Source organism: Bubalus kerabau, chromosome 10 (genome assembly GCF_029407905.1).
Source record: "Bubalus kerabau isolate K-KA32 ecotype Philippines breed swamp buffalo chromosome 10, PCC_UOA_SB_1v2, whole genome shotgun sequence".
In the NCBI taxonomy this organism is placed as follows: domain Eukaryota; kingdom Metazoa; phylum Chordata; class Mammalia; order Artiodactyla; family Bovidae; genus Bubalus; species Bubalus kerabau.
Genome location: NC_073633.1, coordinates 21,792,529 through 22,036,777, shown reverse-complemented (window position 1 = coordinate 22,036,777; position 244,249 = coordinate 21,792,529). Strand labels below are relative to the sequence as shown.

The 244,249-nt window shown below is 41.8% G+C and overlaps 2 protein-coding genes, 1 long non-coding RNA gene and 1 pseudogene across 4 annotated transcripts; 3 read left to right on the top strand and 1 right to left on the bottom strand.

Moving 5' to 3' along the window:
* Nucleotides 1-15,989: 15,989 nt before the first annotated feature.
* Nucleotides 15,990-40,208, top strand: LARP6 (La ribonucleoprotein 6, translational regulator). The gene is made up of 3 exons (XM_055536859.1): nt 15,990-16,474; nt 31,392-31,602; nt 36,862-40,208. The coding sequence occupies exons 1-3, from the start codon at nt 16,275-16,277 to the stop codon at nt 37,927-37,929; spliced, it is 1,479 nt and encodes a 492-aa protein (XP_055392834.1). The 5' UTR covers nt 15,990-16,274; the 3' UTR covers nt 37,930-40,208.
* UACA (uveal autoantigen with coiled-coil domains and ankyrin repeats) lies at nt 37,440-185,373 on the top strand. 2 transcript variants are annotated; one of them, XM_055536856.1, is made up of 20 exons: nt 37,440-37,444; nt 99,982-100,102; nt 145,592-145,725; nt 150,062-150,150; nt 151,785-151,849; nt 152,659-152,716; nt 158,524-158,594; nt 158,697-158,803; nt 160,342-160,523; nt 161,748-161,785; nt 164,606-164,674; nt 166,527-166,634; nt 167,158-167,190; nt 167,703-167,801; nt 171,758-171,788; nt 172,665-172,717; nt 174,687-177,422; nt 179,015-179,167; nt 181,596-181,661; nt 184,124-185,373. In XM_055536856.1, the coding sequence occupies exons 2-20, from the start codon at nt 100,016-100,018 to the stop codon at nt 184,193-184,195; spliced, it is 4,251 nt and encodes a 1,416-aa protein (XP_055392831.1). In that variant the 5' UTR covers nt 37,440-37,444; nt 99,982-100,015; the 3' UTR covers nt 184,196-185,373. The 2 variants fall into 2 exon arrangements, with proteins under 2 accessions (XP_055392831.1, XP_055392833.1); XM_055536858.1 differs by lacking the exons at nt 37,440-37,444; nt 99,982-100,102 and adding an exon at nt 143,014-143,419.
* On the top strand, nt 118,564-122,062 carry LOC129620986 (uncharacterized). The gene is made up of 3 exons (XR_008698976.1): nt 118,564-121,209; nt 121,594-121,734; nt 121,862-122,062. It is a non-coding gene; the product is annotated as an uncharacterized LOC129620986 (long non-coding RNA).
* On the bottom strand, nt 135,827-136,306 carry LOC129620709 (ubiquitin-conjugating enzyme E2 N-like; annotated as a pseudogene).
* Nucleotides 185,374-244,249: the final 58,876 nt, after the last annotated feature.

Sequence of the window (244,249 nt, the reverse complement as noted above, 5' to 3'; positions counted from 1 at the left end):
TGTATATGATGTTTAATTTCAATGAGGGAATAGCTGAGTACAATAGGTATTGGTTCAACTGCAAACTTAGACTTAGGTTACCTCTGCTTGGCAATCCATTGTTAAGGGCTGTTTCTCTCTCAGGCCTTGGAAACTCTTCAGAAATAAGATCCCTTTTCACTCTAGGCATAGATCCACTCCATGGTTTCAGATCAAAATTACTCTCCTCGTGGTCATGACATCTGTCTTAGATTCTAATTATGGAACTGCCCTGGTCTAGATTTCCTCTTTTATTAAAGTGACAATAATTTTCTCCTTTTTGACAATGTTTTCATCCTTTTAGACTACACACACTTTTGGAAACTCTAAATTGTATCACAACTTGATCCCCAACATCTTCCCAGGCTTCTACGCCACTATTCTGGATCCCTAAACCAGACCACTCAGGAAGTTCCTTCTAAGTATTCATCCTCCGGGTTAACCTTGTAGCACTATATGAATGTTTTTTCACTGATTCAACAAACTGAGGATAAAATCAATCATGACAGAAGCAGGCCTTCCTTTAAAGACCTTACAGCATATCTAAAAACTCTTTAAACCAATTCCAATCATGTTTTAGTTCGAATTTGATTCCCAGTGGGGAAGAGGATAAAATGATGACCTTGATAAGATAAGATAAGATAGGATAGGATAAGAGTTACCTAATAGGCTTATTCAGAATAGTTCTGTCCTGAACTGTTTCACTCTTTGGAGTTGATGCAACTTCACGTGAATCTGACGTGTCACCAAAAAGTGGTAACCAACTATATGGCATTCACTCATTTCTAAAAATGAAAAACCACAGTGGAGTTAGCATGACAGTACAGCAGGAATTTTATGACAAAGTGTGGGATGCTCTGCAACAATCCCAATTCAATTTGCTGATGAATCACCCCTCCAATTTTCAAGTCTATAAATCAATGGGGAAAAGCACGCCCTGCATCTTTGATTCAGCATCAGTCTTTGCTGTTGGAATCCTCAGGGTTGCTGGGGGAAATGACAGCGCTTTGCTCTGCATACAAGAAGAATTTTGCCTGGACATATTCCAAACTTAATAAACTGTCCCCTGGATTTTGAACCAAACTAAAAGAAACCAAGACAATCTCTCAGTTTCTGAAGCTCAGCTTGTCAAAAATAGGAAGGTTTGGGGCTGAGTTTCCTCAACTAGGAAACATTTCAGTAAATAATTTTTTTCTACCTGCAGCTCAGTGTTTTAATTTTAATAATATTTTCCTATTATTAAAGGGACAAAGTATTGAGTGTAGGAGATTAAGAATAAACGAATAGGCAAGAATAAACAAAAGTCACCTGTTAATTTAAGACCCTGTCTAAGCATGGGTGGGGAAAGTTTATAAACATTAAACTGTAACACTTTTGTCTCTGTGACATTTCCATCTTCCCAACCCAGGGAAAATCCCCTGGAGGAGGGCATGGAAACCCACTCCAGTATTCTTGTCTGGAAAATCCCATTGACAGAAGAGCCTGGCAGGCTACAGTCCATGGGGTCGCGAAGAGTCAGACTGGACTGAGTGACTGAACACACACACACGCACTAATTAGCTCCAGTCAAAAAAAAAGGCAGGTTGTTGGAAATGTATCAGGGACAAAAGTGTTACTGTTAAATGTCTACGACCTTTCCCCACCCATGCTTTTTAAAGAGGATTTGTGTGTGTGTGTGTGCATGTGCTGCTTAGCTACTGAACTTGTAGATGATAGTAACCATTAGAGCTACAGATCAGCGGCCTCTAATAACACACAACCCGAGGGGGTCACCAGTCCTAAGTCTGCATATATATCCCACAGCTTCCTAACCACAGTTTCTGGATTTGGTAGTCCAGTTTTGTGTTGAAGCCTCTGATAGGTTCACCCTGGGTCAATCACTTTTCAGGTCCAATCACCTATCACTGGGAGGGTGGGGCCACTTGCTATACATATGGCAGCCTAAAATTCCCTTTCTGTATTTGGAAGGATGGGGCGATGGGTAGGACGTGTTGTTTTAGAAGATCAAGTAGGGAGGAAATGATTAATATCTATTGTGCAAATGTACTGCAATCCAGAATTCATGACTATTAACATTTCAGTGCATTTTTTTACTTGATATGCAATTTACAGCAGTATATATGAATTTTGTGTTTGATGTATTATATATGTAGCTCTTTGCCTTGAGCTTTCATTTAATAGTATATCACAAGCCTTTCCTCTCATCATTAAAAAAATTTCCTTTGATAGTGGCATAATACTCCATTGTATGGATATTACTGGAATTTATGAAGTATGGGGTATTTGTGTGATTTTCAAGTCCCTCAGATCAAATCAGATCAGTCGCCCAGTCGTGTCCGACTCTTTGCGACCCCATGAATCGCAGCACGCCAGGCCTCCCTGTCCATCACCAACTCCCGGAGTTCACTCAGACTCACGTCCATCGAGTCAGTGATGCCATCCAGCCATCTCATCCTCTGTCGTCCCCTTCTCCTCCTGTCCCCAATCCCTCCCAGCATCAGAGTCTTTTCCAATGAGTCAACTCTTCGAATGAGGTGGCCAAAGTACTGGAGTTTCAGCTTTAGCATCATTGCTTCCAAAGAAATCCCAGGGCTGATCTCCTTCAGAATGGACTGATTGGATCTCCTTGCAGTCCAAGGGACTCTCAAGAGTCTTCTCCAACACCACAGTGCAAAAGCATCAATTCTTCGGCGCTCAGTCTTCTTCACAGTCCAACTCTCACATCCATACATGACCACAGGAAAAACCATAGCCTTGACTAGACGAACCTTTGTTAGCAAAGTAATGTCCCTACCACTTTATATAGACTGCAGCAAACATTCCTATACCTTAGTCTTTGCATACATTTCTGATGAGTTCCTTAGAGATAGCTAGAAGTGGGGTTACTAGTTCAATACCTGTAAATATTTATTTACTGCCAATTAGTTTTTTAGAAAGTCTGTACCAAAGGCCCTCTCATCATCAATGACTAAGTGTCATCATCTCATTTTGTCAGCAATTCTTACCCATTTATAAAAACAAAACAGAGCATGAAACTGGGCATTGCCAGTGTGTACAATTTTTACCAATCTTTGTATTGCATTTAATTCCTCACTCAGGCTGACCAAGGTTTAAAACTAAGATTCTTAAAATATGGTCCCCAGACCAGTAGCCTCAGTCTCACCTGGAAACTGATTAGAAATGCAAATTCTTTGAGATGCTGAATCAGAAACTCCCAGGAGATGGGAGCCAACCTGAGTTTTAACAGGTCTTCCAGGTGACTCTCGGAGAAGGCAATGGCACCCCACTCCAGTACTGTTGCCTGGAAAATCCCATGGATGGAGGAGCCTGGTGGGCTGCAGTCCATGGGGTCGCTAAGAGTCAGACACGACTGAGCGACTTCACTTTCACTTTTCACTTTTATGCATTGGAGAAGGAAATGGCAACCCACTCCAGTGTTCTTGCCTGGAGAATTCCAGGGGTGGCGGAGCCTGGTGGGTTGCCATCTATGGGGTCGCACAGAGTCAGACACGACTGAAGCGACTTAGCAGTAGCAGCAGCAGCCAGGTGACTCTGATGCCCACTCAAATTTGAGAACCACCATTTGAAAGCGCTGAAGTGTCCTTTCTAAGCTCTCTTGAGTGTTTTCCCTTTTGAGTGTCCAAATATCCATTTTCTGGAGGAGAAGGGGACGACGGAGGATGAGATGACTTCACCAACTCAATGGATATGAGTTTAAGCAAGGTCTGGGAGATGGTGAAGGATGGGGAAGCCTGATGTGCTGCAGTCCATGGGGTTGCAAAGAGTTGGACACGACTGAGCAACTGAACAATAACAACATTTATTTACAAGGGCCAATGTGACATAGCATGAAGGCAGGGCTTTATTTTAGAGGGCCCGGGCTGTTAAGTCCTGGATGACTCCCTACTGGGTTTGCATCCAAACACGTGTAATAGACTTATTATACTGTTATAGCTTACATTTCAAGGTGAACATTTTTTCTATATCATTTAGCCCAAATGTGACACTGGAGGGAAGTTTTAAGCTAAGTTACCCCAGATGTTTCATGGTTACGCAAGAGTGCAAAACAAAACATGTTTTCCCCACTGAATGAAAACACAATATAAGTTTTCTTTAGCAGCTGTGGCTGGAGATTGCAAAATGGAATAATCTGGCCACCCTCCAGGCTATTTGCACCCCTCCCCCTCCCTCAAGGGCAAAGGACAATCTCACCAAAGAGAAGAGAAAACAGTGCTCTGAGTTCACAGCTAATATTGAGAAACGGCGCTGCTGGAGCATCTGGAACATATCAGAATAGAGGTGACAGAGAGGAGGAATACAGAGCACCTCGCCCTACGACCTCTGGATCAGATAGTCCATTCAGAATGACTCTGAGCACCATGACCCCAGTATTCATCTCAAAGCAATGCATGCCAGAATTTCAGGCAGTGTGCTGAGTGCAGAAGAGAAAATTGGGGAGATAAAGTCTTTCCAGTGTCCTTCGAATAGCATGGCAGCCATGATAATCCTCTTCACCCAGATTTAATAATTTCCCCATTTCTAAGGCTGTTTAGACCTTAGTGCCATTGCATCTCCAAAAGAAAGCAGGGTAGTATAATGGGAAAAGTGTAGATTTGAAGTCAGATAGCATAACTCTTCATGTCTGTCGCATCCCAGCCATATGACCTTTAGAAAAAGCCACTTTTCTAAACCTCAGTTTCCCTGAAAAAGGCTTCATTGGAATTTCTACAAGGATTCAGTAAGGTCGTTTGCACAGCACAGTATTTGCTCTTAAGTGGTCATTCCCTTTATCTCCTTTACTGTACTTTGGTGTCTTAGTACTTCTGTCCCCCACTTTAGTGTGACGGACACGTGAAAAGTACTCTGCTGATGCTTAAAGAACCAGTCTCGTCATGCATTTCAAAATTCCTTCACAGTTAGGAAGTTCTTTTCCAAATACTCTTGTCTATCAGTCTTTAACTGATACTTCATAGGGCCCCTCACACCTCTTTTTCTGGTGAGCATCTAAACTAAGGATTCCTGCCACTAATTCATCCCTTTATGACTTCACCTGGGTCCCACCCGGATGTTCCTCTGGAAAGGGAGAAAGGAGTGAGAGAGCATGCATTGAGATGTGGTATCTCCCATTTGGACTTGCCGGTCCAGGGCGCTGTGCCTTCAAGATTCTATTTCACATCAGCCTCCAGCTGACCCAGTGCTACTTCAAGTCTGTCACCAAATCTTCAACCCAGATTTTCCCAAAGGCCAGACATGACTTTGAGACCATCTGAAGCTCAAACCAGGTCCAGAATTATACCACCTTTCAACTGCCCTCCTAACCCTATCCCCTCCTTCTTGGTCTATCAGAGACCAATCATTTAATGGCCCTGAGGGGTTCAACTCTGGAGAAAGGGACAAGGACTGAGTGGAACTATTTTAATTTCTACTTGATTTAGTTTAATTTTCTTGCAGTGTTACTGATCTCCTTAGGACCCTCGTACATGGACCAGTGCTGCTTAGCATTGGGTAAAGTGTCTCCAGATTCCCTAATACCCCCTACTTTTATCTGTACCCTCATTGCATGAAGCCTCTGAGGTCTTAGAGGGTAAGATCTGCATCTGATGTTGAAGATTATTTAAACGTCCAGAATCTTACCTGGAAGGCTAGGATGATTGCATGGGATGCTTGTCTGGATCTCCGTGCAGGCAACATAATCTACCAACCAGGGCTGCAGTTTTAAATACTGGTTAAAATTGTCTATGCTGGGCATTCAGAAAATATATGCTGAATTCTGCTTTCTATATTTAATTGTGAAGTATTGACATCATTAACTTATTCCTTCATTCAACAAATAGTTAATAAAACTTGCTATTTACCTGAACTATGGGAATACAGTGAGGTTAGAGTAGTGAGAAAGACTTGCCTGTCCCTGCCTTCATGGAGTTTACTGTCCATTGAAAAATCAGACATGAAGCAGAGTCAAAAACATGATGAGTTTTGCAAAAGCATAAGCATAGGATGCTTATCAAACCATTTATCAATCAAGTGTGGCTGAATAATATTGGATTATTGTTTTTTAAGGGTAGCCTCTTTCTAATTTTTATTTTATTTTATTTGGCTGTGCCACATAGCATGTGGGATCTTCGTTTCCCCAGGGATCGAAACTACCCCCTGCATTAGAAGCACAGTCTTAAATCTTAACCACTGAACCACCAGGGAAGTTCCTGGATTATTATTATTTTTAGGGATTTATCTGAACCTTATAACCGTTAAAGTAAATATCCAAGTCTGTGCCTCCTTGCCTCTAGGGTGATCAGCTCATCCTGGTTTGCCCAAAATGTTCTTGATTTGGGCAGAAAAGTTCTGTGGTCAGAGAAAACCCTCAGTCCTGAGCAAACCATGACAGTTGGCTGCACTTGTCTTAGGGAAACTTTGGAGCAGAGTTCTTTGACTTTGGTTTACAAAAACCTTAGTCTTTCAGGTTAACTGGCGTAAAACCTTCAAAAAAGTCAATTTCAAAAAGCAATATCAGCCACAATATAAAAAGGCAGAGAAAGTTTGCTAGATTAAAACTATATTCTAGAACAGTATAAGGTTAAGAATGAGTGACTCAGACTCTGGTTTTTGTTTTTAAGCATAAAAATTATTGGAATGATACATTTGGGAATAATTTGAATACAAAGTAGATATTAGATGATTTTGTGGAAATATTGATAATTTTGTTGGGTGTGATGGAGCTGTTGTGGTTGGGAAGACAAATGACTTTATTTTTAGAAAACATAGTCTGGAGTACTTAGACTTCAGGAAGTAATGACAGCAAAATATCAACAATCTTTTAATTCAGTAGAGTTTATAAGGATGATCACTTTTTCTTATTCTTTCAACCTTCCTGTATCTATGAGAATAATAAAAAGTATTGGGAAAGAAGTTAGCAACCATTGAGCTGAATATGATTTGAGATGAGAGTAACTTCTCTGGGAACTAGAAAATGATTCCTCTAGCAGGAAAGCAAGAGGAGAAAGGAAGAAAATGGGTGTGTGTCAGGGGTGTTGATTCTAGGCTCACCAAATCATGGCAAACCCAGCAAAGATCCCCACGCTCCAGTTTGGGCCTTGCAGCAGCAAACTTGGCATTGAGGCAGCCAAGAGAGCTTCTGACTGAGGATGATCTTGGTAGATCGATTCCTGGGGAAACAGACAACTGGCGACCAGATGACTGTGTGGAATTTTGATCCAAATCCAAGTTACGAGAAAAGCGCAAACTAAAACAGATTCAATTTCCAGCAATCCAAAGAGCTACACTTTTTCCACATCTGAGTTTATGTTGTCGTTCAGTCTCTAAGTCATGTCCGATTCTTTGTGACCCCACGGACTGCAGCACACCAGGCTTCCCGGTCCTTCGCTGTCTCCTGGAGTTTACTCGAATTCATGTCCATTGAGTTGGTGATGCCATTCAACCATCTCATCCTCTGTGGCCCCCTTTCCCTTCTGACTTCTATCTTCTATCAGGGTCTTTTCCAACAAGTCAACTCTTCGCATCAGGTAGCCAAAGTATTGGAGCTTCAGCTTTAGCATCAGCCCTTCCAATGAATATTCATGGTTGATTTCCTTTAGGAATGACTCATTTGATCTCTTGCTATCCCAAGGGACTCTCAAGAGTCTTATCCAGCATTACAATTTGAAAGCATCAGTTTTCTGGCTCTCAGCCTTCTTTATGGTCCAACTCTTGCATCTGTACGGGACTACTGGAAAAACCCTAGCTTTGGCTATAGAGACCTTTGTTGGAAAAGTGATGTCTCTCTTTTTAATACACTGTCTAGGTTTGTCATAGCTTTTCTTCCAAGGAGCAAGCATCTTTTTTTTTTTTTTTTTTTTTTTTCCTTCTGAGTTTATGGACTGCATTTAATGTCCTAGACCCTGAGCTGGTGACTCTGGAAAGGTCCATCTGAGTGAGTGACATTTTGGCTGACAGATTAGTAGGAACTGGCCTATAGTGGGAGATGAGGGGTGCCAAATTAGCATTTCAAGCACCTGAAGCTCAAGAGAGTGTTGGTGGCTTAAGGTAAACTGAGAGAAGCTCCACGTGGTTGGAGCAGAGACCTAGGGCCAGGGTGACAGGAGATAAGGGTGGGAAGGCGGGCAGGGGCCAGGATGTGCTAGAGCTTTCAGCCTCAGGGATCCCGGAGTCCTTGGTCTGGGCTACAAATGAGAAGTCACTCTGGGCATTAAGTTCCTTCTGCAAAAGGGGTGACAACGAAGGAAAGCCCCATCTTCTGTATCTGTTACCCATGATTTTGGGGCTCCTTCCACACGCCCCTTCTCACTTACTAATGCCATTAATATGGATCCTCATTCCTGCCCCACCCCAAACACGGCCCAAGCATCACTGGGAATTCCCTGGGTGGGGGTGGGTCTCACATGTGTCCACAGGTGAGTCTACTTAGTCATCACCTGGTGGTTGTAGGTCCTCCTTCCTCTGCTGCCCAGTGTTTCTCGGCTACACAGTGCCCCCTCCCCTGGGCACAGCTGTGTCCACCAGGCACCACAGGCTCCGTCCTGCAGCTGAGGAGGGGCACAGGAGGTGCCAAAGCTGTGAAATGTTCTGGCAAGTGGCAAAGAATGCCTCCCCCTTTATGTGTATGTCAACCAGTGGGGTTCCACAGTCGTTTTCCTTCTGCCCAAATAGTTTATATTGGTTATAAGAAAACAGCTCTCCCCATTTTAGTACACGGGCCCCCCAGTTTTCCATGGAACTTGAATATATAACCACAGAGCATCAACAGGGTTTTGGTAGCAGGGCTTTGGCCCATAAGCAAACACACGTCAGACACTGAGTGGTCTGCAAATCACTCTTCCTTTCAGACAGTGGAACCTTTGTTAGTGGGACAGGCTGGTGGTGCCTGGCTCCTATGTCCCTGGGATGACTATTCTCCTGGGAGGAGCTTCCTCTTGTAGAGATTTCTGAATCTGCTGGCTGGTTCTCTGAATGTGCCAGATCCATATGAGCCCCAGAAGAACCCACACTTTTGTCTGTGTCTCCCACTAGATCAGGATGCTTGAAAGGAGACAGGATCTTACTTGCTCTTGTATCCTTGAAAGGTGGCACAGACCTGGCATGTAGAAGGTACTCAATTTATTTTTATTGAAAGACCATCCCATACACTTACCTGTGGTCACCAACTTCAGCTTGATAGAATCCACTCAGGATGTTGTTTAAAAAACAGATTTCTCAGCCCTGTTCAAACATCTGATTCATTAGATCTGGGATAAAGGTCCAGGAACTTGTGTTTTAGTAAAATTGCAGGTAATTCCAATACAGATGGTTCTTGAATCTCCCTTTGCCTCAACCTCAGGCAGGCCTAAAATATAGACACTATTAGCCCTTTAGCTTCTTTGTGAGTATTAAAAATAGGCCCCTTTTCCCCTTCTAGTGGCATCAAGTCCAAGGCCAGGGCAACAGCTTGGGGAGCAGAGTTTAAGCTGTAGTTTCAGTCCCTTCCTACCCTTTACCAAGCATCCTTGTACTGTGTACAACCTACACAACTGTCCGCAGCAACGTGGTCAGAAGTCTGCTTCTGATAAGAGATGGTAATTCACCTTTGAGTCATCTAGTTTCTCAGTTAACTCTATGAAACTGCTGGGATTGAAATGGGCTCTTGACTCACACCTGGAAATCAGGTGAGCCAGTAGCCAGTCTCCAGATCTTTTGAGAGGCCTGGGAAGGAACATGAACTTGAATCTGACACAGACGTTCTTATCCTTTGCCACACATTAGAATCACATTGACAGTTCCAGGGGTTTTGATGCCTGAATCTTACCCCCAGATTGAGGGAGGTACAACTTGGGCATCAGACTTTTGAAGTGCTCCCTAGGTGATACTAATGTACAAGAATCTCAGACCCACTAGGGTTCCCACCCCAATCAGGGTGAAGCTTTCACTGCTGTGCATCTTCCTAGGAACTGGAGGATTGGGGATGCACTCATCTTTCTGATCAGAGAACGCAACTGACTCTTTTGCTCTGAGTGATCCAGCTTTGTTCTAGTTCTTCAAACTTTCCCTAATTGATATCTCTGCTTGTGCTTTTTGCACTTCTGCCAATCACCTTTACCCCTGACATTTCTGAATACTCTCCTAGAACTATCCCTCTTCTCACTTCCCTCCCATCCCAAACAAAATCCATCTATTTTTAATGTGTCATACTCCCCAGCAGTTTGATAGACTAGTCTTCTACAAGGCATAATGGCAGGCAAAGTTGAAACACTATCTCTCTGAAGTTGTGCCAAAACAATTTGATAATATGCCACAAAGAAATTCATGTTAAAATAGCAAGGTGTTACTTTGAAATAGTGGGACGCAGGCTTGGGGTGTTGCTCTTTTGGGGAGAGGGAACCTCAAACTTAAGGGAGTAGGAGACAGTATCTGAGAGCTTTGGAAGCCCCCACTGTTTTTGCCATGTGCAAAAATGACTGGACTTCCACTAGTGATGCTGGTGATGCTATTGCAAAGGGATTGTGCGTGCTAAGTCGCCTTAGTCATGTCCGACTCTTTGTGACCCTATGAACTGTAGCCCGCCTGGCTCCTCTGTCCATGGGATTCTCCAGACAAGAATTCTGGAGTGGGTTGCCATGCCCTCCTCCAGGGGATCTTCCCGACCCAGGGATGGACCCCGTGTCTCTTATGTCTCTTGCACTGGCAGGCAGGTTCTTTACCACTAGGGCCACCTGGGAAACAAAGGAATTAGGAGAAGGAATAAATAATTCAAGTGCCCCAATATAATATGAGTTCCCAGAAAGAGACGATATTCTATCCTTTTTTGAATTCTGCTTCATTCTTACCACATAATCTGTATACTTTTGTCATGCAACAAACATCACTGAATGGTCAAATTTTTAAAATTAAAACTTAACATCAATTTATTGAATGGCTGCTATATCCTGAATTCTAAGCTAGTTGCACCCATAGATTATTTCATTCAATCTCAGTAAATCCTCAGGTATTGGTTAGGATACAGACGAAGCTGCTTTAACAAAGATATCTCAAAATACAGGGTTAAGCAAGGTGTGAGTTTCCTTTCCTTCTCAAACGATGGTCCAGATAAATGATTCACTAAATCAGTCCAGGGTTTGTCTCTGCCATCTTTAATATGTGGCTTCCATCCTTGAAGCCAAGGTGGTTGCTCCAGTCAATGCACACAGAAAAAAGTCCAGGGAAGCACATCTACATTTCTAGAAGGCACAACCCAGAAAGCATTTTACTCCCATCTCATCGACCAGAATTTAGTCACATGATTAGGACAATACACAAAGCATTCTGGGAAATATAATTTCTAGTTAGGTGGCTATTGGGTATTTATATTATTTAATAAAAGAAGTATATTGATGGAAAAGGCTCTTAAAACACCTCATATCTGCGGATGAATGTCTTATTACTGAAGCCAGAAATGAACTATAAAAATACCCTGATTTCCTGCCCAGAGAGGTTCTGTTTTGTCAGTATGTTCAAAATCAAGCTGGCTCTAAAAGGCTACCTCAATTTATAAAGATTTTTGCATTTAGACAAAAAAATACCAATTTCTTGATTTACAATGGAGGAAGATATATATGCAGTAACTGAAACGTTTGTATTCCCCACACAGGCTAAGACTTTCCTTGAATGAAAGTACTTAGAAGGCCATATCACAGTGTATACCAGCATACACTGAGCACCTCATCTGGGCCAAGTGCTGTGCTAGGCATTTTCCACAAACACCCTGATTTAATCTGTATCTCTCACTTGATGAGGTAAGGATCATTCAGACCATTTTACAGGTGTGAAAACAGCAGCAGGAGCTTTATGTAGCTAAGATGTGGCAAGGCTGGTGTCCGACTCCAGGTCTATTTGATAACAGAGCAAGTACTTTTTCCACTACACTCTGCTGCTTTTCTAGTAAGTGTCAAGACATCCCTGGTGATATTTTTATAGGCTGTGCCTCTTTGTTCAGGTTTCTGCTACAACATTTATTGCAGTGGACACATTCTTGTTATTGAAGGCTCTCTTTTCCAGGCTTCCTCCATCTTCTGGTATTCATGGATCATGTCTTAGTCACTTTACAAAATTGAGGCCAGCACAGGGCCTGGTATTTGTTACATGCTTAAACAAATGATTGAATAAGTAAATAAAATGCCTCCTGCACCTACAGTTATTGGAAGGGTCTTTCAGAGTTAAGTTTTTGCTTTAATTTAACCTCAGGCCATCCCTATGCCTTCTCAGTGTTTTTCCTTCTGTTTTATCCTCAGAAACTATGGAAAAAAGCTATGTCCCAATTTGAGTTTACTATAAAAATGAGCTCTCAAGATTCCAGGAGAAGGGAATGGTGCCAACTGTGAGCTGAGGTCATGATTTTGTTGAAGGAGACTTTGCTAATCATCTCAATACTGATGCAAACTGCCAGCAATGATGCTAAACACAGGCCTGGGTGGAACTGGCCTCACTCCCTGGCCACAGCCTTGTGAAAGAAGAAGCTGGAAACCAGAAGGGGCCCTTTAAAAGGCATGGTTCCTTCATCAGTGACACAAGATGATGAGGTGTGTGGGTAGGATTAATCAAATCAAACATGAAGTTGCCTTAAAAATTTCATGCAAGTTTTTCATTTGATTCTCTCAGTAGGAGCCTGGCAGAAAGGTTTGTACTCTTGCTGTACCCAGTGCAGAACAGGAAGAACTCAGGGCTGGATGGTGTCTTACATCCTTTCTAAATCCAAAATTCCTTTACGCAGAGTCAGAAATAAAAAATACCAGAATCGGCATAGGTAGACAATTTGGATCTAAGGGCTTCCCTGGTGGCTCAGACGGTAAAGAATCATCTGCCTACAATGCAGGAGACCCAGGTTTGGTCCCTGGGTAGGGAAGATCCCCTGGAGAAGGGAATGACTACCCACTTCAGTATTCTTGCTTAGAGGATTCCATGAACAGAGACTAAGCTTAGTCAGTCATCAGACATGACTGACTAATACACACACACTCAAGGGCATGTAAATTCAATTTATTTTTTCAAAACTCCAACCAAATAAAACACTTCTGAGGATCAAATATACTTACCAGCTGCCAGTTTTCAAATTATAGGGGACTAGGAATTGGCATTTTCAAAACAGTCCCCAGGGGACTCTTATGATCAGGCAATTGGAAACCCTGATATAAGGTATGCATAAATTCTACATAAATTAAAACAATGGAGCCATTATCATGGGTAAGGACAATAATCCCTGAAGTCTTTGTCACACAGAACAGTTCAAATGAGAAGATGCATATTGTTTTGTGAATTTAGGAACTAAATTTATCAGATCAGGATGTGTGGAGCGGCTTACAAATCTCTCTCTTGCTCTTCACTGCAGTTGTGTACCAGGTGTGCAGAGGTCCTATAACCACTGTAGACCTGGAGGGAGGCACAGCTGAGGTGGAAAAAGATCCCCTTAACTTTTTGCCTCTTCCAGTAGCTCAGACTGCAGGCTGTGAGCTATTCTGGAGCAGAACACCAAGGGTCTCCCTCTTCTTTCACTTACTCATTCTAGGACCTCTTTTTTCAAAAGAGAGATCTGAAAGGATACATGCACCCCAAGTATCACTGCAGCACTATTTACAGCAGCCAAGACCTGGAAGCAACCTACATGTCCATCAACAGAGGACTGGACAAAGAACATGTGGTATACTCTGTCCATGGGATTCCCCAGGCAAGAATACTGGAATGGGTTGCTATTTCCTTTTCCAGGGGATCTTCTGGACCAGGGATTGAACCTGGGTCTCCAGCATTGGCAGGCAGATTCTTTATCACTCAGCCACCAGGGAAGCCTCACAAAGGAATTAAAAGAACATTAAAAAGTCATTAAAAAGAACAAAATAAAGTCATTTGCAGCAACATGGATGGACCTAGACATTGTCAGCAAGGAGATCAAACCAGTCAATCCTCAGAAATCAACCCTGAATACTCATTGGAAGGACTGATGATGTTGAAGCTGAAGCTCCAAGCATTTTGGCCATCTGATGTGAACAGTCGACTCATTGGAAAATTCTCTGATGCTGGGAAAGATCAAGGGCAGGAGAAGAGGGCATCAGAGGAAAGGATGGCTGGATGGCATCACAGATGGAATGGACTTGAACTTGGGCAAACTTCGGGAGATGGTGAGGGACAAGGAGGCCTGGTGCGCTGCAGTCTATGGGGTCACAAAGAGTCGGACACAACTGGGCAACTGAACAACAGCAGACATTGTCATACTGAGTGAAATAAGTCAGAGAGAGAAGGAGAAATATCATATGATGCCCCTTATATGTGGTATCTACAAAGAAATGATACGAATGAATTTACCTCCAAAATAGAAACAGATTCTCAGAGAATGAATTTATGGTTGCCTGTACACACTGCTATATTTAAAATGGATGACCAACAAGGACCTACCCACTGTATAGCACAGGGAACTCTCCTCAATATTATGTGGCAGCCTGGATGGGAGGAGAGTTTGCGGGAGAATGGATACATGTATATGTATGGCTGAATCCCTTTGCTGTTCACCTGAAACTCTCACAACATTGTTAATCGGCTATACCCCAATACAGAATAAAAAGTTAAAAAAAAAATTTAAAAGAGAGATCTGAAAAAGAAAGGGATGCAGATTCCAGTCAGATCTTGAGCGGCTGTTCTATTGCACCCCTGGGTCTCTCCTGAAAGTGAAAGTTGCAAAGTCTCTCTTTGCAACCTCATGGACTATACAGTCCACAGAATTCTCCAGGCCAGAATACTGGCCTGGGTAGCCTGAAGTGGGTAACGTTTCCCTTCTCCAGGGGACCTTCCCAAGCCAGGGATCAAAGCCAGGTCTTCCGCATTTCTGGCAGATTCTTTACCAGCTGAGCCACAGGGAAGCCCCAGGTCTCTCCAGGCCGAGCTCAGATACCAAGAGCCTCCTGTGTGGTGTTCTTTTTCAAGGATGCTGCTTTCCAAGACCCCATTTCTTGAGTCAAAAGGTATTCTTCTGAAGCCCTACAGTGGCAAATTAACACAACAGATTATGCGTAAGTCATTCAATCAAGAGCTTTGTGAAAGCAGATTGAGGTTTTATGCATAGCTATGGCCCCGTCCCGGGAGAAGGCAATGGCACCCCACTCCAGTACTGTTGCCTGGAAAATCCCATGGATGGAGGAGCCTGGTAGGCTGCAGCCCATGGGGTCGCTAAGAGTCAGACACGACTGAGCGACTTCACTTTCACTTTCCACTTTCATGCATTGGAGAAGGAAATGGCAACCCACTCCAGTGCTCTTGCCTGGAGAATCCCAGGGACGGGGGAGCCTGGTGGGTTGCCGTCTATGCGGTCGCACAGAGTCGGACACGACTGAAGTGACTTAGCAGCAGCAGCAGCATGGCCCCGTCCCTAGATTTCTGGGTCACAATTGAAGGATTGAGATAAAATTCAATATAAGCTAAAGGTGGAAAAGTGGCAGGGTTTCGACCATACTGGCATTTCAATAGCTTCATTTATTCATTCAACAAATATTTGGATGCTTACTAGCTATGTGCAGGGCATATTCTAAGAGGCATATATAGGGCAGTGGATTTCAAACTTTAGTGAATTTCAACGTCATTTGGAGGGCTTGATAAAACACAAAATTCTGAATCATACTGATAGCTTCCTAATCAGGTAAAGCTCAAGCTGTTAGTCTGGGGACCACACTCTGGGCACCACTGCACCGGAGCACCGCCAGAGCCAAGTCCCTGACTTCACAGGACGCACAGTGTAGGGTGGTTATGCCAAAGAGACCTAAGGTGGAGACTTCAGTCTTCTGTGCGAGGCAGACGGGGAGACGCGCAGGAAGCACAGAAGCCCCTTAAGCTCCTCTCTGTGCCTGCCACCCTCAGATTCATCCACAAACTGTGAAGTCAGATGTGCCGCGCCCCTCCCCTCCTCCGGGCAGCCTGGAAAGGAGCGGGCGGGAGGAGGGAGCCCCGGCACGTCCTCGCGGGCTTGGGCCGCGCAAGCCGCGGGCGCGCACTGTGTGGATCGGGGGTCGGGGGATCGGTCCCGGACAGCCCCCTGCGGGAGGACAGCAGAGAGTGCCTTCCCCCTGCGCGGCCCCGCCTACGCGGGCGCACCGGGTGGCGGCTGCGGCGCGGGGCGGGGCGCCGCGACCCCCGTCCTTCCCGGGGCCGAGCGCTTGCGCCGCCCCCGCCCCTCGTCGCATTAGCCGCCGCCCGGCTGGCTCTGCCTCGCGGCGCTGGGATCCGGCCGCGCCGCAGTCCCGGCCGGCCCGCGAGCCATGGCCCAGCCCGGCGAGGAGACTCTGACAGGGCCCGAGACCGCGGTGCAAATCCGCGTCGCCATCCAGGAGGCCGAGGACGTGGAGGAGCCGGAGGACGAGGAGGAGGGGGCGGAGGCGCGGGGCGCCGGGGACCCGGCTCGGTACCTCAGTCCGGGCTGGGGCAGCGCCAGCGAGGAGGAGCCGAGCCGCGGGCACAGGTAGGCGCGGCCCGGGCCGGGGTGGTAGCCGCCGACCCCGAGTTCTGGTCGAACCCGAGTTGGGGGGCCACAACTCCGCGGGCACGGCGGGTCGTCGGCCCCGCCGCCCGGGCGCTGCCCGGGGCCGTCCCGCGGAGTCGGAAGCGGCTCTGGGCGGTAGTCGGTGCCCGGGTCCGCAGTCCGGGAATCCTACCAAGACTCCCGGGGCTGGCGACGGGGATCTGAGGGGCCTGGACGTGGGCATACTCTGGGACCCGGGGTAAGTCCTTCCTGGGCCAGCCTCGCCATCTTCTCTCCGGAGGAGACTCTGCTTGCCTGCTGAATTCAACCAAAGACCCTCCAAAAAAGCCTAACCCAGCCCAGCCTTCACTTCCGGAGCCGCCCTGCCTCCCCAGGAGAGTGGTCCCACCTAGCCTTCACTGGCACCATTGCCCTGTGTGCTTCTCGGTCCGAATGGGGCTGGGAGTGGGGGGCGGGCCAGGCAGAGTTGACACTTGCTGCTGGGAGATCCGAGGACAGTTGATTTCATGATGTAGAGAGCTCACGTGCCCCGATTTGGGATCAGTTCAGGGCATGCTGCTTCATCCTGCCCTGCTGGGGGATTCCCGTTTTCATTCACCTTCTTCAGATTTCTGAGCTTGCATCATCATCTTGCTGCCTTGGCGTGGGGTTCCTGGGTAATGGGTGGTCAGTCTAGCGCAAGAAACCACCTGTCTAACCTCACCTCTGGGCCCTCATCTCTATTATCAGCCAGAGACCTTAGTTTTGCGTCCACTAACACCCAGGCCTTTCAGGACTGTGGTTTTTCTAACTGCTGTTGACAGGAGATGCGGTATGGATCATCCATAGAAATGAGGGTAGGGCAGTGCTACAACTTGTAAATTCTGGGAAATTCCACGAGGCACTTCTTAAGAGCCCTCTTTCTTCAGGGACTCAGTGCACACACTTTGAGCTGTCAGAGCTCTGCAGCATTATTCCCTGGCAGGCTCATTTTTACTTCATTGGGAGAATACTCAAGGGTTTGAGGATACAGGGCCCAGAACTATTCCCTTTCACAACCTGATGTTTTCCTAGTGGAAGAGATCTGGGTTTAAGGACCCAGAGTATTCTAGGAGGAAAGTCCAGCCCAGCAGTTTAGTGCAGGAAAGCTGGGCCACAGCAGATGACACAAGAGATTAGTACGTAATATCAGTACTTTACTGTAAGGTCTGATTTAATCATTCACTCAGCTCTGTGCTTTTTTTTTTTTTTTCCTATTTTTTGATTGCAGCATGAGAGAGCATAGTTCCCTGAGCTGGGGTTGAACCTGGGCCCCCTGCAGTGAAAGTGCAGAGTCCTAACCACTGGACCACCACGGACGTCCCCATGCTGAGTATTGAGAGTATAAAAATAATGAGTCACTGACATCTCACAGTCTTAAAAAGGCAGCTACCTAGTCAAAATAATTTCAGAGTTTGTGTCAAATAGCCCAGAGTGACTTATTCTGCTGCCTTTATTTGCCTATGACTGTGGCAAAGAGCTGTTACATATCCTGGGGACTACACGTTGAGACTGTACCATTAGCGGGGATCAAAGCCCTCCTTATTTCCCTAGGGAGCCCTAGGAGAACATGGGCCCTTCTTTCAGGGGGCAGGGGCTTCTTATCCTCACCCCTAACGCTTTCCCTCCAGAGCCATCCTCTCTCCCAGCTCCAGGGCTGGAGTGTTGTGGAGTATTCAGCCTGAACCCTCCTGCTGCCCGCTGGCATAGAGTTGACCCCAGATAATCCCTAGGGCTCTTCAGGGTGGTGTAGCTGACAGAGCCCAGCCGGCAAACACCCAGAGCACAAGGAGAGTGCAGCCAAGAATAGGAACCACACTGTCCCCTGTTTGGGCCAGCCTGGCACAGCAGCCGCCACCACCCTTTATGAATACTTCTGGACTCCCAGAGCCTGCAGGAGAAAGCCCAGGTTCCTAAACCCGCTCCTTGAGGTGGGCATCCACCCACATCATCCCTCAACCCATTGCTTCCTTCCCTGCCTGTTTTAACAATTCCTGCTCCCCAGTGCTGAGCCCCTCCAGAGCCCTGAACACGGGGTGCTGTTCTGTGTCCATCTGTCTTTGCACTCCCACCTCTGATCCCTCTGATTAATTTCTAGTCACCTTAAAACTTTGCATCATCCCCACCATCCTCAGTCCCTACCCCAAAGCCGAGTTTTGTGTTCTCTTCTTTGTGTTGTTTAGTACTCTGTACACACCACGGTGCTAATTTTGTCTCCCTCGTAAGAAAATGAGCTCCATGAATTCAGGAACCACCTTGACCTTGTTATCACTGTATCCTTAGCTCCCCCAGCACAGCACCTGGCACCTCGTGGGTGCTCGATAAATATCTGTTGGATGAATGAGTGTCTCTCTCATCACAGTCACTCCAGGAAGTTGAAATAGTTGTGTGTTTCTCCTCTTCTAGACAGTGAGGTCTTTGAAGGTAGCAACTTTGTCTTAATCCTTTTCATGTCCCCAGTACCTAGCCCAGTACCTGACTTATCCCTGGGGAACAGGGGAAAAATGGAATTAAGGAAAAATCTTTATAACCTCCAAATGTTCACTAGTCTTACCCCTCAGCTTGCTTACTAAAAAAGTGTCTTTTCTCTTATTCTCACTTTTTTAACATAAAAAAATCAGACATAAATGTGAAAGAGAAATAATGTGAGCATTTGTATATCTACCATCTAAATTAAACAGTTGTTAGTATTTTGCCATATTTGTTTGATGGGTATATAATGTGTGTGATTTTTCCCTAAACTATTTGGAAGTATGTGTACACAAGATTTATCCCCTAAGTACTTCATTTTGTAGCTTTTAATAATGACATTTTCCTATAAAATCATGATACTGCTATTGCAACTAAGAAAATTAACCATTTTTGTTGTTATTCAGTCCCTCAGTCATGTCTGACTCTTTGAGACCCCATGGACTGCAGCATACCAGGCTTCCCTGTCCTTCCTGTCCTTCACTATTTCCCGGTGCTTGCTCAAGCTCGTGTCCATTGAGTCGGTGATGCCATCCAACCATCTCATCCTCCGTCGCCCCCTTCTCCTCCTGCCCTTAATCTTTCCCAGCACCAGGATCTTTTCCTTTGAGTTGGCTCTTTGCATCAGGTGGCCAAAGTATTGGAGCTTCAGCTTCATAACTACCTAATATAATCCCTAAAATAATCTGATAGCCAAGTTCCATATTCATGTTTTCCCTAATTGTCCCCCATTACATTTTACAGCTGCTCTTTTCCTCTTCAAACCAGAACACAAGCCAGATCAAAACAGCCGCCTATTATCTCTCTTTAGAATCTTTCAATCTAGAGCATCCCCACTTTTTAAAATGGTTTCCTAGTTTAGAAATAAGAGCCCAGATGTCTTGATGACTGTTTCACTCTTTGAACTGGTCTGGTTATGTTCTCATCCTCTAGCTTAACTTGCTCCTTTGTACCATGCGTTTCCCATGAGCTCAAGTTAGCGCTAAAGGATTGATTAGATTCAGTTAAACATTTTGGCAAGAACAGTTTGTGGGCATTGCCATGAACTTGTCCTATGACCACAGGCAGCATCCAGCATTTGTGATGCTAAACGACTTCTTGATTAAGGTGATCCCTCCATTGTGATTAACAACATCGGGCTTCTTGTGGATTTTCTTTGACTTTTCACCTAATGCTGTTAGCATCCACGGATGATCGATGCTTACTTACTTGAGTCAGTTCATTGGAAATTACACATTGATGATTTTCTCATTTTATTATTCTTGGTACATTTATTACCTGACATTCTTATGTAAAATAAAGCTCTCCCTGATCATCTGGGATTGAACAAGTGTTCCTTTTAAAGAGGCAAGCAGATGGGGAGGTGGGAGGGAGGTTCAAGAGGGAGGGGACATATACTTATGGCTGATTCGTTTTGTTGTATGGCAGAAACCAGCACAACATTTTAAAGCAATTATCCTACAATTAAAAAACAAACAAAAAAAAGAGGCAAGCAGAAACGAGCACTTCCTTTCCTTTTCCCCTCAGTTTATTTTTCCCCCTCATTTATTTTATTTAAAGTTTATTTAAGTTTATTTTTATTTTCTTTCAGTTTCATTGAGATATAATCGACTACAGCATTGTATAAGGTGTACAAAATAATGGTTTGACTTGCTTACATGGTGAAATGATTACCACAGTAAGTTTAGTGACTATCCATCATCTCATATAGATACAAAATTAAAGAAATAGAAAATAATTTTTTCCTTGTGATGAGAACTCTTAGGCTTTACTTTCTGAACATGTTTCATATGTAACCTACAGCAGTGTTAATTATATTTATCATGTTGTGCATTAGATCTCTCGTACTTATTTATCTTATAACTGGAAGTTTGTTATCTTTGACCACCTTCATCCAATTCCCCCTTCTCTCACCCGTCCTCTGCCCCTGGTAACCACAAGTCTAATTTCTTTTTCTGACTTTGTTAGCTTGTTTGTGAAGTATAATTAACCTCCAACACTATGTTATTTCCTCTTACACAGTGATTGTAGTGATTCAATGCTTCTGAACATTTCAGAATGATCACCACTTAAGTCTAGTTACCATCTCTCACCAAACAAAGATATTACATAATTATTAACTGTATTCCCCATGCAGGACATCTCATACCCGTGACTCATTGATTTTGCAGCTGAAAGTTTGCACCTCTTCATCTCCCTCACCCGTTTCTCTCCTTCTCTGCCCCCTCCCCTGCAACCATCAGTTTGTTCCCTGAATCTGTTCTGTTCTGTTCTGTCCACTTGTTTTTTAGCTTCTGCATATAAGTGAAATCGTACAGCGTGTGTCATTCTGGGTCTGACTTATTTCATTTAGCATAATACCCTCTAGTTCCATTCATGTTGCAAACGAGGAGATTTTATTCTTTTTTTTTTTTAATGATTGAAATTCGTGTGTGTGTGTATGTATTCCTCATCTTCTTTATCTGTTCATCTGTTCATGGATACTTAGGTTGCTTCCATATCTTGGCTATTTTAAATTATGCTGTAGTGAACATAGGGGTGGATATATCTTTTATAATTAATATTTTCATTTTCTTCAAATAAATAGGAGTAGAATTCCTAGATCATATGGTAGTTCTATTTGTATTTTTTGAGGACTCTCCATCTTGTTTTCCATAGTGGCTGCACCAACTTACATTCCCATCAGCAGTGCACGAGGGTTCCTTTTTCTGCATATCCTTGCCAACACTTGTTATTTGTTGTCTTTTTGATAATAGCCATTATGACAGCTGTTAGGTAATATCTCATTGTGGTTTTGATTTGTATGTCTCTGTAGTGATGCTGAGCATTTTTTAATGTGCCTGTTGGCCATCTCTGTGTCTTCTTTGCTTTCTGATACTAGATAGTCTAGGCTTAATTTATACTTTTGTCATGATATGTATCCATTTCCACAGGAATCCCTGTTTTTTCAAATACTAGGTGGGAGGTATTTAGAACCCAAGGCCTGGAATTAAAAGTGCTAATCTCTACTGGGGCATCATTGCTTTCAAGTCCTTTCAATAGAGCTAGGAAATATATTTTTAACAAATAAGATTATATTGATAATTCCAATTCAGATTTAACATTTCAGGGTTTTTGCTTTATTTAGTTTTTTTAATACTGAAAATCTGATTCTTGATAACATTACATTTACTTATTTGCATTGTCTTACAGTATGTAAACATGATTTAAAATATAATACTAAATATCAGTATGAATAATAAAACCACTGAGCATACCTGCCCTTCATTTAACAAACAAAAACATCTAGGTTTCTTTCTGTCTGTGATGTTTCAGGGCCATTGCACAAGGCTGTCTTTTCCCTTGTTCTGGGTGATGCTAATAGAAGCATGTATTAATGCCAATCGTGGGCCAGGGTTGTAACTATGTACCTTGTATACATTATCTCTGCTCCGCACCACAAACCATTATTTAGATGTGGAGAGACATTCACTTGCTATACTTTTCCTAGGCCCTAGGAAATATGGCAGAACACCATAGCAGAAGACAGGATTGCAGAAGACAGGATTACAGAGGAAGGAAGGTCCTAATCTCTGTAATACATATGTAGGAACCCATGGACCAGCCGTACATAGCATGGAGCCCTTCCATCTCCAGGGGATCTTCCCAACCCAAGGATCAAACCTTGGTCTCCCACATTGCAGGCAGATTCTTTACCATCTGAGCCCCCAGGCTTGTTCCTCCAAATAATTTACAAATGTAATAAATACTTCACCACTGGTCTGTGCAGCCCAGTCATCTATTTAAAATGTATCCTTTATTTCTATGCTTTGTTTCCATTTCTAGCAGGTTTACAGTCATGATATAATAACTCATCACCACTCCCAGTTTATAATGTTTTATTTAAAGCAAAACAATAACATAAGCATAAAACTTTTTCACAGTGAAACCCACTAATGACATATTCACTAGAAACCATACTTTATCTCTAAAGGAATCCTGATAAGTGATTTGCCCATACAAAAACAATTCCTCTTACCTTGGTGATGCTTTTTAAATTTCTGCTATGTGCAAGACTCTGGGTAGAATGAGAAAAATCAATATGAATCCTACCATCCCAGAACTTAGAACTCAGGACACTAATATACGCACACAAGCAGCTCCAGTACAAGTAAACACAGGTACTTGGAGAAGTTGAAATCGTTTGCTTCCTGGGAGAGTTGCATTTGAGATGGATCTTGATGTGTGGCTAGGATTCAGACCTGGGAGAGAGGGGTATTCACGGAGATGAGAGCTGCTTGCACAAAGGCATAGAGTCCAGAAACCTTGTGCTATTTACAGGGAACTATAAGTCTTTTATTTGCTTCAAAGGATCTACATGAAAGTAGACAGAAGTAAATTTGGAAGCTGCCTATAGCCAGACTCTAAGTGCATCTGAATAAAGAGCGAAGGATTTGTGCTTTTATTTAATAAGAAATAGAAAAATTATTAGTATTAATGCTGCTGCTGCATCGCTTCAGTCGTATCCAACTCTGTGCGACCCCATAGACAGCAGCCAACCAGGCTTCCCGTCCCTGGGATTCTCCAGGCAAGAGCACTGGAGTGGGTTGCCATTTCCTTCTCCAATGCATGAAGCTGAAAAGTGAAAGTGAAGTCACTCAGTCGTGTCCAACTTAGCCACCCCATGGACTGCAGCCCACCAGGCTCCTCTGTCCATGGGATTTTCCAGGCAAGAGTACTGGAGTGGGGTGCCATTGCCTTCTCTGTATAATAAAACACAAAATAGAAGAGACTGTAGCCCAAAATACAACAGGAGATGGTGGGAGCCTAGAAAGTCTGTTGTAGGGAAGTATGCAGAGGATGCAACAGTGAAAAGGGATGCTGATATCTGAGAGGTAATTGAAATTCTTCCTTTAGAACGGTTGCCCAGTCTCTCTGCTTGTCAGTGAAAGATAGCAAGCAGCATGCCCTTTACTTCCCAGAGAAAAAGAAACCGGATAATTTTCTAAAGGAATTGAATGAACTGCATGGTGATCTAGGGCTGCTTAGATAGAGCTGGCACCTGTTTTAAGGCTCCTACTTAATGATTCCCTTCCTGCTCACTCTGAAGCAAAGTCTGCCATTTGGCATGCCCCACCCACATATGTAGAGCCACCTAAGGAAGAAAAGGAATAGGAGTATACAGCGAGAGGAGCCTGCACACCTTAGACCATCATTCTTCAAAATGAATAGCTATGGAACCATAGTTCCATACTCCTTATATATGGACTTCTTTCCAAGGTGTACAGTATGGAAAGGGAGAAAAAGGAGTCATTTTACAGTGGGGTCACCTGACAAATACTTACGTCAACCAGGTGATTAGGGTCAGCATCCGCAGTAATCAGTCATGTTGATAGTATGTACCATTTGATGTGATGAGAATGGAAATTTACATCTGTGGCCCTCTTCCCAAAAATTCATGTCCCCGGTCTAAGCATGAGAAAAATATCAGACAAATCTGAATTGAGGGACATTCTACAATATACCTGACCAGTACTCCTCAACACTGTCAAGGACATCAAAAGCAAGGAAAGTCTGAGAGAGTGTCATAGCCAAGAGAAAAGAGTCACAGTGATTAAATGCAGCATGGGATGAAAGCTTGAAATAGAAAAAGGATATCAGGTGAAAACTAAGGAAATGTGAATAAAGTATGGACTTTAATAATAATGTATCAATACTAGTTCATTAACGGTACCATACTAATGCAAGATAATAATAGAATTCTGGTGTTGGATATGTGGGAATTCTGTGCTATTTTCACAAGTTTTCTAAATTGTAGTCTAAAACTATTCTAAAACTTTTTAGCAGAAAAAGATGACTTGTTCACCTGTCATGTGAAGGAAATCAGTGACATGAAAATTAAATGGGAAAACTGACCCTAGAGGATATAGAGGCAACACGTTGAAACAAAGGAGACTGTTAAAGATTACATATACTCCAGTTAGTGCCCTGGGAGAATTTAAGATATTGTATCCATGAAACAGCAACAGGACCGTGTGTAAAATAGTGAATGGGAAACCGCTGTATAGCACAGGCAGCTCAGCTCGGTGCTCTGAGATGACCTGCAAGGGTGAGCTGGGGAGAGGATGGGAGGGAAACCCCAGAGGGAGGGGATGTGTGTTTACATATGGCTGATTCACCTTGTTGTACAGCAGAAACCAGCACAACATTGTAAAGCAATTATACTCCAATTTAAAAAAGAGAAATAAAATAAGACATACATGTAAAAACAGGATGCTCTTAAAAAGGAACATCCTGAAGAAATAAAAAAATTTTTTAAAGACTAAATAATTACTGAAATTTTAAAATTTACTGGAAAAGGTTAGAAAATAATGTCAAGGAAATCTCTTAGCATGTCTTGGATTTACATTCAAAGACAAAATATGAGTGAAAATAATAGATGTGGAGGATCAACCCAAGTAGTCAGCCAACTAACAGTACTTTAAGAAAAGAAGTATAATCTTAGCAAATGCCTTCTCCCTGTGGTGACCAGTGTTTATGTAGTCGTAATATTAATAATAACCTACAACTGATTGACTTTTAAGTGTTTACTAACTATAGACAATGAAACAGTAGTTCTGGAAGAGACAATAAATATTAAGAACCATGATGCTAGGAAATAAAGGCACATCTGATAAAATTTGGGAGGTTGGAAATGTAAGAAGAGATGAAGGAAAACGAGAGATGATAATATGCACATTGTATGTTATGAGGAACTGAGAAATATTTTTTAATGTTGGTGGAATAAGAAACAGAATTTTAAATATATTATTTAAAAACACAGGGAAGGCTAATAGAAAAAAACAAAAATAGCATAAAATTTAACAGTTGGAAGAGGAGGCTTTGACCCCCCGAAATCCTTATTTTGTATAATAGGACATGAACAGAGAACTTTGGAAATTGCCGAGTGGTATGTAGAGCTGTGAACTTGAGTTCAGTTCAGTTCAGTCGCTCAGTCGTGTCCGACTCTTTGCAACCCCATGAATCACAGCACACCAGGCCTCCTTGTCCATCACCAACTCCCGGAGTTCACTCAGACTCACATCCATCGAGTCAGTGATGCCATCCAGCCATCTCATCCTCTGTCGTCCCCTTCTCCTCCTGCCCCCAATCCCTCCCAGCATCAGAGTCTTTTCCAATGAGTCAACTCTTCGCATCAGGTGGCCAAAGTACTGGAGTTTCAGCTTTAGCATCATTCTTTCCAAAGAAATCCCAGGGCTGATCTCCTTCAGAATGGACTGGTTGGATCTCCTTGCAGTCCAAGGAACTCTCAAGAGTCTTCTCCAACACCACAGTTCAAAAGCATCAATTCTTCGGCGCTCAGCCTTCTTCACAGTCCAACTCTCACATCCATACATGACCACAGGAAAAACCATAGCCTTGACTAGACAGACCTTTGTTGGCAAAGTAATGTCTCTGCTTTTGAATATGCTATCTAGGTTGGTCATAACTTTCCTTCCAAGGAGTAAGCATCTTTTAATTTCATGGCTACAGTCACCATCTGCAGTGATTTTGGAGCCCAGAAATATAAAGTCTAGAGAACTATAAGGAGCTCCCATAGAAATGAAATGGATGAACACAGGCTACATCTAGGAAGGGGTAGAGTGGGAGATTGTTGCTCTCTCTCCAGGTTCTCTACTATTTTAATTTTTTCTATATATATGTATTACTTTTAAGAATTATTTTTTTATAAGCTATTAATAGGGTCCAAGGGAAAAGTAATGAGAACAGTTGGAATGAAAAAGAGAGAACAGATGGGAGACACTGCAGAATAAAATCAACACTTGATAATGACTTAATTTGGGGGCAAAAGAGGAGGCTGAAAAATGCATTTTAGGTTTTGAGTCTAAGCACAGGGAAGAGAGTATAGGGAAAGTGGTGGGACAATTTGGGAGGAAAGATACGTGGCTATTACAGGATCGTTGCACAGTGATTAAAAAGTTGCCAATGTTTGTATATAAAGACTATAAACTTCTTAAATGTTTGTGAAGGATACATGGTCTTTTGTGTTCAAAGTCTGTCACAAGAACTAGGAAATAGTGCAGCAGGCTCCCATGTTTAAACTAGGCCTTCCTGCTCTTCCATGATTCCCCTTGGGAGATGCACAGTTGCTCCTGACAGCACCCATGCAGAGGGAGGGGTCCTCTGAGTACAAGCAGCTCACCTCTGCACTCATACAGGGATTTTTTTTATCACCTCCCAGTACTGCCCACCTGCTCTGGAATTTCTGGTTACTTGCTCACCAGGTGCAAATAACCTAGGAGTCACCTCTCAACACATTATGGATTATCTACTGAGAGACTGTGTGAAAATAAGATGAGCTGCCCATGTAGAATGTCTCCTGGTGAGCAGACCTAGGCTCAGTCCTACCCGAGGCTGAGTTCTGCAGAAGGTGACAGTTTGATTCTGGGTATACTGATATTGGGAGAAGGCAGTGGCACCCCACTCCAGTACTCTTGCCTGGAAAATCCCATGGACCGGAGGAGCCTGGTAGGCTGAAGTCCATGGAGTCGCTAAGAGTCGGACAGGATTGAGCGACTTCACTTTCACTTTTCACCTTCATGCATTGGAGAAGGAAATGGCAACCCACTCCAGTGTTCTTGCCTGGAGAATCCCAGGGACAGGGGAGCCTGGTGGGCTGCCGTCTATGGGGTCGCACAGAGTTGGATACGACTGAAGCGACTTAGCAGCAGCAGCAGCAGCATATTGATATTGAAGCAATATCAGCCTATCCACGTGGAAACATCCGGCCGGCAGTTGGGAATTGAGGAGTGGACTTGAGTGAGAGCAGGATGGAGGGGTGAGAGGAGAGGCGGACTTGAATCAGATGAACCAACCAGCAGCTGAAGTGTGGAGATCACCAGGGGATAAAGAACCAAGGAAAGATTCTTGGGGAATACCTGCATTTAGAAATGAGAGGAGAAAGATAAACCTGAAAGGACAGTCAAATGGAGAGAAAAACTAGAAAAGAACAACTCATATAAGCCCAGAGGGAGACTGTCAAGAAGAAGGTGACCAAATGTGTCCCATCCTATAGCTAGGGGCAGGAGACTAAGGCAGAGAAAAGGCACCCAGGTAGGGCAAATGAATTTTTTGGTGTACGTCCAAACATGCAGATAAGCTTGAGGAAGCCCTGGGCAATCTAACTGGATGAATTTTATTTTCTCAATCAAGTTGGAGGTAGAATCATCTACAGAGAATAAAGTCTTCCCATGGGAACAGTGAACTTGGGAAGAATGGGAAGATCTAACATAGGCACTGAAGAAATGCAGAAGGTGCATCATCTTCCTTCCGTTATGTTTTGTTTGCTGTGTTTTATTTGATTAGTGATAGCATCAACTGCTGTGGTTTGGGAGTAGGACTTCTTGGTCTGTGGGTCCTTTTGATGGTCTGGTCACCTCTGATATTAGCCATTTGTCATGACTTTGGTCATTTTGCTCATACCCCTGAGTCCACCCAAAACTCTTTGCTGGTCATTATCGCACACATCAGCACATTCCCTGCTACTTATTTCACTCTTGTCAGCTGGGCCTAGAATTGCCTATGCATTTGTAGTTATTCTACCTGGTATATTCAACCTATTTAATTTAACTATTGACTAGGGCATAAACTTTCTCTAAAATGAAAATTTATCTTTCCATCTTGCATTACCTTTTTCATTTCATTGTCCCACTGATACTTTTCCTGTGGCATGTTTTGAAGACCTCTTTTCTCAGTGTAGTTTACTATCCTAGTATTTGGCTGTAAGTAGGAGAAAACCCAACTAACAAGTGAATTAAACAGAATTTTATCTTTCTCTTATAATAATAGTTCTGCAAGTAGTTAGTTGTATCAGTTGGTTCAGTAACTTAGTAATGTCAGAAAACCAATAATGAAAATAAACCAGACCAAGCTGATTCTCTTAGCCTTTTCCTCATGGTAGTAAAATTGCTGCTATTGCTCCAACCATTACATCCACACTCAAAACAGATAAAAGGTGAAGGAACAAGGCCAAGAGATGTTCACTGGTATGTTATTGGCCATAATGTGACAAATGACTGCCATGTGTAAGAGAGATGGGAAAGTGAGCATTTAGTTTTTATAGCCTCCATAGTAAAGGAGGGTAAGTGAGAAAGAGTTTGCTGTTAAACGTCAGGTGAGTCAGACTAGTGTCTGCCACAGGTGCCCTTTAGGACTTCTGAAATATCCAGCTTATCTGTTTAAGTTGCGCTTGACCTGTTGTCTCTAATGGGCTGCCTTAATGTATGCTCCTAGTTTATCATCACATTTTTAAAAAGCCTTTCTAAAAAACATACTCTTAAAGTTAGTCTCTCTGTTTTTTTTTCTTTACAAATGTACACATTTGTCTTGTGACATCAGTAAGGTATTTTAAAAAACCACTTCCAAACTGTCTACAGGCAAATAAATAAAACACTTCATTTTTAAAATCAACCAATGTCTGTATTTTATGCTAAATATAATTTCTGATTTTGAAAAATTAAGATAGATTTATTTAGTTTTTTCCTCTCCTGCCAGAATATTTGATTTTGGTTCTCATTTTGACTCTTACACAGTTGCTTTTTTTTTTTTTTTTAAGGTTGTGAGCCAGTGAAAATTTTACTAAAGTTGAAGGACTTATGTGTATGGGTCTTTTTTGACTATCAACTGCCACATTCATAGATTCTTTTACTTTAGGAGCCCCATTTTTAATTGGTTCATTGTTTCTATGAACTCTCTAAGCCCTTTTGGAGAAGGAAATGGCAACCCACTCCAGTATTCTTGCCTGGAAATCCCATGGACAGAGGAACCTTGCAGGCTACAGTCCACGGGGTCACAAAGAGTCAGACACGACTGAGCGACTGAGCATGCATGCACCCACCAAGCCCTTTGGGGAGCCTGGCAAGTTCTCCCAACACACTGGAAGTGCCTGGAGTGCTTTAGAAAGACTAGGATCATTTAGGGGATTAGGTATGTGCCTCCATCCCAAGAGATGCTCTCTCTGCTCAGAACATGTTGACAGAAGTCCTGAGTCTGATGGTTAATGTTACTAGACATCAAGCTGCCAAAAAGGAGAGCAGTTCTTTTTCTTTTCTCTGGAAGTAATTTTAACCAATCCTTTGTACTGAATTATAAATACAGTGTTTATATAATACATAATTTGGTAATTAAATATACAAAAGAGAACTCACTTTTGATAATTTCTAATAATGATGTCAACTATGATGAGGATAACCAGAAATTCCTTAAAATATTACTAAGATTTTGTAGTCTCTTCATGAAATATTGGCCTTCTTAAAAAAGCTTTGCCCCAGTACTTCTTTGCCTAGTCCTCCTGTCCTAATATTCTGGGAGAGAGGAAGAGGAAGTGTGTCCAGGTGGAGCTGCTGGGGAAAGGGATTCATTTAGAGGGGCCCCAGTGAATGAGATTGTTTCTAGACTCCATGCAGTGTCCCAACATAATATGGAAGGTATCATCTGAGCTGACTTTGGAGACAGAAAATTTGAGTTTTAATCCTTTATCTGGCACTTACGAATGAATAAATGAATGTATCACTTACTGAGCTGTCAGGGTATTCATAGATATTTCCACAAATTAATTAATATTCATACAGCCCTATTAAGAAAGTGATAACCGTGAATCCTGATTTACAGCTAATAAGTACTGAGGTGTGGCAGTGGAGTCTTGCCTAAGTTGACTCAGCTAATAAATGTTGGTGTCAGGATTCAAACTCAGGCAGCCTAACTCTAGAACCCCAGGGCTCTTAGTCACTCTGCTAAACAGTCTTGTAGAAATAGGGATTTGTGGGGTGGAGTGGGGAGGGAAGAATAAACAGGGTGTATGAAAAGCATGTGGTCAACGGCAGAGCAACATAACTGTTAATAGACGGTTAAACAAAAACTTGATTTCTTAGCTAGTTAGGGGCAAACTATCCCCTTGTGGCCATGTGATTCTCACCTCTGAGTAGTTCAGTTCAGATATGAGCCATTACAGTTTCCTGCAGCTGCTCTAACAAAGAGCCACAAACTGCGTGGCTTAGAACAGCAGAAGTGTATTGCTTCAGAGTTCTGGAGGCTGGCAGTCCAAGATCAAGATGTCAGCAGGGGCTCGCTACCTCTTGAGGTGCTGGGAAGGGTCTGTGCAGGCCTGTCCCCTAACTTCTGGTGGTTTGCTGGCAATCTTAAGACACTCCTCGACTTCTGCCACACCTCCCCGACCTCTGCCTTCATTCATCCTCACACGGTACTCTCCCTACTCTGAGTGGAACAGGGCCCACCCCCAACTCTAGTATGATCTCATCCTTTCATTACACTTGCAAGACGTTTTTCCCAAATATCATCACACTCTGACACATATGAAACTTGGGGAGATTAGAGTTCAACCCCTAACACTTCATGTCCCCTCTGGTCTCAGTGGCGCCACGACAAGTGGGGGCGAGAATGAGCGTGATGACCTGGAGCAGGAGTGGCAGCCGCCAGACGAGGAGTTAATCAAGAAGCTGGTGGACCAGATCGAATTCTACTTTTCTGATGAAAACCTGGAGAAAGACGCCTTCCTGCTCAAGCACGTGAGGAGGAACAAGCTGGGATATGTGAGTGTCAAGCTACTCACCTCCTTCAAAAAGGTGAGGCTTCATTCTCAGAAGCTGCTCTGAGGATTTCAGGGGTGCTGTGGGTTGTGGTTCTAAATATTTTTTACCCCCTCGAAACCTGATAACTAACAACTTTTTATTTCCTCTGAGCCCTGAAAAAGAGGGAAAAAATGATCAAAAGAAGGGATTTAGGATCATTATTAAGAATGTCCTCCCAGAAACTACCCTGGTGGTCCAGTGGTTAAGAATCTGCCTTCCATTACAGGGGACACAGATTCAATTCCTGGTTGGGGAACTCAGATCCCACATGCCCCTGGGCAACTGAGCCTGTGCTCTGCAACTAAGATCCTACACAACCAAATAAATAAATGAAAAGAATGCCCTCCTACACTATTGAAAGGGTCCTGGGTATTGAGATAAATCTCAGCTGGTAGTAGTTATGACATGACATTCCTTGTTCTTAGCAAAGTTCAAGGACTCTTGCTGGGCAAGTGGGTGGCCGGGAGGATGCTTTGCCAGGACAGGGGGGCTCAGAGGCCTAGAGAGACACCTACCAGGCCTTGTCATTGTTCAGTCGCTAAGTTTGTCTGACTCTTTGCAACCCTGTGGACTGCAGCATGCCAGGCTTCCCTGTCCTTCACTGTTTCCTGGAGGTTGCACAAGTTCGTATCCATTGAGTCGGTGATGCTATCTAACCATCTCATCCTCTGCCTCCCCCTTCTCCTTTTGCCTTCAGTCTTTCCCAGCATCAGGGTCTTTTCCAATGACTTGCCTCTTCATATCAGGTGGCCAAAGTATTGGAGCTTCAGCTACCAGGCCTAGAAATATATGAAATCTAAGCTTTTCATTTGTGAAATTGAGTAAATAAGAGGTTCAGGTTCAGGAAGGCCCATCTCAGTCTGGGAGATGGGCCTTCTCCAAGACTCCAGCCACCTTTGCTGTGTAATGCCAACATCCTCATCTATTTCTCTGCTGTATAGATCCAGCAACTGGGTTGTACCTTTCCTACTTGTTGATGAGGTGACAGGCCAGTTGGAGTAAGAACTCGGTGTCTCCCTTGGGGGAAGTGTATTTACTAGAATGGAAAAGCCCATGTGGCCTGTTGCATAACGGGATGTGTAACGAGTGGGTCCCAGCCTATGCTGCTGGTGTACTTGGTTAGAGAGCCCTGGAGGGGGCTTTCCTCCCAGAGTTCTTCTCTGCCTTGCCTGTTAGAATTCTCTGCCCTCTTCTCTTGATCTCCTTCCTTTATTCATTCACCAAACATATTTATTCTATATGCTGAGTGCTGTGTTAGTCAAAGGATATACAGAATGAATATGGCATTCTCCATGCCCTGGCAAAGTCCAATCAGAGAGAGACCAGTGAAGGATCACAATATGACCGTCAATAGATCACATCAAGAGATCGCCATCGATGTAATCGCAATAGACCGTCAACCTGCAACAGAAAAGAACAAAGTACTGTTTGGAGCTAATTGATCAGAACAGCTAACCCTGCGTGGAAGATTGAGAAGCCTTCCCAGAATTGGTGACATTGAAATAGGATCTTGGAGGATGAGTAGGAGTTTTCAAGGTAGAGGAGAAGGGAAGGGGCATTTCAGGCTATGAAGGACAGCCCACTCTGCCTCCTCACAGTACTTCTGCCACCAGATGTGAAGGAGGTTTCCCCACACCAAGCAATTCTGCGACACCAGCTGGATCTCCTGTGGTCTGACTCAGTTCTGGCACCATCTACCTGGAGATGGCATCAGGTCCCACAGGTTAAGGATTCTGCACCCCTCTTCAGGTGCCAATCACAAGTAGCACATCCCCAGAATCCACAACTTCTGTCCAACCCGGCTACAAATCAGAGGTTCTGATGACCCTTTGGCTTTGATTATTTGCTACAACAGCGCACAGAACTTAGGAAAAAGCTTAATTACATTTACCAGTTTATTAAAGAATAAGGTGAAGGATACAGGTGAACCTCCAGATGCAGAGACACATAGGGCAGGGTCTGGGAGGGTCCTGAGTGTAGGAGCTTCTGTCCCCATGGAATTGGGCTGTGACACCCTCCTGGCAGGTTGGATGTGTTCACCAGTCTAGAATCTCTCCAAACCCTGCGCGTTTGGACTTTTTATTGGGCCTTCATCAAGTCGTCACGATCAGTTATAACTGCAGTTCCTGCCCCTCTCCCCTCTCTGGAGAATGGCAGGCTGGGCTGAAAGCTCCAAGCTTCAAATCATGACTGGTCTTTCTGGTGACCAGGCCCGCCCCATCCAAGAGCCCACCCAGAGTCACCTTATTAGAAAAGAAGATGCTCCTGTGCTCCTGTGGTTGTTTAGTCACTGAGTCACTTCCGCCCCTTTGGGGACCCAATGGACTGTAGCCAGGCTCCTCTGTCCATGGGATTTCCCAGGCAAGAACACTGGAGTGGGTTGCTATTTCCTTCTCCAGGGGATCTACCTGACCCAGGGATCGAACCCAAGTCTCCTGCATTGCATGTGGATTCTTTACCACTGCATCCTCTGGGAAGCTTCTTCTTGTGCTCTTATCACTCAGAAAGTTACAAAGGTCTTAGGAACTCTGTACTAGTACCAGGGATGAAGACCAAATAAATATATTACTTAGTGTAAATCACAGTATCACACATGCCCAGAGAACAGTGAGCAAGCCCTCACATGGAAGGTGTTTGTGGGGGACCCCAGTGGAATCATCCTGTACCTTCCTTTTTTCCCTCCACAGGGACTGTTAAAGCGAGCCTAATTTTGTTTCATGCTTCCCACCTAGCTCAGTCGGTAAAGAATCTGTCTGCAATGCAGAAGACCTGTGTTCAATTCCTGGTTTGGGTAGATCCCCTGGAGAAGGACGTGGCTACCCACTCCAGTATTCTTGCCAGGAGAATCCCAAAGACAGAGGACCCTGGCAGGCTACATTCCATGGGGTCGCAAGAGTCGGACACAACTTAGCGACGCACTTGACTTGTATTTTGTTTCACTTTTAAGCTGCCACTTAACTGGATCTGTTTAGGAGAGTTCTCCTCTGTTGAAAACTGGCTGCAGAATAGACACAGACTCTCCAACAGCTCCAAAATAATAGCAAAGACCTTTTTCATTCTAAAAGATTTCCTGCTAATCATAAGAGGAAGCATATATGATAAAGGTAGGGACTTCCCACAGAGAAGGCAATGGCACCCCACTCCAATATTCTTGGCTGGAAAATCCCATGGACAGAGGAGTCTGGTGGGCTGCAGTCCATGGGGTCACTAAGGGTCGGACACGACTGAGCGACTTCACTTTCACTTTTCACTTTCATGCACTGGAGAAGGAAATGGCAACCCACTCCAGTGTTCTTGCCTGGAGAATCCCAGGGACGGGGGAGCCTGGTGGGCTGCCGTCTATGGGGTCACACAGAGTCAGACACGACTGAAGTGACTTAGCAGGAGCAGCAGCAGGGGCTTCCCAAGTGGCACTAGTGGTAAAGAACCCACCTGCCAATGCAGGAGACGTAAGAAATGCAGATTCGATCCCTGGGTTGGAAAGATTCCCTGGAGGAGGGCATGGCAACCCACTCCAGTATTCTTGTCTGGAGAATTGCATGGACTGAGGAGCCTGGTAGGCTATGGTCCATAGGGTCGCAAAGAGTCAGACATGACTGAAGCAACTTAACATGCACAGCATTACAAAGGTAACTAACAGGGCAATCACAGAGTTTCACAAAGTCTTACCAAGCTCTAGTAATTGTACAAAGGTGGCAGCTGCCTGGTTCCTCTTCCCAGATTATACCTGGACACTCCTTCTCCAGGCTCACAGACCCAGGCTTGGGATGCTCAGTCCTAACTGAGGTTTTCTAGTGGCCCTGACTCCTGGCTTTGAGCAGCAGGTGCTGGGTCCTGCTTCTCTCTGGATTGGGCATGGTCTTCCAGGAGCTTCTCCAGCCCTCTAAAGCCAGGTTGCCCTGGCCTCCCCCAACACTCCTTGTCTTCACCTCTCTCCTGAGTTCTCCCTCCCTGACCAGCAACAGACAAGGCTCCCCTATGTTTCACCCCACAGAGCCACTGTGTGGGTGTCCCATGACCCAGAACTGTCCCTTGGTCATTTTCTTCATGTTTTCTGGGTCCCTCATTGACTCTGTCCACCTGAAGTCCAACCCTTTGCCTAGATCTGCTTCTCTCTGCCCTTGGCTCGCACTACCGTGATCAGCCCTGAGTCTGTTTGTAGGTGACACGTGATTCCCGAACCCCAAGCCTCAGTCTGGGCCGTTTCACCCAGAGGCCACAGGACAGTGGACAGTGCCCTCTCCACAGGGGCTTGGCAGTACCAGTTCCCACACCTGCCCTGTTTGGGAGCCCTCCCTTCTTCGTTCCGGGAAGTTTCTGTTTGAGTCAGGGTGCCTCTGCCCACTGTCTGCACTGGCTCAGGTTACCCACCCCACCCACCTCTGCTGGTTCTTTGGGATGACTCATTCTCCATGGCATTCCCTTTCCCGGAAGTGGGCCTCTCGAAAATTACTGTTTTACAGTATAAATATAGCTTCCCTGGGCTGTAGCATTGATACACACAATTTCCACTAAAAGAAGAGGAGTGAGGGACTGTTTCATCACTCTCCTTGACACCCAAGTAGGATTTAATTCCTAGTCAAAACAGCCCACATCATTTTCAGGAGATATTGAAAGATCTTTTGGCACCTTCTGTGTATTAAGTGCAGAAATATCACTTTAGAGAAGGATTCGAATGTTAAAATCTCCAGATCCTGTCAAAATGGTAGCATGTAATATTTGAAATATGGATACCACATAATATTTATTGAATATTCTGTGAGCTGGACACTGCCCTAAGTTTTATATAAATGTGTATCTGGGTGTAGATATGTATATATTTCTCTATTCATTTAATTCTTATGACAGTTCTCTGAGGTAGGCAATATTAATATCTCCATTTTACAAATGAGAAAGTTGGGGTACTGAGAGACTGAATTAGTCTTCAGGTCTTACTGCCAGCCAGAGGTGGACCTTGGAATTTTGTATCCAATAGACTTGTTTTGGATTTAACCTCTCCACCTGCACAGAATAGAATATTTCCATCACCTCAGAAAGATCTGTTGGGCATCATTGCTCTAAACCATCCCACCTTGTTCATAATTGTAGAGAGTGTGTTTGTTCACTCACTAGGTTTTTGAGTGCCTGCACACACCAGGTATGATTCCAGATCCTGGTGTTACCGGGGTAGGGAAAGGAGGGAGGGCGATTATAGAGGGCGCCAGGAGGACAAGGACAATAGGTACCATTTCCGATTTGCTCTGTGTTCTTCAGGTGAAACACCTTACCCGGGACTGGAGAACCACAGCTCATGCCTTAAAGTACTCAGTGACCCTGGAATTGAACGAGGACCACCGGAAGGTGAGGAGGACCACCCCTGTCCCACTCTTCCCCAACGAGAACCTCCCCAGCAAGATGCTCCTGGTCTATGACCTCTACCTGTCCCCCAAGCTGTGGGCCCTGGCCACCCCCCAGAAGAATGGAAGGGTTCAGGAGAAGGTGATGGAACACCTGCTCAAGCTCTTCGGGACCTTCGGAGTCATCTCGTCAGTGCGAATGCTCAAACCCGGGCGAGAGCTGCCCCCTGATATCCGCAGGATCAGCAACCGGTATAGCCAAGTGGGGACCCAAGAGTGTGCCATTGTGGAGTTTGAGGAGGTGGAAGCAGCCATCAAAGCCCACGAGTTCATGATCACAGAGTCTCAGGGCAGGGAAAGCATGAAAGCTATCCTGATTGGCATGAAGCCACCCAAAAAGAAACCATCCAAAGAGAAGAATCAGGACGAAGAACCCACCTCGAGCATCCACCTGAACAAGTCCCTCAACAGGAGAGTCGAGGAGCTGCAGTACATGGGGGACGAGTCTTCCGCCAACAGCTCCTCCGACCCTGAGAGTAACCCAACATCCCCTATGGCTGGCCGGCGACATGCCGTTGCCAACAAGCTCAGCCCTTCCAGCCACCAGAATCTCTTTCTGAGCCCCAATGCCTCCCCGTGCTCCAGTCCTTGGAGCAGCCCCTTGGCTCAGCGCAAAGGGGTCTCCAGAAAATCCCCACTGGCCGAAGAAGGGAGGCCGAACACAAGCGCTAGTCCTGAGATCGTCCGCAAGTGCGCGGACTACTCCTCGGACAGCAGCGTCACTCCCTCTGGCAGCCCCTGGGTTCGCAGGCGCCGTCAAGCTGAGATGGGGCCACAGGAGAAGAGCCCTCGAGCGAGTCCCCTGCTCTCTCGGAAGATGCAGACTGCAGATGGGCTACCTGTGGGGGTATTGAGGTTGCCCAGAGGCCCTGACAACACCAGAGGGTTCCATGGTGGACACGAGAGGAGCAGGGCCTGTGTATAAATACCTTGTAATTTTAATACCAGCTCCACTGAACATCGCCTTTGTTTTCAAGGTTCTGACAAATACCTGGCATGACATTGAAAGAAATTAATGTCCCCTTGGAAAGATTTTGTATACCTGTAGACCTCTTAATTTATATATTTGTAATATATATGAATTGCCTGGTATGCTCTGGTTTTAAGACCATCTTCTAGTTCAGAACACCCATTCCTCCCAGCATGACCATTATTTTGATAATACCCAACTTGTGTGAATGGCTCTGCAGGGCTCTGGGACAGAGGCTGCCCAGAGAGGGCCTGGCAGTGGGTCTCTTCTTCGGGGCAGGATACTTCTCTCCAGTGACTGAGCTGTCCTCAGTTGGCCATGCAAGGGCTTCCTGAATGCCCAAAGGAGTTCTGTTGTACAACAGCAATGAATTAAGCCAGTAGCATGGTGTTTTATATGATCAAATGTATGTTTCCTGTCAAGTGAATAAATAATAAAACACCTAACGGGGAGTGCTGGCTCTGAACCCATAGACTGTGCCTGATGTGCATCTGACAAGGTGTGGGTGGTGTCATGAGGCTCCAAGGAGCTTAACAGAGACACATTTCCTGAGTGTGCCCCAGGGCTGTCCTTGGGGCTCCTGGCAGCCTGAGAGGTCAGCAGAGTTTTTGCAGATGTTGTTCAGTCTCTGTTGTGCCTGACTCTTTGTCACCTTATGGACTGCAGCACCCTATCCCAAGCTTCCCTATCCTTCACCATCTCCCGGAGCTTGGTCAAACTCATGTCCTTTGAGTCAATGATGCCATCCAACCGTCTCATCCTCTGTCACCCCCTTCTCCTCCTGTCCTCAATCTTTCCCAGCATCAGGGTCTTTTCCAATGAGTCAGCTCTTTGCATCAGGTGGCCAAAGTATTGGAGCTATCAGTCCTTCCAATGACTATTCAGGGTAGACCACCACAATCTCTCATCACAATGAATTGTACCCAACAAAGGCAGCTTAGTATAGGCCAAATTCTCTAGATGTGCTGCCCAGACCTGCAGCATTGACGTCATCTGGGAACTTGTTAAGAATGCAAATTCTCAGGCTCCACCTCAGGCTGACTGAATCAAAAACTCTGGGAGAAGCAACTATACACCAATAAAAAGAACTTTTTAAGATGGTGCACACTTTCAGCTGTAAGATACATAAGTCCTGGGGATGCAGTGTCCAGTCTGGTAACTGTAGTTAGGAATACCCTGTTGTATATTTGAAAGTTGTTAAGACTGTAGTAGTAGGATCAGAGCCATATTTCCTTCTTAGGAATAAAACCCATTTTTAATTTCAGAAGTGAAAGAAAAAAACCCCATGAAATCCCTGGAAGAAGGGCTTGTAATCTGAATTTTAGCAAGCCCTCCAGGTGACTCTAATCCACACTAGAATTTTAAGAGCGACTGGCATAAGACAGTGGTTGTGGGACTTGAGGTCAGACAGTCTGACTCCCATATTCCCAGCTAACTAGTTCTGTGACGTTAAGAGACTTACTTGCCCCTCCTCAGCTCATAATATCCCTATGAAGTGCTTTGCTTTGATGTCAGTGTCTTGGGATGGTGGTCCTCCATCAATGTTAGCTCGTTTTCAGTGGAAGCCGCCACAGTGTAGCAGAAAGAATGTTGTGCTAGATTCCAGTGTTGGCTAATCCACTTGCTATCGGGGGTATTTTAGGCAAGTCATCCTTAATGAAATTTGTCAACAACTATTGAACAGCGATTGGATGCCAGGGACTATGCCAGGAGCTTTCCATGCTTTCTCTCATGTAACCCTCCCAACCACCACACAAGAAAGATTCACATGTTATGTCTATTTCCTACTGGAAGAAACAAGCTCTGTGTGGGTAACTAACTTGTCCAAGGTTTAAGGACTAGATGATTGGCGGAGCTGGCTTGAAGCTAGCAGTCTGGCTGTGGAGCCCACACTCTTCACTACCAGATGGGACTCAGCATGTGGGACCTCACCATCCACATCCTAAAAAGAAGCAACCACAAAGGGAGCTAACATGTATTCAGCACCTCCTATGGGCTAGGCAGGCTTCCCAGATGGCACAGTCGTAAAAGAATCTGCCTGCCAATGAAGGAGACGCAAAAGACACAGGTTCAGTCCCTGGGTCGCAAACAGCAACCCACTCTAGTAGTCTTGCCTGGATAATGTCATGGGTAGAGAAGCCTGGTGGGCTACAGACCATGGGGTTGCAAAGAGTCAGACACGACTGAAGTGACTGAGCACAGCACAGCATGTGCTGGGCGTTCAGCTAGACACATCCTTTCATTTATCCTCTGTGTCTCCATGAAGAGTTATTATACAGTTTTACTCATGAAGCTGCTATGGCAGGATAATACCTCAGGCCACTGTGAAAATGGAGAAAGTGTATTCTTAATTACATAGCTTGATACAAATTAGCAGGTGATTGTTATCTGGCTAGTAAGATGATGTGTCCCTAAATTTCCAGAAGAATTCCTATTAACTGGTAAATGCCTCCAGGAAGTACTCAGGTTTGCTCTTTGCACCACTACAAGTGAGGTGGCCCAAGACTCATATCTGGAGCTCAGGCCCCCAGGCCTTCTGGACAGTGCCGCACCAGGTCCTGCCCTGGGCTTCCCTCTCTTACCTTCAGTCCCACTCACCGTCTCCCTGGCCTTTCCCATCACCCTCTGACAATGGGACGCCCGAACTTCACCAACTATCTCTGGCCTGGCTACATTCCCGGTGTCCCACTCCTTTATGCCCTGGCCACAGCTGCAGCTCTTGTTTTAAGATTTGCTCCTGTGATCATTAAGGTAGCTACACTCTCACCTTTTTATGTGAATGCAGATGAGCTTGGCCTTCCTTCTGTGGCGCTGCCCTGTGTGGCCTTATGAAAGAACTCTGGACTGGACTTCAGCTGATTTGGATTCTAGTCATGGCTTTTCCAGTCAGTAACTGTTTGACCTTGAGCAAGTCAGTTCTCTTTTTTTAAGTCATGGATTCCCCTTCTAACTTGTAGATAATGAGACGATACTCCTTAAAAAAGGCCATAAGGCCATGTATGTGAAAGTTTCTTATGAATTGAAAAGTACTTTATAGATGTTAGTCATTTCCCTGCTCTCTGATCATCTCCAAAGACGGAATCCTCCTCCTGTGCTCTGGTGCTTGCTTAATTCAAGTCTCACACAGGAGTCACCTAAAGAGCTTTTCAAAACTGCCTGTGCCCACCCTGACATAGGCTGATTTAACTGGATCTGGGGTGCAGCCTGGGCATCAGTGGTTTTTAAATCTCCCTGGGTGATTCTGATGAGTGGGCAGGGTTGAGAAGCACTGCTTCGTTGGAACAAGGAGAGGACTTGGGATAATTGACAGTCTCAGAGACACCGATCCTTCCCCCTTATTCAGGTTGGGGTGTGGTCTCCTTTATAGACCTCTCTGCAGCCCAGAGACCCTGAGCATCTTGATGATGAACCTGACCTTCCTAAATTTCTGGCCAAACCTTCAGCTGGGGCATGGGCTTCCTGTTTGTGAGCATAGCAGGACTTTCTGGAATAGTTTGACCAGGGAAGTCAGCCAACAGCATTTTTACAGATGTTTCATATTTTTAATGAAAACCAGCTCCCTCTCCAAATTGGGACCTGAAGCCTGCTGTACATCAGCACTTGAGATGCCGGCTTGTTGCTGAGTTGCTCATTTGTGTCAGACTCTTTGCGACCCCATGGACAGTCGCACGCCAGGCTCCTCTGTCCATGGGATTTCCCAGGCAAGAATACTGGAGTGGGTTTCCATGCCCTCCTCCATGGGATCTTTCCAGATCAGGGATTGCATCTGCATTGGCAGGCAGATTCTTTACCACTCAGCCACCAGGGAAGCCCGAGGTGCTGGCAGAACATCCAGATTCCTCACAAGTCCAAAACATCACCTTGTCTGCCCTCCTCCCACCCCCACCGACCCACACACTGACACCCACTGCTCCTGACTTCCTATCTCAGCCAGTGACGTCACTGTCATCCTCGTCCCCTGGACTGGAGAAGAGACTGTGCGATGTGATAAGTGGAGGTTCAGGACTTTGACAACCTGAGTTCAGATCCTAGTCACTTTGACAAGTGACTTAGCCTCTATGTGCCTCAGTTTCCTGTCCCAGGAAAAGTGGATGATAATTCCCACCTCCAATTTGTCATAATTAAATGAGTCAATTCCCATAAAATGCAAACTATCTTGCACATGTGAAAGTAACTCAATCGTGTCCGACTCTTTGCCAGCCCATGGACTAGCCCACCAGGCTCCTCTGTCCGTGGAATTCTCCAGGCCAAAATACTGGAGTAGGTAGCTGTTCCCTTCTCCAGGGACTCTTCCCAACCCAGAGATTGAACCCAGGTCTCCCGCACTGCAGGTGAATTCTTTACTGTCTGAGCCACCAGGGAAGCCCATAGTGAATGGGCACATAGTAAATGCTCCAAGAATGTGAGGTCATCATGTTTATACCTTCTTCATTTTTCCCCCATATTCAATCAACAACTCAGAACTGTTAGTTCCATCCTTGAAATGTTCCTTACATGTTCTTTCCCTTCCCATGTGCTTATTTACATCCACATACCCTCCTCCCTGTCTTCAGTCACCATTTTTAATCTATCCCCCATCGTGCCACCAAAGCCATCTTACTAAAGGAGAGTTCTGTTTGCATAATTTCCCTACCTAAAAAATTGCTGGCTGCCCCTTTCCTGAACGTAGAATAAGTGCCGAACTGCCTCAAAGTCCTGCCATGCTTTTCATCTTGGAGGGAAGTCTGATCGTTAGCTTGGTTGATCCACAGCCTGTTGGACTGTAGGGTGACCTGAGCTGCTGGCCAGCTTCACATCCAGAAACATGTCCATGCCTCTGTCTTGTTTACTATTGCATCACCCCAGGGTGTGGTGGGTTGAAAAGGCTCTGTTTGGTTTTTGCCATGCGGGACTGAACCACGTGAGAAAGTACTTTTTGAAGATACATTGGTCACTGATTGTTTTTAAATCCTCTCCCTAAAATGTGAACTAGTTTTTTCCAGTAGTTTTCAGCTACATATTCTGCTTATGAGTTGTAAACATGCTGGAAAAGCTATTAATACGTAGCAACTGATGGCAAAGCTGTAAGAAGGAAGGGGCTTCCCTGGTGGCCCAGATGGTAAAGAATCTGCCTGCTATGTGGGAGACCTGGGTTCGATGCCTGGGTTGGGAAGATCCCCTGGAGAAGGGAATGGCAACTCACTCCAACATTCTTGCCTAGAGAATCCCATGGACAGAGGAGCCTGGTGGGCTACAGTTCATGGAGTCGCAAAGAGTCGGACACGACTGAGCAACTACCACTTTCACTTTCTAAAAAGGAAAGGATTGAAACAGCAGGGAATGTTGACTTCTTGTTTCCAATACTGATTGATACCATCGAGTGCTCCTTCTTTTAGCAGAGAGGAAATCCTGCAGGTGACAGCCTGAGAACTTCCTCCCTGTGAGAACTTCCTCCTTCCTTCCTTCCTCAGGTTGAGAATCATGCTGATGGACAGTCTTTTAAATGCTGCAATGGAGTGTGGGCTATGCCAGCCACTCATTGCTCTGGGAGCTGGAATAAATGGGGTTGTGGGGGACGATTCAGAAGAGTGTATGCAGCCCCCAGATGAACTAGGCTACTTTCACTTGGACGAATTTCTTTTTGATCAACTATCTGCATAACAGCCCTGTTATGGCATCAGCTACAGGATGAGCATAAGCAAGCCTGTCGTGGTGTACAGGCTTGTACACAAACTGTAACTGTACACAAACATAAGTTAAATTCGACACACATTCCCCACGATGCGTAAAAGTAGTAGTGAGCTGAAGTGCTTTGGATGAAATATGAATCCTAAGTGAACCTTGCCCTTTTCTGTAACTGGAATGTGCGGTAGGTTCAGACCTGCCTTCTCACTATTGTAGTTACAGTTAATCCACCTTCAAAGATGACTTTGGGAAGGGCAATTTGTTGTAGCTGTTCACGGAGAGGTAGCCCAGAGGCAAATTCTTCTCATTCCTGTACTTTCTTAGTGCCCTCTAGTGTCCAAATTGGGACATAGCCCTGTCTAAGGGGAACATAACCTGGCACCTGCAGAGTCCGAGTCCAGCACGTACTCTCATGGTTGAGAAACAAATGAAAGTCTTGCCATCTGTCAAATTATGAGGCCTGTCTCATATCTCTAAATTTCAGTTTCCTCATCTGTAAAATGAGAATGATAATACTACAACATCACTGTTCTTGTAAGGATTAAAGGGGATACTGTAATACATGGAAATTTCTCTCTATGAATAAATAGCTCATCAGGACTTCCCTGGTGGTCCAGTGGTTAAGAATAAGCATTCCAATGCAGGGGACATGAGTTCAATCCCGGTCAGGGAACTAAAATCCCACATGCTGCCGGCAAGAGCCCCCAAGCCACAACTACTGAGCCTGTGTACCCTAGAGTCTGTGCTCTGCCAGCAACTAGAGAAAAGCCAGACACCAAAATGACCAAGCACAGCCAAAAAAAAAAAAAAAAAAAACCAGTTCCCCAAAGTACATCATAATTATAACTCTTGGCCATAAACTCATCCTAATAAGAGTGGGAAAGACTTATTTATAGCACTAATCACTTTGCATTATAGCAATTGTTTTGTACCATTTCTTTGCTGGATTATGAACCACAAGGTAAGAATCAATATCTCAAAACATCTTATAGAATCTAGTCCATGGCTGGAGCTCAGGAAATTGTTGTTGAATGGATCCTGAATAAAAACTTATTTTCTCCAGTCTTAAAATTATTGTGCACTATAATATAAATTCAGTGTTTCCAAACATCCAAGCAGGGCATATAGATTCTAAGGGCTCTACATTACTGCACCATTTGACAACTTCACCTTGTCCTGAAATACTCTGACCCTGGACTTCACCTTGGAGTATCCAATCAAAGGTATGGAAAATCAACTTTTGCATGATTAAGTTTGGAATGGGGACTCTTGAGCTCTGAATCACTGAGGAATCTGAAAATGAGCATGAGTCCCTAGGATGGATGCAGGGGAACTTGGCGATGCAATAGAGACTTTTGGAAGTCAGGACCAAAAGACCACCCAAGCTGCCTCTCTCGATAAAAAGAGGGTGATGGTCCTAACCTGAAGCACCTGGCGCGCACATGAACGGTCAACCCCAGTTAACAAGCGCCCAGATGAATTCCATTATACACATATCTTTATGTCTGTAAATGTCATCTTGAGTGGCCATGGGGCAGACTTCAGAGAGAACAAATAGTAACTGTTAGGAACATGAATATTTTCTTTATCCAAAAGTGATTCTTCTAATATCACAAGTCCAGAAACCCAAAACCCAGAAGAGGAAATGAATGACACAAATAGATTAGTTTTAAGCACAATAAATACGCAGAAATGTCCACTGTGTTTTCAGTTTTAACGACCTAAATTTGGAAGAGACACGTGCTTATTCTGAGTTGCACAGCCCCTTCTCAAGATGGGGAAGCTGAATTTGGCATTGAGAACTGATTAGATGCTGTTAATTGCAGATTTATAGAGCACACCATCTGTTCTTTGTGTATAGCCTTGAAACAACGTAAGGAAGATAGAACCTATAAAACCTAAACATCTTTGAAATCAACAACCTCACAGGGGAACTTAACAGTAGGTCAAATGAAAGTACTGGGCTTTGGTGCCTTTTACATATTGGCAGATAACCAAATCTGAGGGCCATGAAATGACCGTGAAGAGCTCCTGGAGGGCACGTAGTCCCTACATCATCACAATCCTTGCTGTCCATCCGAGGAGAAAAGAGCTGGGGCGTGTGTGTGAAGGGCTGGGATCACTTTGAGACAAAGAGTGAGGCCATCCTGAGATCTTATTCTTTAAATGAAGTGTTAGTTGCTCGGTTGTGTCGAACTCTTTGTGACCCCATGGAGCCCGCCAGTTTCCTCTGTCCATGGAATTTTCCAGGCAAGAGCACTGAAGTGGGTTACCATTCCCTTCTCCAGGGAATCTTCCTGACCCAGGGACTGAACCTAGGTCTCCTCATTGCAGGCAAATTCTTTACTGTCTGAGCCACCGGGAAAGCCATTCTTTAAATAGTGTCAAAAATAAAATACCTACCAACTACAACACATCACCTGTTAAGATGTGTAAGATGCTGATAAAGTTCATTGTTTTAAACTGTTTTAGGTGCTGGGAATAAAGAAGTGAATATGGCTCAGGTACATTCTGTGTGTGTGGTGCTTGTAATTCGTCTGGGAGGAGGCAGACAATACACCAATAAATGAGATAATTTCAGATAATAGTTTTAAAAATATAACAATGTAATGGAGTAGAAAATGACAGTAGGTGAGGGTGAAAGGCCGTATATTATATTTATTTTTATAATGAAAATATTTCAAGAAATACAAAAGTAGAGTACAATGAATACTAGTACATTCCCCAGATTTAACGATGATCAGTTTTCCCCACATTTATTTCATTTGGCCATATTCCGATTTTCTTTCATTTTTCCCTTCCTTTTTTCTTCTTTTTTTCTGAAATATTTAAAAATAAATTCCAGATTTCATTCACGTCACCCCTACATTCTTCAGTATGCATCGGTAATAATTAAGGGCTAGGTAAGGTTTTTTTTTTAACTTTTGTTGAAATAAGTTTGTAATTCATAAAAATTGTATAAATTATAAACACATGAGAGTACAATATAACCTGACATTTTAATATTAATAATAGTTATAGAAATTATATATACTGTTATAAAGTTATAAATTATTACATAATTAACATTATACAACAACATTAAAAATTAAATTATGTAATAGCTATAATCTAGTCACCCAAACTTAGTGACTATTTGAATTTAGGTGCTTTTTTTATTTTTTATTTATTTATTTTTTTAGATTAAATTTTATTTCTTTTTATTTATTTTTTTTAAATTTTATTTTATTTTTAAATTTTACATAATTGTATTAGTTTTGCCAAATATCAAAATGAATCCACCACAGGTATACATGTGTTCTAGGTGCTTTTTTTAAAAAATGGAGATGTGAGTTTTCTTATTTCTCTATTAAACAGCTTATTTATTTTTGTATTTTTTATTTTTTTGGCCTCGCCACGCAGCATTCAGGATCTTAATTCCCAGACCAAGGATCTAAGCTGTGCCCCCAGCAGTGGAAGCGCAGAGTCAACCACTGGACCACCAGGGAAGTCCCTAGATGCTTTTTCTTCCATCTTTTAAAAAATATTTTTATTACAATATAACATACTGTTGAAAAGTACACTTTATCATAAGGTTGCAGTTGGCTGAAGAGTCCTTAAGTGGACACATCTGTGTAACTACTCCTCTGGCACTTCAGGGCTCTTCTTTTGCAATTTATTTATTAAAGAAATATCTCATTGTTTTATAGTTTCCCACATACCAGACCTATTCAATCTTTCTTCTATTTCTATCTGTTCTCTAAGATGGTCATTAGATCCAGACTCTAGACCAGGGTCAAATCAGCAATGGTGCTGAGCCGTAATGGAGCCTGGGGCAAAGGAGAAATCAGTGATTCTGATTCTGTCTTTATTTAAACTATTTTGTTCCTAATTGTTTTTAAACAATTTCTATTTTTAAAAACCTGCATTAAAATGTTGTTTATCTTGATCACTGACTTTTTTGGCATCCCCTAGTATCCGCTCTGGCTAAAGGCTTGGTTGGTCTCAGGCTCAATTTTTTGTCAAAAATACCTCATAGCTGACTGTGCATCATGTTAAAACTGACTTGCTTGCTGTCTGGCTGTCTCTGTCTTTGTTATGTTAAAAATGATCAGTGGAGCATAATAACTCTAACCACAACTGTTCCGTAGTGCACCGGAAATCCTGGCAAGTAATAGACAACCTATAAAAGTCATTGGGATGGAAAGGTAGAAATAAGACTGTTCCAGATCACAGATGACATTATTGTTTATGTAGAAAATCCCAAGGAATCTATAAAAAACACTTCTAGAACTAAGTGTATTTAGCAAGATCAAGGTCAACACACAAAATCAACCATTTTTCTATACCAACAAATGAACAATTGGAAACTGAAATTCAAAGCATTCAAAAGGTTTTCAAAATTTTAAGAACATTAACACCTATAATCGCATCCAAAAGAATATGATATACTCAGCTATACCTCTAACAAAACATGTGCAGGGTCTATTTGGTAAAAACCACAAAACACTGATGAAAGAAATCAAAGAAAACCTTAATAAATGGGAAGACATATTCTGTTCATGTATTAGAAGGTTTGTTATAGCTAATATGTCACACTCAACCATGGATCCATAAATTTAAGATGACCTTAAACAAATCCCAGTATGATTATTTACAGATATAGACAAGCTGTTTATAAAATTTATATGTGAATGTAGAAGCACTAGAATACCCAAAACAAAGTTGAAAAAGAAGTTGAGACTCATACTACCTGATTTTAATATATATTATATATAAATATAATATATATGTTTATATATAATTTAATATATATTCAGTTCAGTTCAGTTCAGTTCAGTTGCTCAGTCGTGTCCGACTCTTTGTGACCCCATGAATCGCAGCACGCCAGGCCTCCCTGTCCATCACCAACTCCCAGAGACTCATGTCCATCGAGTCAGTGATGCCATCCAGCCATCTCATCCTCTGTCATCCCCTTCTCTTCCTGCCCCCAATCCCTCCCAGCATCAGAGTCTTTTCCAATGAGTCAACTCTTCCCATGAGGTGGCCAAAGTACTGGAGTTTCAGCTTTAGCATCATTCCTTCCAAAGAAATATCAGGGCTGGTCTCCTTAAGAATGGACTAGTTGGATCTCCTTGCAATCCGAGGGACTCTCAAGAGTCTTCTCCAACACCACAGTTTAAAAGCATCAATGCTTCGGCGCTCAGCTTTCTTCACAGTCCAACTCTCACATCCATACATGACCACAGGAAAAACCATAGCCTTGACTAGATGAACCTTTGTTGACAAAGTAATGTCTCTGCTTTTGAATATGCTATCTAGGTTGGTCATAACTTTCCTTCCAAGGAGTAAGTGTCTTTTAATTTCATGGCTGCAGTCACCATCTGCAGTGATTTGGAGCCCAGAAAAATAAAGTCTGACACTGTTTCCACTGTTTCCCCATCTATTTCCCATGAAGTGATGGGACCGGATGCCATGATCTTCATTTTCTCAATGTTGAGTTTTAAGCCAACTTTTTCACTCTCCTCTTTCACCTTCATCAAGAGGCTTTTGAGTTCCTCTTCACTTTCTGCCATAAGGGTGGGGTCATCTGCATATCTGAGTTTATTGATATTTCTCCCGGCAATCTTGATTCCAGCTTGTGCTTCTTCCAGCCCAGCATTTCTCATGATGTACTCTGCATATAAGTTAAATAAGCAGGGTGACAATATACAGCCTTGACATACTCCTTTTCCTATTTGAAACCAGTCTGTTGTTCCATGTCCAGTTCTAACTGTTGCTTCCTGACCTGCATACAAATTTCTCAAGAGGCAGATCAGGTGGTCTGGTATTCCCATCTCTTGAAGAATTTTCCACAGTTTATTGTGATCCACACAGTCAAAGGCTTTGGCATAGTCAATAAAGCAGAAATAGATGTTTTTCTGGAACTCTCTTGCTTTTTCGACGATCCAGTGGATGTTGACAATTTGGTCTCTGGTTCCTCTGCCTTTTCTAAAACCAGCTTGAACATCTGGAAGTATTGCTGAAGCCTGGCTTGGAGAATTTTGAGCATAACTTTACTAGCGTGTGAGATGAGTGCAATTGTGAGGTAGTTTGAGCATTCTTTGGCATTGCTTTTCTTTGGGATTGGAATGAAAACTGACCTTTTCCAGTCTTGTGGCCACTGATGAGTTTTCAAATTTGCTAGCATATTGAGTGCAGCACTTTCACAGCATCGTCTTTCAGGATTTGAAAGAGCTCAACTGGAATTCCATCACCTCCACTAGCTTTGTTCGTAGTGATGCTTTCTAAGGCCCACTTGACTTCACATTCCAGGATCTCTGGCTCTAGGTCAGTGATCACACCATCGTGATTATCTGGGTCGTGAAGATCTTTTTTGTACAGTTATTCTGTGTATTCTTGCCATCTCTTCTTAATATCTTCTGCTTCTGTTAGGTCCATACCATTTTTGTCCTTTATCAAGCCCATCTTTGCATGAAATGTTCCCTTGGTATCTCTAATTTTCTTGAAGAGATCTCTAGTCTTTCCCATTCTGTTGTTTTCCTCTGTTTCTTTGCACTGATCGCTGAGGAAGGCTTTTTATAATATATATTATATATATAATTTAATCACTGCAGATGGTGATTGCAGCCATGAAATTAAAAGATGCTTACTCCTTGGAAGGAAAGTTATGACCAACCTAGACAGCATATTAAAAAGCAGAGACATTACTTTGCCAACCAAGGTCCATCTAGTCAAGGCTATGATTTTTCCAGTGGTCATGTATGGATGTGAAAGTTGGACTGTGAAGAAAGCTGAGTGCCGAAGAATTGATGCTCTTGAACTGTGGTGTTGGAAAAGACTCTTGAGAGTTCCTTGGACTGCAAGGAGATCCAACCGGTCCATTCTAAAGGAGATCAGTCCTGGGTATTCATTGGAAGGACTGATGCTGAGGCTGAAACTCCAATACTTTGGCCACATCATGCGAAGAGTTGACTCATTGGAAAAGACTCTGATACTGGAAGGGATTGGGGGCAGGAGGAGAAGGGGACGACAGAGGATGAGATGGCTGGATAGCATCACCAACTTGATGGACATGAGTTTGAGTGAACTCCGGGAGTTGGTGATGGACAGGGAGGCCTGGTGGCAAAGAGTCGGACACAACTGAGCGACTAAACTGAACTGAATATATTATATAATATATATATTTAATTAATATATATATAATAAAACTACAGTGATTAAAATACCTTGGTATTGACTAAAAGTGAAACAGAATAGAGACTTCAAAAATAGATTCATAAAATATGGTCAATTTTAAATAGTTTTATTGAGGTACAATTGACATAACAAATTGCACATACTTAAAGTGTCCAATTTGATAAATCTGACATACATATACATCTGTAACACCATCACATCTATCAGGATAATGAACATATCTCTTATCTCCAAAGGTTGCCTTACGTCTTCTCCTCTCCACCTCCCCATCTTATCTCCTGGCAATCACCAATATGCTTTCTGTCATTTACATTTGCTTACAGTTCTCAAAATTTTATATCAATGGAATCATACAGAATGTACTTTTTTGTCTTGCTTCTTGAATGTGATATAATCACTTTGAGAATCATCCATGTTGTAGCATCTATCAATAGTTCATTCTTTTTATTGCTATGCAGTATCCCATTGTAACCATGCTTATCCATTCTCTTGTTGATGGGCATTCAGGGTTTACCTAGTCTCCTTGTTAGGGATAAAGATGCTAAGAATATCCTGTATGAGTGTTTGTATGGAAATATGCTTTTATTTCTCTTGAGTAAATATCTTGGAGTATAATGGCTGGATTATATGGGAGCTGTGTGTTTAACTTTCAAAGAAACTAACAAACTGTTTTCCTAAGTTGTTATACCATTTTACATTTCTACCAGCAGAGTTCCAGCTCTGTGACACTCTTGGTAGCCTAAAAAGTGCATGGTGATTATTTGTTGTGGTTTTAATCTGAATGTTCCTAACATGGAAATTGAATGTCTTTTCACATGCTTATTTACCATCGGTATATCTTCTTTTGTGAAGTGTCTGTTCACAGTTTGAAAGCAATTCAATAGATGTCTATCAACAGATAGTGCTAGAACAACTGGATATTCATATGTAAATTTGAGCCTCAACTATTCCTCAAATTATATACAAATATTACTGAAAATGCGTCATAAATATAAACGTAAAATTTTTAAAGTTATGAAACTCTTAGATTCAAAATATATGAGAAAATATTTGGATTCTTGGATCACAAAAGATCCTTTAAATAATTGAGTTTATTGAATTAAAGGGGCTTCCCCGGTGGCTCAGACAGTAAAAAAATCTGCCTGAAATATGGGAGACCCAGGTTCAGTCCCTGGGTCAGGAAGATCCCCTGGAGAAGGAAATGGCAACCCACTCCAGTATTCTTGCTTGGAAAATCCCATGGACAGAGGAGCCTGGAGGGCTACAGTCTATGGGGTCACAAAGAGTCGGACATGACTGAGCGACTAACACCGTCACTTTTCATTGAATTAAAAACTTTTGCTCTACAAAAGACACTGTGCAGGGAATGAAAAGATAAGCCACAGACTGGCATCCAGAGTGTATAAAGAACTCTCAAAACTCAACAGTAAGTAAATCAACAACCCAATTTTTTAAACAGACCAAAGAATTGAACATGTACTTCACCAAAGAAGATATACAGATGGCAAGTAAATACACGAACAGATATCCACATCAGTCGTCATCACAAAAATGTAGATTAAAAATCACAGTGATGTTCCATTACGTACCTATCAGAACAACTAATATAAAAATTCTGATAATACAAAATGTCCACAAGGATATGGAGCAAGTGGAACTCTCATACACGGCTGGTGAGAATGCAATATGATACAGGGCAGGCCTCTAGATAATAGTGTGGTATTTTCTTATAAAGATAAAAATATACTTAAAAACATATATTTTACCTTTTGACTGAGCTATCTCCTCTGTAGGTATTCATCTATTACAGAGAAGTGAAAACTTACATCCACACAAAAACCTGTGTATTAATTTTTAACAGCAGCCTTATTCATAATTTTCCCAAACTGGAAGTGACTCAAATATTCTCCTATGAGTAAATGGATTGGAAAAAAAAATGGTGATCTGTCCACAAATAGAAATATATTTGTGGATATATAGAAATATATATAGAATATAGAAATATATCCACTACTCAGCAAAAAAAAAAAAAAGGAATGGGCTGTTGCTACCACACAACAACTTGCATTACTCTCAAAGGCATTATTCTAGGTGAAAGAAATCAGCCTCAAAAGATAATATACTGTATGACACCCTTCATATCACAGTCTGGAAAAGGCAAAACCTTAAGAACAGATGAATGGTTGCCATGGGGAGGGGCCAGAAACTGACTGTACGAGGGCAGCACGAGGGGATTCTTTAGGGGTGTACGTGTTGTTTCGTATCCTGTTTATGGCAGTGATTACAAAAATCTATGCATGTATAAAACCTCATAGGACTGAACAACAACAAAAATGGAGTTTACTGTATGTAAATTTTTAAAAAAGTAATGAAAATGGTTGATGAGTGGTTTCAAGAGTATATGCCACCTAATCCATCCTTAGCTGGCTAGCTGTGCTATGCTCAGTCATGTCCAGCTCCTTGTGATCCTATGGACTGTAGCTCTCCAGACTCCTCTGTCCGTGGAATTCTCCAGGCAAGAATACTAGAGTGGGTTGCCATTTCCTTCTCCTGGGGGATCTTCCCCACCCAGGGATGAACCTACATCTCCTGCAATGGCAGACAGATTCTTTACCACCTGGGAAGCCCATCCTCATCAGTCCCCCAGACCTGAAGCGCTTGGTACCAAGGCCAGTGTGGCTGGAGCTAGGGGATGGGAGGAGATACAGTGAATTCAGACAGAAGGGCAGGGCGAGCCCATGTAGAGCCATAGAAAGAGTTGGAAAGGAATCTGTTCGTGCCGCTATGTGGAAAATGAATCTGTAACAGTGAATTATGGGAAAAGGGATTTTTCATTACAAAAAAAGATTGATTAAAAAGAAATGTTGTCATAGCTTGAGAAGAGAGGTCCAAATAATTGGAATATTGAACTGGGACTGAGGACTGGGAGGGACAAAAAACAGTCTGCATTTAAAATGTGGTTTTGTCTTGCGGTTAGAGAGCATTTCCATGTCTAGCTAACTCTGAGGATGAAGGGTCAGGGCTCCTCTCGATGTGTTTTCTTGGCTTTCTGTCTCAGAATAAACAAACGTGGTGTCTCCAAGCTTTCTTGAGGGTCCCAGGTACAGAGTGATCTAACCCAGACCACAGAAGCCTTACAGCCAGTTTACAATGTGGGTCCTGTTGCTATAAACACACCACTCAGGAGGCCCGGGCAAGTTTGAACACCTACTGGAACTTGTTTCTATGTCATCCTGACTCCCCCTGGATAAAGGAGGCTCAACCGTGGAGCACAGAGCATCACAGGAAGGGCCTGCACCTCTGACCTCAGAAAGCACTGGAAAATGAGACTATTGGAAGGCCCATGAGTCACCACTTTAGTGTCTTCTCATTTAATGCAGAAAAGAGATGATGCTTAAGCACCAATAGAAGTGTCTATTTGCTGGACCCTGTGGCTGGTAGCAAAAATGCCAACTCCAATACCAACAAAATGGCTATACAGATATTAATCCTGTGAGAGAGAGACAGAGAGAGACGGGGAGAGAGAGAGGAGAGAGAGAGAGGTTTAAGCCTGCACATCACGAATTCCTTCCTTTTTGTCTCCCCCATGTAGACAATTCCCATTCAAAGGGGGCATTTCATTTAGTTCCCGAGTTGTTTCTGTACCTCTTTCCTGCTTTGTTTCTCCTCTTCAAAGCCCTGGTCACCTTGGTCATGAGCGAATGTCTCCTCTTGGAATCACTTAGCGTGAGGACTGCAGCCAAGCTCTGTGGCTCAATTTCAAGTTCCCTTTTAAATGGAACCATTGGACACACTTTGCCCATGAGATCCTGGTCACTGAGTTTACTGAAAACAAAGTGGAGTCTCTGACTCAGGGATTTAATTCTCTGCCTACACAAACATTGGTAATCACTCTGCTTAAAACAAAACAAGGCAAAAATAGACTTTAAAAACTGAAAATAAAAATTTCCTTTAATTAGCACCAGAAAACCCAGAGCAGGAGTCTTGGTTGGTGAGTTCCCCAGAACATCTAACGCATTGCCTTTCAATGTGTTCATCAGAGTCAATTTTAAAGTGGAAACAGGACCAAGATACACCTAAGAAAATAGCGAACAAAATAAGACTTGGGGACTTACCTGATGGTCCAATGGCTAAGCCTCTGGGCTCCCAATGCAGGGGTCCCCCCAGGACTGGATTCCTTAGTCAGGGAACTAGATCCGGAATGCAGCAATTAAAAAAATCCTGCATGCCTCAAAGAAAATCAAAGACCCCACACGCCACCACCAAGACCTGGCACAACAGAATAAATGAATTAATCAAAAGCAAAACAAAAAATACAAGACCTGATCTGGATGTCAGGAGAGGTGGGCTCTAGACACAGATCTCAGATGTCAGTGACCCTTGCCCCCAGGTTTCTCAGTTTCCTCTAATGGAAAATTAAGAACTAGGACTTGATCTATATCTCCAAAAATTCCTATACCGGCTTGGTGGTGGTTTAGTCACTCAGTTGTGTCCAACTCTTGCAATCCCCATGGACTGTAGCCTGCCAGGCTCCTTTGTCCATGGGATTCTCCAGGCAAGAATACTGGAGTGGGTAGCTATGTCCTTCTCCAGCAGATCTTCCCAACCCAGAAATTGAACCCAGGTCTGTGGCTCAGATCATGAACTCCTTATTGCCAAATTCAGACTTAAATTGAAGAAAGTAGGGAAAACCACTAGACCATTCAGGTGTGACCTAAATCAAATCCCTTATGATTATACAGTGGAAGTGAGAAATAGATTTAAGGGACTAGATCATCTGCCTGAAGAACTATGGACGGAGGTTCGTGACATTGTACAGGTGACAGGGATCAAGGCCATCCCCATGGAAAAGAAATGCAAGAAAGTAAAATGGCTGTCTGGGGAGGCCTTACAAATAGCTGTGAAAAGAAGAGAAGTGAAAAGCAAAGGAGAAAAGGAAAGATATAAGCATCTGAATGCAGACTTCCAAAGAATAGCAAGAAGAGATAAGAAAGCCTTCTTCAGCGATCAATACAAAGAAATAGAGGAAAACAACAGAATGGGAAAGACCAGAGATCTCTTCAAGAAAATTAGAGATACCAAGGGAACATTTCATGCAAAGATGGGCTCAATAAAGGACAGAAATGGTATGGACCTAACAGAAGCAGAAGATATTAAGAAGAGATGGCAAGAATACACAGAATAACTGTACAAAAAAGATCTTCATGACCCAGATAATCACGATGGTGTGATCACTGACCTAGAGCCAGACATCCTGGAATGTGAAGTCAAGTGGGCCTTAGAAAGCATCACTACGAACAAAGCTAGTGGAGGTGATGGAATTCCAGTTGAGCTCTTTCAAATCCTGAAAGACGATGCTGTGAAAGTGCTGCACTCAATATGCTAGCAAATTTGGAACACTCATCAGTGGCCACAGGACTGGAAAAGGTCAGTTTTCATTCCAATCCCAAAGAAAGGCAATGCCAAAGAATGCTCAAACTACCGCACCATTGCACTCATCTCACATGCTAGTAAAGTGATGCTCAAAATTCTCCAAGCCAGGTTTCAGCAATATGTGAACCATGAACTTCCTTACATTCAAGCTGGTTTTAGAAAAGGCAGAGGAACCAGAGATCAAATTGCCAACATCTGCTGGATCATGGAAAAAGCAAGAGAGTTCCAGAAAAACATCTATGTCTGCTTTATTGACTATGCCAAAGCCTTTGACTGTGTGGATCACAATAAACTGTGGAAAATTCTTCAAGAGATGGGAATACCAGACCACCTGATCTGCCTCTTGAGAAATTTGTATGCAGGTCAGGAAGCAACAGTTAGAACTGGACATGGAACAACAGACTGGTTTCAAATAGGAAAAGGAGTATGTCAAGGCTGTATATTGTCACCCTGCTTATTTAACTTATATGCAGAGTACATCATGAGAAACACTGGGCTGGAAGAAGCACAAGCTGGAATCAAGATTGCCGGGAGAAATATCAATAACCTCAGATATGCAGATGACCCCACCCTTATGGCAGAAAGTGAAGAGGACCTAAAAAGCCTCCTGATGAAAGTGAAAGTGGAGAGTGAAAAAGTTGGCTTAAAGCTCAACATTGAGAAAATGAAGATCATGGCATCCGGTCCCATCACTTCATGGGAAATAGATGGGGAAACAGTGGAAACAGTGTCAGACTTTATTTTTTTGGGCTCCAAAATCACTGCAGATGGTGACTGCAGCCATGAAATTAAAAGATGCTTACTCCTTGGAAGGAAAGTTATGACCAACCTAGATAGCATATTCAAAAGCAGAGACATTACTTTGTCAACAAAGGTTCGTCTAGTCAAGGCTATGGTTTCTCCTGTGGTCATGTATGGATGTGAGAGTTGGACTGTGAAGAAGGCTGAACGCCGAAGAATTGATGCTTTTGAACTGTGGTGTTGGAGAAGACTCTTGAGGGTCCCTTGGACTGCAAGGAGATCCAACCAGTCCATTCTCAAGGAGATCAGCCCTGGGATTTCTTTGGAAGGAATGATGCTAAAGCTGAAACTCCAGTACTTTGGCCACCTCATGCGAAGAGCTGACTCACTGGAAAAGACTCTGATGCTGGGAGGGATTGGGGGCAGGAGGAGAAGGGGAAGACAGAGGATGAGATGGCTGGATGGTATCACTGACTCTATGGACGTGAGTCTGAGTGAACTCTGGGAGTTGGTGATGGACAGGGAGGCCTGGCGTGCTGTGATTCATGGGGTCGCAAAGAGTCGGACACGACTGAGTGACTGAACTGAACTGAACTTCTGTATTACAAGCAGATTCTTTACCGACCGAGATATGAAGGAAGCCCCATACCTGCTTAGACGCTCAAGTGTTTATTTTGGTCTTAAATTGTTGACTTTCTACTCACCGTATATATCCTTGTGTCTATGGGAAGTCTCTTCCTGAATGTCCTGCTGTTAAACCAAAACAATCAAGTTAAAAATCACACCTCTGGATCAGCCCTCTCAGTCAACCATGCTTCTCTCCTCCTTTTATCTCAGTGATGAAGGAATTTATGGTACAACCGAAATGATAGCCCTCCTTCCCTTCTTAAGTGTTCCCTTCCTCCCTCTATATTTGGGAGAAGTAAGGGTTGTTTCCCTTGTCCCATGTCTGAGTTTCCCTGCCCTCTGTCCCTCTGAGTCTGGCTGTCTTCCTGGCTCTGGGTTCTGTGTGGGTCACGACTCAGGTCAGCAATCACCCCCAACATCCTGTTGCTTACTGAATAATGGTCTACCTACAGGGAAAGGCATAGAAATGTGTCTCTTCTCTCTCCACAACATTATCACACAATCACAAATAAATAAATGTTTCAGAATTCCCTGTTGGCTCAGATGGTAAAGAATCTGCCTGCAATGCATCAGACCTAGATTAGATCCCTGGGTTGGGAAGATCCTCTGGAGAAGGGAATGGTAACCCACTCCAGTATTCTTGTCTGAGAAATCCCATGGACAGAGAAGCCTGGAGGCTACAGTCCATGGGGTCACAGAGTTGGACACGATTGAGTGACTAACACTTTCACACTTACAGGCTTTACTAAAGGTTGCAAGAATTAAAGTTACAACAAATTAGACAGAATTTTAAGCAGCCATTAATACCATTTTTCCTGGAAAAACATCCAAGAAATTAAATGTTTCATAGGAGGAAATTCTTTTGGTGGGGGCTCTCCAGAACCTGATTTTGCTCCTTTGATCTTAGATCTGCCTTCATTTTGGAGAGGCAGTTTCCTCTTCAAAACATCTCGGCTCTGGGGTGTGCATCCCTTCCCATGTTTAAGAAATACCACCTCCCACCTATAGGCACTGGTCTGACACAGGGATCTCCACCCACCCCCATGCAACTCCCCAGGAGTTCATTAAGCCAAGGCTTAGTTATTCCATCCAGAATGGCCCAGCCAAGTCATACAGGATGCATTTGGACCCTCCAAGTCCTTCAGAGCCAGATAAGCTGTGGGGGATGTGGGGACACCATGAGTGAGTGAGTGAAAGTCGCTCAGTTGTGTCTGACTCTTTGCGACCCCATGGACTATAGAGTCCATGGAATTCTCCAGGCCAAAATACTGGAGTGGGTAGCCCTTTCCTTCTCCAGGGGATCTTCCCAACCCAGGAATCGAACCCAGGTCTCCCACATTTCTGGCAGATTCTTTACCAGCTGAGCCACAAGGGAAGCCCAGTTCCTAGGATAGCATAGAGTACCTATAGACCCTTAAGGAGAAAAGAAACACTTTCCCCCTAACTTCCTGTACTTTGTAAGGCTGCCCCCTTGAAATTTCACTTAGCATTCTTTTGGTGACCGGAATATACTTCCATGCTTAACACTTTCTCCACCCTTTCTTCTTTCCAATTGCACTCCCTTAGTCTGGCTAAGAATAAGAAAAGGGGCCGACTGGTCATATACTTTTTATTAGTAGCTTGTGGGGCTTCTCAAAGACCACCCCCTCTGGAGACCTGGAACATATTCCTTGCAATGTGAGAGATGGATGAAATTCTTAGCTGATGGGCCCATGCTGCTCTCAATTCCTGTATGAAAGGGGGTAGTGAGGAAAGCATGTGTATGTAAGGGAGTAATTCTCCCAGTTATAATAGCAATAAAAAGGGTGATGTCTGACCTGTGCTCACCAATTTTTATAGCATCTTTCAATCCTGACTGCACATTAGAATCACCTGGAGAGCTTTAAAAATACCAAGGCCTCACCCTTGAACTATTAAATCAGAATCTCTGGGAGTGAGATCTGGGCATTGCTGTTTTTAAAAGCCTGTAGGTGATTCTGCTGGGCAGCAGGGCTGAGAATCACGGATGTGTGGGGGGTGGGAAATGATCACAGCTGGAAAAGGTCACATTTGTTGCACCTGGAATGAATTCTGCAGCCCCAGGCAGTCTAGTTCTATCAGGCTCCTTTCAGCTTCCAAGAGTCTCAGTGAGATTTCAAATACAGTGAAGAGGGAGGTTATTGGATTCCTATGATGCAGCTCTTATGGAGGGTCTGGAATGACTGCTATCATCCGTCCCAGTGAAAGTTTCCCACCGCATAAGCAGACTCTTATTTTTAATATAAGGAAATGGCTGCAGTTACTATACAGCGCCTGATAGAGAGTGGACTCTCAACAGATACAGTACTTGTTAAAATAATGAATTATTTCAGCAGAGCATTAATGGGCCATTTCCCTCTTCTACCATGAGATGGCGACCTTACAAAAGATCAGTGTAGAACAGTGTTTCAACTCCGCCAAAACAGAAAAAGGGATGAACAGCAGAACCTGAAGATAAAAAAACAGCATATTTTGGATGTATGGGTGTATGGTGGGGAGGGGAGCCATGGCTTTTGTTTTCAGCTCTTTATCCTTTTTATTTATCATTTTTGGCTGCATTGGGTCTTTGTTGCTCTGCGCAGGCTATCTCGAATTGTAGAGAGCAGACTTTTTACTGCGGTGGCTTCTCTTGTTGTGGAGTGCAGGCTCTAGGGCTCAGTAGTTGTGGCTCAAGGGCTCAGTTGCCTTGGTTGCCTCGCGGCATGTGGGATCTTAGTTCTTGGATCAGGGATCGAACCCAGTGTCCCCTGCATTAAAAGGCAGATGCTTAAACACTGGACCACCAGGGAAGTCCCTATTTATCCCTTCAAATAAGTGGATCAACAAAATTCAAAGTGGTTTAAAAAAAAAAAAGTGAGAATGCAGTGAATTCACATGGCTCATCTCTCTCCTAGGAGGCTAAGCTCCTTGGTTGACATCTGTGAGCTCATGGCATTTCCAGAAGGTAGGCCAGGGCCAAGCACTAAGCTACTTTACATGTAAGGACAATAAGTGGCCCCAGTTTGGTTGCTCTGCCAATAATCCTCTGCCAGAAAACATGTTTTCAAGTTACCCTGGTCTCTAGCTCTCTTCACCACCTGGGGAATTTTGGGAAACAGCTAATCTGTGGAAACAAAGATACAGTCAGTTATGTAAAAGAATCTGCCTGCCAGTGCAGGAGAAATACAAGATATGGATTCAGTCCCTGGATAGGGAAGATCCCCTGGAGGAGGAAACAGCAACCCACTCCAGTATTCTTGCCTGGAGAATCCCATGGACAGAGGGGCCTGGAGGGCTATAGTCCATGGGGTTACAGAGTCAGACACGACTGAGTAACTAAGTACATACATCAGTTAATAAAACCTCTGGGCAAGCCCCTTTAATGAAGTTGGCCTTGGCATTGGGGAAGCTTGGTAGGATTTCTTGTCCACATGTTGGTGCTTGGAGAGGCAGGGGAGTGACATCTCATGAGCAGTGTTTGATTGATAGGCTGAGATCTACATCTTAGTGTCTAAAGAGTGTGAGTACTCCAGGCGATGGGCGGTTCCACCCTGCCTCGGCTGCATGCTGCTTCTGGAACACTGGGCCCCAGGAGATCCATCATGGCCAGAGGGACAGGACTGCCTCCCTTGCCATCTGCTCCTGCAGCACCCAAGCTGACCAGGGAGCCAGTCACTTGACCCTGGAGGGGAGAGGAGGCAGAGATGGCACGTGGGGATGGCCTACTGGTGACTAAAATCTTTCTACTGCTGGATGCTCTGGAGAGGAAATCATAAACGCAGTCTTCAGTGCATCTGAGCCCTCCTTCGCTATGTCTCTAGGAAGTATCCTGCCCCTTCTCCAGGTTGACTGTTCTAGATCCTCACCACTACGCTTGCATTCCGTCCTGACTCCCCTTGTCAGCAGATGGCTTTGCTGCCCAGTTCCCAGAGAAAGCTGAGACTGTGCACCACGAAATCCCTCAACTTCCAGCTTCCCTCCTACAAAGGTATTTATGTCTGCGCCCCCCACACCCTTCCAGTGACGTCAGAGAGCAGAGGTGTCTCACTTTATGGAGACCAGATTCTCTCTGCCTATGTCCTGGCTTCCAGAGCCTTCAGCTCCTCCCAGGCTTCCTCTGGGGCTTCGCTCTACCAGCTTTCATCTCTCTCTGCTTTTCTGGCTCTTTCCACGTGCAAACTACCCCATCTTAAAAAAAAAATGAAACAGGGACTTCCCTGGTGGTCCACTGGTAAAGAATTCACTGCAGGGGACAGGGGTTCAATCTCTGTGGGGAACTAGGATCCCACATGCTTCAGAGCAGTTAAGCACACACAACACAAATACTGAGCTTTCGCCCTCCAGAGTCCAAAGCACAACTAGAGAGCCTGAGCGCTATAGCTCCTGAAGCTGCATGCTGCAACTAGGTAGCCTGTGGGCCACATGGAAAGATCCCAAATGACGCAACTAAGACCTGACACGCCCAGATGAATAAATAAAATGAAACAAAACAAAATAAAACCTACTGTAGCCCTTTCTCAAGCCTGTCTCAGGTCCCTCACTCCTAAGCACTCAGCTTCAGATGGGGGACAGGTGTAGAGACACAGGGGGTGAGGGAGGGGGAGAAGCCCCTTCCCCTTCTTCTCCCCACCCTATCAGTGGTCTGTTACCACTCAGCGGTGGAGCAGAGAAAGGAGACGCAGGGCCCCAGCAGCAGCGCTGCTGAGCAAATGTGACAGTGACCTTGAGGTTGAGCTGTTGACGTCCGAGCTGGCATCGGAGGCTTCTGTGGGCAGTGAAAGCCTCTGTCCTAGGTTACCCCTGGCCTCGCCTCCTGCCAAATCTCGCCTTCAGTCTCCAAGACCAAGGCCCAAGTGGACACGAGCCAGGCAAGAAGCCTGTTCTTTCTGAGATCAAATAGAGGCAGGAGCACTCAGGGTGAGGGATGGGTAGGTGTGCTCCGGGCCGAGGCCAGAGTGGGTAACCAACGAGCAGGTGCTGCCTGGAGATGAAATGAATTGCGAGAGGGGGCTTGGAGTAATGTTCAAGTCGCTCTCCATGTTCAAAGAGCAGAGAATCCTCATGCTCAGAATCTTGCCCAGGAAGTCTTCAGGCTGGCCTTGGCGTCACAGTCATGCCCCTGCCTCGGGCTGAGTGTGTCCCCCTCTGAGATGCTGTTGCTGGGTACTGACTCGAAGGCCTCCTGGGTGCCTGCTCTTCAATTGCCCTAATCATTGTAACAAAAACAGCATTGTCTGAGCTCATTCTATGTGTCCAGCAATATGCTAAATATTCTGCATACCTCATCTCAGTGCATGTAATCATCCCCAACACTATGAAGTAAGTTTTATGATCTCCAGCTCATAAAAGAGGAAGTTGAGATATAAAGATGTCAAGTCACCACCCAAGTTTATGTGTGAGACTAATGAGCAATGGAGCCAGAATTTGAGCCCCACTCTGTTTGACTCTGGGCTTCCCTGGTAGCTCAGCTGGTAAAGAATCCGCCTGCAATGCAGGAGACCTTGGTTCAATTCCTGGGTTGGGAAGATCCCCTGGAGAAGGGATAGACTACCCACTCCAGTATTCTTGGACTTCCCTAGTGGCTCAGATGGTAAAGAATCTGCCTGAAGTTCGGGAGACCTGGGTTCGATCCCTGGGTTGGGAAGATCTCCTGGCATGGCAACCCACTCCAGCATTCATGCCTGGAGAACCCCCATGGACAGAGGAGCCTGGAGGGCTACAGTCCAGGGCATCGCAAAGAGTCGGACACAACTGAGCGACTGAGTGCAGCACAGCTGTTTGGCTCCATGCCCTTCTGATTCTATAGCCCAAACGGCTATAACAAAGATGAGTTTGTTTCAACACACGCAGGCGCAGAAGTCATATACTAACAGCAAGATGGCAGTACCAGCTGTTACCGGGAGCTCTCACCTAAGCTCATTTTTCCAATTGAAAACAAGAGGCAAACTGATATGCCAAAGCTTTATGGGGAGTGAGTTAATCCCAGGCCAGAGACTGAGGGAACTAGGACTGGGCAGACAAAGAGCAAAGCACATGCAAAGTGGTCCATTACTGAACGGACCGCGGAGCCACGAGAAACTGAACGGACGGCTCAGCCGTGCTGAATGTTTCTGGAAGACCATGTGAAGTCACTGTACCCAGGAATAGTCTGCTCGGGAGAAGACTTAGGAATCTCTGTTGCTTCCTCCCTGTCTTAGGTCTCTTGTTGGTCAAAATTCAGCCTGTGGGGCATTAACTCTGTTGTACTTATGGGTCGCAAAGAGTCAGACGTGACTGAGCAACTGAACTGAACTTATGGGTTGTATAGCTAGGCCCCCTGGGCAGCTTTGAGGCCAGATTCAGTGAGTCCAGGTCTGGATGGACATGTGTCCAGGGGCTGTTTCAGTTCCTCCAATCATGGGGGACATAATAAAGGTCATGCCCAAACCCGAAAATGACCCGAGGATGGCTGAGGCAGTCTGTTGTGTTAGGAGGTAAGGGACAGTCACAGCACAGCTTCTCCAATGAGCAGGGCCAGGAAAAGAGCTTGGTGGGAGGCCTGTGGGCTGGAGCAAATTTACTTTCCATTCCCTTTAAGTCTACATCCAATTTCCTCGGCATGCATCCAGGACTTTGCATGGGGTGGCCCTAGCCTATTGTTTCAAGATAGTCCACTGCACCTCCATTCACACCCCAGGCAGGGCCACCATCAGCCCATGAAGCACCTACATATGAATAAGAAAAAGGCACCTCTCTAAGTGGTCACAGCCCTGTGGCTCTGGCTCTGGCTGGCAGAATGGTGTTTGGGTGTAAATTAGAAAAATAAAACACCCTTCCTGGTCACAGCTCACGCCAGAGTGTACAGCTGGATTTTCAAGTGTGCTCTGGCCACCGGGCACAGAGGCTTGGCCAACCACACTAAATCCTGGATGAGGAAACAGGCCTACAAAGGTAGATGCCCTTGCCCAGAGTCACAGAGACCTGCCAGACACAGGGCTCAGCTTCTGACCTGAATTCAGCCGCTGCCTCCTACTTCACCCAAGGCTCAGCTGGGCAGCTTGGAGTGACCCCTCCTCCAGCCCACACAGAAATAATTTATGAAATTTCCCAGGTGTGTCTGGCATTGACCCCATGTTCTGGCTTGCTCGAGTGCCCACAGCTGTGAGAAAGGGTTGTACCCCCGCTTTCTCCCAGCCACCACCCCGTGACCTCCAGAGAATCAGCCCCTGGGGGCTGTGCCAACGACATCATGGGGAACTGCTGCCCACTGGCTTCCTGTTTTTATATTCTTTCTCCTCTGCTTGTTTTTTCTGCTTTGTTGTTCTTTGATCATTTTTGGTTCTCCTCCCCCCAGCCATTCTGCAGAAACTAAACTTGATTTTTTGTGATTATTTAAAATCCGTGTTTAGACAAAGAGACCTCATACTTCTCTTCTGTCCATTTGGGGAATTGGAGTTGAGGGTAATTGCCCCCCACCCCACCCCACCCCTTTTTCTCTCTCCTCACTCCCCATGGTTTATCTCCCAAATGACGTTCTTCAGGTTCCACAGCCCATGAGAAGCAAACTCAGAAGCTGTGTCTGCAAGGACCATGTGACTTCAGGATTCTGCTTCTACTAGAGATCTCCCTTCAATTGGATGCTGTACTAGATGGAAGGGAAGAGATCTGCCAGCTTCCCCACTGTCATATCCTCAGCTCCAGGAAACTGCAGACAGAGCCCCTACAGAAAAAACCACACGCTTCTCCAGTTCTTCCAAGATCAAGGGCAAATTCCGTAGCACGCATCAAAGAGCCTCCAAAGGGGGGGTGGCCCAGGGTCGCTTTCCACCCTAGTCCACTGTTACTGCATCTGCTTCTCCCTCCTTCCACCCTCTTTTCTCTGTTCCAGCCACGCTAATCTCCTTACCTTTCCTGGAAACACTTGCCTCCCTACTTTCACACTTGCTGTTCCTCTGCCTGGAATTCTCTTCCCTTTCTTCCTTGGGAATTCTTATTTACCCTTCAAAGCCTAACTAAAACGTCACCTTCTCAAGGATGACTTAACCGTGTCCTCCAAGCTGAATTTGTTACCCCTTCTTCTGTGTTCCTTTGGCTCCTTTTTCCTAAGAGGAAATATAAATGTATTATAAAAGTAAATATAGGGAAGCCCAGTGGTTAAGAATCTGCCTTGCAATGCATAGGTTTGCTCCCTGGTGAGGGAACTTAGATGCCACATACCTTGGGGCAACTAAAGGCCTGCCCACTCTGGAGCCCACATGCCACAACGAAGACCCAGCACAGCCAAAAAGAAAAAAAAACAGGAGTAAATATAAATGTTTATAACCTCATTCATCACTTCCCTCGTGGCTCAGATGGTAAAGAATCTGCCTGCAATGCAGAAGACCCAGGTTCAACCCCTGGAACAGGAAGATCCCTTGGAGAAGGGAATGGAAGCCCACTCCAGCATTCTTACCTGGGAAATCCCATGGACAGAGGAACCTGATGGACTCCAGTCCATGGGGTCGCATAGAGCTGGACAGGACTGAGCGACAAAAACACACAATTCAACCTCATTTATGTGCTGTCTTTGGTGGTATTTGAGTCTCTTGAGCATTGCCTTTTTTGTTATTGTATAATAGTTTCCTCCTCTCCTTTATTGAATTAGTCCTGTGTGTTTATATTTATTTGCTTGTAAATCTCTGAGACAAATGTTTCTCTTTATTCTGTGTATGCCTAGGAATGTGCGTGTGTGTGGTATGTATGAAAGTTTTACTGATTACAGTGTTGAAATACGATTTATGCCACAAAGGTCTGTGGGGCAATCCCTCATGGGAAGGCGTGAACTGAAAAGGTTGGTCACTCCCAGCGTTGGTCTCAGAGGAGATTATGGTTCATTTAACAGGAGGCCAGAACCTGGGGCAGGTGGGAAAGGAAATGCTTGTGTCTTTAGGGCAGTGCTTATCAAAATATAGCTTGTGATCCAACCATATCAGAATCACCTGGGGATGGAGGTCGGGAGGTGGGACTTGTTAAAAATTCAGACTCCAGGGCTCAAATTCAAGTCTTTTGAATCCAGTTCTCTGGGGGTAGTTCCCAGGAATCTGCATTTTAATAAACTGCTGGGAGGTTTTTCTGCACCAGCCTTTGAGAACCACTGATCCAGGTGTTTTGGGAGCTGGAGTGCATGCCACTGAAACCTGTGCTTGTCAAGGTCACTCGTTGTCACACCTTCTGAATGTTCAGTCTACTAGCTGCTTCCAGGCCTCATTCTCCGGCTCTTGGTGGCTTGGGACTCAGAGGAGCATGGCCTCTTTTTTGAATCTCCTCACTCCCTCATGCTCTGTGAAGCCCTCTGTTCCCGGTTCATATCCTGACTCTTGACTCATTCTTTTCCATAGTCCCCACCTGTCTCCTCTTCCTCCAAATGCTTCCTCACTCCTGGGGCCTCTCTCAGGTTTTGACCTCAGGCCTGTCCTTGACATTGAACACCACACCGTGGCTTCCTCCGATGTCTATGGACACTGACGGTGGCTAAGTTTATGTTTCCAGCACAGATGCCCTCCCCAGATTCTGTCCTATACACACACCTCCCTATGGGGGGGGTCCACTGAAATGGTCCAGGCCTCCCACGTTGCACATTTCCAAAACCTTTCTGTGCATCTTCCTCTTATATTTCTTCTCTCTGTGGACCCTGAGCTGGACATCTAAGGGTCATTCCACCTCTGAGTGTCACCTTGGACAAGTGACCTATCTTTCTGTGCCTCCACCTCCTCATCTGAAATATGGGCATCATGATAGTTCCTGTCTTGATGGATTGTGAGGATTAATTGAGTTTGTGCCTATTAAGGGCTCAGGATAGTAGTGGGCATGGTGCACGTGCTCAATAAACACCAGCTATTAATAATAATGAGTCAACTCTTCGCGTAAGGTGGCCAAAGTATTGGAGTTTCAGCTTTAGCGTCAGTCTTTCCAAAGAACACCCAGGACTGATCTCCTTTAGAATGGACTGACTGGATCTCCTTGCAGTTCAAGGGACTCTCAAGAGTCCTCTCCAACACCGCAGTTCAAAAGCATCAATTCTTCAGCACTCAGGTTTTTTCACAGTCCAACTCTCACATCCATACTTGACCACTGGAAAAACCATAGCCTTGACTAGGCTTTGGTTTGTTTGTTTCTAGGGATCTCATGAAAACAAGAGGTCCTATTTTATTGTGATTTTCATTACTTTATTGTTAACAGAATCAATCACCTCTTTGCCCTTTTTGATTATTTATGCTTCTTCTGTGAATTACTTCTTATTATTGGGTTCTTTGTCTTTTTCTTACTGCTATTTAGGAGCTTTTTGTGTGTCCAGGGCATCATTGGAAAAGACTCTGATGCTGGGAGGGATGGGGCGCAGGAGGAGAAGGGGACGACAGAGGATGAGATGGCTGGATGGCATCACTGACTCGATGGACGTGAGTCTGAGTGAACTCCGGGAGTTGGTGATGGACAGGGAGGCCTGGTGTGCTGCAGTTCATGGGGTCGCAAAGAGTCGGACACGACTGAGCGACTGAACTGAACTGAACTGATTGATAATAATGGTGATGACACGAACACTACATAGTAGTTAACAAACATTTTTATTGTTCTGGTCTCCTCCTCCTTCCCCTCACTCCCACCCACTAGACAGTCACCTTTCAGTTTCCCTCTCTAACACGCCCTTTCTCTGACGTCTGCCCCAGCTTCCCAGTCACTTCTGCTCAGTCTCGGTCAGAGTACCCTCATGTCTTTCCTGGACTTGTCTAAGACTGATCTCACTCCTAAATTCTTGTCTCCTTTCCCACCTTTGTGACCCCCTGAAGGGCTCATGCTTCATTTCTATTTGGGTCTCCTAGCACCTGAGTGTATTTTAAGTATTTACAGGATAAATAGGTGAAATAGTGGATGAATGGATGGGTGGATGGACAAAATCAATGCATCACGTAGAAATCTTTGAAGGGGGTAAGATGCCTTATAAATCAAGGTGGCAATGATATTTAGAAACTTGAGAAAACAAACTCTAAATAAGGTTGAATTCCCAGGGTTTCCCTGGTGGTCCAGTGGTTAAGAATCCACCTGCCATTGCAGGGGACAGGGGTTTAATACTTGGTCAGGGAAGATCCCCATGCCCCAAGGCAACTAAGTCCGTGGGCCACAAGTACTGGGGCCTGCACACCTGGAGCCCTTGCTCCACAACAAAAGAAGCCCATGCACCGCAAAGAAGAGTAGCCCCCGCTGCCTGCAGCTAGAGAAAGCCCAGGCACAGCAACGAAGACCCAGCACAGCCAAAAAGAACGAAGTAAGTAAGTGTTTGTTTTTTTTTTTAAAGTTGAATTCCCATAAGGTGCTTCTGAGTAAAACAGTAGCAAGAGCTCCACCAGTCTGGGGAAGCATGTCTCCCAGAAGGAATGGGATCTGCAGAAATGTTGGAAGAGGAATCCCTGTCTACAAGCTGTCAGCGTGCCTCCTGTTATTCTCAAGGGAGACGGGCACCGGACCGGAGAGTCTGCGGTTTTCCCACTGCCGGGGAGAGGGCACTGTTGTCAGACAGAAGCATTTCATCCGCCTTTTCTGACTCATGTGAAATAGTCGCTCTGAGCCTTCCCACTTACTTTCCTCTCATTCCACCCTCTTCATGGGACTGAGTCTTTGTGATGACCGATTTAGTCTCGGGAGCAGATAAGATTCATTATACCCTCAGAGAGTCCTCACGTTTTATTTCGCTGTCAGTATCTCACAAATGTGGTTCTTGTTGGTTTCCTCCCAAGAGACCAAGCAGCTCCAGATGCACTACCAACACGCAACTTGTGGACCTGTGAAGCTGGTGAAGAGATCTGTGGCTCTAGGAAAGTCACTTGGGACTGCTCCAGGCCAACCTGGGTTGCCACCTAGAGTCCCAAATCGTGGGTTTCCTTAGTCACAGAATTGTGTTCCCTGGTGATGTCAGCAGTCCCCAACCTTTTTGGCACCAGGGACACGTTTAATGGAAGACAATTTTCCACGGATGGGGGGTGGAGGTGGACGGATGGTTTCAGGATGATTCAAGAGCATTACTTTTATTGTGTGCTTTATTTCTAATCTAATGCCACCACTAATCTGACAGGAGGTACCAGTCTGTGGCCCGGAGGCTGGCCCTGAATAATGTCTGGTTGAGTTCACTCAAGTTCTGCCTTCACCATCACTGTTCCCAGGAAATGTTACCGAATTCATTGGAAAATCCCCTTTCCAATTGACCCATTTAACATTTAACTTTGATGATTCTGCTTTCCTTACTCACTGACTACTGACTGATAATATGGAACAAGGATGGCACATCTAAGGCAGACGTATTGCCTCTATGCCCACCCATGTTCTTTGTACACATTGCTAGAATCTTGGCTTTCTTTTCCACCAAGTTGTCCTCAAATTCTTCTCAACACAGCCTCCAGAAAGACACTACCAATCAATAAAATTGATAGATGGGATGTAACTTGTTTATCATTACTGATCTAAGTTTTATATATATATTTACAAAGAAGTAGTATCTCAATTATCTCTTATTGTGTAACATGCCAACCCCAAAATCAGTGGCTTAAAACTACAATTACATTTTCTTTTGATTCTGTGGGTCAGTCAGCAACTTGAACTCGGCTCAGCAGGACAAGTCTTCTTCCGACTTTGTCTGACTGCAGCCATCTGGTGGCTTGGTAGGGACAGGAGGTTCTAAAACAGCCTCACTCACATGAACGGTGGTTGGAGCTGGCTGTTGACTGTGCGTCTCTAGCAGCCTGGCTCAGGCTTCTTCATGTGGTGTGCATGTTCTGATGTGTTTTTCAAGCCCATGTTGTATCATGTTTGCTAAGGTCCCATCGGTGCCAAAGCAAATTATGTGGCCAAGCCCAGAGTCAATGTAGAAGACATACAAGGACATGGACTCGGAGAGGCATGATTCATTGTGGATCATTTCTGTAACCATACACCCCAGATTGGTTGGTACTTCATTGATCAGGAACTTACTGATTGGCAGATACTATGCTTGGCACAGAGTATAAAATGACAAAGAAATTTGGAAGAACTTTAAAGACTGGAAAGGCTCTGACTAGGTGCAAAGAGGGAAGAATTCAAACTGGTGTTTTTTAAAATATTTATTTATTTGGCTGCTTTGGATCTTACTTGCAGCACTTCATTGCATCATGTGGGATCTTTCTTGCTTTGCACAGTCTTAGTTGCTCTGTGGCATGTGGGATCTTAGTTCCCTGGCCAGGGATCGAACCTGAGTCCTCTGCATTGCAAGGCAGACTCTTAGCCACTGGACCACCAAGGAAGTCCCCAAACTGCTATTTGAATCATGATGGATGCATTTGCCTCTGCGCCCGCATGTGTGTACATATTAGAAGGAAGAAGAGTGTTGAATCATTCAGAAATTTTTTTCTATTCTCCATTTCATGTGATCTATGCAGCCTTGGTTCAATGAGTAACACTATTGTTGTCCATTGTGATCTGTCCTCTAAAGCTTTTCTTCAGACTCTAAAACGTTCAAAACAATCACAGAAGTGTGGTCTTCATGATTACAAAGAGCTACTTCAGGCTCTTTTTTCCCCCCTAGAAACCTGGCCAAGTCCTAGGCTGAGGCCCAGGCTTGCTAACTCTGATCTCTCCTCCCTCCCCACATTCCTGCCACCCACAGCTGCTCCAGTGCAGAGTGAAAGTTCAGAGGCCAAATACTTACTGTCCAAATAGCTCTCCAGCGGTGACGGCAAAGAGACAACTCCACTTAGGAAAACAAACAATCGCCCCTTCCACTTACATAGCTCTTGAGCCTGCTTTCCAATGCATATTCACATCCTTCCTCTCATTAGATCATCCCCAAAACCCTTTGAGGTGGGCAGGGCAGATAACAGACGGGGAAACTGAGGACCAGAGAGGGGAAGTGACTTTCTCAGTGAATGACAAGGCTGAAAGTAGAGCTCCAGCTTTCCCATTCTAAATCTTGGCATGTCCAATATGTTACACAGCCATGAACTGAGCTGCATCCTCCTCCCAGGTCTAGGAACCCTGCTTTGAAATCCTGCTGGGGTTTTCTACTCCATACCTCAATAGTTCTACTGAAACGGAGCAGGGTCCTATGGTCCTTGTTCCCCACCCATGTCCTCTGCCTGCCTTTTGTCTGTGGGCAACTTTGGTCAAAGAACAAGTTTAATCAGAGCAGTGAGAAATGTGGAAACAAGGGAAAACAATCAAAGGAGACTAGATAATAAAAAGGTAATCATTTAGCATAGTCAAGAACCTTTAGTTCTTTCTCAAGGGCTATAGACAATATTCTGAGCCATATCCTGTGAGCTGTCTTATACTACAACACCCAGGTGGCGAAGTTAACTACATGATGACCAGACTGTACCCAGGACATGAGGTGCCACAATTCTGAGAACTGGCCTCAAAGAACAAACGGACCCTAGAATGAACAAAAGACCCTGAAACTGAAAATTAACTACCTAAAACAATTAAGATGACTCTGGTCAGACCACCGATGACCAATCTGAAGATGACTGTCAGAGCTGATTGTGCTATTTCTCCATGTAGCCCCTTCCTTCTGTCTATAAAAACTCTTGCCCCACTGGTTTCCCACTGGTTTCTTGGGGGCCATCAGCCTTTGGACAGACATCTGCCCTCCCCACCCCACCCTCCCAGTTGCTGGCATCTGAAATAAAGCAAACTTTCCTTTCCACCAACCTAGCCTGTTTATTGACTTTTGAGTGGCAACCAGTTGGACCCTACACACTCTTTCAGTAACACTACTAATAGCCATTTATTAAAAAAAAAAAAGTATTTATTAATTTAATTTTATTTTCAGCTGTGCTGGGTCTTCATTGCAGCTCAAGCTTTTCTGCAGTTGCAGCAAGCAGAAGCTGCTGTTTATTTGCGGTGTGTGGCCTTCTCATCACGGTGGCTTCTCTTGTGGAGCACGGGCTCTAGGGCGGGGGCTTCAGTAGTTCTGCCAGGTGGGTTCAGTAGTTGAAGCTCCCATGCTCTAGAGCACAGGCTCAACAGTCGTGGCGCACAGGCTTAGTTGCTTCACTGCAGGTGGAATCTTCCCAGATCAGGGGTCAAACCCACAGTTCCTACATCGGCAGGTGGATTCTTCACCATTGAGCCACGAGGGAAGCCCTAATAGCCATTTAAAAGTTGCTTTACTTTCATTTCCATGGAAAGATTGAAGGGAAGTATCAAACATTTCCCTGTGCACCAGTTTCTAAATCTTTTGTCATCAGAAGATAGAGGATTCTCTTTCAAGTTCCAATTTCCGAGCCATAAATGATCCAGGCAGCATCTTCCTGGTGGAAAAATAGGGGCCTGGAGCCAATGGTTCTGTGATTACCCACCGAGCCTCCTCAAAACAAAATGTGATACAGAAGAAAATTTTAAATTAACATCAAGAGAAGGCTTGGAGAGGATAAGTCACATCCAAGAGTAAAAAGCAAGTTGACGAAGTCCTTGCCTCCGTGCTGCTAGAAGGCTTTGGTGCTGTGCAGGTCTGCTCTTTAGCACCAGTCAGCTCCTTCTCCCTAAACTCATTTTTCTTGAGAGAACTGGTTTTCTGTATCACCATCCTAGAGCACGGGAACCCTTTGGAAAGCTGGAACTGGAACACATATACTGATTCTCATACAGAAGGTCAGGGAGGGAGAGAGATCGTGGTACTGCTGCTTCCCACATTCCTTCTTTGGGGCAGACATGGCAATCTCTATGGTTGAGAATGGGAGCGGCGTAGCATCCTTCTCGGTATAACCCTTGATTAGGCTGCCATGCTGAATGAAATCCCTCTGTTAATTCCCTAGTCCCTTGTGACCCAAAGGCCTTGCAGAAAGGAAGAAGTGGGAAAGTATTCAGGTACATGTGAGGTGGACACTCCTCTCTCCTAAAGCCTCCCGTGTGCTAGGTTTTAAATTCAGGGGGCGTAATCAGTTAGAAAGCAGAGCTTGTGGCTATAGAGGAGGTGACTGCAGGATTTTGACACTCAACATCAGAACATCAAAGTTTGCCTTGCAGTCTCGCCATGCCGTTAGTGTAGGATCGATACTCACCTGTAAGATTCAGAAAACACAAAAGGTTGTGAGTAGTCACAAAAGGAATGTTCTAAACCATGTTACTAAATAAACTTATCACATGAGGGAGGAAAACAGCGGAGCAGCTAAGGGAGAAAAGGATAGCAGAGCTCATCTGGTCTGGTGCCCCTGGTTAACTGATGAAGGAACAGGACCAGAGTAGGAAAGCAACTTCTTCAAAGCCACACAGCACATTGACAGAACTGGAACCCTGTCTCCTCACTCCTAGCGTAACACTCTGTGGATTCACTGCATACCCTCTCCTTTCTTCTATACCCCTCACCTTTTGTTGTTTTGTTAATAAGTCACGTCTGACTCTTTTGTGACCCTGCAGACTACAGCCTGCCAGGCTCCTCTGTCCGTGGGATTTCCTAGGCAAGAAAACTGGACTGGGTTGCCATTTCCTTCTCCAGGGGATCTTCCCATCCCAGGGGTCGAACCTGCATCTCCTGCTTGACAGGTCGATTCTTTACCACTGAGTCACCTGGGAAGCCCTCCCCACACCAGTATTCCTTTATAAACCTGTTGCTGGCACCAGCACCCATTCCCTATCCAGCCACCTCCCTCCTTGGTGGGGAAGATTATTAAAGAGTCAGCTCAATTTAAATTGTACTAGGGAAACTTCCCTGGTGGACCAGTGGTTAAGAGTCCACCTGCCAATGCAGGGAACATGGGTTCTACCCCTGGTTTGGAAGATCCCACATACTGAGGAGCATCTAAGCCCATGAGCTGCAACTACAGAGCCCACACGTGTGCCCCAGTGACTGAAGCCTGTGCGCCCTAGAGCTGGTGCTTTGCAGCAGGAGAAGCCGCCACAATGAGAAGCCTGGGCATCGCCACTAGAGTAGCTCGGGCTCGCTACAACGAGAGAAAACCTGAGTGCCTAGGAAGTTGGGGTGGGGGATGGTGAGTGGGAAGAATCTCACCCTGTTGTTGTTCAGTCACTCAGGCATGTCTGACTCTTTGCAACCCCATGGACTGCAGCACGCCAGGCTTCCCTGTCCATCACCAACTCCCAGAGCTTACACAAACTCATGTCCATTGAGTCGGTGATGCCATCCAATCGTCTCATCCTCTGCAGTCCCCTTCGCCTCATGCCTTCAGTCTTTCTCAGCATCAGGGTTTTTTCCAATGAGTCAGCTCTTCGCATCAGATGGCCAGAGTATTGGAGCTTCAGCTTCAGCGTCAGTCCTTCCAATGAATATTCAAGGTTGATTTTCTTCAGGCTTGACTGGTTTGATCTCCTTGCCGTCCTGCTTTCTAACAAATCTGACAATTTGTGTTTCTGTTCTGAGCCATCTCAGGGCAGAGGTGTAAAGTGAGAAGTAACCGAGTAGCCCGAGCGTACCCAGGACCTGGGGCTCTAGAAGGTGAGTAACTCCCGTAGATGATGCTTTTACAAGAAGCTGTAGTGCAGTCGTGTCCCCCGTGTGCACAGCTGGCCCCCTTCCTCTGACACTAACAGTCGGAGGAATCTGGTGCGTCCCTTCCTCATCTCACACAGCACAGACGGCGCTCTACCTGAAGCCAGCAGGTCTGGGCTCTGGCCTGGGCGGTCTGTTCTGCCACTGCCCCCCACTTTTATTCCTTTTGTAGCACTTTTGGCCAATCTCTGGGTTTCATTTTCCCAACATATGGAGATCAAAAAGCTGCAAGCAATTTGACTTCTGGGAATGCATTCCAAAAACGCATTAAGCATTTATGCAAATATTTAGCTGCATGAATGTTCATTACAACACTCTTATGAATAGAGAAAAAGTTGGAATAATGTAAGCATTTAGCAATGAGGAACTGGCTAAATAAACTGAATAATTCAGGTAGTAGGAATGTATGCAGGCATTAAAATGATGTTGAGAAATATATCTATAGCCTCATAAAATGTTAGGTAAGGGGCAGGAAAAAAATCACAAAAACAGTATAAACAGGATGAACCCGTTTTTGCTTGAAAAAAGTACATTTGGGGTGTGTGTGTGTATATAATTATATTATACATAATATATAGTACATTATGTATTTTATATAGTACAATATATTCCTTATATATAATAACATGTATACATATATATGGAGAAGGTGATGGCACCCCACTCCAGTACTCTTGCCTGGAAAATCCCATGGACGGGGGAGCCTGGTAGGCTGCAGTCCATGGGGTCGCTAAGAGTCGGATACGACTGAGCAACTTCACTTTGACTTTTCACTTTCATGCATTGGAGAAGGAAATGGCAACCCACTCCAGTGTTCTTGCCTGGAGAATCCCAGGGACAGGGGAGCCTGGTGGGCTGCCGTCTATGGGGTCGCACAGAGTCGGACACGACTGAAGTGACTTAGCAGCATACATATATACATATATATATATACATATATATATATTTACTGAGGAGGGTATTCTAATTATCTAACATGGTGTTAATAGTGTAAAATGTTATACCAATTATAAAACAAATTAATATCATTATTTATATAGGGGGATATTTTAGCTATCTAACATGGTGTTACTACATGGTAATTGCTTAAAACAGGTGAGATTATAGATATTTTTTTCACTTGTCTGTATGTTCTCACTTATCTCTAATGAGCAGTGGTGCTGTTTAAAAAGAAAACAACAGGACGTCCCTGGTTGCTAAGGTAAGAATTCACCTTCCAAGGCAGGAGACTTGGGTTGTATTCCTGGTCAGTCAACTAAGATGCTATTCATACATGCTGTGGAGCAACTAAACCCTCTCCAGACAACTGCTGGGCCACAACCAGAGAAGAGCACAAGCCGGTATGAAGACGCAGCGCAGCCAACAAATAAAAGCCTTAAAAAAGGAAAAAGCCAATAAAAGAAATTTTATTTTGACAGAAAGGATCGCTTGACTATGACTGCTGAAGTTCAGTCATGCCCAAGAATTCTGGAAGGAAGGCCCAATGCCGATAGAACAGTGGTGGGATGGCGAGAAGGAAGGATGCCTCGCCCTGGGCTGAGGGCTGGGGAGCCTCCATCACCTTGACTTTGGCCTGTACTCTCCCACGTGGATATCCTCCCCACCTAGCTCACGCACCATCCTGGGGTTACTCATCCCTGGCTTTCTGCTTATTTTGCTTCACTCCTCAGACTTCATCTAAAAGGAATTTCTGTTTAACCACAGAGCCCACATGAAGAATTCTACTAAAATTCCATTTTAACTAAATTCCAGCAGACAGATGACTAAGCTGCAGTGGACTCAGATAAAGTGATGCTGCAGCTGTTGCTCACGGTCCTGATCAGCAGATGGGCACACTCCATTTCATACACACACCCTCGCCCCTACATCCACAGCCCAGGCATCGGTTGACAACATGTGCCCTTGGTTCTTGAATTCCCAGCACGGACCGGTCGCCGGGGCTGGATCCTGATGCGCCCCTGTCTCTACTCCAGCGGTTGAAGGGAAGCCCCTGTTGCACCAGGGGCACTTGTGGCCTTGGATCCAGAGTGACTTTGCAAGCTGTGGATGCACTGTTCATCTCACAGGGAACCCTGCCATTTTCCCTGCATTTGGCTCACCCGAATGCTGATTTTCCTTTCTGTTTATTTTTCCCCTCAGGCCCACCCAAGGAAGCTCTTCCATACCTCTCAGTGTGCTTCAAGAAATGTGCGTGGGCTTCAGCATTTACTTGGCTGGTTCTTTGGGAAGGCCTTGATGTGCTGTTATTTTTCCTTTAATGTTAAAGTCCCCTGGGGTCCCCTCGACTCTTGTGGGCTGGTTACACTTGGCTCAAGACTGGACCCCACTGTGTGTGTGACCAGAAGCAGTGTAGCAGGGTAGGGCTGGTGGGAAATGGGGGTGGGGGACTTTTCCACATCTTTAAAGATAATATAATAACATCATGCTTAAGATGAGAATGGAAATATGTTCAGTTCAGTTCAGTCGCTCAGTATGTAAGAGAAAGCAAGATTGTGAGACAGATGGGGAAAAGCTACCCGACCCACCAGTGGTGGGGGGCTCTGCAGCCCCAACTCTGCCAGCTTAGGTCTTGACCTCCCCTCTGCCTGTGACAACAAAGCTCTCCTTGGGGTTTCTTAAGAGTCCTGGGGCTTATTTCCCAAGATTCCTCTGCTCCCTGCATCTGCAGTCTTTCTTTCTTTTCATTTTTGTTTTCAATTTATTTTTAATTGGAGAATGATTGCTTTATAATGTGTTCATTTCTACCATACAGCAATGTGAATCAGCTATAAGTAAACATATGCCCCCACATTCTTATGCCTCCCTCCCACCTCCACCCCATCCTAACCCTCTAGGTCATCACAGAGCACCAAGCTGAGCTCCCTGTGTTGTAGAGCAGTGTCCCACTAGCTATCTGTTTTACACATGGGGCTGCCGTCTATGGGGTCACACAGAGTCAGACACGACTGAAGTGACTTAGCAGCAGCAGCAGTGTGTGTGTGTATATATATATATATATATATATATACACACACACACACACACACTCTCAATGCTACTCTCTCAGTTTGTCCCACCCTCTCCTTCCCCCACTGTGCCCACAAGTCCATTCTCTATGTCTGCAGTCCTTCTTGCAGTGTGTCTCTGTTTAGCCCCATGACAACAACAGAGGCTCACCTCAGCCCTCCAGTGGTTTCCCAACAGCATCTCTGCACCATCTCCATCTCCCATGCCTGGCCTCCTGGACAGGTGCTCCAGCCTCTCTTCCTGATCCAGCGCACTCTCTTGCTGACACTTAGGGTCTCCACTCCTTGCCCCTGCGTCCCTTCACTCTATCCCTGGCACTTTCTCCCTTTCTCAGCATCAGACTTACCCCTTTTCTGCCGTGAGGCACCAGGTCCTCTTCCTTTAGTTCTCATTTAACTGTGAATCATTTGTCAGGCAAATCGCTTTTCTGCCAGTGTCTGTTCAAAGGTGAAGATTGGCCTCACTCTTCCCATCCTCCTCCCCCACCCCTCCCAATTTGAGGTTTCCAGGGACTACTTGGTACCAACTTCTGCTTTTTTTTTTAAGCTTATTATTATTTTTCTTCTAAGGAGCAAGTGTCTGGAAGAAAAGTTATGACCAACCTAGACAGCATATTAAAAAGCAGAGACATTACTTTGCTAACAAAGGTCCGTCTAGTCAAAGCTATAGTTTTTCCAGTAGTCATATATGGATGTGAGAGTTGGACTATAAAGAGAGCTGAGCACCAAAGAATTGATGCTTTTGAACTGTGGTGTTGGAGAAGACTCTTGAGAGTCCCTTGGACTGCAAGGAGATCCAACCAGTCCATCCTAAAGGAAATCAGTCCTGAATAGTCATTGGAAGGACTGATGCTAAAAGCTGAAGCTCCAATACTTTGGCCATCTGACTTGAAGAACTGACTCATTGGAAAAGACGCTGATGCTGGGAAAGATTGAAGGTAGGAGGAGAAGGGGACGGACATTAGAGGATGAGATGGTTGGACGGCATCACCATCTCAATGGACATGAGTTTCAGCAAGCTCTGAAAGTTGGTTATGGATGGGGAAGCCTGGTGTGCTGCAGTCCATGAGGTCGCAAAGAGTTGGACATGACTGAGTGACTTAACTGAACTGATTATTATTTTAAAATGAACACTATTTTATTTATTTATTTGGCTGTGTCAAGCCTTAGTTGTAGCGTGAGGGATCTTTTGTTGCAGGGCACAGGCTTCTCTCTAGTTGCATTTCTTGGGCTCTAAAGTGAGTGGGCTTAGATGCCCTGTGGCTTGTGGGGTCTTAGCTCCCTGACCAGGGATCAAACCCATGTCCCCTGCATTGGGAGATGTATTCTTAATCATCGAAGGAAGTCCCCAGGCTTCTGCTTTATACCTAGGACTTTGAATCATAACTAGTTTTCTCTCCTTGGACTGAACAATGAGCTTGGTAAAGACAAGGACTGGGTCTTTCATCTATGCTTCCAGCTCTGCTTATGACCTATGTCTTTAACACGCTTTTGAGCAGGTATTGAGTGAAGTTGCGCTGGTGACACTGGAGATAAGACTGAATAATGCTCACTTGTAGGCTAGGTTGTCCATTTTGTGCCCGCCCACCAAGAGGAAATCCAGAAAAGTGCCTTCATGGATGGAAGAGAACTGGTCTGCAGTAAGTGGTGTATGGGTATGGTAAGGAAGGGAGCACCATCCCATATGCCTCTTCTCAAAGGGGAGAGGTTCCCATAGCCTTCCCCAAGGGCCTGTTGGGTGAGACTACCCTACCTTACCCTTGTCATTCATTCAACACCATTTATCAAGCATCAACTACTTCCCTAGTGGCTCAGATGGTAAAGAATCTGCCTGCAATGCAGAAGACCTGGGTTTGATCCCTAGGTTGGGAAGATCCCCTGGAGAAGGGAATGGCTACCCACTCCAGTATTCTTGCCTGAAGAATTCCACAGACAGAGGAGCCTGGTGGGCTGTAGTCCATGGGGTCACAAAGAGTTAGATACAATTAAGCGACTAACACTTTAACTACCTGCCAGGTCCTATCTCAAGGTTAAATGGGGAAACTGAGGCACCAATCAAGCCGCTTGTCTGAGGGCTCCCAGCTAGGCAATGGAAGAGCTGGAGGACAAGCGTGACTCCCATTGCAGAGCCCCTGTGTTTCGCCTCAGTGCCAGCCAGATGTTTGAGATGAAGAGCAGAAGCCTTGAGTGTTTCCTGGGTTTTGTTCAGCCTGGAATCTGCTGGGAATCTGACCTCCCTGCAGCTGGAGTCTGCCAGTCTTTGGAGCAGCAGAGGGAAGGGACAATCTCTAGTGGAGTCACCTGTCCAGCTGGCAACTGGCCTCAGCTGACTCTTGCTGGTGGTGTTTGGGCTGGGCATTTGTGGGGATCAGTGAGTCCACCTCCAGTTCTCAGGATAAACAAGCTGCACTGGTTGGCCAAGATGTTTGCAAGCGCCGTTTCCATTCAACAGCACAATCCAGATTTAGGTTTCTGAGACCTGCTAAGCAGCCACCCCCTTGGATCTTTATCCTTCCTCCTATGTCCTTCCTGCCACCTGTAGTCTAAATTTAGAGACAAGCACAGTAGAGCACCTTCCGGCCTGGGTTGCTCTGGCAGGCCCCTGAGCTGCTGATGAGCTGTACTGCACCATCTCTCAGCACCGACGGGGTGGGGAGTATGTGGGAGACTCCTGATAATCATCCCGAGAGGGTCTCCTGAGCTAAAGGCTTTCTTGCATTATTTTCCTTTGATTATACAAATGATATATAGCTTGGAAAATGCAGAAAAATATAAAGGAAAAAAATAACAATTGCATTCCCTTTGTTAGGAGGTTTCGTTGTTAATATTTTGTCCAGGTTTGCTTCTTTATATTTAAATCATATTTTTATTTTGATAATAATAAAACTTATTGATAGAAAAAGATGATTATGAGCAAGGAAGAATCCTAGCCTCCAGAAATACCACTGCTAATATTTTGACATATTAGGTTGGCAAAAAAGTTCATTTTGGTTTATGTAAAATGGTACAAAACAACCAGAATGAACATTTTGGTCAACCCGATAATTTTTTAAGGTATTTTAAATATTTTCTTTTTTTGGCTTACAGAGTTAAAATCATACCATACAATCAATTTTGTCTCCTACCCTCTCCACTTATCACTTTGCAAAATAAGCAGTCTCCAAGTTTTTATTTCAAACTCTTTAAAATCATTTGTCAACACAGTATTTCATTGCTTCAATAAACTATGATTTCCTTAACCATCTTGACTTCCTTCCATCTCCCTCTTTTGAGGTTGTTTCTGATATTTTGCAACTATAAATTATACAACTTGATGATGAACATCTTTATGCCTGAATGTTTAATGATGTTTAGAATTACATCCTTAAGATTGGTATCTTAGGATTATAAGATAAAAGGCTATGAATATTCTTAAACATTGTGAGCCTTCCTGCCAAAAAGCTTTCCAAAAGACCTGGGTCATCTTTCGTGACCTCCCAGGAGTGCAGTCAGCATTTTGATGTGCGTGAAACCAAGTTCAAAGAAAGAGAAAAAGAAATTAAATTCTTTGGCAAATAGTAACCTAAAGGAAAAAGTCAGAAAGGGAGAAAGTGAAGCATTATCTTTGCAGTGTGTTAATTGTTCAGTCATGTCCAATTCTTTGCAACCCTTTGGACTGTAGCTCTCCAGGCTTTTCTGTCCATGGAATTCTCCAGGCAACAATCCCGGAGAAGAAGATCCAGGGGGTCTTCCTGACCCAAGGATCAAACCTGGGTCTCCTGCATCTGCAGGCAGATTCTTTACCATCTGAGCCACCAGGAAAGCCCACAGAGAGAACAATTTTCACACAAAAAAAGTCATAGGAATGAGACTCTTGGGACTTTTTCCAGATCCGTTTGGAAAGTCATCTGCTATTCCTCCCCTCACTGTTATGGATAACGCCCTTGTCCACGTCTCTTAGGACAGAGGCACAGCAGTCAGCTCCCCTGTGGACAGACAGCTCTTCCTACCACAGTCACCTTCCAAAAGGCAGAAACTTGCCAAAAGAAAGAGATCTGAAAACATTCTTTGGTCCAATCCTTCATTTTGTCAGATCAAAGTCTAGACAAATGATGTGATTTGCCCAAGAAGTGACTCACAGCTAGTTTGTTGGAAAATGTTGGACTAGTACCCATATTTCCATCCACAGTTGATGATAAATAAAAGTCATTGTGTAACAGTTCAGCACAATATTTGTATATGTGATTCCTTGTATACATTTCCTTCATGAAGTTTTGAGGATGTATGTAGTTGTCTACAGTTCTTAGAAGGTGCACTTAAAAAAATCTGAAAAAAGTTAAATTTTAAAGCCTCCTGACTGATTGGCATACATTACTAAGGTGAATGATTTCTTATGTCTTTGCAACTTGTCTGGATGCTCTTTAAGTTACCCTGAGGTCTACATCCACCCATGCTCCAATCCACGTGTGTGCTTCCTGCTCTTGAAGTATCACGACCTGTCAGGGAGGGAGTTGCAGCATGCAGGTATGGGCGCTTCTTGTGGCCTTTCTCCTTTCATATGCATTGTTGTTGTTTAGTCAGAAGTCATGTCTGACTCTTTTGTGACCCTGTGGACTATAGCTGGCCAGGTTCCTCTGTCCATGGGACCTCTTAGGCAAGAACCCTGGGATGGGTTCCAATTTCCTTCTCCAGGGGATCTTCCCCACCCAGGAATCAAACTAGTATCTCCTGAATTGGCAGGCAGATTCTTTATCACTGAGCCACCACGAAAGTCCTTCATATACACCAGGACTCCTGAAGTGGGCTGAACCTCAGATATGCTCTTGCTGTTAAAAACTTAATCATTATTCAAAGATAAATTCAAATCCTACCTCTTTCAGGTAGGAAAAAAAAAAAAATCCTTTGACCCACCTAGGCTAACATGTTCACTTTCTTTTCTAAACTTGGTCTGTCTATACCAGTGGTTTGAACAATCCTATTTGGGTATGATCATCTCTCTTTTTTAACTTCAAAAAATCTTTGCATAACCTACATCACAATAATTGTTCTTTTAGTACCTATTATAAAAATTCATGATGACCAAAGGATAGCATGGCAAATAGCTATGTATTTCGCCAATCATAATATGTATTTGAAAAGTAAATATATGCACTTTTTGAGATGTGTCTAAGTCATCTTATAGATATGTGGATTTCTGAGGCTTCATTCAACCCATAAATTACAGAGATTTGAGGTGCTAAGTTTGCGAATCACTGGTCTATGGATTTATTTGCAATGAATCACAGGTCAAGGGTACTGCTTGCGTTGTCACACAGCTTTCAGGTTGGACTGTATCCGTCATTTAGACTGAATCCTCCCTGAGGACAAGAACTTCCTCTAACATGCCTTTGTACATCCACCATGCTAAATGGACCAATTAATCAAGGATCTTTAATTGGGCACTAACTATATCCAGGACACTGAACTTGATCCTGTGGGAGATACAAAGTGTAAGATCCAGTTCCTACCTGTGAGGTCTCACAGTTAGTAGAGACAGGACATATGTCTCTATAGATGGCTTAATGAATGAAGGCTCTGAGAGAAAGGCTTGAGATATAAAGTAACAATTGGATTGCTAAACTCCACAGGCCTATAGGACGAATTATGAAATGAGTTGAACAGACACTAAAAGGTAAGAGCACAGAAAAGAAGGAAAGTGTGCCAGTGAGCAGGAAGGCTTTGTAGAGGAGAGCTCTGAGTATTAATCTTCAAGTAATCAGGACTTGGCTGCTTCCCTCAGGCCTGGAAGGTGCTCAGAGAATAATTTAATGAATGTGCACAAAAAGCATTTTGGGTCATTTATACCTCTATAGATACAAGTGAAGTCCTTGTTCTAAGATGATGCTGTGAAAGTGCTGCACTCAATATGCCAGCAAATCTGGAAAACTCAGCAGTGGCCACAGGACTGGAAAAGGTCAGTTTTCATTCCAATCCCAAAGAAAGGCAATGGCAAAGAATGCTCAAACTACCACACCATTGCACTCATCTCACATGCTAGTAAAGTAATGCTCAAAATTCTCCAAGCCAGGTTTCAGCAATATGTGAACCATGAACTTCCTTACATTCAAGCTGGTTTTAGAAAAGGCAGAGGAACCAGAGATCAAATTGCCAACATCCACTGGATCATGGAAAAAGCAAGAGAGTTCCAGAAGAACATCTATTTCTGCTTTATTGACTATGCCAAAGCCTTTGACTGTGTGGATCACAATAAACTGTGGAAAATTCTTCAAGAGATGGGAATACCAGACCACCTGACCTGCCTCTTGAGAACTCTGTATGCAGGTCAGGAAGCAACAGTTAGAACTGGACATGGAACAACAGACTGGTTCCAAATAGGAAAAGGAGTACGTCAAGGCTGTATATTGTCACCCTGCTTATTTAACTTCTATGCAGAGTACATCATGAGAAACGCTGGACTGGAAGAAACACAAGCTGGAATCAAGATTGCCGGGAGAAATATCAGTAACCTCAGATATGCAGATGACACCACCCTTATGGCAGAAGGTGAAGAGGAACTCAAAAGCCTCTTGATGAAAGTGAAAGTGGAGAGTGAAAAAGTTGGCTTAAAGCTCAACATTGAGAAAACGAAGATCATGGCATCTGGTCCCATCAGTTCATGGGAAATAGATGGGGAAACAGTGGAAACAGTGTCAGACTTTATTTTTTGGGGCTCCAAAATCAAAGCAGATGGTGACTGCAGCCATGAAATTAAAAGACACTTACTCCTTGGAAGGAAAGTTATGACCAACCTAGACAGCATATTCAAAAGCAGAGATATTACTTTGCCAATAAAGGTTCATCTAGTCAAGACTATGGTTTTTCCTGTGGTCATGTATGGATGTGAGAGTTGGACTGTGAAGAAGGCTGAGTGCCAAAGAATTGATGCTTTTGAACTGTGGTGTTGGAGAAGACTCTTGAGAGTCCCTTGGTCTGCAAGGAGATCCAACCAGTCCGTTCTGAAGGAGATTAGAATTTCCTTTCTGGAATTTCTTTGGAAGGAATGATGCTGAAGCTGAAACTCCAGTACTTTGGCCACCTCATGTGAAGAGTTGACTCATTGGAAAAGACTCTGATGCTGGGAGGGATTGGGGGCAGGAGGAGAAGGGGACGACAGAGGATGAGATGGCTGGATGGCATCACTGACTTGATGGACATGAGTCTGAGTGAACTCCGGGAGTTGGTGATGGACAGGGAGGCCTGGCATGCTGCGATTCATGGGGTCACAAAGAGTCGGACACGACTGAGTGACTGAACTAAACTGAATGGTGCAGTGACTCATCCAGGATCATACAACCAGTTAGTAACACAGTCGGGACTTGACACCTGGGAGCTGGACTTCAAGGTTATTGTACTTTCTACTCTATCCTGTTACGCGTAGAATTCGCTCCCTTTTATCGAACTTTCCAGAACAATGTGTATAAGTTTCCCTGAGGCTAACCATTCACACCTCCTCCTTTTTCTAATCTCAGTGCTAGACATGCGTTTTTTCTCTTGCTATCTGAACATGCCCCAATTATAAATTAGAAGCAAATTCTGGGCCTTGGCCAACGCTTCAAAGGGACTGTGTATTGGCACCCACTATGCCAAAGCCATCTTGTAAAAGACAAACTATTAATTACAAAATCCAAACCATTGCTTTGTGGATTGTGGGGATCTCATGAGCATGGTGGGAGATGGGGGTGTTTCTGGAGGGGCCCTCTCCACTGCCATTAGGTTTCACCCACAACAGAGATGGTTGCCTCCTTTAGGATATCACAAACCAATTAGTTTGGGACCCTTCCAAGGAAGCTGTCACCATCTGCTGAATATTCAGGCAGCTTGGGTGATCTGAAAAGACAGTGGGTGGTCACTGGGATACACAGACAGGACTTACGGCCAAGGATGCTCCAGGCTCAGGGAACTGGAAGACAAATACCCTTAAGAAATTACCTTCAATCCTCTGGGCATCTGTGGCCTGAAGTCAAGCCGTTGGTTTAGCTTGTTCCATTGTGAAGTATCTAGCAAATTCTTGGCTTCTCCTAACTGTACACTTCTCTTATTTCAGTGATAACTTTCTTTATTACTATCAAAGACTCCTGGGCTTCATACTTTCTCTTTCCTGATCTACCCCAACGAAGCCTTATTCTCAGAGCCTGAATCCATGAATCCACTCACAAAATGTATCAACTTCGCTGGCTTAGTACAGTGAAGTCACTACTTAAAGACCCCTGGGAGATGTGACTTCCTCTGATTGTACTGCCCACTGTGACTTGCGCAAGGCATTTACTTTTCTGGTCCCTCTGCTCTGATCTCCTTACATATAAAGTGAGGGAGTTATATAAAATGATTCTTTTTCATTCTATCTTTGTCATTCAAGGTAGGAGACAGAAACCACACGGTACTAGGAACAGGGAAGGTTTCATATAAGGATTTATTGGCTAATAACAAGGAACTAGCAACTCAGGGGTAAAGTAAACTTCTAAGAATACTGGAACCACAGACAGAAGGAAGAGCTTAGGGCCTGCCCCAGGGGCTGAGGCAGAGTACCCAAGGAAGGAACACATTTGGAGAATACCCACTTCCAAGGCTGAAATAAAGACCTTTAGCTGTATCCTGACCAATGGCACAGAGATTCACTGGGGTATTACAGAATGGGGCTGACAGGTGAGGGGTACTGGAAAAACTCATCGAGGAGCTTCCTGTCTCACGGAGAAGTCAGCTTGGGTGCTGGTGGAATTCCACAGATGTGCCTGTGGGGCGCTCCTGATACTCACCTGAGGTGAGCATGCCCCCAGCTCCTTGTCTCCACAAGAAAGTCGCAGGAGTAAGTAGAAAAGAAAACACACCCGGGAATTCCCTGGTGGTCCAGTGGTTAGGACTCCGAGCTTTCCACTGCAGGGAGCTCAAGTTTGATCCCAGGTTGGGGAACAAAGATCTCAAGTAGGATCAAAAAAGAAAATTTAAAAAAAGGAAAGAAATCACCCTAGAACCAGGAAAAGAAGTCCCTTTCCCCTACTTTCCCGCAGTATCTCTCCAGAACACTCTGCGGTCAAAGCTTCCATCATGCTGTCAGATAAAGAGGCATGTTTTAGAGGGTCCAGTTTGCTGGGTAATGAAGGGTGAATTTGGAGATGAGAAGCAATAAGTCAATAACTGACATATCATCAGTATATAATGTGTGACTCTTTGATTTGTTCAGTTTTTACATTAAAATGTAAGAGAAAAAGCGAATCAGCTGTATTGTACCTAGCCTAGACATGATCTCAGCTTATTTTTCTATGCCTTCCTCAATAGTTAACGAATTGTTTCAGACTGAAACTACCTCCGAGTGAGATGACCTTTGACCTTAACACTCTAAACATGCCACAATCATGTAAGATCTAGAATAAATTTATATATGATTCCAATGCCAAGGACAGAGGTGGATCTGTGAGCTTCCAGGAGAATGACTAGAAGCTATCAAGGCCTTCCATATCCTTCCTGGTGACAGCAAATAACTCAGAGTTATTTGATTAAGAGTGAAGTTCATCTCAGACCAGATATTATCAAGAACCAGGTGAACAACAGAAACTGTGATAAAAGTTCATAGGAAGGAAAAAGATCCAAAGACTGAAATGGTCAAGCAAAGGTTTGTGATGGCAGCTGGATTTGAGAAGAATGTTGAACCGTGGACAGAAGTTGCACACAAAGTGCAAAGGAAATAGTCCAAGATGTGGCTACAGGTGAGAAACAGACTAACGGTCCCCTGACCCCGAATTGGCTAGCGTCAGCTTTGAACTGAGCCGGTCCATTGGCAATGGATGTGTCATGCATGTAGGACAGATAGCAGAGACACCAGCATGCAGGACCTCCAAGAGTCACTGAATCTCCTGTGGCCTCTTTGAGGAAACATCATTACACGGACTTCCTCCATCATGTAGATACACCTGTGGTTCTCATATCAATGGTTGAGCATTTGCTAGAATAGATTTACTGTTCTAATAACTTCTCTGCACATTGTTTAACTGAAATACCAAGAAGTAAAGCAAACAGATATCCCAAATAATTGTGATCAACTGCAAATTCAGTCTTGCCGTGTCAGGCCATGTTGGGTGCTTAGGTTTCTCTGTTCTCTCAGGACTGAAGATAGGGTGTGGCTCAGAAGTGTTCTGAGTGTTTGACAAGCTGTGCTCTGTGAGAATGACAGTAGAAAAGTAGCTGTTGACTTCTGTCTGTATCACTTGCACTTAGTATTTACTGGCATTTGGCCTCTCGACCCTAAAGTTTGCTGGCCCGCATTTCAGAATCCATTCTCTAAAGCCTACCATTCCTTAGGCTCCGTCCTATGGTTTACTCTACATACCTCCTGGGCCTTCTTATCTATTCCTGTCGCTCAGATTATCATTTATATTTGCTGACAACACCTGAGATTTTTATCTTTAGTTCCAGACTGGAATAGCCTCCGTGCTGCTAGATAAGGATGCATTATAGGCAACTCTAGCTCAGCACCAGAGAAAAGCCTTGAGCCCTTACAATATCCTACTGGGAACTACATGATGTAACTTTTTACTCCACCTTACTTCTCTCAGTTCATATCCATCTCTTGCCCTTTTTCATGTTGTTCCAGTCACATGGGCACGTTTCACTTTCTGTTCTTTGTCCTTCAGGAACAATGATTAATCTCAAGGAGTCTGAAGAGTGCTTGGCACTTAAAAAGTACTTAGCAAGTACTGAATGGATGAATGAGTGAATCCATTTTCTCAATCACAAACTCTCATATTGCTTAATTTTTCCTGTTTTTAATGATGCTCTTTGCTATTTCAATTGTTTTTTGAAATGTTTATGTAGAATCTCAATTTTAGACAGCATTGGCTAGATTTTTGCTTAAAGTGGACAAGAGAATGCAGGGCTCCTACAATACCAGGAACAGTCTTTTTCAACCCTACACTCTAAGTCCTGCTTGTTCTGACATGAATCAGGAATGAAAGCTGGAAGACATAGTTTTGGAATTTCACATACCAATCACCAATCACCTGCGACTTTATAAATGCACCACTTTGGTGAGTATTCATAATCTTAAACCTGAGACAAGATGGTCAATGAATCCTTTGTTTAAGGTGACATTAACCTAAATCTTTGTGTGTGAGTTGTTTTCAGACAGAAAACTCAGTCGCTTACATTATCCAATGTCAACACCAACTTCTCAGCACTTATTTGAGGAAGCTGTAGGCCTCAAATTATACAGATATATTAAAACACAGAAAGTGACCACTCTGACTCTCTATATGTGATTATACCTTATTCATTTCATTATTTCAATATTTTGGGAAAAAAGACAGAAGATCTGAACAAAATGCAAACACTGGAACAAGATAATCTCTTACACCTATTCCTAATCCTAGTATCAAAAGTACATTAGAATCAGTGCTCTTATAGTGAGAGATTTCCTTTTATTTTATTCATTTAGTCCATAGAAAGGGTGCTATAATCTCAGAACAACTGAACTTTTGAGATCTCAAAGTCATCCTTGCTAAACATACCCAAGGAAGCATGAGGTCTGATGGTCCCAGAAGGTCTCTTACTAACTTTTTCCAATGGTGTGCTATAAGAGCTGATTCTTAAATTTTAAGGAATTTTTACAAGCTGAACTCCATGCTGACTTGAACTCCAAAGTGGGATTATTTACACTATGGGACTGAGCAATTACTGCAAACCCATTAACCCCACAAGAAAATTAAAAAAGCCAACTGGTAAACATTTTACCAATTCTGTACCACCAGCTGAATCACTTCTACAAAGTCACTTGACAGACTTTGTAGAATCAACTGGGGTTTCTAAATTCCCATTTATCCATGTTGGACTTTCTGAAGGATTTTAACTTTCTATAGCGAATTGTATACCTTTATAGGTATAGGTCTTTTATTTCAGTTTTGGCTTTATAGTCCCCCCCGCCCCCCACTGTGGGCAAATTATTAACAAGCATGAATACCTTATTTACTAATAGATTTGGTTTTGCATTCATTTACACAACATCTTTTCTAATTATATGGCATGATTAATAATGGTTGATTCTCTGTCTCTCTCATCTCATGGACAACTTCACCGTCTCTCATGTTGATACAATTTAGCCTTTGTAAGCTTCATATGCATTACTTATAAAACTGAGATAATAATAGTATGTGCTGCTCATTTAGTTGTTGGGAGTATTAAAAGAAACAACACAGGTAAGGAACTTAGCACTGTGCTTGGTACATGGTGGTACCTCAATACATTTGACTCATGTAGTAAGCCACTCGGACTTCCCTGATGACTTAGCAGGTAAAGAATCTGCCTGCAGTGCAGGAGACACAGGAGATGCAGGTTAGATCCCTGAGTCAGGAAGATCCCCTGGAGAAGGAAATGGCAACCACTCCAGTATTCTTGCCTGAAAAATCCCATGGAGAGAAGAGCCTGGTGGGCTATGGTCCAATGGGTTGCAAAGCGTCGGACCGACTGAGCAACTAAACACGAGCACAGTAATAGTAGTACTTAATAGTAGCACTTTGTGCGGTGGGGTACATACACACAAAAAGATGAGATGTGGTCCTTTGGTGGCTCAGTATTTTAACCAATCCCTGCTTTACAGCCTGGGAACCCAAATTAACCAATATGTGCTGCTTGGTGCTTTACATATTGGGGGACCGTGTCTGAGTGGGTCCCTTTACTAGTAGAAATTTATCAGTTGAATAGTTATTTCATGCTCCCAGAATAACATTGAGGATCTCAGGTCAGGCAGAGAAAACTGGTATTTTGGAGTTGTAAGACTGAAAGATATTGGCTCTTTCACGCCTTCTCATTTCTCCTCAAACTTCCAAAAACCCCATTTTCTCACTGCTCATCTTCCCTTTAACTGATGATCATGATTCATAAGAAAATAGATGTAACCCACTTGAGACCTTCTATTTTTCTTTCCTCTAAATATACCAACCTCTATGTACCTGTGCCTGTATTTTTTTTTTTTTTTTGCCTTCCTTCCCGTTAATACAGATGATGAGTTCAGGCTTCTGTCTGAGGAATCAGACCCCCTTTTCACCTTCTCAAGGACGTAATCCCTATGAACAGCTCCCTTCTCTGTTTCATGAGTCCTTACCCCTCTCCTGGATCATTCTCCTCCCAGCTTACAGAAAAGCTTCAGTAGCAATAGCTCCCACATTAAAAAGACTTCTACTGACCTCTTGTTGCCCTCTAGCTATTATCCCCATTTCTCTGCTCCCTTTTACACTATGTTGGTCATGATTTCCACCCCATTACTTTCCATTCTGTCTTGAACCTATTTTAGCCATATCTGATGGAAATTGTTTTGTCAAGGCTATTCGTACTGTACTTGATGCCAAGTCCAATGGTCTCTCATCTGTCTTCATGCTTCTCCATCTTTCAGCACTGTTTGGCAGAGCTGACCTGTGGAAATCCATCGTCTCTTGGCTGCTGCATCACCACTCTCTGGGGTTCTGCCTGCTCTCTAGCCATTATTTCTCAGTCTCCTCCTCCTCACCCTCTCCTCTCTTGTTTTCTAAGTGCAGCAGTATCCATGTTCTTGGCCTTTGGCCCTCTTCTTCCATAATAGAGCTCATGTGGTCCCATGGCCTTACATTTCATTTATTAGCTTTTAGTTTCCAAATCTGTGTCTCCAGCCCCATCTCTCCAATGAGTTTCACTCTGGCTGTTTAGATTGTCTAGTTAAATACTGCTGTTAAGATTGTCTAGTTAAAGTTCTTTTGGGGTTTTTCCATAACATAGTTCATGGTTTTTCTATAACATCTTATGGGAAAACTCCAAACAAACTTTTTGGCCAAACCAATTTGCCCAGTGGGAAGTTCAAACAACATGACCAAAAAATAACACTCAAATAACATTCAAAGTTTCCCTTTGAAACAGAACTCCTGTAGTCATTCCCACCCAGTAAATGGCACCACCATCCACCTAGTCGCTTAATGTCTCCTTTCTGTATCCAGTCTACTAGCAAGTTAGTTCTAACTCTAGACTGTGTTCCAATCCTGTTCATATCCTCCTGCTTTCCTTCTTGGTCATTTATGATCAGTTCTTTCCCCATAAATAGAAAGATATTTTTAGTACATAAAAAAGATCCCATCAACTCTTGCTTAATTAGCTTCCTGTTATAAAACAATCCAAAACCTTACATTGGCCCACGAGGCCTTACTTGTGTTGGCTTCAGCCTGCATCTCCACACTCATCTTGCTCATATTCTTTCCCCATTATGTGCCAGTCATGCTGGCCTCAGTGTGTTCCTTCAGCACACTAACCTGGACCTCTGCCTTTGCATTTGCTGTTCCCTCTGCCTCCACAGTTACACTTTTTTTTTTAGTTTAGATCTTTTGATGTGGACCATTTTAAAAGCCTTTATTGAATTTGTTACAACATTCTGTTTTATGGTTTTTTGTTTTTTTTTTTTCCACAAGGCATGTGGGATATTTGCTCCCCAACCAGGGGTGGAACCCACAGCCCCTGCATTGAAAGTCGAAGTCTTAACTACTAGGCTGCCAGGGAAGTCCTGTCCATATCTATACTTGGCAGGCTCCTTTAAGCCTGCTTGAGGACGCTTAATTTGATCTCATCCAAACTTGAAGTCAAATTCACTTTTCCAAGAGACCTTCTTGAGTACCCAATCTGCAGTAACCCCCTCCTCCCTCATTCTCTAGCACATGACTCTTCCTATTTTCCTCGTGTACCACTATCTGAATTTATCTTGGTCACTTATTTGTGTTTACATTTTCTCCTCCCTACAACCACTCTTGCGAGAATTAAGCTCCATGAGAGCAAGTCCCTTGTCCACCTCGTTCCCTTTCGTTTCCTCAGCACTGTCTCACATGTCATCTGTGACTGACTAACACTTGCTGAGTGAATGAGTGAACATCCTGGATGCTTAACAAAGGTATTTCTAAATACTGCAAGGGTAAACACAAGTGAGGAGATTGTCCACCACGCCGCTCACTGTTCTGTATGTGACGCCACACCCATATGAGAAATATATTCTAGAATGCAGCGTCTGGGAAACTTGACTTCTGTGAAGAACCTGTTGTGCCTCTTTCTTTCCTTATATTAAAGCTGTCACTGATTGTTTCCATTTTTGTTTTGCCCTAGCTGTGGACCCAGAACAGTGGGACTTCCCTAGTGGTCCAGTGGCTAGCTAAGACTCCATGCTCCCAGTGCAAGGGGCCTGGGTTTGATCCCTGGTCAGGGAAGTAGAGCCCACATATCACAATTAAGAGTTTGCATGCAATGACTAAAGATCCTTATGCCGCAGTGAAGACCCAGTACAGTCAAATAAATTAAGAATAATAATAATAATAATTAAAAAAAAAACAGGCCAGCAATAATAATTGTTTTAACAGTCCCTTCCTCTGGTTTATTTCCTACTTTTCTTAAGGAAAATATGGTAGTGAGATTTGTTGAAAAAGTGAGTGTTAGCCTTTCAGTCACGTCTGACTGTTTGTGACCCCATGGACTGTAGTCAGCCAACAGCCTCTGTCCACGGAATTCTTCAGGCAAGAATACTGGAGTGGATAACCATTCCCTTCTCCAGGGGATCTTCCTGACCCAGGAATGGAACCTGGGTCTCTTGCATTGTTGGCAGATTCTTTACCGTTTGAACCATCAGGGAAGGCTTTTATATCACCTTAGTTTTTTTTTTTTTTTTTTTGCTAGCCCAAATTATTTCTCTCAGATAGTGCTCAGGACATTACCTTAGTTTCTTTTTGGAGAGAAGTGTGATTTAAATGACAGCTTTGAAAGTGTGGACATCTAGTGTTTACTTGGAGCAATGAGATATTGGATGGGAGCTTTCTGGCCAGAAGGGCTCATGTGAACTTTGTTGTTGTTAGGGGTTTGCTGTGATTCATATTTGGGGATTCCCCAAGGTCACTTTAATTAGGATTTACTCGGCTAATCAGAGCCCAACCCTTCAGGCATTAGGGTAGTCAGGCTTATTTGTATTTGTTGACTTGATGAATGTCACTTCAGAGTTATGAGTCGAAAAGCTTGAGAGTTTATTATTCTCTTCATGTCTCAGGAGTGGAAGAAAGATGCCTTTTAGTTTAGCCTTAAAAGGCTATGCCTTGACCTTAAGGTAATTTATGAACTACACCCTCCTAAGATTCAAAGGAATAGTTCTTAATTGTTATTTAGGTCTAGGGATGGTCTTGAAGTTTATGGAACATAATATGTAATGCTTCTCCTTAGTATTACAAAATTAAAATGTAACTCTTTGAAGTCCAGAGTGTGTTGATATTTTAATTGATTAGTTATTTTATGTATTTTGCTTGTAGCAACAGCATTCATAAAACAGCAATTGTGAAAGTAAAGGATAAATTGATCCATTGTTATTGAATATCTTGATGCTTATGATAAATTGATATCACTGATGTAAAGAATATATACGTGGTTAATTCACGAGGGCATCAGGGTGGACAAATCTCTTTGAATAGTTAAAGAATGCTTTTAAAACTGCCCTTATTGCTTTTGTGCAGGGTGGAATAATGCCACTGTACACAAGAACTGTATCTTAATTTAAAATTTTCTCTCAAATAAGCATTGTAATTAAGCATTACTTAGAAATTTGATACACAATTAAATTTTAATTTTTGATAGTAATTTAAACATTGATGCAAGTAGTTTTGTAAAAAGGGTACAGACAAAAATTTTTTGCAAGCTTTTCTCATACAGGAAGCAAAAGTCTGAGTCATTTGGTAACCAAATCCAAACACACATAATACATAAATCCTGTATGATACTGTGCAAGTAACTGATTTTGAAGATTAACCTTTTGAAATACAAATTTACCCACACTAATATGGTTCAGTTTTTTATACGAAAATTAGGACTTACATCAAGATTTGTTAATTTGTGAAGCTATTTTATGAAGAATTCCATTTTCAGTTTGCTGACTTTCTGAATAAAGTCACTATTACTTGCCTCAAAAAAAAAAATGGGTCCTAAATAATGCTTAAAAATAATAATATAATATAATCTTGTATAATATGAAATATAATGATATAGTATCTAATATACATAATAGGCTGTGTTTACATATAACTTTTTTAGAACATCTATTTATCCAGCATTTTGCTGTGACCTTTCTTTCAGCATAACCTAAACCACTATAGTTTTAATTCAAATGACTGTAAGACCATTGTTAAATATGTATCATAAAGCCTGGGACCTTTACCAAGCATATTTGAACGTGAGATTCACCTTGCCTTATTGTCTGGGATGTTCTTTCATTAGCTTAAGTAGCGAAGATTGGCATGGAACAACTTATGGTATACAAGTAACATAATTTACTAGTAATTATTCAATCAAAAATATCATTTAAACTCTACAGAGATATTCTTTATTTACCATATTTTCAATTTAAAAGCAAGAAACCTTTCTATTCCTCTTCGACAGTGCTGAAGTCTTGAGAGTTTTTTGGCTTATTGTGAATATCCTGGTGTGGTGGCCAAGATAAGAAAAATCCAGGGTCTGGAATCCAGGAAAGTTTATCATGGAAGTCGGATGATTACTGGTTCCTGAACCAAATGCCTTGCATTTATCTGGGTTCCAGGTTGAGTAGCCTGTTTTAAAAAAGGCAATCCAGACCTTCTACCACTCACACTGAGGGCCATCAGTCTCACAGAGAGAGGCCAGTGGTATTTCTGGAGCTTTGTGTAATCAAGACTCGATAATAAAGGCTACTTTTCACCAAAGGAGATGGGTTGGATTTTCTGACTTTAACCCTGACTGAGTTCAGAGAAAAAGTTATGGCTGTTTTTAGGTGTAAGCTCAGTTATGGCAGGGAAGTCTGGTTTTGTTCCTGACTACGCCTCTCCCTGCTCTTTCGCTCCCTCCTTCAGTATTGAAGCTCATGACACATTTGATGTGTCATACATGAATGACAGTCTGTAAATGCCAAGGAGGACAGGGAGATGGAAAGCAGTCCTCTTCAGGAGATAATTGGTAGGCTCAAGCTTGCTAGAGCAGAACGCAAAACAGCCCTCAGCAGGAGATTAAAGCGTCTCTGAAGAGGGGAGCAGCTACCGCCTCTCCCTACTTTTCTTCTTCCCACTCTAGTTTTCCAGGATGGAGTCATTGGAGAGCTTACTAGAAATGCAGATGGGTTTAAAATTAGTGCCAAAGATGACCTATTTATTTTTTTTTAAAGCTGTCTTATGCAATGTGTTTTATAGTCGTGACTGTGGCAAGAGAAGAGGGTGTGAGAACTGCCTCAGGTCTCTCATTCCTGGGGCTGCCCTGTAAGTTGTGGGTGGAGATGCCTTTCCTCATGACCCTGTGGCCACACGTGGGTCTGCCACTAATCTGCTTTGGTATCTGAGCTGGGAGAGAATGACTGATGTCCTGGGATTCTCCACGGAATTACTGACTGACTTTGTTGGCAGGGTTCCCTGGGGTTACCAGGGAAGACAGGAAGTTCTGAAAATGATGAGGGAAGTTGTTGGGCATAAAATTCATAAAATTCGTGATTAAAAGTAGATCATTTTAACTGTAAATTTTTGATTCTCTGTGCTTAATTTGTCTTTGTCATCATGTTGCCATTATCATCACATGGTTATCAACGAGCATCTCCCAACGGAACTCTCTTATCTGCTCTGGCTGGTCCCCAGGGAATCCTTTGGCTTCTTGGTGTTCCTTCTCAGTACACTCACTGAATCTTCTCCCAACCTTGGCTATTCTCCCTACATGCAAACTTATTTCCTGATCTTTCCTTCCCTAAATACCACCCACATCTGCACTCTACCATAGTTTAGTAAGTAGTTGCTTTCCAGTTGAGCTATGTATGTTAGCTTTGTCCCGCAGACTAGAATACAAGTTCCTTGACTGCAGGAGCCAAAGAATAGAGGTGGTAAGGAGACTCACTTTCCCCCTTCTGTATTACTTGAGATGTCTTTATATTATGAATGTATAACCTATTAAAATAATTTTAAACGCATTTCCCTTCCAGATCTCACATATTATAAGAAGCAAAACAACAACAAAAAAAGCACATAGATTCAGCATGGTACCAAATAAATTCCATCTAGATTTGATAAGTGTCTTTTGCTCCGAAGGGGAGATAAAAAATAAATAATAGTGATAATGGTTAAAAAAAAAACAAAAAAAACCTGTCTGGCTGAATACTAATAAAAGTGCCTTTACTTCATGTGGGGAGCTTCCAGATCAATACAAAAAAGATGTACTGCACATTCAAACCAGTGCTATTTACTTAGCAGCTCTCGAATGGGAATTCGCAGACAACAGCTATCAAGTTTCTAGCCTGGAAAAATCCACAAAGGCCATTGAACACAGACACCATGGGGACATCATGCAGACAGTTTATAAAAATAACTTGCCCACGCATTTTTGGAAACTGATGTAAGCTGTACTTGTGGCTCTGTCTGTTCCTTTGCTTTATCCAGTAACAACGGAAAAGAGACCAGTTACTAGGACTCCGAGAACTTGGATGCTCAAGAGACACCCAGCATTCACCACAGGGCAAGTACCAATCCTGTGTTACATGAATACACACAACAAACTGTAATGCAGTCTAGTAACAAAAAAAAAAAATGCATCAATCTATTCAGAAATATTTATCAAGCACCTGACACATGCTGAGCACTCTGCTGCTGCTGCTGCTAAGTCGCTTCAGTCGTATCCGACTCTGTGCAACCCCATAGACGGAAGCCCACCAGGCTCCCCCGTCCCTGGGATTCTCCAGCTGAGCACTCTAGGGAATTCAAACATGTATCAGTTACTCCCTGGGTTTAAAGAGTTTGAAGTCTAGTAGTGAAATAATGCTTGCTCAGAACATATGTGTTAGCATCATCTGAGTAGTTCAATTTAATCATTCTGAAGATGGAGAAATCACTTTCAGTTGAGTGATCAGAAAATGCTCTATTAGAGGGGAGGACACTTGAAATGGATGTATGAGTTTAAAAAGCTTTTTAAATTCAAGTATATATAAAAGTGCACTATCATAAAGACTACAAGCTAACTGATTCTATACAAACGGAACATATTAGTTATGTAATCCACACACTAGTTATATAACCAGATAGACTAGTATAATACTCCAGAAGTTCCCATTGTGCTCTCTTCTGATCATTCTTGGCGGGGGGCAGTACAATTTTGTTAGATGAATGTAGACAGAAATTACTGGAGGAAGGATTAGCATGCATAAAGATGTGAAAATTAAAAGGCAAGATCCATGTTTGAGGAATGGGCTGAAGAGTTTGCTTGGAGTGTCAGCTGGAGAACAGGATTGGGTACATATTATACGGCCTTAAATGCCAAGTAAAAGAGTTAAATTTTATTAGCCCGGAAGCTGTTTGAATGAAGAAGGACTATTTTGTAAAATTTTTTGATGATTGGTAGTTCAGAGGTCAGCAACCTCTGTTGGAAAGCTTCTATAACATCCAGGTGTGAGATAATTTTGGATCTGCAGTGGCAGATGAGGAGAGTAACTAGCCATCCACAGACACTATAAAGAGCCAACAAAATTGAATGACTGTAGATCTTAAGGAAGGAGGTGGAAGAAAACTTACTTCCATAGAACTAATCAAGAGAAAATTTAATAACTTTCTCTTAAAGTAAAGAAGTTAACTGGTACTTAGTGTTTTGTTAAGGGTAAACACAGGGGTGTTGTCTCTCTAAAACAGTTCTGAAAACCTTCTTACACTATTTGAATAAAATCTTTAGTTATTCTAAGGAAACTCCAAAGAAGCAACTGACCTTTCAGACAAAAAGAGTCCTTTGTTAGTGGGAAATGTGGACTGTTTATCTTTTCAAATGGGTGAATGCTAGAATAAATATTTTCCTGGGAAAAACTGACTCCCAGGAAGACTTCTGCAGATGTCACTATAACAGCAAATTATTGGGTGTTGCTCACTTGCCTGTTTATCCATCCAGATTTCTGGACAGGATGAATTAATTTCATTGTATACTTTCACCTGTAATGTGTTTCTACAGGAAACACCATCATTTTTTTTTTTTGGAAAAAAGACCATTTTTTTTCTTTGACAGCTTTTTATGTATCACTTTGGCCATGTGGGTCATTTTTGATTAAAGCTCTCCCCCTCCAACTTTCAACTCTTACCCTCCAAAGCAGTAGATTCTGGACTCAACAAATAATAATTATTGAGCACATGACATGTGCTTTGATTTTCTATAACGTTTTCAGTCTGTTCCTAATCCTTCTGTACAACCTTATTACCTTATTCTTCAAAGTCTGTTTTTTCTTTTTCTTTTTTTCCAGGAGTTTTGGATAAGAGTAGTTGTTTCCAGATACTGGGATCTGTCTAGCGAAACATCAACCGATGTAAGGGAAGTTGTTCTTGGAAGCCGGTGAATGTGCAGGTGACCAAGAGTCTTTTCTGGGATCAGACGGAAGAAAGAGAAATTTACTTGGGAAAGAGCACGTGGGTGGGAAGAGGAGGGGAGTCCGGGTAGATGAGAGCTGGTGTTGGATAGACTCCATGCTCTCTCTAGATCTGACGCTCCATCATCCAGGTAGTCGGGGCGCCCACGGCCTGGAGCGTCTAGAGTCGCTCCACATCGCTGGCTGCTCACCTCCTCCGCTTCCCCAGCTGAAATTCCAAACTTTTTCCTGCGGGGAGAGGAAGGGTGTTATTAAGTTTGAAAGGGAAGTCCCTCCCCCTTCCCGGATTCCTATTGGTCAGAGCCAGCCCCATCCCCACCAGGATCGTGGGCGGATTGGCTGTGGGAGGGGAGTCCCGCCGCAGGCCCGGAGCCGACGGCCGCCCGGCGGCCCCCAGGTGGCAGGTGGGGCCGGGACCGCCCTCGCCGCCGCCGCCGCCTCCGTGCGTTTCCAGCCGGCGGACTTTAAGGTTCGCGCGCAGGTCGGGGGCGCCGCGCTCGGCGAGAGTGGGACTGCCAGGTCTTGGCCATGAAGAGCCTCAAGTCCCGCCTGAGGAGGCAGGACGCGCCCGGCCCCGCGCCGTCCGGCGCCGCCGCCGCCGCCGGCGTCAGCGCGGTGAGTTCCTTGGCCAGTGCGCGCCCAGAGCGCCCGGCGCTGCCCTCCGGCGAACCGCAGAGCGGGTCTCTGCTCGGCTTTCCCTCCCAGTGTCCCGCTGGGTCGGCCCCGGCGACTCCTCCTCCCTCCTCAGACCAAGGCTCCGCGTTGGCCCGGAGACCCCGGGGACCCTCCCCTCCGCTGCCTCCGGGGCTCTCCGGGCCCCTTTCCCCACCCCTCACCCTTGGGTCTCCCAGCTCCTGGCCTTTAGTATCGAATCGTTCCCTCTTCTTCAAGTCGGTGTTTCGGGGTTGTCCACCACCTCGGCCCTTCTCCGGTGACCCCAGTCCCTGCCCTCTCCCCGGCTGACCCCCGCACCCCACTCGCGCTCAGCTCCGTCCCGGCTCTGCTGGGCACAGCGGGCGCTCCTCAGCCCTCGGGCCTGCGGGTCCGGCGGGGGCTTGGCGCCCCACAGTCCAGGTGGGCAGGGCAGTGGACCCGGCGTCGCCCCGTCCAGACTCCGGACCTTTCGTGGGTGAGCGCTGCTGGGCTGGGTGGACGCCGTGTGCTGGCCGCTGTCGCTGGGTCACTGGGACTCAGAATCAAACACGCAGAAGCTTGATTTCTGAGTGATGCAGATGCATCTGGCGTAGTTGTAAAGACAAAGCCCCAAATGGGTGGTGATCCTGAAAGTGGTGGTGAAGTTGGGAAATTGTCTTCTAAGTCTCACCTGTGGGACAGACAGACCCCGGCAGACCTGCATTCGGCGCTGATCCGCAGCCCGGCCTCTGCACGCTAAGTTCTCAGGGCCTCTCTTCAGTTGGCAGGAGAACAGAAATGTTGAGAAACAGCCTGACTGCAGATGTTGGGATTTAGATAATTTGGCAAGTAGAAGAATGGCTATATCTTCCACATTATATGTTATTGGAATAAACGTTATTTAAAAAGTCTTGAGAGTCAGAAACGTTTACGAGATGTAATGCTCAAACTGCCTGGTTGTCCATGTGGAGTCATTAAAACAGATTTTAATAATTTAACATAGGTTTTACCAAATGATTAAATGCATTTTTTGAGACTACTCATTAATCTGCTTTGGCTTTTGAGTGAATTCAGAATTATGCCCTTCTCTCCACTTAACTACTTCTAGGATGATTTTACTTGGGCTTAAAGGAAATTGTGGTGAAACTTGGCTCTTTACTTCCCAATTGAAAAAAAAAAAAAGAGGGGATAGTTTCAGATAGCATGATATTTGATGATTTGATATTGGTTAATATGGCGTGAAGTCGTTTAAGTAGCCCATAGAAGGGACGATTACTTTAAGATTTTTTAAAAGAAAATAATTGACAGACTAGTGATTTAGTGATATCAGATCACTGTACACAGCTGAGTTGAAGATTCAGTTTCTTTGTAGTGCAGGTTGTTTTCAGCTTTAACAGTATACTTTTCTAGCATTATTCACAATGTTTACCCCATTTGGTTTGCACTAAGTTTGTACACCTTAATTTTAGCCTGTTTTCTCTTCTAGAGATGCAGAGTATTTAGTTGTTATTGATATTACCAGCATGCCAGTTTGCAGAAAATGCATCTTTCTGAGTGTAAATCTTTAGCACTTGTTACACTGGGCATTGTTATTTTTTAAAAAATAACGTCATAAAAAATGAAGAGAAATACATGGTATAAAAAAATGGAACCTACCTGCTTAGAAAAAGTGAACATCTCTTAGTCTTAGCTAAATTTTCAAATATGTTTTGTAAAATATTTAAATGAAAATATGTAAGTGTGATGAGTAATAAAACCAAACTAAACATCGATAGAGTTTAATAAAGGAGCAGGGGAAATAGATTCTTTCTGCTTTTCAGTGCATAAACGATAAACCCTAATGTTCTATTTGGTCACATGTGTATGTATTGTTATGATTGAGCATTTTAAAAAAATCTTTTTGCTTCCAAAGTTATTTAAAATTTATTAGTTTTTGAATAGATAATGTAGCACATGGCTTAATATTTAAAAGGAACAAAATTATTTACAGCAGAAAGCCCTTCTCCCACCTGTGTACTTCAGTTATTCTGCTTGCCCCCACCATTCCTCAGAGGCCATTGGTGTTATCAATTGCTTGTATATCCCACCAGAGAGAGTTTAGCATATACAAGCGAATATTAATATAAGTATTCACCCTTTATGTAAATGGCAATACACTGTACTTGCTGTTCCATATTTTTTTTTCCATATATTTTTTTTAAACTGTAGAATCTAGGCCCATTTAGAGCATCCCCATTCAAATCTTTGCTATAATGTACATCATGCTATGATGAGTAAGCCTGTGTATATGCAAGCATGTGTGTGTATACTTGCGGGATCAGTTCCTGAAAGTGTAATTGCTAGATTAAAGGACATGTGCATGTATGCTTTTAAAGAATGTTGGTAAATTTCCTCTGTGCATCATGTACCCAGTGTATAACAAAGTATCATTTCCCATGCTTTTATTTAAAGTTTGTTCAAATTGTTAAGTTTTGTCAGCCTGATAAGTAAATATGGTATCTCAGGATAGTTTGAATTTGCATTTCTTTTACTGTGGGTGAAGTTGAGCATCTTTTCATGTTTTTAAGAGCCCCTTCCATGTTCTTTTCTGTGAAGAGTTTACTCTTTCCATTTTTCTATTGGGTTGTCAATTTCTTTCATTTGTATGTACTTTATATCAGGGAAATTAGCCTTTTCAATATGAATTTTTTTTCTTAATTGGTTTTTTGTCTAATGAGTTTGTTTATGGTGGCTTTTGCTATGCAGGGTGTGGCTTATTTTTATACAGTTGAATTTATCAACCTTTTATTTTGTGACTTTTTCTATCTTGGCCTTTCCACTCTGCAATATTAAACAAAAATAAAGAAAAATCTCCCTGGTTTCATCTAGTCTTTGTTTCATTTTTAAAAATATTTAACTCTTTAATCCATATAGAATTTTTTCTGGTGTAAGATAAGAGGTATACATCTTGTTTTCTTCTTCTCTTCCATTTCTCCCTTGTGGCTACCTAATTGAATCTTAAAGCATTCATTTAATCATTATGGAGATGATCACAATTTGTACAATTTTAAAGATTTAAAAAGTGTATTTCATAAATAGTTTTTGTCATGCATTTATAGTATTTAAGGTATTTATCTGGAGACACATTAGAAATGAACTATGTAAATATTTTATGATATTATAGTATGAAAAATACAGCATATTAACGTAACATGCTAAATTATAATTATATGCTATATAAGGAATTTAAAATATTCTGAGTAGTACCGTGGTTATAAATATGTCAGTGAGTTTAGAGTTCACGAAAAGAGGGTGTGTTTATACACATAAATAAATACAGTTCACAATTTTAAATTGTGCATAGAATACATGTAAGTGTCATTTACTAGCTAAATCTAGAGATAACTGCATCTTTTAATCATAAGACAATTTTTGTTGTCAGATTTATTTTTAATTACTAAATTGGAGTTTCAGATTTCTGAAAGGGATAATTAAATAACTATAAATGCTACTTCAGATCTAGTCAATTATATGTACAGTCAATTATGTGTACAATTATATGTACAATGAGAAGAGGCTTGTTCCATTTTTACCTAGTTCAGATTAGGAAATTTGAGTTGTAATTAAAAGGACTGCTGCAAACCCGTATTGCAAGCACACATTTTGGAAGGAGGTTCCGCTTTAAATTGTACCTATACTACTAATCTCCGACCTGGGAAGTTCTGCAGTGACAATTTTCGCTGGCATTTCTTTAGGCTGCTCTTAAAATGGGGCAATCAATTTTATAAATCAGTAACCAAATATGTTCTAAAGCATCTCATTAATGTCTCAGTACCCTGAAAAAAATTTTGGTATTTCTAAAAGAATTTGGAGTTATAAATATAGCAACTGAAAAATCTTCAAAAACCTTCTTTTGGTTCCCACCAAGAGCAGAAGTTTGAGATGTTTTGAAAAGCATAAAGGATTAAGTATTACTTTGTTTTAGTTGTAATTTTGAGAATGAGGCATTTGTGTTTTCCACTCGGTGATATGGGTGTGTTTGAAAGGATGTTATTGTTATTTTTGTATTGATGATTTTGTGGTAATAAGAAAATTGAGATTACAAATTGTTGTTTTTAAACTCATGATACTTAATTGAGCAGTGTTTACTCATTTTCATTAAAGATGCCAACCTTTAGTCAAAATGTTTACCTTAGTTAAAACTTGATTCAGATAGTTTCCCAGGATTATTCCTGTGTTGTATTTCTTCGGTTTCTTGCAGGAAGAATTTCTTGCAGGAAGATCGCGGTAAAGAAGCCCTCTTTTTATACTTTTGGATTTCAACCCAGCAGCAGTTTTGCTCAGCATCGTGCTGACTTTAATTGCTGAACTTTATTATAATACCAAAGCAGGAGGGTTGAATTGCTTTGGTATGTCTTTTAGTATATAATGAGTCCAAGAACTTAAATAATGAGTACTTAAGCATTTTAATTACTTCTTTTAATAACAGTGGAGTAATGCTTGTGCATTTATTTATTCCACATCATACAGATTTTTCAAATTTTAATTCATTAGTTTAGTACTCAGGCAACCATTTTATTACATTTGTGGCACATTTATGCGCGCATAAGCTAGGCTCAAGAGACTGAATTAATAATTAGATCCTCTTTGAAGATATGGATAATTCCAAACTGGGAGCAGAAAATGTGCAAGATGACCATGGCATCCTTCATCACACTAGAAGGCAAAGAAGTCATCAAAGATCAGGACTAAAATAAAGAGAAAGAATGAAACTTATGCTTTTTCTCAGGGTAACTAAAGGTATTTTACCCCAGCTAATAGATGAAGATGGGATGATTAGAATTATATCATAGTTTTTTAGCTCCTCGTGAATCAATGGCTATAGAGTGTCGACAGGCATTTATGAGTGGCTACTAATGCCTCAGAAAGGCAGCTGGACGTAGTTTATCTCCTGATGGAAATGTTCATCGCTACTAATTGTCTTGCCCAAAATGCCGAACCTGAGTATGATAGGTCTCTAGACCTTAACCACCAGTTTACAGAAAATACAGAGGACAGAGAAACATGGGGGTGCAATGAGCAAAATTCTAATCGTGGAAAACTCTAGAGTAAGTGACCTAGTTTCTTAAAAATATATATATTCTAAGAAGAAGAAAAAAAATGGGGGAGAAATCTATATATTAATAGATTTAGGAGACATATTAACTAACTACAGTGGTAGACCTCATTTGACCCTGATTAAATAACTGTAAAAATAAAAGTTTATAAGACAATGGAAGAAATGTAAGCACCATCTGAATTTGTGTTGATAGTATAGAATTATTATTCTAAAAGAGTTAAGTGTGACCGTGCTAGTAACACAGTTACATTTATGAAGAGGTCTGTCTTTCAGAGAAACATTTGGGAGTATACTGTTGACAGATGAAATGATATGGAGTGTGGAATTTGCTTCAGAATAATCTGTGGGTGGGTGGGAGAAGTAAGTGGGGGATATAGTTGAAATATGACTGGTTGTGAGTTAATAATTATTGTAACCGGTTGGATAATGATACTGTTGTATTTACTTTTGTGATACTGTTTTGTATATGTTTTAAAACTTCTGTAATAAGAAAGACAAAATCATAATTTTCATGAAGTTTCAGAGAGCCAGACATAAAATAATACTCTAGTATGCTAAGAGCCGTAATATAGGTGTGTATACATTGCTGTGAGAGCACAGATGTATAGGGTGGGGTCAGGGGTAAAGGTAGAAAGGTGAAGCTTGAACATGGGTCAGAGTTCGAAGGGCATTGAGGGCAAAAGAGAAGTGAGCACAGTGTTTTGGAGTTGTGAAATTATATAGCCAATTGTGGGCGTATTAGGTTTGAAAACAAAATTTGGTGTTCGTGTAAAGGATGGTGCAGATGAGTTACTGAGAAGGATTTCAGTACAAGTCAGGAGTTAGAGGGTGACAGCTTGCGAGGAGAGTGAAAGGAAGATTTTTCTGTCTTTCTATTTTTTTTTTTTTACCTTGAATTAAAACTTCGAATTTCTTGACAAGTTTTAACCATTGTTTAGAGGGATCTCTGACTAGAGTCAGTTTAAGTTTCATCTTCAGAAATTATCCTGTTAATAACAAGTTCATGTTCCCTCTCATCCCCTCTCCTCTAGAATTAGCTAACAACCAGCAAAATTTTGTTCTCCTCAGCCCTGTTTCACTTATGGTTGTATCCTTGCTGAAGAAATCTAGATCCCAGAATATTAGATTTAAACATAACTCATGTAGTCTCTGTGTCAGTATCATATGGAAACCTTAGTGTCCTGTTACAGATCATGCAAACATTTGTCTGTCCTCACATAAGGCATCTAACAAACTGGTGAAAATTTCCACCTGTGTGAGCTATCTGTGTGAGACAAATCAAATTGATTTCTGTAATGAATTTGCCTAAAAATAGATGTTTGAAATGTACTTCCTGAAATTATAAGCAGAATGATAGGCTAATATATGCATTTTGTCTCTTCTTAAGTCATACAACATTTAAAAGCTTTACATAGTTTTTATGTAGTTGGAAAAAGTAATAGGTCTTTAAGGTTTAAAAATATAACACAAAAACACAAGGGTAAACTCACTTGTTTGTAGTTAGAAAAACAGTTTTGTCTGTTGGGCTTTTTTCTGTTCTCAGGAATCCTGATGATTGTTGGTGTGGACTAACGTATTTCCACAGAGTGCAGTCCCTAAAATGAAGTGTAGAACACGAGCCAGCGCAGTTGCGTGACTGAGGCTCTGACCGGGGCTGGGATTTGATGAGCTGTTTATGTAATGGAATCCGACTGGCAGTGCCCTTGAGAGAGAGTAGATATTGGACTGAACCAGGGAGGATAAATGGCTGTTGATTTTAAAAATCTTTTTTTCCCCATAAAAGTCACACATGCTCATTTTAGAAAACAAAATATAATTGAAGATAAAGAACAAAATAAGTCAATTGTAGTCCTGTTCATCAGATTTTAAACCACAGGTAACGCTATTTATTGAAAGATTCCATAGTACCTCTTTGTTATTCACTTAGCATTTAGTGATCTTAATGCCACAGTAATGGTAGGTGTATGTTTTTGAATAATACTTGATTCTAAGACATTTTGTACTTAAAACTACAAATAATTTGAAATGATTTGAGCAGATTCAAATGTCCCATTAGGAGAACTCAGTAAATGCTAGTGAATTTTCTTAAAAATAAATGACATACAAGAAGTCCAAGTGCCGGTAGCCAATATTTATTGAACGTGGATGTCCATGCATCATTTTAAGTGCTTTACATGGACTCACATACTCCTCACATTAATCCTAACAAGTGAGGACTGCTGCCATCGTTTTATAGATGGACGTTAAATAATTTACTTGCCCAGGTGCTATGGCTAAAAGTGGAGAGCCGGGTGGTCTGACTCTGGAACCATGTTTTTAACCATCGTGAACTGATATAATTTCAAACTGAAAGCTATGACATTTGTGTCTTACGCCAAAAACCTAAAATATTGGGAGGCAGGGTATTTGGGCAGAAGGAAGACCTTTTATGGGAAGTCTCAAAACCATTTTGTGTTCTATCCAGCAGTTGCATTCCCATACCCTTCCAATAATCATACTATGATTTAAAACATGTTTATTTATCAGCCAAAATATTATTGTTTTAATCTGTGTCTTTATTTTCCAGGGAGTGTGACAATATTCTTGTGATTATTGGCTCTTGCACTTTCATGTTATTTGACCATTTCTTTCTGTTGATGCCTTGTTCATATTGATCTTTGAGAGCTGTATATCTCTATTTTTGCCATTTTATGGCCCATCATAGCTTTGAGAGTAGTGTATCTTTGACTATAGTTGCGTTTCTGTCCTCTCCCCTTTATATTTCAAACAGTTTTTGCTTTATGTACTTAATTTTGTTTTAATTGATATTTTAAGGTTCCTGTCTACTTTATATTCATTGTAAAGTCTAACTAGTTATTATAAAAATCTTGAATTTGTCCCATTATAATTTTGTCTTGAATTGTTGATATTAATACTGTCATATTGTATCCTCTTTGCCTTTTGCTGTTGTGTATATGTGTATGTTCACCCAATAGATTATCCCATCGTCCTTGGCTTTAGCATTAGTTGGAGGATGTATGGGTGAAGTAAGTCCTGAGTATCCAATAGAACTAAAAATTGTTTTCTTCCTGTCTGGAAAGGGGTGTCTGTGCGTGTGTGTGTGTGTGTGTGTGTGTGCACGTGCGTGCATGCTTGTGTACATGTGTGTCTAAAAGGGTATATGCTTTTTGGGGTAGGGGAAGATATGTTTTTAATATTGACCTTATTGATATGTTGTCAAGGTCAACACTACTTCTGTAGTAAAGTTTTTCCTTTGGATGCACAAACATATTTTAAAAAGTCTCATTGACTTCTGGTTAATTTTTTTCTTACCAGATTCTGGTATTATTAAAGAGCGGAAGGGAGGAAGGACATAAAACAATCATGCTTTCTAAACTAAAAAAAAGTGTGTGTAAATTTTCTTCTAGCTTGTTCTGGTTATTCTATAGTTTTCTCATCCACATGATACTTAGCCTGGTGGAGGTTGGGGTATCATGAAAATACCCCAGCCTCTCTAGTGCGGGAGTCTTGTGGCTGTGGTTCTAGTGAGACTGATGCACTCTGATCTTTTCTGCTGTGTGCGTGAGAAATAGCTCACAAACACTTGCTGATTGACACATGAGAAGTTTTTTTTTTTTAAATGGGAGATTTTTTTATGATTCACCTCTATTTTTTTGACTGTTGGATTCTTTTAAAAAATTAACATTTTGTATTTTAAAAACACTTTATAAAATATAAACAGCATTCATGGCAATGGCTAAGTAGATAAATGTGGAATGTGGAGTGTTTTCTCAGCCTCAGAAAAGGCACACTGTGGGCCAGACTGTGCATAGCTTTTGAAACTGCCTGGAGCAGTGTGAAGGGGCAGGTGGTGTGCCAGTGTCGTAGGGTCAGGCTCTGCAGTCTGGTAGACTTGAACTTGGATCTTGCTGCTCCCAATAATCAGCTTTATGACCCTGGGCAAGTTACTTCAATATATTTTGTTTCCTTATTTGGAAAGTGGGGTTAATAATTGCAGTTAACTCAATAAATGGGGTTCTTTTCATTACTCTCTGAAAAATCTCACCTGAGCTCATTCCATTTTTGTCCTTTATAACCAGATAAATAGCCGTCTTCCTGATCTTTTTCTTTCCAATTAATACATGCTTTTGTAGGCTTTTTATAGAACCTAGATCTTCAAAAGATTGTTTGCCCCTAGCCTTTTGCCCCCAGGGAGATAAGTGGTATCTCTATTTTTTATTTATTAAAAATTAATTCTTGAGGGCCTAGGCTAAGCACAGGGAGATGAGACGATGAGGAAGATAAAGAGGCTCAAAATTCTGTGCGGGAACTCTATAAACGGATAATACAAAGTAGTAAGTGCTGTGGTAGAGGAGTTTACAAGGTGCTGAACCAGTCTGGGGCTGAGGAGTCGGTGAAGGTTTTCTGTGTTTTTTGTAGGCTGGGCTGCTGCTGCTTTTTTTAAAATTAAGATGAGAGTCACATAACAGAAGTCATTTTAAAGTGAACAATTCCGTGGCATATAATATAGTAACAGTATTGTGTTAGTACCATCTCTGGTTCCCAAACTTTTTCATCACTCCAGAAGAAAACCCTGTACCCATTAAGCAGCTGCTTTCCAGCTCTTCTCCCCTACCCCTTGGCAGCCCCAACCACCAGTCTGCAGGATAAGCCTCTTCATCTAAAGCTAAAAGAAGTGGGTAGGAGTGATCCAGGAAAGGAAGACATTCCTTTCAGAGGGAACGGCAAGAGCAGAGGCATGAAGGGAAGAAATGTTGGAGTTGGGGGAAGGGGCAGTTGGATTGTCAGCTCAGCTTTTTGCCACCAAAATAATCAGCAAGGGATTGAAGGGGAGCTAGTCAGGAAGGGAGGTTGGGGCAAAATCTTGGAATGGCTTAAAATAGGCCACGTTGTTAGTGTTGGACTTTGTCCTGTGTATGCAGAAGTGGCGAATCATATGATCACAGGTGTTTTATTAGATGGATTACTGTGTAGCTGTGTTCAGGATGGATTTGAAGGGGTCTGTCTTAGAGGTGGGCAGATTGTTTATGAGTCTGCTACCATAGGATAGGCAAGGATTAGTGAGGGCCTGAATCATAACAGTGCTGGAAGGGACGGAGAAGAGAGAGTACGTTAGAGAAATATGGGTTGTCTGAGACCAGAGAAGCTGTGACTTGCCAGTCATACAGTTAACTTGCCCTGAGCAAGTCCCACTAAGCCCCCTGCCCCTGATGATGCAGTGTGGGGAAGGTACAGTCCCAGACTGGAGGTAGTAACTCTCAAGGTGGGAGTGGAGAGGTGGCTGGAGAGAATGCCATCTCCATCTTCCTGTATCCTAACATCTTAGCCTTGTTTTAAAGTACACTGATTCATAGTTTGGATGATTAGTTCAAAGTTCTGATGATATTGTTTGACAAATACTTTTGAAAGATTAACATGCTATGTTAGTAAAACATTATAAGCACATTATAAGCATTATAAGCACACATTGTTTATAATAATCATTATAAGCAATTTGTATAATTCTTATAAGCATTATAAGAACCCTCAATTTAGAGTGTTCTGCTAGCTGTGGAAGACATTACTCTTGTATTTGATAGAGTTGAAGCTATAGTTGGTATTTTTTTTTTGGCCTCACTGCATGGCATTATAGTTAGTATTTTATATTTACCACTGTATGAGCTTATCATTCCATGATATCATTCATATCTATCAGTGTACTCTTCCCTCCGGTTAATACAGATAGGCAGAATCTGGCTTATTTTGCTGGGAACAAATCTTTGGAATTCTGTTGAGGAACATACTATATCTACTTGTATTGATATATCTGCCATTGTATAAATTATAATTACTTTGAGACTGAAAATTTCAGTTCCGCTCATATTTGTCAGACTTTCTTTCTTGGGCTTAAAACTTCTGTTGTTGGCCCTCATTTTCTTCTCTCACTCTCAGGAACTGCTCTCCAGTCCCTTGCAGATTGCCCCACCGTGGACCCCACTGTCAGTCTATCAGTAGCCTATTGGTAATGGTTAGCCCATTAGTAGCTGAGATTTAGAAAGACTTGTCTTCTCTGTCCAGAGGAGTGAAGTTCCTGAGGGCTAACAAACATATTTATTGTCTATTACGTTATGCTTTCATTCAACACATATTTATTTAGTACTTTCTTTGTGCCAGATTTGGTTTGGTTTGGTTCGATTCCTTCCTTCTCCCTTCCTCTTTGCTTTTCCTCCCCTTTGCTTTCTTTTTGGCTAGATTTCTGTGGTGGGCATGACTGTCTCATACCAAAGTCAGTTGGCTGAATCCCTCTGAGATGCCCTGCTGCCCTGATCCCTGGGTTGTATCTTTAGTCGTAGTTTTCCTTAATGAACCTTGGGTGGAATAGCCTAAGAGCCAGGTTTTCATTTGGCCCATTTACTCCTCTGCTCTTTAGAGCAAGAATCAGACTGGAGTTTTGTACTACAGAAGCTGTCACTGGTGTTAGGGTTCTTCACGTCTGGTTTACCCAGTCATTATGATTTGGCACTAACCTTTATTCCTATAGCCATGCTTTGCCTTTTGGTGTAGAAGATTGGCTCCAAAAGGTGATGATTTTGCAAAAACATGTCTTACATGTCTTTTTTTTTTTTTTTTAACTAGGGGAAAGTTCAGTTCCCTTTTTAATGTAACTAATTTTTAAATTCATATAATTTGATTTTCTTAATGAGTTTTAAAATAGCCCTTCACTTTATCTCTGTAATTTGTTTAAATATTAGATTTTTAAAAAGTATTAGAAAGGACCTTAAAGTTTGACTGTTATCCACAGTTAGAATACATTTTCTATTGTGACAGAGAGGTAGTGGGCAGAATTCTAAAAATGGCTTTCCCTAATTTCCCACCTTAATCCCCAGGACTTTGAATTTGATGAGATATTATGCCCATGGTTATGTTCTGTTACATGGCAAATGAGATTTTGCAGATGTAATTTAAGGTTACTAACAACTGGACTTTGAGTTAGACAATAGGGAGTTTAACCAGGTGGACCTATTCTAATCACATGAGAATTAGAAAACAGATTTTTCTCTGGCTCACAGCAGAATTGGAAAGCAGAGAGATCTGAAGGACAGGAAGGACTTGGTATGTTGTTGCTGACTTGAGGATGGATGGGGCAATGTGTCAATGAATGCAAGAGGCCTTGAAGAGCTGAGAGAGAGGCTCTGTGCTGACAGCCACCAAGGAAACAGAGTCCTTGACCTACAGCTTCAGGGAACGGAATTCTACCAATAACCTGAATGAACCTGGAAGTGAATTCTTCCCAGACGAGAACCCAGCCTGGCTGGCATCTTGATTTTGGCCTTGAGAGACCCTAAGTAAAAAACCCAGTCAACCCCACTGGACTTGACCTGTGATCTCATAAATAAGTTTCGTTTTTAAGCCTCTAAGTTTGTAGTAATTTTTTTACACAGCAGTAGAACAATGTAAGACTTTTGCCATAGTCTTATTTTGCTATATAAATAAATTCTATGGAAGAAATGGAAATATTATAAGTGAAAAAAATCAGAATAAAAAATATAGGTACAACTTGATAATAGTCATATAAAAATTCACATGGGAAAAGACCAGCAGGGGAATACACAAAGAGGATTATCATTATGGATTATGAAATTTTTATGTTTCACTTCTTTGTTATGATTTTAATTTTTATAATTATAGATTTATATTAATATAATTTAATACACTTATTTATGAAAACTAACAGCTTAATTTTATTTGGAGATTTACTACTGGGAACATGTAAGTCCATAGGCCTCAAAGACTCTTGCTGGCAAGTGTTACCTGTAAAAAGCTTCTGAGTGGTTTCCCTTGCCTTAATTATTGAATGTATATAATTAAGATAATTGGTAGAAAGAACCCATTGGCAATAAGCTAAAACCCCTATATTCCTTAGCATTCACCCCATCACTGATTTGCTGAGGAAGTACCCTTTGCTGTCCTGTGTTGTTGAGGGAAACTCATAGGCCTGCACAGTTTTGGAAAAGAGATTCTGTGTAGGGGTCATGAGGTGGCCGTTGAAAAGGTGGATTTAAATTGCTTATGTGTGGCCTTCAAAATAAAGATGTGAAAGGACTTGTACCAAACATTACTGGTCTCCAAGGCACTTAAAGTGATCTAGCCTTAATAACTGGCTTTATTGCAGGGGGTTGGGCAAGTTAAGCTTTGTTATCAGAACTCTTTCTCTGCACAGTTGAGGAAATGGAACAGCAGTTTTCCTAATTGCTTAGATCTAATAGCATTCCTGCTGTTGAACTGTTTTGATAGCGTGGGAAAGGGTGAGTCACAAAAGAGGAAGGAACTATACTTAGGACCCTTGACAAACACTTCTGGGCGTGGTGGTGTGTTTGGGTCTACTCCTGAGACAAAAAAGTGTCTCGTTTTATGTAATGAGACTATCATGTAGGGTTTTTGTTGTCAGTGATTCTAACTTATAAATTTCCTTTGTCTGCTCCTCAGTAGCATTGAAGACCATAAGCAGGAAAAGAATAGTATTGCATCATGAAGATGAACTCCTACCCTATAGTTATTTTTGGATTGAAACTGATTTATTAAAACTAATTTTGCTAACCACAAGGTATACTATTGCTTTTCAGTGTTTCTAGTTGGTAACACTGATTCAGTTAAATAGTGATAATTGGGAAAAGATGTTGAAAATGATAACATTTCCATTGAAAGTGTGAATACACATGCTTAAAAATTATAAACCACTTATAAACGCAAGGGCAACTTTATAAAGGACAATCTTGGAGTTCCTGAAATGCCCCCTTTTTTCCCCAACCTTCAAAATTTCAAAATTTAGGTGTTCCGGTTGTATCCATGTGGGTGACTCTTTCTGCTGGATTCCCCAGTTCCTTGTTTGGTACCATCAGACTGACAGTCTAGGCAGGCCCTGTGGTTCTTTGAGGGCTCTCAGAGATAAGGAGAAAGGTGTAAGTGCCAAGGCTCAGGACAGGACAGAACTTGGAGATGCGGAAATCAGGGTGCTGTTTCCTGCTATTAAGTGCAATCCCTGCTGAACCGGAGGTAAGAGTAAAACAGCAGTTGCTTTCCTCATATTTTAGCTTATTACCTGGCCATTAGGATGAGCCCTTCCTTAAATTTGGTGTCCTTAGCACTTTACTCCCCTTACCCTGGTCCCAGCCCTGCTCATTGGTGCATCACTGGGTTAGCACGTTAGCCCATTTTCTTTTCTCTGAAGGAGAAATCATTAGATTTTTGCCCAGAGAATCCAAAAGGAGGGTCTTTAAGTTGGTTCTTGTATATATGACTTCACTTGGCCAATGCTATCACAAATGTGTATATGAATATAAGTTAGAGGATATTTAGTTTATGCATTTGAAGTAGTTTGGCTTGTATGTAGCATTTCCAGAACATAAATATTGTGAGAACAGTTGAGATCAATAAATATTTCATGACTGTGACTGCAGGTCTTCCAGTATGCCCAGGAATGTTGCGATTTGTTATTTTCTTCCTTCTTTTATTGAGACTTTGTACTCCTGTAATTTATGACAGGGGTTTTCGTGGTGTGTTTCATGTTTGTAATTGCTGTTAGAGTGAGGGGTGGGAATGGGATGTATATTGCCATTGCCTTGAAATGGGGAGAGAGAGGATTGGACATGAACTGTAGTTTTGAGACAGAATTTTACCTTTGGGGATTGGGAGAGAAATATCACCATTTCTTGGTATTTATTTGTTGTAAAATATAAATAATAAACCAATCTGGGATTTATTTATGCACCATACTAAATCCTAGTGAAAGTGAAGTGGCTCAGTCGTGTCCGACTCTTTGTGAACCCCATGGACCGTAGCCTACCAGGATCCTCCGTCCATGGGATTTTCCAGGCACGAGTACTGCAGTGGGTTGCCAAATCCTAGAGGTAGTACTATTAGTTTAGTTGAACTTCTGATAATTAACTTCTTTCATATTGATTGCTGAAATATGGTTGTGTTTTTGGTTAAATTAGCAGTAATCTTAAGTATTATCAGTGAAATTTTGAATTTTTAATATGTAACTGTTAAGAATTTGGTATACATTTTATATATCTGTAAATAAAGTTTACCTTTTAGACTCATTTGAATGGCCTTTTAAAGTAAAATTAGGTTATATTGGCGGGAATAAGACCAAGTTGTCCATACTTTATTTCATTCCTTTTTAGCAGTGGTTCGCAGCTATGAGTGGTTTCTGTTCCCTGGGAGATATTTGGCAATATGTAGAGACACTTTTCGGAGAAGGCAATGGCACCCCACTCCAGTACTCTTGCCTGGAAAATCCCATGGATGGAGGAGCCTGGTGGGCTGCAGTCCATGGGGTCGCTAAGAGTTGGGCACAACTGAGCGACTTCACCTTGACTTTTCACTTTCATGCATTGGAGAAGGAAATGGCGACCCACTCCAGTATTCTTGCCTGGAGAATCCCAGGGACAGAGGAGTCTAGTGGGCTGCTGTTTATGGGGTCGCCCAGAGTCAGACACGACTGAAGTGACTTAGCAGCAGAGACACTTTTGGTTACTACAACGTGGGAGTGTACCACTGGTGTGTAGTGGGTAGATGCCAGGGAGCCATGCTGCTAAGCATCCTAGAGTGCATAGGACACACCCTTCACAACAGATACTTACTTGGCGCAAAGTTTCAGTAGTGCCAAGGTTGAGAAAGCATGCTTTATAGGATTTATAGCAACACATAGTTTATATCATCCTTTGTATATTTTATTCTCCTCACCCCCACATCTTAGATGAACCAGCGTGCTCTTGTCAGGCGTGATGTGTGGTAGACTGATTACAAAATGGTTCCATTCTCTACCCTTCCCCGTATCCATAGTCTTTGCAATGTGACTTTGCCTATTTCCCTGCTTCTTGAATATAGGTTGTACAAGCGCCTTGCTTTGCACAATGTTGTGCCTAGGTCTCAAAAGGCCTTTCATGCTTCTGTTTTCTCTTGTGATCAAGCCCACACTTGCCTGGCTAGACTGCAGGTTATTAGTTGCTCCTATTGTCCCAGGAGGCATCTCAGCAATCACCAGACATGGGAAAGAGGCCATCCCAGTCCAGCCAGCCGGGCTATTTGACGGTAGACACATGCATTGCTGAGATTACCCAGCCTCACCAGCACAACAGAACTGCCCCGCTGACATGTAGACTCATGAGCAATAATATTAATTCATGGTAGCTATTTTAAGTCTCTGTGTCTGGTTTTGTAGCAGTGGAAAACTGATAAATTATCATAGTAAGCTTTTTGAAGGGAATGAATGTATCTGCTTTTTCTTCTAATTATTAATAATTCTAGGCAGATGTCTTGTTAAAAAGCCTTGAGATGCAATTATATTTTGTTTTCTTTGTAATTTAAAAACAGGGAGACCATTAACATTGAAGTGAGGTGAGCAAAGGGGAGAAAGTGAAAGGAAATTTTGTCAGTGATCTCTTGCAGGTACAGATCATGGGTAAGGATTTTGGATTGTATTTGGATCCCAATCTAAAAAGTCCAGTAGGCCAATTCTTCTGTTTGTTTGTTTGCTTTTTACAAAACATCCCACAGTTTGACTTGTCTTGATTGTTTCCTAATATCACTTTCAGGTTAAATATTTGAGAATACTAACTACTGCCTCCAGTAGTAGCAAAGGAGTGATATGATCTGACTTCGATTTTAAAAAATATTCTGACTACTGTGTAGAGTGTAAACTGTAGCTTACAAGTAGTCAAGGGGCACAGATAGAGTGGGGAGGCCAATTCATAGATTATCGTAATAGTCCACAGTGATGCATAAACTAAAAAAAACACAAAACTCCCAAGCAAAACCATAACGTGTGCGTGTGCTCAGTGGCTCAGTTGGTTCCGACTGTTGGTGACCCCATGGCCTGGAGCCCATCAGGCTCTTCTGTCTGTGGGATTTTCCAGGCAAGAATATTGGAGTCGGTTGCCATTTCCTCCGCCACAGGATCTTGCTGACCCAGGAATTGAACTTGCATCTCTTGTGTCTCTTGCATTGGCAGGTGGATTCTTTACCACTGTGCCAGTTCTTCTTATTGCCATTAATTAATATAAATCAATTTTATTGTAGGCTATTTAAAACGTTTTCTGTATTTTCCATATACTCTCATTTGAGAAAGAATGAAATGTTTAAAACTTGGCCTTTTAAAATAATAAACTCATGGGTTTATTTAAAAGCTCATCTTTCCTCCAAACGTTAAAGAGAAAGGTGGGAATGGAATAACAAACTATAAAATGTGTGAGGCTGTGTTATATCTATATTCTTGGAAAAGTCTAAGCAAATTTTTTATTGTAAGAGTGAACCTCTGAGTTTGGCTTGGTTTGTATTTAAGTACTATGACTGAACTTGTTCTTTTTAAAAGAAATTCTTTCATTTTTAAGGAAAAGGCTGTGATTGAAGTACAAAAGATATTCTTAAAAAGAATTGAACCATCTCGTATTTAACAAAATAATTATATTGTATAAATACATATAAGTAAGTAGATTTAGCAAGTGTTTTTGAATATAGGAAAAAAATACTGTGCAAGTTTAAAACTGAATAAAACTTATTAGGAAGAATGTAATAAAGTTTAAGATTTTTACCTCAAGAGAATACAGGTTTTTTTAATCTTTAATGTGTATATTTTATATAAGACTTTGGATGAAATAGCTTGCTCTTCTTGATTTGTTCACAGTATGAAAGTGGTCCCGAAAAAGGGTCCTGCTACACTCCAAAGGGATAGACAGTCTTCTCAGACAGTCTCGCACTCTGAGCCCTGATAGCTGCCTATTCAGATTTGTTTCCCAGCTTTGAACGGTAATGATTTTAAAGCACCGCCACTGTGCTAGATCTTAGATCTCCTCCTCATTAAACATCCTTGAAATTCAGAAAAATATGGTGATGAATATGAGCCACCCTTATACCTCTCACAATGCCTGAAAGGATCACTAGGCAACATGTGAGAACCAGTGACCTGAAACTCTTACTGCTCACAGTGCCTAGCCCTGCTGTTAGCAAAGTCATGAGCTCTGTCACTGTCAACCGAGAGGTTATAAACGTAAACATTTATTAACTCCAACTGGAATAATCACTGCAATAGAAGTAACTACAATCCTTTGTTAAGATGAGAATAAAGATACTGAACTTTAAGCTCCATAATTTCCTAAGTACAGAGTATTATTTGAAATCTGTTGAGTATGCCACTATTTTATTAAAATCAATACAAAATATCCCAATTCCAATTGTATAGTGAAATACAGTTGTTAGAATAGTTTGCTATAATTTCATTATAAAATAATACTTAAATCATACTAATTTGAAAACTACTTATGCTAAATTCAAATTATTCTTCATATGCAGTTACATGACTGATGTAAAATATGTGAAAAATTCAAAATTGCTAGTAAGAGTTATTAAATATTTCCAAAACATGAAGACTATAATTAAACTAATTAACCAATTTAGAAATCTGCCAGGGCTTCCGTGGTGGCTCAGACGGTAAAGAATCTGCCTGCAGTGCAGGAGACCTGAATTCGATCCCTGCGTGGGGAAGATCTCTTGGAGGAGGGAATGGCTGCTCACCCCAGTGTTCTTGCCTAGAGAACCCCATGGACAGAGGACGCTGACAGGCTACAGTCCAGGCATCGCAAAGAGTCGGACGTGACTGACACTTTCACTTTCAGTGAACGTCCAAACCCCAAACAAGGCACGTTTCCCGTAAAGGTACCTTCCAGTACAGTATTAGTGTTATAATCCCTAACATTAAACTCTAAAATCAATTCAGAGTACTCAACAAAAATAGCAATGGAAGCATTTGTTATTCATTCCTTTTTAAAAACTTTGTTTTCTCTGATTATAGAAAATTGTAATCCTTAGAGATTAACATTTAGATTGTGAAACTATCATATTTACATATATGCGACATGTCAAGATATCCAAGATATATTTATTCTGTGAAAAAAGCAAGTTGGAGGATAGCCTATTAGTATAATCCTAGTTTGGTTAGTTGGAGAAGGAAATGGCAACCCACTCCAGTGTTCTTGCTTGGAGAATCCCATGGACGGAGAAGCCTGGTAGGCTGCAGTCCATGGGGTCACACAGTCGGACACGACTGAAGCGACTTGTCAGCAGTTTGGTTAGTAGAGAATTTTTTTTTTAATTGGAAAAATATATACTAAATTCTTCATTAAACTCTTAAAAGTAGTTTCCTATATTTAAGGAGTACAGGAATATAGGGTTCTCAAAGATACTCCTGCACCACACTTTAAGAGGTGGGTTAGATTTGGTATCATTCTGTGTGTTGAATAAACTCACCTACCAGGTTATTTTGATGCTGATGGCTTACCTGCTACATAGAGCTCAGCTTGCAGGGCTGAACTGCTCTATGGAGTGAGTATCTTAGATGGTAGAGGACAAAGGAAAGAAAACAGCCAGCAAAGGGACCCTATTTTCAAAGAGAGACTCCTCTTCTTGATTCACTTCAGGACTTCTTTGAAAAATTTTTCTGAAATTAAAAAGATTTGAAAACCACCATCTGAGATTGCTGTCCACATCAAGTAGAAGTTCTAGAACAGTTTGAGGGTATTTAGTAATTAAAACTTAAATGTTTCTACCTTACATATATTTGGAGTTTTTAGTTTTTGAGAACATTTTCTGTTATTTTCATTTTAATCAATTTAATCTGAGCAGGATGGGAAATTGTGTTAGGAAAGAAGATATTTCTACCATGATGAAATATTTCACATAATTTATAAATAGATTGCCAATATAAATTAATGTGCTCTGTGGACAGTAAAGTTCAGAAAAAATATCTATTTAAAATGCAACCAATCAGTTTTATAGTACTTCATATTATTTATATGTGATGCAGTATCAGATAATTTCAAAGTAATCTGTTTTGATTATGTGCATTTTCTAATCATTGTATAATCATTGTTTATGTAGTAAAAGGAGAACTACGGATATTGTGCTTTGTTAAATAATATTTTTACCATTTTTAGAAGCATAAATACTAACTTTCCTTGTGCAGGTTATTCCTCTCCACCTGCACATGTCAGGGAGGGTGAGGGAGGCCTTCCCTTTTGTGGTCCTTTCTCTATACTGTCCTGTTGTTCTTCAGTCACTAAGTCGTGTCTGGCTGTTGCTACCCCACGGACTGTAGCTTGTCAGGCTGCTCTGTCCATGGGATTTCCCAGGCAAGAATACTGGAGTGGGTTGCTATTTCCTTCTCCAGGGGGATCTTCCCGACCCAGGGATTGAACTTCTGTCTCCTGCGTCAGCAGGTGGATTCTTCACCACTGAGCCACCAGGAAGGTTGTAATGTTGGCTCTTTCTAAAAACCATGTGTGTGTATTCAACGCATAATCTAAAAAAAGTACAATTCAGTCCGTAAGCAAAAGCTGCTTATTTTCCTAACCTTCTTATACCTAAACACACAGCCTTCTGCTTAAAATGAAGGAAATTTGGAGTTTAAGGTGGAAGCAAAGAAAGCATGTCCATGGCTGACAGAGTGGAAGACATGCATGGACTAGAATTGAACAATGTACGTGGCAGAGCTTTGGTAGGCAGCTCCACTCAGACCTCTTCTTGAGTTTCCTGGAGCAGAATTGATGCCGGGGTCACCCTAGCTCCAGGCTTGTAGAGCTGAGCTCAGCTGTCGTTTTCTGTGAGATTTCTCTTCCAGCTCTTTGTTTATATAGCTTTATGATAAATCCAGTTTTTCTTAAGGCAACTGAATGGGTGTTTTTTCTTGCAAGTAAAGAAGCTTGAATAAAACAATATTCATTGTAGAAAATACAGAAAATATAAAGAATTCAGGTCTTCTCTAATCCCACATTCCATAGCTGTTAACTGTTTTATTTCCTTTCATTATTTTTCTGAATGTTTATTCCTTAAAATTGTGATCTTACAACCTAGATTAATGTTTGCATGCCTTTTCAGTGTACTGAGCTCTATGATCTTATTTCTACTTGAGATGAAAATTAAAGCCAAGTGAAACGAGAATTGGAGAGACTAGTAGGTATGTACTTTTAAAACCTGAATTTTGGAGAGCTTTAGTTTTATTTTTAAAAGAGCAGCAAAGAGGATGCTTCTAAGCTAGTGAGAAAATCAGTGCTGTTTTCAGTTTTTACAGATTTCCTCAGTGTTGCTCATACATGTCTTGTAAAAGGTTGAATTTCAAGTTTTGTTAAGGGAGACCCAGTTTCCTCTTGTCAGGGGAAGCCTTTTTGTCACCTTGATAAATTCACATTAGGCTTGTTTGAGCAGAAGCTCAATCTTGATTGGATTCGAAGATGCTGAGTTACGCTGAAAGTTCACTGAAGTATTAAATGTCATCTTATGTATTATAAGAAGGAAGCAGCTGACTGGTGGGCTGGATACTTCATCCAGTCTTTCCCTGTAGGGAAGCAAGTTGGTCAGACGCTTTCTTGGTGAAGGCAGCATCAGAAGAGTGGGAATGAGTCATACCATTCCAATGTTTGAAGCCACCATTGTGTTTTGATGACTTGGTGTCCCGTCATCTTCCTTGGATTGTTCCTGCAAGGTCAGTACCTGAATTTCTGAAAACTTTCCCTCTTAATGCACTTCTCCTTTTGTTCCAGTTTGTTCACAGTGACTTTAGTTGTGCCTCTCACTCTTGATTCCTATTTTTCGGTTAAATGACAACATAGGAAAGGCATGGTTGAGCCTGATCACGGCCCGTCTACCTCTGTGGAGACTGTGGTGCATTAAGAGATCTATCACCAGAGATCCTCCTCAAGGCTGAAAGTCCATCAAGAAAGTTGAAGGATTTCCTTTTCAAACATGGAGGAGGGAGATTTACCAGAATTTGTTGGCTATCTCCCTCCTGTCGCAACCATCAGCAGCAAATGTTCCCTGTAACAATTAAAATTAAATGTTTTTCTCACATTTTGGACTACTGCTTTATTCTCAGGGAGGTTTGTGGACATCTTTGGTCTAAAGGAAAGAGGGCCAAGATTGACTTATCTATATTTGCCATGGGAGTGGCCACATATAATGCTAATTATTTACCATTCCTGAACTGGATGATCCCCCAACAGCTTGATTCTATTTTATATATATGAGCTTATTTTAAAATTTGATTTTCCCTAACATAACAAGGAAATAGTTTTTAATTTTCTATATGTCATAATGCAGCTTTGGAGTCATAAAAGTGAAAAGTGAAAGTGAAAGTTGCTCTGTCGTGTCCGACTCTTTGCTCTCCATGGACTATACAGTCCATGGAATTCTCCAGGCCAGAATACTGGAGTGGGTAGCTATTCCCTTCTCCAGGGGATCTTCCCAACCCAGGGATCAAACCACTAGGGAAGCCTATTTTGGAGTCATAGGATCTGCTAAAATCATCAATAAAGAGAAAAATCTATCCAACACATCTGTCAAATGAGTTTATCAGATATTCTGTCAAATAAGATTTGAGTCTAGGAGGTGTGTTGCAAACGTTGCTTTGTTTGGTTGGGGCTTTCCTTGTTGAGGAAAAGCCTTTTGGGGCAAAACTTAGATACTTGGGAACGTTTACTATATAAGGAAGGAGTTAAATCTATGGAAAGGTCACACTCTTTAAGGTAATTGGAGGTAGGTGTTGGTTTAAAATAGTGCAATATACATACTCAGAGAAGGCAATGGCACCCCACTCCAGTACTCTTGCCTGGAAAACCCCATGGACGGGGGAGCCTGGTAGGCTGCCGTCCATGGGGTCGCTAAGAGTCAAGACACGACTGAGTGACTTCACTTTCACTTTTCACTTTCATGCATTGGAGAAGGAAATGGCAACCCACTCCAGTGTTCTTGCCTGGAGAACCCCAGGGACGGGGGAGCCTGGTGGGCTTCCGTCTATGGGGTCGCACAGAGTCGGACACGACTGAAGTGACTTAGCAGCAGCAGCAGCAGCAATATACATATTTCTGGAAGAAACCATGAAGCACAGCTTTTAGCTGGTTATTGCTAGCTCAACTAATTTGCCAAGCACAAATTCCCTTGAAAAGTAAAACTCCAATACAGTGTAAAACACTCAATTTTAGACAGATTTTCAATTGAATATTTGTTACAAAAGCAAGCCACAGACATTAATTAAAAAATTAAATCATAAGTATTAAAGGATTATCATATATTTAGGTTTCTGTGTTCTTAAAAATTCTTCGCTTTGAAGTGTACACCTTAGTTAAAGATATTTCTGTGTATTATTGTCTAACTTCATGAACAGGCTTTATGAGCAGCCTGCCTGAGAAGTTATACAAAGGAAAATATCTGTAATGTTGTTTTACGTTTATATGGCCACCTTTCTGTGTGAAGTAGTCAGGCTGAGAAAGAATTCTTTGATTTCAGTATTTGTTAATTAAGTTTATTCAGTCACTCAACAGATACTTAAGTGCCTACTCTATGCAGCCAAGTGGCGAGGTTATGAGGGTACAGAATACTACTCCCTGATCTTGAGGAACTTGTAGACAGACAAGGGCGGGTCAGGAGGCAGTATTACAGGGCTAACACATTTAAATATACAGTTACAGCTCTGTGTGGTAATACGTAATAGGGATAATACATAATAGGGAAGGTCTGACTTGGTCTGGGAAGGCAGAGCAAGTGTGTCTGCAAAAGCTGAACTGAGATCTAAAAAAATGAGTTATTGTTAAGCAGCATCGAGGAAGGAAATGCTGTAATTAGGTACTCTGTGAAGGAACCTGGTACTTTTGAAGAACTTCACTATGAAAAGAGATTGGAGGACTGAAGGGAGAGTATCCAAGTTCAAGATTACACTCCAGAGGTTAGAAGGGGCCAGACCATGAAGAATCTTAGCGGTCATTTTAAGGAATTGGATCTTGAGGGCAGTGGGAAGTAGCGGAGAGTAAGTACAGTACGTTTACATTTTATAAGTTAATCTATTTGAATTTGATAACTGTATAGTATTAATGGTTCTTTAGAGGGTATGTTGTCTAATCCCGACTTAACCCCTTGGTGGTGGTGATGGTAATAGCAGTAATACTTAACTGCCATGTATCTTGCGTTTAGTCTATTGATTCTAATTTTTATAACTAATTGGGTGGTTATAAATGCTAAATGATATTAGCTTCATTTTACAGATGAGGATACTGAAACTCTGAAGGGATAAATAATTTGACCAAGGTCATTAGCAAATAAGTTATCAAGCTGGGAACTTGCTGGGAACTCAGTCCAGGATTTTCTGATGCTAAATCCCTGTTGGCTAATAGGAGCACACTCAGTAATAGGCCATTGTACTCTTTCTGGCCAAATTATACATTCAAACAAGTTGTCAAAGATGTTTTTAATAATGATAAATGAGTGCTTCTCTGAGACTGAGTTTTTAAACAAAATGAATAATAATAAAAAGCTTCTCTTAGTGTCCAGCAGAGGGAGCCAGAAAGACTGATATTTGAATACCGTGGAGTTCTCCAAGTTAGGAATATTCATTTACAAGCAATTCTGTTGAACTCATATTAAAAATAACCATGTAAATGAAATATGTGTATTTTGATTTAAAAGTAAATGTTTATGTATTGAAAATGAGGAAGGATGTGTAACACAATGTAAAGTTGTTATTATCTCTTTAATTGTGGTTTTGCTAGGTTATCTTTTCTGCTTTTCTTGAATTTATATCAGTCTTGTATAATTTGTCTACCCTTTTCTTGAATTTATATTAGTCTTGTATAACTTGTGTGTTATATGATAAAAATATGTGTCATTTTTTGTTTATATGGGTGAGATAAGAGCTATTAAATGGTTCATAAAGTGTTTTAAATGCTCTTCTAATCTAAAATGCATCGCCAGTCATTTTCTTGCATTATTGATTTGCATGGGAAATCTTTTTCATATTAACTAGGTAAATTTAGGCCATTACTTAACCTGAATCTTCAAAATTTTGAGTTACTATAATCTACATTTAAGAAAATATATTCAGTAGAAATAAAAGATGTATTATTTTAGATTCTTGGTTGTCATATAGGGACATCTTAGAGTATAAAAGAAAAAATTCATTCTGAATAATATGTTTAATATGATTTGGATTTAGAACTGAGCTCATGGCATCACCTTTCTCTTGCATCCATTTTGTAGAAATGTAAAAAGTTTAAAACCAAGATAACTCTTCTATGGACTGATGACTAGATAATCTTTGCCCTTTTTTTGATAGATTGGTATACAAAAACATTGAAATTTAGAATTAGAGAGTCTTGAATTTGAATTTTTACTCTGTCATTTGGTAGCTGTTTTACGTTGGCAAGTTACTGAACGTCTCTAATTTTCTTTCTCTTTCCATGGAAAATGAAGATGGTAAATAAAAGTCTTTTTGCTCAAGTTGAGGATTATGTGAAGGGAATGTGAAGTGCTTATTATTAATAATAAATGTTAACTTATCAGGTTTGCAACTTTAATTTTATTTTTGCTGCAACCTCACTTCCAACAACTGAACTGAATTGATTTATCCTTTATGGACTCTATATTTACTCATAGCCCCAGCTGCTAGAGAAATACAGATCTTTCACTAACTGTGCTAGCCTATAATCATAGGTATCCTGCCCTGTATTCAGCTACTAAAGTAATAGCTTCGCATCACAGAATCCCTCCACCTTTTTTTTTTTAACCTTTTGCTTCATTTGATTTCTGTGTTAATCAACTTGGCTATAGAAATAGATAACTCCCAGATTTTGGTGGCTTATAATCAAATTATCTTACACAAAGACTTTGGGCTGCCTGTGCAGAGTGGCCCTGTTCCACGTGTTTTCAGTCTAAGACCCAGACTGAAGGAGCAGCCTCTGTCTGGACTTGCAATTTGCATGGTATTGAGAGCTCAGAGGGCTGACTGAAACTTGTGATAGCCCTTAAAACTTCGGTTCAGGTGTGGAGTGCCTCATGACTGCCAAAACATCACGTGATTAGGTTCAAAGTCAGTGAGGCACAGGGACAAATATTGTTCCCACTGGAGGGTATAGGCAAGTTATGAATTAATGGGCAGGGATATAGAGCCTCTTCCAAGGATGGGTATGCTAAAGAGTGAACAGTAATGTAATCTGCCACAATCTCGCCTCTTGATTACAAATATTAACTTTCTTCCTTTCTGCGTACTAGATTTATTTATCCTTTCCTCAAGAAAAATAGCTCATGAATTTCTTCCAATCATATTAAAGTCTTGAAGCACATTAAAATTTCTGCATCATTTCTGTATGTAGATTTTCTTGATCCAGAGACAAGTCATCTTCCACCCTCTGTCTCCCCAGTGTACAATGATGGAGCAGGGATAGGCTATCAACAGTAAACCCATTTGTTAAGGAAGGGGAAGAATGGAGGCACAGAGCAATCACTGTACTGTGCTTAGTTGCTCAGTCGTGTCTAACTCTTTGCAACTCCATGGACTGCAACCTGCCAGGCTCCTCTGTCCATGGGGATTCTCCAGACAAGAATACTGGAGTGGATTGCCATGCCCTCCTCCAGGGAATTTTCCCAATCCAGGAATCAAACCCATGTCTCCTGCATTTCAGGCAGATTCTTTACTGTCTGAGCCACCAGGGAAGCCCAAGAATACTGGAGTGGGTAGCCTATGCCTTCTCCAAGGGATCTTCCCAACCCAGGAATCAAACCGGGGTTTCCTGCATTACAGGCAAATTCTTTACCAACTGAGCTACCAGGAAGCCATAGCAACACATTCTTACAATTGCAAGGGTACAGCAATCACTGGATCCTAGCAATTGTAAGAATGTGTGTGTGTGTGTGTGTGTGTGTGTGTGTGTGTGTGCGCGCGCGCCACGCATGCTGAGTAGCTCAGTCACGTCTGACTCTTTGAGACCTCATGGACTATAGCCCACCGGGCTCCTCTGCCCATGGGATTTCCCAGAAAGAATACTGGAGTGGGTTGCCATTTCCTTCTCTAGAGGATCTTCCTGACCCAGGGATTGAACCCACATCTCTTGTGTCTCCTGCATTGGCAGGTGGATTCTTTACCCCTGTACCACCTGGGAAGCCCCAATTATAAGAATCTTCTTGGGTAAATATAGTGAGGCCTCCTTTTCTTCACACTAGGGGATGCTCCCTGGTTGTGCTCCTGTGTGAGGCTCCCTAGTTCATCATTTTCAGTGGCCATTGGCTGTGCCGTCTGTGAAGTGTTTCCTTTAATATACTCATCCATATTGGAACAGAGTATTGGAGGGTATACCCTTCTCAGCTGGGGAATGAGTAAATGTTGAGCAGCTTTCCTGGCCTGCTTCTCACCTGTAGAAATTTGGGGACCCATGATGATCTAGAAGAGTAATAGACTGTTAACTCAGGATAGGGATTGTTTTGGAAGTTGTCTTTTGTCTTTTTATCTATTTGATTTCAGTCAGATCCACGTGCTATGAACTAATCCTCAATTCCTTGAGAAATGCATTTTTCTCTAGACATCAGTACAATTATCTTGAGCTTATCAGGCTTCTGTGGCACCACATCCTTAGTCTCTTCCTGTGGGGAGTTACCCTCCAAGCCATTTTGTTCCACTGAAAGAGTTTACTGGGTGAAAGGAAAACATTTGTTTCCTTTACTCACAACTCACTGAATAGTTTTGTATTCCCAAGTATGTGTGGGTTTTTCCCACACCAAGCAGTTCTCTCTGGATACCAGCTGGGTGTCCTATAATATAACTCAGTGTTGGCACTACCCAGAACTAGCTCAGACCTCACAGTTTCAGGGATCAGTCATGTAACTTTAGATGCTCCTCTCCCACTTGGTGGCTCTGGTTAGTTCATGGGGTCGCAGAAGAGTCAGACACAACTTAGCAACTAAACAACAACAACATTAATAATGACCTTAAATTTTAAAAAAGATACTCTGATTTTTGTATGTTATCCAAAACTATGTAAGAAAGTTGTGGTAGACAGTATTATTATTTCAGATTATCCAATCCCCTGCTTCCTTGAAGATGATCATATATGTGTGTGTGTGTGTGTGTGTGTGTATAATATATATCCCCACGTGTACGACTTTTGCATATCTCACAAAGACTAGACCTCCCACGGTTATTGATTTGGGGACTGCTCATGTCATATGCTTTGGCCAAATTTGGGCCAGCCATCTTGTTTCAATACTTTATCAAGAGAATGCTCTTCCTATAAGGGTTGTTCTTTCAGCCTTGGTTTTGGAGGGGCATCTCAGGCTATTTCTACAGAGCTGACCCACAGTCTACAACATAATGTTAATAGGACATACAAGTTTGTTATTTTGAGAAACCACTGAAATTCAGAGGTAATTATTACAACAAAATGAACACTGCAGGAACTGGAACCAGAAGTAGGGTGCTACCTTCAATACCAGTACCACCAAAAATAATAAAAATATGTGATGTAGGCATGGAGGCTGGGGGGGGGGGGTGGCGACAGCAAGGAAACTGTAAGGGCAAACCACATAATGTAGTGGTAAACAAAAAGGTTAGGTGTAGAATGTTAGACAACTTGGTGAAAAGACTGGAGTTGTGATTGGCATCTAAAGTGGGAGTATGTAAAAGTAAAGTGTTAGTTGCTCAGTAATGTTCAACTCGTTGCGACCCATGGGCTGTAGCCAGCCAGGCTCCTCTGTCCAGAGGATTCTCCAGGCAAGAATACTGGAGTGGGTAGCTGTTCCCTTCTCCTGGGGATCTTCTCGACCCAGGGATCAAATCCGGGTCTCCTGCATTACAGGTGGATTCTTTACCACTGAGCCACCAGGCAAACCCCATTATTGTATCAGGTAGGGTTCTCCAGAGAAATAGAATAGAAGATACCTATATATCTCTATCTCAAAGATATCTGTATCTAAGAGAGAGATACTTATTTACTTTAAGGAATTAGCCTACATGAATATGGGATTGAAAAATCTGATGTAAGGCAGGCCAGTAGGCTGGGAACTCAGGCAGGACTTCTGTGTTACAGCCGTGAGGCAGGATTGCTTATTCTCTGGAAATTTTCAGATTTTGCTCTTTAGGTTTTCAAGTGATTGGATGAGGCCCTACCCCACATTATCAAGGGTTATCTCCTTTACCTCCTTTACCTGATTTCAGATGTTAATTACATCTACAAAATACCTTCATAGCAACATCTAGACTCATGTGCTGTTTTGAAGAGAGTGGAATATGAATACAGAAAGTACATTCTAATAGATCTCATGATAAGGCAGCAAACAAATTAGTTTGATCACAACTAATAAACTAGATGTATTTTGGCTGAAGATGTTTGAGCATCTAAAACAGAGGTTGGCAACTGTGGCCCACTGCTTATTTTTTTATAAATAAAGTTTTATTGTAACACAGCAGTGCTTATTTTTTGTATATTGTCTGTGGCTGTTTTCATTCTACAGTGACAGTTGAACAGTTACAAGAGAAACTGCATGGCTTGCAAACCCTGAAGTACTTACCATCTAGCCCTTTATAGAAAGTGCTTGCCAGTGCTTAAAGAGTACATAGAAATGCTGCTTGTGGTTCTTCTCTGTTATGGTTCATTCCTAGTTCAATATTTCCATTCAAGTATGAATGTATACTTATTAAACGTTACAGCAGCAATGTTTTGTTGTTGAAAGCCACAGATTTTACTAGTTTCATAAAATTTAATAATTTCTTAACTTTTCTTTGCATAGACATTCAAATTTTCTCTTAGATCACTTGCTGAATTCCGTTTTTATGGATAAAATATATATGAATGCTGTTAGTTTTTAAATGAACACTTGTGTATCTTTGGGAATGAAGAGAAAGTACTTTTTGTACAAAATTTGGTCAGCTTCATATTATTACAGTTGCAGAATTCATTGTTTGTCTCTATTTTCCTTCTTTTAAGATGGTAAAAAGGTATATTTCTATGCCCAGCTCATCCCCCTTTTTTTAGATAATGGATTAAAAAAAAAGTAAGCTATTTTTTAATTTGCTCCTTTATCTGTAAAATGGAATCAGACTACAAGATGCATTTGTTTGCCAGCCAAATAATAAATTGCAGCTTTAGTAGGTAGAGAGAGTCTAGGTCCTGGATTCAGACAGCCCTTGGTTTAAATGTAGTGGTTTGAAACAACAGCTATTTTACTTGCTGCTGACTCCATAGGTCAGCAGTTTGGGCTGGGTTCTGCTGCTTGGTTGTTCCACTGGTCTTGTCTGGGATTACTCATGTGGCTGCCAAGTCATCTGGTAGTGCCTGTAAGGCTGGGTGGTCTGAGTTGGCCACGCTAATGTGTCTGGCAGTTTTTGCTAGATTGCATGACTGGGTGGTTGGGCTCTTCCTCTCGTAAGATCTCTCATGCTCTAGGAGGCTAGCTTGCTTACACTGTGTCAGCAGCAGCCCCAGAGGGGAAGCTGCAAGGTCTCTTGAGACTTAGATTCCAAGTTCTACAAGATCAGTTCAACTTGTCAAGTCCAGCCCAGATTTAAGGGATGAGAAAATAAATGCCATCTTTTGATGAGAATCATGGCAAAGTCATATTGCAAAGGAGGGGTTTACAGGAGAGGAGGGAATTAATAGTAGCTGCCCAATCTAACACCATCAGTTGCTTAGTTCCTTTATGCCCCGTTTGGAAAGTAGAAATAACAATGTGACTTAGAGAGTTTTTCTTATAGTGTAACAATTACGTCTATAAAGCGAAGTATTTCTTAAAGAATTTTGAAATTGAATCTTTATTTTAAATGCTGTGTTTTATTATTGTATGCTTAAATATCATCAGAGTAGTCATTCTTCCTCATTATTAATTTTGTCATGTATTTTTAATGAAGAGAAACATATTAAGACTCATTGGGAACAAATCCTGTGTAAAATAACTGTGCAGGAAGAGTTAGGTGTATGTGTAGAACTATTATCTTTTTCATAATTAAAAAGAAAAGCAGTTAACTTCTGATGTATTTGTAAAAACATGTATTTTGTTATGACCCTCTGTCTACATATCTTTGTATTTCCAACTTTCAATTTTAAAAATACTGGCTAGTAGGGTAAGATTTATTATCAGTTTAATTCTCGAAGGGTCTTTTTAGTTCTAGCAAACATATTTTTATTTAGCTGTTTCTCTGCAAAGCCAAGAATAAATAGAAAACCAAAGAAACAAAAATATCTCTTATTTTTCACTGTAGTCAAATACCATCAGAGGCGCTTTTATAAGTGTATCTGTTTTGCTTTTTACTTTGTCAAGAATAAACATAGAATGTTTCCTAAATCTGTCCTGTTTTCAGACATTAGCAGAAATGTTTGTTAAAACTTACCAGAAGTATTACTGTGTTCTTTGGTGTGTGTAAGGTGGGGTAGGAGGCATAATAGACCCTTCTTGGTTTTTACCTTTATACTGAATAAAATTCACTCATGACACTTAGATGTTAGAACTAATTTGAATACATTTTTCTCTAAAATTTTCTCGGGAGAAATTTTTCTCCCAAATAACCAATTGCTTAGCATTTTAAAGGGGATCTTAAATAAGATCTTTTATATCCAGCCTAAGAGCTCTATTCTTGTATGATACACATTTATAATTTGTTGTGTTCAAGATCCATGTATATATTTACTTTAGAATTTGATGCTTCTTCTGTTACCAGAAGAATGTTAAAATAAAACAGGAAGGGTGAAATACGTAATATTATGAAAAAAATGATACATATTAAAATTGGAGAGGCAATTTCCTATCTATTTTAAACAACCTGTTTTGGGCCCCTAGACAGCTCTAATAAAGGAGCAAATACCTGCAATAGTTCGTGGTAGACAGTCTGGTATTTATACGACAGACTAGAATAGAATCAAACAGAGTGGTCAGAAAATCTTATCAAGGCAGTGCTGAGTCTTTTAGACTGTAGTTTGTTTAAAGTTATTTTATTTATTTATTTATTTTTAAAATTTTATAGCATCTTCAGTATTTAAGATGTTAGATTTGTTATTTAAGTAATAATAATAATTGTTTTTTCTTGACATTTTTATGTAGAGAAATTCAGTAAAGCAGGATTTAGCCTGTTAATGTCTTGGTCAGAAAAATGGTTGACAGGATAAATTTTCCCCTTCCTCTAATTGTTCCAGTGAGTCCTGACTAAATAGTGCTTTCAGATGACATAGTGGAAGACTTGAGTAGATAAGATGGGGCCTAATTAAATAAGGAAAAGGAAAAATCAGAAAGGGAAGAGAGCCTGGCATCTAGGAGAAAGATACTGGATGCACAGCTTTTGTTTTCCTGTTTTATTTTAACATTCTTTTTTTTTTTTTCTTTTTCTGTTATGTAAGATCTAACTTGCTGTTATATAAGAAAGAAGAGTAAATAACCTTTGGACTAAATGGAATGGGGGAAATATTTCTAACTATCATCAATCCAGTGAACTGTAGAACAGTTCTTAATTGTGCAGCCTAATCTTCAAGGAATGTTTATGCTTCATGAGCTTTGCTTTCTGCTGTTTGCTCCATTTTCAGTTGGGGCTTGTCTTGGGTTTAGTAATGAGAATGGTGATAATTGTAGTGTACTGTGGAAGCCTTAAACTCATTGAGTTATGTACTTTAAATATGTACTGCTTTTTACATGTCAATTATACTTTAATAAAGTGGTTTAAAAAAGAGAGATTTTGGCTGTCTTATTCACTTCTATATCTCTGGTGCCATGCCTGACATATATTAGGCGCTTCATTGAAGTTTGTGTATGGAAATATGGAAGTTTTTATTTTTTTGATGTAAAGGACATCTAAGTTTCTGAGGCTTAAATTTTTAAAAGATACTTGCTTTTTACATCAAAGATTTATTTTCAGATGATTTGAGAAGTTGAAATTTCTTAATTAGTAGAAACCAGTGGACGGGTCTAACAAAAGAATTCTCTGATCATTCTGCAGCTAACTGCAATTGCCTTAGACAGAATCCCATAATCTCCCAGTGACTCAGTTTCTGCATATATAATATGAGAATCAGTTAGCATTTCAATATGAGGAGGCTGAAGGAGGTAGTGGGGATAACACTATTCAGGGATTTGTAGACATGAGCATAGCCTGGTGTGCTACAGTCCATGAGGTTGCAAAGAGTCGGACATGACTAAGCAACTGAACAACAACAGGACATGAAGGAATTTGTTTTTCTCCTCCAAGAATAGGAAACTACTGAAAGATTTTCAGTGAGGTGGCAGAGGGCGTTTGAAAGGGAGTGGTGGTGGTGTGATTTGGTTTGCATTCTGAAAATCCCTTTGGCTACAGTGTGGAGAATACAAGGGAAGGGGCTGGAATGAATCTGGACAGATTGTTTAGGAAATTAATGCAGTAATCCTGGTGAAGGATGGTGTTGACTTGAAGTAGGGTGATGTTGATAGACATGGAGCTGAGCAGTTGGATTTGAATAATGGGGAGGTACTCATCTCACACGCTAGTAAAGTAATGCTCAAAATTCTCCAAGCCAGGCTTCAGCAATACGTGAACTGTGAACTTCCTGATGTTCAAGCTGGTTTTAGAAAAGGCAGAGGAACCAGAGATCAAATTGCCAACATCCCCTGGATCATCAAAAAAGCAAGAGAGTTCCAGAAAAACATCTATTTCTGCTTTATTGACTATGCCAAAGCCTTTGACTGTGTGGATCACAATAAACTGTGGAAAATTCTTCAAGAGATGGGAATACCAGACCACCTGATCTGCCTCTTGAGAAACTTATATGCAGGTCAGGAAGCAACAGTTAGAACTGGACATGGAACAACAGACTAGTTCCAAATAGGAAAAGGAGTACGTCAAGGCTGTATATTGTCACCCTGCTTATTTAACTTATATGCAGAGTACATCATAAGAAACGCTGGACTGGAAGAAACACAAGCTGGAATCAAGATTGCCGGGAGAAATATCAATAACCTCAGATATGCAGATGACACCACCCTTATGGCAGAAAGTGAAGAGGAACTAAAAAGCCACTTGATGAAAGTGAAAGAGGAGAGTGAAAAAGTTGGCTTAAGGCTCAACATTCAGAAAACAAAGATCATGGCATCTGGTCCCATCACTTCATGGGAAATAGATGGAAAACAGTGGAAACAGTGTCAGACTTTATTTTTTGGGGCTCCAAAATCACTGCAGATGGTGACTGCAGCCATGAAATTAAAAGACGCTTACTCCTTGGAAGGAAAGTTATGACCAACCTAGATAGCATATTGAAAATCAGAGACATTACTTTGCCAACAAAGGTCCGTCTAGTCAAAGCTATGGTTTTTCCCGTGGTCATGTATGGATGTGAGAGTTGGACTGTGAAGAAAGCTGAGCGCCGAAGAATTGGTGGTTTTGAACTGTGGTGTTGGAGAAGACTCTTGAGAGTCCCTTGGACTGCAAGGAGATCCAACCAGTCGATCCTAAAGGAGATCAGTCCTGGGATTTCTTTGGAAGGAATGATGTTAAAGCTGAAACTCCAGTACTTTGGCCACCTGATGCGAAGAGTTGACTCACTGGAAAAGACTCTGATGCTGGGAGGGACTGGGGGCAGGAGGAGAAGGGGACGACAGAGGATGAGATGACTGGATGGCATCACTGACTCAATGGACGTGAGTTTGAGTGAATTCCGGGAGTTGGTGATGGACAGGGAGGCCTGGCGTGCTGCAATCCATGGGGTCGCAAAGAGTTGGACACGACTGAGTGACTGAACTGAACTGAAAGTCTCTGAGATTTGGTGCCAGGGGATCAAGGAGGGTCTGGTGTCAAGACTCATCTCTATATTTCTGTCTTGTACAACTAGATGGATGATAGTATCATTTACTGTGTTAATGAAAGTTGGAGTAAGATCAAGTTTCAGGAGGAAGAACATGTTTATAGTTTGAAACATGGAGGTACTTTTAAGACACTGAAGAGAGATTGTCAAGAAGATATTTTAATATGTGGGCCTGAAGCTTAGAGAAGCCTGGGTTGCAGATGTGTATATGGCAGTCGTATGTGAACAGGTTTTTTAATTACAATAAGATGAAGTGCTTTGTCTACAAGTTGTGTTTAGTTTCCTAATTTGTGGTGTTATTTCAAACCTGGTGATTTTTCTACTCATCTTTTTTTTTTTTTTAATTTTAATTTTTTTAGAATAACAGAAAATATTTTACTAAAACATAAGATTTACCAAAGTTTCCAGACAAGCCACACAAAATGATCACAAGGTTTTTCTTGAAGGGAGAATTCTACCCTTGACAGGAGGGTCACAGTGTTACTAATAAGGGCTGTGATATTTGTTTAATGTTTCCATTTTGGTTCAAACGATAGAGCTTGTCCATCTAGTGTCTAAATAAAGTTAGACTTGGCTGGAGAGCATATTCTAAAAAACTGGCTAGCTGTTTTTACCCAGTGCAGTTAGATCACCATAAGACGGGGGAAAGGAACTCATTAAATAAACTAAAACTACCTTCTCCCCCACCAAAAAAAAGTATAACACCCGCACCCCTGCTGCTAACCCTGACCACCACCTTTATTCACAGTGCTTTCTATTTAAACCGTGATAGGGGAAATGAGTAAAAGCAGAGAGGGGTCACTGCTTTTGAATGTTTCGCAACATCCAGATAATACTTGTAGCCTCTACTCAGGCTTTACAACAGTGAATCAGGGCAAGACATAGACTTGCTAATGTGTATTTAATCACCAAAGGACTGAAGCTGTCTAGGCTTTTATTCTGTAATGTTTTTAAGACTGTGTCCATTAAATGCAAACAAAAAAGGAAGAAGTCTTGGCAGAACAGAAATCATGCAGACTTGATGATCGGATCAATGTAAATATTATTCATGGCATATAGCCTAGTCCATGCTCTAGCTGTTTCTATGGCTTGGGCTTCGTTGGCCTTCCACTGCTCTTATACTGTTTGCTAATGGATTATCTGGTTTGGAAGCACTTAACAAAGCCAGGATCCATGGCAGAACTGTTCATATCTGCAGTGCTGGGGGCCACCTATTCAAAATATCTAAACATATTCTTCCCAGCTTGTCTACATTAGGATGATAAATTTTGGTTATAAAATGTACTTTAGGGGCTGTCATTGGGTACTCTTTTGGAAGGAATAGTTGAAGCTTAAAAGTCCCTCCCTCCAAGGGGGAATCCTGTGGGCCAGCAGCGACCACATGAAAATAACAGGCATTGCTTTTCTCTGGTTCTGCTTTATGCCAGGAACTGGTTCTGCCAGCAGATGCTGGGTTTCCTTAATAATCTTGTGGGGCAGCCCGGCCATCTTGTTAGATCCTGAGTTCGGCCTCTGATCTTGTCTCCCTACTCATCTTTTAGTAGGTAGTTTACTAAACTATCTACTTTTTTTTCTACAATTTTTTTTTTCTTCTGATTTTCTCTCTTTGGAACTATTTCTATACCTTCCATGTAATTAATGTAGTATTACAGCAGGGAGAATCCCATAGACAGAGGAACCTGGCAGGCAACAGTCCATGGGGTCATAAAGAGTCAGACACAACTGAGCATCTGAGCATAGAACATAGATGGCAGTGATTATGATTATTTGCATGTTTACATATGTATTTGTGAGAGCAATTGAAGAAAATAACTGGGTTTTATTCCTGTGAATTGCCTGAGGCCAGGTCTCATGTATGTTTTGTTTCCTATTTTATATCCTGCACCTGACTTGTGACATAACACATACCAAATGATAATATGTATTTAAATCCTGAGTCGAGTATTTAAATATATCCCTTTACACATAATGCTTGGTAAATTTTTACTGAACAAAATAAATTATCCCATCTTCTGACAGTTATTCAGTATTTTAGAAACGAAAGACAAAACTCCTTTGCTGCTTCTCCTTATCTGTGTTAGCGGTTTTTGACTTGGAGTTCTTGGATTGCCTATCTGTAGAGAGATCAGTGATCCTCCAAAAATAAATGTAAATTATTTTGATTATGTGCTTATATATATGTTTAAAAAGAGTGTCCATTCCTTTCATCTCATTCTTGAAGGGGTCTGCGACACTAAAATGATGAACAACTGTGAATTAGCTTTTGTTTAGCATGTCTTTTTCTTGGTTTTAAGCAGTTTTCTATGAAAGTTTTGTGGTAATCTGTGAAAGTTTTCTGTATGTTTCTCTTTTGGATAATGCATCTAAAATGGCCTTTAGGCTAAAACTGGTCTTTAAATAATATTACCTGTGACCTATTGAGTCTACCCCTTAAATATATAAATACTTTATATGAATTTGCATACATTTTAAAGTCTACTTGCTTATTTGCTTCTATAAAGTTCTTCTCAAGAGACCTTCTTTCCTAAATATTGAATAAATGAAGCAACTGTTGGACTCATTTATGTTTAAAAATCTTGACTAGACATTTTAACAGGGAAGAAATTAGAGGTTAGTATACAAAATTTTTAGTAATTTTTTTTCTGTGTGGTGGAATTTCTATTTCTATATGTAAAGTTAAATGTATTACAAATTTTCTACATTAGATATGTATTATGTAAACATTTTTAAAATTTCTTTTAATTTCTGAAAAGTTATGAATTTGCAGTTGATGCTAGTATGAGGAAATCACTGTTGAAACTTTTAAGTGATTTTCTTTATGGTGATTTAGTGTTTAAAGGTATCATCTATTTAGGTCTACCTAGAATCTTTGTGTTAGAATGTTTTATTTATTCTCTAGAAACAACTGTATTTTGATTTTTACCATAGATGTGTTGGCTTGGTACATTCTGAGTTTAATGAATAGCTTCTTTTCAAACAGTACAGTACTGAAGTACAGAAACATATTTATTATAATATGTGGTAAATACTTAATGCTTTAAAAAAAAAAAACTGCTTCTTTTCAGTATCCTTTCATTCAGTAGCACAGGACTCAATCTTGTAAGTATATGGCTGTGAATGAAAATGGCTTCATTTTAATCCAGAGAGGACTGAGTGGAAAGGATATACTGTGTTTCCTGCCAAATTAATGAATCAGTGAAGGGCCTTGGTGAGAGGCATGTTAAAAAATTTATACATCAACCAAATTTATTGGACCAAGTGTCAAAAGTGCATGAAACAGAAGTTGAGAGAATAGTGTAGCCTAGTGAACCCCTGATGAACCTGTAACTCAGCTTTAACAATTATTGACCTATGGTCAATCTCATTTCATCTCTATCTTCACCCTCTTAATTTTGTTTTTAAAAGCTTATTAATTAATGTAAATCATGCTAATGATATTGTGAGACTGCATTCCTTTTGTTTTATTTTGAATTGTGGTAAAAAGCACAGACAGTTTACCATCTTAACCATTTTTTAGTGAACATTTCAGTAGTGTTAAGTATATTCACACTGTTGTGCAAATTATCATCAGAAAATTTTCATCTTATAAATCTAAAATACATCCATTAAATAACAACTCCCCATTACCCTCTTTCCCCAGATCCATTCTATGTTTTGTTTCTCTGAATTTGACCACTTTGGATACCTCATAAGTGGAATCATAGAGTATTTGTCTTTGGAGGGCTGAAGTTTATTTCATTTAGCATAATGTCAAGATTCATCTGTGGTGTAACATGTGAAGAATTTCCTTCCTTTTTATGCCTGACTCCTATTCCATTGCATGTATATACCACACTTTGTTTATCAGTTCATCCATCAATGGACATTTGCGTTGCTTCCCCCTCTTGGCTGCTGTGAATAATGCTGCAGTGAACATGGGCGTGCAGATACCTCTTTGAGACTCTTCTTTCAATCCATTCAGATATATACCCAGAAAAAGGATTAGTGGATTGTGTCGTAGTTCTATTTTTAATTTTTTGAGGAATCTTCATCTCCTTTTCTGTAGTGGTTACACTGTGTTCATTCCCACCAACTGTGGGAAGGGTTCAAATTTCTCCACCATCTATGGGAAGGGTTCAGATTTCTCCACATCCTTAGCAGAACTTAGCATTTTCTAATTTTTTGATAGTAGCCATTCCAATGGGCGTGAAGTGATATCTTATTATGATTTGATTTGTATTTCTAATTTAAGGATGTTTAACATCTTTTTATATGCTTATTGGTCATTCATATATCATCTTTGGAGAAAGGTCTAATTTAAGTCCTTTGCCCATTTTTAATTGGGTTATTTGTTTCTTTATAATTGAGTGACAGTTCTTTATATAGTCTCCTTATGAACTGTTTATCAGATACATGATTTGGAAATACTTTCTCATTCTTTGTCTTTCGTGTGGGAGTTTTAAGTTGGATCTAGTTCCAGTTTTGCTTTCGTTGCCTGTGCTTTTGTTGTCATATATAAGAAATTACTCTTAAATCCAAAGTCATAAAGCTTTTCCCTGTATTTTCTTTTAGTTTTATGTTTGAATGTTAAATTTAGGTCTTTAAATTTAGTCTTTAATCATTTTGAATTAAGTTTTCTATATGGTGCAAGGTAAGGGTCCATCTTCATTCTTTTGCACGTGGATATCCAGTTTTCTCAACAGAAATTGTTGAAGAGACTGTCTTTTCACCATCAACTGGTCTTACACCCTTGTTGAAGATCATTTGACCTTATATATTAGGGTTTATTTCTGGTCCTTTATTCTACTTCATAGATCTGTGCTGTGTGTGTTCTTAGTCGCTCAATTGTGTCCGACTCTTAGCGACCCCATGGGCTGTAGCCCACCAGGCTCCTCTGTTCATGGGGATCTGCAGGCAAGAATACTGGAGTGGGTTGCCATGTCCTCCTCCAGGGGATCTTCCCAACCCAGGGATCAAACCCAGGTCTCCCGCATTGCAGGCGGATTCTTTACTGTCTGAGCCACCAGGGAAGCCCAATGAGCTATGTATCTGTTCTCATGGCAGTACCATACTGTTTTGATTACAGTAACCTTGTAACATGCTTTGAAATCAGAACATGTGAGACCTCAGACTTTTTCTTTTTCAAGATTATTTGGCTATTTTGGTTCCCTTGAAAATCAATATGAATTTTAAGATAAATTTTTCTATTTCTGAAAAAAAAATGCCTTTGGAATTGATAGAGATTATATTGAATCTGTGAATTGCTTTGAGTAGTATTGACATTAATGATAGTAAATCTTCCAGTCTAACATGAACGGTCTTTCCGTTTATTTGTTATCTTCTCTAATTTCTTTCAGCAATGTTTTATAGTTTTCGGTATACAAGTCTTTCACTTTATTGGTTAAGTTTAGTCCTGATTATTGCATTATTTTTGATGTTATTTAAGTGGAATTGTTTTCTTAGTTTCATTTCTGGATTACTCCTTGTTAGTGTATATAGAAGCATAATTGTTGGGTGTTGCTTTTGTATCCTGTAATTGTGCTGAATTCATTGATTAGGTCTAAATTTTTTATTGTGGAATTTTTAGGATTTTCTGCATATAACATCAAGTTCCCAGGTGGCTCAATGATAAAGAATCTGCCTGCCAATACAGGAGACCTGGGTTCAATCCTTGGTCAGGAAGATCCCCTGGAGAAGGAAATGGCAACCCACTCCAGTATTCATTCCTGGGAAATCCCATGGACAGAGGAGCCTGGCGGGCTACAGTCCATGGGGTTGCAAAAGAGTCGGATATAACTTAACAACTGAACAACAAAGAGCAACATATACCATCATGTCATCTGCAAACAGAATAATTTTACTTCTCCCTTTGCAATTTGAATGCCTTTTATTTCCTTTTTTTGTCTAATTGTTCTGGGTAGAACTTCTAATACTTTGTTGAATAAAAATAGTGAGAGTGAGCATCCTTATTTTGTTCCTGATCATAGAGGAAGTGTTTCACCATTGGATATGATGATACCTATGTGCTTTTCACATATAACTATTATTATGTTGAGGTAATTTCCTTCTTTTTTTATGATTTAGTTATCTTTGGCTTTGCTGGGTCTTCATTGCTGTATGGGCTTTTCTCTGGTTGCGGTGCAAGGGCTTCTCATCGCCATGGCTTCTCTTGTGAGCACGGGCATGCAGGATTCAGTAGTTGTGGCTCCTGGGCTCTAGAGTGTGAGCTCAATAGTTGTGGCGTATAGGCTTAGTTGCTCCATGGCCATGTGGGATTTTCCCAGACCAGGGATTGAACCCATGTCTCCTGCATTGGTGTATGTGGTGTCATGGTGTATAATCCTTTCCATGTGCTGTTGAATTCAGTCTGTCCCCCTGATTATTTTGATTATTTTTGAAGTAAATACCAGAAATAGGAAGTAGGCTAATAAATGGGTAAACATATGATATGCTGGCAGATACTGATAAGTATTATGAAGATGGATGAACCAGGGCCGAAAGATAAAGAGCGGCAAGGGTAGCATGGGGCTAGTGCTTTAGATACAGTATTTGAGAAGTTCTCTGAGGAAGTGATATTTAAGAACTAGAATGAAGGTAAGGGAAGAACCTTATTGGCACAGGGGACAGCAGAGGTGGGAATTTGTCTTGAGCTCTTGGGAAATAGCTGAGAAGGAGAGAGAGAGAGTAGGAAAAGGAGATTGAGAAACAGAGGAGGTTCAGGATATCCACAGTATAGGAGGGTCCATCATCCTGTCTCCTGAGCCTTAGTTATTACATAAGACAGCTCCGTATATAGCTGTTATTACTCCTTGCAGATTTCCCCCTTTCTTTTTATTTGCTTTGCCTTTGCTGTCCTATTTCTAGAAAGAATGTGCTTGCTTTGTTAACCAAAGGACGGGGCCTGAGTTCTATCCCACCCAGATTTCCTCTGAAGAAGGGTGAAATGGAGTGGGCAGAGTCTCTGGGTCCAGCCAAGAATCCATTGTGATGTCTAATGTGATTTGGGGGGAAAAAAAAGTTGTTTCAAAAATAATGCATGATGGCATATGATCTTATATATCTCAGAATATGTGCCTAATATTTCACATGGTAGAAAATGGCTTTCTTGATGATATCTGTAACAGAGTTTAGCTGGCGGCATGCTCTGCAGTGTAGCCCTTGCCTCCTTCCTGTACACAGTTGTATTGGGCGGTTTTTCATTCCCATGGAATGGTTTTCCCAAATCTGACTTTTTGGAGGAAGTGTAAATTACTCTTGTGCTAATGCGGGAACTAGAACAGAAACGTTCCCTGGAGCTTGTGGAAATTCGTCACCGTCCTTGATAACGTAAGGGGTGTTGTAGTACAAGCAGGTAAAACATCAGGAGGAGGACGTGGAGAGCTTGTTTACTTTGTCCCCAAGTGTTTTATTTACAGTCTAGCTCAGTGGTTAATATGCATTTGCTTCCTTTAATATTTAATCATCTTATTTGTTTTTTAAAATCCCTGAATCCAGATAATTTGATTTTCCACTGATAAAATATTTACTTGCTACATCAGGCAGGGTGCTAAACTTGGAAATTAAGAGCAGTGAGTTAAATTTAAAATTTGTTGAAAAGTATTCATCATAATGCAGACTATTTAATGTCTTGGCAGTGCCTCGCTGTTCTCATTTAACATGTTAGGAGACAGACTGGCAGCAGTTGTAAGCTGAAACCTGGTTGCATGCAGAATGAGACTGAGGGGGTACAAGGAAAATGGAGAAAAATCTGAAAATGTTTCTTTGTGTGTGTGTTTCCTTAAAGTGTGATTGTATTTGCCAAAAATAGAATTTTATATTCTGTTTATCAAGGTTATTATAACTTCTGTTTAGACAATCCTAAGACTGAAACGGGTTTGAAATGTTTTTTGTGGGAATAACCAAATTTGTCTGTTAACAATATTGTTGTAATGTCACGCAAGTTGCTTTGATATAAAAAGCATGTTTTACAATGTGTTTGAGTCATTTTTCCCTCGCAGACCTTAGGTTTATTACTCAGAGGAGAAGCATGCATTTACAGTATATTCTTAGCTGCTCTTCTCCATCCATCACTCAGCTGTCAAGGCCTATGGAATCTAAAATAGATCCTGACCAATGGGAGACAGTCCCCACGCTGTTTACGGATGATTCGATGTGGACAGCTTTATTGTGCACAGACGCCGGTCTGTGCCGCAGTGTTGAGGCGGCAGGATGTAGAGTGCTGTTCGAGCTTTCCAGTGGAGTCCCCGAAAAGGGAAGGCAGAGAAAGACAGCTTCTAAAGAATAACAAATAGGAGGAGTTACAGTACCTGACTTGGGGCTGCTCTTAATCAAGTGCTGCCGCTGCAAGAAGATAATTTTCAAGCGTTATGAAGGCGGAGAAGGATTCCGAAGACGAAGAAAATATCCTTAGAGATCCAAGCTAAGTGTAGCGCAGCATGAAGGTTGCGGAACAGGAAGAGTTCTAAGAAGAAGGACTGAGTCACTAGTTAGGAGTTTCTCTGAGGGCTGGCTTTGTCAGCCACAGTGATTTGTAACTTAATGCAAACTAATTTGCTGTTAGCAACAAGAAACTAAATCCTGTCTATGATGAGCTGTTGGTTTTCTTGTGCTCCTAAGAACAGAGTAGGTATCCCTATAGTCAGTGAAACAAGAGAGTCTTGGCCAGGCTTTCTGAACTGTATTCTTTTAAAATGTACTACTTTTTTAAAAATTTGGTTTCTTTGTCTTATTCTGTTCTCTGTGGTTTATTTGATTAGCAGACTGGGGCTAGTGATCGAAAACAAAAGTGCTTGTTTCTTTTTCTGGATTTAAAAAGCTCATAATAGAATTTTAGTAATTGAGCAGTATTTCTGTTAACTGACAGTGGACCAAAGTGCTTGGTAGAGAAGAACTGAAAAATCACAGGATTAATACCAGACTTTAATCTCATTTAGTTATCTTTCAAAGAGCCTTACCTTGGGATTTTGCAATTGTTCTAGTGTTTTAGATAGCTCCTTTCTCTACCAGCTAGTTTACTTGGAAATAAAATTAAGATTGTTCTAACTGCAAGGGTAAACTAATCAATTTAGAGCAAGGGTTTGTTTGCTAAACGTGACCTAATCCCTTAGGCATTTGAAAGCCCAAAGCCTGCATCTACTACCACTCCCCAAATTAGAGCCAGCACTCTTGAGTGTTTTGTTTTAAAGCTGAAGAAAGGGGAAGCTGAAAATGTTTAGACTGAGGCAGTAAGTAGGGCTCCTAGGACTCATATCATAGTTGATAGTTTGAACTTTTCAAGTTAGAAGGAAGTAGTTCATCTCCAAATTTGACTGCAGACAACAGTTCTGAAGTCTGTGTAGATACTTGAACCAGATTCCATTGAAATGTTACATTTCATTGGTGGGTTAAAATTTTAATATATCTATCTTTTTTCATATTCAGTTTTTATATTTTTCACTTCAAGTATTTAATGAATACATTACTTATTTAGCTAGAAAATTGGTTACTTTTTTGTTTTGTTTTAGAGAAGAATAGATATAAAATAATCCTATTGATCAAACATTTGCTTTATATAAGGTGATTCATTTTTTTCCTCCAGAGATTTGTTATTGTATTTGTGGACATAGGAATTGCTTTGTAAGTTAAGTGAAAGATATGTACATTGTTTTTTGTTCTAAAAATGATATTGAACTTAGCAAAGAAGAATTTAGCAATAAGTTTACTGTACAGAATTTTAAAAGGCTAAAACCTTACTTGTTTAAATAATGTATATTTTAGTTCTGAGTAATACATTTCTACTTACCAAGAAAAGGTTAAAGTTATTGGCTTCAGAATATCTAATATCTTGAATGTATTTTCTTCAATTAAAACTTGATAACTTTGATATAATTAAAATATATATCATTTGATATGTTTTTCTATTTTTAAAAAAATTGCCTTTAATGTTCCTTTGAAATACATATGCACTGTTTTTGTTGAAATCAAACTTTTTTTTTTTTTAATAAAAAGCAGTATACGTTGAATGTAAAGAAGCAAGAAAATGAAAGTCACCTCTGATCCTATAATTTTAGGGTTTTAAATGGTTAATATTTTTAGAGCTTTTAAAAAAATAATCCATGTATATGTTTCTTTTTATGCTAATATATAAGCATAATGGATTGCTTTTCTAATTGCATGTATGTGCGTACAATTTGCTTCTATAATTATATTTCCAGTAGTACCTTTTAAGCAAGTGATGCTGAGAGGAGAGGGGTGGGTGTTCTTAAATGTGTACAGAATTCCACTGCCGCTAAAGGTCTTGGGTGATAGGTAACCAGAGCCAATTTCAAAAGCATGAATTACAGAATAGGAAACAAGCACAGTGCTTTGGGAAGTCATGAGAAGTCAGAATTGAGCTTGGCCTCTTAAGTCATTTAATATCCCTGGAGCCTTGATTTTTCTCACCTGTTAAATGGAGGTGATAAATCTAGTTGACTAGGGTTGTTCCAGTAATTTATACCTGGCACATGGTAGGTATTCAACAGTTAATTCCTTTCCTTTCTTTGCTCTGAAGGCAAAGAAAACAGGGCAGAAAACATGAGAAATCCCCTTTTTCTCAAATATATAATATATAAAATATTTCTTGTATATTGTGTGTTTTGGAAAGGCTCTTTTCATCAAGTTAGAATAGCGAGGAGAAATGAATTTGAGATACATTTGACAACCGAATGATGTATTAGACAGTACTGTTTCCCTTCTCTTGTTTCCCCTTCTTTGGAGAGCCTTACTAATATAGTATGTAGTATGCTAAGTTTACTTTTTTCTCCTTTGTTGTAGCAAGCAGCAGATTGGAACAAATACGATGACCGATTGATGAAAGCAGCAGAAAGGGGAGATGTAGAAAAAGTGTCCTCAATCCTTGCTAAAAAGGGAGTCAATCCAGGCAAGCTAGATGTAGAAGGCAGATCTGCGTGAGTATTACTGGTGGTAATTCTCTCCTGGGGACACCCTTGGCATACAAATGAAATTTGTGGATTATGGTTATCAACATGCAATTTAAAAAGTCTTTATCAAAACCCACACTCTAAAATCTTTCAGACATGACTTTCATCAATTTGGACTAATAATTGTCCTCAATATGAAAGATTTTCAAAGTGAGAGAGAGACTACTAGAATACTACCCAGTAGTCTAGTTGTTTGGGCCCTATGGCAAATCACAGCCTGGGTTATTTGGTGCAGTTTTGTTTATAACCTTTTTTTTAATACTCCTTATCATGTTTGGTCCTCACAGTGGTCTTCTGAAAGAAGTAGGAAGAAGTTTACAGAGGCTAAATAACTTGGTGTCTAGTCTCATTAAAAGTCACAGCCTGGGATATAAACCCAAGTTTTCTATTTTGGAAGAGTTCTATAAATTACTTTGCCTTTCCCCCTTAACCCCAATCCATTTTTGTATTGGGGTAATTAATTTAAATGAAGATGTCTAGGACAATAGAGAGGCAGAATAACTGGTGTGACTTAGGGAGATACAGGCAGTAATCCTGCCCTTTTGTGTTGCTGAAGGCTGCTGGCTTGTCCATATGCTTATAAACCAGGTATCTTTTCTCCCACCGCTTCCTAGTCTTCATTATTTCCCTTGATGTTGAGGATAGGGAGCGGTTGGGTTAAAGGGTAGATCTAGATTCTGTTACTATCTTCTATAAATACAGCAGTTCAAACCTTATCTGGGAAACCTTCCAAAGTTAGAGGTGAAAAGTCTCATTTCCTTAAATTCCTCTCTGCCTTATACTTGCATGAGTTTTTTTTTTTTAGAATACTAGAAACCAGATACTAAATATAGAAATGAATATTAGGAAGTGAATAGTTAATGTTTGATGTAGAATGCTTAGATACATAAATATAGTAAAAATAGCAGAGCATGACTTTAAGTTATTTAAAAGAGCATTGAAGTTTGAGAAGTCCCAATTTCTTGTACTGTTTCAGTTTTGTAAAGTAGGCAATTTGATGGCTACAGAAACTGGTTATTTTGAGTCCTGCTTCTATTTTTGCTAAATTTTAAGCCATTTATAGGGCTCACAGTATAAATAGTAAAAATTTAATATCAAAACTGTTTTTTGTATTTTTTTCCCCAAGTGCCATGACGTTAAGAGTTCAAAGGATCTTCTTTGTGATGAAAATCTTCAGTGAAACCTTATTTCTTCAGTTTTGTCTGCCCATGCTTTGAATGTTTTGAATGAATGGTTACTTGAGATTTTGTTCAGACTTTTTTGATCTAAGGTTCAATTTTGAGGGAAATTACTTATATTAATAGAGTTGTGCAAATCTGGTATAATATGATGAACTGTGAACTTTAGTTTATGACGAACTGTGAGCTTTAGTTTATGACGTACTTGAGTAGTATAAGTTTTTGAGGTATTCTCTATAGAATTAGAAGTCTTTCTAGGATTCACAGGATAAAATATTTTCCTTTTGTTATTCACACACAAAGGGTTTCTTAATTAAAGCATTTCATATTTAGTTAAGTACAGGACATACTACAAATATATTTTCTATAGTTATAAAAATAATTTAATTTTGAATTTTTTTTGTTTTTTTTTTTGGTTTTTAATTTTTGAAATGTAAGGCAAAAATTAACATGTCCTTCTTGATCTCTGAAGTGAAAGTGTAAGTCACTCCATCATGTCTGACTCTTTGCAACCCCATGGACTGCAGCCCTTGAGGCTCATCTGTCCGTGGGATTCTCCAGGCAAGAACATGGGAGTGAGTAGCCAATCTCTTCTCTAGGGGATCTTTCTGACTCAGGGATAAAACCCAGTCTCCTGCATTGCAGACAGATTCTTTACCGTCTGAGCCATCAGCAAATCTGCTCTTAATCTCTATACACTTCAAAAATGAAATATTTGAGGCTTTGCAATAGTCATTACAAGAATCTATTTTATTCCTGGTCACCTCTTTCCCAGAGATGTAGCCCTTTGCCAATACAAAATGGGGCAGGTTCACCTAGAATCCCTATTGGCTCTTGGAGAGCTGTGGGTTCCAGTTCCTGACTTGCCTTCCCCTCAGTTCTTTTCTCTCTAACCAGCAAATGCTCCTAGAGAAAAAGTAGCCCCGTATTCCAGGTTCAGCTCTCTGGGCCTCTGTGCTTCCCTGCACACTGTCTTAGTAATTTTTCACTATCATGTTAGCTCACTGATACCTTCAGGCAGATTTCTCATTTTGTATGCTTTTCTGGTTGTCTTCAGAGGTGGGGACTGTTCAAATTACCAGGCTCTCCTATTATAGTAGTAATACTTGTCTTGTTTTTTAAAAGAAAAAGTTGATTTTTTAATTGAAAAAGCATATTGCTATAAAGCAGTTTTCCAGATCTCCTTTGCAACTCTGCACACAGTGTAATGATTGATGTATCTTCTTTCTGAAGCACATCTACTATTTGTAGCACACCCATATTAATAATGCATTGTAGATTTGCTCTGATTTCTGCCCTCGTAGTGCATCATTGGTATAATGCAAAGTTATTTTGGAGAAAAGAAGTCTTTCCAATTTTGTGAGCTAAGAAGTGAAAACAGGTAGACAAAGAATGAGATCTCCAAAGTTGTTTGAAGATGAAAAACCTTTGCTTGAAGGAAATTACCATTCCTCAAAAAGTTCTCTCAGTGCATTGCATAATATAATTCCCCACTTCAGTGCTGCAGAAAGAATTGATACCCTCAGCCTTATTGCAGTTTAATTCTACTATAAGGAGAACTTATCTGACTTTTAAGAACAGTATATTCTTTTTATCAGAAGTATCTCTCTCTCATTCAAACTGTACACAAACCTGGTTTACTTTACTTAGTGCTTGGTCTCTAGTTTGCATTTATATTCATCATAATGCTAATGGAGACATAATTGAATATCTGAAAATGAATTTGCAAGGTATCTCTACATTTTGTCTCTAAGCATTCAGTTATTCAAATATTTGAGGGTCTATCATCTGTCTGGTGGGCTTCCCGAGTGGCTCAGTGGTAAAGAACCCACCTGCCAATGCAGAAGACACGGGTTTGATCCCTTGGTCGGAAAGATCCCCTAGAGAAGAAATTGAAAACTTACTCCAGTATTCTTGCCTGGTAAATCCCATGGACAGAGGAGCTTGGTGGGCTACGTGGTCCATGGGGTCTCAAAAAAGTCGGACATGACTTAGTGAATAAAAAACAACACATCTGTTTGGTACTTTAATTGGTTCTGGGAATATAATAGGAAGCAGAACAGCCAAGAATCCCTGCTTTCTTAGAGGAGATTAATAGACCATAAAGAAAATAAAATTTGAATTTATATATATTAGAAAATGCATAATTACATTTAAAATAATGAAAGCAGGGATGAGGGAGCTAGGAGTACTAAGGTTTTAGGGAGTGGGAAAGTGTAAAATTTTTAAGTGGTATGGTGAGGGAAGACCCCTACTGCAGGGTATGCTGCCGAGTGTGTCCGTATCCAGGCACCTTGCTGAGCCTTTACCTCCTGGCATCTTCACAGTGGTTACTGTACTTGTTTATGGCCTGAGTTCAATGTCCTTTGCCAACAAGTCCTACTGTATTTACATACAGTATCAGTTCTTAATGCACACAAAGTATTTCTGTGTTTGTTCATGAAGAAAAAGTATTAGATGATCAAAGAAACACTGGGATATTTTATCCTGTATCTTGAATACTTGATGACTTAAAGTTATGTTTTTAAGTAGGCTTTCCTTGCCTTATTAGAAAAAGTGTTCAGTTCTGCCTGTTTGTGTGAAATTTCAACCAGTCACACAGATCTCTTGAATGAAAGGAGGAATTATGTGGTAGTACTTTGGGGGAAGAAGATGATGCCAGATCTTTTGTGGCTTTCAAGTATAGCTTAGCTTGTTTTGAAAACTTTTCTATGTCAGCTTTAATATGATAATTCTAAAGAGATGGATAAGTGTCTTGATCTCTCTTTGGCCTTAGCATTCTGTGGTATCTTCATTTGTTTTGGCAGTTTCCGTATATTTGAAATTAAGTAAATAATCTGATAGAAAATTTTCAGTGCATTTAAGGTTTAAATACCAGTGCCTCTGTTATTGAAACAATAAACTATAGGGGTAGTGATATAAATGTGGATTAAAATGAGTTTTTCAGTAATGTGAAATGTTTCTTTTTTTCTTGTGTTAAATATGTAGGTGTTTAGTGTAGCCTTTAAAATGCACGTGTGTACATGTGTGTATGTAGGAGCATTGAATATCAGATGGCATGAATGGAACATTAAAGTTGACCTTGGGTAGTCTCCATGGCGTAACAGAATTTTCTTTTCGTTTAGCTTTCATGTTGTGGCCTCAAAGGGCAATCTTGAGTGTTTGAATGCCATCCTCATACATGGAGTTGATATTACAACCAGTGACCCCGCAGGTATGTTTGCCTCCAGAGTACAGAGAAGACAAGCGCTGTCCACTGATAGACTCTCAGGCAGACTTAAATGTGCTTTACGGAGAGAAGGCCGTAACTTTGTTTCTAATTAGTTGAGGTATTGTGGGGGAGAGGGCAGTGTAGCAGAAAGCATGACTGAACAGATTAGCAGATGGAGACCTGAAGTCTAGGGCTTGTCTTAGTAGTGTTTTAGGATTCTAAAAGAATCTATAGGGGCCATTTAATTTACACTTATGTACTATTCATGGCTCAGTGATAAAGAATCCGCCTGCAATGCCAGGAGCCGTAGGAGATGTGGGTTTGATCCCTGGGTCAGGAAGATCCCCTGGAGGAGGGCGTGACAACTCACTCCAGTTTTCTTGCCTGGAGGATTCTATGGACAGAGGAGCCTGGCGGGCTACAGTCCATGGGGTCACAAAGAGTCATGCGTGACTGAAGCAACTCACCACACATGCATGTACTATTCAGTATATACATTCTTGCTGTCCTGAGGTCATTTGGCCTTTGGTTAGACTTGTTGGGAAACTAATTGCCTCATAACAGCATCACCAATAGTGATCATAACAAGAATAGATGATGCTTTTTTAACATGATAATAGATGATGCTATTCTGCTAAGCACTTTACATGTAGTAACTCATTTTATCCTCACATCAAGCCAGTGAGTCCGCAAGGCACTGGGTTGTTAAGTCACGTGCCAGGGTCCTTCTGTGTATGAGTCACAGTCAGAGTCGGTGTTCTTAACCGTCAGGCCTCATGAGGAGACCTGGTCTGTTTAGCTAGCTATGTTTATAAAAAATTATTTCTTCTAGACAGGCCTCCTGCTTAAACTTAGTCATACCTATGTCTGTCTTTTAAAATACTATAGCATTAGTTTGTTTGCATATCACAGGATAGACTTTAAGTGTTTGAATATAGCTATCACTTTTCTTTAGTGAATGTTTTAATTTTCCGTTCATATAGACAATCACTAGAACTTATACTTTGTTATTCAGTGAAATATGGGAGTTGACCTAGAGCAGAGAGTTTCCTTAACAACTTTAATGTTTTATCCTGTGACTTCATGTGTGGACAATAAAGCTCTGTTTGGAAATGGAAGGCAAGGAGGGAGAGAAAGAGAGACATCACAGATGAGTTAGTGAGGTAAATCTTTACCTAAAGGTACATCAAACGCTTAATTGAAGACCAAACTTGATTTACTTGCCACCTTTGAATGAAGAAAAAACTGTTTATTACACACAGACACACACACACATATATACACACACGTGTGTGTGTTTTCCATTGATGCAGAATATTCATTTTTAGAAATTTTGGACTAACCATACCTTTTCAGAACTCATAAAACTTTATGTGTGTATTGTGCTGATTCCAACTCCGACATATGTCTTTCTTGTTTTTGTCTGTGTTCTTTCTGCTTTGGATGTTTTGCCTCGTGACCAGTCTGAGTGATTTTTGCCCTCCTTCCTTCAGTGCAAATAAAGCGCAAACCTAAAGCATGCCTATAAATGAAGTTGTCTGTCAACTGATTTTGGAAAAATCAATCACATTTTTAAGGGGAATTCACATGTGAAGAAAATAACCCTTATCATATATTTAAAATGATCTCTTTTCTAGGAAGGAACGCTCTTCACCTGGCTGCAAAGTATGGGCATGCACTGTGTCTACAAAAACTTCTACAGGTAGTAAAAGTGGTTAATACTTTGACTTTATTACTTGGACTGCAAATAGTAGATGTGTTTTCAATGCATTTTTGGGACTTGAGATCAAAGAAAATAGTAGGCTAGCTTTGACTGTTAGCTTACATAATATTTTTTCCATCGTTTGTGAAAGAATGTGAACAATAAAGAGCAAAAACTCTGAGGGAAGTGAATTGCATAACTCAGTGTATTAAAAATAAACAACAAAGACTTGACCTTCCTGTTGACATTAGCTAGAGATTGGAATTTTCTGTGGTCTGGTATATGACTTGAGATGAAGTGGCACAGCGTAGGATCTATATGTTTCTGTATAAACACCAATAAGTCAGACTGTATAATAGCATCATTAGCTAAGCTTGTAATCGGGCAACCACAAAGTCCTGTGAACTAGTGGGCTAGATTAAGTTTTTAGTTGAAGAGTCTAGTCACACGTTTCCTTGAACATGTTTGCTGTAGAGTTTCACAGCAGAGCTCATTTGTTTTTTTCTGATTCAATTGTTCAAGTTTTAACCGTTACAGGAAAAAAAGCAAAACCCAAACAAGAGCCGTTTCTATATTCCATGCTATTGCAATGTACCATATGTTTCCTGTTTGCTGGAATACTGTCAAATTTATAGTATGATGTTATTGTATTTGTCACATGTCAAAATATTTATGACTTGTCTAGTACTCTTTAGAGTTTTTGATAAATGCAGTATTTTTAAGATGCAATAACAGCTGTTCATTTGAATCATGATATTTAATTTGAAAATAAAACTTCCTGACATGACTAAATTTCTGTGTTTTAACAGTACAATTGTCCCACTGAACATGTAGACCTGCAGGGAAGAACCGCACTTCATGATGCAGGTAAGCAAAGGTTTCAGTTGGACATAAATCTTTGTTAAAATGGCTGGGCATTTAAACTGACTTCAGAGTTTAACATACATATATTTTTTTAATCCATGGAGAAACAGAATGTTATGAATTTTTTATTTACTCAAGTTTGAAATTGGGTAGATTGTACAGCTTAAAAAGATTCATTCAGACAGTATTTATGGGCCAAGATGCTAGATACTGAGAGTCCAAAGATGAATAAACCATGACCTTGTTCTCAAGGAGCTGTAAATACATGTGTGTGCTTGGGGACTGGTAGGAGAAATGGAAGAAGGAAGACTTTTCTCTTTCTTAAAAACTGTATTTACCTCATGAGCGTGTCTGCACCTCATTTTCCTCATCTACTGAACGAACTTAATAATGCTACTGCCTTGTGTGTTAGTCGCTCAGTCGTGTCTGACCCTTTGTGACCCCATGGACTAGCTCACCAGGCTCCTCTGTCCATGGGGATTCTCCAGGCAAGAATATCGGAGTGGGCTGCCAAGCCCTCCTGCAGGCGATCTTCCCAACCCAGGGGTCGAACCCAGGTCTCCCACATTGCAGGCAGATTCTTTACTGTCTGAGCCACTAGGGAAGCCCAGTACTGGTTATAACTGAATCATGAATAGTGCCTGGCGTGTAGTACCTTCTCAATTAATGGTCGTGGTGCTTGTTTTGGTTTAGAGGTATCAGTGCTGAATCTGATATCATTGTAATGTGCTCTATTTTAAAAGAGATTTATATTAGTAATTTCAAGGATTTTATTAATATCAAAGTTTATCTGCATTATTTTAGGTGTCTTAAAGAAAATGAATAGAAAAAGTTAAATATTTAAGGAGTTTTGGAATGTAAGATAGTCTGACCCCTGGCTGGACTCTTCTAAGACTGAAATTCCTAGTTAAATAGAAGTTCAAAGAAAAGGAGGAAAAAAAAAAAACCCATACTGTTTCCTTTCATGTATATGGAATAATGTGGTAGGTAGAGTGGTCCCTTGAAAAATGTATTATACTTCAAATTTCCTTCAAACTTTCATAACTTGATTTTCTTCCTTTAAAAAAATATGTATTTTTATGATAGTTTAATCTCTTACACAGTGCATTTTTAAAAATCTTGGAACAGAGTACTATTATTCGCAAAGCATTTTTACATACATTATCATTTGAACCTCACAATGACCCTTGTGAGTTTCTGTGAGTTTTTTATTTTTATGATAATTTTGTATTGCTACTTGTATAAAAATAATTAAGTAATTAAAAAAAATAAGCCTAGATTCGTATGTAATATACTTATCAAGCTTGTGTAGTAATGGAATCACCAAACAGATTTGTTTAAATTTGACACCATAAAATAAATACAATTCATTTCTGTAGCACTAATTTATTGTGCTTGATAGAAATATTAAAATGATTTTGCTGCTTAATGAAGTATGAATTTGTGTCATGTGATATTTGTCTTCTCCTACCACCTTTTCATAGTTATTTTTTAATCCATCCAACCTTATTAATAATCATGTTTTTTAAATTATTTAAAAATTTTTATTATGGAAAATTTCAAACATAATGTTGAACTATGATATTAAAATACCCTATACTGTTCATCCAATTTAGACAGTTGTGATCATGTGGCCAATCTTGATTTATTTATACCACTACCCATTATTCTACTCTCCTGACATATTTTAAATCAAATCCAAAACATATAATTCTATCCATAAACAATTCAGTTTTTATCTTTGAAAGATAATGATTCTATTTTGTAACCTAAATATAATATCATTATCACACTTAGTGTGTTTGAAAATAGTTTTAATATCATCTCAGTGTTCAGCTTTCCTCAGTTATTTTTACTTTTTTAAATACCTGAGGTATAATTATTATACAAGAATTTAGATAATTATATACTATAATAATGTATTGCATATTATTAATGACATGATATTGTATAATTTAAAATATATTAAGAGGACAGAATATTTTGATAAATATTCTCACCAAAAAAAACCCCTCAAGCCCCAAAAACACATACACACAAAACGACGCAAGGAAATTTGTGGAAGTGATCCATATGTTTAGTATCTTGATTGTGGTGATGGTATTACAATGTATGCTTTAGTCCAAACTCATCAAAATGTATATATTAAGTGTGTATAATTTTTTGTATATTATATATTTTATTATCCTTGTTTTTAAAACTGGTACAACTTAACCAATTGAAATCTAAATATTTATTCATTAGGTATATTGATGAAGTTAGAATGAAGACTGAGTTGATGTAATAAAAGAACTTCAGTACCAGCTGCTTATTAAAAAAATGTTGAGTGGTATATAGGTTAGCACGAGGCTTGAGGTCTTTCATGCACTGAATTCTTTCCATCTTGTTGCTCCACTTTCCTCTGGTATCTTTCTCAGCTATGTCATTGCAGCTGGATTGTAGTCATACCCGTGTTCCAGCTAGCAGCAAAGGGAAGGAGAACTGGGGGAGCAAATGCCCGTGATCTAAGGCCCAGATTTGGAAGTGGTAAATAGCCCTTTATTCATAATCCATCAACAACAGAAAAGTCAGTTGGTGGCCTGCAAAGGAGGCCCAGAAATGTAATCTCTAGATAACTAGTCAAGGCCCAGCTGCTCCACTGTAGAAGAAGGGGAGAACAGATTGGTAACAGTCGCCACAGTCCAGCCTTCTGGCCTTCCAAATATTCCCTCAGCCACTACTTCCCACACATAGAACCTTTGCCCCCTCCCCAAGGAGAGGATACATAACCAATCCAGTTACTGAGGCCACCTCAACGTTGGGCTTCTGGGTGCTGTGCTCTTGTTGGCTCTGAAATGGCTCTTCCTGGTCCAACAATTTGTAAACTCAAAGAAAAGAAGTCTACTGTTCATAATATATAGCGATGAAACAAGAACAGGATAAATAAACTAAAGTCTCTGTTTCAAAAAAGGGAGAACTGGGAAATACACAGCAATCACTAATCAATAGCAGGTATCAGATGCTGCTGAGCAAAATTGCAAAGGCTTTCAGCTGAGGTCTTGGAGTAAATTTCTTGGTTAACTGCTCCATGTGCCCCCCTGGTTCTGTTTCCTGTGAGAAATCCCTTGTCATTGTCATCTGTGGGCCCTAGCGCTGCCATCTCGGAGGTTCTTACTTGTCTATTAAACTCTAAGACACAGATAAACAAATAAATGCTGGAGGGTATGCCTTCTATAAAGGCAGCTTAAGTGCAGGAAGAGTTATTGGTTTAGCTGCCTGGGCTTTTGGATTTGGGGATAGTATATTCATTCCCTCAAAACCTTGGTAAGTTTCTCGCCTGTTTGTTGCCAGCCACTTTCATATACCAGAAACCATTTATTTTCTGGACATAAAAATTTTAACCCTCCTTTATTTCTTGTCTTTATTTCATGGTTCTCTACCTCATTTTATTTTTTTGGCCAAAATTTAGAACATTTATTTATTTATAAAATGTTCCATATAGTGTAGAACATTAGATTAATTTACAAGGTTTTAAAAAATTTTTATTGGAGTATAGTTGATTTATAGTGTACAAGTGTACAGCAGAGTGAATCAGTTATGTATATTGCCACTCTTTTTTTTTTTTTCAGACTTTTTTCCCATATAGTCCACTATGGAGTATTAAGTAGAGTTCCCTGTGCTATAGAGTAGGTTCTTATTAGTTATCTATTTTATGTAGAGTGGTGTGTATATGTTGATTCCAATCTCAGTTTATCCCTCTCCTCCATCCCCTGGTAACCGTAAGTTTGTCCTCTATGTCTGTGACTCTGCTTCTGTTTTGAAAATAAGTTCATTTGTTCTCTACTTCATTTTAATACTGCTATCTCAAAGTCATCTGAAATAACAGTCTTGTATAGGAATATAGTATCCTCAATTTGATCTTTATTCCAGGACTGGACCTTTTTTTTCCCCCCTTTCTTTATTTTCCTTATTGTGCAGTCTTTGAGAAAAGTTGTGCCCAGCAATAATTTTAGATCGTGCTGTTTGGTATAGAGAAATAATTGGCTTCCTATACCTGTGAGGTCCCAAATATCTAGGCACTCTGTTTGCTTCCAACAGTGTGCATAACTAATTCTTGCTTAACCTCATCACTTTCTTAAAATCCCTTACTAAAAGCAGTAAGCAGCTGTCAAGATGTACTAAAATTTTGGCTCTTTTCTGTTGCTTCACCTAGAAAGGTTCCATAGTCACATGGTGTACCTTTTAAATTGGAACACAAGATAAATTTAGCAAATGTTTTGCTACAGCACGAGAAAAATCATAAGGTTCCTAGCCTGAAATACATTTTACTGACTACCTAGCATCCATCCAGTAAACTGGTGACATGTAATTTAGTTATTTGTTTAGTTATTAGCAGCAGCTGACTCCCAATAGCAATTTTTGTCTTGATTAGGGATAAGATTCTACCACTGTGACAAAATAACATTGGCTTTTAAGAAAACACAGTTTCTTTCATGTCCCAGCCCTGATGATCAGATTGGCTTGTTCCTCTGCTCCATATGGTCCTGCAGGGACCCAGATATCTTCCATTTTGCAGTTCTGCCATTGCCTGGGGTGTTGTCCTCTTTTAAGGGTGAAGCTGACTACAGGTATTGTTTTCCTGCTAACAGGAAAGAGAAAGATTATGGAGGAATGTATAACCACATTTTGCAGCCCTAGCCTCAGAAGGTAGCACACATCCCTCCAGTCAGACTCAACTGGCACGACCTAACTCATGTAGTCTTGCCTGCATGCAGAGGAGACTGGCACCTATGGTCTAGGTGAACCACGCTGTGACCGGCACAGTTATTACCACGGAAGAACGGTGAACAGCTAACATTCTCCATCATAGCACCTCTAATACTGACTTGACTTATGCAGTATGGTATAACTCTCAAATTTTTTATCCATTACATTTGTTCATTATTATTTGGACCTGAATGGTTGTTCATTTCATAATTCTGGAATTAATGTATTTGATTTCAGTTTTATCTTTTTTAAAAGGTTGATGGTTTATTTTATATAAAAGATTGCCGGATTAAAGACATCAGAAATGAAAAATTTACTTGATTTTTTTAATGTATGTTTGGTTTTACTTTATTGAATTTTATCTAAAAAAAAAAAAAAGAACATTAACTTAGTTGTTTTGTGCAGATAACCTAATATCAACTCATAAAAATCTGTAAAAACTCATGGGAAGTAGAAACACATTTTATGAATTTGGCCATTTTTTCCTGATACAAAAATGAACTCCAATGTCAATCAGAGAAGCATGATGTGACTTTGTAATATAATTTTTAGCAAAATGACCCTGATTTTTGCATAATTAAGGTCAGACATTGCAGTTTCTGCTTTGATTTCAGGGCATGTGAACTATATGAGTCATACTCTATTAACTGTAGCTCTTCTATTTAAAAAAAAAAGAAAGGATATGATTCTTTAAAAAAAAAAACTCAGCTAATACTTCAAGGGTCCAGTCAGTTATAGCTATATTTTAAAATATATTCTAAATAGAAAATTTAAGTTAAGATTTTCATTGTCGGTGTTTACCCTTAGAACAGCAGTATATTCTTATCTTCTATAAGAATGACAGTATTCCTTGGTTCTAATAAATTATACAAAACTTACAAAATGATCTTGTCCAATCCATTTTCAGATAGAAAAATCGATGCTTTTAGTGCTAAACTGAGAGTGGAGGATGTAAAGCTTGGTATTTTAGGGATTGAAGAATTTAGGCCTTATATGGGTCTTGCAAAACACCACGTGTTAGCAGCAGATGTTCACCATTTATCATCTTCTTTTGTCCCTCAAAGCTATGGCAGACTGTCCTTCTAGCATACAGCTGCTCTGCGACCACGGGGCCTCGGTGAATGCCAAAGACGTAGTAAGTCACTTTATGTTTATTGTCATTTCAACTCATGGGCTCTAACTTTCACATTTTGGGAGATCTGTTGTCTTAATGCTGTCTTATTTTTTTGTTGCTTAGGATGGGCGGACACCGCTTGTTCTGGCTACCCAGATGTGTAGGCCAACAATATGTCAACTGCTGATAGACAGAGGGGCGGATATTAATTCCAGAGACAAACAGAACAGGTAATTCTTTTATCAAGGTTCCCTAGACACGAGCTGGATGCCCAGTGATCCTGAAGCTCTGCTGTTGTGACCTGGCCTTTCTACTCCCTGTGGTTCTCCCTTCCTTGGAATTAGCGTTCACTACTTATTTTTCTTCAGAATTGGCTGAAGAAGAGGGGAGAGGGAAATAGGGGATGATGAGAGGGTGAACTCGAAATATATGCAGTGACTACGGCCTGTGTTTGAGTCAAAGAACTGAAGAAAGAGGAATTATATCCTAGTTATTTTTAACTTTTAAAATAACCTTTAGTGAAATGGGCTCAAATAAGGAAGAAGAATAAAAAGCTACATCTACAATCTACTTTTTCAATAGTGAATCTTTTGAGAGTAAAGGAGTTCTTGGCTGTCCTGGAGATGGACATGTTTCAGTGTAGATTTTCTCAAGGTGTTTTCTCTCCTTTCTACCTGGGCACCATGCCACCTCCGTCTCTGAAACTAAGTTCATTTCCGTACCCCAGTACAGATTCTATTCATTTACTTCTGCATCTGTATTTGATGTTATTTCAATTGGTGTACACTAACAATTTCTGTCTGTATTTCTCCCTGTCTTCTTTTCTGGGCTTAGTGTATCATGCTACTTGCTGTATTGTAATTCTGATGTTTATAGTCACAGAGTTTCTGACAACAAAGTATCTAAAATATGCCCATTTCACCAGGTGAAGCATTATAGTAATTTATGACAAGTTTCTGAGACTTTTATAGATGATCACTAGTAAAATTATTGGTTTCTTTTCAGTTAATTTTATTCTTTTAAACATGTATTCTATTGTTTGCAGTTCACTGGAAGGAGATAAGTGTAATAGTCTTTGGATGTCAGATTTTATAGCTCTGATCGTTTTTACTGTTCAGGCATCCCAAAGGAGGAAATTCTTAAGCAGTTAAATCATAAGTGTGATTTTTAAGAAAGCGACTTTTTTTATATTACTTTGTTTTTGTGATGCTATAATCTGGCTCCAAGCAAGATTAATAAAATTTGATATAAAAATAAATTTTAGATCAGAGAGGTGTGATCTGGCTGATCCATGTATATAATGTCTTATTTAATAGATCTTATGTTTTTCCAAGTATGTTTGTCTCTTTTTCATTGCTGTGTTGTGCTTAGTCATGTCTGACTCTATGTGACCTGATGGACTGTAGCCTGCCAAGCTCCTCTGTCAATGGAATTCTCCAGGCAAGAACACTGCAGTGGGCAGCCATTCCCTTCTCAGGGGGTCAGGAAGATCCCCAAGGATTGAACCTGGGTCTCCTGCATTGCAGGAGGATTCTTTACCATCTGAGCCACTGTAAACTAAGGGAAGCCCTGCAAACTAAGACACAAGCACATGTTTTTATAAATGCAATGGAGTTAAAATATAAAATATGAAGTCAAATCTGTGTGTGTAACAATATAGCTTTTTAAAGTCATATCTGTTCTTTAAGAATGGGGCCTCTGAAAGAGATTTCTGAAATATTTTTTGGATCCTTCTTATAGTCTTTTATTCTTCCGTCTTCCCTTGTAGGACTGCTCTCATGCTAGGATGCGAGTATGGTTGCAAAGATGCAGTAGAAGTCTTAATCAGAAACGGCGCTGATGTGACCTTGCTGGACGCCCTTGGCCATGACAGTTCTTACTATGCGAGAATTGGTGACAATCTGGACATTCTAACCTTACTGAAGACTGCATCGGAAAATTCCAACAAAGGTACCAGCAGTTTTCTGTCATTAGAAAAGTGCTAGTTAATAAAGCGTGCTAATAAAGAACAGCTTTTTAAGATTTACATGGTAGAGCTACAGTATTTGTAAGGGGCAAAACACTCCTTACCTTAAGCAGTACTGGTTCATCTCCCTCTCTGCCCGAGCTGTGTGGGTTTACACTTTAGTCACTCATTTTGAGGCAGTGTGTGTTACATTTACTGTCTAGTTTATCCAGTCAACCCTACTCTACTGTGGAGTAATTAAAGAACTGAAAAGAAAGACCCAAATAAAGGGCTTTACTAATACATATTTTTTGATGAGGGGTGAGGGATTTAAGGTCTTATACTCAAAAAATTTTAAAGAATCATTGTTTAAACGTGTATATAAAATATTCAACCAAGATTTATTGAATACTTGTGTCAAGTACATTTCTATGCTTATTAAAGAGAAATTGGAAATTACAGAAAAGCACAGCAAGTAAAATTAGCCACTCATTCTGCCACTTCCCTGGTAGCTCAGATGGTAAAGTGCCTGCCTACAATATGGGAGACCCGGGTTCAATCCCTGGGCTGGGAAGATCTCCTGGAGAAGGAAATGGCAACCCACTCCAGTATTCTTGCCTGGAAAATCCGATGGACGGAGGAGCCTGGTAGGCTACAGTCCATGGGGTCGCTAAGAGTCGGACATGACTGAGTGTCTTCATTTTCACTTTTCACTTTAATGCATTGGAGAAGGAAATGGCAACCCACTCCAGTGTTCTTGCCTGGAGAATCCCAGGGACGGGGGAGCCTGGTGGGCTGCCATCTATGGGGTCGCTCAGAGTCAGACACGAGTGAAGTGACTTAGCAGCAGCAGCAGAATCACTTCCTAGAAATTGAGTCAGGTGGTTTCAGGTTATGCACATTTTTTTAAGCTTTTGATATATATCAACAAGTTGCCTTCTCATTTAGGAGTGTTTTCAATTTTGCATTTTTCACCTCCCTCCCCTCCCTAGCATTGCATATTATCTACATGGATGTTATCATAGGAAAAAAATACTGTACCAATTAGATAGGCAAAAGTGATGTTTCACTATTGTTTAACTGTAAGGTAGTAAGCTATAAATAAACTTAGAAATTTATTTCTTTAATATTGACTTAATTATATAATTAGGGAATGGAAATCTACCTGAGTTAACCTTCTGTCTCACTGTTCCTCTTTCTCCTCTCTTTCCCTCTCTTTAAATCTTCAGGGAGAGAACTTTGGAAGAAAGGACCATCTTTACAACAGGTTAAAAATTATGTATATTGTACAATTTAAGTAAAGTGCTTAGGAAACCTGGTTAATAGTTATGTTTAACTGTTTTGAGTTTAAATTCATGTTGTTCTCTCTTCTCAGTTAATCATGCCCATGTAGAACCTAGGTCATGAGATCCTGAGGCTTTATACAGATACTGTCGCTCGGCTTGAAACAGTGGGTCTGAATTACAGTGAATGTATCCAGTGGGCAATAAGCAACCTCCTGATCGCTGGTCTTGAACATCCAGCACTTTCAAGTGTGAAATGTTGCGCCTTGTTGAGATTCTTTGATGATAAATGTTAGTCTGGCAGACCGTAGACAGCTTCCTATTCTCACTTAGTAACAGAACCAAATATATCCTGATGTGGGAAAATTCTGTCAGTGCAACAAGAAGTGAAGAAAACAATTCAACAAAGATTATATATGTGATTTCAATGCCACTGTTAACATTTTGGTTTTCTTTTTTGCTGTGTGTATTTAATTTAATGAGGACTTGACTTTAAAAGGGGCTTCCCTTGTGGCTCAGCTGATAAAGAATCCTCCAGAAATGTGGGAAACCTGGGTTTGATTCCTGGGATGGGAAGATCCCCTGGAGAAGGGAAAGGCTACCCACTCCTGTATTCTGGCCTGGAGAATTCCATGGACTGTATAGTCCATGGGGTCGCAAAGAGTCGGACACAACTCAGCGACTTTCACACTGACTTTTAAAAAAACACAGTACATGAAGTAATTCATCCCTTGCACTAACTTAATTATCAAATCACTACTTAACCCTGGTTTTGTGTCTCAGTAGATGTCTAATTATTTCCCCTGACCTCTTTGAGTTAAAACCAGTGGGGTTGCTTTACGCACTCTAACCATCTTGCCCAAAGCTAGTGTAGGCAACTCTCCTCTTCTGCTGGCTGTTCCCTTCCAGGCTTTCAGCTTTTCTCTAGTGAGAAGGACCTGAACACTTCCAAACCCTGAAGAGAAAGTAATCAGGTACCTTCTCAGCCATCCTGTCATCATTCTGCATCATTTCTGTAGCCCGCATCTGAATCTGAAAGCTGTATGAAAGCATGCTGCCCTTTCAGTCCATCAGAATTAAGTGATATGTCCATGCATGGGTCATGTCTGCTGTCACTTTTTTTCCATCTGGAGCAGCTGTCTCCTTAGATAACCTAAGTTGGGGTAGAGGGAAATAAAATGTGTACTCTTATAACTGTACCAGTCATCTCACCCAGATTCAGAGAAAAATGATTCTGAAATATACAGGGATTTAAAAGAAAGAATTATTGAATATTAATATGGGAATGGTATTTTAATGAAGAAGTTATCTAAATGAATTCATGGAATTAATATTCTACTAAGAACAATGAAACTTATTTCAGTTATTTATTCAATACATTTTATAATAGCTGTTATAAATAGGATTTGTTTCTGAACTAAAGGATATGTAATCCTTGTTATTAAGAAGCCTATAGTTTAAAAATAAGATGTATTCAGTTACTGACTTTATGCCCATTACTGTTCTAAGTGCTGGGAATATCAGTGTTCAAAGTCTTGCTCTCATGAAGCTCCCAGCCTAGTGAGAGAGATGAATAATAAACAAATAGGTATTTAGTATCCTAGGAGATGCTTTGAAGACCAGCAGAACAGGATGAGGGGAGGCAGAGACAGAGGGCAGGAAGCTATTTTAGATGGTGTGGTCAGGAAGTGACATTCCAGCAGAGGTCTGAAGGAAGTGAAGAGGGAGCCAAGGGCTCTGTGGGTGAAGCCTCAAGGGCAGAGGGAATGGCAAGTACCAAGCCTCTGACGAGGGAACGTGTCTAACACGTCCAAGGGGCAGTAGAGGGACAGAGGGACAGGAGCCAGGGACCAGAAGGGAAGGCGAGGGCAGGACATGGTATGATGAGACTGGTCAGATTCCACATGAGAACGGACCTTTGGTAGAAGCAATGAAGCTAGAAATGTAGTTTGGGCCAAACGGTGGATACGAAGTATCATCTTAATGGTAATTTTTTTTCCCTCTAATTCCAAATCCAGGTTCATTTGAATGATAAACACTTGATTAAACAAAACTCAACAAATAATGCAAAACATAATTACTTTAGAGAATTAACGCATTTACTTTTTTATTTGGTTTTTTAGCTCTCAAATTATTGTGTAGATTTACAGATCAATTTGGGCAAAAAAAGGTTATTTTCTCTCTTGTTTAATGATTGTGTTGTGTTTTTATTAAAGCAAGTCTCTAAGCTGGAATAAAGTTTCAAAGCAGTAAGTGTACAGAAACAGATCACGTACCAGCCAAGTCATTTAGAAGTCTTTCATGTAGCTTTCGTCAGTGCATTGTCTGTCTCTTTCTTATCACACCCTTTGATATTTTATTTCATCAGTACTCAAAGAAATAATTTCCGTATTTTCTTTCAATATTAATATAACTCTCCCTTCTCTTTTTAAATACCAGTTCCCTTGTTTTGGGAATAGTAGCTGATGCTTTTTAGTATAACTTGAGTTTTGCCTCTAGTATAAATTCTTCTTCTTAAAATTTTGTGACTTTGGTGAAAATAAATAGTTAATAATAGAGATTTCTAAATTCTGTTATTTTTTAGTATTTAAAAATAAACTATATTTGATTCATTTAAAACCTACGTTGGTAAATCTTTTCCATCTGGAGTTTAAGTGGAAACACTGCCACCTTGTGTTTTGTACAGGAAAATTAGAACTTGGATAAGCTGAAAGTCACTAATTGTGTGTATTTCCTATTGAGCAAAATGTACTTTTCTTTATTCTCACACTTGCTAACCTGTGTTTTCATATGTTCTACCAAAGCGAAATTTGTCTCAGATGCTAGATGAAGTAAATACGAAGTCAAATCAGAGGGAGCATCAAAACATTCAGGTAAAAAGAAAAACATTGGTATCTTCCTTTGCAGAGAATTCCAGTGTTGTTTGTAGTGAGGTTTGGGACAAGAAAGGAAGCAAAAATGGGAAGTGGTGTGGATAAGTAAGGGCAGAAAGAAAAGCTTGTTATGTTTTGTGATTCTGTTTCTTGCATAATTCCTTCTAAAAGAATTGACTTTTGATATGAATGTTTGTGTCAGTATTATCTTACAGTAAGTATTGTTTTAATATACATTAGGAAGTAAATAACTTTATATAACTTTTTGTTGATATAAATATGTCTGTTTTAGGCCATAAATCATACATTTGTATTTCAGAAAATTAATTGTAATGACAAAATGATTATCACTGTGAATAAAACAAAATCTGAACATTTTCTTAAATTTTAAAATTTTGACTAAAAAAATTTTTGTTATCCACACAGTAATTTTACCTTTTATGTTCATTAAAGTGTTCAAAAAATAATTATTATTTGGGTTGCATTGGAAGATGAGCCATAATTAAATGGTTTACTTTGTGACAAATACCATTAAAATATAAGGGTGTGGAGAAAAGGGAACCCTCTTCCACTATTGGTGGGAATGCAAACTAGTACAGCCACTATGGAGAACAGTGTAGAGATTCCTTAAAAAACTGGAAATAGAACTGCCTTATGATCCAGCAATCCCACTGCTGGGCATACACACTGAGGAAACCAGAAGGGAAAGAGACACGTGTACCCCAATGTTCATCGCAGCACTGTTTATAATAGCCAGGACATGGAAGCAACCTAGATGTCCATCAGCAGATGAATGGATAAGCAAGCTGTGGTACATATACACAATGGAGTATTACTCAGCCATTAAAAAGAATACATTTGAATCAGTTCTAATGAGGTGGATGAAACTGGAGCCTATTATAGAGAGTGAAGTAAGCCAGAAAGAAAAACACCAATACAGTATACTAACGCATATATATGGAATTTAGAAAGATGGTAACAATAACCCTGTGTACGAGACAGCAAAAGAGACACTGATGTATAGAACAGTCTTATGGACTCTGTGGGAGAGGGAGAGGGTGGGAAGATTTGGGAGAATGGCATTGACACATGTAAAATATCATGTATGAAACGAGTTGCCAGTCCAGGTTCGATGCACGATACTGGATGCTTGGGGCTGGTGCACTGGGACAACCCAGAGGGATGGAATGGGGAGGGAGGAGGGAGGAGGGTTCAGGATGGGGAACACATGTATACCTGTGGCAGATTCATTTTGATATTTGGCAAAACTAATACAATTATGTAAAGTTTAAAAATAAAATAAAATTAAAAAAAATAAAAATTATTAAAAAAAAAGAAAAAGAAAAAAAAATAAGTTGAATAACCATTTCTGTACAATGAAACAAAAGCAATTTGGGAGGATTTTATAGTTTACTAAGTAGTGTTAAGAAAGTGAACTATAGCCTTAAATGTTTTATCAGAGCACTGAAGTGATGATTAGGTTAACAAAGTGTAAGAATATTCTTCACTTTTTTAAGCTCATTAATTTGAGAGGTGTTTGGCAAAAGTTAAAATGACATATTCTTCTTCTATTTTCTATTTCTAGATGATGCTTTTATTTCTTATTTATTAGAATCATGGTTTGCTATCATATATATAGTTGTGTTTATTAGTTATCATAGGACTGTAATTTTCTACATTATTTCTCATGTATAGATTTTGTTATTTAAATGTCATTGAAATTATTGTATCTTTATACTTAAAGCTGTTTGTATATGTATATATTTATGATAGTGAGCTGCTTTTAGAAATTTCTTCCTTAAGAGTTGCTCCTTTAAAGTTGGTCTAGCACCTATTGTCTTTACTGTTGAAGGATCTGGAGATTGAAAATGAAGATCTGAAAGAGAGATTGAGAAAAATTCAGCAAGAACAGAGAATATTATTGGATAAAGTCAATGGTTTACAGCTACAGCTGAATGAGGTAAATAATCTGCACGATACCAAAAACATCCAGAACTATTTTACTGTGAGTGTTCATCATTGTCAATAACAAATTGTTAACGATCAAACCCTCCCAGCAAGTCATGGTGGCAGATGCTAAAGGAGGTAAAATCAGGTCATTGCCCTTGAGGAAACTTATATCTTATTGAGACCTTTGTGTGAAACTTAATGTCAAATCTAAGAACAGAGAACACTGTTGGTCTATGGTGATAACACTGGAGTTGTGGGATCGGAGAGGAAGGAATGGACAGAAGTGAGGAGCAAGAGCAAGCAAGAGTTGTAAGGAATTGATAGGTTGTCAGAAGAGTGTAAAGGGCTTGTGAACAAGGTTAGTGAGATGAATGAATGACAGTGGAGGGCACAGAAGTGGTGGCACAGGCATTTTCTTCTCACATCCTTGACCCCACGCTTAATGACGTGCACATCTTTTTAAAAGATATTTGCTAAGCTTGTGCTTCTTAAACTTTCAGGAGTGAAAATGTATTTCTTCTTTTTAAATTTAGGAAGTAATGGTGGCTGATGATCTGGAAAGTGAGGTAGGATGATTAAGTTTTACTTTAAAGCTATAAAATATTATGTAAATTGAAGAGAATATTGCAGTAGAAGTTTTAAGTCCTAAATTGAGATGGAGACAGAATTTCTCTTTTGGTTAATTGTTCAAAGGGAAAAACAAAACCTATGTGTGACTGTAAAATTATGTTTTGAGAATAGTGGCGTGGGTTATTGTAGGCATTTTGTTATGTCTCATTTTCCATGAGACTTGTCATGAAAAGGTATAAAATTCTAAGCATTATAAAGAAAATGTCTGAAAATAATACGACTTAAACCACAGAAATTTGAATTTTTCATAATGTTGTTTGTATATTTTGTATATTATTAGTATATTGGTATGAAGTTTGACTAATAGTTAAAAAATCTACCAGGTTAGAGAATTCATTAACGATAGTCCTCAAAGTAATTCTAATGCACATTTTCTGTAATACATTTCACGCACATGTATTTCAAACACAGTATGATTTTGTGCTGTGTGTATTCCTTTTCATTTCAGAAAGAAAAGCTGAAGTCCCTTTTGGCAGCCAAAGAAAAGCAGCATGAAGAAAGCCTAAGAACTATTGAGGCTCTGAAAAGTAGATTTAAGTATTTTGAGGTACAGAAAGCTTAAGTATTTTGTGTAACTTACAATGGAAGTGGTAAAGGGCTTGAAGTCAGACTTGAATTTGAATTAGCACTCTCTCTTTTATAGTGTGACCTCAGGTGATTCATTTAAAGTCTCTGAGCTTTTTGCTGCTTTGGCAAAATTGGGGTGATTGTTCCTTTTCCCACGGAGTTGTCGTAAAGGTTAAATGAAATAATTGAAATTGATTAAACCAACATTTAGTTCAGTTCCAGTTTCTCTTCCCCAACCTTCCTCTTTGTCCATTTTTACCATTTCAAGACGTCATACTTTTACCTGTAAAATTACAATGATTCTGATGGTATTAATAAAAAGCATCATTTAAATGAATAGTGGTAATTCCAGGATTATCTCAGAAAGAGCCTTGTGCATATACAAACTTGTTTGGTGAGGGTAGTGTGTTAATAAGGTTCAGATCATATACTTATCTTTTCTTGACTCAGTTAGCTCTTAGTTTTTCCAAGACTATGTTTTTCTAAAAACTTTTAATCAAAATACAATATATGTTAAAAAGTACATGTTAAAATGGATAAGTTGAAGGATTTTCACAAATTTCACAAATCAAACCTCCCAGATCAGGAAATAGCACGTCACCTTTATCCAGAAGCCTCCTCATGCTCCCTGCACCAAGGGTGACCGCTCTCCACACCTGCAACTGTATAGATGTATTTTTCAAGGCCATAATACATATTTTTATAAATGTTGTTCAGCACTGGGGTCGCTGAAGAGAGTAGCTGATTCGATGTGAGTCTTTTTATTGTGAGATGTAACTCCAAAATACATAACAAAAGTAAATTTTTTCTTTGTAAATAAATAAAAAAAAGAACGGGTACTGCTATGAAGAAGAATATAAAGACAGGGATGAAACTCACAGATATAATGTTGCATGAAAGAAATCAGACGCAAAGAGCACATGCTGTATCATTCCTTTTTTATGAAGTGCAGAACTAGGCACAGCTCATCTATGCTGATACAAGGCTAATCTATGCCGACACAAGGCTCATCTATGCTGATCCGGCATTCTTAGCACCTGACCATCCTTTCAAACCTTTCTTTGTACATGTGTGTGTGTGTGCTCAGTCTCTAAGTTGGGTCCGACTCTGCGACTCCCATGGACTGCAACCCACCAGGCTTCCCTGTTCATGGGGTTTTCCAGGCAAGAATATTGGAGCGAGGTACCATTTCCATCTCCAGGGGATCTTTCCAACCCAGGGTTTAAACCCATATGTCCTGTGTCTCTAGCATTGACTGGAGGATTCTCTACCACTGAGCCACCTGGGAAGCCCCTTCTTTGTACATAACTTTTGTTATACACATGAATTCATCAGATGGATTCTTATTATACATCCTATTTTATAAGTTTTTGCATTCAGTATAATGGGGACATTTTCCCCAATCAAATGAATTTTTATGCTAGAAATGATTTTTAACCATCCAAGAGAAACTTATCAAGTGTTTATGAAAGCCGTTATTAAACACTAAGGAATCATGGTTTGTATGGAACATCCACTGCTGTCTCATCTCGCTTGAAAGTCTTCATTAACCGCCACCAGCATTGCTGTATTATGTGTAATACTTAGTTCAGTTCAGTTCAGTGGCTCAGTCACGTCCAACTCGTTGCGACCCCATGGATTACAGCACCCCAGGCCTCCCTGTCCATCACCAACTCCCGGAGTTTACCCAAACTCATGTCCATTAAGTCGGTGATGCTATCCAGCCATCTCATCCTCTGTCATCCCCTTCTCCTCCAGCCTTCAATCTTTCCCAGCATCAGGGTCTTTTCAAATGAGTTGGCTCTTCGCATCAGGTGGCCAAAGTATTGGAGTTTCAGCTTCAACATCAGTCCTTCCAATGAATACCCAGGACTGATCGATCTCCTTTAAGATGGACTGGTTGGATCTCCTTGCAGTCCAAGGGACTCTCAAGAGTCTTTTCCAACACCACAGTTCAAAAGCATCAATTCTTCCGCACTCAGCTTTCTTTATAGTCCAATTCTGTCATCCATACATGACTACTGAAAAAGCCATAGCCTTGACTAGACAGAACTTTGTTGGCAAAGTAATGTCTCTGCTTCTCAATATGCTGTCTAGGTTAGTCATAGCTTTTCTTCCAAGCAGCAAGTGTTTTCTAATTTCATGGCTGCAGTCACCATCTGCAGTGATTTTGGAGCCCCCAAAAATAAAGTCTGCCACTGTTTCCATTGTTTCCCCATCTATTTGCCATGAAGTGATGGGACCAGATGCCATGATCTTAGTTTTCTGAATGTTGAGCTTTAAGCCAACTTTTTCATTCTCCTCCTTCACTTTTGTCAAGAGGCTCTTTAGTTCTTCACTTTCGGCCATAAGGGCGGTGTCATCTGCAGTCTGAGGTTTTTGATATTTCTCCTGGCAATCTTGATTCCAGCTTGTGCTTCATCCAGTCCAGCACTTCTCATGATGTCCTCTGCATATAAGTTAAATAAGTAGAGTAACAATATACAGCCTTGACGTACTCCTTTTCCTATTTGGAACCAGCCTGTTGTTCCATGTCCAGTTCTGACTGTTTCTTCCTGTCCTGCATACAGATTTCTCAAGAGGCAGGTCAGGTGGTCTGGTATTCCCATCTTTTTCAGAATTTTCCGCAGTTTGTTGTGATCCACACAGTCAAACACTTTGGCATAGTCAATAAAGCAGAAATAGATGTTTTTCTGGAACTCTCTTGCTTTTTCCATGATCCAACGGATGTTGGCAATTTGATCTCTAGTTCCTCTGTCTTTTCTAAAACCAGCTTGAACATCTGGAAGTTCATGGTTCATGTATTGTTGAAGCCTGGCTTGGAGAATTTTGAGCATTACTTTACTAGCGTGTGAGATGAGTGCAACTGTGTGTTACTTTATATGTAGGCATTTTCCTTATTTTTATAGAACAAGTTTGGGAAACATGGATATTTTAGAACAATGCTAATTTTATGTTGTAACTCATGCATTTGTTGTCATTTGAGTCATCAAGGCAAGGTAATAAGTCCAAACTAAGTTTTTTGAATTTCTTATGTGCCATGGCCTCCCTTCACCCATACATGTGTAAGCCCATTTACTACCTATTGCAGATTCTAGTATTAAATATTATTTAGAACACAGAGCTTACCTTAGTTTACAGATCTTTTTCCATACCCTTGGGGCAATAAGTATTAGTGGGACATTAATTTAGTTATTGAACTGTGGGCTGTTTTTATCATGGTCACTTATCAGAGTTTGACACACAGCCATTAGTATGAATATAGAAAAATATAGAAACATGATGTACATCTGCATATCTTTACTCTTGACAGTATAGTATTTCACTTTCTGTTAGATTTTTTGTACTTGGCTTACTTGGGATAGGGAGCAATCCAAGTATACTTTAACTCAGAGTATCTAAATTTTCTCTATTATTCTCCTTTTCCTAACTGATGCATTGGTGGACTTATTATGAACTGTATGCAGCTCTTTGCCTCAGCTCTTTGGTGTTTTATAAATCTGAAATAAAGGGTTAGGCTCATGTTTCATAGTTGATGAGGTAAGGTTTCTGCTCCCCAACCGTGATATAGCAATTGATTTCTTGGTGCGATTGTGGCATTTCCTTCCTTTTGAGGTAAAGAAGCAGCAGAGAGTACGTGTTCAGAGTTGTTTCAGTTCATTTGGAGCTTGCTTTTCTTTTGAACAGTCCAAGTTTTTTCTTGAAATATTTGTCTGCTTTTATTAAAATGCTTAGTGAAGTAGTTTATTCCCAACTGATCTCGCTAATTGTGCTTTGCCTTTTTGTGAGTTCGAGTAGAATAATACCCAGGAGAAACAAGGAATGTTGAAAATGTGGTTTTATGGCTGGATCATTTAGAGCTAAAATAGATACAGAATTTAACAAAATTGAAGTAGTATTCATCTAAAATGTTTTAATGTATTCTTCTGATTTCAGAGTGATCATTTAGGATCAGGAAGTCATTTCAGTAAGTATGAAAGTATAGATTATTATTACCCAGTTCACCCAGTTTAAGCAAAAAAGAATGTTTATGCCTCTTTATTTTGTCTGACTATATATGATACTCCTGCTGCAAAACTTCATCAACTACTTGTATCTTATACCTCAACATGGCACAGGGAAGAGGTTAAAATGACTCCTATAGTCTCTTAGCAGAAAATCTGGTAATCACTAAGGCTCTGGTTTTCCTTAGGACCTAAATTTTTAAATTGTGTATTGTACAAATTACCAAATTTGCATATTGATTGTTAAGACATTTAACCTGTGATATTTGGGATTTGCTGTTTATTGAAAGAGATATAAACGTAGTTTTCTGATTTGGAAAAATCTTTGGATATAGCCTCATGCAGGTAAGCATTTTAGAATTGTTTAGATGTTCCATAAATACTTCTTTATTATTTTAAGACTTTACATAATTAATCTTCACTGTGTTTATTCTCCAATTTTAAAGTTTCTGTATAAAATCTAATTTTTTGCTTCCTATTGAATATTAAATTATTCCTTAGCTAAGTACAGTTGTAATATTTATCCTATAAATTGCAAATGATACCATTTTTATTTTGACTATAATATACATGTTTTATAATAATCATTTAACTTATTTAGTCTAACAGTTTTACATAATTCTAAAAGCCAACTTCGTATCTAGTCAAAAGACTATACATACTTTCCTTATGTATATAGAAAAATAAGTAAAAATATGGCCATTTTATAACAGGATAATTTTATTTTGTAAGTCATGCTTCTTTTTTATTTGAATAATAAAGGAGATAATAACACCAAATTAATGCTTAGCCTTCTTTGGTATGGATATTTAAGGTATCCTTTATTTGGATTTATTTAGGGAAAGAAGATATGCTTCTTAAACAAGGTCAAATGTACATGACAGACTCACAGGTAATGTTTTGTTTTAGAAAATATTTATAAAAATATTTGTGCCTTTTTAAAAAGAGGAAAGCCACATTGTTTATTTATCATCTGTATATACATTGAATTAAGTTTTCATTATCAAAGAAAAATTGGTCTTGTGGTCTTGAGTTTAATAAAAGCAGATACGCTGTGTTTAGTGCCCTCTAGAGTATTTTTGGTGACAGTGACTTAAAAGATTTGAATTACAGTTTCATTGTCTTTGATAGTAGGCCTCTATTCTTTAACAGCAGTTGGCCAACTCTTCGTATTTGCCCATTTACAGGGGAGACAGGTATGAACAATTCGAAAGGCATTCTTTTGACTTTGAGAGGTATTGTTCCTTGAATTCAAATGTGTATTCTATATTTGGGAAATTTTTCTCAAAATAAAGCTTCCAAGAGGGAGTGTTGTCTGATTCTATTACTTAACTGCTCTTCACTTTTAGTTTCCAGTGGATACAAGGTTTGCCTTCCTAGTACCCTCTATGGACTGCAGAACTGATAAATATTTGGGCTTTTAAAGGTTTTATATATATACCTTCATCATCCGTGGGCAGACTGAGTTAGCCTTTATCATGTCTAGGGTCACTCTAAGTTGGAAACTTCTAAGATTCTAAGTTGAGAGAATGGATGTCAATTAACTGAATAATATTTAAGAAGATAAGATAAATATTTGATTATAGTAAAATAAGTATGGAAATTGTGAAGCTGTGTAAGTAATTAGTTGGTAAATTATAGTAGTCTTAGTCTAAAGATAACTGGTAAGTTGAAAGCAGACTGAGGCCGAGAAATTATTCCATGTTGTTAATTTTCTTCTTTGGGTTTCCCAGGTGGCTCAGTAGTAAAGAATCCACCTGCCAATGCAGGAGGCATGGATTCGATCCCTGGGTTGGGAAGAGCCCCTGCAGGAGGAAATGGCAACCTACTCTAGTATTTTTGCCTGGATAATCCCATAGACAGAAGAGCTTGGCAAGTCATAGTCCATAGAATTGCAAAGAATCAGACACGACTGAGCGACTAAGCACAGCATGGTTTTCTTCTTCATCAATGGGAAGGCAGTGAACAACAGTAAAACCTGCCTATTAAAACAGTGGGACACACTCATAGCACATGGCTTTTATCAGTACTTTAAAAGAGCCCTTGCTGTAATATGGTGGATAGGGAAAAATAGAAATAGTTACATTTAATATTTCATGGTTATATGTTCTGTGTTCTGGTACTTATGAAATATTTCAGTGAGAACTTAAATTATACTTCTTTTTGTCAGCATTTAATAGAAGAAACAAGATGTTGATTCAATTTTGTAGTAAGAGCGTATGCTAAATTCTAATTTATCATTCTGTTTGAAAGAAGAAAACATGATTATATTTTGTGAATTGATTAATATTCTCTTGATTCTTATACTAGCTAGGTTTATTTTGGTATTATTTTTATAATTTAAACATTACACTGGAGTTAGCATTGAGGGAACTCAGAGGTCAATATATGTTATTAGATAATAATATATCATTCTATAAAGTTATTTGCAGATTTAAAATTGCAAAACCCTTGTTTTTACTCAAGGGTTCTGATGACTTTCTTCAGAATTTGAAGTTCTAAGCACATCATGTTCTGTAAAACATAGAAATAGTAAATGTATTTTGATCAGTTGACATTCATTGGTAGATATTATGAAAAGAGAAAGAGAAAAAAGTCCCCAGAGGCCACAACTGTTTCCTTCTTTGGTCTGCCAGAAATACATGTAAAGTGAACAGGCTTTCAAAATGTCACTGCATCAAGGAAATCATACTTAGAACTGTTTTTCTTACCTCAAAAATCAGTACTACTATATTTTTCTAATATACTAGCCTGGAAACCCTTTGGCTACTGATGATGTGGCAGCTTTAAAGTTTGGTAAATAAGTGTCTTCTTTAGGCTTTGGGGATTGATATTTTATTGTGTTACTATTATTTTTGCAGTGTACTTCCACAGGCATGCCAGTCCATATGCAAAGCCGATCGATGTTAAGACCACTGGAGCTAGCCTTACCTAATCAAGCCTCATATTCGGAAAACGAAATTTTAAAGAAAGAATTAGAAGCAATGAGAACTTTCTGTGATTCAGCAAAACAGGACAGACTCAAACTCCAAAATGAACTGGCCCACAAGGTGGCGGAGTGCAAGGCCTTAGCACTGGAATGTGAAAGGGTGAAAGAGGATTCAGATGAGCAGATAAAGCAACTAGAAGACGCCTTGAAGGACGTGCAGAAGAGAATGTATGAGTCGGAAGGCAAAGTGAAACAAATGCAGACACATTTTCTTGCCTTGAAAGAGCACCTGACGAGTGATGCGGCCACTGGGAACCACAGGCTGATGGAGGAACTGAAGGATCAGTTGAAAGACATGAAAGTGAAATACGAAGGTGCGTCTGCAGAAGTGGGGAAATTGAGAAACCAAATCAAACAAAATGAAATGTTAGTTGAAGAGTTCAAGAGAGATGAGGGCAAGCTGATGGAAGAGAATAAGCGACTGCAGAAGGAGTTGAGCATGTGTGAACTGGAGCGAGAGAAGAGAGGAAGGAAGTTCACTGAGATGGAAGGCCAGTTAAAGGACTTGTCAGCCAAGCTGGCCCTTTCTATTCCAGCAGAGAAATTTGAAAACATGAAGAGCTTGTTATCAAATGAAGTAAACGAGAAGGCAAAAAAATTAATAGATGTGGAAAGAGAATATGAAAGATCACTTAATGAAACTAGACCATTAAAGAGAGAACTTGAGAATTTGAAGGCCAAACTGGCTCAGCACGTCAAACCAGAGGAACATGAACAGCTCAAGAGCAGATTAGAGCAGAAGTCAGGAGAACTTGGGAAGAGGATCACTGAGTTAACATCGAAAAATCAGACATTACAAAAGGAAATCGAAAAGGTCTGCCTGGATAATAAGCTCCTTACACAACAAGTAAATAACTTAACAACTGAAATGAAAAATCATTACGTCCCTTTAAAAGTAAGTGAAGAAATGAAAAAGTCACATGATGTAATTGTTGATGATTTGAATAAAAAGCTTTCAGATGTGACACACAAATATACAGAAAAGAAGTTGGAAATGGAGAAGTTGCTTATGGAAAATGCCAGTTTAAGTAAAAATGTCAGCCGCCTGGCTGTGTTCGTACCTCCTGAGAGACACGAAAAAGAGATGATGGCTCTGAAATCCAGTATCACTGACCTTCAGCAGCAGCTGTCTGAACTTAATAAGAAATGTGGCGAAGACCAAGAGAAAATACATTCACTCATGTCTGAAAACAATGATTTGAAAAAGACCATGAGTCATCAGTATGTGCCCGTGAAAACCCATGAAGAGATTAAAACTGCCTTGAGTAGCACATTGGATAAAACCAATAGAGAATTAGTAGATGTGAAGAAGAAGTGTGAAGATATAAATCAAGAATTTGTGAAAATAAAAGATGAGAATGAAATATTAAAAAGAAATCTGGAGAACACTCAGAACCAAGTAAAAGCTGAGTACATCAGCCTAAGAGAGCATGAAGAAAAGATGAGTGGCCTAAGGAAGAGCATGAAGAAGGTCCAGGACAACAGCGCTGAAATACTGGCTAACTACAAAAAAAGCCAGGAGGAGATTGTCACCCTGCATGCGGAGATCGCAGCCCAGAAGAGAGAACTCGACACGATACAGGAATGCATCAAGCTAAAATATGCTCCGATCATCAGCTTGGAAGAGTGTGAGAGAAAATTTAAAGCCACTGAGAAAGAACTAAAAGAACAGTTATCCCAGCAGACACAGAAGTATAATACCAGCGAAGAAGAGGCCAAGAAGTACAAGCAAGAGAATGACAAGTTAAAGAAGGAGATCCTCACTCTTCAGAAGGATCTAAAGGATAAGAATGTTCACATTGAGAATTCTCATGAAACAGAAAGAGCATTAAGCAGAAAAACAGAAGAGCTGAACAGACAGTTAAAAGACCTGTTGCAGAAATACGCGGAGGCAAAGAAGGAGAAAGAGAAGCTCATGGAGGAAAATGCCAAGCAGACTTCTGAGATCCTTACAGCACAAACTCTTTTGCAGAAGCAGCATGTTCCGCTGGAGCAGGTTGAGTCCCTGAAAAAATCTCTTAGTGGTACAATCGAGACACTCAAGGAAGAACTGAAGACTAAGCAGAGATGTTATGAGAAAGAGCAGCAGACAGTGACCCAACTGCAGCAGATGCTGGAGAATCAGAAGAACTCCTCTGTGCCCCTGGCTGAGCATTTGCAGGTTAAGGAAGCATTTGAGAAAGAAGTTGGAATCATAAAAGCTAGCTTGAGAGAAAAGGAAGAAGAAAGCCAAAACAAAACCGAAGAGGTCTCCAAACTCCAGTCTGAGATTCAGAATACTAAACAAGCGTTAAAAAAATTAGAGACTAGGGAGGTGGTTGATTTGTCGAAATATAAAGCAACGAAAAGCGATTTGGAGACACAGATTTCCGACTTAAATGAAAAATTGGCCAATCTGAATAGGAAGTATGAGGAAGTATGTGAGGAGGTTTTGCATGCCAAAAAGAAGGAACTGTCTGCTAAAGATGAGAAGGAATTGCTCCATTTCAGCATAGAGCAAGAAATCAAAGATCAGCAGGAACGATGTGACAAATCCTTAACAACCATCACGGAGCTACAGAGAAGAATACAGGAATCCGCCAAACAAATCGAAGCAAAAGATAATAAGGTAATAATAATACTTTAGGGAAGCATGGCTTGGTGTTGGCAACCCCAGGGCAGAACTGCCAGGGTACGATAGGACTCTTTACTGTAGCACTCCACAAGACAGGTTTACCAAAGCATTGACAAAGTGATCATTAAATGCCACCTTTTTAGTCTGACTATGAATATGCCAGAAACAAAACAGAGTTGAGAAGAAGGTAAAGTTACACAAACAGAAATCAAAAGCAGTTTTCCTTTTGTTTTCTCATCTGGTTCAGCCAAGAACTGAACCAGGACAGATAGGGAGACTCAAGATTCACTTGCCTCAAAAATGAATAATCAAAACCCAGGGGGTTTTAGGCCACCTAAAGAATGGGAAAGGAAAAAAATTAAACTATGTTTCTGGGCTGCAGGAAGCTGAAGACAGTGCAGAGCCTCCCAGAATTTGAAGCCTCCCAGAATCTCGAAACTCACTCATTCCAGTAAATTGAGCCCTCCAACTCACTGTACATTTTATCTTCCTTTAGACAGAATGTCTTTGTCCCTCCTTTCTACCTGCTTAAATTCTCTACATTCCCTAATGCCCACATCCTCACTTAACTCTCCTTCCTAAAGCCTTCATTGGCCGATCTAGCCTACAGTAAACGCTTCCTCTCCTAAAATGTATGTTGTGTTTTGGGTTTGACATCTATTTACAGCATATATATTACCATGTCAACATGGTATGGGTGGTCTTCCCAGCCAGTTTTTAAGAGCAGATTCATAACTTATCTTTCCTTCTTACTGTTCATCCTCATTGTACAATTTACAGAACAGGTGCTCAATAATATTTTCAAAACTGGTAGTTGAATTAAGTATGTACTAGGAAGATGAGAAATCAGGGAGATTGAATGCAGTTTTATTTTACCCGTTCCAATAATTATTAAATGTCTTCTACCTGCCAGGTGCTGTGTTTAGTGCTGGGAATACAGGGACACAGCCGCAGCTTCAGCCCAGTCGAGTGGTACAAGTCCTGACCTTCTGACATGTCTGCTCATATGACCTAGAACTTTAGTGCCCTCACCTTGTTTGGAAATCAGTTATGAATATAATAACAAATTATTAATTTCCACTTATAATTGTTGCCACTTATTAAGCACATTCTACATACCAAGGAGCTTCCCAGGTGGCACTAGTGGTAAAGAACTTGCCTGCCAGTGCAAGAGACGTAAGAGACACAGGTTCGATCCCTGGATTGGGAAGATCCCCTGGAGGAGGGCATGGCAACCAACTCCAGTATTCTTGCCTGGAGAATCCCATGGACAGAGGAGCCTGGCGGGCTACTGTTCATAGGGTCAGACATGACTGAAGTGACTTAGCATGCACACCCACATACCAAACATATATTAGGATTTTACTTGATTTTCTTAACTATGAAAGATTTCCCCCGTACTGGGAGGAAATCATATACTGCACATACTGTTGAAACAATCTTGACAGTATTCATTCCTCAATTTTCTGGTATATAAAGGTAAATTTTGTGTCTCAGAGAATGAGCTCTGTGTAAAGATGTTCCTTATAAGTGAATAGATGACTAATACGTGTTTTTCCCACAACCTTTTTTTTGTTGTTCATAAGATAACTGAACTGCTCAATGATGTGGAGAGATTAAAACAGGCCCTCAATGGCCTTTCCCAGCTCACCTATGGGAGTGGGAGTCCCAGCAAGAGGCAGAGTCAGCTGATTGACAGCCTGCAGCAGCAGGTCAGGTCCCTGCAGCAGCAGCTGGCGGTGAGTACTTGGGACCTGCAGGGCTTCATGCTGGTATGTGCAGGGTCACCTTTGCTTGTTTGTAAAATCTTATTTAGAAATCAGATTAATTTGTGGCTGTGTTCAGATCCAAGAATATAATCATTTTTGCCAGAAGTTATTTCTACCAATGCTACGATATCATTTTGGTGTGCTTGTTGTGTACCAGGCACTATACTAAGCATTTTGTGTACTTGATCTTTAAACTTGATCTTCTTCACAGTCCTACAAGGTTTCATTTAGCCCCCCCATTTAATTCTTAAGGAAACAAAGATGAAAATATGCCTGAGGTCATACAGCTAGGATTTAATCCTGGGACTTACTCCAAATCTGATAGCTTTCCAACTGTTGCAGACTCTAAAATACTGGTCCACTTCTTCCCTGATAGCCCAATTGGTAAAGAATCCGCCTGCAATGCAGGAGACCCCTGTTCGATTCTTGGGTCAGTAAGATCCGCTGGAGAAGGGATAGGCTGCCCATTCCAGTAGTCTTAGGCTTTCCTTGTGGCTCAGCTGGTAAAGAATCTGGCTGCAATGTGGGAGACCTGGGTTTGACCCTTGGGTTGGGAAGATTTCCTGGAGAAGGGAAAGGCTACCCACTCCAGTATTCTGGCCTGGAGAATTCCATGGATGGTATAGTCCATGGGGTCACAAAGAGTCGGACACGACTGAGCGACTTTCGCTTTCAAACTAAAGGAAGCTTCCCAGGCGGCACAATGGTAAAGAACCTGCCTGCCGATGCAGGAGACGCAGGAGACCTGGGTTTGATCCCTGGGTCAGGGAGATCCCCTGGAGTAGGAAATGGCAACCTACGGTAGTATTCTTGCCTGGAAAATTCCAGGGACAGAGGTGCCTGGCGGGCTACAGGAATCACATGGAATCACAAAAGTTAGACACGACAGAGCACACTTTTTAAAATAATCTTTTATCCTTATGAATAAAGGTAGGCATTCTTATGGTTTTTATACATTATATCCTTATATATTAAAAGAAAATATCTGTATGTGTGTGTGTATATATATATGTACACACACACATTCATAAATACCTGTGTGGTTATGTATCTCCTTTATGTATTAAAAGAAAACATCTGGATTAAGAAGGTGAAGTTGGGAGCTCAGTTCTAAACCCTGCCACTTAAAAGAGAGTGACATGGTACATTCCCCTTAATCCTTGGCTTCCTCATCCTTAGAATAGGATAATATGAACTGATTGCTTGCTTGTTTCCTTTTTTTAGTTGAATGAGCTGTGAGGCGAAGTAAAATGTAGCCCAATCAAATGTAAATTGTTGGGTACTATTTTTCTAATCTATAGGAATTTGTTGTGAGTTGTTTTTGAATAGAAGAAAGTTATTTTTTAAAGTGTTCATTTTATAACACTCTTGGCCTATAGATTAGTGATGACATATTGCTGATTTGGATCTTACCAAAAGGATGTGGTAGATTTTTCAGTATTCGGAAATATTTGTTTATTATTTATTATGTTCATGACACTGTGCTAAGCACTGTCAGGGATAAAGAGAGCAGACAGTCCCTGTCCCCAAGGGTTCCGGGTAGTTAGGCAAAGTATATCTCCATAAAAAGTAAAATAATGAGACAAAAATATCAGATATAGAATTGAGTCTATGGTCCTGGGATCTAAGGGATATGAACTCCCAGGAAGGAAAGGTTACTGATGTGGTGGAGCTGGTTTGAATGAGGGAGGGAGTACCTGGGCTGCACTTGTATATGGATGGTGTCTTGGTAGGTGAAAGGAAAGCAGAGCCTCCCTCAGGCAGAGGAAACGGAGTGAAGCAGGGCCTGGAAATGGAATCAAGTGGCGTGCATGCCTCAGGGCAGTGAAAGGCCTCTAGGCTGGCCAGTCCTGGGAGCTGCGTCTGAGGCCCAGTTGTGGAGGCTGTTGAGAATCAAGCTGATGCGTTCCAGTTCCCTCTTACAGATATGAGATATTAGGTATTAGCTGATGAGGTGTCACCCAAGATTTTTGAGTGAAAAGTGATGTGGGACAGAGTTACTTGAGTCTCAGTAGCATGAAAGGGAATAAAGTCTAGAGACAGGTGATGAGATGGGAAGTTTTTGCAGTAATCTAAAGCATACGTTAGTAAGTGTCTGGATAATTTCATGGCATTAGATGTGATCTAAGGCAATAATTTCATATTACCTAGGATGAGTGGCATTGCTTTCACTGTGAATGTTCCCACACTTTCTTTAGAAAAGTTTATACTGTTGTTTTGCTATGGAATTTTGCATCTGGTGGGTCCAAGGTGGTTTGTTATCGGAATATAGCAGGAGCACTTTAATAATACTACTGCTTAGAAGCATCAAGCCTGAAGACAGCGTTGTTACAAGCCTCCATGTGTTTGAAAACATGAATGCTGATAGTCTGGCCTCCCCATCTTTCCACATTTGTAGGATGCCGACAGACAGCACCAAGAAGTAATTGCAATTTATCGGACACACCTTCTTAGTGCTGCACAGGTAAAGTAGAACTACTCCTTTGGATAGGATATCATTTTAGAGAAAATAATTCTTTATTTTCCAGTAAATTTATGTGAAAGCCACTGATGTTTAAAGTAGTTGTACCCCCATATGCTTATTTTAAAATAATTGTTTCTTTTAATCATGGGTTGCATGTCTTCCAGAGAAATTTACAAAGCTGTGTGGCAACACAGCATCTTAAATTTAGTGTTGTCTCCCTCTGCTTGTCACTCGTTTTGTAGACAGTTTGGCAGCGTGTGACGGCAGCACACAGCTCTGGTATCGCTGGCTGGAGACGGTGCCTGGCATCCGCACATGGCTGTTGCTGAGAGAGGAGAGGAGGAAGAACCTCACTGTTTCTTGGTAGCTCAGAAGTGTGTCTTTGAAATGTAGAGAATACCAAAAAAGTGACAAGTGTGCACAGAATTGTAATAATACAAGAAAAGAGAGGTTCTGTTAGAATATCAGTAGTATTTATTTATTGAGCCTTAATCTCAGTGAAGCATAAGACCACAGATTGCCTTCTTGAGGGGTGTAATGAGAACACTATTTAAAAAATCACACTAAGAAATATGTTTAACATATGAAGTGTTTTATACTTAATACTCTGTAGAAACACGATCAGCATCTCCAAAATTCTCAGGGTAGATTTTTTGGGAAGACAGTCGAGACAATGCTAGAATAGCAATAGGAGGTGAGATGTAATAGAAATTGTTTAGGATTTGAAGTGTTCACACTGGGGGAAAAAAAAAAAAAAGAAGGTCATTTTTAGAAAAAGAACTAGGTAAAATAAAAAGAGATTTTTACAGTATCAGTTTCTTAAAAAGGCCTGCCTTTTCTTTAGGAGATAAAGGGGAAACCAATGGAAAAGGACGAATAATATGGAAAAGTCTCTTTGGCTGCTTTCTTTTGAGTAGATAGAAGATGAGCTGGGGTTTGAAAGTTATTATTGTAATTACTAGAGAAGACTGTTGACGGGTAGCAGGGTGGGGAGTTCTTTGGAGGGAAAATAGTAGAAAAGTATAGAAGCTCTGTGTTAGTGAGGGGGAACTTGCTTGGCTCTGCTTCTGGCCAAGGCGGGGAGCAGCATACTGAAAGACAGCAAACCTAACAAGCCTATCAACTTTTTATCATGTATGCTGCAGAAATTCGAAGTTATTTTCTACTGACTCCTAATGAAACATAACAAAAGCAATTGGCATATGAAATAGTCTTGCCTTCTGGCATCATAAAGTTAACTAAGAAATTCAGTTTAGTCAACTATGGCTAATGTTTGGAATTTAAACATCCTGCTGTTATAGAAACAGATTTTGGAAGCTAAACTTTTTATATTAATAGGAAGTGTTATGCTGAAATCCATTCAAGTGCTCAAGCAAAGGAAAAGGGAAAGGGGTGGCTGTTGTAAGCCCACCATATTGACTTGCATTTAATCAACCTCTTGCCATCATTTTAACTTTAAAGTGCTCTTTCTAAATATAAGCGGATAACATGTTAAAAGACCTCAACATAACTAGTAAAAGGGGAAATAAACAAGGAGGTAACCATTTTTCACTGCTGGGATTGGCAAATATTAAACAAAAGGATAATCTGTAGCACTGGCCAGGGCATTGTGGGAAATGGACACTTATACCCTGTTGGTAGGAGTGTAGCTTGTCATTATCTCTGTAGAGGGAAATTTTGTAGTACTTGGCAAAATTTAAAAATTGAGGCTGCTTTTTTGACCCAGCAATTTCTTCTCTAGGAACCTGCTGTGAAAGATTGGAAACTCCATAAATGTCTCTTTTTGAGAGAATGAATAAAGAAATTATCATACACACAGTAGAATATTATACAATAATTTAAAATAATTAAGGCAGGGAATTCTAGTGGTTAAGACTCTGGCTTTCACTTCCATGGACCCAGGTTCAATCCCTGGTTGGGGAACTAGGATCCTACAAGCCATGTGGTGTGTCCAATAAATAAATGAATAAAAATAAGCAGTAACTTGGAAAAGATTTCTGTAACACTAGGTGGAAAGGCAAATTGCAAAATAATATATATGATCCTACTTGTGTAAAAAATATAAATATAAGAATTTTCATTAATTACTTTTCTGGTAAAAAAACTTGGCAGAAGCAAAAGAAACTTTTCCTTGTAGTAGTTTACTTTGCTCATCTGTAACTTATGCTGCCTCTATCATCTGAGCCATTAGTAAAAAGAGAGAAAGAAGTTTGTCCATCTGTTCTCTGATACTAGACATTTAGAGTCACTGGTGTGCACTACTTTTACATTGATTGTCCTTCTTTCTATGATAGAGCTCTACTCTGTTTTCCAATAAAATGTTAAGAATGTCACCACGATGGTGAGGATTTAGCATTTGGTGAATCACAACCAATAAGGTCCTTTTATAAAGCCCTGTGTCTTAAGAATGTGTGTGAATGAAGATGACATAAAATACTTCTCCCCTCTCCTCTTTCTCCCAGGGTCACATGGATGAGGATGTGCAGGCTGCCTTACTGCAGATCATACAGATGCGGCAGGGGCTCGTGTGCTAGTCGGCACCCCCAGCCCACAGTGGCTTTCCCTGCTGGTGCTGAGCATTCTGTGCGCAACTTCATGGCCTTTCTGGGCCTCGCTGTGCTAGTATAATTAAAATAAAGTGTATTTTGATCCATCAGTAAGTTTTTAATTTAGACAGATATGTTGCTTAGTTCTTCAATATGAGTTCAAATCTTATATTCTGTGTATGTTAATTTTACAATTAGACAAACAACATTAACACTTTGCCTTGGATTGTTTGAATTGATTGAGTACCCAGTAAAACCTGAGCCAACTGAGTGGGTCCATTTGAAGAGGGGTTAGGCAGAAATAATTATTTAAAGGTTTCTTCCAGAGAAATTAATTGGGTTGGGAGACTCTTTTAAGTGGATCAAAAGATCTTTCAGGTCTTCAGTCAAGCTATGAGACCTCATGAAGTTTCAAGGAAATCATGGTAACTTGGCCAAGTTCCATTTTTATTCAAGTAACTTAATGAGTGCCTTTGACTTCTTTTGGAGATACACATTTTTTTTCTTTTTACACTAGTAACATTTATGCCTTTTAAAGTAAATTTCATTTCACGGATGGTTTGCAGTGCTAAATTACATTTAGGTTAAGAACAGGCAAGGGTGGAATATATCAGGAATTCATAATAAAATTGCCTCATAATCTCCATAATGGTATCTTGATTTTCACTTGTGGTGACTTTTCTTGCCAGGGTATGTAGAAAACTGTGATTAATGGTATACTAGATTTTTCAAAGTGTCAAAAGTTTTAGACTTTTTTTTTTTAGTAATTACTCTGACATTTGCTACTATAGTAACCAAGCACTCATTATGTATGCATCCTCCACATGTTTTGTACTTATTTATAGGAAAATTGCACTAATGAGATTAATAATGTAAAAGGCAGTTTTCTTGCAAAATTAGCATTCGAGAATGGATTTTAGAGGACAGATCTTTAAGGATTTAGACAAAGTGCAGTAACATAGTAAACTGTAAGAATATAGATAGCAAGAAAATAATGCAATTGGACATGTTTATAGTAAATATTATAACCAACCATTTTTATTATTTCTGTCTCCTTAAGGAAAGTTTATATGTTTTGTTATTTTATTAATATTTTATTTACAATTCAGATTGAAAATTACTAATTTGACTATTAGCAAATAAACTACACAAATGAATCATTTCAACCAAGTTTTTTTTTAATTGCAAAATGTGCCTTAGCAATAATCTTTGAGCATCCTGAACCAGGTTTTTGATCCCATTTTTGTGAATTACAAGGACAAAGGACCATCAGAATAACTTATCCCACCAAAGGATAAACTATCATAGTTCTTTAGTATAGAAACAACAGCGAAAAGTTAGAAATGGATTTATTTTTAATTCTTTAGTTAAGTATACACAGTTTACATAAGCAATATTTAGATTCTTTAAATTTTATATTCAGTGTTGTCCTTCAGCATGAGTTCTGTTTCATGAGTTTTAAGTCACCTATTGAAGCTCTAGAATAGAGAAGTTCTTAACTGAATAATTTTCAGTGTTATACTTTCCTTATTAGGGATGGTAAGGGAACCCCTGTATGGGTTTATGTATGTTTTATTTTGTCTTCAGCCATAAAAAAAAAAAAAAAAACTTTTTCTGTGGAATATTGTTTTGAACATCCTTGTAAGAGATTTACAAGCAGTGGCACCCCACTCCAGTACTCTTGCCTGGAGAATCCCATGGATGGAGGAGCCTGGTGGGCTGCAGTCCATGGGGTCGCTAGGAGTCGGACACGACTGAGCGACTTCACTTTGACTTTTCACTTTCATGCATTGGAGGAGGAAATGGCAACCCACTCCAGTGTTCTTGCCTGGAAAATCCCATGGACAGAGGAGCCTGGTGGGCTGCAGTCCATGGGGTCGCTAGGAGTCAGACACAACTAAGCGACTTCACTTTGACTTTTCACTTTCATGCATTGGAGGAGGAAATGGCAACCCACTCCAGTGTTCTTGCCTGGAGAATCCCATGGACAGAGGAGCCCGGTGGGCTGCAGTCCGTGGGGTCGCTAGGAGTCAGACACGACTGAGCGACTTCACTTTGACTTTTCACTTTCATGCATTGGAGGAGGAAATGGCAACCCACTCCAGTGTTCTTGCCTGGAGAATCCCATGGACAGAGGAGCCCGGTGGGCTGCAGTCCATGGGGTCGCTAGGAGTCAGACACGACTGACTGACTTCACTTTGACTTTTCACTTTCATGCATTGGAGGAGGAAATGGCAACCCACTCCAGTGTTCTTGACTGGAGAATCCCATGGACAGAGGAGCCCGGTGGGCTGCTGTCTATGGGGTCGCACAGAGTCGGACACGAATGAAGCGACTTGGCAGCAGCAGCAGCAGCAAGTCCATTTGCTATATTTGGAGAATTTTGGGTAGAGAATGATGGGGTGCAAAGTACAGATCAATTCAGTTCATTCGCTCAGTCGTGTCCAACTCTTTGTGACCCCATGAACCGCAGCACGCCAGGCCCCCCTGTCCATCACCAACTCCCGGAGTTCACCCAAACCCATGTTCATCGAATGACACCTATTTTCATTTAGCTATGTAGAATGCAATACCAAGTAACCTCCTTGAATTAATCTCATTTTCTCATTCACTCACCTCTGGATGTCAAATGCAGAGCTCGTACAAGCCTTAACAGATGAAACATATACGATGTGTGATGCTGGTCTCTCTGCTGTTCTGTATTCATAAAGACCGAAGTCTGAACTTAGGCCAAGAGGAGGACCAGTTGTCTAAGATACGAGCGCTCTCTGAAAGAATCACTGAATCCCTATGGGAGTGCAGCCCTTCGTTGAAAGCTTTATTACTGTTTGTTGCTTGTTTTTTTTTTTTTTTTAAATCACTCCTACTTCATCAGAAAAGCTCATTCCTTTTAACAGAGGGTTAGTATTATAAAGAACCTTTAAAATAAAATATTAATGCAATGAACATCTTAAAATTTAATAATCCACTGACTCTAAGCACTAGCTCAGTTTCAGTTCAGTTCAGTTGCTCAGTCATGTCTGACTCTTTGTGACCCCATAAACTGCAGCACACCAGGCTTCCCTGTCCATCACCAACTCCAGGAGCCTACTCAAACTCATGTCCATAGCATCGGTCATCTCTTGCTGCCTTCAATCTATCGCAGCATTGGTCTTTTCCAGTGAGTCAATTCGTCGCATCAGATGGCCAAAGTATTGGAGTTTCAGCTTTGGCATCAGTCTTTCCAATGAATATTCAGGACTGACTTCCTTTAGGATTGACTGGTTGGATCTCCTTGCAGTCCAAGGGACTCTCAAGAGTCTTCTCCAACACCACAGTTTAAAAGCACCAATTTTTTGGTGCTCAGCTCTCTTTATAGTCCAAGTCTCACATCCATACATGACTACTGGAAAAACTATAGCTTTGATTCACTTCAGTTCAGTCACTCAGTCGTGTCCGACTCTTTGCGACCCCATGAATCACAGCACACCAAGCCTCCCTGTCCATCACCAGCTCCCGGAGTTCACTCAGACTCAACGTCCATTGAGTCAGTGATGCCATCCAGCCATCTCATCCTCTGTCGTCCCCTTCTCCTTCTGCCCCCAATCCCTCCCAGCATCAGAGTCTTTTCCAATGAGTCAACTCTTCACATGAGGTGGCCAAAGTACTGGAGTTTCAGCTTTAGCATCATTGCTTCCAAAGAAATCCCAGGGCTGATCTCCTTCAGAATGGACTGGTTGGATCTCCTTGCAGTCCAAGGGACTCTCAAGAGTCTTCTCCAACACCACAGTTCAAAAGCATCAATTCTTCGGTGCTCAGCTTTCTTCACAGTCCAACTCTCACATCCATACATGACCACAGGAAAAACCATAGCCTTGACTAGACGGACCTTTGTTGGCAAAGTAATGTCTCTGCTTTTGAATATGCTATCTAGGTTGGTCATAACTTTCCTTCCAAGGAGTAAGCGTCTTTTAATTTCATGGCTGCAGTCACCATCTGCAGTGATTTTGGAGCCCAAAAAAATGAAGTCTGACACTGTTTCCACTGTTTCCCCATCTATTTCCCATGAACTGATGGGACCAGATGCCATTATCTTTGTTTTCTGAATGTTGAGCTTTAAGCCAACTTTTTCATTCTCCACTTTCACTTTCATCAAGAGGCTTTTTAGTTCCTCTTCACTTTCTGCCATAAGGGTGGTGTCATCTGCATATCTGAGGTTATTGATATTTCTCCCAGCAATCTTGATTCCAGCTTGTGTTTCTTCCAGCCCAGCATTTCTCATGATGTACTCTGCATATAAGTTAAATAAGCAGGGGGACAATATACAGCCTTGACGTACTCCTTTTCCTACTTGGAACCAGTCTGTTGTTCCATGTCCAGTTCTAACTGTTGCTTCCTGACTGCATACAAATTTCTCAAGAGGCAGGTCAGGTGGTCTGGTATTCCCATCTCTTGAAGAATTTTCCACAGTTTATTGTGATCCACCCAGTCAAAGGCTTTGGCATAGTCAATAAAGCAGAAATAGATGTTTTTCTGGAACTTTCTTGCTTTTTCCATGATCCAGTGGATGTTGGCAATTTGATCTCTGGTTCCTCTGCCTTTTCTAAAACCAGCTTGAACATCAGGAAGTTCACGGTTCATGTATTGCTGAAGCCTGGCTTGGAGAATTTTGAGCATTACTTAACTAGCGTGTGAGATGAGTGCAATTGTGCAGTAGTTTGAGCATTTTTTGGCATTGCCTTTCTTTGGGATTGGAATGAAAACTGACCTTTTCCAGTCCTGTGGCCACTGCTGAGTTTTCCACATTTCCTGGCATATTGAGTGCAGCACTTTCACAGCATCATCTTTCAGGATTTGGAATAGCTCAACTGGAATTCCATCACCTCCACTAGCTTTGTTCGTAGTGATGCTTTCTAAGGCCCACTTGACTTCACATTCCAGGATCTCTGGCTCTAGGTCAGTGATCACATCATCATGATTATCTGGGTCGTGAAGATCTTTTTTATACAGTTCTTCTGTGTATTCTTGCCATCTCTTCTTAATATCTTCTGCTTCTGTTAGGTCCATACCATTTCTGTCCTTTATAGAGCCCATCTTTGCATGAAATGTTCCCTTGGTATCTCTAATTTTCTTGAAGAGATCTCTAGTCTTTCCCATTCTGTTGTTTTCCTCTATTTCTTTGCATTGATCTCTGAGGAAGGCTTTCTTATCTCTTCTTGCTATTCTTTGGAACTCTGCATTCAGATGCTTGTATCTTTCCTTTTCTCCTTTGCTTTTTGCTTCTCTTCTTTTCACTGCTATTTGTAAGGCCTCCCCAGACAGGTATTTTGCTTTTTTGCATTTCTTTTCCATGGGGATGGTCTTGATCCCTGTCTCCTGTACAATGTCATGAACCTCATTTCATAGTTCATCAGGCACTCTGTCAATCAGATCCAGGCCCTTAAATCTATTTCTCACTTCCACTGTATAATCATAAGGGATTTGATTTAGGTCATACCTGAATGGTCTAGTGGTTTTCCCTACTTTCTTCAATTTAAGTCTGAATTTGGCAATAAGGAGTTCATGATCTGAGCCACAGTCAGCTCCTAGTCTTGTTTTTGTTGACTCTATAGAGCTTCTCCATCTTTGGCTGCAAAGAACCTAAGGCTTTGGTGTAGTCATATTGAATGCAGCACTTTTGCAGCATCAAGGACTAGCTACACCTGTGCTATTCTGAAATTTCAGATGTGTGTGTGTGTGTGTGCTCAGTCTTGTCTGACTCTTTGTGACCCCATGAATTGCAGCCCCCCAGGCTCCTCTGTCCATGGGATTTTCAAGGCAAGATTACTGGAGTAGGTTGCCTTTTCCTCCTCCAGGGGATCTTCCCAACTGAAGGATTGAACCTGGGCCTCTTGCATCTCTTTAATTTGCAGGTGGATTCCTTACCACTAGCGCCACTTGGAATTAAGGTTAATCTTTCTTATAGCTTGTTTTTTATTTAAACCTTTCCTCTTGTCCCTAACCAATATTATACAGTTTAAATTTTTCTGTAATTCTAAATGCATTGGATCATTGGTGCTTTAAAAAGCTTGGGGCTTTAGAACATGAGCACTTTTTCTTCCCCCAGTCTTAACCACCTTTCTTCGAACAAAGACCTGAATATTGGTCTCATACACGAGCTTCTTACCTACAGAGAACATGGTTCATATTTTCAGTTGGCTTGTTTCAAAGAAGAAAAGGGAAGAGTTTCAAATTAATTTTTGGTGTCCATGATGACCAGATACATCAGTGCCTGCTTACACTAATGCCAAGTGAGTAGTATTGACAATAGTGATTACAAACGTCTTTTGACATCTGCTTCCCCATGGTGGAAGAAAACTGTTACTTGCAATGTCTTTATCTTCCTCATCACTGGATTCTACAACCTTGTGGTGATCCTTTTCATCCTACAAGTTCTGTGTATCAAAGTAAAGGCACCAAAATAAGGATTGAAAGAGAATTGCCTGGGATAATTGTGCAAATTATGGTTGCACACGTATGGCAAGGGACGAAGAACCTGGACCTTGCTCCTGGCTGCTGAATGTTGTGAACAAATTTCAGAGAGGAAAAACAATTACTGTGAGTAATTTTCAGAAAAAGAAAAAAAGCAAACGGCACCAGAAGATATGTCGTGCACAAAATGCTAAATAGATATTTCAGCTCCCACTTCATTCAGTGTTGTTCCCAACTAAACTGGATTTAAGACTTTGTTGTTGGAAATTAAATTCTTCCTTATGTTTTGGGCTTGACTATTTGAAACAAGAGTGTCTATACTAGCCTCTCCAGGTTCATACTAACCTGCTTCTTAACATGGCTCTGTTTCCTACTGCATGTATGGATCTTTGGCTCATGAGAATCATGAATGTAGAGATTTAAAGAAAAAAATGCAGCAAAGATGGCATTCCAATAAGATTCTCTGGGCATTGAGACTGTGTATAGCATAATTGGACATGTGACGTCACTTACGCATTAGAGGGCATTTTCATTATTTATGCCTGCATGAACAAACATCGATGATGAATGAATTCCACCAAAAAGGCAAGGTTACAAAAATGTCATATGTAAATGAAAAAGAGCCAGGACTTGTGCGGGTTGCTTCTCCAGTTATAAGTGTGTCTGTATACACATACCTACAAACACATACATATATATATAGTGAAATAATAAAGGAGATAAACATCTATAAAAATAATGTTCCTTATAACTGATATTTAGCATCAAATTGTACTTAATAGGCCCAATTTTTATTTTATGTTTTAAATAGGTTTGCAGTTTCTTTTTTTTTCAAGATAGCAGTCTTGGGAATATTCTGAATTCAGGAAAGAGTTGAGAGGTTATTGCCTTCTTAATAATTTAGAGCCTCTATTGCTCTGCCAAGTCAAAAGATTAACATTTAATAGAAAAAAATTATATATCTATAATTCAGTCACAGCTATTAGATCAGATGGATTTTACATTAAGTGAAAAAGATGTCGAGCATTTAAGGACCATTAAACTACAGGATTCTTTTATTGGGTTTTAAGGCCTCCAAGCCCGGGTCCTGCTGTGAAGAGTATTTATTTTACATATACAGAACACATTAAGGATGGGAAAAGGGCATACATTTTAAAAGAAAATAGGCCATGAAAAAGTGTGATTTTCCACATTGTGAACAGCTACCATACAGATTCAGTCTTATTTTATAATAATTAGTTTTATGCATCATTAAGTAGCTTTCTCACAAACTGAAGGAACATGGTGCAGGCCACTTTAAAAGTGGTACCTGCAGGGAATCCCAGGAGCTGGGTACTCTCTGTTGACATTTCACTTTGAGGAACCATATTTCTAATAGTTTCAGGTAGTTCAACATGATAAAGAATTTAAGTTTGAAAATGCATTCTCTGGTGGTCCTTAAGAACTGTGGTGGGGGGGGAGGTGGACCTAGAAAGAAATGACTTAATCAGTTTCTACTTTTCTCTACTGATGCCCACATTACCTTCTAAAGGCTGGAATTCAACTCGAGAAAAACAACTCACCTATGGGAAGAGATTCTGTACCATCCAAAAGTGTACCATCCCCCCCTTTTATAATTAATTAATTGGGTGCACTGGGTCTCAGTTATGGCACACAGGGTCTTTGTTGCAGCATAAGGGAACCTTTAGTTGCGGCATGTGAACTCTTGGTTACAGCACGTGGGATCTATTTCCCGGACTAGAGCTGAAACCCTGCCTTGGGGGTGTGGAGCCTTAGCCCCTGGGCCGCCGGGAAAGTCACTGCACTGGCCCTTTTGTTAAGTGCATGTAACACGTGACTTTGTTGCAGTTAAAACGCGACAAGCCATACCTTAAATAATATAAACTCTTCTTACTATTTATATTATACCTCCTGTCCCATCCCCACCTCCAAACACAGGAAGAATTTTATGTAGGAGTATAAACAAGAACAAATAGACTCAGGGAGGATGGAGGAAAGGACTTCATGTAATTTGTAACTTTTTTTCCCTACAATGTCCAAACAAATTGTATGATTCTCTTTCTTGCTAGCTATTCTAGGCTTTTTTTTTAATTGCCTCCAACTAAAGTGGCACCTTCTGGGCTGCTTCAGAAATTCTCTTTAGGATTTAAAAATGAAGCCGATTCATATTCAGAATCTTCCTGCTAAAATCTGTTAAGTCAAAATAAAAATGACGGCTACTTAAAAATTTTCCCTTTGTTGTTGCTACAAAGATTGTCTCAACAGAGTTGCGAGTTCCCATCAATGTACAATTAAAACCTCTTGTACAAATGGACAGGGATGAACCATCACAGGACTGCCAGAACACGTCCTGAGGATTGAAGCGTATACGCCTCAATCAAACAAAGAAGGGCTGCTCTCTTGAGCTTGGAGGCTTATTTTGTAAAAGTGAATTGTTCCAGTTGGCCTTAATCCCTAAGCAGTATAGCTCCTTTAAAGCCATCTTTATTCATTCACACCAATTGACACTTTGAGAAATTCCCCCAGCTACTGTTCATCTAAGTCTAAATATATCAGTTAGAGTCAAATGCGTTTAAGAGGATTTGCAATCTGTGATTATCCAAAGTACTATTCATTGTCAATATTTTTGGTGTGCCATAGCCAATCTTGGTATTATAACGTACATAGCCACTTAACTGCAGCAAAGCCCGACTACATCACAGCAACGGGAGTAACCTGAGGAGGGCTTGTCTCGGCTCCATGCTACCATTCTGCCACAGCTTGTGTGGTTATGAACATCAGGAAGAATTCCTTAATATGCTCTTGCTCTCCTTCCACAGACCCTTTTGGGCGATATCACCCTCTGTGTTCTCTAAGCGGAGAGCAGTTACCAGGACAACAGAGAATCTGAGGAAGATTTAATTGTGATCTGAAGTCTAACCAGAATAGGGAGCTAGTGCGTTGAATTTACATTTTAGGTTCCCAAGCAAATGTCAATATGCATATTTATTACTTTTTGCCCTACCTCATTACAAAAAAAGATTTTAAGGTGGCTTGCAATTTTTTTTCTTAATATGGGAGAGGGAAAGAGGAGTGTGGTAAATACTAAAAAGACAGGAAAAACAAGAAACAACTTGGGATCTAGAAAACATGCCATAAGCACTATAATATTCTGCTTACATTTCTGGCACTGGCCTCAATGTGACGGAACTTTCTAGCAGCCAGTGTTAGGAAGTGGATATCACACAGGTGAGACGCTGTGCCCACTAGGTAGAGCAGTTATTCCTGGTTCTGAAGCTGGCCAGCCTTTCCCCTATGTGTCCAGCATGTCATTTCAAACTGGAGTGAAAACTCCAGGATATGCAGTGGGATGCACAGGGTGCATCTTCCTAAGTGCTTCCATCAGACCTGATGGTAAAAGTTTAAGCTATTTTGTAATAATTTCTAAATTTTGGAATAATTAACCTATGATATGACTGAATCTAATAATGCTCCACATTTTGGATCCACTTGGGTCCATGAGGAAGAATTTGTATTTTTCTTTCACCTTATATTTTTTATTGAACTACTGTTGATTTACAATATTGTGTTAGTTTTAGGTAGATAGCGTAGTGATTCTGTAGTTTTCCAGATTATGTTCCCTTGTAGATGATTCCATGATTTGTGTGTGATCCCCTGTGCTATACAGTAAATTCTTGTTGCTTACCTATTTTATACATAGTTTCTGTTAATCCCGTACCACTATTTGTTCCCCTCTTTGGTAACCACAAGTTTTCTATGTCTGTGAGTCTGTTTGTATATAGATTCATTTGTATATGGCTTCGCTAGTAGCTCAGTTGATAAAGAATCTGCCAGCAATGTAGGAGACCCTGGTTCAATTTCTGGGTCAGGAAGATCTGCTGGAGAAGGGATAGGCTACCCACTCCAGCATTCTTGGGCTTCCCTTGTGGCTTAGCTGGTAAAGAATCCGCCTACAATGTGGGAGACCTGGGTTTGATCCCTGGGTTGGGAAGATCCCCAATCATCTGTTGATGAGCACTTTGGTTGCTCCTGAAATACAATAAGGTCTTGACAGCCCTATGCATTCTCAAAGGCAAAGTCAAATTACTTCAATACACTTGCTTCTTTACCAAAATTCTACATTAACCAGAGCATTCCATCTCCTGCTCACATTAAAGGACCTGCTCCATGTCTTGGCTATTATAAATAGTGCTACTGTGAACACTGGGGTACATGTATCTTTTAGAATTAGAGCTTCTATCTTTCCTGGATATATGCCCAGGAGTGGGATTGCTGGATCATATGGCAGTTCTATTTTTAGTTCTTTAAGAGATCTCCATACTGTTTTCCATGGGGCCCGCATCAATTTACAGCCTCACCAACAGTGTATGAGGGTTCCCTTTTCTCTACACCCTCTCCAACGTTTGCTATTTGTAGACTTTTCAGTGATGGCCATTCTAACAGATGGCTCTCTCCTTTTTCTTGGTTGACAGATATTGCAAACAAAGTTTTAAAGTAGCTGTCTGTGGTATTTTTTGCCTTCCATTCCGCTCTTTTTCTGCATTCACTACCCGTGTCCCTTCTGGCCTCCTATGCTCTCACCATACCCTGAATCCTCCGTTTTGCACCCCCTTATCCAGGCCTCACATGGACTCCAATTTTCCTTTATCTCCCTTACCTCTATTCCAAGAGAAGTAATGGTGAAGCTTTCAGAGACAGGAGTTAAAAAAGCAGTATGACCAAATGAATATATTTGTAAATTATTGATAACATGTTAACTACTATATAAGTAAATTTTTTACTTAAAAAAGTTATGTTTAACCCCAAATAATGTATTAATTAGCAGATAATCTTAGAGACAGTAATAAAATTACTGGAAGAAATTCTATTTTTAAGGGGGGGAGGAGGAGATAATTTGCCACACGAGGAGCCATCTTGGCTGCCTGAGTTACCCCATCACAATTCCCTCTAAACTGCTATTGCTTTTCAGATTCCTACCTCCCTCTATATTTTTTACGAAAATCTCCAAAATGTATTATGTAGTGGCCAGTTACTTTTCCCTTGACCACCAGCCTATGAACCACTTTTCCGTGCCTAGGGCATTCTCTGCCTCATGTATCTTAATGAGATAAAGAGATATCCACCCACAGAGAGGCTGCAAATGCCAAGGGTTTGCTTTTCCCCAGCATCCTGTGATGTAGGCACGTGACCCAAGCCAGGTAATTTTGCCAGCTGTGCCCTTGACTTTGACTAGGGGACTAAAAGTAAGAGGGGGAGATGGCACTGGTCTCTCTGGTTGCAGGGACAGTTGGGTTTGCTCCAAGACAAGTTCCTGGTGCTGAGATGGAGGTGATCCCAAAGATTACCTTCTAGTCCTTGATGGGACCACTGCTGTCTTCTCTTCAGACTTTCAAATATAATTTGGAAGATTTTTCTGTCCACTTAGGCCCAAGTCTGGTTTCCACCTTCTCTATAACTTAATGAGTTTCCAAATGCATTTTAAAAATTATTATTTAAAACAGTTTTCTAATCCAGTGCATTCTTAATAAATCCCCTAGTTATTTAAAACAGCCAGAATTGAGTTTTGTTGCTTGCAAATAAGAATCAGGGCTGATTAAACATTTTCCCCCTTATTCCAAAACAACATCTACTCAATTTGAAAACTTTTAGAAAATACAGACAAGAAAAAGGAAAAAAACAATTCACCCCTCCAACCCTTCCAAACCTTGCTATACCCATGGTTAATGCTTTGTCTCTTTTCCAGTCTTCCTGTATGTGTCCTTTCCAAGGAAGACTATCCTGTAAAACAGTAATAGTACAGGATTTGGGGGCACTTCCTTCTTTGATCAGGGAATCCTATATAGGCTTCCTACCATTGTTTGAAGAGTCTGAAGCCAAGAGTGCTTAATTGAGTTGGACTATGTGGGCAAGCATTTGCTCTCAACTCCTTTAAGTTTAAATTATGGTTAAATTTAACCTAAGAATCACCTTCAAAAGGATGTTAATTCTCTGCCAAATAGGCTGTGATTTTTCCCCTCTGATTTTGTTATTTTCCTTTTAACTTGGCTTTTCTGTCTCATTCGCAAGTTTAGATTTTGTATTCAAATTTGTCAGTCTTTTATGGTTTCTGGCATTGATATCATACCTTAAGTTTTCTCAACATATGGATCTATATTTTATTTAGTTCTTTAATTATATTGTTTATATTAAACAAGGCATTTGTGCTTTTTTATGCTATCACATGAGGTACAGATTCAGTTTAATTATTATCCATATTTCTATCCAGTTTGTCTAATTAATTCAGTTATCTTTTTTCTTCAATGCAATAATATTGGTTTTTTCCACTCAAAAGTGCAATAAGTTTCTATTTGGGGCTACTTTTTAATCTTTATTATGTTCCATGGGTCTACATATCTGTTAACCTCCACTTCAAAAATCTATATGTTATCTCAAGTTCCAAATCTTTTGGCAGTTACTCTAAGAAAGATAAAAGATAATATTGGATAAATAGGCAGGGATTGGGGTAAACCTATTGATTAGAACCATCATTATGGAAAACTCTGTCCTTTAATGTGAGCAGGAGATGGAATGCTCTGGTTAATGTAGAATTTTGGTAAAGAAGCAAGTGTATTGAAGTAATTTGACTTTGCCTTTGAGAATGCATAGGGCTGTCAAGACCTTATTGTATTTCAGGATCATCAGCAACAGCACAGACACTAATTATCATTATGCTCTAGACGCACTGATGTCCTCATTAACAGAGCTTGGGCAGAATACTGGATACAGCAGAGCTGACTGAATTTGCTTTTGGAGTTCTGGGAGTGAAGTGAATGTCAGGGTCCTGGGAGACAGATGGCAAGTCCATCAGTTTGCTGTGTGCATTACCAGATCTACGCTAAGCCGATGAATGGACTCTGCGAGTTACGGTAACCAAGACAGTGGTAAACAGTTGATGAGTAATTCATGGAGCCATTTCCTAGGGGAGGAAAAAGGTTCTTTCTTTCCTGCTTCACTCCAGATAGCTTTCTGGTAGGGCACCCAAGAGAACCCGCTTGGATTGTGACAGCGCACCACGGAATACCACTGCTTACACTCAGGTCTTAGACAAATAATCGGCAAGATTATTGATAAGATTGGTTGTATTGGAGGAAAACCGGTGCAAACCCACACGTAGGCTGGGGGAACCAGGGCATTTGTACTGCAGTACTTTCCCCACTTTTCCCCATAAGGGCCTTCTTCTATCCCAGATAAACTGGGCCAGAGTCATTGCCCTCAGAGTCCTAGGCTTGCCCGCCTCCCTGCTTTCCCCATTGTATTCTTCTCACTTAAAATGATCTCTCACTCCACTTCTTCCCTTTATAATTTACCCAGTTCTTTAAGGAATAACTTAAACTCCCATGACCTTCACTCCCATGAAGCCTTCCAGGAATTAGCTTTTGGGAGAGTTTTTCCTTTTATTCTGAATACAAAGAAGTTCACAAAACATTTCTTAAGTGCTTGCCTTGTATCAGAAAGGCACGTTCTTAGTTGTCTTATTGGTTTCTTTTGATGACTAACACACTACCGTGTGCAGTGGTTTCAAACAACAGAAATTTATCTCCTCACCTTGAGGAAGACGGAAGTTCAAAATAAGTTTCATTGATTTTTATGAATATCTCCTGAACCATTTATAAGCTACTGGACGTGGTGGTGGTTTAGTCATTAAGTTGGGTCAGACTCTGCAACTCCAAGGACCGTATAACCACCTGGTTCCTCTGTCCCTAGAACTTTCCAGGCAAGGATACTGGAGTGGGTTGCCATTTCCTTCTCCGGGAGATCTTCCTGACCCAGGGATTGAACCTTGGTCTCTAACACTGCAGGCGACTTCCTGCAGCGCAGGCAGATTCTTTACCTGAGCCACCAGGGAAGCCCTACTGGACAGTAGAGATCCTGGAAGAAAAACTCTCTCCAAGTGGTGGCTACCCCAGCCCAGACTCTTCCACTTGAATAAGTGAATGTACAAATAAAGTAGAAAATTGAAATGATCTAGAGAAAAAGAGATGAGTAAACAAATAATTGTACTTCAAAAATACATTCACCTTTGCTGACAACAAAGCCCAATTATACAACATTTTCAAAATGACAGAATTATAGCAATGGGAACAAATCAGTGGTTGCCAGGCATTGAGCATTCTGGATTATGTACCATTTTCAAAAGGACCAAATTGTAATGATGGAAAACACATTAATGGTTGCGAGGGGTTAGGGCCAGTGGAGGGAGGGGAGGGAGTGTGACTGAAAGAGGTGGCACAGGGAAGTCTCTGGAGATGGAATGCTTCTGTATCTTGCCTGCAGTGGAGGTTACAGAGGTAGGAGAATGTGGTAACATGACCTAGAGTTTTACACACACATTGTATTGGTATCAAGTTCCTGGTTTTGCTGTTTTACTATATTTATGTGAAGTGTAAACTGTTGGAAGAAACTAGGTAAGTGAAAAGCAGCTTGTGCTCAGTCGTGTCTGACTCTTGGTGACACCCTGGGCTGTAGCCCTCCAGGTTTCTCTGTCCATGGAATTTTCCAGGCAAGAACACTGGAACGGGTTGCCATTTTCTACTCCAGGGGATCTTCCTGACTCAGGAATTGAACTCTTGTCTCCAGCATTGGCAGACAGATTCTTTACCACGGCACCACCTGGAAAGCCCAATAAATGACAAAACTCTACTGAAAAACCTGATTACTTCATCCAGATCAATAGGAATTAATTACATGGGGCTGAATGAACTGATGAGTATCATTTACAGCTGTATGACTTTTGGGAAAATATACGAGCTTTAATCTTTGTTTCCCAGAAAACCTTTTTCTCTTAGGCTATGACCTACAACAAGTTGATGAAGTATACCTTGGTAAACAAACAAACAAAAAATTAATAACAGGCATAGGGTAAAAATTCAAATCATATAAAATGGTACAGAATGAAACCTTTAATCTCCATGCCCCTCAGTCAAGTGAGGATCTTGGGAATAAACATACAAGCAAAAATGCCTATTATCCAAACAGGCTGCCCTGCTCTTTGGGGCTTTTTTGGTTTCAGGTCTTCTTGGTCAAACATAAGACAAGGCTGTTGCTGCTGTTGCTGCTAAGTTGCTTTAGTCATGTCCGACTCTGTGAGACCCCATAGAAGGGAGCCCACCAGGCTCCCCCGTCCCTGGGATTCTCCAGGCAAGAACACTGGAGTGGGTTGCCATTTCCTTCTCCAATGCATGAAAGTGAAAAGTGAAAGTGAAGTCACTCAGTTGTGTCCAACCCTCAGCGACCCCATGGACTGCAGCCTTCCAGGCTCCTCCGTCCATGGGATTTTCCAGGCAAGAGTACTGGAGTGGGGTGCCATTGCCTTCTCTGGAAAGCAGCAAGGGAATGTAGAAAAAAGAATGAATAGGGTACAGGAAGGAAAACATACAGAATGCAGGACACAGGGTCTGCATCCCGAGGGGCCTGGCTGGGGAATTAGAGTTCGGATCCGCATTGTCAAATCTCTCAGGCTTTTACACACTTGTTTTGAAACAGCTAAAGCCACCCAGCCATGCGCAGTTCTCAGGCCTGGTTTGCCTCAGCACGTAGGTTTCTCAGGACAAGGAAAGCTGATCCCACGGGCCTTCCATTGGAATGCGGCAGAGCCAGGGCAGTGTGGTTCCTGCTCTTGGGAAATGAAAAGCAGGGCCTCTCTAATACCTTTAAAACTTTCAGTGACTCTGTAATTATTTGAAATTTAAATATGGTAAAAATAAATTCCCCTTGTTTCTCAGAAAAATAAGAAATATATATGGCAAGGTAAAATTATATTAGGAAATTGAGGGTGAAGAGAAAGGGGAGGGTAATGTCCTCATAGCATAACTAAACTTGACCTGCAGAGTTGGCTCTGAGCTTTCTGGAGTCCAAAGGAAAAAGTGGCTCTGTTAGGGTTTTCTGTGTCTTTCCCTGGGCTACTACTGTAATCCAAAGGATAGCACCTTTAGCACCTGAGTAGGTCAAAGAACTTTTTCTGTTATTTTGTGTTACAGTGAAAACATTCAGCAGTGGCCAGTATTCTTTCTCTTCTGCATTTGAACAGGGGTGTATTCAAGAGCGTGGACTTCCCAGTTTATGCCTTGGCTATGCTGGTCAACAGGAAAAGCCAGGGCCCATGATGGAAAGAAAAAGTGCACATTAGAATTTCAAAGTGCAAAGTCTGCTGAGAATCTTCTAAAATGGCATCATGTAGGAGAAGAGATTAAAGTCCTGGGGGAAGAAATTAGCTTTAGATCAAGTGAGGGATGTCTTTTAGAATGGTGAGCTTAGCTGGGAGTTGGGACTTGTCTTTATATACAAAGCCTTTTTGTCTTACTGGATACTGTATGCATGTGTGTGTATATGGTCATGTTAGATATTATCTATGGGCTTTTCTGGGATGTATTTAATGATGAGAATTTATAAAGTTTTGTGAGATATATGGATGTAAGCAAAATTTTGTTCTGGTTCCTAGGTATACTCTTGATGACTGGTGTGACTTGATATCCAGACCTGAGTGGGAAGAGAAGTGCTTTGATTATTACAACAGCTCTTCTTGGCATGAAAGTTTTATGAAAAGTTCTACTCCTAGGATGGTTGTTGGTTTTTCTGAATTATGAACTTCGGGGTTGTTTTTTCTGACTCAGTTTGGTTTGAGATGTATGTGTGCTGGTATGCATGTCTCCAAACCCCTCACCACTGGTGTTGAGTCAGTCCTTGCTTACATGTATTAACAGAGAGGAAGAATACAGGGGAGAATCAAGCCACTTTGGGTATAAGAGCTCCCTTCCAGCCTCTACAATGGTGGCTGGAAGACAAGCCATATGACAGGAAAGATTAAAGGCAGAGAGAGTTCAAAGAGCTCACCAAAGAAGTAGGAAATTGATGCTGGAAGTAGACTCATTCAAAAAGGATTTCAGAGTTGTTCAAAGTGGCTCATCATTTCGCTTCAACCCACCATATACACAGAACTCTGTTCGTGGATGGTCCTACTTCCTGTGTTGTTAGCCCAAAAGTTAGAATAAGACTCTGCTACTTCCCCCAAGAATTATTTATATGATATCAACCGAGGGTTTTAGTCACAAGAACAATTGTCTGATTTAAGAAGAAAGGCGTGTGTTGCTTCAGTTGTGTCAGACTGACTTGGCAACCCCATGGACCGTAGCGCACCAGGCTCCTCTGTCCATGGGATTCTTCAGGCAAGAATACTGGAATGAGTAATTTCCTCCTCCAGGAGATCTTCCCAACCCAGGGACTGAACCCGCATGTCTTACATCTACTGCATTGGCAGGTGGGTTCTTTACCACTAGCGCCACCTGGGAAGTCCAAGATGAAAGGCAATTTATTGAAACAAATACTGGGAAGCTCATGGAATCACTGGAAAGATGGAAAGACAGAATCTGAAGGCTGTACAGCCAAATCACGTTGCAGAATTGGTTTGGTGGAGATGCCACTGTTGATACCACTCAGTGCCAGACCCCAGGCGGGTTTGCATCCCAGCTGCCCCTAACCTTCTAATTGTGAGGGAGGCCGGGAAGATGAGCTGAGGGCATCATCAGCACCACCTCATACTAAGATTCATACAGTGGGAGTTTCCCAATTAAGTAAATGGTTTCAAATTCTGGGAAGCCCAAAATCAAGCCAACAAAATACAAATATTCACCAACTTCCCTCTGCTGTCCAATCCAGTAAACCCCTGTTGCAAAGTTATAAGTAAATTCCCTCCAAACTCAACTCTTGTAAAATGGGGAATATATTCGTGTTAAAAATAACTGGGTGAGATAGCAGAACTAGATGGATGGTGATTCTGAAAGTCCCCACTGCCTGATTCAACTGGGGCCATGTCCCAGCTGCCATATGGCGCCACTGGGGGCAGCTGTCAGCTCCAGCTGAAATGTCAAGAGAAGGATTCTGTAGTAAGCAGAGATTCCAGAGCGGTTACAATGATTCTGCAACTCTCCTACTTAGTCAGTTCTCATCTAATTGCCCTGATCTGGAGAGAAAACCAGCGAGTGACGTAGGAGTACAGCCTCCAGCTCTCTCTTGAAGAGGCTGCCTGCTGCTTTCCTCCTCTGCTTCTTCCTCCTTCCATATTCCTCCCTCCTGCTGCAGAAGTAGAAGATGACAAATTAAGCCCACCTCCATTTGAGAACAGAGTTGATCAGAGGCCTGAGGCAGTCACTGATTGTGCTATACCCTGGTTTTCCTTAACAGGTGATGTGTTATTGTGGGACTTTGGTGTTTAGTTGCTAAGTCATGTTCAACTCTTTTGTGACTCCATGGACAGGCTCCTGCCAGGCTCCTCTGCCTATGGGATTTCCCAGGCAAGAATACCAGAGTGGGTTGCCATTTTCTCCTCCAGGGCATCTTCCTGACCCAACGATTGAACCTGTGTCTCCTGCATTGGCAGGTGGGTTCTTTACCACTGAACCATGTGGGAAGCCCTCACAATCAAATAAATTATATTAAAAACAATGTAATAAATACCCCAAGTTCATCACTTTCTAGTTATTTTACTATTATCTATCCTTTTGGGGTTATTTATATCTTTTGTATGCATTGTATAAAAACCACATAATGGTGGGCTACTGTTTATCTTAACTGCATGTTCAGAATGCTGTAATGTCATATTGATGCTTTGAAACTGGCCACAGTAGGAGGTTTTACTCTGAGGAAATTGGCAAACTATACAATTCAATGTCATCGATTACTGTTTTCATTCATTTTTAAGAGAAGTCCCAGGGGATCTTCTAAGTTACATCTATACTTTTCTCTTCCTGAATTATGTTGTAGATGTTGGGGATCCCCTGGAGAAGGGAATGGCTACCCACTCCAGTATTCTTGCCTGGAGAATTCCATGGACAGTGTGTTCCAAATCATTATGTTATATACTATGTTACAACACCACAGTAGTATGAGGAGGTGAAACAGCCAAGTTTTTGAAACCTTTATTTTTGTCTCCTGATGGAAACATTCTCTCAAGACTAAAATCTCAAAACAAACAGAGCCCTGAGTTATAGGGATGGGAAGCAAAAATCTGGGGAGTCATTAGTTATGAAAGTGACAAGCGAGCACCTCCACGTCCATGGCTTGGTTCCTGGCCCTGAGTATTAGTTGCTGGTTCAAAGCATGTATCATATGCTTGTAAGTCAATGTGGTAACCTCAGGTGTCATCTCTCCAGTGGCATTACAACTTGAGTTTTATACCCTTCTGTAAAGCCAGTGGGGCTTCCCAGGGAACTCAGTGGTAAAGAATCTGCCTGCAGTGCAGGAGATGCATGTTTGATCTCTGGGTCAGGAAGATTCCCTGGAGAAGGAAATGGCATCCCACTCCAGAACTCTTACCTGAAACATTGCATGGACAGGGGAGCCTGGTGGGCTACAGTCCATGGGGTAGCAAAGAGTCGGACACAACTTGGCAACTAAACAACAACAATAAAGCCAGTTGCCGCTGAATAATTTGGTACATGGTAAAAACTTTTGAATGAGATCTATCAACCAACTTCCTAATTTTGCACAAAGGATGGATTCCTTAGAAGCAGGTGGCCTTGGATCCTGAGAATGTGTAGAAGGTGAGTCCACAGATGGGTGTGCTACAGAGGCATCATGTGCGTGAACACAAATCCAAGTGTGTATCGGTGAGGACGAAACACCACGCTCTCCATAGGGTGCTCCATGGAGCCTCTGGTTGGTCACTGCTGGCAAGGTGAGCTTATAAAATCAAGAACTTAGGGTTCAGAGCCGTTCAGTCTTTCTTTCAGCTGGTCATTGCTCTTAAAAGGAGCCGCACACCTCACAGTCCTTGAGCTCTGACAGTAGCTCCCCACATCCTTCAGTCTGGAATCCAGGTTCCTTAGTATGGCTATTCTTATTTGGAGCCCCAACTACCTCTCCAGCTTCATCTCTCACCCACCCTTTTTTGCATCACCTCAGTCCGAACCAGGCTAAGCCACTTGCCATACTGAATTATTTCTTCCCCAATCCCCAGCCCAAGCCACTCTGCCCCCTCTGCTTTTGCACTTGCTCTTGTCTGGCACAAGCATCCTTTCACATGTCCTCTGCCTTGGCCCTTGAAGACTTTGCTGTCTTGCTCTCTCTCCCCAAGGGAGATAGAGCCTTTCCCTTATGCACTCATGAATCTCCCCTGCAGACTTACCCACACAACAGGCCTAGAGGAAGGAAATTTGTGTTCAATGAGTAACAGGCAAGTGTCTGTTGGAGCTGCTGTGGGTAATATGAATGCAGACAGGGCTTCCAAGAAGGCTGAGAGGTAAAGAATCTGCCTGCCAATGCAGGAGACACAGATTTGATCCGGAGTAGGAGATGGCAATCCACTGCAGTATTCTTGCCTGGGAAATCCTATGGTCAGAGGAGTCTGCAGGCTGCAATCCATGGGGTTGCAAAAGGGTCAGACACGGCTTAGTGGCTACACACAAGCACGGGTACAGTGGTAGCAGCAGAGCATCTTGGGGTAGATGGGAAGGCAGGGTGGGGCCTGTGGCACGGCCTGCCCAGGCTGGAGAGAGTGAAGGACCGTCTCTTCCCCACCACCACCCGAGGTACCATTATCCTAGCTCATGAGACTGGCTGCTGCCTCACAGTTACAAAGCCTAGCAGCAGTGGAAAGCTGGCCTCAGGGCCTGCCCAGGACCCCCCAGGGAGCTACCACCCCAGGGAGCTACCACACGCCTCACTTAGCCTTTGAATTCTTCTCAGTGATGGCAGGGAACAAGCTGCATAATGAAGGCTCACATGTAAACCCAGAGCTCACACCTCCCACTGCTAGCGTGGGTGTTCAATCTCCCTGCAGTCACTTAAGAAGCGTGTGTAATGAGTTTGTGTGGGCAGCAATAAAATCTTGGAGGCATAAGGGATCCCATCTTTTCTTAACATTAACAGTCACTGCCAGTTCATTTCATTGGAGGACGGCTCCTGTTACAAAGCTTTTTCCTTATTTTAACCTGAAATCTGCCTTTCCAAGACATCCCCCTGGTGATCCTGAGTCCCAAAATAGTACATAAAGGTGACTGGAAATGGTATGACTTTCTTTTTTTTTTTTGACAGCCACATTCCATTAGTGATTCTTAGAGGGCTTATTACCAAGTAAAGCCTCTAGGACTGTTTTTGTGCTCCTGCTCAATTGCTCAGTCGTGTCTGACTTCTTGTGACCTCATGGACTGTAGCCCGCCAGGCTCTGTTCATTGGATTTGCCAGGCAAGAATATTGGAGTGGGTTTGCCATTTCCTCCTCCAGGGGATTTTTCTAACCCAGGGACCGAACCCTTGCCTCCTTCAGATACAATTAAATCAGGCCTTTCGTAGTGTTACTCTGCAGATACTTGAGAACAAATAAGTATGGGACTTTACAATTAAACCTGTTAAATGGTGTCCTCTTGATTTAGACCTGTCCTTTCCCAGTTGGCCCAGCATCCTAAGAGTGAAGCTAGGATACTAGAGATGTTGCAAGTGGGCAGGAGATGGCAGGAGAGAGCCAGGAACAAGCACCACCATGGCCTTCAGGACTGTGAAGATGCGGAGTCCTAGACACTAGCTGAGAGGGAGGAAACAGGAAACTGGGAAAGAACTGGACCCTGGGGTAGGGAGCGGGGGCAGGGGTAAGGTTGCACATAAACCTGAGCAAGGTAGCCAGAACAGGAGAGTTTGCAGGAGCTGAGCGAGGTGGGCTAAAAAGCATAACAGAATCATGCGGCTAGGGAAGGACTCTGGAGCCCCCCCTGGCACCTGCAGACTTAGGTATCACTGAAGCCAGCCCCCAAACCCAGAGCAACCGACAAGGTCAGTGAGAGGGGAATGGGCAAATAAACCGTGTAACCTACATGTGATAGACTATCCTGGCCAGATTAAAAAGGGTGTTTCCAAAGAGTTTTAATGACAGAAAGATGTTTTTAAGTTGAAATTGAAATCCTCCTGTTGATCCCAATTATGTAGTAAGGATCTGCAGTATGTGTATATGTATCCTATGTATATGTATGAATGAATAAATATTCTGAACATTCCTTCTGTATTGAGAAAGAAATCAATCAAAAAGTTAACATTGCTTATAGTGTCCAAATCTGCCTCGGAGAGCATATGCTACTTTTATAATTGGAAATTACAGTAAATGTTATCAGATCTCCAGTTTCCAAGAACTGGGACTTGATGAATAGAGTGCGGTGATAGGATCTTTGCTTAACACCTGGAATTCTGAACCAATTGCTTTTAAGGCAGGTACCTATCATCCAAGTGGTCTGCGCTTTTATTTGTCCATAGCTACTTATCAAACACAGTCCCTTGGACTGCGAGGAGATCAAACCAGTCAATCCTAAAAGAAATCAACCCTGAATATTCATTGGAAGGACTGTTGCTGAAGCTCCAATACTTTGGCCACGGGATGTGAAGAGCTAACTCATTGGAAAAGACCCTGATGCTGGGAAAGATTGAAGGCAAAAGGAGAAGGGGACCACGGAAGATGAGGTGGTTAGATAGCATCACTGACTCAATGGACATGAATTTGAGCAAACTCTGGGAAATAGTGGAGGACAGAGGGGCCTGGCATGCTGCAGTCCCTGGGGTCACAGAGGGTCGGACGCTCTGCCGGCAGTGCCTGGATTCAAAAGTGAAGAAACCCCTATTGTGTTGGTAGTTGCTACTGTGATTAATAGCATCATAAATTCTTGCACAATACACAGTAAGGGTTAAGTGGCAGAATTTATTGGGAGAAACACCAAAATAAAGATCAGGAAGCAGGGACATGAGCTCCCCATCTTTTCAGCATCCCATGGAGAGGCATGCTGGGCTTGTTGTTCAATGGAGGGGCACTAGAGGAGCAGTGAGGAAAGTTGTCACGTGTCACGTGGGGGCTTGGGGGGCTGCGAGAGTTTCAGGCAGGGCAAACCGTCTTGTGACGCAAAGGAGCTCCTTGTTCCCATAGGAAGCTGAAAAGAGGAGGCCCTGACAACCAAAGCCAGCTAGTGGGGTCATCTTCATGAGATCCTCCTTGTATCCTCAGGCACTGTCTTTGTTCCTACAGCTCACAGCATGCCAGGAAGATAGATGGGTGTTCAGAAAACCACAGTCCACTGGCATTTGTAGGTCTCACTACCACAGAGCTGCCCAGATCCTGCCATGGCCCATCATTTGAGCCGCCAAGACTGTTTGAATCGAGTCATCACAGATTCACTGTCCCTCATAGCTCTGTGCCATTAGCACAGGGACAGGCATGTTCTCAGTGCCGTCATCCAATGGCTCAAGGACCCAACCTCTCAGCCGGCTGCCAGGAGGCTGCTCAGGGCTGGCTGGATCTGTGAACACTTGGCCCCTTTAGCCAGGTATGAATCTGCCCAGAGGTGCTATCCGCTCACTCGCCCCTTCCTTACCCAGTGGGAATCCGGACCTCGCCCAGGCTTCTCACCTTCCCCATCCAGCTCACATGAGCAAATTGTCTGCAGACCCTGTCACTTCCCTCCCTTCTTCTCTCCATGCCCACTGCTACTTGGCCAACTCAGGCCTCCTTGGTCTCCAGCCAGAACAACCACCAGGATCTTCTAGCTTGTCCCTTGGCTTCTATTTCTTCCTCCTCTATCCGTCTTACCTTCTACAACCAGCATCGTTCTTTGAAACAGACATCTGACTGGAGTATCATTCAGCAATAAAAAGGAACGGACTGCTGATTCATGCTCCCGTGTGATGAGCCTCGAAACATGATGCTGAGTGAATGGAGCTAGAGACAGAAGACCTCACGTTGTGTGATTCCATTTATACGAAATGTCTAAAAATAGCAAATGTATAGAGACATAAAGCGGATCAGTGGTTGCCTGGAGCCAGGGGTAGGAATGGGGATTGAGTACAAATACCCACGTGGGACTCTGAGGTAATAAAAATGTCCTAAAACCAGATTATGGTAATGGTTACACAGCTCTGTAAATTTACTGAAAATTACTGAATCATACACTTAAAAAAATCTAGTGCATATACAGGGCAAAGGGTGGGATTGAGGAGGCTGGGTGGGGCAGAGGGTTCTGGTGTGCTTTAGGAGGATCTAGCATATTCCGCTGTGTTTTTTGTGAGATCATCCTGGTGGCTTTGTGAATGAGATTAATGTTACACTAATTCTTTACGTAAAAGATTTCTTTTTAACCAAAGAGATAATGAATATATTCTTATTTTCACTAGATGGTTCTGACCATGTTACATCTGCCTAACAACGTCCTTAACCCTGTGCCTGTAACGCAGAGAGTCAAGGGACCTCACCATGGCATTGGCACCCTTCACCTGGTCCCCAAAGTTCTTCCTTAAGAACCCTGCACACCAGTCACACTGGATTACTTGTGGTGCCCCCAGCACACCAGGCACATGTCACGCCCCTGCTCACCTTTCATCTCCACCTTGTGTCTTGACCAAGCTTTGTCTCTCAAAGCCCAGCTCACATGGCACTTTGCTTAGTCGGACAGGTGATTCCTTTATCTCTGTTCTCATATCCCCTCCATGAAAGAACATCTTGTTGTTATACAGCCCCCTTGCCTCTAGCTCTTGTACTGGAGTATAAGCTCTTGAGGGGAGAGACTGTGTCTTAATCATCTGTACATCTGCAGGCGCTCACTAACTCCTCATTCATTCAGCAGTCATTCATCTGGAGCCAGGTTTCCCAACCTTAGCTCTGTTGACATGTTGGAACAGGTAATCCTTTGTGGTAGGGGCTATCCTGCCCATTGCAGGAAGTTAAGCAGCGTCCCTGGCCTCTGACCACTGGATGTCAACAGCACCACACACCCCCAGTTGTGACAACCTAGTGGGGTTTTTTATGTGCTCAGTCATTCAGTTGTTCTGACTCTGCGACCCCACCAGTCTCTATCCATGGAGTTCTCTAGGCAAGAATACTGGAGTGGGTAGCCATTCACTTCTCCAGGGAGTCTTCCTGACCCAGAAAATATCCTGGGTTTGGAGTCTTCTCTATGACAAGCACTGTGCTTAGGGTTGTCATGCTTTGTGGAAAACATGCTCAAACGAAGCACAGGATCCTGCAGCCCCTCAGTTACTACTTGCCGACTGCCCTCAGGATGGAGATTCGTCAGCTGGGGAGTCAAGCCCAGCCTCACTAAGTCTACCGGCCTGTAATCTTGTCAAGCCCCAGCACTTGGACTTTAGTTGTGTGTTAATTTCTCTTAACTCAGTCTGTCTTTACCTTTTATGTTCTACAACCTTTGCTTTGGTAGGAAAGATAGGAGTAAAGTCGGGGTTTTGCAATTCTGCTTTCTTGCTGTCACCTGTGAAAGTCCCACTGTGTCACAAGCACCAGCTTGGCCCTTCCTCCTCCAATTCATGTTTTTGTGGTTGTTATTCAGTCTCTAAGTTGTGTCCAGCTCTCTGCAACCCCATGGCTACAGCACATCAGGCTTCCCTGTCCTTCACCATCTCCCTGAGTTTGCTCAAACTCATGTCCGTTGAGTCAGTGATGCCATCCAATCATCTCATCTTCTGCCGCCCCCTTCTCTTCCTGCTTCAATCTTTCCCAGTTTCAGGGTCTTTTCCAATGAGTCAGCTCTTTGCATCAGGTGGCCAAAGTATTGGAGCTTCAACTTCAGCATCAGTCCTTCCAATGAATATTCAGGGTTGATTTCCTTCAGGATGGACTGGTTTGATCTCCTTGATGTCCAGTTCATGTGGAAGGACTTTAACAAAGCCCCTTCTATTGTCCTGGGGATATTAGCAAGTGTGTTCTCCCAATACCTGTCTTACAGGCTGGGGGTGGAGTCTCTGTTCTCAGCCTACCACAAGGCTTCTTTTACCCTTTGTCCTTTTTGCCTCTGAGGAAGGAATTATTTGTATATTTTCAGAATTTGTAAAAGTCTCCCATCCTTTTTGAGACATCTTCCTGTCTCTAGAGTTTCCAGCTCTGCGTGTCCTGAAATCTACTTCCCGAAGTCTATAAACAACACTCATTTTAATTTTAAATATTTATATACTAGTAGAGGCAGATTAAACACAGACTGTATGACTCCAAACCCAGAGTAGGGTTATCCAGTCTATTACAGCTGCATCTCCAGGTTTCCAGATTTACTTTCTCAAGTATTCTTGAGATTGAGAAAGTATCCTTTAAATTGGATACAGATCTGGTAAAGGATTTGTGTGTAAGTCATTTTTTGGAAAGCGATCCCAGGGACATGGGTAAGGGAGTTAAGAAATGAGTCAAGAAAGGAAGGAAGCACCTAGAACATGTGTTATGCCCATGTATCCACTGTGGTCAAGGGAAACTTGATCCCTGTGGGAGCCCTGGGAGCCCCAGGAGAGGGGACTCAGAGCCACCCCACAGGAGGGAAAGGAGGCTGGAGGTTGACTCACCAAATCTCCATTCTCAGTGTTTATGGGCACTTCCCGAGGCATTAGTTCTATCTCTGCAGATTGCCCTGCCTGGGTCTGGTGCCAAGTCTCAAGTGTGCCCTGGGCCCAGTAGAGGGTGTGGGGTGTGGACATAGCCTAGTCTACACCCATGTTCTAGGGTGACCATGTGTCCTCAATTTCCTTTCTTGTCCATTTCAGCAGAGTCCTTGGGGGACCAGAATGAAGGAGTCACTTTCCTTCCTCTATGTTCTGAGATGCTGACTTAAAAAAAAATGTACAATGTGAAAGTTGCAAGGTAAGTTTTATTTGGGACAAAATGAGGACTATAGCCTGGGAGACAGCACCTCAGATAGCTCTGAGAAACTGCTCCAAAGAGGTAACTGGGAAGGTCCATATATATGCGATTTTGGTGAAGGGGGCAGGGGTACATGCAATTGAGCACATTTTATTTTATTTTTTTCAGAATGTTTCTGCTGGTTCCAAGGTGCAGTCATCACCATGAAAAATTTTAGTGCTTTTCTAGATATGAGGAGATGTAAGAGTTGGGCTCATAGAATCAGCTCCTGAAAATATCTATCTGAAGACCTGTCCTGGCAGTTTTTCCCTGAGCAGAGTGCTTCATTTCTGCTCTCCACCCTGAACTCCTTTCAGGAGGTGTTGAAAATCAGCAGCTTCAGCAGCACATGATTAAATCCTTGTAGAGGTAGATGGCAAGTGCCAATGGCAAGTGCCAATTTACAGCTGACAGACAGGTGACATTATCAGCGCAGGCTGGATTCTACATTTAGCAGAATGAAGCTCCCTTTTGGGTCTGGGTCTGAAGATTCTCCCTGCCCTGAGCCTGCTGTGTGCAATGTGGTGAGGGTGTCAGCCAAGGTTCGCCATCTCCATGCTCTGGCTGGGACCAAGGTGGGGAGAGTGGTGTATGGTGAATAAGGGGTCCTGCTCAGCATCTCAGAGGGGCAGCAGGGGGATCAGATCAGGCTTCTTCACCCTGTGTGGTGGCACAGCACTGGAGATGAGCCATTCCTGGTGGGCAGCCTAGGGCCACATGCTGACCCCTGCTTCTTAGGAGGACTGCACTGTGCCCACCCCTCAGAGGACCCTACCCCTGTGACTGGCACAGCTGACCCAACCCAGCGGTGACCATGAGGCTGTGGGTGGACACCAGCTGTTTTTCTCTGCCAAGACTCTTCCTTTCTTTGAAGAATTCAGTGTTCCTTTCCCCATCCTATATGTCCCCTGTAGAGAGGTAAGAAATGGCTCAACCTACCCCTAACCAAAGTGGTCACGTGGCCCAGCTCAGCCTATCAGAATGCTCCAGCACACCCCCCCCCCCACCACCACCATTGCAAAGGGTATAAACATGCAAACAATATCACTCAGAGCCCTGTCATTAAAGGACATGCAAAAATTAGGAGAGAGACATTCTTCACCCCCTGGGTTTGCATAGAGCTAACTAGAGATGGCTACGACAGATGAACACGGCTGCCAGCCATTCCCCACTCTTTGGTCCTTGTTTTCTCACCTTTAAGACAGAAGCAAGACTATGAGTGAGCGCAGCGGAGTCTGTAGTGAACTGCAATCTGGACGTCCATCCTCGCGGCAGTGGGCAGTAAACCAGGGTTGATGCAGCACTGGAAACACTTAAAAGTAACAGGCCAGATGTTCGTTTAGAAACAGGGATGGATCTTAAGACCATAACCCAGAGGGCTCACAACATAAAATTAAATACAAACAGAGGTAGTTAGACAAGACTGTCTCCACATTCCCTTTCAGTCCTGTGTTTGCGAATGGTAGAGTGGATTACAGAGGTTAGAATATGAACTTGGTGGTCTGTTCGCTGAGGCCCCATCCCTCTTTGGTTGTGGGTGCCTTCCTGGGGCATTAGCTCGGTTTCTTCCAGGTTGCCCTGCCTGGGCCTCGTGTAAAGTCTCAGGTGTTCAGAGGACACAAGGCTTGATTTCAAACCCCAGCTTTGCCATGTGCTAGTTGTAAGGACCTTGGGTGAGTCACTTATGTCCTCTGAGCCTCTGTTACCTAACCTGGAACACAAGGACTGTAATCCCTGTACAGTGTGCTGGTCAGGGTGTGAGCTCAAGGAATGACGAGCAGTTAGTCCTCTTGCTCTATGGGTTGGCAGCATTTCTCTGGGATGGGGGGAAGATAGGCTGTGAGGAAACATTGAGGAAAAGCCCAGTAGGGAGTAGAGACATGGGCATCATCTTCAAGGAAGTAGTGCCCTCCACAGCTTGTCTGCTGTTGCTGGGCATCCCCCAGGCTCCCATCGCCCTGGTCAACCTTGCATCCAAGGAGGGGCTCTCAAACACCGGCCACTGGGCACAGACTGTAGGTCAGGCCTGTTTTCCAGAGCCACTCTCCATCCTCGCCCAAGGGGTTTCATCTCCTGGGGCTGGTCTAATTTAGGACCTCAGGCGCAGCCCTTGTTTCCCTTCCTCTTCTCACCCCTCCAGCTCTTAGGTCACATGTGACCCAGAGGACACGTGACTGGGCCGCTGTGCTGTGCTGTGCACACAATTATGGTGATGCTGGTTCTCCTCTTTGGTGTGAAGTGAACATGGGGCTGGCCCCTGTGGGCTCACAATCTAGTGGGAGACAGACAGACATCATGGGCCCCTGTACTGCCCCCGTGAGCAGATTGCTGAAGTGGGGGAGTGGAGGGGCCACAGGAACGTGAGGAAGGGCCATGACACACTTGGGGTGGACTTGGGGGCTTGGAAGGGCCGCCAGCACAGGAGTGCTGCTAGCTGAAGAGTGAGCTGAGGGGCAGACTGAGGGGGGCTGAGGGGCATGGGAAGAGGGGATACACAGGACTGGGGGAGTGTCCAGGCAGATGGAGCAGGGACAAGAGCATGCTCAAAGCTCCCAAGGGTCGGGGGGAATGTGAAGGGATAAGTGGCCGGAGCCACGGTCAGGCCATGCAGCCTGGGGAGCCATGTGGGAAGCCAGGGTTTGGTCTTGAGGTTGTAGGGATCAGGGAAGAGCTTTAAGTGGGAGAGTATCCTGGGTCAATTTCTGTCTTAGAAAGACAGCTGGGGCTGCTGCAGAAACAGGGGTTTTGAAGGGGAAAGGGCAGAAGGGGGGACACCTTCTGGTAGGAGTACATCTGTCATCCAGGTAAGAGCAGACCAGGTAGGGTCGGGAGGGAGAGGCTAGACATGTGGGGAGGGGAATGCTGAGCAGGTAGACCCGGAAAGGGAGGTCCAGGGGAGTCCAGGGTGTCTTACCTTGACCTCCCCTGTCTTGCCTTGTCCTCTGGGTGGTGGGGAGCTGAGAGGAAAATAGATTCTCTGGGAAGGCAAGCATGGTAGAAGGCAAGGTGGACACCATGAGGGCCACCCAGATGCCTTTCAGTGCAGGGTCTGTTCCCAGCTGCAGGGGGTGCAGCCTTTAGGAACTGCCTCACCCAAGGTCATGCCCCTTTCCAAGCACCCACATTCTTTGACTTGTGCGTATGAAGTCCTGGCCATCTTTCCTACCTCGGGACAGCTCTGAAGGGCCATTTTCTCTTTAGCGTGTCTGTGGCATAGGCTGGGCTGTCTGTGGACCTGACTGCTGCTCGACACCTCCCTCTGCCCCCGCCTGCTCCTTCCCCTCCTTTCTACTGGTGACCATTCCAAGGGCCCTCTTTGATACATATCCTGCTCACTCAGTACATGCCAACTCAGAGTCTGCTTCCCAGTGGCTCCCAAGGAATTATGGGGGGGGCCCTCTTATGTCCACACCCCTTTGCAGTGACATGCAGAGATGAAGTCCATGTCTCCACCCCTTGAATCTGAGCCGGCCTCATGTCTTGTCTTGATTTGACCAGGAAAATGTGTAAAAGTGATTTTCTGGGAATTCAAAAGTCCAGGCCCACGTGGACTTGCAAATTTCATTTTTGCCCTTGGAACCCAGCTGTCATGTAAACAAGTCCAGGCTGTCCTACTGGAGGAAGGCTGTGCAGAGGCGAACTGAGGCTTCCAGCCAACAGTGAACGGCATGGCCCCAGACACGGAGTGAGGTCACCTGGGATCCTTGAGTCCCGGTCAGGCCACTCCAGACAGCACCACGGGATGCAGAGATAAGCATTCCCCCTGAGCCACTCAAATTCTGACCCACAGAATTGTAGGGAATAAAATGATTGTTGTGTGAAGTCCCTAAGTTTTGGGGTGGCTTGTGATTCAGCAATAAAACAACCTGGCTGCACCAGCAGGACTAGTCCCATGGCTCACAACCAAGTAGGGCAGGAGCCCGTGCTGGCCTTCCTGCCAGCTACCACAGGGCTAAAAGCAGCTTCTTCCCCCGAGGATGAGGCTCTGTTTTGTCATCCCAGAGCCCATCAGTGCTCATCTCATCTCCACTCCTGGAACAGGGAAATGCCAGCGCTATTACCTCTTAAGCCTCTCGGTGTCGGCAGAGAGTAGTGACTCGCTGCCAAAGGAGCAAATGAGGCCCAGCTTTCTGCAGAAACATTCATCGTCCTGTGCTGCTCCGGGCAGAACCCCAGCATATATTTCCCTTCTGTGGGAGCTGGCTCACAGTGCATCCATCTTCACGAGCTCATTATTCATCTGATTATTTCCATGCCATCCCAGTGGGGAATGAAAGCCATCAATAAATCACACCATTTCTGCCGATTGCTAAATGACCAGGGCAGAGTGCTGGCTGTGGCAGCCGCTGTGACCGTCGCTGTGACCACAAGTACCAGGGCCTTGTGCAAAGTGAGCCTCAGGGCTGAAGAACACGTGCTCTGCTTTCACCGTGGACATGAGTCCATCTCCCTATTGCCCTTGATGTCCTTAGGATAGGATAGCGCATCTACGGGCATGTGTACTCGGTCGTGTCTGACTCTTTGTGACCCCATGGACTGTAGCCTGCTGGGCTCCCCTGCCCATGGGATTTCCCAGGCAAGAGTACTGGTGTGGGTAGCCATTTCCTTCTCCAGGGGATCTTCCTGACCCAGGGATTGAACCCACGTCTCCTGTGTCTCCGGCATTGCAGGCGGATTCTTTACCACTTGAGCCATGTGATTAATATCCATAAGCACAGAAGCCCTGTGCATGTCAGAAGGCCTGAGTTCAGCCTCTGCATGAGCTGTGTGATTTGGGGTTGGTTGCTTGGCCTCTCTGAGGCTTGTGGCTCCTCCTCTGTAAAACATCCAGAAATCCTTGTTGTGAGGACAAAATGAGAAAATGAATGTGCGATTTGCATGCTGAAAAGTGCCATATATGCACACAGGTGGCATCGTTATGGTCATTATTTCAGAGTAGCTGTGACAGATAGAGGGCACCACGGGAGAGAGATGCTCGATTGGACATAGAAGAGCCAGGAGCAATCACATACGATTCTTAACTTTACTTCCTCCTGATTCAAATGGGCCCAGTAGTATTTGCCCCATCAATTTCATAGAGCTATTGTAAGGCTCAAATCAAATAACAGTTAGGGGAGCCCTTTGGCAAAGCATTAAGTTGTACAGATGTAAGCTGCCTTAGCGAATTATTTCTTCTCTGAACTCTGTTGTTTTGTTTTGTCTATTTTGCTTTTGCCAATCTTCCTATTTCTTTAGTTTTCAGTATTACTGAGAATATTCCCCAAGACTTTCTATGATAATGAAGAAAATTTGAACCAGTTGGTTTTTTGGAAGGAAAAAGCAACTGCCATTATTGAGTACTCATTACATTTCAAGCCTTCCAATATGTTACCTCACTTAAAGGCTTCTAAGATGGACATTATTTGTCTGTTTTCCTGAGAGAGGGGGCTGGAACTCAGAGGCACTGAATATTTGCTCAAAGCTGCAGAGCTGATTTTTGAGCTCAGTTCTGCCCCATCACATCACACTGAAGAGTCAAGAGTGATATTTTTCTTTCATTGGAGATGCTCAACTCATATTTCAGGCTTCCTTGGTCGCTCAGTGGTAAAGAATCTTCCTGCCAATACCAGAGAAGCAAGAGATGTGAGTTTGATCCCTGGGTCAGGAAGATCCCCTGGAGGAGGAAATGGCAACCTGCTCCGGTATTCTTTGCCTGGAAAATCCCATGGACAGAGGAGCCTGGTGGGCTACAGTCCATAGAGTTGCAAAGAGTCAGACATGATTGAGCTTGCACACACTCATATTTTCACTGCCCCGTCCCCACTTTTGATCTTTCTTATCTGTCACAAGTAAGACTCCTTATGTTAAATTAATTGAAGGAATAAGGGCTGGGAAAGATTGAAGGCGGGAGAAGGGGACGACAGAGGATGAGGTGGCTGGATGCCATCACCAACACAATGGACATGAGTTTGAGTAAACTCCGGGGGTTGGTGATGGACAGGGAGGCTTGGCGTGCTGCAGTCTATGGGGTCGCAAAGAGTTGGACGAGAGTGAGTGACTGAACTGAACTGCAACTTTTTGTTAGTCCAGGTAATCCATGGCGACAAAAAAAAAAAAAATCTGGTGAGCTGATTCACAAAGTGGAAAACCTTTCTATGGATGAATTACAATTATCCATGTGCCTCTGCACCAAGGAACCACTTGAGAAGAGCCCCAGTCTCTCTATGGAATACTGGAGAACATGAGAATGTTGTCTTTTTTAAATAAAGGATGGATTGATCACTTCAGGAAGAGAACTTGTTTGCTTATCTACTGGGTTCAAGAGAGCCTAGGAAGTGAAAGAAAGTGAAAGTCAATCAGTCCTATCTGACTCTTTGCAACCTCATGGACTATACAGTGCATGGAATCTCCAGGCCAGAATACTGGAGTGGGTTGCAGTTCCCTTCTCCAGCTGATCCTCCCAACCCAGGGATCAAACTCAGTTCTCCCACATTGCAGGACAATTCTTTACCAGCTGAGCCATGAGGGAAGTGCAAGAATACTGGAGTGGATAGCCCATCCCTTCTCCAGAGGATCTTCCCGACCCAGGAGTCAAACTGGTGTCTCCTGCATTGCAGGTGGATTCGTTACCAACTCAGATACCACGGAAACGCTAATCGCTACCCCACCCTAGTTTCCAAATGTCCTGAGAAGTAAGGCAAGAGATTAAGTATATAAACACCAAAATAGCTCCTTGATGAGTGGTGAATTTGGTATTTGGGCTTTCTAAACTCATGTTTGGATAGATGTAGCCCCCTGAAATATTGGCTTGGGACTGATTGCTCTTGGAGCAGTTTAAAAGAAGCTGTGCTTCCTTAAGACAACCTGTGCCCAAGAGAAAGGGCAGAAGGGGCTGGCTCTTTCCTACCCTCCAATCTGAGCAAGGCCAAGAGTATTACAAAGAATGGTGCCCTTCCATGCAGAATGAGACATGAGAGGCTTCTCCTCTCAACAATGACCTTGGGGGTTGAGGAAAACTGGAAGACTAGCTAGAGCATTGTAGGCTTTTCTTGAAAATATTATTTTTAATTGTTGAAGAGAAGGTAGCCTAAAATGAGTCCTTTCAGTGGATTAAACAGGGACCAAGGCATAGAAGAAGAGAGGAAATTTAAGTTTCTTTCTCCTCAGAAATTACCACCTAATACATGTCAGAGACATTCTTATAAACTGAATAGGTAGTGAAAAATGGTTGAGACAGAGGACCCCAATTTGGGGTCCATATTGGAAGTCTTTGTAAAAAGATTGTCCAGGTTTGATTCTGGAGGTGGTGCTAGGAGAGGGAGAAAGTACCTCTGGCCCAAACTTTGACTCTGTCTCAAGAAGTGAGCTAATCTATTCCATGCAGAAAAATTCCACCAAAAGCATAGCTTTGATGCTGAATGATTGATTTAGTCTGAATGACACTTCTGTGAATGCAACTAGTGATGCCTGATAATGAAGGACTAGGTAATTTGGATTAATTCTCCCACTTAGCACAGTAAGAAAAGCCAGACACAATACTATTTTTAAAAATCTGCTTGAAGACTTTAGGCAGCTGATATAATGGTGAAGAGGATAGGTGGAGAACAGAAACTCCAAGAGGTAAATTCAGAATTGGGGTTGCTCATAATATGTTCTCTGACCAACACTGACTCCAATGGGAAATCAATAATGATAAGACATCCAGAAAAACACCTACATATTGAAATTAAATAATGCAGTTTTATATAATCCCTGGGTCAAAGATGAAATCTTAAGTAAATTAAAACATGTTTCCAGCTGCATGAAAATGAAAATAAAATAACTAAATTTGTAGATTTAGTTACACCAGTATTTAGAGGGAAGTGTATAGTTTTAAATGCTTATAGTAGAAAAGATGAAAAGTCCAAGACAAATGCCCAAGGGTACCCTTTTAAAAGTTAGGGGGAAAAAAGAGAGGCAAATAAAACCCAAAGTAAATAAAATTTTAAAAAAAGATGAAAGAGCAAATTAATATGGAAAAGGTCAAAGAAAACAAAGAGATGAACAAGGTCAAAAGTTGTTTCCTTGAAAAGAACAAAATTCGTAAATTCCTAGCTAGGCTTATCGTGAAAATATAGAGAGAAAACAAATGATTAACATCAAGAATAAATAAGGCTTTATTACCACAAACATGAAAAGTAAGAAAGTGTTATAAATAACTTTATGCCAAGTAATTCAACACGATGGAAGAAATGGACATGTAAATCGAACAAACAGAATTTACAAGAAGTGCCACAAAATAAAGTGAAAAGTGCAAGTGAAGTCGCTCGGTTGTGTCTGACTCTTTGCAACCCTATGGACTGTAGCCTACCAGGCTCCTCCACCCATGGAATATTCCAGGCAAGATTACTGGAGTGGGTTGCCATTTCCTTCTCCAGGGCATCTTCCCGACCCAGGGATTGAACCTAGGTCTCCCGCATTGCAGGCAGACACTTTATCATCTGAGCTACCAGGGAAGCCCCACAAAATGAAGGGGAAACTCAAAATAGAATGTTGTTCTTGTTCAGACACTAAGTTGTCTCTGACTATTTGCAACCCCATGGACTGAAGTGTGCCAGGCTCCTCTGTCCTTCACTATCTCCTGGAGTTTGCTCATTTCATGTATAATAATGCTATCTAACCATTTCATCCTCTGCCTTCTGCTTCTCCTTTTGCCTTCAATCTTTCCCATCATCAGGGTCTTTTCCAATGAGTCAGTCCTTTGCATCAGGTGACGAAAGTATTGGAGCTTCAGCTTCAGCATCAGTCCTTTCAATGAATATTCAGGGTTGATTTCCTTTCGGATTGACTGATTTGATCTCCTTGCAGTCTAAGGGACTCTCAAGTGTCTTCTCCAGCACCACAATTCAAAAGCACCAATTCTGCACTCAGCCTTCTTTATGGTCCAACTCTCACTTCTATACATGACTTCTGGAAAAACCATAGCTTTGACTATATGGATCTTTGTTGGCAAGGTGATGTCTCTGCTTTTTAATATGCTGTCTAGGTTGGTCATAGCTTTTATTCCAAGGAGCAAGCACCTTTTAATTTCATGACTATAGTTGCCATCTGCAGTGATTTTGGAGCCCCAAATAAAATCTGTCACTGCTTCCACTTTTCACCCTATTTGTCATTAAGTGATGGGGCCAGATGCCACTATCTTATTATTTTTAATGTTAGCTTCAAGCCAGCTTTTTCACTGTCCTCTTTCATGCTCATCAAGAGGCTCTTTAGTTCCTATATCTATTAGATAAATTTAATTTGCTGTTAAAATAAACAAACAAAATTCCCAGAAAGAAAACCCCAGGCTTTGTTGGTAAACCCTATAAAAATTTTAAGGACTTTTCCTGGTGGTCCAGTGGTTAAGAAACCATGCTTCTACTGCAGGTAGTGTGGGCTTGATCTCTTGTTGGGAATCTAGGATCCTGCATGCTGTCTGGCACAGGCAACAAATAGAATAAATAAAGAAGGCTAGTGCTGCTCTGCGTATGAGTGTGATTATGTGCTAGGACCACCTCATCTGAGTTGAAGGAGAGAGAGAAACACTACTGACCAATCCCCTGAAGCACTGTTTGGCATGGAGTGGATATTCAGAGCCTTCCAGGGGATCCAGAAACCAGACGCTGTGGTCAGCTGCTGGACTAGAACAGGTAGATGGGAGAAGTCTCTAGAAGGCTAGTGCCCCTGTGTGGCAGCCAGTTCTGAGAATCTGCAGCTGGGGTCGCTGTTGGCTCAGCAGGCAGGGAAAGGTGAGGACAAGCTGGGGTTCACAGGGACCTCTGCATCTGTCTGCCAGCACGTCTGACCACAGTGGCCTTTAGAAAGTAGGGGCAGCTCCTTCACTTCTATCTTCCAACTGTACACAAGAAAAAACTGGAGGTTAGGAGAGGGGACAACTGAGACTGATTTGTTGTACAGGTGACTCAGGGATTCCAGGGAGCCTCGTCTCAGTTTAGTCAAACTGCTGCTGCTGCTGCTAAGTCGCTTCAGTCGTGTCCAACTCTGTGCGACCTACTGGCATGATCCAAACCCCGAGGTCAGCAGAGCAATAGAGGGGCACATGGGGGCTCCTGGGGTGATGGCGACATTTTTTGTCCTCAATTAAAGCTACATGGACGCTCACTTTGTAGCTGTACATTTTTGTTTTGTGAACAGAATGTATGTCACATTACAAAATCAAAATGTTAAAAAAAAAAAGCAATTATGACACATCTCTTTCCCACTCTGCCACCTACTTTGAAGCAAGTAGGCCATTCTGTGCTGAGTCTTTCTGGAGAGAAGATGATAGCAAAAGTACAAATTAAAAATAGCCTTTCCCCCCTGACTTTTTGCATTTCAAAGTTTCAGCCCTTCAGGTAATGGGAAATTGCACATCCACTATACTGAAAAGACAAAAGTCAACAGTGGACTTGGGTGAAAGGAAAACCCAGACACAGACGTTACTTGGGTAAATCAAATAGTGTTTATTCATCTAAAGTAAACAGAAGGAGGCCACGCAGTCAGGACACAGAGTGGAGAGACGAGCAGCGTAATTTGGGACAGGCAGAGGCGGCCACACAATGGGTTCACACTTGTGTATGATAATGTCTGAGGGTCAATGCAGACTTTTTTGAAGTTCACAAAACAAAAATGTGCAGCTACAGTGAGCATCTGTATAGCTATAACCCAGGGCAAGAAGTGTCCCCATGAGTGCCAGTTTTGTGTACTGAGGAAGCCCCTACTGAGGATAAATGTGGTCCTAGTCACTAAGATGAGAGCTGCTTCATTGAGCAAGGTACTTCTGAGGTTCAATGGGAGCAGCTCTGCATGTGGGTGAGCGTGGTGATGTGCCAGGACCACTTCATCTGAGACAGAGGCCCTCATCAGTCTCAGGAGGCACTCTGTGCTATGTGGCTCGAAGGGCATGCACTATAATCCAGTCCACTTTGGCACAAGGCCCCCCTTTTGCCATCCTTCACCTCTCCACACCACAGCAGCCCAAGCTTCACCCCAGGCATCTCTGGGAATTGTGTTTATAGGCCTTAGGACCAGGGAGAGGACACAATATGAAAGTACTTGCAACAGGAAAAAAAAAATCTCAGGGAAGAGCAAGACTTCTGCTATCCCTGTTGTCCAAACTCCAGATAAGACTTCTCCTCCCCGCCCCTGCCCCTGGGACTGGGGTGATGCAGAGTTGAGAGTATAAGCTATCATCTCTCCACTCCTCACAAATTCTTCTATACTTTGCTTTATGACAGTGAAGCTGTCATAACTTTGCAACTCAATTTCCTTGTTGCCAGCAGTTCCCTGCCAAGTCCTACCAAAAAGGAGCACTAAAGGGTGCCCAGAAGGCAGGAGGTTGGAAAGTGGTCCTACTCCTATGTGATTGCTGTTCTTGTCAGCATCAGCCAGGCAGCAGACTTGCGTCCAGTTTCCAGTGTTTATGTTCCAATAGAGGTCACTTAGACCTTTCCTCTGCACTCTGTAGTGCACTGGCATTAGCTCACGCCCTCTTCTTGGAGATCCAAGTCCTAGTTCTGTGAGACCCCTCCTCCAGGGTCCTGGGTTCTGGTCACCCCAACTTCTTCCCATTGTGCCCCCAGTGCTCAGAGTGGTAGCTGTTTCCTAAAGTTACATGTTTGCATGACATCAGAGTTTCTTTTCTGCCTTTTCAGTCCTTTGGTAGCTATCCAGCCAATTTCCTATATTAAATCCTCCCATTGGCTGCTCATAGGTATGGGTTTTCCCTTTCAGGTGAGGAGAAGTTTCTGGAATTAGGAGTGGTGATGGTTGTGAAAGGTTGTTGCTGAGCCGTGAAAGATGCCGGGATTCTTGGCCTCTGGAGGAGAGGAATTCAACCTAGGGCCAGTGATGAGGCTTGATCGCTCAGAGCTTTTGTGTGATAAAGTTTTATTAAAGTATAAAAGAGATAGACAAAGCTTCTGATATAGACAACAGAAGGGGGCAGAAAGAGTATCTCCCTGCTGGTCTTCAGCTGGATTTTATATAGCTACCAGCAGGCTGCTAATTAGAGAAAGGAAATGTCTCAAAACTCAAGAGACTGGCACCAGGCCCCTTGCCCACAACATGCATTTTGAGATAACATTGGCACAAGGTGAGTCATCCTGGGCCATAAAACGATTGACATGACTCTTGAAGAAAGGCAGGTTTCCAAGTAAATATATAGTTTCATTAACATAGATTAGGAGAACAATGTATGAGTAAAACATGCTGGTTTGTTGAGCCCTTATGGGTTCTGAGTCTTAAGCGGAACCAGCTTGAAGAAAGACAGAGTCGAGGGTAAATACACAGTTCATTAACATAGCTTAAGAAAAGCATTTCCATAAGAAAAACACATTGGTTAGCTCAAGGTTTGAGAAAAGTTAAGTTCAGGTGGAACCAGGTGTCATCATGGCAACACAGAATTTTAAGAGAAACCTCCTTTTAAATTTGTATAGAGAAGGGAACACTTGTGGTTTGTTTCCTCCTGCTGCTTGAGAGAGAGAGATAAAAAAGTCTGACACTTGCAGCCTGTTTCTTCTGTTTGGAGAACCCTAGCCTTCCTGCCTACACTTTAAAAGGAGAAATTTTATGGTATGTGAATTATATGCCCATTAAAAATATAAATACTTTATGTTGAATTACTTGACTAGAACCTGATTGCTATAGTATTAATCAAGGAGAGTGTGGTAGCTCATTTTACATGTCAGCTTGGCTGGGTCACAATACTCAAACATGTAGTCAAATGTTATTCTGAGAATTTCTATAAAGGCGTTTTGGGTGAGACTAACATTTATAATAAATCAGTGGACTTTGAGTAAAGCAGATAGCTTATTCAATCAGGTGAAAGCTTGCATAGAATAAAAAGACAAGTCTTTGAGCAAGAGAGAATTCTCCAGCAAACTGCCTTTGGGCTTCCTCTGCCAGTCTCTTCCTGATTCTACAGCGGACAGCCTTCAGACTTGAACAACTTCTCTCCTGGGTCTTCAGCCTACCGGCCTACCGTGAAGATTTTGGACTTGCCAGCTTCCAAAACTTATTCCTTGTGATAAATTTCTCTCTATATAGACACATACATCCTGTTGGTTTCATTTCTCTGGAGAATCCTATTATGAAGGTGGTCCCAGGGAGAGGAGAATGAAGCTTGCTGACACCTTAACAGGTATATTGGTGGGATCTGAGAGTACAAGAACCCTGTACTAGCTTTCCTGGTAGAGTTTTGAGAGGTGCCAAGGTCCCAGAAGGTTGTGTGGAACACCTAGGCAGACGGGGGTCTCACAGCATTTCTTAGTCCCCTCCTTGCAACTACAGGATGATTGTCAGGAGCCCGAGAAAGGAACAGACAGGAGTAAAGAGAGACCTTTGGAGACCAATGACTGAGGAGCAGAGGGGACAAAAGACGTTTAATGATGCTTGCCTGACTTAATGATATTGATGACATAATAGACCTCCCTGTTCCTTGAAGCCTTGGTTCTCTGAAAGTCCTTTGGAACTCAAACACCATCCCAGAGAAAGTGGAAAGAGCACCCCCAGATTAACTGAAATTAAGTTTCTACTACTCCAGCAGAGCTCCAAAAAGAAACTCAGGTCAGTTTTGAGATGTTAGAAAAAGTGTCCTTCCTTGTACCTTTGAACTTGTGAATTGGGAAGTGATTCAAAATTACTTCACAAATATTTGCTTTTATCTGTCTATTTTCAAGATGAATTTTGGCATTTTTGTGGTATGATATGAAATGAGTTTTCAGAGATAGAACCTTCATTTGTAACTTTGCCACTTAGTATCAGGGCAGCTGTGTATCAAGGTTATTACAATGGCTGGCTATGGGCAGAATGTTTGTGGAGCTTAAAAGATATAATCTAAGATTGATGTAGAGGAATAAAAATCCCCAAGTAGCTGTCAAGTTTGAAAAATAAGAGTAAAAAGAGAGAGTACAACTTATCAGACAGAAAGATATGATAACATATGTCAAAGCCATGAGCAGTTCCTGTGCAGGAAGGGGCAAATAGATATATACGGAAAGAAGAGGGGTCCTGGAAACAGACCCTGGACATGGGAGTCTGGTATGTGACTGAGTGCCACAAACAACGGAGGAAGAACAGACTACTTTTAAGACGGCATCAGAAAAACTCTATAAAAAACAAACAGTTGACTCCCTACTTCTTATCCTATATAAAAGTAACCCCCACGTAGATTTAAGATCTACTTTTAAAAAGTGAAACGGTAAAGTTAACAGGAGAAACTGTTGAAACATATCCTTGCAATTTGAGGATGGCCAAAAACTTCTTAAATGAGATCCTTAAAACTTCTCTTCTTAGGAAAAAACATTAATGCATTTGATGGCATAAATATTAAAGATTCTGTTAAATGATCTTCACAAATGATGCTAATAAATAAAGACAGATTGGGAGGTCATTTTATGATGTCAAAATTATTGGGACAAATGGGGAATGTTGAATATGAACCTTAAATTAGACATTAGTGTTGTTTTAAATTTATTGAGTGGAAGAATTTTACTATAAGAGAATGTCCTTGTTCTTAGAAGATTTATGCTGAAATATTTAGTGAAGTGTCTGAACATCAGTGATTTATTTTCAAATGTTTCAGCAAAATATATTTATATATCTATATCTATTCTTATGGGCTTTCCAGGTGGTGCAATGGTAAAGAATCCATGTGCCAATGCAGGAGACACAGGAGAGGTGAGTGAGATCTTTGGGTGGGCAAAATCCCCTGGAGTGGGAAATGGCAGCCCACTCCAGTATTCTTGCCTGGGAAATCCCATGCACAGACAAGCCTGGCAGGCTACAGTCCATGGGGTCACAAAGGAGCCAGACACGACTGAGCACACACACAGCAGCATGCTTATATCAAAGAAAGAAAGATAAATAAAGCAAATGTGGAACAATATCAACAGTTGGAAACTCTATTATGATAACTGTGTTTGAAATATTTCAAAATAAAAATTTAGAGAAGGTGGAAATAAAATAACATTCAGAATATACAAGTAACTCTTGAAAAATCAACAATAAAAAGATGAATGATATGGAAAAATGAGCAAAGGACACAGCTGGCATTTCTCAGACAGGGAACCTAATTGTAACAAGTACCTGAAGAAATCTTTAATGTCATTGGTAATCACAAAAAGCAAAAAATAAAGCCAAAATGAGATACACATTACATCCAGCAGGTTGACAAAAATAAGAAAGCCGTGTTATGCCAAACGTTGGGGAGGCAATGGGGAACCAGAAACCATGATTTCTAAGGTTTTAAAGGGTAGTCTGGCAGGGCATAGGTGTACCCTAGCGCCCAGCCATCTGCTCTCAAAAGCCAGAGAACCTCACTGGAACCCTTGTACTAGGATGTAAGATGGTCACCATAGTATTGCTTATCTTAGGGAGGATGTGAAGGCACCTACAGCCATCCCCAGGGGACTGGATCAGGCAAATGAGGTAGACACCTACTGGTTGGGGTCCACTTTCTACCCAAGCCTTATTAGATTTAGAAGTCAGGACTTCTATAAGAGAAAGGGCCAGGAAACAGGAGGAAGGGGGGACCTTCTGGAAGGATTCAGGATTCAGGGGTCTGGAATTAGTTTGAGTTGAGGAAAATATAATTATATTTATTGCATGTTTAAATTTACAAGTAGATATTCACCCTTGCACACTGTCATTAGCAGCTATTAGACTCACTAACTCCCAGGAGCCAAATGGAAAGATAATGCTTAACCCAAAAAGAGTGGATTGGTAGCGGTGGAATCTTTGGCAGAGGACAGTCTAATGGGGGGATATTTTTGCATGAGAAACCCATGGTGCAGCACATGTGAAATTTTATGCATGGCCTAAAAAAGATTTTCAGAAAATCTAGAGCTTCTTTTTCTTAAGCGAAAAGTGTAACTGTGTCCTAAAAATAAATATCCACTGTTTAGATGGATGCTAGCAAGGTCTAAGCAGTGTATGTGAAGGTCTTTTCAGGGAAGAAAAATAAATCTGTGTTCATTTACTGTGTAGAAAAAAAAAATCCCTCAAGTTTTAAAAGATTAATGCATCAGTTCTTTTTGCAAGTGTCGATTATTATCTTGTAGCACTCAGAGGAATTTAAAATTCCAATGCCTTTGTCTCTCTTGATGTAAAATAAGGGGCTGATATTGAACAAGCTATAACCAAGGGTGAGGACATAGAGTATTCTCTGTCCAGCATGAAAGGCATCTTTGCTTGTTGAGTTTATGCAGGGATAAAACCTTGGGAAGAGAACTCTCTGAGCAGTGAGCATCTTCTGAGAAGAACCTGTTCTCTTGCGCCCCACCCTGTTCCCATGGGAGTCCAGGCAGAGGGCTCCTAGGAAGAGGGCCAGGGTGGGAAGGAGAGATGAACTTGGACTGAGCTGAAACCACATGTCAAGGGCTGGACTAAGTATCCTGTGAGGTCTGGCTTGTATTAATATTTCTCACACTTGCCCTCGTGAAGCAGGCCATCGTTCCCACCCATCTTACAGATAAAAACACTAAGTCCAGAGGGATTAAAACAGTTGGCCCAAGGTCACACAGCTAGTTCATGAGCATGCTAGGATCCCATCCCGGGTGGAATTTTCACACACTGAGCTGCCACACTCAAACAAAAACTGAAAAATATTTTGAAGCTTTATACCAGGACTCACTAGGGCTTCAGCTAGTTTGTCTGAGCTTGTCTTAAAGATGTCTCCCACTCTTCTTAAGATGCTTTGGCATTCCAATGCAGTCAGCAGAAAATAGCTGTAGGAACAATTACTGTCCGAAATTGAGTCTGCAAATTTCAGGTCATTCAGATCTCCATTCCATATGCAGACTTTATTAATACCCTAGCTTCAGGTTCAAAATGTCATGTTCACTGAAAAATTGGAAAAAAAAAAAAAAACACACACACAAAAAAACAGTCTGTTGTAGCTATTGGGAGCTCTTTCCAAGTGAGGCTCAGCTGCCGGGGACACTTAACAATTGCCCAAAGAGATGGAGTTGGAGGAGATGCAGTCTGGCTTCCAAACCTTTAATAGGCTATGGTTTTGAGGCTGTTTGCCTCTAACCTTTCAAAATTCCTGCTCTGCAGGGAGGAAGAGGCATCAACTCGAGATCAAGGTTGATGAAAAGTTGAATATTCAAACTGACATTCACCAAGAATGATGAGAAAGGGAGCTTTAACGGCATAACAAACGATTCTCCTGAAAGAAAATGTCAGGCAGGCTATTTTTTTTCTTGGACTTTCTTTCCTCATCATCTCCGCTCTCCCCCACCCCCCAATCCACCCACACACACTTAAATTTTGGCTTATTTAAACTTCAGGAGAGTTGCCAGCCAGGCAGAAAGAAGTGAAATTAGGACGATTCCAAAGCCTTGGTTTCCAGACACTAATAAATTAGGTGAATGATAAGGCATCGGTGAAAATCTGCATCGGGGCCAATTTAAAAGTGATTTTTCCTGCCTGAGTCAGCACTGGCTGAGTGGGGCTTGGGGTCGTGGTAGAGAAATCTCTCCGGCTGTCTGTGCTCTGAGTTCTGGCTTATCTTGGGATGGAGAGGTGAAATCACACCCTGAAGTGGATTCAGTGTAATGAGGGCCAACAGAATTGTTCTGCTTCCAGATGAAATGTTTGTTTCAAACAGATCAGCTTTGCAAGGACGTCGCTGAAAACCTCAACTGTTCTATTTGAAGATAAAAAGTCTGTGTGCACTTAATCTGCGGCTCATTTGGCTTCGCCTGGTGTTGAATTTTATGTGATTATAAGGCCCTCCCTTGGGATTTTTCTTCAAAGAGGGAAATGACTCATGTGCTATGGCCTTGTTATTTCCAGGAGAGTGGCAAGTTGTCACAATAAAGGGTCTAAATTTTAATGTTTCAAATTGATTTGGTAAATTTTTAATCGCTAGTTCTGTCTATGTACCTATCTATGTTTGTTCCTTCTTATCTATCGATCTATCTACCTACTTACCTATCATGGCCTAAATGTTTGTGTCCCCACCACATTCATACTTTGAAATCCTAACAACCAGTTCTATTTACCTATCTATGTTCATTCTTTCATATCTGTCTGTCTATCTACGTATCTATCTACCTACTTACCTACCTACCTATCATGGCCTAAGTGTTCGTGTCCCCATTATATTCACATTTAAAAATCCTAACCTTTAAAGATGCTGGTATTAGGAGGTGGGGCCTTTGGAAAGAACTTAAATATTGAGGGTGGAGCCCTCTTGAATGGGATTAATATTTCATAAAAGAGAGTCCAGATAAATCCTTTGCTTCTACCTTTTACACAGTAAAATGGCACCAGCCATGAACCAGGAAGAGAGCCCTCACAAACCAAGCTGGTGCCTTGATCTTGGACTCGGCAGCCTCCAAAACTGTGAGAAATAAATTTCTGTTGTTTATAAGTGGTATTTTTTTATAGCAGCCTGAGCAGACTAAGACAGTATTATTCTTCTCCTTTTCCTTCTTCTCTATCTATCTAATCACTCAACAAATACTTCTTGAGCTCCTACTATCTTCCAGGTCATATGAAAAGCCCAAGACAAGCTGTTTTTGAAGACCTCAAGAACCAACACTTAATAACCTCTCAGAACTTTATTAAAAATTCAGATCCCATGCTCCTCTTCTAGGAATTCTGATTCAGTAGCTACTATTCATTAAGAACTTCTTAATGCACTAGGCAAGATGTGTAATCTTATCTAACCTTTACAAGTCCATTCCAAGGGGACAATGATTCTTCCCATTTTACAGAGGAAGCTCAAAAAATTGAATAGCTTTCCCAAAGTCTCACACCACTTCCCTTCACTTCTGACTCATCTGAGGACCAATTGCAGATGAGAGAATCCACCCCAGCTAGTTTAGGCAGAAAGAGATTTAATAAGGAGAGTCCAGTGCTTATAAAAGCATTTGGACAGATTGGAGAGGCCGCTGGAGATTGTCACGCACCAGCAGAAACACCTCCTAGAACAACACTGAAGAACTGGCCTGCCATAGGAGCTGCTGCCTCTGCCATGGCTGCTGCTGCTGCTGCTAAGTCGCTTCAGTCATGTCGGACTCTATGCGACCCCATAGACGGCAGCCCACCAGGCTCCCCCATCCCTGGGATTCTCCAGGCAAGAACACTGGAGTGGGTTGCCATTTCCTTCTCCAATGCATGAAAGTGAAAAGTGAAAGAGAAGTCGATCAGTTGTGTCCAACTCCCAGCGACCCCATGGACTGCAGCCTACCAGGCTCCTCCACCCATGGGATTTTCCAGGCAAGAGTACTGGAGTGGGGTGCTATTGCCTTCTCCGTCTGCCATGGCTAGGATGCTGCAACTGGTCCATTTTGCCCCCACTGTAGTCCATGCCAACTGAAGGAATACTGCTATAACTGTTCCAAAAAAGCAAATGCCCCCCATGGCCAGGCCTGTCAGGAGGTGCGACAGATATGTGCTCTGGCCCATCTTCCAAACTGTGAGGGCCTGCATGAAGAAATCTAGGTCACATGCAGACCTGAGCTGCAGGGGCCATGGGTATGATATTCTTTCATTTCCCATCCTCCTAGCGGGCAAGAAAGCTCATTGCAAGCAGGTGGGAATGGAACCAAATGAGCCACAGTTACTCTGATACCACCTTCTTAAAAAAAAAATTTATTTACTTATGAGTGCATTGGGTCTTAGTTGTGGCACTCGGGACCTTTCAATGCGGTGAGTGGACCTCTGTGCATAGGTGTGGTGCACAGGATCCAAAGTGTATGCGCTCTATAGTTGGCAGCACACTGGTGCAGTTGCCTCGAAGCGTGTGGGATCTTGGTTCCCTGACTAGAAATCGAACCCACATCTCTTGCATTGGAAGATAGATTCTCAACCACTGGACTGCCAGGGAAGTCCCCCACCTTCTTCTAATTTTCATCCCTTCTCAGAGTCCAGTGCTTCTCAGTGTCTCTGCTCACCTGACTTCTACATGCCAAAGGGCCTCAGAGCTCGATCCTGGGTCCTCTGCTCTTTCTCTACCCTCTCCCTAGTGATCACTCCCAGACCCAGAGCCTTTAGTTTTCCATTTAGATTTGTGTGTCTTCAGCCCTATGTCTCTCTTGACCTGAATATCTAAGAAGCATATCAAACAGGGCATGCTCTGAACAGAACCCATAATTTCAGTAAAACATAGTATCATCATTCAACTGCTTCAACCCCAAACTAAAGAAACATCCTGATACCTTGCTTCTTTTCCTCTCCATGGAGGATCCTAAGCAAGTGATGTCACTGCATCCGCCCCCTACCCCGGCCCCAAATACTGCATCACAGAGCCGTCCCCTGGCTTCCCTATCCAAAGGAGGTTCCTCTTTATCCATGTTTCTCTGTTACATCAACCTGTTCCTTACATTGTCTTGTTAATTTACATGTTTACTGATTTGTTGACTGCCTCTCCTTCTAGAATATAAACTTCACGGAGGCCGGGACACCACCTGTCTTATTTCCCATTCTTCCTTCAATGCTTACAGCAGGGCCTGGCACATAATTGTTGCTGAATAAACATTTTGTCAACTGAACAAGTGGAAGAATAAATGAATGACGACATGATCGTGAAGGCCCTTCCCTCTGAAATAGCTGGCCTGCTCAGAATGATCCAAAGCCTACCCAATCATCGGAGTTCAGGCCAAGGCCCATCACCTTCAGGAAATTGAGGACGGGGTGCTTTTTCCCTCCTCTGCACCAGTCACTGAGACGTGGTACATATCCAGTGGCAGCATTCTAACTTTGCTTTGCCCATGTCCTATCTTTTCATCTAGACTCTCTACTCCCTGAGGACAGGCCAGTTGCCACGACCTAGTAATTTACATTTACATTACAAAGCATCTGGCATTTACACAGCTGCTATTGAGCCACAGAGGCTAGACAAACATTCTCCCAAAGACTCATGACAATTTCACTAGTACAAGCCAGCAGCTGTCAGATCCCACTTGACGGAGGAGGTTCAGGAAGTTCAGTGATTCACTCAGGGTCACAGGTTCAATGACAGATCTGAGAGTCAAATTCTGAAACCCACTTCCTGCCTTATGTTTGGATCTTCTAGGTCTTCCAGGTTGGGTCTGCAGTAGATGATCCATAAAGACTGTGAGACTGATGAGTGAGAGTGTGGGGTGGCAGAAAGAACACCGGTCTGGAAGGCAGGAGGCCCAGTTCATGCTAGCGGCAGCTCTGAGCAGGATCTGCCGCTCTCTGGGCCTTGGAGCCCCTTGGCAATTGGGGTTGTTAGATTGGATAATTTCTGCAGATTCATATTCTGGGACCTCAAGCAGCAACTTCTTGGAGAAAAGAACCTTTTCATTCTCAGCTTGTAGCATCCCCGGTGCTTGCAAAAGTGCTAGGTACACAGTGGGTGTTCAATAAATATCCATTGACAGATGACTCCCTCAAACCTTCCCTTCATCTTGGCCGGGTGGATGTGATGGAGTGAGGATTCAGCCTTCTCCAAGTTGCAATTAAAGGGAAAACTGACCAGAGGGATATGGTGGTTGATCTGGCACCAAATGGGCTTCCCAGGAGGCTCGTTGGTTAAGTATCCTCCTGCCAATGCAGGAGACGCAGGTTTGATCCCTGAGTTTGGAAGATCCTCTGGAGACGGAAATGGTAACCTGCTCCAGTATTCTTGCCCAGAAAACCCCATGGACATAGAAGCCTCGTGGGCTACAGCCCATGGAGTCGCAGAGTCGGACATGAACTGAGTGTGCTGAGTTCCACACAGTGGCTCAAGACCCACGAGACTGCTGAGGCCTTAGAAAGCATGGCAGCCACCAGCCAGACCTACTTCTCTTCCTGAACGAGCTGTTACCAAGGCAATGAAGAAAGATCCTTTATCATTCTCTGTGTCTCCATATCTGGTCACTGCACAAAACCTCCCTTCCCGGACTGGTGACCAGAGCTCTGGCTCAGCCTGTAGAACTGTCCACTCTAAATGATCAGGTAGAAGCAGCTTTGCAGGGTGTCTGGCTCTCATTTTGTGGTTGAGTCCAAAAGCTCCAAATATATGTGACCCTGAGACTGTAAAGGAAGGTCAAAGGTTTCCTGGCAGTCCGGGCTGAATGCTGCCTTCTTAAGTCCCTGCATCTGAGTGACCACCTAGGCACAAGGAGATGGGAGCAGCCTTCTAATTCACCCTGTTGTCTGCATCCACCCCGCCCCAGGCCTTACTCTGGTATTCAGATGCCTCCCTTGGGATTCTGCCAACCCCAGGGCACCAGGAGATCCAGCTCTCTGGGAGGCCAGGAAACCATCCCAAAGCCATGTCTCCCTGCTGAGGGACACAGCATTCGCCCAAAGTCTGGGCCATCCTCTTAGGGCTGTTCCCCATTGTAAACATCAAGGTAGGAGTTTCCAAGCAGGAGAATGCAGAGGCCTGGTTGAGCTCTCTGGGAAGTCCTGAACCATCTACCCAGAGGCTCCTCCCTCCTGCCTCTCTCTCCTCCCCTTTCACTACCCCCCTTCTCCTAATTCTTTTCTTTGGCCTTTGACTGTTATTTTCTTTCAAGGAAGGAATTATTTTGCCCAAGGAAACTCATTTATAGTGAAATGAGTGAAAGGTCTGGGCATCTGGCCCCACGTGGGGCTTGTTCTCGGGTTATTGCCTTAGCACTGTTTCATCTGGCTCTCTGGAGCTTGGGACATCTCCCTGCCAACATCACACCTGGTTTCAACTGGAAGGGAGAGGACTTCAGATTTTCATCTTCTGGGCCTCTTTGTTATTATTGAAGCCAAGGTTTGGCCCGGGCTCAGATGGGGGTGGGGATGCCTGAGAACTGAATCTGGAAAATGTCCGGGAGGCCAGGGAAGAGAAAGCTTCCCAGTGCCTTGGAGCGCCTGCCCCTCCTGGCTGGCACAGGGCTGACCTGCAGCCAGACCAACCTGGCGAAGCCTCTGGTCTCAGGGTCATTGCTGATGCACGAGATGCACGAGAACAGGCCTTCTTAGGCCTCTGGAGATGAGGAATTTTAAGTGATTTGGCTTAAGTCAGAGATGCATGAAGATGTGAAACAGCAAAAGGGTTAAGCTGGGAGAGAACCGTATGCTAAATTTCCTGAGTAGGAAGATTGCTTTTTGGGACAGTTTATAGGTTAGTGGTTAATATTTCCTTAAAAGCTGGCTTATTTCTATCCCTTATTTATTATTTTTTTAAATGTCGCTTTGAGGAAAACCAAATTATCCTTTAGCATGCCTAAGAGGATTTTGTCTATCGTATGTTTCAGGATCTTTATGGTGTGCATATCTAGCAAAAACCATTTCCCATAAAAATACCAAGGGAGGGCATTTCGTTGGAATTTTAAGCTTATTTAAAATTAATTGCAGATTCATTTCACTGCACATTTGTTGAGGGTTTTTCTTTTTTCATTATTAATATGAAGAAATGGAGAGAGCGCTGCCAAAAGTCTGCGAGGAGAAAGTGGCTGCTGTAAAAGGTTTCTAGAAGTAGCAGACATCTGCCTAAGATAGGCATTCCTAGACTAACCAGGCCTGTCTCTGATTAAAGGGAGCCCACGGCTGGGTTGGGAGTGAGACTCGTGGGGCCTCCACCCTGCTTCCTGCTTCCCTCCCACCTCCCCTCCAGCCTGGGCAGCAAACAGCATCACAAAGAGGACACAAATGGCAAGTTTGAGGTCGTGCAGAATTCCAAGATGGCAGGAAGCACGGACTGGATGGCCGAAGAGTGGTGTGCCTGGGGGCGGGCGTGGGAAACAGATTTCTTCCTGGATTGTCTCAAGGCAAAACTCACGTAGGCTCCTTAGCTCTGGGTTGAGTTACCTGGGAACTTGGAAGGGTACCTCCCAGCAGAAGCAAGCTGGTCACTATGTTAGATAATCACTCTAGAGGTCTTTGCAAGGAGACCATTGTAACTAAGTTCAGTTTCCTTGAACTGCTGAGGTCCCAAAGATGTATGCATCGGAATTTGGTCTTGGTAAAGTCTATGGGTCCTGCTGCTGCTGCTAAGTTGCTTCAGTCGTGTCTGACTCTGTGCGACCCCATAGACGGCAGCCCTGGAGATGAACAAAAGGGCTTGGTAGGCATCTAATGTGCCCACTTATTTCACACTGGGAATTGAATAGGGTGAGGGACTTTTCCCAGGTCAAACAGCTGGCTGGGGAAGAACCGGGATTAGGGCCCTGGCTCCTGATTCCCAGTCAAGTGTGCTCCATTCCACATCCATGCTATGGGAAAATAAGCTCTTAAATCGGAGAGCAGAGACACCAGGAGAAACTGGGAAAGGCTGATGAAAAGGCATAGTCCCTTCTCACGGAGAACCTGGGGTATTGAGTGGTATTTAAGACTAGTTAGTGAGGAGACTGTTTATTTTTTGTAAGTTTATTATTTAAAAAAATAAAATTTAAAAATATTTATTTATTTGGTTGCACTGGGTCTCAGTTGTGGCATGTGAACTGTTAGTCTCGGCATGTGGGATCTAGTTCCCTGACCAGGAATCGGACCCAGACCCCCTGCATTGGGAGTACAGAATCTTAGCCATTGGGCCACCAGGGGAGTCCCTAAATATTTCTGCTTTTCCATGATTGGCTTAGGGGCCAGCTTTCTTATTATTAAGCTGTAAAATAAATGGGCACTTATCACTGGTCAAGATGATTATGTGGACTTGTGAGGGTGTCATTCAGATCTCTCATTTTGTGGCTAGTGCCATCATGACCAACACTGTGCAGAAGAGACCAAGGGCGTGATCTGAGAGGGTCCACCCCTCTTACCATCCTGTGTTTCCTGACCCCTGTAAGTCTCCACTCTACCTGGACGACCACAGTGCCATTTCAGCTCCCCTGGCATCAATGCCAGATAGATCCGGTGTCCAAGATTCCTTGAAAAGTCTGAGTGTTCTCCTTTCCCTGCACAGTTACTGTAGGAACTGGCTGCAGGACTTTGGGGGAAGGAATCAGGAAATGGTTTACCATTTATACTTGGGATCATAATGCTGGGTCCTTTCTCAAGGCAATTTGATCTCCTCTCCAATCATGGCTCTCCTTTTCAAACTCAGGGTTCCTGAGAACCATGGAAACTGGATGCAGAAACACTGCATTTCAGTGTGACAGCTTCTGCTTGCTAGCTCTTTGTTTTTTTGTTTTTTGGGGTCTTTCTTCCTTCCTTCCTTTTTTTCCTTCCTCTTCCTTCCTTCCTTTCTTTCTGGCTATATATATATCAAATAACGCTCTAGTCCATTGTCTATCTACCATGCCCCTCAGAGCAGCATAACCGATTAGCAATCACCAATTAGATTCTCACAGGACAAGGTGGCTTGATTGCTACTCTAGCCCTGCTGCCTATTACGGTAATTATGTCTACCTTGCTCCTGCTGATTGAACGCTCACCTTAGCATCATCCTGCCTGGAATCCTGGCATCTCCACTAGGATTCTAGGGATTCCAAGTCCATGACAGTATCTGCTGTTTTCAACACTGTCCTGCTGAGAATTGCCACAACCACCACTGAGCTAAAAGATGCTGGTGAACCCCTTTCCAGTGCCATCTTTATTGCCTTAGAATGAGGTTAGGCTCTGGTAGCTTTGATAAAACAAAGTGAGCTCTGTTCTTTCACATAATAGACCCATTCTAACAGTCGCACCTTTCTGAGAATTGTATCCCTTCCTCAATATCATGCCAACATTCTATCATCTTTATCTCCTGGGCCACAGGCCATCACTGAGCCCAGCCTTGAATAAGGCCTCAGTCCTTGCCAAGACACAGACATGTTCCCATGTTAATAAATAGAAAAGATATTCAGCCTTATCTTTAGCCAACTAGAGCAAGCCCAGACTCTCAGGATTCACACCCACATGTGGTCCCATGGTTCTTACAGGTGTTCGGCAGCCCGGGACTGCCACTCCTCTGATGTGTGAGCAGTTTTCTCCCAGAGCAGGCACTGTGCTTCTCCTCTTGGGCTGTGCTGAACCCTGACCCTGGTTATTGGCTTAAGACAACAAGTAATGGTGCATGAAGATCCTGAGAAAGCCAAGAATCATTTCGGGAGGTGCCTATCTCAGGTAAAGTTTCTCTGTGGTCCCCAGGCCTAGAGAGGCCACTCTTCTCTAACAAAGAGGAAGGAGCTTCTTTTTTATCCTGAGGATTCAGGTCATCTGGGATTCAACATTCTTGGGCTTGTTCACCCAATGTCATCTGTTCTATATCTCAGGGTCCCATTCTTGCTACGAAGGTTTTGACTTTGATTGAAAGACTTGTCCTCTTAGTAGCATTGCCGCCTTTACTATTAGATCTGGGACCTGAGTTTGAGCCCAGGAGTCCTTTTGAGTAAAAGAGATGAAGGTGTCCGCAGAGGCCCTCTGGCTTTCACAGTGAACCTTGAGTTGACTGCTACCTGATCTGGGTCTGTCATTTTCTTTCTCTTCCCTTTCTTTTAAAAAACAGACTTTAATTTTTAGAGAAGTTATGGAGTCACAGTAAAATTGAGCAGAAAGTACAAATAGTTCCCAGATACCCTCTATCTACCCCAACACACACACAGCCTCCCCCACAATCAATGTCCCACACCAGAGTGGTACATTTGTAGAGTAAAAAGTAAGATAGAAAAAATAAATTAAAATAGATCATTAATCACAATAAACATAAAGTAGCTAAAAATCTCAGTAAAAGATAAAAATTTATTCCTTAAATATGCAAAATTCAGCTTATATGCTGTCTACAAGAAACATAACTAAAACATAAGGATACACAAAAACTGAATGTAGACGTGTGGAAAATACATGCAAGGTAAGTACTAAGCCAAAGAAGTGGTGTGGTGATACTGCTATCAGACAAAATAGTATTTAAGGGAAACGGTGTAACTGACAGAAGCAGAGTATCTCATAACCATAGGACATTCTTGACCAGAAAGATGTAACACTTCTAAGTGACATGCCAAAAAAAAAGATTTAAAATATGTAAGGCAAAAATGGACAGGACTGTAAGGATAAATTCACAAACTTATGACCAACGTAGATTTTTAACATCCTTCTATTAAATGATTTTTCTAGGAGATAAAAAATTAACAAAGATAGAGAATATTTGAACAAAACAAAGTTTGACCTAATAGAAATGGACTGACTTTTGCACACAAAAAACAACACACATTCTTTTCAAACATTAGTACATACAGAATATTTATGGAGATTAACTATAAGAAATGTCATGGAGTAAGCCTCATAAATTGCAAAAAGATTACTGTCATACAGACCACATAATCTAATCACAAAGCAATTAAGATGTCAATAACCATAATGACAGGAAATTACACATACCACACCCCATTATTTTGAAAGCTGAAAAAGGAAACACTTCTCAATAACTCATGGGTTAAAGAAATCATAATATAAATTAGAAAAGGTTTAGAACTTAACCCTAATGAAAATATCACACATCAAAACATGATGATGCAGCCAAAGCATTATGTATAGGAAAGTTTATAGCCTTAAACGTAATTATACGAGAAATGAAGAAAGCCTAAAAATTATTGAGCCAAGCGTCAAATTTAAGAAGTTAGAATAAACTCAGAAAGTGAGGGAAAGTGATAATAAAGATAAGCAAAGAAAGAGAAAAAAAATATAAGCTAGAGGTAATTTTAAAAATCCTATAAGTTAGTGTTTGAAAAGATTAATAAAATAAACATTTGTCAAGATTGATCAAGAAAAAAGGGGCACAGTCGAAGGAATGGAAAAGTAACCCCAATACGTAAAGTGTTAGTCACTCAGTCATATCTGACTCTTTGTGACCCCATGGACTGTAGCCCACCAGGCTCCTCTGTCCCTGGGATTCTCCAGGCAAGAATACTGGGGTGGGTGGCCATTCCCTTCTCCAGTATGAAAAGGGGTCTCATATCATTCTTAGCTTTTTAAAGATGAGATTTAAAATTCCTCCTAACTTTGGTCTAAGTTCTTCATGGGAAACTTGAGCTCCAAGACTGAATGTGACTTGAACAGGGACAGAAGAGTTGATGGACCTATCTGCCATCACGCTTTTTCTTGCCTGATCATTTCTCACAGAAGAATTGTTCCTTTGATTTATAGGCTATCTGTTCAGTTCAGTCGCTCAGTCGTGTCCGACTCTTTGCGACCCAATGATTGCAGTATGCCAGGCCTCCCTGTCTATTACCAACTCCCAGAGTTCACTCAAACTCACATCCATCGAGTTGGTGCACCTCTTAAAATAGTGGTTGAGTATTGCAGGGTGTGTCTCTCAGGGTTCCCTTCAGTCAATTGTATGCTATGGAGCCCTTACATTGTGCGAGACATGGTATCAAGATAAATGAAGTGAGAGTGAAAAATTAGTGCTCTTAACCTCTCGTAACAGAATTCATCGTAGAGAGGAATACAATAGCTTTGGAATAATAACTAGGACAGAAGGTGAGGGTGCTCATAGGAGTCTAAGCCACAGAGGTGATGTTTAAGTTGCTGTGAGTGAGAACATGTGAGGAATTTGGTTTTTGCTCATTTGAGGGCTAGGGAGGGAAGATCAGAGGAGAGGGACAGAGGGGAGAGGAGGCAAGAGGGTGTGAACCTGGGGACTACATGAATGGACCTGATCAGAATATATTCCCTAGGGGTGTGGAGTGAATGAAGGACTTCTCAGAATGAAGCTTACTACTCTTTGGTCTGAATAAATGTGAGACGCTGCAATGTAGCATGTCTATGTCTTTACCGAAAATATTTTCACTTAACCTACCTCCCACTGTGAAATTGTGAAAATGGAAGGCTGGTGGCTTGTCACTTCAGGCTCCAGGATGAAAAAGAAAAATGAGTAGGAGCTGAATATCAGTGGTGATGATGAGAATGTGAGCTCATTCTCCTGGGTGAGGAGATGGTTTGTATCAGTTATGACTGAATTCAGCTGCAACTAAGAAAAAACCCTCCAAGGAGTGGTTTAAACAAAGAATTGGTACAGTGTCTCAAGTTATCATGGGGACCCAGGTTCCTTCTGTCTTACTGCACTGTATGTGTGGCTTCTGTCCTCATGGTTGCAAGGCTGCTGTTCTTCTACAGACCTCTTGTCCACGTTCCACGAAAGAAAGGAAAAAGGCCAGATGCATGAATCTGTGCTCTTTTGAAAAGCTTTCCCAGAAGCCCCATCCAGTGACTTCTGCCAGGGGTGGGTCACATGGTCACACTTAGCTGCAAGAGAGTCTAGGACGGAGATTATTTCAGCCAGGCATATTGCCTCCCTGAGCAAAATCCTGGTTCCATCATTAAGGAGGAACTGGAAAATGGCTATTGGGTAGGCAATTAGCCGTGTCTGCCATGAAACTCATCTAAACTAGAGCTAAATGGGCTGGGAGATCCCAGGAGCAGTCTGAGTTATTTGGAGATGAATAGGACAGACTTTGAGGAGTTCACAATTTAGGGGGGAAAACAAGCGCCTAATTGGAACAACAAGAACATTGAATTGCGTTTTAATGTAACGGGGTTAAGAGAAGTGATAGAAGTGAACACAGCGGGCTCTGAGCACAGAGGCAAGAAAGCTTGGCTGGGGAGGGGGAAGGGCCCCAGAGCAGAAGTTGCTCATGTGGCTGTGTGTCTGTGGCTGTGCAGAGGGAAGGGCCCTCCTTGGCAAAGGGGCCCCTGTAAGTGAAGTGCGAGGGTGAGTACAGAGTCCATGTTACGACAGTGGATCACAGATAGGCTTGTGTATGGGGACCCTCAAGCCTAAGGTGGGAAGGGTCAGAAGGGAAATGGAAAACAGAAGCAGGAGCAGATAGTCAGGAGCTGTCTCTGCTAGGATGTGGATCTTGGCCTGCATCCTCGAGGCGCTGGGAAGCGACTGGAGGGTGCTGCTCAGGGAGTGACCTGGTCAGAACTGTGTTTTGGATGGCCATTCTGGCAGCCCCATCGTAGGGGCACAGGTTGTTCAAACAGGAGGCAGAGAAGTAGGGAGGGTGCAGGGGGAAATGAAGGCTGCACAGGGGAAGGGATGGAGGGAAGGGGTCCCCCAAAACTCTCAGATGCTGCCCCCTCCCCAGGTCTGTTGTCCAGGTGATGAGTCTGTGGTGGTGCTTCATACTAATTCAACCCAGGAGCAGGGGAGGGAAGAGGGGCTGTAATTTGGAGAGGGTGAGGCCAGATGATCTCTTGCCATTGTGTATGGATAATGGAAAGAGAACTTTAATCAAGGCATTTCAGATATGAACAGAACCTCTCCTATTTCAAAGTTGAGGAAATTCCCCAAGGGTCACATGTTTGCTGAACTAGTTTCTTGCCTCCTACATCAGTGTTCACTCAGCTCATGGACTGTACCTTTCTGTCTGTCTGTCCGTCCAGTTGGCTTGACTGTTGCCTTACGAAGAAAGGAGACCCTGTCCTGGGGAGCAGGATTGCTGAGGGGCTTTGAGGTTTAGCGGCAACTAGAATTGGCTGCAGTGGTAAGGGTTGAGGGAGGTTGCAAGGAGGCAGAGGCCGCTCAGGTGGGGAAGGGGTGAGCCACTGGGCATCAAAGAGGAGTGTAGGGAGACTGGAAACTGCAGGAGAGGAGGCGATGCGCTGCCCAGGACGTTACCTCAGTAGCTGCGGTCCTCACTGCAGCCCGGGAGGTTGGCGGTCCTCACAGGTGACCTGGGTTCAAGCCGTCCGTCTGACCTCGAACTCAGAACCCTTGGAATCCTGTGCTTGCCGGACCGACTGCCTTCTCAGTGCTCACCCGCCCAATTCGGCCTTTGCTGTGGTGTCGGCTGATGGACCGGACCCTCGGCTGGAGAGGGCTCGGCGATCGGTCCGCAGGTGGCGCTGCGCACCCAGGCAAAGGCACCCTGCTGGCCGCGGGCCTGGGGGTGGGGCTCTCGACCCGCTTGCCCAACCTCAGCGCTCCGGCAGGAATTAGAGGACAGGGTGCTGGAATGAAAGGGCTTCCAGACTTCACAGGAAATTCCCCGAATTTCCAGAGCAGCGAGGACAGCCGAGCGCGTGCATTCACGGCTGGAAGCGGAGACCTGGGCTTCCCAGCAGGAACGGGGCCGCTCGAGCGTGTGGCATGGTCACGTGGAGACCCTGAGACTTCTAGGGGTGTCCTGTCCCGCTTTTCCTGGGTCTGTGATGGGGGGCCGCAGGGCTCTGCCACCTCCAAGGCCACGTTTAATGTGGAATCTGCCCAGATGATTCTCACCAAGGCCGCAGCCACAAGAGATCCCCCTTAAGAAAGATCTGCGAACAGGTTTATAACTACGTTTTGCTGAGAAGCGTGATGGAGGTATCCAGGCGGAGTTGATTTTGCGTGGCCGGTGAAAGCCGAAAGGCTGGTAGTCCCTTGCTAGCAGTGATTTGGGCGCTTTGCATCCGTCTAGGGATTCAGCTTCCTCATCTGTTATGCGGCTGGGACTTGGCCTTTGAGCTTGGAGCGTCTGAGATTCTGGAAGTGACAACCCTCCTTGCCACACAGTTGAGCTCAGGCCACCTGTTTCAGCAGATTGGGGTGGGTAGCTTAGGAGTTTTTCTGGAAGTTATTTCCAGTCTAGTGTAAGGGAGGTAGAGAGCCTCTGATGTCAGGCTTTAGAGAGGAGGAAAAGATAAAATTCAGACATCCGGTGTGGTGTCAGGCCCCAGGGGAGGAGGAAGAGGGAGTACGGCACAGTGAGTGCTGCCTGGGGACCAACAGAAATGAAAACAACCAAAGGAGGGAGTGCAAAGACTCTACTCTCCTACTTGGCCCACCATCCTGAGGTTTCCTTAGGACCTCCTGCTGCAAGACCCTTTGCCACCCCAGGACCATCAGCCGTTGTTGTAGTAAGTGGTGGGCACTAACCTGCGGTGTGAACTGTGGGAGGGGCCTGCTTGTCACACTCTGTCTTGCCCACCCTGCCTGCGGTCCAGGGTAGGGGTAACCGAGTGAGTTGTTGTTCAGATGTTAAGTTGTGTCCAACTGTTTGTGACCCCATGGACTGCAGCACACCAGGCTTTGCTGTCCTTCACTCTCTCCCAGAGTTTGCTCAGACTCACGTCCATTGCGTCAGTGGTACTATCTAACCATCACATCCTCTGCTGCCCGCTTCTCCTTTTGAGACGGGAACCCGAGTTCTTGTCCACAGAGCTGAAGAATGGAATCCGTGAGCACACAGACACTCATGGTAGCAAGCAAATAGGATTTATTAAAGAGGAGGAAAGTACAAAGCTCTCAGCATAGACACCGAGAGGGGGATAAAAGGTGGGACTTACCGCAGATTTTATATCCTTCCTTAAATCACATTATTTCTAACCAATCAATTTAAAGGTCAAGATACTTAACATCTTTATGGCTTCTCTTGATCCTTGGATTAAGTCACCACCCTTTTTCATACCCTGTGGCCATTTTACCATGGACCAGATGTATGGGTTTAAGATTAATGATCACCAGTTGTTTCTCCCTCAAGCACATGGAACAGAATTTAATTACTGCCCTTCCCTGGATCTGAGTGCTGATAATTTATCAGACTAAAGACACATTCCAGGAATTCAAGACAAAGGAGTGGGATGTTTATTGAACACAAGACTGAGGTCTCAGAGTTCTATACTGACTGCCTAGTAATTTCTACCTCACTTTTGCCTTCAATCTTTCCCAGCATCAGGGTCTTTTCCAGTGAGTTGGCTCTTTGCACCAGGTGATCAAAGTATTGGAACTTCAGCTTCAGCATCAGTCCTTCCAATGAGTATTCAGGGTTGATTTCCTTTTCGATTGACTGATTTGATCTTACTGTCCCAGGGACTCTGGAGAGCCTTCTCCAGCACTGCAATTCGAAAGCGTCAATTCTTTGGTACTCAGCCTTCTTCATGGTCCAACCCTCACATCCATACATGACTACTGGGAAAACCATAGCTTTGACTGTATGGACCTTTGTTGGCAAAGTGATGTCTCTGCTTTTTTAATACACTGTTTAGGTTTGCCATAGCTTTTCTTCCAAGGAGCAAGCGTCTTTGAATTTTGTGGCTGCAGTCACCATCTGCAGTGATTTTGGAACCCAAGAGTTAGTTACA

Excerpts from the sequence above, each read along its gene's own strand:
- LARP6 (XM_055536859.1), top strand. The coding sequence starts at position 16,275 with ATGGCCCAGCCCGGCGAGGAGACTCTGACAGGGCCCGAGACCGCGGTG. Across the intron at positions 16,475-31,391 it reads GAGCCGAGCCGCGGGCACAG|TGGCGCCACGACAAGTGGGG; the intron begins GTAGGCGCGGCC and ends CTCTGGTCTCAG. Across the intron at positions 31,603-36,861 it reads TACTCACCTCCTTCAAAAAG|GTGAAACACCTTACCCGGGA; the intron begins GTGAGGCTTCAT and ends TGTGTTCTTCAG.
- UACA (XM_055536856.1), top strand. The coding sequence starts at position 100,016 with ATGAAGAGCCTCAAGTCCCGCCTGAGGAGGCAGGACGCGCCCGGCCCC. Across the intron at positions 151,850-152,658 it reads GTCTACAAAAACTTCTACAG|TACAATTGTCCCACTGAACA; the intron begins GTAGTAAAAGTG and ends GTGTTTTAACAG. Across the intron at positions 181,662-184,123 it reads ACCTTCTTAGTGCTGCACAG|GGTCACATGGATGAGGATGT; the intron begins GTAAAGTAGAAC and ends TCTTTCTCCCAG.